Source organism: Sus scrofa, chromosome 6 (genome assembly GCF_000003025.6).
Source record: "Sus scrofa isolate TJ Tabasco breed Duroc chromosome 6, Sscrofa11.1, whole genome shotgun sequence".
Taxonomy (NCBI): Eukaryota; Metazoa; Chordata; class Mammalia; order Artiodactyla; family Suidae; genus Sus; species Sus scrofa.
In genome coordinates this window covers 7003782-7281063 of record NC_010448.4, presented here as the reverse complement: position 1 = coordinate 7281063, position 277282 = coordinate 7003782, and the positions used below count along the sequence as shown (strand labels likewise).

Genomic DNA, 277282 nt, shown 5'->3' with positions numbered 1-277282 from the left:
ACTCCTAGCCTGGGAACCTGCATATGCCGTGAAAGCGGCCTTATTAAAAAAAAAATTAAAAGAACACAAAATCTCGTTCTGTTCTGTAACAAAACACCCATAGTCCATTACCAACACTGGCCCACAGGGCTTTAGCCGCCACCTACATGCCACCTGCATGTTGCCATTTCCCAACTGTTTTTTTTTTTTAATTACTCAATGAATTTATTACATTTGTAGTTGTACAGTGATCATCACAATCCAATTTTATAGGATTTCCAATTCTGTTTTAATTCAGGTGAGGCTCTAATAAGCCCGAGGGGTGAACACTCAGAAGCCTAAAACCCATCTCCACTGGCATCTTCCACACACACACTGCAAACTCAGCACTGCACACCACACCTCTGCTGTACTCCCTCCCGCTCAGGGCAGGGTACCACGGGCATGGAAACACAGATCAAAGGCCTGAGACCTCCCAGACTCTTTTTTGGGGGGCTGCACCTGCGGCATCATATGGAGGTTCCCAGGCTAGGGGTCAAATCGGAGCTAGAACTGCCAGCCTACACCACAGCCACAGCAACATGGGATCCGAGACCTGTCTGTGACCTTTGCCACAGCTTATGGCAATGCTGGAGCCCCAACCCACTGAGCAAGGCCAGGGATCAAATCTGCATCCTCATAGATACTAGTGGGATTCGTTCCCACTGTGCCACAATGGGAACTCCCCAGACCCTTCTTAAACCCTCCACCTATTCAGAACGCTGACTCCAGGCTCAAATTCCCCTCAAATCTAATCACTCTTCTTGATCCCCAAGCCACTTCTTTAACACAGGCCCTCATTTCTCACTTACGTTAGAACAAAAATCTAATTGGTCTCCCTGGGTGTAATCTCCTATCTACTCCAATTTATCCCCCAAACCATAACCTGAAAAATATTATTAAAATACAAATTGAAACACATCATCCTTCCAGCTAAGGCCCCTCTGCAAACCCTTAATCACCATTCTTAAATCCCCAACTGGCCACCACAGCACTGAAGATAAATTTCAACAGAATTCAAAGCCGTCTGTGATCTTCCAATAGCTCTTGTATTCCGGTCAGGCCACACAACCTTAAGTTCCTGAGAATGTATTCCCTTTTCACTCCATTGGTCAAGGTCACCTTTGCTAAGCAGCTTTCTTGGAATGGCTCCTTATTTCAGAAGGCGGGGTGGGCGTGGATACCCTTCCATTTTTTCTGTGACACCTACCTTATCATGGCACTTAACACACTCTATAAAAGCCCACCTGTCAGTTTACTACAAGCTTCTAAAGGCAAATGTCTCACTTCTGCACCTGTATACCTGATACTCAAGGGAGGGAAGGGGAGAGGGCTGCTTGAATAAATGTTCATAAATCTGTATTGAAAGGAACCTCAGAACTAATTCTGCTTCTTCCTCCCTCCCTTCATCAAATGTCTGTTACCCTGTGTAACAACTTGCTAAATGAACACCCAGGAGTTCCCATCGTGGCTCAGCAGAACGAATCCACTAGGAACCATGAGGTTGTGGGTTCAATCCCTGGTTCGCTCAGTGGGTTAAGGATCTGGCGTTGCTGTGAGCTGTGGTTTAAGTCGCAGGCGCAGCTCAGATCCCATGTTGCTGTGGCTGCGGTGTAGGCCAGCAGCTGAAGCTCCGATTCACCCCTAGCCTGGGAACCTCCATATGCCACGGGTGCGGCCCTGAAAAGCAAATAAATAAGCAAGCAAATAAATGAACATCCGGGTTCTTGAACACCTCCCACGATGGGGAAATCACTATTAAACATGGACATGCAACAAGGCCTCAAGCTGCATGTGTATGCAGAGCTCACTACAAGGAGCTAACAGCTCACAGGCTGCTGACGCTTTATCTGACAAGATCAAGCCCTTACTGTGGCCATGGCTAGAAGCTAACCTCCAGATTGGCACAGGTCTCAGAAACACCTGGTTAAGGAACACTGGTGGAATGAGGGCCAGAAATGAATCTGGGAAAGACGAGCCCTACGCCCAGCAGAGAGGAGGCAGGCGGCCTCAGGCTGATGCCCAGGAGATTACCGTCACTCAGGGTGGGCCCCTTCAACCAAATGGTAAGCTAAGTCTGCTCAGACCCAAAACCTAACCAGATGCAATTTTATCAATGTTAAACCTTTAACCTCTTAGAAAACAGCTCTTTAAAAACAATCCAGTTGGAACATTTTTCACAGAACTAACACAGCTGGGATGTCCCCAAACTCTTTTTGCTTTAGCTGTGCCTTCAATGTTTAGTCTCCAGAGTTGCCACATTGTCAAAAAGAGAAGTCTAATGGCACCATTTTGCTCTAACTCCAAGAGAGTCTCAGAGAACAGAGAAAATACAATTAAACTCAATGCTTTTATTGAGGGAGGTAAGTTACTTGGATGTTAACGGGCCATAGGCAAAGGGAAGAAACACATGAGAAGCCGACGTGCTGGGAGAGGAGAGGGCGCGCCGCTCTTCAGATGTTCTAGATCCAGGTCCTCGGTTTCCGTACTTCTCCACAGCTTCTCACGGGGCACTTTCCACTCCAAGGATTCTGGAGACCAAGTAAGACAGGATTCCCTCAGCTGCCAACAAGAGTCTCTAGGTCTTCTCTCAGCCAAGGCAGCCAGTGGCGTTATGATCTATTTTTCAGACTCCTCTGGAAGATTGAGAAGTCTCTTTCTCATGGCATTGCCATGCTCCCTGCTCTTGTTCCTCTTCTCCATGTACTGGAAAACAAAAGGAAGGGGAGAAAAGAGACAGCAGTCTTTATCACCACTGACATAGATTTCCAAAATAAAAACATTTTTACTGACTAAATTCTTACATGGCTTTTACTTCACTAAATCTGCAAGTGGAAACAGTGACCTTAGAGGCCACTTAGTACAGTTCCATTCAATACAGTACAGCCCCAACATCCTATAACTGCGGAAATATCTGCAAAGTTAATTTCTTCCAAAGCATGAAGTCATGAAGTTCCTGCGGTGGCTCACTGGGTTAAGAATCTGACTAGTACCCGTGAGGATGCGGGTTCAATCCCTGACCTCGCTCAGTGGGTTAATGATCTGGCGTTGCTGTGAGCTGTGGTGTAGGTCACAGACATGGCTCAGATCCCACGTTGCTGTGGCTGTGGCATAGGCCAAGAGCTCTAGCTCTGATTTGACTCCTAGCCTGGGAACCTCCATATGCTGCAAGAGCAGCCCTAAAAAGCAAAGCAAAACAAAACAAAACAAAACAAATGAAGTCAAGAAACATTTAGGATGGATGTGCTTTGTCCCTGTTCTCCAAAAGCTCACAATCCAGCATGCCATCCAAGCTCCACTTCAACACTTCTGCCCCTAGAGGCAGCCTGTTTAATTGCTGCACGCTTCCACCTGTTTCAGCGTTTCTTCTGCTGAACCAGGAAGTGTTTCCCTATAAATTCTCCTACTCCCTCTATGTCTTCTTGCCTGCTATCATCTTCCACATATCTGATTACAGATAACCCACTCCCTATCTCTTTTACAAGCTAAATATCACTGGTTTCAACTGCTCCACAGAACATAGCTCTTGCCTTCTAATGGCTCATCCATAAGGTATCTTTTATACACTACTTCAATATAAAGACTCCTTATTTTAAAAAAACTAAACCAGAATTAAATACTCTAGTGTTCTAGAAATAGTCTAGAAGATGTGGACTACACAGGGGCCTACTAGTTCTTATGATCTATACACATTTATAGTATTTCTATAAGTACTATCAAGAGTAACTGGCTATTAGTTAACCACATTATCCTAATGGTTCATATGGAAACTTATAGACACTGAATTTTCCAGGATTTTTTTCATCATGCATAGTCATCAAACCCGATTCTCTCCAAATTTGATGTTTCTGCAATCAGCTGCATCTAAATGTAGTTTTCACCTTGGAGGTTTTCAGACTAGTACTCTGATCTGGCCAGTAGGTTATAATTAACAAGAAAGCCAGAGTCTAGCACTGAGAAAAAGTACTTGTTTAAAGCAGAAAAACTTGAATATAACTGATTTTATAAGTATACATTTACACGCTTATAATATATATACCAACACAGACATATTTTAAAGGGGCAAGAGGGGTTCTTATGCAGAGTGGGAAGAAGCAAATTCAAGTTGAAAACACTTAGAAAGTGTCAATAGTTGAACATCAAAATCTTTCAGCTGCCAGAGAGATGGAAAGAGGCCACAGAAACAAAAGAATAGTGACAGAGCGCTACCCAGAGACCTGCCTGGCTCCCCTGCCCTGAGCCCTGAGATTCAAATCTTTGAGTTACTTCATCTTCTGGGCCAATAACCTCAAATATAAGGAGCTGCAAGTTCCCGTCATGGCTTAGAGGAAACGAATCCAACTAGGAATCATGAGGTTTTAGGTTCAATCCCTGGCCTCACTCAGTGGGTCAAGGATCCGGCATTGCTGTGAGCTGTGGTGAAGGTCGCAGACTTGGCTCAGATTCCAAGTTGCTGAAGTGCAGGCTGGAAGCTGTAGCTCCAATTCGACCCCCAGCCTGGGAACCTCCATATGTCACCAGGGGGACCCAAAAAAGCAAAAAAAAAAAAAAAAAAGGGAGTTGGGCTAGATAATCTTTTTTTTTTAATGGCCTCACCTGCTGCACATGAAGTTCCCAGGCTAGGGATCGAATTGGAGCTGCAGCTGCTGGCCACAGCCACAGCAACACCACATCTAAGCCAAGCCTGTGACCTACACCACAGCTTGTGGCAAAGCCAGATTTTTAACCTACTGAGTGAGGCCAGGGATTGAACCAGCATCCTCACAGAGACAAGTGAGGTTCTTAACTCAATGAGCCACAAGAGGAACTGCCAGATCATTTTTAAGGTGTTTTCTGGGTTGCTGGATGCGAACTGTTACACTTGGAATAGATAGGCAATGGGATCCTACTGTGGAGCAACAGGGAACTGTGTATAACTGAGTCACTTTGCTATACAACAGAAATTGAAGAAACAGTGTAAACCAACTACAATTAAAAACAAAAAAAAATAAGTTTTCTAGGTCTTAAGTTTTGACTTAGAATGGTAGTGGTTTTCAAACTTTTTTTTTCCTCATCAAAGGGCCACTTCAAATTACAGGTGAAGCACCAGGTTCCTTTAACCACAACATTCCTTTTACCCGTCATACATTAATTTTCTTCTTAAGAGTGTTGGGCGGGGAAAGGATGTTTCATTGCTTTAAAAGGTTTTAAAAAAAAGAATCATTCTAGAACAAGAAGGGATACCTGCTTGGAGGAAAATACTTGATACCTTCAATTATAACATATGAAGCCTCCAGCAAGCAGGTTGGAAGGAGGTCTTCAGGCTAACTCTTCAAAGAATACTTTGCAGCAGGCCAATAAAATAAGTCACAGAGCAAATTAAAAGTCTACATTGAAATATATGTTACAAGATGTCCCCTAAGGGAGTCGGGATGACCCTTGGATAAAAGGAAAAAAAGGTGAATACAATATTATTCACAAAACACCACCAAACAACACAGACAGAATGGAAGGTCAATAACCAAAAACCCAAAGCAAACAAAACCAGTAAGAGGGACAAAAGAGGATGGCTCGAAAGTAGTATTAGTGATTATATCAAGAAAAAGAACAAAAGCAGCAACGAGCACAAAGACTGGGTCAGAAAAAACTGGCCAGATCTTTCTTCTAGCTAAAAGCTTCAAAGAATAAAGTATTAAATGACACATGGAGGAAACGGAAGGAGGAGAACATTAGAAGTAGTAAATGGTAAACTGGGAAGCTTTAAAAACAGAGAGGAAATAAATTAGCACAGATTGAGGAACTGAAGGATGAAAGAATAGACAAAAACCATCTATAAATCAGGTAACGGAGCAACATGAAAACCACACAGAGGACTTAGAAAGTAGTCAAGGAGGAGTTCCCGTCATGGCGCAGTGGTTAACGAATCCGACTAGGAACCATGAGGTTGCGGGTTTGGTCCCTGCCCTTGCTCAGTGGGTTAACGATCTGGCGTTGCCGTGAGCTGTGGTGTAGGTTGCAGACGCGGCTCGGATCTTGTGTTGCTGTGGCTCTGGAGTAGGCCGGCGACTACAGCTCCGATTGGACCCCTAGCCTGGGAACCTCCATATGCCACGTGAGCAGCCCAAGAAATGGCAAAAAGACAAAAAAAAAAGAAAGTAGTCAAGGAGAAAATCTGAAAACTATACAAAAACAAACTCAGAAAAACAAAGAAAAATATCTAACACATTCTTTTACCAACCACTTGGGGGAAAAAAATTGCATATGAAGATCTAATCATCAAACCAAAGGCACAATCAATGAACTGAAGAAAAAAAAAAATCTAAACTTGGGGAAAAATCTATCTTACACAACTGAAAGTGTGTAAGAAATAAACAACTATACCAAATAAAACAGTATGGGCTTTATTTTTCCATAATCTTATTAAAATAGGAACACAGCCCTAGGTTTAGCTTCTATATAAACTAGCCGTTACACATGAAGAAAAAACTCTTTTCAAAAACCAGTTTAAAACACTTATACATATAAGCGTTTGTGCACAGGAAGATTATCAGAACTCCAGAAAGTTCTTCAAACAGTAAAGATGTTGGAAAGAAATTCCAGGAAGGAAATAAATAAATAAAGTGGAAAATACAAAAAAAGAAAAAAAAAAAAAGAATAAAGAGAGATATTGGAGGGCTTCAAATATTTTACCTAATATTTTTCAATAATGAGGCTCATAGGGGAAAAAATGTTCAAAAGTATACAAAATGAACACTAGAAAGAAGATTTCTAGTAGTTATTTGTTTTTAAAGGACCTGGACAGAAAATATCTGATGTACAAAGTAGAAGTGGAATTAAATTCTTTCCAAGGATTTAAAATGCACTCTGCTTGGTTTGCAGTACCTGCAAAAAGACAATGCACTTTGGCTATTTGCCCAAGTCCAACTCACAGCCAAAAACTGTGTTCAGGAAATGAGTCTTTCAAAAAAACTCAAAATGGATGCCTCTGGCTTAAACATACTATCATGATAAAGAAATTCAAAATTTTAAAGTCGGAAAGAGCCCATGTGTAGCCTTCCCATGTTACATAAGAAAATTGAGGCCAGGAGAGTTTTAGTTACCTGCTAGAGCTAAAAGCTGATAGACAAGTCTTTCTGCTGACTACAGATTCAGTTTCTCAAATCTTAACATTCTTCCAGAGGAGTTATAGTGATTATTACAAGATAGTTGTTTTTATTTATGCACATGCAAAAAAAGTTGCAATGTTCTAAAACTGTTCCCAGAAGAGGCTTTTATTTTTCCCTCCTAGTTTTAGGGGAAAATATACATATAAAGTCAATTTGTGACATAAAATTTGCCCCAAAATTGAACTATGGTAGTAATATATAATATTGTCCAAAAATGTTCTTGTCTACTGTTTAATCATTGCCATCCTTTAACATTTTTCTTACCTCATTTTTCAAGCATTTTCTCATCTCCCGATCAAGATCATTGCAATGACCAAAAAACTTCAGAATGCTGTGCTAAAAGGAAGAAAAGGGGTAAAATATTTCATCCTATAACATGCTAAGGGCTCGGGCACACAGAATGAAATATTTATTCCTACAGAAATGAGTGTAATGAATCATCTTGACAATAAGCAAACACTTAAACACAAGTATAAAGTTTACAAATAAACAAGCTTATCCTGGCACTCCCACAAAAGAGGAATGAATGCTCTATAGGTAGAAACAAAAAAATAAAAAGACTTTTCTTTGATCAAAGAGAAGCCTATTAACTGCCAAAACCCCACAGTGACCAAGTGTAAAGCATTTTACTATCTACACCCCTGTCTGAAGGGCATGTTAAAATCACAGGATAATCGTCCTCTATTCCAGACAGCCATGTCAAAGTGCAAGGCAGTCATACTAACATGACCAATAACTTCCTACACTAGCAAACACTCCCGTCCCACAGAAGTTACTTAAAGAATGCTTGGTGCCAGGAGTTCCTGTCGTGGCTCAGTGGTTAACGAATCCGACTAGGAACTATGAGGTTTCAGGTTCAATCCCTGACCTCGCTCAGTGGGTTAAGGATCCGGGCGTTGCTGTGAGCTGTGGTGTAGGTTGCAGACGCAGCTCAGATCCCACATTGCTATGGCTCTGTCACAGGCCGGCGGAGACAGCTCCGGTTCAATCCCTAGCCTGGGAACCTCCACGGTCGAGGGAGCAGCCCTAGAAAAGACAAAAAAAAAAAAAAAAAAAAAAAAAAAAGAATGCTTGGTGCCAAAGCCATTTTCCCATTTGCCTCTATCTAATGTCATCAAAAGAAATTAGAAGCACACAATACTATTATTAGATAGGCTCTATGGGTCATGTAAACAAGCTACTAATTCACAATATAAGGAAATCCATGTCTGAAGTTCAAAGTCTGCTTTGTTTGAAAAGCAAAAATAAAAATCTCCTAGTGGTTTCGAGTCCTGTGACTTATTACCATGGCAAAATGTATAAAAGCAGATACAGACTGAGGTCGAGACCCTGAATTCTGGCAGGGCCACGATGAGGGTGTGTGCACGTCGCCATGCTTGGGGCCGGTCAGAGGGCATGGCGCTCACCTGCAGCCACGCGCCAGAAATGCCCAACTTGTCGTTTTAACAAGCACAGCTCTTCCTTTTCTTTCTAGTTAAGGCTTTCATGGAAACCAGACAACACATAATTAGTAAGTTATACCTCATGCTATTTCTTTTTTTTCCTGTTTCTTCACCACTTTAAATGGACTTTTCTGGTCCACACTGAATAAACAGTGAGTTTTTCTAGTAAGCATTTCAGATCGCCTACTGGTTACTTAATGACCGACCGTTTCAGAATAAATTATTTCCTGTGTATAAATGACGTCCTCAACAACAAATCAACAGGGACAACGCATTTCACACAACTTCTGGCCAAGCAGAAATAACAGAAAGGATTAAACTCTGAGAATGGAGGGCAGTGTTTCATAGTTAAGTTCCCTTTACTCGCATCCTCCCACACACTTACATCTTATTTTTCAAATCCAAGACAAAAAATAGTTTATATTTTCACTTTTTACCTCGAGCCCAATTGAGAATTGTACTCTTGTGACACCACATGAAAGACAAACCCGAAATTTCCCAGTGGAAATGGCACAAGAAAGGCCCGTGGATGGCAGTTCTCTTGAATACACGTGGCAGAAGCCTCTGCTGCCTGTTTTCCATCTCGAGAGAACAAACCGGTGCAACAACTGACTGAAACAGCGAATGAATCAAAGTCTGGCAGACAAGGCCCAGGCACTCGGGACACAACAGAGGCCCACAGCCCTGGGCCCTCCTCTCAAGGTTCCCAGTCAGAGAAGAGCCGAATGATGAAGTGATCGCTATAAAGCAGGGAAGGGAAAGCATAAGGTCAAAGCAATCTTCCGGATAAGCGAAGACCTTACGTGTTTTGTTCACCTTCATCCTCTCACAAGGGTACAGGGGGAGTTTCCAGAGGCTACACTAAGTGTCATATCACCACAGAGGCCAATATGAGCCCAGCTGTATTTTCAATCTTTTAAATAAATTTATATAATTTTTAATAAATTTATTATATATTTATATATAATTATATAATAAATAATAAATTATATCATATATAAATAATAAATGTATAATTATAATACAAATTATGTCATAGTTTATAATATATAATAAAATTTATTTAAAATATAAATATATATATTTAAAACTCCTGTTGTGACTCAGTGGGTTAAGAACCTGACTAGTATCCATGAAGATAGAGGTTCAATCCCTGGCCTCGCTCAGTGGGTTAAGGATCTGGCATTGCCGCAAGCTGCAACATAGGTCACCGATGCGGCTCGGACATAGTGCCACTGCGGCTGTGGTATAGACTGGCAGCTCCAGCTTCAATGTGACCCCTAGCATGGGACCTTCCATGCCAAATTTTTAGATTTCTCAGTTTTGATTTCTTTGTTTTTCTTCTGGCCACACCCACAGCATGCAGAAATTCCTGGGCCGAGGACTGCATCCATGCCACAGCCGTAACCAGAGCCACAACAGTAACAATGCCAGATCCCTAACCCACTGAGCCATGAGAGAACGCCTCAGTTTTAATTTCATATCCTAGTCCACATAAACAAAAGTTCTTTGGAATCATCAATAACTTTTGAGGGTATAAAGGAGTCCTGAGACCAAAACGGGTGAGAGTAACTGCCATAAAAGAGGAAATGTGTTACGTATGATGTTAACAGCACACAGAGTGATGCCAAGGGAATCTAGGCCAGGAAAGAAAACAGAGAGAAAATGACGAATGAAGCAGAATAAAGTCTGGAGAATGATAAAACCTGGTCAAGCAAACGGGAAGCAGAGACAGCGAGGAAGGCGCTAAGTAAAGCAAAGGGCAAAGCAAGGACAAAGCTTTAGAAGAGGGAAGCTGCTCCAGTACCACTGCAGACAGGAGCTGGCAGGAAGGAGGGGCAGAGGGGTGTGCGGGGACAGCGAAGCCCAGGAGTAAGGAAGGGCCAGTTTTGCGAAGGCCTCAAAACACAAAGAAGTTCAGATTCTACTCTACAAGCAAAGGGAACCATTAAAGGAGAACAACAATTAGGCTTATGTTTGAGAGATCACTCCAGATGCAGTGCAGAAACTGAATCAGGACAGAGAAGAGGACAAAACAGTCATGGGACCAGGTGTCCCCAGTAAGATAATGCTGGAATCAACTGCTGTTAAGAATAGACATATTAGGAGTTCCCATCGTGGCACAGTGGTTGACGAATTCAACTAGGAACCCTGAGGTTGCGGGTTCGGTCCCTGTCCTTGCTCAGTGGGTTAAGGATCTGGCGTTGCCGTGAGCTGTGGTGTAGGTTGCAAATGCGGCTCGGATCCCGCGCTGCTGTGGCTCTGGCGTAGGCTGGTGGCTACAGCTCTGATTTGACCCCTAGCCTGGGAACCTCCATGTGCTGTGAGAGAGGCCCAAGAAATGGCAAAGAGACAAAAAAAAAAAAAGAATAGACATATTATGAATCAGTGGAACAGACTAGAGAGCCCAGAACTAGACCCACTCACATATAGTCAACTGATTTTCAACAAAGACACCAAGGTAATTTGCTGGGGAGTGTCTCTTCAACAAATGGCGCTGGGATAACTAACTGGGTATCCAGAGGCAGAGAAATAAACCTTGACTCATATCTCACACCATACACAAAAATTAATTTGAATCATAGACCTAGATGTTAAAAGATAGAACTATGAAATTTCCAGAAGAAAAAACAGGAGAAAATCTGTGTGATTAGGAAATATACAGAGACGGGATTAAGATGGCAGAATAGGACTGGAGCTCAGCTTCTCTCCTAAAAACAACAAAATTCACAACTAGAGACGGAGCACTCTTCACCCAAATGGACCAGAAACCTTAAAAAAGATACCCTACTCCAGAAGAAAAAGAAGAGGCCACATCAAGAGGTAGAAGGGGCGATATCGCGATATAAACAACCCCATACCTCTGGGTGGGAAGCTCCACAGACGGGAAACTAACTGGTTCACAGAGACTCACCTACACGAGTGAGAGTTCTGAGCCGCACATCAAACTCTCACGTGAGGGGATCTGGCACGGGGAGAAAGAGCCCCGGAGCATCTGGCATTGAAGGCCAGTGGGGCGTGTGCGCAGGAGCTCCACAGGACTGGGGGAAATGGAGACCCCATTCTTAAAAGGCGCACACAGACTTTCCACGTGCACTGGGTCCCAGGGTAAAGCAAAGTCTCCATAGGAATCTGGGTCAAACCTGATCACAGTTCTTGGAGGACATCCTGGGAAAACAGGGGTGAATGTGGCTTGTTATGAGGGAAGTTCATTGAAAGCAAAGCTCTTGGGCATATTCAGCAACAGTGCCTTTCTCTGGAGGTGGCCATTTAGGGAAAATCTGGCCCCATCCTCAGTCAGCTGCTGAGAAGCCCCAGAGCAAACAACAACCCAGGTGGGATCACAGCCCCGCCCCTCAGTAAACAGGCTGCCTAAAGACCCCTTGGGCACACAGCTGCCTCTAATCCCATCCAGAGACTAAGCCCCACCCACCAGAGGGATTAGAATCGGCTCCACCTACCAGGGGGCAGGCATCAGACCTTCCCATCAGGAAGGCTACAGCAAGCTCCATACTGACTTCAGCCACAGGGGGGCAGACATCAGAATTAAGAGAGGCTACAACTCTACTATCTGTAAGAAGGTCACCACAGGAGATCCCGTCATGGCGCAGTGGTTAACGAATCTGACTAGGAACCATGAGGTTGCGGGTTCAGTCCCTGCCCTTGCTCAGTGGATTAAGGATCCGGCATTGCCGTGAGCTGTGGTGTAGGTTGCATTGCTGTGGCTCTGGCGCAGGCTGGCAGCTACAGCTCCGATTAGACCCCTAGCCTGGGAAACTCCATATGCTGCGGGAGTGGCCCAAGAAATGGCAAAAAGACAAAAAAAAAAAAAAAAAAAAAAGAACTTTCAAAAAAAAAAAAAAGGTCACCACACCAAAAACCTATAAACATGAAAAGACAGAGAACTATAATTCTGATGAAGGAGAAAGGAAAAACCCCAGAAAAACAGCTAAGCGAGGAGGAGATTCTTAGCCTCCAGGAAAAAACGTTAGACTGTTGATGCTGAAGATGATGCAAGATATTGGAAATAAACTGGAGGCAAAGATGGATAACTTATGGGAAACACTGACCAAAGAGATACAAGATATAAAACTTAAACAAGAAGAGAAGCAAAATACAATAACTGAAATTTATTAAAAAAAAAAAAACAAAACTAGAAGCAGCAAACAGCAGAATACACGAGGCAGAAGAATGAATAAGCAAGGTGGAGGACAGATTAGTAGAAATTACGGATGCAGAACAGAAAAGAGAAAAAAGACTGAAAACAAATGAAGAGAGTCTCAGAGAACTCTGGGACAACGTTAGACACACCAACATCCATATTATAGGGGTGCCAGAAGGAGAAGAGAGAGAAGGGGACAGAAAAAATATTCCAAGAGATAACAGCCCAAAACTTCCCTAACATGGGAAAGGAACCACTCACTCAAATTCAGGAAGCACAACAAGTACCATATAAAATAAACCCAAGGAGGAACACCCCGAGACACATACTAATCAAACTGACCAAAATTAAAGACAAAGAGAAAATCTTGAAAGCAGCTAGGGAAAAGAAACAAGTAACATACAAGGGAACCCCAATAAGGTTATCGGCAGATTTTTCAACAGAAACTCTGCAGGCCAGAAGGGAGTGGCATGATATACTCAACACGATGAAAGGAAAAAACCTCCAACCAAGATTACTCTACCCAGCAACGCTCTCATTCAGATTTGAAGGAGAAATCAAAACCTTCACAGATAAGCAAAAGCTGAAAAAATTCAGCAACACTAAACCAGCCTTACAACAAATACTAAAGAAACTTCTATAGGCATAAAAGAACAAGAGAAGAAGGAAAGAAAAAAGAGCAGCAAAAACGAATCCAAATTAATAAAATGGCAATAAGAACATACATATCAATAATTACCTTAAATGTTAATGGACTAAACGCCCCAACCAAAAGACATAGACTGGCTGAATGGATACAAAAACAAGACCTATATATATGCTGTCTTCAAGAGACCCACTTCACTTCTAGGAACACATACAAATTGAAAGTGAGAGGATGAAAGAAAATATTTCATGCAAACTGGGATCAAAAGAAAGCAATACTCATATCGGACAAAATAGACTTTAAAATGAAGAATATTTTAAGGGACAAAGAAGTCCATTACATAATGATCAAAGGATCAATCCAAGAAGATGATATAACAATTTTAAATATCTACACACTCAACACAAGTCCACCACAATATATAAGGCAACTGCTAACAACCTTAAAAGGAGAAATCAGCAATATCACAATCATAGTGGGGGACTTTAACACCCCACTTCCAGCAATGGACAGATCAACCAGACAGAAAATCAATAAGGAAACACAGGCCCTGAATGACACATTAAACCAGATGGACTTAATAGATATTTATAGGACATTTCATTCAAAAGCAACAGAATACACATTCTTCTCAAGTGCACATGGAACATTCTCTAAGATTGATCACATCCTGGGCAACAAATCCAACCTCGGTAACTTTAAGAAAATTGAAATCATATCAAGCATCTTTTCTGACCACAACACTATACAAGTGGAAATCAACAACAAGAAAAAATCTGCAAAAAACACAAACACGTGGAGACTAAGCAACATGCTACTAAACAACCAATGGATCACTTAAGAAATCAAAGAGGAAATGAAAAAATATCTGGCAGCAAATGGCAACAAAGATACGATACTCCAAAACCTATGGGATGGAGCAAAAGCCGTCCTAAGAGGAAAGTTTATAGCAATACAAGCCCACCTCAGGAAACAAGAAAAAGCTCAAATAAACAAGCTAACTTTACCTCTAAAGCAGCTCAAGAGAAAACAGACAAGACCCAAAGTTAGTAGAAGGAAAGAAATCATAAAGATCAGAGCAGAACTCAATAAAATAGAAACAAAGAAAACCATAGAAAAGATGAATGAAACGAAAAGCTGGTTCTTTGAAAAGATCAACAAAATTGATAAACCCCTAGCCAGACTTCTCAAGCAAAAAAGAGAAAGGACTCAAATCAATAAAATTAGAAATGAAAAAGGAGAAGTAACAACGGACATCACAGAAATACAAAGGATCATAAGAGACTACTATATGCAACTATATGCCAACAAAATGGAAAACCTAGAAGAAACAGATAAATTCTTAGAAAAGTACAATATTCCAAGACTAAACCAAGATGAAATAGAAAAGATGAATGGACCCATCACAAGAACTGAAATTGAAACTGTGATTAAAAAACTTGCAACAAACAAAAGTCCAGGACCAGATGGCTCCACAGTCTAATTCTATCAAACATTTAGAGAAGAGCTAACACCTCTCCTTCTGAAACTATTTCAAAAAATTGCAGAGGAAGGGATACTCCCAAACTCATTCTATGAGGCCACCATCACCCTGGTACCAAAACCAGACAAAGATCCCACAAAAAAAGAAAATTACAGGCCAATTTCACTGATGAACATTGATGCAAAAATCCTCAACAAAATACTAGCAACCGCATCCAACAATACATTAAAAGGATTGTACATCATGATCAAGTGGGATTTATCCCAGGGATGCAAGGGTTCTTCAATATTCACAAACCCATCAGTGTGATACACCACATTTACAAACTGAAGAATAAAAACCATATGATCCTCTCAATAGATGTGGAAAAAGCCTTTGACAAAATCCAACACCCATTTCTGATAAAAACCCTTCAGAAAGTGGGCATAACGGGAACCTACCTCAACATGATAAAGGCCATATATGACAAACCCACAGCAAACATCATTCTCAATGGTGAAAAGCTGAAAGAATTCCCTCTAAGATCAGGAACAAGACAAGGATGTCCGCTCTCACCACTACTCTTCAACATAGTCCTGGAAGTCCTAGCCACAGCAGTCAGAGAAGTAAAAGAAATAAAAGGAATCCAAATTAGAAAGGAAGAAGTAAAACTATCCCTATTTGACATGATACTATACCTAGAGAATCCTAAAGACTACCAGAAAGCTGTTAGAGCTCATCCACAAATTTGACAAAGTCGCAGGATACAAAATCAATACACAGAAAGTGACGGCATTTCTATGCAGTAACAATGAAAGAGCAGAAAAGGAAATTAGGGAAGCAATCCCGTTTACCATCACATCCAAAAGAATAAAATACCTAGGAGTAAACCTACCTAAAGAGACAAAAGACCTGTACTCTGAAAACTATAAGCCACTGATGAAAGAAATCAAAGATGACACAAATAGATGGAAAGATATACCATGCTCGTGGATTGGAAGAGTTAATATTATCAAAATGACTATAGTACCCAAGGCAATCTACAGATTCAGTGCAATCCCTATCAAATTACCAAGGACATTTTTCACAGAATTTGAACAAAATATTTTAAAGTTTGTTTGGAAGCACAAAAGACCCAGAATAGCCAAAGACATCCTGAAAAAGAAAAATGGAGCTGGAGAAATCAGGCACCCTGACTTCAGACTATACTACAAAGCAACAATCATCAAAATCGCATGGTACTAGCACAAAGACAGACATATAGATCAGTGGAACAGGATAGAAAGCCCAGAATTCAACCCACGCACCTACAGCCAACTCATCTGTGACAAAGGAGGCAAGAATATACAATGGAGAAAGGACAGCTTGTTCAATAAGTGGTGCTGGGAAAACTGGACAGCCACATGGAAATGAATGAAAGTAGAACACTCCCTAACACTATACACAAAAAGAAACTCCAAATGGATTAAAGACCTAGATATAAGACCAGACACTATCGAACTCTTAGAGGAAAACATAGGCCAAACACTCTCCGACATAAACAACAGCAACATCTTCTCAGATCCACCTATCAGAGTATCGACAACAAAAACAAAAATAAACAAATGGGACCTAATCAAACTTAAAAATTTCTGCACAGCAAAGGAAACCCTAAACAACACAAAAAGACAACCCACAGAATGGGAGAAAATCTTTGCAAATGAATCGACTGACAAGGGATTAATCTCCAAAATTTATAAACAACTTCTGCAGCTCCATACCAAAAAAACAAACAACCCCATCCAAAAATGGGCAGAAGATCTAAACAGACAGTTCTCCAAAGAAGACATACGGATGGCCGAGAAACACATGAAAAGATGTTCAACATCAGTCATTATTAGAGAGATGCAAATCAAAACCACTCTGACGTACCACCTTACACCAGCCAGAATGGCCATCATCCAAAAGTCTACAAACAATAAGTGCTGGAGAGAGTGTGGAGAAAAAGGAACACTAGTACCCTGTTGGTGGGATTGTAAATTGGTGCAACCACTGTGGAAAGCAGGATGGAGATTCCTCAGAAAACTAAACATAGAACTACCATTTGATCCAGCAATCCCACTCCTGGGCATCTACCCAGAGAAAACCATGACTTGCAAAGACACAGGTACTCCAATGTTCATTGCAGCACTATTTACAATAGCCAAGACATGGAAACAACCTAAATGTCCATCAACAGAAGAGTGGATCAAGAAGATGTGGTACGTATACACAATGGAATATTACTCAGCCATTAAAAAGAACGAAATACCAGCAATTTTTGCAACATGACTGGACCTAGAAACTATCATGCTAAGTGAAGTCTGCCATACAGTGAGACACCAACATCAAATGCTTTCACTGACATGTGGAATCTGAAAAAAGGACAGACTGAACTTCTTTGCAGAACAGATGCTGACTCACAGACATTTAAAAACTTATGGTCTCCAGAGGAGACAGTTTGGGGGGTGGGGGGATGTGCTTGGGCTGCGGGATGGAAATCCTGTGAAATCAGATTGTTATGATCATTATACAACTACAGATGTGATAAATTCATTTGAGTAATAAAAAAAAGGAAATATACAAAGCTCCTTAGAACACAAAAACAATTTTAAAAAAAAACCTGATAAATTAAACTTCATCAAACTTACAAACTGCTCTTTGTAACACATCTCTAAGAAAATGAAAAAGGATGTCACAGATTGGAAGGACATATTCACAATACACTTATGAGACAAAGGATTTATATACTGAATGATAAAAAGCATTCTTATAACTTGATAAGACAAATAGCCCGATTTTTAATTACAGGCAACAGATGTTATATGAATGGCCAATAAGCACATGAAAAGATGCCTAAAGTTATCAGCCATCAGGGAAACACAATTTAAAACCAAATACACTGTTACACATCCACAGAAGGGCTAAAGTTCAAAAGACTCACAGTATCAATTCTTGATCTAGATGTATGGGGAAATCTATGGCCTAAAGTACATTATCATCAACAACATTCTCTGAACCAGTATAAACATCTGACTTCACAGTTCATAGGAATTACTTACTACTTTACTTTTAGTCTTAAAATTTTACTCATTTAAACGATACTCATTATTAAAAGAGTCTGATGTTATCTACAGTTTATGAATAACAGAGAAATAATGTACCATGCAAAGTTAAAGAAAAACACAAATGCTCCTTGTAACTATTTCATACATCAAATACATAAAAAAATTTAAATATTTGACATCTGTAAAAATATCAAATTAATTTAATGCATGGGCTTATTTTCTGTTTTTGTCTTAACCATGGAATTCTACTTCCATTCCACTAACAATTAAGTAAACCTGACAAACGAGGCCAGTCATAATTTAAATTTAGTTACCATCTAATTATAAAAAATGTCTCAACTTCCTTTAAACATGAATGGTAGACATCAAAGAACAAGGAACATGGATTCTAACTATTACATTCACTTCAGAGGCTCCCTAATAAACTGCTATGCTTGATTTCTACTAATCTTAAAAGGCAGGGGTTTCCAAAAAAAAAAAAAAAAAATCACATGCATCAACCTCTAATATTTCCTAAGCTGAGATCTCTTACTGAGACATTCTCACTCCCTTCCCCTAATGGAGATCACATTTTACATCAGTGGGTTGTACCTAAGTTTCATTTTTGCTTTAGTCATTTTTCTGAACTCTTACATTTTTGTGACATTCCTTAAGCAAGTTAATCAAGACGTTGCATTCTTCAGTGTGCAAGTGTGGAGATAAGTCAGGATGCATCTTTAGGAGAAGGAGATGGAACACAGCAGAGCAACCTGTGGATACAAGAGTGCCTTGAATACATGTGACTGGATTTGCTAATGCAACCTCAAACTATTCTAAGAATCTGCAGTGACCTTTATCAGAAAAGAAGGCTGACCTCAGGCAAATGATCAAACTTGAGCCTCAGCTTCCTTATTCAATGACTTAACACAGTTCAGCAGCTTATCAGCAGCATTTCGAGAACATGCAGGTTCAGAAAAAAGATTTCTCAAGAGCCCCAATCCTGGAAACAGGTGCTCAAGCAGAAACAGCCTGCCTATATTCATAAGCCGGACTTCAACTCTTTTCCCTATATTTCCTAAAATTGATAACAACTTATTTTGTCCAGATGAAATTCTACCAATTAAGAAAACTGGTTTATTAATCCTTTTTAAATGCATATTGCTCTAACAGGGTTTGAAGGCTATTAGTAAGTCTCACATTAGTGTGAATTAATACAGACTGCTTTGGGGGGGGAGGGATGAATCAGGAGTTTGGGATTAACGTACACACACTAATATATATAAAAGAGAGAACCAACGAGGACCTACTGCATAGCACAGGGAACTCTACTCAGTATCTTGTAATAACCTATAAGGGAAAACAGTCTGAAGAAGAGTGTGTGTGTGTGTGTGTGTAACTGAATCACTGTGCTGTACACCTGACACTAGTGCAATATTATAAATGAACTAATTTCAATAAAAATGAATTGTTGTTTTTTTATTTTTTATGGTTTTTTTTTTTTTTTTTTTTTGTCTTTTTGCCTTTCCCGGAGCCACTCCCACGGCATATGGAGGTTCCCAGGCTAGGGATCCATTCGGAGCTGTAGCCGCCAGCCTACACCACAGCCACAGCAACGCGGGATCCCAGCTGCGTCTGCAACCTACACCACAGCTCACGGCAATGCCGAATCCTTAACCCACTGAGTAAGGCCAGGGATCGAACGTGCAACCTCATGGTTCCTAGTCGGATTCATTAACCACTGCGCCACGACAGGAACTCCGAATTGTTGTTTTTTTAAATAGAATGTTTTCTCCCTAACATCTAGACGGGAAAGTCTAAACCACGTAGAAAAACAAGAAGCAGATGTGGAGATTTTTTTTTTTTTTCAAATTTAGCAGATATACCCATAAAATGCAATTATTAGAATGAAAACAAGAAATAAGTTATTAAAACCCCTGAAAAAAAAATTTTTGGTTCATTCACAAGGTAGAAAATTAACAGTCAAGATCTAAGAGAAAACATTATTTTGAGGTGTCTGCTATAGTTATGTAGCACTATCTACCTATTCTTTCTTAAAAAATTATTTTTAACTCAGAAAATATAATCACAAGAAAGAACCAATGACTTGCTTTAATCTTTTAAAAGTTCCAAGGAAGAAAACATAGGAAAAAATCATGACCATGAGCAAAGACACATCAAAAGTATAGTCCATAAGAGAAAAACCTGGTAAAACTTCATCAAAATTAAAAACTTTCCCTCTTCAAAATTAAGAAAATGAAAAGACAAGCCACGCTTTGGGTGACAATGAGTGTCCATGTAGGTTCCTCAACTGTAATAAACATATGAGCTTTGGATGATGGTGACAGTGGGGGAGGCGGTGTATGTGTGGGGGTAAGGGCCGATGGGATCTCTGTACCTTCCCCTCAACTTTGCTGAGAACCTCAAACTACTCTAAAAAATGAAATCTACTACAAGGTACGGACTAAAACACAGTGTTTGCAAATCACACCTGACAAAGTGTACCTCAAATACATAAAGAATGCTTACAAACACATCCATGTTTAAAATATACCCTTCAAAAGGGCAAGAGATGTGAAGGGATACCTCAGTGAAGATGACAGAGGAACGGTTAGTTAAGCACATGAGAAGATGCTCAACACCATCAGTCATTAGGGAAATGCAAATTAAAGCCGCAATGAGACACTACCACGCAGCCATCAGAACAACTGTAATGGAAAAGCCAGACAATACCAAGCATTGGTTAGGATGTGGCCGGAAGGGACCTTACACGACCTACTGGGAATGTTAAATAGCACAGACACTGTGGAAAACAACTTGACAGTTTCTTAAGTTAAACATAAACTCACTATATGACCAGGAAATTGCACTCCTAAGAACCAGCCCAAGGGAAATGAAAGCATACGTCTCCACAAAGAGGAAGATGTGAAAGTTCACAGCATTTTCCTTAACAGCCAATACTGGAAGCAATCCAAATGTCTAATAATCAAGTATTGGATAAACCGAGCGGTATACCCATAAAATAGGATGCTATCTAGCAATTAAAAGAAATGGACTATACATCTGCCAACATGGATGAACTTCATAAGCATAAAGTTAAATGAAATAAGCCAGACACAAAAGGTTGTAATGTATGATGCCAGGTATATGCAACGTCTTGAAAAGGTAAATGTGCAGAGACAAAAAGCTGATCAATGGTTGCTGAGGCGTGAAGGTGAGAGTGGGGATTAATTTGCAAATGGCATAAAGAAAACTTCCTAATGATATAAAAATTTTGTCTCAGAAAAATGAGGTCTCATACGATCCAGTAATTTAAGTCATCTAATATACACCAGGAGTTCCTGTTGTGGTTCAGCAGTAACAAACCCGATGGGTATCCATGAGGACGCAGGTTCAATCCCTGGCCCCGCTCAGTGGATCAAGAATCCTGCATCGTCATGAGCTGTGGTGTAGGTCACAGATGTGGCTCGGATCCCATGCTGCTGTGGCTGTGGTATAGGCCAGCAGCTGTAGCAATGGTTCAACCCCTGGTCTGGGGACTTCCATATGCTGCAGGTGCAGCCCCAAAAAGACAAAAAAGTAATAATAATTATACACCCACATTTAAGTATAGTATTAGTCATCTGGCTTCTGCCTTGCTTTTGTTCTTTCTGAAGGAAGATGTACACTGGTTTAGTCACCTGGAAAATGTCTTTAACACTTTATTTTGTAAATATATTGGACAAAATATTTTTGCATATTTCTATCAACCAGCCCTTGAACAGCTTTGGCAGTTCAGAAACAAGCTTATGATGCACTGAAATGACCTCTCTAAGTGGCAAGGAAAATATTTAAGAAGACACCTGGCTGCTCAGATAAATACACACATGCACGTCGCACATGAGCGTAAATGCGTATCATGATACATCCGTCTCCTCCCTGCACAAAAACTGACTTCAAATATGTACGCTGCTGTAGACCCAGCCTCAGTGCCAACAAGACGCCTTCCCGTCTACTTCCTTATCCTAGATGATTATGCCAAACAAGAAAATGGTTCATACAGTTGCTTTTCCTATTTTTCTTGGTGAAGGCTAAAGCTCTAAACACCCATCTTACCCCTTATCTAACAAACTCCCTGCTTCATCAATCAGTCCCCTCTTTCCTCCACCCTAAGGTTTTAGTTAGACCGTCCTTCCTCCCCTTTCCCTCTAACCACTGGCTTTGCCTCACTGTTGGCACACATGCACACATATTGCTGCACTCGTAGGTGTGATACATAAAGTACAAACAATAACACCGTCCTTAGAGCACCTTTAAATCAGTGCTGAACCCTTCCAGTAGTCATCTTTAAAAGCCTATTCTAATAACACTATTATAACTAAAAGTAATATTTTATGAAATGGATAAAAGCAAAATATATATTCCAAATGCTTATTTTTTCAATTTCTTCAAAGCCTTAAGAATATACACACATTATTAGAGTAGAAAATAATTTGTCGAACACTTACCATGTGCAGGCACAAGTGTTATGATCCTCCCAATAACCGTAGGAAGTAGGTACCTTATTAAACTGAGTCGAACCGTATGAAATTGCCTTTTTATAGGTCAAAATATGCATTACTCATATTTTCAGAGCAAAACTAAGCCCAGGTCACACAGTAAGTGGTAGAGTCACTACCCAACATAATCTCTCACCATGACAGATGTCTCCCCTAGTTGTAAACAGGAAAGAATTGCCTTCCCAGCAATTCTTTGTGAAAGAAATAAATTGAGACAGAAAAAAACTATTTCCCAAAAAACCTCTGGTTAGGTACAAGTTCAACAGGAACCACGTCTAGGCCTAGAAATAAATGTAATATTATCCTGTATTGTTAGAAATAGAGGGTCGGTCTGTCTATACCAAGCCCTGATCAGCCATGTCCAGAATATCAGCAATGGGAACATGCCGGGGGGGAATGCTTAGGATGAAGACAGCTCAGACACTAGGTTTAAACAGGATGTCATTAATGAAACTGGGACTATTTCCTAACTTAGAGAAACCCACAAGAGAGATGGATAGCAAGAACAGCCTGGGTAAGCGGGACAAGCAAAGGATTTTTTTCATATGATTTTTATTTTTTCCATTACCGCTGGTTTACAGTGTTGTGCAGGGAGAAGATGTGGGTCTGAAGGCAAATGTTGTGGACACAGCTCTTCACAAATTATATCACTTTGGCTACTTAAGACCTAAGTCTCTTTTTCCATAAAATGGAATTAGTTCTTCACTTATTAGAGGTTTAAAAAAAACATGTGAGGGTCTGAAACACGGAAGAGAGCAGCATATGGGAAGCATTATTTGCATAGCTGAAATGCTCGGTCACATGCTGGGAAAGCCTGGGCTGAACTGACTCTGACGTGTGTCCAAGGAAACGACTGGAAGCCAAAGTGTGGAAATAAAGAGGCAGATGTCCTCTTCCTGGAGCTGTCCAACAATGAAACAGGCTGCTGTGTGAACTTGGTTATCTGTCCTAATGTGCCCAAAGAGACCGGCTACATCAGTTAAGGATGTCAGAGTATATCCTTACACTGCATTCTTAAGGTTCTTCTCAAAACTAAGTTCCCAAATTCAAGCCATTTCCAAAAATAAGATTCACACACACCTGTTACCACTAAGAATACAGAAAACAATTGCAAAAGGTGGTGTCGAGTAGTTATGAACACCAGTCACAGCGCTGAAGCAAAGGTAGAGATAAGACTGTGCCCGGGTGTTTGCAGTGAGAAAGAGAGGGATAAATCCCATTCAAACTGTTGTTATTTAGTTAAACATAAAACTTCGGACCCACTTCTACAATGGCATTTAGAAAACATCAGCACAATTAACTTGTCACAATTACAACTCTCCCCTCCCCTTGCCAACCCCATCCCTTTCCTTGATACTAAAACACTCTGCTCAAAGTCTTAAAAATGCTCATCTGTGTTTCAATAACTAATAGGCCCCCGCAACGCAACTGCAGCTTTTACTTGGGGGTATGCTGGGAGGGTCCAAGCCGTAGGGTGTTCTCACTAAAGACACAAAAATTATGTAAAACTAAGTCGTCTCAGTCGCTACTTCACCTTATTCTATCTGCCAAGACTCTGAGGTCAAATTTTCCTGAGTACTCTGAGACAGAGGATTTCAACCACCAGGTGGCACAATTTTAGGAAAAAAGAAACAAAAACAAAAAAACAAAAAACCCCGACAGTAAGCAATACATTAACTCTGGGGAAGAAAAGGGAATAAGCATTCTAATAACACACTTTGGTAGATCTATAATAGATCTATAATCAAAAGGGGGAAACCCTGCATTTTAATGCCACTCAGGTTTTCTTTAGAAAGGTTTTGCCATTGTGCAGCTTTGCCAGAAAGAAATTTACCCTACAGTTAAAATTTCAAATGGCATTTTAAAACAAGGCCAGAAGTCTCTTGTTCAGAAACTTAAGAATCTCCAGGAAAAACTGTAAAATAATACTTAAGCTTTCTAAAATATACTTTTCTTTTAAAACCTACATTTCAGAAAGCACTGGAGTTAGTTGAATTAGCATGTCTCTATGTCAAACTGCACCATAACAACAGTAGCAGGGGACTACTCAACCTACCCACATCTACCTATCACAGCCGCAAAGCGACCAAATCTCAACAGATGCTGCTAAGAAAGTGACAAGTGCTCCCAGACTACAGACCATGCCCACTGCTTTGGAGAGCAATGCACAGAGTTTCTAAGAGATGGGCCCAGTGGTAACCGTCTCTAAACTAATATTTATCAGCACTTATTTGGTGCTGAGCACTCCGTCAAATCAAGTGAGTTTCAGGAAAAAAAAAAAAAGTAGTTCATATACCTCAAAGACCATACTGGCTAGTGAGGAAGGGAATATTCTCCTTAAAGGCACACAGTCAATGCCTAATACATGTTTGCCCAATGTTGAACGCAGGATTATCACAGCTTTGAGAACTGGTTCAGAGGGCAACATAGTTTTTAAGAAAAACAAACAAAAAAGAATGGAAATGAGGCTCATTTTAAACCCACCAAACAAGCCCAGAAGCTTTTATGTATAGGAGAGATTCAAGGGCTGTCACAACAAAATTCCTTTGCCAGCTAAAAGTTCTTTTACATATTTAAATCTTCAAACGAAGGATTTCCAGAACTCGGATTTATTTAAGACTCTTCATAAAGCACTCATTGTGAAACGACAAGCAAGGTAATCTTCACACCCAAGAAAAGGGATTTGAACGTCACTTTCCTTGAAAAGTGTACTGCTGGGGATATTGGCAATCTGGATTCTCACGCCGCGAGTTGGTGGCAACTTTCGCCGCAGCTGAGAAGCGCCCTAACAGGATCCCACCTTCTGCAGGCAATTTCTCTACTCCCAGCTATTCAGTAACAGCAATAAGCACACAAGGTAGCGAGCGCTCACCGTGGCAAACACAGCGTTAAGGGCATCCCTTCTCACAACCAACGCGATGTGTTACACCCATTTCACAGGCGAGGAAGCTGAGGCCCAGGGTTAGGAGCAGCTCGCCCAAGGTCAGAGGCTAGAGAGCAGCGGGGCCTACTCCAGCAGAGGAAAGGTCTACACCAAAGCCTACTCTCAACTACCAGCGCGTCCTCGGCGAATGCTGGAGGGTTCGGGGCTCAGGCAATCCCCAGAGCGGCGGCCCCAACCTCCGAGGGGGCAAGAAGTCTCGGCAGGACGGGACGCAGCGGGGCGCACGAGGGAAGGACCTTGGGCGGGGACAGGTGGGTGTCCAGCGGCCTCCAATGGCACCGCGGCCCGGAAGAAAGCGCTCCGGAGACTCACCCGACTCGCAGCCACACGCGGAGAGCGGAAGCGGTATTCACCAGCGTAGACGCTGCACTCAAAGGCCCGCGGCCTCGGCGCCGGTACAGGTCCTGGTGGCGGCGGCCGGGCGCCCTACACAGCTGACCCTGCCGGGCCGGCCCCCGCCTCTCGCCGCCTGAGGCGCATGTGCCGCCCGGCTTGGACGGGCCCATTTTCAGGTGCTGTGGGGGGAGGGAGAGCGAGTCCACGGAGGGCCGGCAGGGCGTACACTGAGGCCAAACTGACAAGCCATATTTCATGGCTAAGAGTTACTGCATTCAGACAGTATTTTCGAAAACAAGAGTAAGGCGGAAGCCGAGCGAGTTTCACGCCGGTCGCTCCCCCACGCGGTCCCCTGTGCCGAGGGTACGGTCCAAAGTTTGAGCTCCAGTGGGCGGGGCTCGAGGGCGGCGGGAACTGCAATTGGTAGCTTTGAAGGTGCAGCAGGCGGGAATAGATGAGGAGAGAGCCGGCTTGCGATGTGGAACGGTAAGACAGCCGCTGGTGGCACGGGATCGGGCCCCCCGAGTGTGGCAGGAGCCCTGGAGAAGCCACATCCCACGCCTCTGAGGCGACTCTTTCTCAACTGCCCCACGTCGTGGAGTGGGTCTTGGTCTTGGGCAGGGGGCTGGGGACTACGGTTGAGGCCGAGACGAGGAGGGCGGTGATGCTGGGCGGTGACGTCACGTCCGCCCGTGGTGGGGCGGGGCCTAACGTAGGCCTGCGTCCTGCTGGCTCCGCCCCGAGCTGTCACGGGGTGAACTATCCCAACCTTGGGTTGCTCCTTTCCCCAGAGTCGGATGTTTAGGTTTTGGTTAACCGTAGCGTCTATCCTTTTTAGTCTTTGTAGCCTCTCGCATTACTCCTTCTGGTCCTTATGGCAGCCTTTCGGCTCCGTAGATTTACAGGAAAGTTATGTAAAGCAGATCTTTTTTGTCATGTGTTCATTCAACTGCTGTATTTCAAACACCTGCTATTTGCCAGGCGTTGTGTTAAGTGCTAGGAAATACAAAGAAATTAGGTATCAGAATCCGAAGTTTATTCAAGGGCTTTCAAACTTTACTGATAAGATCGAGTGCATTCTACCAGAATTCTTTAGAATGGCATTCCCCAGCTTTAGCCAGAACTAAGACTCCTATTCTAAAAATGCAAAATCTCAAGCCCTTCTCGGTCCACTCCACCCCCCAGTTTAAATCGTTGGGGCCCAGAAATCTGTGTTTTAACAACCACCCACACCTCCAGTGTTTTTGATGGAACGAAGGTTTGTTACTTTGACTGACCGTTGGACCCTAATTCTTCTCAGGTTGTTTACCTCGTCAGGTACTGCTGCTGGTATTTCTCAGTTATTTCCACTAGACAGTTCTCGGGCTGCCTAGACCGACCCTGTTCGAGATTTTAGGAATGCAGCAATGAATAAGACATAGTTCCTGCCCTGGTGGAGCTTAATCGAATATTGTAATGCCATAAAGTAATTAGTAAGCAAGATAACTTCAGGTAATTTCTTTTTTTTTTTTTTTTTTTTTTTTTTGTCTTTTGTCTGTTGTTGTTGCTGCTATTTCTTGGGCCGCTCCCGCGGCATATGGAGATTCCCAGGCTAGGGGTTGAATCGGAGCTGTAGCCACTGGCCTACGCCAGAGCCACAGCAACGCGGGATCCGAGCCGCGTCTGCAACCTACACCACAGCTCACGGCAACCCGGATCGTTAACCCACTGAACAAGGGCAGGGACCGAACCCGCAACCTCCTGGTTCCTAGTCGGATTCGTTAACCACTGCGCCACGACGGGAACTCCTTCAGGTAATTTCTGTAAAGACAGGCAGGGAAATAACTAAACTGGGTGGTCAGAATAAGTCTGTGAAGGAGTTTAGCTGAGACCTGAATTACAAGAGCCAAGGGTACAGGAGGAACTGTCCAGGCAGGGGTAACTGCAGACACAGTGATGCTTACCTCGAGTGATCACTTTGTAGCAGAGAAACTCAAAGGCCACTGCAGGTGGAACTCAGAAAGCCAAGGAGAGTGTGATAAATGATAGGGAGGCAAGAAGCAAACCGAACCACACTGACCCTGTGGACCAAGGTGAGGGTCTGTCTTGTCATTAAGGCAGGTGGGTCCTATATCTGGACAAGGACACAAATCTGGCTCAGTCTTCATGATCCTGATGCTGCTCCCACATTCTTCTTCTTTTTTTTTTTTTTTTTTTTGTCTTTTTGCCTTTTTTTTTTCTAGGGCCGCTTCCCACGGCATTTGGAGGTTCCCAGGCTAGGGTCTAATTGGAGCTGTAGCCGCCGGCCACAGCCACCGCCACAGCTATGTGGGATCCCAGCTGCGTCTGCAACCTACACCACAGCTCAAGGCAACGCCGGATCCTTAACCTATTGAGCAAGGCCAGGGATCGAACCCGCAACCTCATGGTTCCTAGTCAGATTCATTAATCACTGTGCCACGATGGGAACCCCTGCTCCCACATTCTTAATTCAGTTATTTTTCTCTCTCTAAACAACTCCTGGTCATTCTTCTTCAATTTTAACTATTGTTTTTTAGTGTCTTTTCAAAATACCTTCAACTAGCCACATCTTTTTAAGAAGTGGGCAATAGTAATAAATTATATGCCATGTTCAACAAACACTCGAGTGGTAGAAATAAGTCACAGCCAGGATTCTTTTAGAGGAATGTCCTGTTTGTCTTTGGAAATCCCACAATTAGTGCTGGAGGCATATGAGGTTGACTGACTGACTTCTGCCTCGTGTCATAAACACGGACACCCCTTTCTTCAAAGATAGGTTGTTAGAGGAATGTAAAGTCTGCAGACGTCCTGCTTAATCTTTTAGAAAGTATTCTTGCTTGCTTTTTATTTTCTCTTTAAAAGAGAGAGGCCTATCAGTGTCTCCAAATGAGGTGGCAGAGTTGAGATCAGCTCTTACCCTTGACCCACAGCCTCTGCCCTGAGGAAGAGACTCAGAGGCCTCTGCCCAGCGCCACAACTTGAAGAGCCATTAGGTCACGCTCCAGAAGGTCTCTGTCCCTGTCTGTTTTTGAGGGACCCACACAAATATGGGGCTCAAGACCTTTTGGATAGTGGAAGAATCTCACCTTCAGGCTTAGGGCAGAAAGGCCTAGGTAATAGCTCTGTTACTGGGTGATGCCTTAAGAGAAAGAGACCACAATCATCTCCATCTCCAGGTTTTACTAGGTCCTATGGGCTCATAAATCCAGCTGCTCAGTCAGTAATTCCACTGGGAGTCTACCAATTAACCTGAAAATGTACATGTTCAAAATGGATTTCTTGGGCATTCCCGTCGTGGCACAGTGGTTAATGAATCCGACTAGGAACCATGAGGTTGCAGGTTCCATCCCTGGCCTTGCTCAGTGGGTTAAGGATCCGGCGTTGCCTTGAGCTGTGGTGTAGGTCGCAGACGCGGCTCAGATCCCGAGTTGCTGTGGCTCTGGCGTAGGCTGGTGGCTACGGCTCCAATTAGACCCCTAGCCTGGAATGTTCATATGCCACGGGAGCTGCCCTAGAAAAGGCAAAAAGACCAAAAAAAAAAAAAAAAAAACCAAAAAACCAAAAAAAAAAAAAAAAATGGATTTCTTGGAGTTCCTGGTGGCTCTGTGGGTTAAGGAGCCAGCACTGTCACTGCTGTAGCTCTGGCTGCTACTGTGACTCAGGTTCAGTCCCTGGCCTGGAACTTATACATGACACAGGCGCAGCCAAAAAAAAAAGATTTCTTGAGCTTTCCTCTGTCTTCAACCCCCCTCTTCCCTCTCTCAAGTAATGGTAACTCCATTCCTTTGGTTACCTGGTAAAAACTTTGGCTTCGGAGCTCTAGCTGTAGCTCAGTGAGATCAGTAGCATCTGGAGAGCACTGAGACACAGGTTCAATCCCTGGGCTGGCACAGTGGGTTAAGGATCTGGCATTGCCGCAGCTGCGGCCTGGGTCACAACTGCAACTCAGATCTGATCCCTGGCCTGGGAACTCCATGTGCCATGGACAAACAAAAGAGGAAAACAAAAAAACTTTGGCATCATCTTTGATTAACACCTCTTTCTCTGACGCCCCACTTCTAATCCACTGTGAAATCCCATGACCTCTCTCTTGAAGGTATATCCAGAATCTGACCTCTTGCACCCTCTCCACCTCTGTCCACCCTCATCCCTCACCTACATCATTTCACTGCAGCAGCCTCCCTGCTGGCCTCCTGCTTCTGCCCTTCCTCCTAGACCACAGTTTCAAAACAGTAGCCAGGTCGATCCTGGCAGAAAACCTGAGTGAGAGCTCATCGCACCTCTTCTCAAGACCTGCCATCGTCCTGACGCTGCCCCCGGGCCCGCCATAATCTCACCCCCTCCTCTTCGCCTTTTCACTTTCCACTCTGAAGGTCTCCTTCTCTGCCCCAGGGCCTTTGCACTTGCTGTTCCATCTGCTCAGAAAGCTCCTCCACCAGCTAGGCACACGGCTCACTCTCCCTCCGAGACTGGCTCAAATGCCACCTGCTCTCTGAGGCCTGCTCTCCATCTCCCTCTCCCCACCCACTCCCAACCTGCTCCATTTTTTCACTACTGCTAGCATCCTAATGCTGCCCCATCATCTCCTCAGCACTCATCACTTTTAACACGCCGTGATTTTCCTGTTGCCCATCCATCTCTCCCAACTAGAATGGATGCTCCATATTGGCAGGGATTTTTGTCTTTTCGGTTAAAGCTGTTATCTATCCCCAGTGCCTAGAAAGTGCCTGGCATGCCCAGGTGCCCAGTAATTTGATACATGAATCAGCAAATGAGTGAATGATTCACATATTATTGCCATCAAAAGATCAAAATACTCTAGCCAAGAAAGGAAAGAGAACGCTGATTTTAAAAACTCTCAAACATGAGTTCCCATTGTGGCTCAGCAGAAACAAAACTGACTAGTATCCACGAGGACACAGGTTCAATCCCCGGCCTCCCTCAGTGGGTTAAAGGATCCAGCATTGCCGTGAGCTGTGTTCTAGCGTTGTTGTGCTGTGGTGTAGGCCAGCAGCTCCAGCTCCAGTGTGGCCCTAAAAAGACCAAAAAAAAAAAAAACCAACTCTCAAACATATTTAAGTATACGCTTAAGGAGAAAATAATTAAATCTTTCAATTGAATTATTCCTCACAGAGTGCCTAAACGGTAAACATTTGGGTCTTTGATCTACAAATCAAAAATCTGTCTAAAAATATGATGCTAAAAATTCACTAGGTTACCCTTTTGCGTTTGATTAATAGGTTGTGCTGTTTTTGGGTTTAGTTTCGTTACAGTGCCAGAGAGATGGATGACATCGTTGCCGAGTTTTTCAGGAGGACCATCTTGAAAATCCCAATGACTGAAATGATGACGATCCTAAAAGCCTGGGATTTTTTGTCTGAAAGTCAACTGCAGGCCGTAAACTTCCGGCAGAGAAAGGAGTCTCTTGCTCAGGACTTGGTTCTGCTCTGTCAGGTAACAACATTCAAAATCATTAACCTTGGAGTGCCCATTGTGGTGCAGTGGTTGATGAATCCAACTAGGAACCATGAGGTTGCGGGTTCGATCCCTGGCCTCGCTCAGTGGGTTAAGGATCCGGTGTTGCCCTGAGTTGTGGTGTAGGTCACAGATGCTACTCGGATCCCTCATTGCTGTGGCTGTGGTGTAGGCCGGTGGCTACAGCTCCGATTAGACCCCTAGCCTGGGAATCTCCATATGCTGCATGTGCGACCCTAGAAAAGACAAAAACACACACACACACACAAAATCATTAACCTTGGACATCACACTACCCTTTAGGTTTTTCTTTCCTTTCCTTAGTCCAAAAGACATGTAAAGCAGCTGCCAGGCTGAGGAGTGACAAGGACTATGTACCACTAGAGTGGAAGAGGAACTTTTTTTTTTTTTTTTTTTAGTGCCACACCCACAGCACATGGAAGTTCCCAGGCTAGGGGTCAAATCAGAGTTGCAGCTGTCCGCCACAGCCACAGCCACAGCAGCGTGACCCATGCCACAGCTCATGACAACAACGGATATTTTTTTTTTTTTTTTTCATAATTTTTTTATTTTCCCACTGTACAGCAAGGGGGTCAGTTTATCCTTACATGTATACATTACAATTACATTTTTCCCCCAGCCTTTCTTCTGTTGCAACATGAGTATCTAGACAAAGTTCTCAATGCTATTCAGCAGGATCTCCTTGTAAATCTATTCTAAGTTGTGTCTGACAAGCCCAAGCTCCCGATCCCTCCCACTCCCTCCCCCTCCCATCAGGCAGCCACAAGTCTCTTCTCCAAGTCCATGATTTTCTTTCCTGAGAAGATGTTCATTTGTGCTGGATATTAGATTCCAGCTATAAGTGATATCATATGGTATTTGTCTTTGTCTTTCTGGCTCATTTCACTCAGGATGAGATTCTCTAGTTCCATCCATGTTGCTGCAAATGGCATGATGTCATTCTTTTTTATGGCTGAGTAGTATTCCATTGTGTATATATACCACATCTTCCGAATCCAATCATCTGTCGATGGACATTTGGGTTGTTTCCATGTCCTGGCTATTGTGAATAGTGCTGCAATGAACATGCAGGTGCACTTGTCTCTTTTAAGTAGAGTTTTGTCCGGATAGATGCCCAAGAGTGGGATTGTGGGGTCATATGGAAGTTCTATGTATAGATTTCTAAGGTATCTCCAAACTGTTCTCCATAGTGGCTGTACCAGTTGACATTCCCACCAGCAGTGCAGGAGGGTTCCCTTTTCTCCACAGCCCCTCCAGTACTTGTTATTTGTGGATTTATTAATGACGGCCATTCTGACTGGTGTGAGGTGGTATCTCATGGTAGTTTTGATTTGCATTTCTCTTATGATCAGCGATGTTGAGCATTTTTTCATGTGTTTGTTGGCCATCTGGAACAACGGATATTTAAACCACCGAGCAGGACCAGGGATCGAACCTATATTCTTCATGGATACTAGTTGGGTTTGTTACCACTGAGCCACAATGGGAACTCCAAAAAGGAACGAATTTTTAATTGGCTGAGATCATTTTAAAATAAAAATACAAATAAGTAAATAAATATGTGTGAAAGAGGTGCCTCATTCTGTACAATTTGACCAACGTATTTGAATACAGTTATTTTCTCATCTTTGATAGTCTGATAGGTTAAAAAAAAGAATACTCCTCCTTGTTTTAACTTGTATTAATTGTCTGTTTCTTCTCCCTAAGTATTCACTTTTTTCTCCCCACTAATTTGTAAGCACTCATTGTAAGGTGAAAAAGCCAATTAATAATTAGTTCCTTTCTGGACTTCCCATTGTGGCTCAGTGGTAACAAATCCGATTCGTATCCATGAGGATGTGAGTTTGATCCCTGGCCTCACTGATTGGGGAAGGATCCAAGCATTGCCATGAGCTGCGGTGTAGGTCACAGAGGCGGCTCAGATCTGGCGTTGCTAAGGCTGTGGTGGCTACAGCTCCACTTCAACCCCTAGCCTGGGAACTCCCACATGCCACAGGTGCAGCCCTAAAAAGCAAAAAAGAAAAAAAGAATAAACCATGTCTTTCTATATAATATTTAAAACTGTATAATATGCAAACTTAAATGTGCACGTATAGAATAGCAGTTCTCAGCTGGGATGATCTTGTCTCCCAAAGGACAAAATGCCTGGCGACAGCTTGCTCTGGCTAACCTGTGGAAGTGGGTGTCGCTGGCTTCGTAGAGGCCAGGAATGCTCGTTATCATTCTAGGACCGCGCTCCACAGTAAGAATTATCTGATGCAAATGACTAGTGACTCGTGCGCAGTTGAAAAACCCTGGTACAGAGGAAGCCTAGAAGGATATAGTTGCCTGAAAGACAAAACAAAAAGTGGAAACTGGCAAATGAGAAAAAGATGGCAGGAGAACAGGTGTGAGAGCCTGTACTGAGACACACCTCAGAGGTTCCTTTGTCACTGAACAGGAGACCTTAGACTGGAGACAGGGTGTCAGTAAAGCATCAGGAGGACCCTCATCATTGCTCTAAGAGATTCTAAAATGCGCCATAAATGGGGCAGAAGCAAACCCATGGCAACAGTTACTGAATACGTCATCCTCTCTTTCAGGAGAAGCGTGCACGTCTCCAGGACGCAGCCCTCTTAGACATCATTTGTAAGTTTGGGTCATTTGTATTTACTCTTAACTCATCCAGTTTCATCAGAGAGGCAGTTTTGTATGTGACAGCCCAGATGCCAGCATCAAGGTGACCTGGTTTCATATTTCAGCTCTGTCACTTACCAGTCTTATGTCCTTTGCCAAGTCACATCACCTCTAGGCCTCAGATTTTTCCTGTGTAAAGTGGAGATAATAACAGCATCTCCATCACAGGATTGTTCTGAGAATTCAGTGAAATTTAAAAAGCTCTTAACACAGTAACTGGCATATAACAAGCACATAGTAAATACTTGTCAGGCCTTATTATTAATATAATTTAGAAATAGATCTCCGAGAATTTGTTCTAATTACACTGCCGCTTATAAGGATTGACACTGGCTGGACTTGCATGTGGTGTGGTCAAGGGGGGCCTGAGTGGGAAGGCGGGCACGGCTCTGGGGTCTGCTTTTGCAACTAGAGGGAAAGTGGATCCCTGGCGAAGACAGGAGATGCCAGAGGTGGCCCATGCTTGTCACAAAGATCGTGGATTAGTCTAGGACGTGTTCTGTTGGAGGAAATGTCTTCATTTGTATTTAAGTCCTTGCCATTTATCATGAACTTCTACTTGGGGTTTAAAAGAATCATTAACAACAAAATATGTTTAATTTCCATTATTATTAGAACAGCCTTATTCATAGATCATTTAGCAGGCCCTCTGAACTCCGAAACACAGAACCAAGGAAGAAAATGCCAGAAAGAAACAAAACCCTTTGGATGCTGTCTGCTGGGCAAGCATCACATTATACCTAATTAGACAAAACAAATAATCAAGAATTTTTAAGCTGGAGTTCCTTTTGTGACTCAGAGGGTTAAGAATCTGACAAGTATCCGTGAGGATGTGGATTCGATCCTGGCCTCGCTCAGTGGGTCAGGGATCCAGCGTTGCCGTGAGCTATAGAGTGGGTCGCAGACACAATTTGGATCTGGTGTGGCTGTGGCTGCGGTGCAGGCCGGCAGCTGCAGCTCCGATTCAACCCCTAGCCTGGGAACTTCCATGTGTCGAGGGTGTGGCCCTAAAAAGCATAAATAAATAAATATCTGCTGTTAATGGCAGGTAGCGATAGTGATAAGTGCTATGAAGGAAACTTGAGCAAGGCAGGATGGGGGGCCGTTTGGGGAGGATGCTCAGGGTAGGCCTTTCTGCGTGGTGGCGTTTTAGGAGAGACGAGAGTGAGGTGTGCAGTGAGCTAGGAGAAATGTGCTCCCGACTAGGGAAGAGCCTGGGAAACGCCCGTCCAGGAGCAGGTAATCCCTGGCCAGCAGGAGAGATGCAGCCAGGGCTTTAATCTGTTCCACGGAGCAGGCCTGTGTGGACAGAATAAATGGTCTGACCAAATAAGAAAAAATGCCAAGTTTCTACTATGTCGAGTCATTCTTTAGGACTTGCTTTATTTGTCTGGAGTAAATCTAAGCCATATAAATGTATGTTTTGAATAAAAATCTGTGTAACTTACTTAGTAAATTCTTGTTGTTTTCTCCACTCTCACATTTTTATGTATTTATAAGCATGTTTCCTGAAAGCTCTTCGCCATGATAGTAATAAGCTTTTCCTCCCTCTATCAGATACGCAGTTTCATCGGCACCAGAAAGTTTGGGATGCTTTTCAGATGAGTAAAGGCGCAGGTAAGAGTCTCCATTTTTAAACTGAACCTTTGCGTTTGCTATTTGGGCAGTCGGAAAACGAATCGCAGTGTGTTCCTCTCAAGCCTCTTCTTGCCCAATGAAGTGATGATGACTCATTTACAGAAACATCAGAAATATATTTGGTGATGCTCTGTGAGAGGTCCCAGCAGCATCTGGGTGATCCGATCGTTGTAGCTCTTTGAGTCTATACCAGAAGCTTACCTTCAGAGTGTCCGCAAATGTATGGAAGACACTGTCGCTCCCCTGATTCTTCTGGATTTTTCTTTTCACCTCACAGGTGGAGACACTGACCTTTTTGATATGGAGCAATTCAAAAGTTCATTCAAGAAGATTCTTCAGAGAGCCTTAAAAAATGTAAGAATAGAATTTATCAGAATTTCCTTGAAATTCAGTTTCAAGGCATCTGTGCCCTTAAAATTGGCTACTACCTTGTTTTTAATCTGGAAGAATTTCAGTTAGTAATATTCCATGCTGTTGTAATCCACATCAAAGGCAAAGGCTGCGCACTGTAAGAACCTTCCTCACCTCTCAGTCAGCGCTGTCCCGTACACAGCTCATAGCCCGTGTGGTTCCTGAGCATTCGGGGGGGTGTGGCTGGTGTGACTGTGAACCTGACGTGTTCGTCTTGCTTGCCTGCAATGCGCTTTAGTTAAAGAGCTCTGGGGGCCTCGTGGTTGTGGAGGTCAGTGACGTTCAAGAGCATCGGGGTCTTCAGCTGCCTTTCCCTTTCCACAGGGACCACCTCGACATCTAGCCATAGACCGAGACACTGCCTTTGAACAGGCTCCTCTCCTTCACCCCGCAGGCTGCCTTAGTTGTCCAGGGCAGAGTCGGTCCCACTCACCATGCTGGGGCCATCCTCTCTGGAATGGTGCTGGTCCCTCTTCTTTGATACGGAAGCTCCTTGTCGTGTCCCTCCCCCCCTGCCTGGTGCTTGGTCTGAAACTGGTCCTGCTTTCTCCTCCTCCGCTCCTCACAACATATCCCCTCATTTTTCTCCCAGTGACCCTTCTGGGTGTGCTGTGAATCCGTCTCCTCCGCCAACAGACCTGCTTTATTTTTCTCTCATCTCTTTTGCCTCCTTAATCTCTTCCTCTGCTGACTCCTTCTCTCCTGCTTATAAACATGCTCGAGTCTCAATAAAGGTACCTCCTTCCTCCAGACTCAGTATCAAGCTCTGTTCTTTCTTCCTCAGGACTCTTGGAGGGAGGTCCTTCTTCCCTGCTCCTCATCAGGTCACATTTGTCCTGCATGCACAGCCACCTTCGCTTTTCTCCCAGCAGGAGCAAGGGCTTAACCTGAGTGAGAGCAGCTGCCTGCAGGGACCACCTGTTCTGGCCTGTTCCTCCAGGGCCGGCTCTGCCCCTGCAGGAAGACCCCTCTGGCCATGTCTGCAGCTCTGGTATCAGGAGGGCCACGTGCCTGGAGATATGAGCCAGTCAGCAGCTTTTTGGTAATAGAACTTAGGTTGGCCTCCACCTGCCAACTCTTTTTCTTTTTTTTCTTTTTAGGGCCGCATTAGCGGCATGTGGAGCTTCCCACGCTAGGGGTCCATTCAGGGCTACAGCTGCCAGCCTACACCACAGCCACAGCCACACCAGATCTGAGCCGCGTCTGCAACCTACACCACAGCTCACAGCAACACCGGCTCCTTAACCCACTGAGCGAGGCGAGGGATTGAACCTGCAACCTCATGGTTCCTAGTCAGATTCATTTCCACTGCACCATGACAGGAACTCCCAACCTGCCAACTCTTTTGCCTTATTTCTCAGTCCAGAGGGACAGGGAAGAGGGATATTACTAACTGACCCCCTCCAAAGACCTCCCCAAAAAGACCCTTTAAAAGAGTAATCCATCTTTGCCAGTTCATGCTTAAGCCCTTTGCATTCTGGCTACTGTCCTTGCCGCCATATCAAAACTGAGTTTTGAAACAGTGGTTCTCCCAGTGTGATTCCCTAGCCAGCAACGTCAGCATCACCTGGGAACTTGTTAGACAAGCAGACATTTGGGCTCCATCCCAGACCTGCTGAATCAGCCACTCTGGGGGTGGGGGCCCAAGCCCTCCAGGGGACACTGGTGCTCATTCCAGTCTGAGAATCTCCCTGTTGAAGGGCAGCAGTGATACTGATCACAGAATCCCGGGACTGTCTTCTCCCGTTGTCTTCCGCCCATCCTGAACTGCTCCTTTGCTGTCTCCATGACTAACTCCCTTCCTTTGCTTCCACCCTTCCCTGGAGCATCCCACAGGGTTCCACACTCAGCCCTCCTCCTGTAAGGTTAAGCTGCAGGAACTTAACTTCGGTGGAAGAAAGAAGAGAGCTAGGATCGAGCCATTTACATTTCTTTTTCAAGTTAAGGAGGTGTCCTAATGCCATTTGATGACTAAAGCCTGTCTTCCACTGGTTTCACATCTTTGGACTCAAACCAATTCATCCATACTTTTAAGAGTCTGTGTTCTGCCCTTCATCTGTTTCTTCTGCCCTCCTGGATCTGCTGCCTGCCTCCTGGGTCATCGCCTGCATTCCACACTCCAGCCAAGGTGAACTAATCTATGCTGAGTTCTGGAACTTGCCAAGGCTATTCCCTCTCCTTGGAATAACTGCCGCCACCTGGCATTTGCACAGCTCATTCTCCCCTCCGCCTAAACAGTGCTCCCTTGACCTCTGGACTGGTTGTCCCCTGTCCTGGGCAGGGGAGGAGCTTGCTTCCCCCCCAACCCCCCGCGTGACAACAACATGGAGCAGCTTGCTGTGGGAGCTTAGTTCTCAGACCAGGGATTGAACCCGGGCTGCAGTGGTGAAAGCACCAAATCCAAACCACTAGACCACCAGGGAACTCCCAGGGGGTCAGAGGAGCTTTGCTATTGGTCCTGTCTGTCTTGCTTGAAAGACCAGCTAGTGATGATGTGATGTGTACACTGCCGGTGTTAGACGATGAGAATGAACAGGTAAAGCCCCTGTGTCTCCCCGTCCCTCCACTCCACGCCGGCCCACGTGTCCTCACCCCTTTCCTCAAGGTGACTGAGGACTCCCAACTTGCCTTCACTGTGCTTCTCACTTTAACTAGTGGCCGGATAATCCCACTTTCCCAAAGGCTGGTGATGGTGATATCATTGCTAGGTAGCATCTTGTGCCCAGAAGGGAAGACTGACTTGCCTGCTGCTCTAGGATGGGCATCTTAACCTTTTTGTGCCACCGACCATTTGGCTGTTAGTGAGGCCCATGAACCACTTCTCAGAAGAGTGTTTTTCGGTGCTAGAAATTAAAACACATGGAATCTCAGGGAAAACAAATTATCGTAAAATAGTTACTAAGGTATTAAAATCCCAAATTGCGACACAGTAGTGCATGCGCTTCTTTATTAACACAATCAGTAATCCTGCGATGAGTTTAAAAACAACTAGTTGCGAAGTACTCATGGGTGTAAATGATATTTTTGAGGCATGTGCAACAACTGGAATGTGGTAAGACTATTTGGGATTTCTGTGGACAACAGAGTAACAGGTGCAAAAATTCTACTGCTTTGATGCCCACCTTCACAATGCAAGGAGATACTAAATTTCAGTTAGAAAAAAGTACAAATAAAGACGGAATTTTTCTCCCGCCAAGTCTGTGGACACCCTGAATCCTAACCCTAGACTTCAGGTTAGAACTCCTGCCCAGGAGTTCCCATTGTGGCGCAGTGGTTAACGAATCCTGACTAGGAACCATGAGGTTGTGGGTTTGATCCCTGGCCTCACTCAGTGGGTCAAGGATCCGGTATTGCCGTGAGCTGTGGTGTAGGTCGCAGATGTGGCTCAGATCCTGCACTGCTGTGGCTGTGGTATAAGCCAGCAGCTACAGCTCCGATTCGCCCCCTAGCCTGGGAACCTCCATGTGCCGCAGGAGCGGCCCCAGAAAAAGCAAAAAGACAAAAACAAAAACAAAAAAAAAACTCCTGCCGAGAACCATTGGGGTAGAGAAGCTGATGTGAGAGGGTGCAGGGAGCCTAGCTGGGGAGTGATGGGGGCGGGCACGCGCACGTGTGTGTGTGTGTGTGTGTGGTGTGAGAGAGAGAGAGAGAGAGAGAGAGAGGATTAACTGCACATCTTATCAGGTGAGAGTTCAAACTAGAAAGCTCTTGAAAAACTTACAAAGAAGAGACAACTACAGAGTATGTTTCAGTTGTTAAAAGGTGGCGCATTTACTGTCCCTTTTTATGCCTGTCTGTCGTGGAGTATGATTGATGGTCTGTGTGAAATAGGTGAGTGTGTTAAACATGTGGTCATTCTGTGCATCGTCAGCTTCATTTGATCCTCATGCTAAGTATTTTCTAAGACACATGGTCCATACCTTGTGGGTCTTGGCCAGTTACTGACAGTCTGCGGCTACCAGAGGGGACCCGGGACAACAGAACAGTCCCCGGTTAGCCAAGCCACTTGGGACCCTTGGCCGCACTAGCTTAAGCTTGAGCAGTATTCATCTGAGCTCTCTGTGAAAATGCTTTACCCAGGTATTGCAGGATGATATATAACGAATAGTTTCTTTTCTTTTCTTTCTTTTTTTTTTTTTTGTCTTTTTAGGGCCACACCCAAGGCATATGGGGGTTCCAGGCTAGGGGAAGAATCAGAGCTGCAGCTGCTGGCCACAGCCACAGCTACAGCAACTCGGGATCCAAGCCACATCTGCAACCTATATCACAACTCGCGGCAACACTGGATCCTTAATCCAATGAGCAAGGCCAGGGATTGAACCCTCGTCTTTTTTTTTTTTTTTTTTTTTTTTTTTTTTTTTGGTCTTTTTGCCTTTTCTAGGGCCGCTCCCACGGCATATGGAGGTTCCCAAGCTGGGGTCTAATCAGAGCTGTAGCTACTGGCCACAGCCACAGCCACAGCTATGCGGGATCCAAGCTGCGTCTGCAACCTACACCACAGCTCACGGCAACGCCGGATCCTTAACCCGCTGAGCAAGGCCAGGGATTGAACCCGCAGCCTCATGGTTCCTAGTGGATTCGTTAACCACTATGCCACAACAGGAACTCAGAACCCTCGTCTTCATGGACGCTAGTTGGGTCAGTTAACCACTGAGCCTCAGTGGGAACTCCATGAGAATTTCTTGGGAAAATAATAAAAATCTGTATTTGGGCCCTACCTCTTTGCGTATCTGAGCAATCTTCTTTACTACTAGAATGGGAGATGGGAGTTCCCTGGTGGCCGAGCAGGTTAAGGATCCAGCATTGCCACTGCTCTGGCTGGAGTTCAGTCCCTGGCTTGGGAACTTCTGCATGCCACAGGTGTGCCAAAAACAAACAAACGAACAAAAGAGTGTGAGATGGAACAGCTGACAGCCTGCCCGGCCAGGATTGTACTGACTCTGTGACACCCTCTTCTCTTAGCCCATTGATTTTTAACCTTTTTTGGATCACAGACCCTTATGACAATTTTGCTCCGAGATAGAGCCCTCTGCAGAAAAGCATACCTTTTAATATGTCCATCCAGCTGTGCCTCCAATTCAGGAGGCCACAGACCTCTTTAAGCCCTTTCATGCGCCCTCACTTATGTTCTCTTTGTTCTAGAGAGACCACCAGAGTGTTGAATGCTACCAGTTCTCTCCTAGTAAAATGTGCCCTCTAGATACTGTATTCAGTCTCGATTTTTTAGGTGTTACTGCTTTTGTGATGAGCCACAAAGCGGCTCTGCGGAATGAGACCCTGTCCTGTCCATTCAAGCTGGCAGAGGCCCACTGTGTGCCTGTGGGGGCCGAGGTCAGGGGAAGCCCAGGCTGCCCTGCACCCCTCACACCCTGGGCTTGTGGGTTCTTGACTGATACATAGGAAATTTGGGGAAGCAGCCAGGTAGGGAGTGGGCAGAGTGAAAATGGAGGCAGCCCTGCATGTCCGTGGATTCCACATCCATGGATTCATGCAACTGCAAATTGAAAATATCCAGGAAGGTAATTCTAGATTTGCTTTGTGCCAACAACTGTTTTCAGAGCATTCACACTTAACTGATGGCTATTTATGTAGCATTTACATTGTATTAGGTATTGTAAGTAATCCAGACATGATTGAAAGTATGGGGGAGGCTCTGCATAGGTTATTTGCGGTAACGACACCGTTTTATATAGCAGACTCGAGCATCCTTGGGTTTTGGCATCCTCATATCGGGAGGGGTCCTGGAACCAATCACCCAGCATGCCGAGGGACAACTTTAACTGCCTTCTTAGCTGATGCCAGCAGCCACTAGACCACCCGCTTTTCCTAGAACAAGACACAAGAGGAGGAAATAAGAGACGTGGGCAAGCCAAGTACACATGTCTCAAGTGCCTCCTTTCCAGGGTCTGAGTGGCCGGGGGAGGGCGTGGGGGGTGACTGATAATCTATGAAATTCCATAGCAACTGGCAGTCATATTTAAAAGTTTAGAAAGGTCTACATTTTATCCATGAAATGAAAACCATGTAGAATTTCCTACATTCTCACCATGTAACCTTGCTTTGGGGTAATTTTTAGCATTTGAGCTAAATGCATAAAAGCATTAGTTAGGATTGGGTGTTTTTTCTTAACTTTTTTTTTTTTTTTTTTTTTTTAGGGCCATACCCGCAGCATATAGAGATTCCCAGCCTAGGGGTCGAATCAGAGCTGTAGTCGCCGTCCTATACCACAGCCACAGCAATGCTGGACCCTTAACCACTGAGCAAGGCCAGGGATCGAAGCTGCGTCCTCATGGATGTTAGTCAGATTCGTTTCCCGCCGAGCCGTGACGGAACTCCAGGATTGGTATTTTTTTAAACCCATTGCTACATAAAAATCTTACTCTTAAAACTACAGTGCACGCCAGGTTCAATGCTAAAAAGGCTTCCTTATAAGGTAACTCATTCGTAAGGCTGCCTTCATTCATAAACTCTTACAGTTTTTCAGGACAAGCCCAAAAATTATCGAACATTTGTGATGTTATACCCTGATTGACAGGATTAAAATTTATCTTCCCTTCCAAAGGATTTTTCAAGGCACAAAAGTGTCTTTACAAAACAGCCACAAAAGGAGTTCCCATCATGGCTCAGTGGTTAACGAATCCGACTAGGAACCATGGGGTTGTGGGTTCAATCCCTGGCCTCCATCAGTGGGTGAAGGATCCAGCGTTGCCGTGAGCTGTGGTGTAGGTCACAGATGCGACTTGGATCCTGCGTTGCTGTGGCTGTGGCGTAGGCCAGTGGCTACAGCTCCAATTTGACCCTAGCCTGGGAACATCCATATGCCACCACAGCGGTCCTAGAAAAGGCAAAAAGACAAAAAAAAAAAAAAAAAAAAAAAACCGCACAAAAGATTTTCCAAAACGCTGTAATCGAAGCCAGAAGAGACCACCAGATCACAGCCGGCATGCCAGATTATGGTGACTTCCTTCACTCCTTAAAAAGTACCTGTTGGTGCCACAATGAGATTTTTAACTAGGGAACTTACATCATTTTTTTTTTTTTTTTAAATAAGGTGACAGTCAGCTTCAGAGATGCTGAGGAGAATGCAGTGTGGATTCGAATTGCCTGGGGAACACAGTATAGAAAGCCAAACCAGTACAAACCTACTTACGTGGTATATTATTCCCAAGCTCCATACGCCTTCATTTCTTCCTCCCAGCTGAAGAGCAATCTTCCCCTTCTGGGTCAGGTATGGAACCAATTACTATAGCTTTAAAACTGTTTATCCTTGGGAGTTCCCATTGTGGTTCAGTGGTAATGAACCCAACTAGATCCAAGGGATACGGGTTCGATCCCTGGTCCCGCTCAGTGGGGTAAGGATCCAGTGTTGCCATGAGCTGTAGCTTAGGTCACAGATGCGGCTCGGGTCTGGCGTTGCTGTGACTGTGGTATAAGGCCAGCAGCTGCAGCTCCAATTCAACCCCTAGCCTGGAAACTTCCCCTTGCCGTAGTGTGAACCTAAAAAGAAGAAGAAAAAAAAAACTGTATTATTCTTAGCTCAGACCTGTGTAGGTTTAAACTGCTCGCTCTCCTTTGATCTAAAATACCACAGTTCCCATCGTGATACAGCGGAAACGAATCAGATTAGGAACTGTGAGCTTGCGGGTTTGATCCCTGGCCTCGCTCAGTGGATTAAGGATCTGGCATTGCCATGAGCTGTGGTGTAGGTCACAGACACGGCTCAGGTCCTGCATTGCTGTGGCTGTGGTGTTGGCCGGCAGTTGTAGCTCCAATTGGACCCCTAGCCTGGGAACCTCCATATGCCGCACGTGCAGCCCTAAAAGACAAAAAAAACGAAAAAAACCATGATCGAAAGTACTACATGTAATTCTTACTCTCCTAATACAAGGAGCAAAAAGTATTACTACTCTCCTGGGGAGCATGGCAGAAGCATTGGTTTAGAACTCTTTGTTACTGTCTTGTAATCAAGAAGTGATGCACGCTCAATGTAAAAATCCAACACAGGCATCTCTAAAGATGCAGTCTTTTAAGATTTCATGCCCTTTTCCTGGTCCCATTCACCCAGACTTCCAAACTTTTAAGGGGTTTGCTGTTTCCTTTCAGAGGTTTTATTACAAAAACTAGGGGGTACATAGGGTCTGTAATTTGCTGTTTCTAACTTAACAACATTCCAGCCAGGTTACGTATGAATGTACCTCACCCCTTTTTCAGGCCCGCCTCGTTTGCCTGTTAATGGACATTGTTTTCCTTTGTCCCCGTTTCTCCCACTTTCTGCACACAAGAAGGCTGCTGTCATAGAAGATGGTCCTCTGGTCAAAGTCTGCTTCTCTTTAGGTTCTGCCTTGGGTATCATAGGCCTCCTAGCACCTCCCCACAAAAGGAGCCATTCCAAAATTAGCCTGGTGGCTGAGGCTGCTTCCACTATTCACGGTGACAGCAGCCACAGTGGCGCCTCCGCTGGTCCCAGAGCTGATTGTGGGTAGGTAGCTCCGCCATCCTGGCTGCTTATCTCCAGCACCCAAAGAGCACCAGGCCCTGCAGGCGGACGGACTTTCTTGTCTTTTTTTTGGGTGGGGGTCTTTTTAGGTCCACACCCACGCATATGTAGGTTCCCAGGCTAGGGGTCCAGTTGAACCTGTAGCTGCTGGCCTATGCCAGAGCCACAGCGACACCGGATCCAAGCTGTGTCTGCGATCTACACCACAGCTCATGGCAACGCTGGATCCTTAACCCACTGAGCAATGCCAGGGATCGAACCTGCTTCCCCATGGATGCTGGTCAGATTTGTTTCCACTGAGCCACAACGGGAACTCCTGCTTGTCATTGCTGTTGACTGAAATGGCAGAAAGATTGCTACTGCTTCTCCCTTCTGTTTCTTTTTTTTTTTAAGTGATTTTTATTTTGTTCATTGTAGTTGGTTTACAGTGTTTTGCCAGTTTCTACTGTACAGCCCAGTAACCCAGTCACACATATACATTCTTTTTCTCATATTATCCTCCATCATGTTCCATCATAAATGACTGGATATGGTTCCCTGTGCTATACAGCGGGATCTCTTTGCTTATCCACTCCGAGTGCAGTAGTTTGCATCTCTTAACCTCAGATTCCCAGTCCATCCCACTCCCTCCCCCTCCCCCTGGCACTGTCTCTTTTTAACACTTAACTGTCCTTATGTCTGGAGCCCCTTCCTCCTTAATAAATAGTGGTTTTCCATCCCCTGACAGCCCAGTGAGTCCACTCTGCCACACCCAGTTTAAGGATCACCCCCAAAGCTAATGTTCTTTTCTAATGTGCCTCTTAAGGCAAAGTTCATTTCTGCCTTCTACTTCCAGATAAATATCTTATTCTCTTCTATTTCAGTCTTCTAACTTGTTTTCCCAGGTGATGGGAAGCTTGTATAAATTGCCTTGAATATGCACTTTTTTCTTCGATATTTGTCCTAAAGCGTTTGCATTTCTGTGTGGATATGTCATTGTAGTGTTAATGACCAGGAATCAAAAACGGTAACATTTGCGTATTCATTGTTTATTCTTAACTCTGAACTTAATTCATTCCTAACATTGGTTGTTCTGTTCTGTTTTGGCCACCTCCTCAGCATGTGGAAGTTCCCAAGCCAGGGATCAAACCCACACCACAGTAGCAAACCAAGCTGCTGCAGTGACGATGTCACACCCTCAACGGGCTATGCGATTGATTATAAGAAAACTCCTATAATTCCTGACTTTAAACAGGATCACTTTTCTAAAAGTGGGACAAAAGACCTGCCACTTGTGACCATCATAATGCCATTCGCCACTTTTGTTTTTCAAGCAGAGTAACAGGCCATGAGATTTAACTTTTCTGGATTTCTTTTCACTTTTAAGAGGAAATTATTCACTGATAGCTCCCACGTTTTTTCCTTTAAAAATATTGTAAATGCAGAGATAAACACAGTAATCCTAATAGTCTTGCTAATTTTCACTTCAAGGCACTGACAATTGCAAGCAAACACCATCAGATTGTGAAAATGGACCTGAGAAGCCGCTACCTGGACTCTCTGAAGGCTATTGTTTTTAAACAGTATAATCAGGTGAGCCCATCAGTGACTCTAAAGTTGTCTCCATTTTCTCTTTCACACATAATTGAGCAGCTGAGCCGATGGGAAAGTCTCCCTCCAAAACAGGAGGTCATGTCAGATATTCTTCAAGTGGAGACAGTTTTCAGTTAACATGCAAGGAAAGAAGCTAATTCCTCGCTGCTTTTTATTTCATCTTCTCATCTTTTAATACTTGTTCAGTAGTCATTGGAGTCTTTCTTATCGATCTCCATTTCCAAATCAGCTAGTCCAATCAGAATTTATTTTCTCTTTGGTGTAACTTGACACTGTCTTTTGAAGCTGCTTATATTAATTATTCTCTTAGGCAAGAACAAAGCAGAAGTTTTGGTCCCATCAGTTAAGCAGCCCATGCAGGGGTCAGAAGCAAAGGAGAGGGTGTTGGTTTATTAAGTCCCACAGTTTATTTGTCACAATTATTTGAATGATTGTTTCCCTTTAGCAGATCTGGCCTTGCTCCCAGGCTCAGGGTTTTGTTTTCTCTGCGTGGCATCTGTGTGCTCATGTGTTCAGATGCCTGTAGGATGGTTAAGGCTCGGGGTATGTCTTTGAGGCCTTAGATATGTTGTACTGACATATTTTCATCTGTTCTAAGTAGAAGGAGGTGATGACTCTGTGCAGCCCCCTCGCTCCTACCTGCCCACAGTGCTGTCAACTCTTCTGCTATGATGGTTGCATTTCTAGGAAAGCTCATATTGTCAACTTAATTATAAAAACAATGGCCTTAGTGGGGGAAGTGAGTGAAGGGGTTTGAGCAACTCAGACTCTCAAAAGGAAAGTAATTTTTCCAAAAAGGAATCTCAATGAGTGTTTTTTGGGAGTTTTTTGTTTGTTTGTTTGTTTTTCTCTTTTTGCCTTTTCTAGGGCCACTCCCAGGGCATATGGAGGTTCCCAGGCTAGGGGTCGAATCGCAGCTATAACCACCGGCCTACGCCAGAGCCACAGCCACGAGGATCCGAGCCATGTCTGTGACCCACACCACAGCTCACGGCAACACCAGATCCTTAACCCACTGAGCAAGGCCAGGGATGGAACCTGCAGCTGCGTGGTTCCTAGTCGGATTCGTTAACCACTGTGCCACGACGGGAACTCCTCAATGAGTGTTTAATGGTCATAAAACATAGCTATAGAGGAGTTCCCATTGTGGCTCAGCAGAGACAAATCTGACCTAGCATCCGTCGGGAGGTGGGTTCGATCCCTGGCCTCGCTCAGTGGGTTAAGATCTGGCATCACCATGAGCTGTGGTATAGGTTGCAGACATGGCTCAGATCCCGTGTTGCTGTGGCTCTGGCATAGGCCAGCAGCTACAGCTCCAATTCGACCCCTAGCCTGGGAACCTCCATATGCCTTGGGTGTGACCCTAAAAAGCCAAAAAAGAGACATGGCTCTAGAACTGAGCCGTCACATTGTAAATGCTGCCTCTGACTCCTCTAGCTTTTGCACTCACACCCATACCTCTTCCAGATCCATTTTATGTTAGCAAGGTGTAGAGCTCTAACAAGCAGCCGCGGAGTTCCCATCGTGGGCAGTGGTTAACGAATCCGACTAGGAACCATGAGTTGCAGGTTTTCCCTGCCTTGCTCAGTGGGTTAAGGGTCTGGTGTTGCCGTGAGCTGTGGTGTAGGTTGCAGACATGGCTCAGATCCCGTGTTGCTGTGCTCTGGCATAGGCCGGTGGCTATGGCTCCGATTCGACCCCTAGCCTGAGAACCTCCATATGCCTCAGGAGCGGCTCAAGAAAAGGCAAAAAGACAAAAAAAAAAAAAAAAAAGAAACAAACAAACAAACAAGCGGCCGAGTTGCTGGCCTGGCAGAGTCCGCCAGTATCCACTCTAGGAAAAGTGCTCAACTCAGTCTGCCTATGGCCTCATTCTCTTTTTGTTGGGAAACTCCAAAGATAGGATTCGCCATAGTTTTATGCACTAAAGCCAATTAATAGCTATTCTTCAATGTAACAAAATTGGGAAAACATTCATGTTTTTCTTTTTTCTTTTTTCCTAGAACTTTGAAACTCACAACTCTTCTATACCTCTACAAGAAAGAAGCCTTGGGCTGGATATACATAGTATGTGTGTTTTAAGATAAAAGCTGAAATTCGGAAAGACGTTCCTTTTTGGATTTCTGTCACCCAGTAAAACATTTATTACCAGGACGGTGATTCAAAAAACAGTGAAAGTTAAGTTTCTGTTGAAATGGGGAAGCTAAGCTACCAGAGGTCTCTTAGAATTTATTAGAACGACATCTAATAATAATCACCACAAAAACAAAAATTAACTAAGAGTTGTCGAGCATCTCTTCTATGCCAAGCACCTTCCTAAGGTGTTTATATGCATCATTTCCTTAATTTTCACAGTAGTCCCATGAACAAGCACTTTTCATCAGGAACCTTTCAGAGAGGGTTAGTAGCTTGTTAGGCAAAGTCACATAGCTAATAATTGGCAAAGCTGGGAGCGAAATCCAAATCTAGCCAAGGCACCGGATAGACTGCTTCTTGAGGACTGTATCCCATTTCGAAGGTATAAGCGTTTTTACAAGTTGAAGGTTTGTGGCACCCCTGCCTTGAGTAAATCTATCGACCCCATTTTCCTAAGAGTATTTGCTCACTTCGTGTCTTTGTGTCACATTTTAGCAATATTCAAATGTTAGATATTTCAAACTTTTTCATTATTGTATTTGTTATCCTGCCCTGTGATTAGTAATCTTTGATGTTACTGTTGCAAAAAGATGACAACTCACTGAAGCTTCAGAAGATAGCATTTTTTAGCAACAAAGTCCTTTTTTTTTTTGGCTTTTAGGGCTGCATGTTCGGCATATGGAAGTTCCTAGGCTAGGGGTCTAATCAGAGCTGCAGCTGCCGGCTTACACTGTGCCAGATCCACCCAGGTCTGCGACCTACACCACAGCTCACAGCAACCCCAGATCCTTAACCCACTGAGCGAGGTCAGGGATCAAACCCGCATCCTCATGGATACTAGTCAGGTTCATTACCACTGAGCCACAGTGGGAACTCCATAAAGTACTTTTTAATTGAGGAACGTACATTGTCCTTTTAGACCTCATACTGTTGCACAGATAGACTATAGCACCATATAGAGATAACTTTTATATGCACTGGAAAACCAAAAAATTCATGTGACTCACTTTATTGCGATATTCTCTGTATGGTGGCAGGCTGGAAACACGCTGGCTTATTCCAAGGTGGGCCTGTAATCAGAATTGTGACTTTATCATTGCTCACAAGCAACATGAGTCCCTCTCTAGCACCCAAGACAAAAGGGTATGAATCCACTAACGTGGATCAGAAAGTACAGAAAAGTGGTGGGGTACAATATAGATTTATAAAAATGAAAATTTTCCTATCTTTGGGCACTGATTTTTCAATAAAATGAAATGATATAGCCATTGTGAACTAAACATATTTATGACTTTCCAGTGACATAGGAATTGCTATTGATTTCATGTTAAGAAAGCAAGATACAAAATTGTATGTATTTTGTAATACCTGTTTAAAAAATACATCTCTTTGACTTACTAAAATAGGGGTTAGACAAATACATGAACATGTTGACAGTACTTCCCTCTGTGTGGTAGAATTATGGGTGATTTATATTTTCATTTTTATCAGCCTGTACTTTCCAACTTTTCTACCATATGAAATTATTACAATCAAAAGAAGAAACAGTAAACATTATTTTTAAAGTATACAGGCAAGTGAAAGGTTGAGAATGAAGGATATACTTTATGGATGAAATCTATTCCTAACAGCCACTTCTCTTGACATTTTCCATCTGTAGTGGATTCAAGGATCATTCATGAAAACAGAATTGAAAAAGAAAGAGTCCAAGGAGTGACTCGGGAAATTTTTGGAGACTATCCCCAACCAAGACTAGAGTTTGCACAGTATAAGGTAGGACGTGGCTATAAACTAACGACGAATGATTGATATTTTTTAAAAAGCATAAAAACTTGAAGTAGAAAACATTTCTCAGAAACTGTCTCTTATTCACTTGTCACTTTTAATTTTGTATAATAAATTTATGAGCTAAAATAGACTTGTTGCTCATATTTCATAAGTTCCTCTGTTGCAAATGAGGCTTTTAGAAGTTTGTGTTTTTTGTTTTTTTTTGTCTTTTTGTCTTTTTTTTGTTGTTGTTGTTGTTGTTATTGTTGCTATTTCTTGGGCCGCTCCCGCGGCATATGGAGGTTCCCAGGCTAGGGGTTGAATCAGAGCTGTAGCCACCGGCCTACGCCAGAGCCACAGCAACGCGGGATCCGAGCCGCGTCTGCAACCTACACCACAGCTCACGGCAACGCCGGATCGTTAACCCACTGAGCAAGGGCAGGGATCGAACCCGCAACCTCATGGTTCCTAGTCGGATTCGTTAACCACTGCGCCACGACGGGAACTCCAGCTTTTAGAAGTTTTGAATTTGCCTTTTCATTTCACCTTTCACATTAATTCAGTTATGTTTAACCAGCTGTGATCTGTAGTTCTCAGGAAAAAACTTACAGGTTATACCATTCTAGCCCACCCACACCTAGAACAATGTTTGCATGTGGTCAGCGCTCATAAATACTTGTCGAAAGAGTGGATACGTAAGTCATTACACAGCCCAGTCGGTATCACATGGAGAAGAACGACTAGCTTGCAGACCTGGCTTGTGCCAAAAATGAGCCCCTGCCCACCAGGAAGTCCAGGTCGGGGCAAGGCCATTGCCACCATTAGAAAAATTTGAGGTTTATATCGTGATCTGGGTGATGTGCATGTGGGGACTTGCTACACTGTGCTTCTTATTTTTGTATATTTTTTATTTTTTTTACTTATTTTTTTATTTATATTTTTATTTTTGTCTTTTTAGGGCCATACTCACGGCATATGGAGGTTCCCAGGCTAGGGATTGAATCGGAGCTGTAGCCACTGCCCTACGCCACAGCCACAGCAATGTGGGATCCGAGCCATATCTGCAGCCTTTACCACAGCTCACAGCAATGCTGGATCCTTAACCCACTGAGGGAGGCCAGGGATGGAACCTGTGTCCTCTTGGATCCTAGTCAGGTTCATTAACCACTGAGCCATTATGGGAACTCATATTTTTTTTAAATCATCCATATAAGAAGTTAAACTGTGGTAGTGACTCAAAAGACATGACATTTTTACACTGAAATAACACATTACAAAACAGTGCTCATTTTCCATTAAGAATGAACATTTAGGAAGGTCCCATGAGGCGCACAGGTTAAGGATCCAGCATTGCTGCAGCTGTGGCACAGATTGCAACTGCAGTATGGCTTCAATCCCTGGCCTGGGAACTTCCACATGCCACGGGTGCAGCCAAAAAAGAAAAAGAAAAAGAATGCAAACTTAATGCTCAGGTAAATGGCACCTGGGAGTTCCCTGATGGCCTAGCAGTTAAGGATCCAGCATTGTCTCTGTTGTGTCTCAGGTTCGATCCCTGGCCCAGGAACCTCTGCATGCCACTAGTGTGGCCAAAAAAAGTGTGGGGTGTACCCGAAGGCAGAAGTGACATTCGAGCTCACCTGTGTGTCAGGCCCAGCGCATACTTGGTATTTTGTGCGCAATATTGTTTGAGATACTGGTTGCCCTCAACTTTCGCAACTAGCAAATTAAATGGTTCCCACGCCCCATTAAACCCTGTATTTCTTAATAACAAGCATAATGAAATACATAATCCTGTTTCTTTATATTTTGCCATTCCAACTGATGTGTTTGATAGTCATTTACAAATATATTTGTCAACAGCTTGAAACAAAATTCAGAAGTGACTTAAATGGGGGCATCTTGGCTGACAGAGAAGAACCCCTCCGGTGCCTGGTGAAGTTCTCTAGCCCACATCTTCTGGAAGCACTGAAATCCTTAGCACCAGCCGGTAAGTAGTCAGCTTATATCAGCAGCCCGAAGAATTAACAATGAACTGCATTCGACCGGCTCTTTGCTGACTCATTGCCCCTGAGCTTTCTCACAGCTGTAGTCAGGCCCTGTTTGGCATATTCTGCTTCACTTAATGGTGGTCCATGATCCACCAATAATCTTGGTCATTCTGAAACTGACTCAGGGAGTTCCCTTCGTGGCTCAGCGATTAACGAACCCGACTAGGATCCATGAGGATGCAGGTTCCATCCCTGGCCTCACTCAGTAAGTTAAGGATCCGGCGTTGCTGTGAGCTGTGGTGTGGGTCGCAGACATGGCTCGATGCTGCGTGGCTATGGCTGTGACATATGCCAGTGGCTGTAGCTCTGATTTGACTCCCAGCCTGGGAACCTCCATATGCCGCAGGTGCAGCCCTAAAAAAAAAAAAAAAAAAAAAAAAAGACTCAAATCTTTGCCCTGTGATTATCTTCAATTTCTTTCTTTCTTTCTTTTTAATTTCAGGTATTGCAGATGCACCACTTTCTCCATTGCTCACTTGCATACCCAGTAAGGGAATGAATTATTTTAAAATTAGAGATAAATAAGGTGTATTTGGTTTTGTAAGCACAGCATCCTTGACTGTGTGCATATGCATTTTAGTTAATGGCAAGCTGGATAGCTTCTATCTATGAACTTGTTTTAGAAATTCATCCTTGATACTGACAATTTAGAAATGTTAAATATAATTCTTGGGACTGATTCTTTCCTCCTCCTGCAAAGCATAGCAGTTGTGGGCCTTTAAAAAGTGACAGGATGCCTTTTTTTCCCCACTCCTGGCTCTTCTTGATCCTGGTGAGGTCTGGTTCTACTTGATAGTTTCCAGGGATTTTCTCTTAAGCCTTGAATCATAAAAAAAAGCACCAAGAAACTATACCCAACTCAAAACTTCCTAGGAGAATTGCAAAATTGGTTCATCAAAGGGGCCATAAAATTATTATTGCAGGAGGTAGAATATCAGATTACTCAGCTATATAAAATAATGATTTCATTGTAAATATGATATTTCGATATTTCTTATAAATCTTTTTTATACATATGGCATCCAAATGTTATATGGATTTGTGAATAAAGACATTTAAAAACTGGCACATAGTCACTTTTGATTAAAATCCTTCAGTAATCATCACTAAATAACATGTCCTTTTATAATAACATTTTAGAAATCTAGTCCCTATCTTATTCCACAGGACTTGGGGTTATAACAGCATATGTTACAGTTATGATAAAATTAAAAGGTGGTGGGGTTGGGGCGGGAGGTGGGGGGTTCCTACTGTGGCAGAGTTAAGAATCCCACTTCAGGAGTTCCCGTCGTGGCGCAGTGGTTAACGAATCCGACTAGGAACCATGAGGTTGCGGGTTCGGTCCCTGCCCTTGCTCAGTGGGTTGATGATCCGACGTTGCCATGAGCTGTGGTGTAGGTCGAAGACTCGGCTCGGATCCTGCATTGCTGTGGTTCTGGCTTAGGCCGGTGGCTACAGCTCCAATTGGACCCCTAGCCTGGGAACCTCCGTATGCCATGGGAGCAGCACAAGAAATGGCAAAAAGACAAAAAAAAAAAAAAAAAAAAAAAAAAAAAAAAGAAGAATCCCACTTCAGTGGCTCAGGTCACTGCTTGGGTGCAGATTTGATCCCCTGGCCAGGTGCAGTGGGTTAAAGGATCCAGCATTGCCGCAGCTGTGGTGTAGGCCGGCAGCTGGGGCTTGAATTCAGTCCCCAGCCTGGAAACTTCCATATGCTGTGGGTGCAGCCATAAAAAGAAAAAAAAAAATTAAAAGGTGTGGAAATCTGGGCAAATGAAGTACAGAAAAAGAATAGGAGGACAAGTAAAACTAGAGGTAAGATTACCATATAAGAACCTACAGGTGCCCCTCAACTGTTAGAAGAAGTGGGAAAATTTGGATGAAGTTAGCCAGTGCCCAGAGCGGAGGAAAAAACACCGATTTTGTTTGTTTGTTTGTTTTTGGCTGTGTCCACAGCATGTAGAAATTTGCAGACCAGCAATCAAACCCGTGCCATGGCAGCAACCCAAGCAACCATAGTGACAGGTCCTTAACCCATTGCACCACAGGGGAACTCCACAAACACTAATTTCTTTTTGGTCTTTTTAGGGCCACACTGAGGTATTTGGAAGTTCCCAGGCTAGGGGTCAAATCAGAGTTGCAGATGCCGACCTACACCACAGCTACAGCAACGGCAGATCCTTAACCCACTGAGTGAGGCCAGGGATCAAACCCATGTCCTCCTAGATACCAGTCAGTTTCATTACCACTGAGCCACGACAGGAACTCCCTAAAACACTAATTTCTGAATGAAGACATTTGAAAATTGGTATATCAGTTACTTCTAATGAAAATCAAAAAGAGGCTTAAGAGTTCCTGCTGTGGCACAGTCAGTTAAGAATCTGACTGCAGCAACGTGAGTTGCTGCAGGGATGCAGGTTCGATCCCCAGCCCCGCACAGTGGGTTAAAAGATCCAGCATTGGAGTTCCTGCTGTGGTGCAACAGGATTGGCAGCATCTTGGGAGTGCTGGGACGAAGGTTCCGTCCCCTGCTCAGCACAGTGGGTTAAGGTTCTGGCATTGCTGCAGCTGTGGCTTAGGTCCGAAACTACAGCTTGCTGGTCCGGGAACTCCACATGCCCTGGGATGGGCCCCCCCGCCAAAAAAAGGATCTGGCATTGCCACAGCTCTGGTGTAAGGTGCAGCTGTGGCTCGGATTCAATCCCTAGCCTGGAACTCCCATATGCCATGGGTTTGGCCATTTAAAAAAAAAAGAGGCTTAATATACAAATATATAAATAGAGTCAGAAAGAAGGGGCTCAACAATGCTTTATACCAATATAATGTGATGGTAGTGCATAGAGATTGTAGGTATTTTATGTGAAAAATATGCTTTTAGACTTAATAGCAAATGGCAAAGACACTTGAGCTATCTCAGAGTGAGGCGCTGAGTCTGTTGGGGCTTAATAATGCTAATTTTTTTGTCGACCATAGTCATGCTTTAGAGCATCCGTCCCTGTGTGCACACAGGGCACTTCTGCTTGGTGCCTGAATTCCCACGTTAGGTCTGTACAGAGGCCCTATAGGTTCCCAGGATGGTTTCACACAGGCTCGCAGCCCTTCCTGGTGCTTTGCAGGGATGTGCAGTTAGAGCCTGAACAAGAAAGATGCTAATCATGTCATCCAGCCTACAGGGGAATGATCTGAACCTGCACCATGCAGCCCTCCCAGACAGAGTCTCCTGCTTTAGGAAACCAGAATACATGGCACGCTGACCTGTTGTGTGCGTGATGGTCCAGAGACACATCGTGCATTCAAATGCAGTCCTGAGACCAGATGGAGTAAATGCAGATCCACAAAGCTCTAGGCACTATGCTGCGTATTTTATATGCATCTTATTTTCATAATAATCCTATAAGGCAGAGGCCAAATTACTTCTTCTATTGAAGTGAATACCGAAGCTTGGTACTAGGTAGCAAGTAACTGAGCCCACATTAACTCCAGGCAATTGGGCTCCAGAGCTGCACTTTTTTTCTTTTTTTCTTTTTTTTTTTTTTTTCTCTTTTTTAGCTATTTCTTGGGCCACTCCCGAGGCATATGGAGGTTCCCAGGCTAGGGGTTGAATTGGAGCTGTAGCCACCAGCCTACGCCAGAGCCACAGCAACGCGGGATCCAAGCTGCGTCTGCAACCTACACCACAGCTCACGGCAACGCCGGATTGTTAACCCGCTGAGCAAGGGCAGGAACCGAACCCGCAACCTCATGGTTCCTAGTCGGATTCGTTAACCACTGCGCCACTACGGGAACTCCCAGAGCTGCACTTTTATTTATCTATTTACTTATTTCGTCTTTTTAGGGCCCCACCCGCAGCACATGGAGCTAGGGGTCTAATCAGAGCTACTGGTGCCAGCCTATGCCACAGACACAGCAATGCCAGATCCGAGCTGCGTCTGACCTACACCATAGCTCACATCAACACCAGATCCTTAACCCTCTGTGGCCAGGGATCGAATCCAAAACCTCATGGTTCCTAGTCGGATTCCTTTCTGCTGTGCCATGACAGAAACTCCTCAGAGCTGCACTTTTAGACCCAATGCTGGAAGAAATAATAGTCCATGGATGCCATCTCACACATAGATGGGGGGGGCAGTTAGCCCACAGTACTTTTAAAATCAGAATTAGTTACTACAGTGAGCAGCATAGTACCCTTCTCAAAGATGTCCCCACCTAAGCCCTGGACTATGCCAGTCTGTTAGTTGACAAGGCAAAAGGACTTTGCAGATGGGGAGGTTATCCCGGATTTCCTGGATGAACCCAGCGTCATCCCAAGAGTCCTCAAAAGTGGACGAGGAAGAGAAGAGAGCAGGGAGAGATGTGACTACTAAGAAATCGGAGTGATGTGAAGAAGACTCAGCTCACCGTTAATCACCGTTAAAAGCTGGAAAAGACAAAACAGATTCTTCCATCGAGCCTCCAGAAGAAATGCAGCCAGGCCAACACCTCGATCTTCAGCAGTAGACTCATTTCAGACTTCTGACCTCCAGAATGGTAAGGTAGCAAAATCTACGTCGTTTTAAGCCAAGTTTGTGGTAATTTGTTATTGCAGCAATAGAAAGCAAATAGGGCTGCTAATATATAAAATTTGGATGCTTTCACATGAAATCTTGCAAAATTAGTCCAGTGATGCCACCTCTTTGTTTTGTTTTGTTTTTGTTTGTTTTGGCTGGGCCCTCAGCAACTGGAAGTTCCCAGGCCAGAAATCAAACCTGCACCACAGTAGCAACCTGAGCCACTGAAGTGACAATGCTGTATCCTTACTGTGCTGTGCCACCAAGGAACTCCACAGTTGCCATCTCTAAACAATGGATGTAGAGTTCCCTGGTGCCTCTGCAGATTAAGGATCTGGCATTGTCACTGCTGCAGCTTGGATCACTGCTGTGGTGTGAGTTCGATCCCTGGCCTGGGAACTTCCACATGCCTCAGGCATGACCATAAAAATTTAAAAATAATAAAGAAAGGCTGTATCCCATTTTACTGCACACCTCCCCCCCCCCCCTTTTGGCTACACCTGGCTTCCTACCCTACCTAGTCATGCTTCCTACTTAGGTTTTGGAACCCTGTCTTGAGCTATGGTCTCCCAAACAGTAATCAAATTTCAGCGGTTAAAATGATTAACTGTCAATTATAACAATCCTTTCCTTTGTTTAATGTGACCTCGGGCTAGTTACTCTGCAAATGGAAGAAAACACCTGCTGTGGCTGTTTTAAAGGCAAAATCAGATAGTCAATGAAAAGTGCATTCCCCAGTTCTGGTAAAACCAGAGCGTAGTTAACATACGCTTGTGTCTCCTGCCTTTGAATATTTGGGTTATTTCTAATTTTTGGGAAGATCCTGAAAAGGAAATGCTGTTTTTCTCCCCCTTAGGCATATGGAGATTCCCAGGCTAGGGTCCAAGCGGAGCTACAGCTGCTGCATACACCACAGCAACGCCAGATCCGAGCTGCATCTGCTACCTACACCGCAATTCGGAGCAACGCCAGATCCTTAACCCACTGAGCTAGGCCAGGGATCGAACCAGCAACCTCATGTTTCCTAGTCGGATTCGTCCCCGCTGCGCCACAAGGAGAACTTCGCAATGCTTTTTATTCTATCCAGTTATTGACCGAGGTCATGTTTCTAGAAAGACGGAAAGAAAACCCTCTACCTCTTTGCAGGAACCCCTAGGAGGTTTTTCAACCGGACCACCTTACCTGGCAGTGACTCCCGCAAGCACGCACTCCGCCCCCAGGAGGGGGCGCCGCGGCCGCCGGTACCCGCCGGATGCTAATAAGCCTGGGGCCCCGCCCCCTACCGGAAGTCGCTGCAGCAGGAGGCGGGGCCTGCAGGCTCGGCACGGCTGCCGAGCGGGAGCCATGGCGGCCTCTGAGGCGGCGGCGGCGGCCGGGCCCGCGGCTCTGGCCTCGGGCGCCCCGGCCGGCCCGACGGCCGCAAGGGGAGCCGCCGCCGCCTCGGGCCCATGGGGACCCCCCGGGCGGCTGAGGGGCAGCCGGCCGCGACCCGCGGGGGCGAGGCAACAGTCCGCCGGTCCGGCGCCGCCGGCGCGGGAGCTCATCCAGCCGTCGGTGAGCGAGCTGTCCCGGGCCGTGCGGACCAACATCCTGTGCACGGTGCGCGGCTGCGGTAAGATCCTGCCCAACAGCCCCGCACTCAACATGCACCTGGTCAAGAGCCACCGCCTGCAGGTGAGCCCGCCGCGCACGGCGCCCCCCGGGGCCTGGCGCGACCAAGCGCCTGCCTCGGGCGCTCGGGGCCGAGGGCGCGGGTCCGACTCCCAGGGCGGGCGCGGGACGCGGACGGGAACGCGCCGGGGGTCCGGCCGCGGCGGAAGGCGCTTCGAGACCCTAAAACGGGCCAGACTGGTGAGGGAGCCCGGCAGGGAGAGTGGGAGCTAGAACGCAGGGAGGCGCAGCGCCGGGAAAACCCTGTGTCATGGCTCTGGGCTGCCAGGCTCGGACCGGCGGGACCCCCGGCCTCGCACCTGGCGGCCCGGGTCTTTCCCACGTCCGTCTCGTGAGCCCCCGCAGCTCCTCCATCCTATTGATGGGAAACCGATGACGCAGCCTGCGTAGGGCTGGGGTTTAAACCTGGGCTCGGCTTCCGAAGGCGGTGCTCTCTCCACCACACCCACAACACCTCCTTCAGGCCTCTAGGTCCTGCCCGGTTGTTGGCAGGGAGCTGCAGATTTGGCCCTCAGCTCGGGCGTCCCAGGCTTGACAGCGTCGGTGAAATCGGCTTTGCTCAGGCATGAGACCTAAGGGAAACTTCTCCCGCGGATCTGCTGTAAGAGGGGCCACGGTATAGAATAACAGGACAGTAGTCCGGACAGCCCTTCCGCCTTACGTCGGTTAGGGCGCTGATTTTCAGCCTTTAGTGCTCATCTGTAGAAAGCTTATTAAAAATCCAGATATCCAGCCCCACCCATTAAATCGTAATTTCCCCGTCATTTCAGCAGGAAGCTGCCTTCCACCACTTCTTGAAGTCTTCCTCTGCCGACAGTGACACTTCCAAAGCGTGTCACTGAAAGCAGTCTTGTGACTCTGTGGCTTTGGGCGGTCGGAATCGATTCGGGAGTAAGCTCAAATGACCTAGCCTGTTGTGTGTTCTCTCTGCCCTTCAGGTCAGTCTTCCTCAGAAACTTTTTTAGAATCAGGCTTCTGATAAGGTGGAACAGCAGAACGTTCGAGTTTATCGTCTGAGGTAGGGCCGATGTGTTAGCCATAAAGGGCAGTACTCTTCTAGCACCAACCCAGTATAGAGGCAACAACATTGTTACGTGCAGATGAGGGGGCACAGTCAGAAACAAACCTGGAGAGGTGAGCTGAGGAAGACCCTCCTGGTAGGGCTGGAATTATCCTCGGTTTGGGGGCTTCTTCCACGACACAAGTGCACTGACTCTGGGAATGGCCTTCAATCTCCTGTTTTCTCTTTCCTACTAAACTTTCGTGAAATACTTCCTTTTCTTAACCATATTTTGACTGGAGTGAATGAACCATGTATTTGTAGGAATCCTACAGCCTAATCCGTGGTTTCACTTTAGCTCGTATATAGCAACCATCACCCACCTTCAGTATCACCCCTCAGTAATAGACACTAAGGCAGACATCTCTAAGCACAGAGGAAGTTGCCAGTCTAACCAGGATGCTCTTCCTGTTGGTCTGAACAACAGTCACTCTAACAAGCACTTTTTGTGTGTGTGTGTGTGTGTGTGTGGCCTTCCCCGCAGCATGTGGAAATACCAGGTCAGGGATCGAACCCGCACCACTGCAGTGACAACACCAGATCCTTAACCCACTAAGCCACCAGGGAACTCCGAACAAGCACTAACACTTTGTGTCGTTCTTATCTATAGAATTGCTGTCAGAAGCTGTATCTCTCTCAAAACTTTGTGGAGCATCTGTTAAGCATAAAGATACCATGTACTTGCTGGGACTAGTTTGGTAGTACAGGTTTATTTCTAATTATGTTTTTAAAATATGTAAGGTTCAGGAATTCTGAAGATAACAATCCTGAGCATATAATTGGCCTAAGAAGGATGAATATGTTGGGAGTTCCCTTTGTGACTCAGTGGTTAACGAACCCAACTAGGATCATGAGGATACGGGTTTGATCCATGGCCTCCCTCAGTGGCTTAAAGATCCAGCGTTGCTGTGAGCTGTGGTGTAGGTCGCAGACACAGCTAGGTCCCAGGTTGCTGTGGATGTGGTGTAAGCCAGCGGCTGTAGGTCCAATTCGACCCCTAGGGTTCGGCCCTAAAAAGGAAAAAAAAAAAAAGAATGACTCTGTTTGGGGCAAATACAAATTTTTTTGACAGTCAGATCTTTACTTAGGATTTTAGCATGACGGAGCATCAGTATCCTCCCTTGCTTAGAGCCAGTGTGAAGCCATTCTTCTAGTCCCAGCCCTTTTCCAGATTTCTCTTGTCTAAAGATAGCACCGTACACTCGAGATGCCTTTCTTAACTGAAAACATTGAACAACTGAAAAATGGAGTCCCCTGTGTTTACTTCCTCAGTCACTGGGAGACCTGTTTCAACAGGAATCAAAGAAACTCGCCCGGAACTGTTGTTTTTTCTTTGTCAAACAGGCTCCCTTTCCTGCCCTGTTCTGCTTTTCTAACCATGATGCCCAGCAGCCCCTGAGCATCTGCTGTCTTGGTGGAAAGGGGGTTGTTTTTAATGAGGGTGACCTGTGTGACAAAACAGCCATATCTGTGTAGTGTTACCACAGTGTCATGAGTCCATACGCTTGGTTGGGATCTCCAGTAGCAGGCCTTTGGGTTCAAACATTACTCTTTACACTGATGTTCTCAAAGTATCGGAAGTGGGGAGAGGGAAGAAGGAGGCCTAAGGACGAGAGCTGACTTGGGAGCACCCTGTGGTTTTGAGAGAGATCTGTGTTTGGACCAGAGACTCCACTACCAGTCAGGTGGGCTCCTGCTAGCCCTGAAGCTTGAGTATAACTGCCTGGCAGATCTGCGTCATATTCAGTGGAGATTTTCCCTTTGTTCTCTTGGTTACAGCTACTTACATAATTCTAGCTTCTTTCCTAGGGTTTTTTCCCTCCCTAGATTATGTTAATCTTTTGTTCCCTTCCCCATTAGTTGCTGTAAGCTTCTTTATTTTAATCTTTCTTGGGGAGATACCTGGCCCTCAGGCACATAGTCCCTTTTATGATTAACAAATCCTTCTCTTTTTTTTTAAATGATTTTTATTTTTTCCACTATACTTCTTTTACAGTGTTCTGTCAATTTCTACTGTACAGCAAAGTGACCCAGTCACACATACATACATATACATTCTTTTTCTCACACTATCCTCCATTATGTTCCATCATAAGTGACTAGATGTAGTTCCCTGTGCTATACAGAAGGATCTCATTGCTTATCCACTCCAAATGCAATAGTTTGCATCTATTAACCCCAGACTCCCAGTCCATCCCACTCCCTCCCCCTCCCTCTTGGCAACCACAGGTCTGTTCTCCAAGTCCATGAGTTTCTTTTCTGTGGAAAGATTCATTTGTGCCGTAGATTAGATTCCAGACATAAGTGATATCATATGGTATTTGTCTTTCTCTTTCTGACTTGCTTCACTTAGTATGAGAGTCTCTAGTTCCAACCATGTTGCTGCAGATGGCATTATTTTGTTCTTTTTATGGCTGAGTAGTATTCCATTGCGTATATGTACCACAGCTTCTTTATCCATTCATCTGTTGATGGACATTTAGGTTGTTTCCATGTCTTGGCTATTGTGAATAGTGCCTCTGTGAACATACAGGTGCATGTATCTTTTTCAGGGAAAGTTTTGTTTGGATACATGCCCCAGAATGGGACTGCTAGATCATATGGTAGCTCTTTATTTAGTTTTTTGAGGTACTTCCATACTGTTTTCCATAGTAATTGTACCAATTTACATTCCCACCAACAGTGTAGGAGGGTTCCCTTTTCTCCACACCCTCTCCAGCATTTGTTATTTGTTAACCTGTTAATGATGGCCATTCTGACCAGTGTGAGGTGGTACCTCATAGTAGTTTTAATTTGCATTTCTCTAATTAGTGATGTTGAACATTTTTTCATGTGCCTGTTGGCCATGTGTATATCTTCTTTGTAAAAATGTCTATCGGGGCTTTTGCCCATTTTTCCATTGGGTTGTTGGGGGTTTTTTTGCTGTTGAGTTGTATAAATTGTTTGTATATTTTAGAGATTAAGCCCTTGTCGGTTGCATCATGATTAACAAATCCTTCTGAAGGATGATAGGTAAAAGTGGGTGAATTGTAACGTGTAAGGTACACGCTACCTTTGGGTCTGTGTGGGTTCTTAAGATTTATGCCTGTGTTCCATATCGTGTAAGGAAATCTGGAAACATCCTAGTCCAACCTTGCCTACAGGTAGGCTCCGTGGAGAATTAAAAGCTGGTGATTCAGGCAAGAAGAAGAGTGGGAATAAATGGGCATTGCTTGATTGTTAGAGTCTTTTATTACTCATTGTTTGAAAATAGTGGACAGGAGGACCCTTAAAAACCAGCAACACATTTTTAAAACATGGCTTAGTGAGGTTTATGTTATGTTCAGTCCAGGGGTTTGCTCTTAATGGTGTGCCAGGATTTTTTTTTTTTTTTTTTTTTTAAGGAAAGGAAAGGTTCCAAGTTGCTCTACAGATCAGATGGTGCAAAAACTTATACTTTAAATTTACAATAAGACAACAAAATGAACTACTTTTCTTAGATATTCTTCTATGAAGGCAGAGAGATGCTAGAGTAGCTATAATGCCCTTATTTTTCTGCCATGATTCTTACAATCCTTTCCTTTTTCTTTTTTTTCTTTTTTTTTTTTTCTTTTTTGCCTTTTAGGGCCGCGCTTGCGGCATCTGGAGGCTGGAATGTATATATATATAGCACTTCAGAATGAAAACATCACTTTCTTACTGCAGTTCATATTTTATTGTGCCATCACTGTTATCTCCTCTGTTCTCATCTCAGAGTTTATTGTCTCTGAACAAGAATGGGAAGAAGGTCAGGAACTCAGGTGGTGCTAGCGAGGGCTGAGGAATTGGCCCTCAGAAAGGAGAAAACCAAACAGTATCAAGTTGTCGTTGTCCTTGTAATGAGAGCAACAGGGAGATCATTGATTCCAGTACAGCTGCCGTTAGTCTCATCCCGGTGCATGATACACTTTTGACTTAGACGTTCATTTGAATGTAATCAGTATAATGCCCCAAGTTTTTTTTTGTTTGTTTGTTTTTTGTCTTTTTTGCTATTTCTTGGGCCGCTCCCGCGGCACATGGAGGTTCCCAGGCTAGGGGTTGAATCGGAGCTGTAGCCACCGGCCTACGCCAGAGCCACAGCAACGTGGGATCCGAGCCGCGTCAGCAACCTACACCGCAGCTCACGGCAACGCCAGATCGTTAACCCACTGAGCAAGGGTAGGGACCGAACCCGCAACCTCATGATTCCTAGTCGGATTCGTTAACCACTGCACCACGACGGGAACTCCCAATGCCCCAAGTTTTTATGGAACATTTAATCTTTTTAAAACACTCCTAGGGTTCTCTTGCGCACTGGGTTAAGGATCTGGTGTTGTCACTGCTGTGGCATGGATTCGATCCCTGCCCAGGAACTTATACATGCCTTGGGTGCAATCAAAAAAAAAAAAAAAAAAAATCCCCAAATGCAACAGAAGATATATATTCCTCTCCTTGAAAAGGTTTGGGAAATTTTAAGTAGTTCCATTAGATATAACAAAGAAATGACAGAAAAGAAGGGTGGTTGGAAGCTATATAGTACAGGACTTTGTCCTAATTGCTAGAGGAACTTGGACTTGGTTGTATTGAGGTGCTATTGAAAACATCCAGGAGGAGTTCCCATCGTGGCTCAGTGCTTAACGAACCTGACTGGCATCCATGAGGATGCAGGTTTGATCTCTGGCCTCACTCAGTGGGTTAAGGATCCAGCTTTGCCAAGAGCTGTGGTGTAGGTGGCAGATGCGGCTCGGATCCCGAGTTGCTGTGGCTCTAGCGTAGGCTATCGGCTATAGCTCTGATTAGACCCCTAGCCTGGGAACCTCCATATGCCGCGAGTGTGGCCCTAAAAAGAGAGAAAGACAACAAAAAAAAAAAAAAGAAAAGAAAATATCTGAATGAGGTAATGACATGGTCAGAGCTATACCTATGTGAATCTGGCAAAGTGTGAATAAAAAAAGAGATTGAAATTCTAGAAATTAGTTAGGTTACTGACAAAATCCAAACAGAGTCAGGAGAACTAATGCTTGTAGCAGTGCAAAAAGAAAGGCAAGTGGTAGAAGACATTTTAAAAGAATAACTCTTGGAGTTCCCTGGTGGCTCAGTGGGTTAAGGAGCCAGTGTTGCTGTGGTTCAGGTTCCTGCTGTGGCATGGGCTTGATCCCTGGCCCCAGAACTTCCATGTGCTGGAGTGCAGTAAAGAATAAAATGAAATGAAATGAAATGAAATGAAATGAAATGAAATGAAATGAAATGAAATAAATAAAATAAATAAAATAAAATAAATAAATAAAAATAAATAAATAAATAAAATAAAATAAAATAAATAAAATATTGCCAAAACATGAAAGCAACCACAATATCCTTCAGTGGGTAAATGGATAATAAATGGTGGAACATATGGACAGTGGAGTATTACTCAGCACTCAAAAGAAATGAGCTGTCGGAGCTCCCAGTGTGTCACAGCCAGATCAGTGGATATCTTGGGAGTGCTTGTGAGAGTTCATTCCTCAGCCTGGCACAGTGGATTAAGGATCCAGTGTTGCCGCATCCTGGCTGGGAAGCTCAGAGCACAGTGCCTGTATTCAAACGACTATGTAAAAGTTGTGTCAGCTAGCTTAGGTGCTTTAGGGGGCAGTGTGGTCATCAGAGAAAGTCACAGTGCTCTCTCAGGAAGTCCTAGGTCAGAGTCAGCAGAGGTTTTTACTAATTATTGGGGTGGGATAAAAAGGAAGGGAAGACTTTAAGGGTGATACCAAGTCTTAAGCCCGAGAAGATATAAATGTACCATTTACAAATGGAGAAGCTGGCTTTAAGGGCAGAGATTTTAAGTTTAAACGGAGGAATGTTATAGGAATGAGAACGTTTTCATTTTCTTTTTTTCTTTTTTTGGCCGTCCCAGGAGTTCCTGGGCCAGGGATCAGATCCAAGCCACAGTTGTGACCTACACCATTGCTGCAGCAACACCTGGTCCTTTAATCCATTGTGCCAGGCCAGGGATCAAACCTGGCCTGTGTCCTGGTGCTGCAGAGACGCTATCGATCCTGTTGCACCACAGTGGGAACTCCTAGAACATTTTCATCATCCTAAAAGGACCCTTGTGCCCATCTTTCATCGTTCCTTGCTGTCACTCCCAGCTTGTTCTATTGGTTTTTCGGTTTGTTTGGTTTTTTTTAAATAATTGTTTAGGGAGGTCCAATTCCAGCTCAGAGGGTTAAGAACCCAACTAATATCCATGAGGATGCAGTTTGATCCCTGACCTCATTCGGTGGGTAAGGATCTGGCATGCTACGGTGTAGGTCTCAGACATGGCTTGGATCCCACGTTACTGTGGCTGTGGCATAGGCCGGCAGCTTGCAGCTGCAATTTGACCCCTAGCCTAGCAACTTCCATATGCCGCACATGCGGCCCTAAAAAGAAAAAAGTAATAATTTTCTAATGTAATTTTTCTTTTGCAGGATGGCATAGTGAATCCAACAATAAGAAAAGATTTGAAAACTGTACCGAAATTCTACTGTTGTCCAATTGAAGGATGCCCTAGAGGCCCTGACAGACCGTTTTCTCAATTTTCTCTTGTAAAACAGGTATCTTATCTTGGGTATACTTGTCTGAGAATGAAATGCAGAAATGCAGATGTCATAAACCTAATGTGTATTCTAGGTAATTACCAATCATAACTAGAGAATGAAGCAGAAAGCTGCTTGTAAGGGCAGCAGCCCAAAGGAGAAAAGGAGTGGGGTGTAAGCAAAGGAGACGTGGCTTGTTCCGGTGGGGAAGAGGTCCAGAAGCGGATTTGGAGAGAAAGAAGAGAAGAGCAGGTCAGCAGAGGAGGATAAAATATGTATATCCAGGAGGTCCCATCGTGGCTCAGTGGTTAACGAACCTGGCTAGTATCCATGAGGACGCAGGTTCGATCCCTGGCCTCAATCAGTGGGTTAAGAATCTGGCGTTGCCGTGAGCTGTGGTGTAGGTCGAAGACACAGCTCAGATCCACTGTTGCTGTGGGTGGGTGTAGGCCAGCAGGTGCAGTTCCGATTCCACCCTTAGCCTGGGAACCTCCATATGCCGTGGGTATGGCCCTAAAAAGAAAAGAAAAAAAAAAATGCGCATTTCCAGATCTCTGTGTGAATCTGGATGATTTCAAGGTCGGGGAGCAAAGGCATAAAGGAGATGTTCTACCCAGGGAGTGAGAAGCTGCAGGAAAAAAATTTCAGAAGCGTCTGTCTAAGGAGGGAGGGACCCAGCCAGTCGGGAACAAGGTGATTCTGGATTGGAGGACATCGGTAGCTGAACTACTTCCCTGAGGGTTTGCTGAAGGGGATCCTGAGAAAAGCATGCAAGGTTTGTAGATCAGAACCTAGATGGTGGATACTGGGGATTGTTTCCCAGTCTCCTCAACTTTTCCTTAAGCCAGAGTGATAGGGAGAAGAAGCTGACGATAAATTGCAGTCTGCCTGCTTTCACTTTCTTTTGATTTGAACTGCTGTATTTCATCATGTAAAGCCAGTGTTAATTTTGGCATGTTGATGGTGATTTTGAAATGCTTTGAGCAGTTCCAGTTTTTCATTTTCATCTTTTTGTATTCTTCCTAGCACTTTATGAAAATGCATGCTGAAAAGAAGCATAAATGTAGTAAGTGCAGCAATTCATATGGCACTGAATGGGACTTGAAAAGACACGCAGAGGATTGTGGCAAGACCTTCCAGTGCACGTGCGGCTGTCCCTATGCCAGCAGAACTGCACTGCAGTCCCACATCTACCGAACTGGCCACGAGATCCCTGCAGAACACAGGTAAAGGGCGGCAATGGCGGCCCAGGAGCCAGTAGCTCTGGGACGAGTTTCAAACGAAACCTGGAGAACTGTTAGTGGGGCGAGAAAAGATGTGACATGTGGACGGGGACTTTGGGAAATGGCAGTACTCGCAGGTGACCCATTTGTTCTTCTTGTACCACCTCCGTTCCAAGGTCCCTTAACATTGCCAGTTAAATCTTTCGGGTTTTCAGTTCTTCAGAAACTTTCAGCATTTTCTGCTAAGAGAGATACTAGATTGTTGATGAGTTTTTATCATGAAGCCATGCTTCATTTGAAAGGTCAGGTTTATATTTGGACTAATAGCCTCCTGCTTCAGAAATGATAATAGTTGCATTATATAATCTGTTGGCTTCCTGATGCTTACGGATCTAAATTGAGTTCTAATACTTAGAGCTTTACCCCCAACAGAGGTATGCTTCCTCTTTCCCTGTGTGCATGTTTCTGAACATCTATCTATTGTAAAATGGGCCGAGTTACAAAAGAAGGGATTTCTCTTTGCTGGGTTGAATCTGACCCAGCAAATCTCTGCTTTAGATGTGGGCAGTAGTGTTTGTAATTAGTGAAGATACAGTGCCAGGGTTGATGAAGAAAGCTGCAGTTTGAAATTGTTTTTCCCTTTTTACTTGGTCACTGTTTTCAGGGATCCACCTAGTAAAAAAAGGAAAATGGAAAACTGCCTGCACAACCAGAAGCTGTCCAGTAAGACTGTTGAATCACTGCGTAACCAACCAACCCCTAGGCCAGACACTCAAGAACTAGAAACCTCAGAAATAAAGCTGGCGGCTTCTTTCGAAGACTCTTGCAGCACTAATGCCAGAAAGCAGACTCTGACACCACCTCCAAGGTATCCTCAGAAGTTGCTTTTACCAAAGCCCAAAGTGGCCTTGGTAAAACTCCCCGTTATGCAGTTTTCTCCTGTGCCTGTCTTTGTGCCTACGGCAGACTCCTCAGCCCAGCCTGTGGTGTTGGGTGTCGATCAGCAGGGCGCTGCCCCCAGTGCTGTGCACTTACTGCCCTTGTCCATAGGGACCCTGATCCTCGGCCTGGATTCAGAGGCCTGCTCTCTCAAGGAGAGCCTCCCTCTTTCAAAAATTGTAAATCCTGTTGCTGTTGAGCCAGTTAGCACAGGTGTTCAAGTGAACTTGGGTAAAAGTCCATCGAACCCTTTACAAGAACTAGGGAGCCCCTGTCAGAAGAACAGCATCTCTTCAATCAACGTACAGACAGATCTGTCTTACACCACACAACCCTTTATACCTTCTCCGCAGTGGGCTAGCCCTGATTCCTCTGTATCGTCTTGTTCTCAAACTGATTTGACGTTTGGCTCTCAAGTTTCCCTTCCCATTAGTGTTCATACGCAGACTTTTTTGCCCAGTTCTAAGGTGACCTCATCTATAGCTGCTCAGACTGATGGGTTTATAGAGGCCTGTTTCCAGCCGGGTGGGATCTCCAGAGAAACTCAAACCAGTGGAATGCAAAGCCCGGCAGATGCTCGAGAACAGATGGACCAAGCTGTAATGTGTGGAGACATTTTTGAGAGTGTCCATTCATCATATGGTGTTTCTGCAGACAATATTATAAGCAGCAGCCTAGTAGCAGAGACTGTAACTCATGGTTTGTTACCTCAGAACCACCCCAAAATTTTGAGTCAAGATATTGAGAAATCTGCACCAATTATAAACTTTAGCACACAGAATAGTTTGCTTCCTTCACAGAACATGACAGATAATCAGACCCAAACCATAGATTTACTAAGCGACCTAGAAAACATCCTGTCAAGTAATCTGCCTGCCCAGACATTGGACAATCGTGGTCTTTTGTCTGACGCAAATACTGGACCTGACACCCAGCTCCCATCTGGCCCAGCCCAGAATCCTGCAATTGATTTTGATATCGAAGAGTTCTTTTCAGCTTCAAATATCCAGACCCAAACTGAGGAGAGTGAGCTTAGCACCATGACCACTGAGCCAGTCTTGGAGTCGCTGGACATAGAGACCCAAACTGACTTCTTGCTGGCAGACACCTCTGCCCAGTCCTACACTTGTCGGGGAAACTCTAACTTCTTAGGCCTTGAAATGTTTGACACACAGACACAGACGGACTTGAACTTCTTTTTAGACAGTAGCCCTCATCTGCCTCTGGGAAGTATTCTGAAACACTCCAGCTTCTCCATGAGTACCGATTCGTCTGACACAGAGACCCAGACTGAAGGAATCTCTGCTGCTAAAAACATCCCTGCTCTGGAAAGCAAAGTGCAGTTGAACAGCGCAGAAACACAAACCATGAATTCTGGCTTTGAGACTTTGGGGAGCTTATTCTTCACCAGCAATGAAACGCAGACAGCAATGGATGACTTTCTTCTGGCCGATTTGGCCTGGAACACGATGGAATCTCAGTTCAGCTCTGTAGAAACCCAGACGTGTGCAGAACTGCACCCGGTCTCCAACTTCTAAGGGTGGAGTCGGCGTGGGGACTGGCATTTGCACCTCCCCTCTGGCTTTAGGGAGGGAGAAGGGGGACAGCAGTATTAACTCTACTGAATGTAGTTGATGATCCAGTTACTTCGATTCTTTGAGGTTCTTTGCCTTTTGTACTTGTAAACATGAAATTTGTGTAAAAACCTGTGAGTATTATAAAGTGTAAGATGTTGATCTCAAAATGATTGTTTTTGTGTCGCCTACATTTGCCCTTTCAGTGTAGTCTTCCCTTCTTTTAAAAAAAAATGTATTTCATACCTTTAAAACCCATCTAGCTGTTCAGCTGAAGCCAAGCTCACCAGGACTAGGGTACAAACTTTTCAAATCTTCAAAACATTGTAGTTCAAAGTATGACTTAAATTGCACCTAAAATATTTTTTGCCAGTGCTTGTTAGAAATTCCTGTTTCACGGTAATACCTAAAGATATCTGATGCTGCACCATCAGATTGAAACACCAGCGCTTAGATGGTTTGAGACTCGTGTCGCCTGCAGCTTCATCTGCTGTGCCATCTTACTCTTCCCCAGTTTGAAGACAAAAGGAAAGCTCCAGTTGTCTTTAGCGCCTGCCAGTTTTCCTCTAGTCAGTGCCATCCTTCCTCTACATGCACCGTTACCGATGCCGCTGTACGTATATAGTACTTTCCTCACAGGAGGTGTCGCTGTAAAATATTTGCTTCAGGAAGTAGCGGCAAGCACTTAGTATAAACAGCGATCTTTCTAGTCTGAACGACAGTACGTCACCGCACTGTGGCAAGGCTGGGCCTCGGGACCATGCCCGTTGGCTCTCACTGGAGTGTGCCCTACGAGCGCCCTCCTCTTCCTCCCACAGTCGGCCGACCAGTGACTCCGAGTGTGGTCACTCTAAATGTTAAGAGGAAAAAATGTCTGGAGAAAAGGACATTCCCCGCTAAATTTCAGTACTTGGCGTGAACCTGACAGGGCAGGAGTGCAGTCGACAGTTGTGTCAAAGTGAATCTTGTCATCCACCTCTCACTTTTTCCTTGAGTGAGGAAACACACTGGTCTCGCAAGGACAGTGTTTGTGCCTTGAGGATAGCAGTTAGAGTCTAGAGCCGTCTAAGCTATGGCGTTTTGCATTTTGTCGTTCCAAGGGGGGAATACCATCCAAGAAAGTGAGGTGAAGACTGACGGCTTCGGTAATCAAGAACATGTGTGTTTTGAGATGGATGTGTGATCAGGTCTGCTTTGGGGGGTTATTTAGGACATCCTGAGTTCTCGATTGTTGGCCAACTTCCAGGCAAGTAGAAATCAGTGAAGCCTGTAAACTTTTCTAAGTTTATCGCAAAAAAAATGCTGTGTTCCTTCTGTGGCATGTGCTTCGCTGCTGAAGGCTAAATCCTCAAAAGAAATAAAACGAAGGAGGGGACTAAGAATTCGTTAAAGTAAATCAGTGGTGTTGCTACTAATTCCTGTCCTCAAGAATTGTGGGTACTGGATAAGTGACATCTCCTGCACAGACGAACTCAACCTGGTAGATGAAAGCTTGCTTTGGTCACAGTTGCCTACGAATATGGGTTTCCAAACAAACATAAAGCCTTAACTTAGAATTTCATTATGTTTTAGAATCATCACTGCCTTAATGTTCAAACATCTATTTAAGTTCTCCTGCTAAAGGAGAAATGCATGTTTGTTGATGGCTTTTTGTAAATAGATACGCAGCGATCTATGGCTTTAAATTTCTTGTGTGTTTCTGTGACATTGTTTGTTAATCCAGCCTATTGAGTTATTTACAGAAAAATGGAGCATGTAATATTCATGTACAAGTAAGAACTGTCTCCCCAAACCTTAGTTACCTGAATTGTTCTAAGATTATTTGTAAAAGCTGAAACTCAGTGATTAAAAAGTGAGAATTCTACCCATTTTTGCGAATTCTTCAACATACTCATAATGTGACTGACTTTGTGGCCTTAACGTTTCATAAACTGATCATGTTCTGAAAGTTACATGATGAAATGACAATGCCTAGTTATTTTCATTATTATTTACCTTTGTTCATGAATATATGCTAACAGTTTTCCTAGTAGAAAATGAAAAGACATTCCATCACCAAAGCTTCTATTTTGATGTAAAGTTTTTATTTTGATGAAAACTTTCCACCCTAGGATTTAAGTTTGGGGAAAATTACTCGGATTCGTTTTGTTCGTCCACATGTCACCATTTTATAATGGATGTCTTTTCTCTTTGTAAGTAATGTGGTTCTGGCCTAAGAGCAAAAATGAGAGGGATAGACTGTGAGTAGTTCTTTGTTCAGTCAGTAATTTTAGGAAAGCCAAGTCAGTGTGTTTGATTCCTTTGAAAGAAAGGGAAATAAAAGCAGACAGTTTTTGTAGACCTACCCTGAAAGATGCTGAGTAAGTTTCCAGTCTGCTTTTGATTGGAAGGAAATGTATGTGTCAGTCTAGTCGTGGGCTTGAGTTGTTGTATCACTAGAGGTCAATGACAGGGTGATATTTTCATGTAATCCTTCATGGTCTCGCCTTTAGAATGTTTATCTTAGTTTTAGTCCAAACTTGTTATCTAACATTGACTCCTCTGAAGAACGCTTACTTTTACTATCTGGTAAAGCAGCGTGTCTCAAGCTTATCCTCGGAAGGCTCTTAAATAAAGAGGAGGAAGGGAGTTCCCGTCGGGGCGCAGTGATCAACGAATCCAACTAGGAACCATGAGGTTTTGGGTTCGATCCCTGGCCTTGCTCAGTGGGTTAAGCATCGGCGTTGCCGTGAGCTGTGGTGTAGGTCACAGACGTGGCTCGGATCCCGTGTTGCTGTGGCTCTGGCGTCAGCCGGCGGCTACAGCTCCAATTGGACCCCTAGCCTGGGAACCTCCATATGCCTCGGGAGTGGCCCTAGAAAAGACAAAAATAAACAAATAAAGAGGAGGAGGAATATGCAACTTTGAGGGGTTTAGAAATGGAACCTTTGAAGTCTCAAGTATTACGCAGTTTTTATTTTCTTTAGATCTCATAATATATATGTGTTCTCATCTGAAGTGTATGAAGCACCACTGATGAGATCTGACACTGGGAGAGGACACGTCAGTTCTTTGGCTTACTGCTCGCTCCCAACATCTAAAAGCCTGTTAAATGACACGAATTTTCATCTAGCTTATTCACCAAGATGTTGGTTGGTGTAAGGTTCTTATGGTCAAGAAGATAGTCCACTAAATACCACTGTTTTACAGTGTTTAAATCCAGAGTTCTCTCAGTTGTGTGAACTGTACTTATAATTATCAGATATACTTATTTACATACCAAGAGGCAGGCTGAAGAGCAAATGAAAGGGATTCTCAGATTTTTGGTGTCCTCAAGTTAACAATTTTAGGCACTGTATTTTAAAATATGCATGTTTGGGAGTTCCCGTCATGGCTCAGTGGTTAACCAATCTGACTAGGAACCACGAGGTTGCAGGTTTGATCCCTGGCCTTGCTCAGTGGGTTAAGGATCCAGCATTGCCGTGAGCTGTGGTGTAGGTTGCAGACATGGCTCGGATCTGGTGTTGCTGTGGCTCTGGCGCAGGTGGCGGCTGCAGCTCGGATTACACCCCTAGCCTAGGAACCTCCGTATGCTGCAGGAGCGGCCCTAGAAAAGGCAAAAAGACAATAAATAAATAAATAAATAAATAAATAAAATATGCCTGTTTGAAAGAAGCAAAATGCCCAACGTATGTGAATGAATTAAGAGCATTGTCTATAATGCTCAAACTGAAAGAGGACCAATATTCAGTTCTTGGAACAAACTGCAGAAAAATCTAAATTTTATAACTGCCTTGCTATTAAATAACATAATAAACACATTTGTAACTTGGTTTTAAATCCACAAAATCAGAAACAGTGAAGGTTGTCATAGGAGAAACTCATTATTAAAGCCCTTCCATTAGCTTTTGGTACTTTACCATCAAGCAGGTTAGTACTTCAGGACATACTCGGCTACAGAAGAGAAACAACAAAGTTAAAGCAAATAATACTCTTTTTTAGTTTATCAGTAAAATAGTCAAATATTTCAGAAAATGAAAAAATGTTTAAAAAAATAAATCTCCATAGCAACTGTGTTCTAGTATATATGTTACCTCAATGTGAACAAAGCCTTTTTTTTTTTTTTTTTTTTTTTTTTTGGCCGAAAGGAGTGAGCTTCTTAGCATGGTGTGTGTCAATAAGACCTTATTCCAAGCTTGGTACTTCTTACTGCCTCTACTTGCAGCTTTTAACTCTTTGTTTCTTGTGATCCACTGCTTTTTCCATGTCCTGGGTGAAATATTTGGTTTTATGATTGCATCTCAAACATGTTGCTGCTTAGGACTGAATTTGAAACTGATCCCTCTCCTACTTTATCTTCTTTTTCCTGTGCTGTAACGAGAAATTTAGTGGCTTCAGAAAATGTAGAGCTCGTGCTGCAATAAAAATTTGGCAGAAATCAATGCATCTAAATCATCACAAAAGGATATCTAATCTTAAAATTCTCCTCAAAGACTTTTCCCTGTTTAAAAAATGGGCCTTCAGGAGTTCCCGTCGTGGTGCAGTGGTTAACGAATCCGACTAGGAACCATGAGGTTGCGGGTTCGGTCCCTGCCCTTGCTCAGTGGGTTAACGATCCGGCGTTGCCGTGAGCTGTGGTGTAGGTTGCAGACACGGCTCGGATCCCGCGTTGCTGTGGCTCTGGCATAGGCCGGTGGCTACAGCTCCAATTCAACTCCTAGCCTGGGAACCTCCATATGCCGCGGAAGCGGCCCAAGAAATAGCAACAACAACAACAAAGACAAAAAGATACACACACACACACACACACACAAATGGGCCTTCAGGATTCCCTCGTGGCTCAGCAGGTTAAGGATCCGGTATTTTCACTGCTATAGCTCGGGTTGCTGCTGCGGCACAGTTCAATCCCAGACCCCAGAACTCCCACATGCTGTGGACATGGCCAAAATATTTTTTAAAATAAAATAGGAGGAGTTCCCGTCGTGGCGCAGTGGTTAACGAATCCGACTAGGAACCATGAGGTTGCGGGTTCGGTCCCTGCGCTTGCTCGGTGGGTTAACGATCCGGCGTTGCCGTGAGCTGTGGTGTAGGTTGCAGACGCGGCTCGGATCCCGCGTTGCTGTGGCTCTGGCGTAGGCTGGTGGCTACAGCTCCGATTCAACCCCTAGCCTGGGAACCTCCATATGCCGCGGGATCGGCCCAAGAAATAGCAAAAAGACAAAAATAAATAAATAAATAAATAAAATAAAATAAAATAGGAGTTAAGGATCTGGCATTGGCATGGGTCAGCATCTGCAGCTCTGACTCAACCCCTAGCCTGGGAACTTCCATATGCTGCAGATGCAGCCCTAAGAAGAAAAAAATAGAAGGAAAAGAAAATAGAAAGTGTGCCTTCAAATCTCAAGAGTTTATAGTATATATATATATATATATATATATATATATATTTTTTTTTTTTTTTTTTGGCCACACCCATGGGATGTGGAAGTTGCCAGGCCAGGAATCAAACCCAAGACATAGCAGTGACAATACCAACTCCATAACTGCTAGGCCACCAGGGAACTCCCAAACTTCTTTTATAGTATATTTGTGTGTGTTTAGGGCCACATCTGTGGCATATGGAGGTTCCAGAGCCAGAGGTCAAATCAGAGCTGGAGCTGCAGCTGCCAGCCTACACCACAGCCACAGCAATGCCACATCCTTAACCCACTGAGTGAGGTCAGGGATCAAACCTACGTCCTCATGGGTACTAGTCAGATTTGTTTACGCTGAGCCACCACAGGAACTCTTAGTATACTTTTGAGAAACCATCCAAACTTTGACACAGTATGCTTTAGGAACCGTTTATACTGTCTCAGTTCAATTTGTAGTTAATAGTTTTTGTTTAACTATATTTGAGAATCTAGTCACTTATTAATGAATTATAAGCTGGTATCAATTTTTTCTTTTTTATTTATTCATTTATTTATTTTGTCTTTTTGCCTTTTCTAGGGCCGCTCCTGTGGCACATGGGGGTTCCCAGGCCAGGGGTCTAATCGGAGCTGTAGCCACCAGCCTACACCAGAGCCACAGCAACGAGGGATCCGAGCCACGTCTGCAACCTACACCACAGCTCACGGCAACACCGGATCCTTTAACCCACTGAGCAAGGCCAGGGACCGAACTCGCAACCTCATCGTTCCTAGTCGGATTCGTTAACCACTGGGCCACGACAGGAACTCCTCAATTTTTTCTTTTTCACTTCTTTTGGTAAGATGTAGTGTATTTTAAAACCATTTAAATCCCACTTCTCTAATGAGATATGTCCCTAAAGTCTCCAGATTTCAGGTTCTTATTGGCTACATAATGGTATCTCCCTGACACTCCATTTTCCTGGAATTACATTAGAAAAGCCAGTCATAGAGTTCCCGTCATGGCTCAGTGGTGCACGAACCTGACTAGGATCCATGAGGATGCAGGTTCGATCCCGGCCTCGCTCAGTGGGTTAAGGATCCAGCATTGCCATGAGCTGTGGTGTAGGTCACAGAGGTGGCTCAGAGCCCGAGTTGCTGTGGCTGCAGCGGAGGCCAGTGGCTGCAGCTCCAATTCAACTCCTAGCTTGGGAACCTCCACATGCCTCGAGTGTGGCCTTAAAAAGCAAGAAAGAGAGGGAGGGAGGGAGGAAGGAAGAAAGGAAAAGGCCAGTCATGAGGATTTGGGTAAACAGCCTCAAAACTAAGCCTTCGCAGAGTCCTGAGCAGTATCAGGACCAGTGGGGTTTTTTTCTCAAAGTAGTTAGATTTCTACATTTCTTTGGAGCATATGCAGATTTTAAAGCAAATGAAATTGCTAACATTTCTTTTACATTTAGTGGCTTAGTGACTAGTCATAACCTTCCTATGGTGCTAGTAGTTTTCAAATTAGCAGTCCTCAGTTTTAACAGGCAAAAAATTGTTTCATTTTAAAACATACGTAGGGAAGAAAAGCTGGTAGAGAAATAAGCTATTTTTATATATACCTTTGAGGTATCAATTTTCCGGTGGTTACTGAGGAGGGTATACATGTGTTGGCTGTTTCTCAATATTCACAGCTACTTAGCAGAGTGTATGTGAAGAGAGCATTGCTTAAAAAGTAGAGCATTTTGGAGTTCCCATCGTGGCTCAGTGGTTAGCAAACCTGACTAGGATCTATGAGGATGTGGGTTCGATCCCTGGCCTTGCTCAGTGGATAAGGATCCAGTGTTGCTGTGAGCTGTGGTGTAGGTCTCAGACAAGGCTCAGATCTAGCGTTGCTACATCTGTGGTGCAGGCCAGCAGCTGTAGCTCCAACTGGACCCCTAGCCTAGGAACCTCTGTGTGCCGCAAGTGCGGCCCTAAAAAAAAAAAAAAAAAAAGGATATGAATCTGACTAGTGTCCATGAGGACGTGGGTTTGATCCCCGACCTTGCTCAGTGGGTTAAGGATCTGGCATTGCTGTGAGCCGTGGAAGTGGGTAACAGATGCAGCTCAGATCTGGTGTCGCTGTGACGGCAGCATAGGCTGGCAGGTATGGCTCCTATTAGACCCCTAGCCTGGGAGCTTCCATATGCCGTGGGGATGGCCCTAAAAAGAAAAAAAGAATTCTGAAAAATGGCATTAATGCAAATATATCAACTTAACATCTTAGAATTTTCTTGAAAACCTTGCCAAACAATAATACATATTCTCCTAAAAGAGGGATAAGAGAATGCCAACAGTTCCTGGCACTGGCTAAATGGGCCCTAATGTTACTCAGAGATTGTCTCAGAGAAGAGCAGGCCTGAAGCCTATTCCTTCTGGAGAGAAACAAGCTGTTAGAGATGCTGCAGAGGCATCAAATTCTAGATGACTAATTCTCTAAAGCACTGGCTCTCAACTGGGCCAGTCTTGCCCTTGTGGCACTTGGCAGTGTCTGAAGGCATTCTTGATTGTCACAGCTGGCGGGGGTGGCGTGAGGGTACATTGGCACCTCATTAGAAGAGGCCAGAGATGCTCCTTAACATCCTGCTGTGCACAGAAGAGCCCGCCACAAAGAATTACCCAGCTCCTGATGCCAAGAATGCCAAGGCTGGAAAGTCCTACCCTAGGGATAAGGCCAGTTGGCGGGGTAGAATTTTAAGCATAGCTATAGGTACAATATCAACTGAACCACTGGAACCTTTAAGAAGTAGGTGTATTGTTTAGAAAATACATGTTAGTACGGAGTTCCCATCATGGCTCAGGGATTAGCAAACCCGACTAGCATCCATGAGGATGTGGGTTCCATTCCTGGCCTCGCTCGGTGGGTTAAGGATCCGGCCTTGCCATGAGCTGTGGTGTAGGTCACAGCCAAGGCTCAGATCCCACGTGGCTGGGGCTGTGGTGTAGGCTGGTGGCTACAGCTCCAACTGGACCCCTAGCCTGGGAACCTCCATATGCCAAGGGTGTGGCCCTAAGAAAAGAAAAGAAAAAAAAAGGGTTTGTGTTAGTAGAGAAAGTCGAGCTCTCACAGTCATAGTCTTATGTTAAAAAAATTTTTTTTATCTCTAGGATTTTCACTATAAGCAACTTTTGAAATGTACCAAGTGAAATTCACTTAGATTTTCTTTTTTTATTTCACACCACAGAAGCCAGCATCCAGAGCAAATGTGATCACACATCTGTGACAGAAATAACTGTTGACCATTTTGAGTCTCTAGTAATGTTTACAGACAAGTTAATGGAAGTAAAATGACAGAATTAGGAAGGACCCTAGGTATTAATCCCCTCGTTTTGTAGGGCAGAGACAATGGTGCCCAGTAGCAAAAGTAGAATTTATTAAAAAAAAAAAAAAAAGTCTAGTTCTCAGCTTCTGGGGTAAGGACAATAGTGCTAGTTTTCCTTACTGCACTGGATACTGGAGTATCTTCAGACTGTTCAGGAAGAGAGACAATAGCTTTGATCTGGGAGACGAAACTTGAAAAGTAAAATTTTCACTGAAACACCTCAGGATGACACAAAATCAGTATGAAAGGAATGGCACTGACCTGCAGAACCATGGTGTTTACACTGGTTCGGTGGAAATACAAGCAAAACAGGGTGAGGAAGAGGGCCCGTGAATGAAGATGGTGCCAAGCAGGGACCCTGGGTCGACAAGTTAGGAAGCTAAGTTTTGAGGATGTTTAAGTAAGTAAAGACCCATCAAATTCCAAATGACAATGGGCCATGCTCATAGGATTTCTCAACTATTTTGAACAGCCAGGCATTCATTAAAGGGAAACGATCCAGCTGTTTGCATTTGACCTGATCAAGGTATTCAGGCAAGCCAGCAATCTCTGGTGGTATTTTACATGCATCACCTCCTCATCTTCACCACATCCCGTGTCTGTAATTGTTCCCATCCGGCAGGAAGGAAGGAGGGTCTGAAGCCCTCCTCCCTGCCTTATGTCAGACTTTCCCCCCAGCGCTCCAGCTATCCCTGGCCTTGGGGGTACACTGGAGCCCTCAGATGCCCAAGCTGCAGACCTGGCCTGACTGAATACAAGCTCTTTGTTGGCTGGATTCTCCTTGGGTCACAGGAGAAAATGATCCCTGACCCTCACACATTTGCTTGGGATTAAAAGACATAAGACCCAGGAGAGGGTCTGAACTCTTAGAAAGAGCAGTGCCTTGCAAATACAAGTGGGATTATTGTATCATGTCACAGCTACACAGGACAGAGTTTAGCCTGGGCATCAAGAGTACAGCATTGAATGTCTCCTGGCTCTGCTGTCACAATGAGGCTGGCAGACAGAGGGAGAATGTTCCCGTGGTACCAGGAACCACCCCCATCTGCCCTTTTGCCCATCTTGCTTTTTAGTAGCCCCTAAACTGCAGTACCCAGATTGCATTGGTCCCAAGTCCAGACACCCCCAAAAGTCCCAGCTATGAGGACTCCCAATTGTGCAGCTCAGCCTGCCTGGCCAGCTGGAGGAGCCCACAGAGAGAGACTGGGGGCCCTGCACATAGGGACAGGGAGAGATTGAAAGCAAATTTGACTCTGGGTTCAAGTCATTTTACAGCATGGTCTTATATGTACAGGTAAATTTCACAATGGGGGCAAAGTCCAGAATAAAAAGAATAAAGCTAAAAATTAGGGGAAGTCTCCCTAAGTAGCCAAAGCCCTACAAACTTGTCTGAACGCAACCAAGTCTTTTTTTTTTTTTTTTTTTCTTTTCCTTTTTAGGGCCACACCTGTGACATGGAAGTTCCCAGAGTAGGGGTCCATTATTTGGAGCTGTTGCTGCTGTCCTACACCACAACCACAGCAACGGAGGATCCAAGCCGTGTCTACAAACTACACCACAGCTCACAGCAATGCTGGATCCTTCACCCACTGAGTAAGGCCAGGGATCAAACCGGCATCCTCATGGATGCTAGTTGGATTTGTTATCACTGAGCCACGATGGGAACTCCCACAATTTCTGATTCATGGTCATGGTCTTTACACTAAAGGAAAGGCACTTTCTTAGACGTGCTAGAGCTAATCAATAGAAATTTGATCGACTTTCAAATAGGGTCTTTACGGCCAAAATAAAATGAAGAAAAGATACTGACAAGCTCTATTACCATAACCTTGTCTCAAAGCAACCACAGCAAGAAGAAGCCCCACATGAAAGGAGGGACCCCCTCCAGCCAGGGAGGGACCAGCCTTGAGTCCCATGGGAGCTGTTCTCCTGGGCCTGAGCCCCAACTCCCACTCCTGTCAAGTCCGTGGGGCTTCCTTAACTGCTGAGCCACGACGGGAACTCCATCCCTCCCAAACACTTTGACTGTTTTACATAGTGAGCTTATTCATTATTCTGCTGCTTATAAAGAGGGACTTAGGTGGACAGGCTGCCAGAGCTGGAGGGTCCTCGGAACGAGTCCACACTCCCCCTCCCCTGTCCATACCACTGTCCATACACAGCGGGAAATCGGGGACTCTTCTTGGGGGAGTGAATCCGGGTGATTTCTTCATTCAGAGAAGAAAGGGCAATGGAACCTGAAAAAGGCTTCTTGCCTGTAAAGTGTCCAGATTCCACAGGCAAAATCTATCTTTTAATGACTGTGGTACTATAATCATTCCTGCACTTCTCGTGTTTTATAAAGACAAATCAACAAAACAAAACCAAAATACCTAAATGTAAGCAGACACTATAAAGACCAGTTATGGAAAGGGGAAGTTTACAGGTACAGTCATGTATTGTCTGCCCATGTTTAAGACATGGAACATCTAGAGTTCAAGTACAACCTACCTTAAGCAAATGCAAACTATGTAATTACAGAGCGGCTAAATGGTTATTCATATCACAAAATACTTTTTTAGAGCATTTCTCTGCATAGCATTGTCACTTCATATTTAATATACAGCTCATACAAACGTTTAATTTATATACCACTTCAGGAAATCTGCACTGGGACAAAATGAGGGGGAGGAAAGATAGGAGAAGGAAGAAAAGTTACAGCCCCAATGCATAACTGTCTTGGGTTGTAGGGTCCCCAAATACTCGATGGAAGGTAAGATTGCAGGAAGCATGTGGGCTGACAATAATCACAGTGACACTTTTTTTTAAAAAGTGGTTCTTTGCAACCTCACTCGCAAGATGGATTTTGTACAACTGTAGCCAAAACTTCCCAGACACAGAGACTAGCATGAAACTGTATGTATATGAAATCTGGACACAGAGGATACAGTGGATATGGTCCATCCACGGATATATGTCAGCTTGGACACACAGAGCCCAGTGGATATAGTTCTTCCATGAATGTAATATAAGGATGTGTCTCCTTGGACACAAGGATATTCATTTGGACACAGGCTGAAACTTTCTATTATAACATTGTTTCTATTAAAGCAGATCTGTGTTGCAAGAGAAAATAAGGCAACAGAAGACATCTGCTAGGAAACAGTTTGGTCTAAACAAGCCTAGCACCCTTGGTTGAAGGAGCAGAAAGAGCCCCTGACAGTTGGCTCAGGACTGACACGGGGGCATCACTGAGGGCAGCCCTTCAGATTCCCCACCATCCACTTGTCTTTCAGTAGCCAGATGAGCCAGGCAGAAGCTGAGACTGGCATGACCAGTTTGCATTTTGCAAGTGGCTAGGCCACAGAAGCGGCTAACACATAAATATGGGGGCTTTGAGAGTAAATCAAAACCCATACCATGAGATTCAATTTCCCCTGGTTCTACTACAAAAAGGACAAAGAGAGAGATGGAAGAGTGTGCAGGAAAACGAGGAAGAGGAGGAAGATGACCAGGAGAAAGAGCAAGGGGCGGGGAGAGGAAGGAAGAGAGGGTGAATGACTTTCAGACAGTGCGTATTCCCAGGGAGTTATATTGTGGGAACTCAGAGGAGTCTGTGAGTGTTAAGGGGAATAACAACTCTGCTCACTGTGAGGGACGGCAGGAGGGGCCTTGAGAACACTTTGGTCTCCAACGTCTGGGGTCTGTTTTCCTGCTTGGCCTCTGTGAGAACACACTTTGGGGTTTCCACGGGAGGTCTCGGCTCTCTGGGTCTGAGCTTGGCTTTGTGGCTCCGTGCTCCTTGTTTCTGCAAAAACTGCAAGGTGGCGAGATAGCGAATGCTGCTGGGGTAGGGGGGCCACGCCAGGTTCTTCTCAGGCAGGAGGGACCAGGGCAGGCGGCAGGGCTGGGGGGCAGCCAGCAGGGATGTCCGAGCCACCGGGGTGGGAAGAGGCTGTGTTTCCTTGACCTTGCGAGGCTTGGCCAGCTCAATGGGTCTCATTTCACCTGTCCCATCAACTGCTTTCAATCCATATGCACAAGCCACGCACTCATCCTTTTCCATACTCAGCACCTTCTCGTCCGGCTCCAAGTTCTTACTCTTCTTACCCAGAACATCCAAGCCATTTGGGGGTGAGGCCTTCAGGGGAGGCAGAACTAAAAGGGCTTTGGAGGTCAAGGAGTTTGAGAGGGAGGGACCACCAGGGCTTCTGGGACCCTTGCCCCTAACAGTCTCAGGTGTAGTCCAGTCTTCTAGGCACCAAATAAACTCCTTTATTTGAAGGCTTTTTTTCTCTCCCTGACTGTAGGTGGGAAAGCAGATCTTGTTCACTTCCCTGGAGGCAGTGGTGGGGCCTTGGGGGAGGCCTGGAGTCTGGGAGAGGCTGAGCCCCTCCTTCTCTGGGCCTGCCTCAACCAGAGCTGATGCCCCGGACTCCAACTTCCCTGCCTCCAACTGAAGCCGGGCCTCCAGGCTGCCCTGGGAGAGATTGACACAGAGCAAGCAGCTGCTGGCACTTTCTCCCGCTCTCGCCTTTTTAAGCTTCTTCCTGGGCCAGATGCACGCAGTTGGAGAAGTCCTTCTCCAGCCTTGGACCTGCAAATAAAGCAGCGTGTTACGTTCAATCTTAGCCCAGCTGCCCAGCCATATGGGCTGTCCTATTTGAATCAATATTTTTCTTAAAATTGACGTAATTTTTTGTTTGTTTCAACTCTTCATACCTAGTTTTGCCTCATACTAAGCCACAGTATTTGTAACAGTATTTTTTTTTTTTCCTTTTTAGGGCTGCACCCATGGCATGTAGAAGTTCCCAGCCGAGGGGTCGAATCAGAGCTGCAGCTGCCGGCCTATGCCACAACCACAGCCACAGCACCGTGGGATACGAGCCACGTCTGTGACCTACACCCCAGCTCATGGCAATGCTGGATCCTTAACCCTTTGAGTGAGGCCAGGGATCAAATCTGCAACCTCATGGATACTAGTCAGATTCGTTACCTCTGAGCCACAACGGAAAAAAGCACAGTGAAGTCTCAATTCTTGGGTGGCTGCCAGGCCGCTGACCAGCGCTGCACACTGGGTCGGCCTGAGAACATCTTCCGGGAACCCCTCCCTTCACATGCTCCAGAGTCTACACTGCATCTTCAAGAGGACCACGCTGCTTGCCCCAGGCTTCTCTGCTCTGGACCCTGGCTCCCCAGGTGGTTTTCCAGCCTTTGCAGAAAAGCCAGGGTCCGGGCCTGCTAGCTAACAGGCCCTCAGGCTACCTGGCTTCTCTACAGATGGTAGCTTTGGCTCGGATCCTACACTGCTGTGGCTGTGGCATACGCCAGCAGCTGCAGCTCCAATTTGACCTGTAGCCTGGGAACTTCCATATGCCACAAGTGTGGCCCTAAAAAGTAAATAATAATAATAATATCCAGGTTCCTGAGGCCCACCCCAACTTACTAAGCCAGCACTCAGGAGAGGGGCTTGAGAAGGTAGATTTTAAAAACTACCACATGTAAGCCTAGTTCAAAAGGTCTGCTTCTCCAGGGTGTTCAGATGGCTTGGCAGGGGATCCAAGTCCCAAGGCAGGGGTGAGTGACACCTTGTCTTTTTGGTCCTTATAGGTCAGGTGTCACAGGTAGGCTAGGAGTTGCCAAAAAGGTGTGGATGTCCACCAGGACTTGGAGCCAAGCTGCAGTGTAAGGTGACTGTGCTGTGTCTACAGTGTAAGTCCTAGAAGACATGGTGCTTGCAACTGTCGTGTGGACTTCGGTGAGTCACTCTGTCTTATTTGGCCTCAGTTTCCATATTGCTAAAGTAAGCCAATTAGATCAAGGTTCCTCAACCTCAGCACTACCATTTGGGGCTTTTTTTTTTTTTTTTTCTGTCTTTTGTCTTTTTAGGGCTGCATCCTCGGCATATGGAGGTTCCCAGGCTAGGGGTCTAATCAGAGCTGTTGCCACCCGCCTACGCCAGAGCCACAGCAACGCCAGATCCGAGCCACATCTTCGACCTACACCACAGCTCACAGCAACGCTGGATCCTTAACCCACTGAGAGAGACCAGGGATCGAACCCACAACCTCATGGTTCCTAGTTGGATTCATTTCCACTGCACCAGGATGGGAACTCCCATTTGGGGCTTTTTATGGGTTGCATGGTTGTGTACCTTCCCACTCCCCTCCTCCCACAAGTTTCTTTCATATATATATTTTTTTAATTTATTTTCATTATAGCTGGTTTATAGTGTTCTGTCAATTTTCTCCTGCACAGCATGGAACATACATGTATAGATCCTTTGTTTCTCACATTATCATGCTCCATCATAAGTGACTAAATAGAGTTCCCAGTGGTTTCACAAATTTCTATGTTGAAACTCTAATCTCTGGTGCAACGGTATTTAGAGGTGGGTGTTTGGGAGGTATTGGGGTGAGATGAAGTTAAGGGGGTGGGGCCCTCATGATGGGATTAGTGCCCTTATAAGGAGAGGAATAACAGAGCTCTCTCTGCTCACATGCACCAAAGAAGGCCATGTGAGGCTGTAACCAAGAAGAGGGCCCTCACCAAGAACCCCAACATGCTGGCACCCTGTCAGAAATGGATGTCTGTTGCTTAAGCTACTCAGCCTACGGTACTCTGTTACAGCAGCCCGAAAAAGACAGGGCCAGATCATTGCCCATGGTGGGAGCCAGTCTGGGCACTGCAGTTTGTAGAGTAGCGCCTGTGGCCTCTACCCAGTACAGCCAGGAGCATCTGCTCCCCTCACCCCCAGGTGTGACCTTGCCAAGTGAGAATCACTGGATTAGACCAGAGTTCCTTAAATTTAGAAGTGTATTTATAAATTTGGAACTCTTATTTCTAGAATTGAATCTGAGAATAGTTTAAGAATAAACCCACAGGGTTCTCAGTAGAACCACCAGGACAGAAATCTCAGGTCTCTTTGGGAGTGAAGTAGCTTGGGTTAAATTCTAGAGTCCAGAAGACCTAGGTTCAAGTCCTGCCTTGACCACTGCCTGAGTGCTCTTTGAGACATTTCACCTTTTGGGTGCTCTGGTATCCTTATCCAAAAAAGGATAATAACTGTCTCACAAAACTACTGAGAGGGTAAATGACTTGATGTGCTTTAAGTATTTGTACTTGATGTGCTTGCCCCTACTGTGTGGCTATAAATACTCTCTGAAAGCTACTGCTATTATCATCATTAACTCTGTGCCAACAGTTTCTATATTTCATCATTTACACATTTTTTGGCAACAGCAACTATTTTTGAAACTAGTAGGAAAAAAAAAAAAAGGCCGTATAAAACAATGACATGCAAGGGAGCTAACTCGAGAAAATACTCACTGCTTCTTCCCATCCAGTTCCGATGACAAACTCTTTGGTTTTTTCATCTTGTTCAAGCGTAATGTCACTGACATTGAGAAGACAACAAACATGATTCTCGTCACTTCTTTCATCTGGACAAGTATAGACTAATTCAGTTTCTTCTGTTCTTTGAATTTCATTATTTTCACCATTTTCCAATTCAGTCTCATTTTTCTGACCAAGATCCATTACTATGATAGTTGACTAAAGTCTTTAACATCTTCTTCCTGTAGTTTGAAATGCAAATGGAACTTAGCCTTTAATACTAATGTATGGGAGTTCCCGTCGTGGCGCAGTGGTTAACGAATCCAACTAGGAACCATGAAGTTGCGGGTTCGGTCCCTGCCCTTGCTCAGTGGGTTAAGGATCTGGCGTTGCCGTGAGCTGTGGTGTAGGTCACAGACGTGGCTCAGATCCTGAGTTGCTGTGTCTGTGGTATAGGTTGGCAGCTACAGCTCTGATTAGACCCCTAGCCTGGGAACCTCCATATGCCGCAGGAGCAGCCCTAGAAAAGGCAAAAAGACAAAAAAAAAAAAAAAAAAAAAAGTATGTATGTATGTATGTATTGGTTTTTAGGGCCACACCCGCAGTATATGGAAGTTCCCAGGCGAGGGGCCTAATCAGAGCTGCAGCTGCCAGCCTACACCACAGCCACAGAGCCAGGTGAGAACTGAGCCGTCTCTGTGACCTACACCACAGCTCATGGCATCACCGGAACCTTAACCCCCTGAGCAGGGCCAGGGATTGAACCTGCATCCCCATGGATACCAGTCGGGTTTGTTACTGCTGAACCACAATGGGAGTTCCAGAATTATCTTAATTTTAAGCTCTCCTCTTGTAAACGCACCTTCAGAATTGATTGCCCCTTCTTGTCCTCCAGCTCATGAAAGAGATGACAAAAAGAAATATGCAATAAGCAATCAAAGATCAGCTAAAAGAGTGGCTATATGATTTCTTACAAATTACTGGCTATTTTCCTTTTATGTTGGAATGGAGAAAACTGCATTGATATAATACTCATATGTGGGAATTCCCATTGTGGCTCAACAGAAATGAATCAGACTAATATCCACGAGGACTTGGGTTTGATCCCTGGCCTTGCTCAGTGGGTTAAGGATCCACCGTTGCCGTGAGCTGTGGTGTAAGTTGCAGCCGCAGCTCAGATCCCACATTGTTGTGGCTGTGGTGTAGGCTGGTGGCTACAGTTCCAATCCGACCCCTAACCTGGGAACCACCTTATGCCAAAGGTGTGGCCCTAAAAAGACCAATAATAATAATAATACTCATATTTGCTCGTGGTAAAATTATGCCGTTTACATATTTGAAGTAAGTCAGAACTCACAACCTGATTTGGTTTAAGAAATACAGATATAAGCATACATCAAAGTCCATATGTTTTCCAAGAAAATCACATCAAGGAAACACAAAGATCACAGTGAAAATGCTCCCATGGGAAAATACATTTGCAGATGCAACTAGAAAATTGGATTTGGAGTATAAAGCAGGAAAGCACACAGATGTATGCCAGAAGGCATTAAATTCTATGACATATGTTATTGAAGTGACTAGAACCAAAATGTACAAAGAAGAACATTTTGGTCCAAGCCCTCAAAGTACTTGTTTGGGTAAACAAGGATAAACCCAAAGGAAAATGATCCAAGGAACTTAAGACGTTTGGAAAAGAAATAAAGATGAATGAGAGTCTAAATAACAGAGCCTATTCACCATCCAGCCAGTGTCTCTTCTAGGAGGATTTTTCTTAAGTAAACCGAAATGGAAAGGACATAATCAGCAAAAACAAAAACAAAACCCTGCAAGATAGTTTATTATTTTACCAATTAAACATAAGCCATTATGATTTGCTTCAAAATAATTCTGGAAGGGGGAGTTCCCACTGTGGAGCAGCAGAAACGAATCTGGCTAGAAACCATGAGGTGGCGGGTTCGATCCCTGGCCTCGCTCAGTGCGTTAAGGATCCAGGGTTGCTGTGGGCTCTGATCTGGCGTTGCTGTGCTGTGGTGTAGGCTGGCATCTACAGCTCTGATTAGACCCCTAGCCTGGGAACCTCCATATGCCGTGGGTATGGCCCTAAAAAGACAAAAGACAAAAGACAAAAAAAAAAAAAAAAAAAAAAAACATAAACAAACAATTCTGGAAGGGAGTGGTAGGTGCCTGGGTTAAAGAGAATGAGGAAAACAAAAGCACCACAAATTGTGTTTGTTGCAGAAAGGCATGAGGACATGGAGGTAAACTGTACTACTCTCTCTACTTTTGCGTCAGTGTGAAATTTTCTATAATTTTTTTTTTTTTAAATCAGTGAATAAGGGAGTTCCTGTAGTGGCTAAGTGGTTAACAAATCTGACTAGCATCCATGGGGATGCAGGTTGGCTCCCTGGCCTTATTCAGTGGGTTAAGGATCCTGTGTTGCTATGGCTGTGGTGTAGGCCAGAAGCTACAGCTCCAATTCTACCCCAGCCTGGGAACCTCCATTTGCCACAGGTGCAGCCCCAAAAAGCAAAAATAAATAAATAAAATTTAAAAATAAATGAATAAATAAAAGAAACAATGGTTCCAACTCAGAGATACTGGGAAAATTAATGTCAGTATATATTTATAACTGGTACCTATATTGAACTTGATGGAGAATAACTTACATTTACTGATTTATTAATATAATTTAAAAAAATTTTTTAGGGCTGCACCTCATGGCATATGGAGGTTCCCAGGCTAGGGGTTGAACCAGAGCTACAGCTGCTGGCCTATATCACAGCCACACTAATGCCAGATCCAAGCTGCATCTTCAACCTACACCTCAGCTCACGGCAACACCAGATCCTCAGTCCACTGAGCGAGGCCAGGGATCGAACCCGCAACCTCATGGATCCTAGTTGGATCCATTTCCACTGCACCACAATGGGAACTCCTTATTAGTATAATTTTATACATGAGAAAACATATAGGAAGGTTGGGAAAATTTCCAAGGTCACTGTGAGAAAGTTCTCCCCAAAGAGCCACTGTTTTTCCCTGCATTGCGGCCTCCCTTGCTGTTGAGGCACAGCCTTGTGACCAGTGGAGCCAGCAAAACAGGTGCAACTGATTATATCACTTCCTGGATGACGCCCTTACGAGGTAATGTGCCCCTTCAGCTCCCTTCTCTTCCCGCTAAGACTCTGGAAGTCACGCGTTGAGTTGGAAGCACCACAAAACGAAGGACGCCTGGATCCTGAGTCACAGCTTTGAGGAGAACCCCCACAAGAGTCTGAAGCCCTCTTTAGACTGTGCACGAATGATAACACACTGTGGAGATTTTAGGGTCTGTTTGCTGCTGTCGTGGAGCCTGTCCTCTGCTGATGAACACAGTCCCTGAGACTGTTAGTGTCAGAGCTGAGACTGCAAGGCCAGAACCTTCTGCTTCTAGAGCAGATTCACTTAACTATTATACCTGAAGCAAAAGAAGAAACCAGCTATAACATAGTTTTATATTTTATGATTTTTATTTTTTCCGTTATAGTTGATTTACAGTGTTCTGTTAATTTCTACTGTACAGCAAAGGGACCCAGTCATGCATATATATACCTATCTTTTTCTCCCATTATCCGCCATCATGTTCCATTACAAGTGGCTAGATAGAGTTCCCTGTGCTATACAGCAGGATCTCTTTGCTTACCTATAACATAGCTTTTAAAATAACTTGATGAGGAGTTACATATTAAAAGGACTAGAGTGCTATTTAATCCTGTAAATTGTTATTGTTGTACATAAAGCTGCATAATGATAGAGAGGGAAGGTAGAAAAATTAATTTGCAATTTTTCTGTGAAATACTACCAAAAAAAAGAGAGCACGTTTTAACTCTATAGGAAGGAACAAATAACCATAGGTATTCTGTACAAAACCAGGTGGGTACATACCATAAAGTCAGAGTAAAAGATGAATATTACGGGTTGAAAGTATCAGAATACTGGCTCCATGTCTTTGCAAGACCAAGAGTGTACTTAATTCAAAGATAAAACTCCGATTAGGGTGAGAATTTTTTTTTTTTGTTCTTTTGTTTCTGGGGTGAGGATGAATTGTGCACAAGTTTATGTTCATGGAGAGAAAATAGGTTAAAAAATACCTGTTGAAATAGCTTTTCTACAATGTTCTTGAACGAAAGTGCGGTAAACTGAATTCTGCAAGTCCTCCCTCTACAAGATTTCCCATCCTCATCTCTGGGACTATGAATACAATGAGCCGTAACATCTTCGAATAACTTATATTACCTGGCAAAAGGGACTTTATAGATGTAATTATGGTTTCTAATCAACTGACCCAAAGATAGGGAAGTTATTTTGGTTTATCTGGGTAGGCCTAATCTAGTGACATGAGCCCTTTAAAAGCTGGGTGTTTTCTCTGGGTGGCACCAGGAGCAGTAGCAGCAAAAGACAGAGATTCAAAGCATGAGAGAAATTGGAGGCATGTTACTGGCTTTGAAGAATGCCAACACATTTTTATCTTTTTGCTACCATCTTTGCCAAATATTTGCTATCACTAATCTATACAGACAGACTACACATGCCTTACTCTTGATCCCTACACCTGGTTGACACATTCTTTTTTTTTTTTAATTTTTAATTTTTTAAAGTATAGTTGACTTACAATGTTGTACCAGTTTCTCTGGTTGACATATTCTTAATTAAATTTTTTTCTTGGCCACTCTTGTGGCATGTGTAAGTTCCTGGGCCAGGGATATGACCCACACCATAGCAACCAAACCGCTGCAGAGGCGCCAGATCCTTAACCCGTTGTGCCATAAGAGAACTCCCTTAATCAGTAAATGATGAGAGGGGATAGGCTAGAAAATGTGAAAAGTGCAGAGTGTGTAAGACAAAAGCGAGTTGTTTCTGTCAAAGGCAGGCAGCATTCCCTCAAAACTCCTTACCACTCCCGGGCTCTACAGCAAGCTCCTACACCCAATTTAGGTTTAAAAGGATCTTGAATCTATGTCAGAATATCAGCCAGGGAAACACGCAGCCTCATTTAAAATTATAAATGGATATTCCTGTGGATCCTTATCAATATGTGTTGAATGAAAAAAATCAAAGAATACAAACACTGTTAGCACTGACGGAAGTTAAGTTTCTTACTAAAGACTTAAGCTTCAAGCATATGAACTGGTTAAATAGGTCTTGAAGATTGTCCTGGGCAGGCTGATCACTGTTTCCAAAGGAAAATAGCTGTTCCTAGTTTCGACGGAAAATGATACCGGGATTCCAATCTAATTCAGTCTGAGACCACAACTTGGCGGGCAACTGAAACTCTGCCTTAAAGCTGAGCATATGCACCACCCAATTGGAACAATTTGTTTGCATTTTCAAGAGTGTAAATTTTATCTCCCCATATTAATTATCTTTACGCTTCTTATATGCCCACAGAGCACAGCAGCTTTGATTATTCATAGAATGATTTCTAGGAGCGCGGTTTCTACACCCATTCCTCCCTATGGAGTAGAGCATTTCTACTCCAATCTCAGTTTTCGACTCTTTTTTTTTCCACTCACATTTATTACTCATTACTCACTAGGTGCCTGTTATATGCGTAACATTGGCAGTAAAATGGTAAATAAAGCAAGGCCTGGCCTCCCAGCTCTCACACAGCAAACAATGTACAAGAAAATTTAAGCCGTCAAACACACACCACACCTGTCGCTCCTAAAGCCCAAGCACTTCACAGACGGCTCCACTTCCCTTTAGTAGCCCCACCCCCTCCCCGCAGGCTCCTCCCCTTCCACGATCTTTCTTTTTTCTCATTTAGCTCCTCCCCTTTTTCCCCCGGGCCCTACCTCACCGAAAAAGACGTCTTCCCGTATTTCAACAGCTGTGCCCTCCTGCAAAGCGGCCCTACTTGCTCCACCAAGCCCCCTTCCTCCATTGGCTCCTCCCTCCCAGGGCTCCGCCCTGTCAACGGCTCCTCCCACTGCCCCACCCATGCCGCGCCCTCCTCCTCAAACCCTGCCTACTCTTAGTTCAGCCCAGGCCCGCGCTACCTCTCCCTTTTGCCTCCTCGCCTGAGAGGGCGGCTTCCTTCCGAACTGGGCAGGACGTCTCGCTCTGCCGCCCCGTGGAGAGGTCAGGGGCCTTGCCCGGAGGCGGGGAAGCGGCCGCGGCCGCTCACACCCTCCAGTGGAGCCAGCTGGGTGGAAGGCCCCCGGGCAGCTTAGTCCCCGCCGGCGGGCGACCAAGACAGTTGCCCTGGGTTACGGACGCGCTGGGGGCGGGGTGGTGGGCGGGTCCGCGGCGGAAGTGACGTACACCCGCCTCGCGCTACCAAGCTGAGCGCAGTAGGCGACGCTCACTGACCGCGGCGGTCTCGTGCTCCCAGCAGGCTGCGCGGCTGCGAACTTTCCACCAGCGCGTGAGGAGCGGCGGGCGCTTCGCGAGGTACCAGTGTAGCCCTAAGCGCCGTTCAGGAAAAGCGACCGAGGGACTGGGTGCCCGTCGGCCCTTGGAGTTAGAAAGCGAAGGCTTTGGGACCAGCTTCCTCTCAGAGATCTAGGACCTCTCTCCCCGCGCAGCGCTCCCCTTGGCGCGGGTTGGGTCTCGGGGGCGTGGCTAGCAGCTTTCCTGGTTTTTACCCGCTAGGTGCCTGACGACCAAAACCGTCCCCAGACTTTGCCAGCTGTCCCCGAGTCGCCCCGCCTCCGTAGGGACTGTGGCAGGGTAGTGCAAGTCAGAAACTTCACAGTGGGAATTTATGCCGCTCACTTGGCTGGGCGGGACTGGTTCGAATCCGCTGTCGTGTGGCCTGTGAGGGGGACCATTGGCATCTTTTATACAAATGTGGAAAAGTAGCTCCACGTCGTTAAAGCGCTGGTTGAAGACAATGAAAAGCCACCCACTTTCGAGCATCCCGAGATGCAGCCAGGGGTGGACTCCTGTGCCCAGTCAGGCATTAGTGGTAGAACCCAACTTCGGTCTGATTCCAAAGCCCCTCTGCTTAATAGTTCTTAAAGTGTGACTATTTCTGCTGGAGAAAAATATTAGAATATAAGCCTCTTATACCACGGTGATTAAAAGCCGTTTGGGAAGATGGGTGTGTACTACGGTTTTTTTCCTACAGAAGGAACAATACTAATTAGAAAGCCTATCAAGTCTTTGGAAAGGCCATATTTTATGACGTATAAATTACGTTATTCTGAGAGGTCAGAAGTGCTTTTCTACTTTTTAAGGTGTTCTTTATCTAACACACACATTTCTGGATCTTTTGTATTTCGCAACTTAGAATTAATGGCATGCCCAAATACTTCTCAAAAGAACAGTACAAAACCGCATACCTCATTCCACTTTTTTGTGTTAAAACATTTTAATCTTAAATTTTAATAGTAGCAAGGGATGTAATATACAGATGATCATGAATGTTGGCATTTTAAAATGTTACATCACTTGGGCTGTTCATCCCCTCTTGCCAATTCATGTATCTATGGATAAATATTACCGTAGATAATTGTTGCCAGAAGGAGACTGATTCAGCCCCTAAGCTGAGTGAAATACTTTGATATGAAGACAAAAGGGGTTTTGTTCTTGCAGTGTCTCTTAACTTTTTAAACCCTTTGCCACACCAGAAATCACATAGCAACAGTTTTTTATTTTTCCCTCTTTTTCTTTCTTTCTTTCTTTTTTAAATTATCAGATGACAGGATTTCCTGTCCTGGCACAGTGGAAACGAATCCAACTAGGAACCATGGAGTTGCGGGTTTGATCCCTGGCCTCGCTCAGTGGGTCAGGGATCTGGCGTGGCTGTGGCTATGGCTGTGGCGGGCAGCAACAGCTCTGATTAGACCCCCTAGCCTGGGAACCTCCATATGCTGAGGGTACTCCCCTAAAAAGACAAAAAAGAAAAAAAAATTAGCGGATGACAGTTTGGTTAGGAAGGATTCCTTCTGTTGAAAACAGAAAATTAACTTGAAGCCACCTGACTAGCAGGATTTGGTACCTCGTCATTAAACAGCATTCTGTTTCTGGGAAGTATACCAAAAGTCTTAACTAAGATTTACTAAATGACTATTAATTAAACTTCTTGACAGTAAGCACATTCTCCTTAGTACTTGTGGAAGTTGGAAGATCTAGCAACTGATTTCCTTCACACTAATCCTGCCTGCATACCTGTTGTAAATGGGCTTAAGTTTAGCAGGTAAAAGTCTGATAGTATGACCGAGCAGAAACATTAAGGGACAAGTGTGTTTGGTTAGTCGCGTTTATAAAAAGCCAAGGTAGAGGGAGAATAAAGATACAAAAGCTCTCTAGTAGAATAAGATCTGAGTTGGCAAAGGAGTGTTTCAAAACAGATGGGGGCAGGAGGTATGTAGAAACAACTTTCCATTCAACTTTGAATCTAAATCTACTCTCAAAAAAGTACTTAAAAGAAAAAAGAGAGAGAGACTGATGGGGATTGGTGGGCATTAGTAAAGCCATGTTACTGGGAAGAAAAAACTAATCTTTGTGTTAAGTGAGAGGCCCCACTGAGAAAGTCTGATGTATAATTAGGTGTGAAATAATACAGTGATTGTTGAGGGGTAATGAGGGAAAAGTTAAAATTAGCATAATTTTAAAAACCAAAGGTGAGTGGTATTCTGACATTTCGGCAGCCCTAAAAAAGCTGCAGAGGAGTTCCCGTTGTGGCTAAGTGGTTAACGAATCTGACTAGGAACCATGAGGTGGCGGGTTCGGTCCCTGCCCTTGCTCAGTGGGTTAATGATCCCGCGTTGCTGTGGCTCTGGTGTAGGCCAGTGGCTACAGCTCCGATTGGACCCCTGGCCTGGGAATCTCCACATGCCACAGGAGTGGCCCAAGAAATAGCAAAAAGACAAAAAAAAAAAAAAAAAAAAAAAAAAAAAAAGCTGCAGAAATTCCAAAATTGGTTTGCTGAGAGTTGATCTGAAATACTACCCTCCTTTTGACCCCAGCATGCCTACATAGAGCCCTCTAGTGGTTTATTAAAACTTAATACTGTCAACTTTTTAAACAACCTGGAAGGTGATATGAAAAAAAATTTTTTAAACACTTCCAGGGTAACCTGTCCCATTTCTTGAATTTTAAAAAATTTTTATTTATATTTATTTGTTTATTGGCTTTTTTAGGGCCACACCCACGGCATGTGGAAGTTCCCAGGCTAAGGGTTAAATCAGAGCTGCAGCTGCTGGCATACATTACAGCCACAGGACACCAGATCCCAGCCACTTCTGCAAGCTACACTACAGCTCATGGTAATGCCCAATCCTTAACCCACCAAGTGAGGCAAGATTGAACCAGCATCCTCATGGATACTAGTCAGATTCGTTTCTGCTGCGCCACAATGGGAACTCCTGATTTCTTGAGTTTTAGTTAATAAAGAGCATTATTCAAAATCTTTAAGCTGCTCTAAGACCAAAACCACTTATAGGAATGAATTCTGAGAATGAAGTCTATTGACTTAGCCCATTTGGAAGCCGTCTAACACCTGCCATTTTCGACAGCACTGTGACAGAAATGAGGGTCGAATTGGCTCTATATTATTAACAGTGAAAGAGCAAGTTGTCATAAAATTCTATTCTTTGAAAAAACTTGCAGTGCGTGTAACGGAGAAAGCGTGTGCATCCTGGAGAAAGGATGGGAGAAAAAAACGTGCCCATCTCTGTAGTCTCAAAGGACAATCAATGATGTCCTTTCTTCTAGAATGGCCATTTTTGCTTCCCACCTTGAGAACATTTATCCTCCCACCCCTTTCCAGATTCCCATTTAAGTATGTTTTACAGTTAACTTACATCTGCTAAGGAAATAAAGAGTGAGCCAGGGAGTTCCCATCATGGCGCAGTGGTTAACTGATCCAACTAGGAAATATGAGGTTGCAGGTTTGATCCCTGGCCTCACTCAGTGGGTTAAGGATCTGGCATTGCTGGGAGCTCTGGTGGAGGTCACAGAAGCAGCTTGGATCCCACATTGCTGTGGCTGTGGCGTAGGCTGGTGGCTACAGCTCCGATTCGACCCCTAGCCTGGGAACCTCCATATGCCATGGTAACAGCCCTAGAAAAGACAAAAAGACCAAAAAAATAAATAAATAAAAAGTGAGCCAGGAAATGTGAAAATCCTAACCACGATTGCCCAATTCTGTAATAATCTCATATCCCCTCGTAATATGTGAAATAGTGGTAGTTAGGGATATGCCCTACCCAGCTCTGGCTCTTATTTAAAGATCAAAGAAGGTAATATATGAATACCTTTAAAACAAGAGTAAATCTAACCATTTAGATGAGCAATTATTACTTATCCCTTTCTATTTCCAAAGCAGATAGTCAAATTAACCTGACTGCTATCAGACATAGCTTAGCCTTCATAGGGCCATTGGCACAATTCTGGAAAGAATGGAAGCCTTATATGAGTGTTGTTTAGCTTTAAAGATGCCATGTGCTATGCTGAGCAAAATTTCACCTTTTCTTGTTTTTTACTCATCTCTCTTCTAACTTAGCATGATAGAAAAAACTAGCAGTGATTTATTTTTCTTTAATATTAGAGACCAAAAAATAGTACTTTCTGCTATCATGCTATCAAGCAGTTAGATCTCTGCTTTTTATGGCTTAAATAGCCTTTAAAAAGAAGTTTCCATATGTTAAAATTAGCATCTTTAACAAATACTAGCACAGTCACTAAATGAAATTTTAACAGCAAAACGAAAACCATGATTAATCAAGTTGAATATTTTATTAAACGTTTCCTTATTTTTCTGCAAGACTGTTGCTTCACTGTATAAAAATAGCACCAGCAAACACAATATATGGCGAAATTAAGATAGTAATGTTCTTCATTGACACTGTACAACTAACAAAAATTTTTCTCCAAAGCCAGTTATTTCCAGTGGAAAGTTCATTAAGTACTTTGACCCAAATCCAGGGGCGGCAAGCAAGTTACAATATTATATATATATATAAGGCTTAAGGGAACAGTGTTATCCTTGAATTATGTAATTTTCTAAGTAGTTTTACCAAAGATAATTTCAAGAATTCTGAATATTCTAACTGGAGCCTAGTCTAAAAATCATAGAGTGCTGTGCAAAAGATGCATAGTGTTTATTTGAAGTTATTAGGAAGTTAAGGGGTATTTTTTTCTGGTAACATTGTTGTAAGTAGTTTCTTTTGCTAAAAGTTGCTTTTTAAAAATCTATCCACCACTAATTTAAGACAACTGTGCTAGATTAAGTTGTTTCAAACTAGTTTATTTAGGGGTTCCACTTTCACTCCTCAATAGATTTTATGTATTTCTCGTATGCTTCTTCACTCATTAGTTCATCCAGTTCTGAAGGGTTACTGAGTGTCATCTTGATCAGCCAACCTGCAACCAAAAAAAAAAAAAAAGTATCTTATATTCCAAATTACCTTAAAGAAAAAGTCAAATTCATTCCAAATGTCAATTTTGAGTGCCTCAAAATTAATCTTTATTCTTACATAAATTGTTAATTTTTTGTTCAAAGGGCTTTAAATTTTATCCTTAAGAATCTCCTTTCAGGGAGTTCCCATTGTGGCTCAGCGGAAATGAATCTGACTAGTATCTGTGAGGATACAGGTTCCATCCCTGGCCTTGCTCAGTGGGTTAAGGATCCTGCACTGCCATGAGCTGTGATGTAGGTCACAGATGTGTCTCTGATCTGGCGTTGCTGTGGCACAGGCCAGTGGCTACAACTCCAATTCGACCCCTAGTCTGGGAACCTCCACATGCTATAGGTATGGCCCTAAAAAGACAAAAAAAGAAGAAGAAGAAGAAGAAAAGAACATCCTTGCATATAACTAGAAGAACCAGGGAGATTCTACCATAATGGATTAAGAATTCTTAGACTGTAATAAGCATTAAGAACTGACAATGAATGTAAAAAATGATGGATAAATTTTATACTGATTTGCAAAATGCAGATTGTATTTCATAGGCCATAATATGTAGATATTCCTTTTAGGAATATTACAGCTGTAAATTTATCAGAATTGCCAGCCATGCTATTTGGTTAAAAAAATTATTGCAATCTCAAGTTAATATTTTTAAATCCCACCAAAAAAAAAAAAAAAAAAAAAAAAAAAAAAAAAAAAAAAAAAAAGAACTGACAATGAAGATGTTACATAAGGTTCCAAATATACAAAGCCAGTTATATCTTTCCATGGCTAAAGGAACAGTGGTGCTATAACTACTGAGATGCATGTCATTAAAAAGCAGTATAACTAGCAGAAAAATCCTTGGGGGGGGGTCTCAATTCATCTATAAAATGAGAAAAAAGGGCTGCTGGCTTACCTTACTAGGTTATTATGAAGAAGAAAATATGAGGCAAGTGAAAATTAATGCAATAAATATTATTCTTTTCACTACTTACATCACATAATGTGACTGGATACTTTATGACTAAAGAGGTGAATACTTTGCAAGTGTTTCCATTGAGTCTACACTATGATACTAAGAATGCTGTAAAATAAGGCAGTTTTTTTTTTATTGAGAGAGATCTTAAACCATAACCTTATATGTTCAGCTAATCTGTTTTTTTAATTAATTTTTTATGTGCGTTTTCCTTTTTTAAAGCAGAATATCTTTATTTAGTACAAAGTATGAAAAGAAGTCACAATCAGCCAAAGCTCGCTTTAAACTCTAGATTAAACATTAACTGCAGTAAATAATCTTTTAAAAAATTCCTAGCAACAACTTACCATCTTCATAACAAGATTTGTTGACAAGTCCTGGATTTTCTGCTAGAGCTTCATTAATTGCAGTTACTTCTCCTGATAGAGGAGAATAGAGTTCACTAGCAGCTTTCACACTTTCCAAAGCACCGAACTCTTCTAAATTGAGAAAATTGAAGAAAATATAAATGTCAAAAGTTAGCAACCCCAAGACAAAATATGGAGAAGTGATCACATCTAATACAGTCATGATAAAAAGTTCTAAATATCCTTAATTAAAATGAAGTGACATACCTCATCAGATCAACCTTCCTGCATATAACAAGTAAAAACCCTTAAGCAAAACCTGATGTAGAGTGACCAAAAGGGGGGTCAGTCCTTGAAAGAAAGGACCCAACGTGGGTGAGATCTTCATTTATACAGTTTGTAAAGTGGCAAGAAGTAGAGATGAAATTCTAGAAAGAGTAAAGTACACTCTGGTTTAGAAAAAAAGTACTCAACCAGAAGATCTTAAAATGACCCAAAGACCCACATGTTGGAATTAGCAGAGAACCTTACAGTAGCTATTATAAGTAAGAGAGACTAAAAGGAGAGCCCCAAACTCTGCCTGGGTCTCTGATGACCCCTGAACCATGTGTGCATAGGGAAGAAGCTAAGTGTCCTAGCCAAGGCTAAAAGAATCAAACTAAGATTTTAGCTGCCACCCACCACAAGGGAAACAAATGTTTTACAGTATGGGTAAAAAAAGGTCAAGAAAAAAACTGTGAAAACCAACAAAAGCCCAAGTTTCTACCTTAGGAAGTAAGAAAAAGAGCACATTAAATCTAAGCAGGTTGGAGGAAGATACAAAAGAACAAATGAGTTTCCCTTGTGGCACAGCGGAAACAAATAAGTCTAACTAGGAACCATGACATTGTGGGTTTGATCCCTGGCCTTGCTCAGTAGGTTAAGGATCTGGCATTGCCGTGAGCTGTGGTGTAGGTCGCAGATGCGGCTTGGATCTGATGTTGGCTGTGGTATAGGCCGGCCATTACAGCTCCAATTCAACCCCTAGCCTCAGAACCTCCCTATGCCAAGGGTGCGGCCCTAAAAAGCAGAAAAAAAAAGAAAGAAAAAAACCCAAACCAACAAAAGAACAAATGAAATGGAAAATAGAGAAAATTCAACATAGTAAAAATTTGGTTCTTTCAAAAGGTTGATAAAATAGCCAGTAAGACGATTGAGAAAATCACCACGCATGAAGGAATAAAAAAGGATTCTTTACTACAGATCTTATGGATATAAAAGGATAATTAGTGAAAAACAATGATCATCTTTATGCTGAATATAACAACATGAAATGGAAAAATTCCTAAAAAAAACTTCACTAACAAAATCAATGTAAGATAATATAGACTATCTGAGTATTTTTTAAAGAAATTAAATTTAGGAGTTCCCGTCGTGGCGCAGTGATTAACGAATCCGACTAGGAACCATGAGGTTGCGGGTTCGGTCCCTGCCCTTGCTTAGTGGGTTAACGATCCGGCGTTGCCGTGAGCTGTGGTGTAGGTTGCAGATGCGGCTCGGATCCCGCGTTGCTGTGGCTCTGGCGTAGGCCGGTGGCTACAGCTCCGATTCAACCCCTAGCCTGGGAACCTCCATATGCCGCGGAAGCGGCCCAAGAAATAGCAGCAACAACAACAACAACAAAAGACAAAAACACACACACACACAAAAAAGAAATTAAATTTATACAAAAAGCTTCTCACAAAGAAATCTGGCTCATATTCCACTGGTTAATTCTATTATTTAGGCAGAGCTTCTGTGCCTGCCCGCTTTCACCTCTCACAAGTGTCCTATCTTAATAAATCTTTCTTGCCTATCAAAAAACATTCTATCATTCTATCAAACATTTAAAGAAATAGTACTAATCTTGCACATTCTTTCAGGAAAAGAAAATATGTGGGAACTTTTCCAAAGTTATTCTGTGAGGCCTATACAACAGATTCCAAAATTTGACAAAGCCATTGTAAGAAAAGACCAGTATCTCTCATGAACATAATGAAAATGTTATTAGCAAATCAAACCAAGCAGTATGTTTGTTTGGTGGTAGGGGCCGTTTTGGCTGTGCCTATGGCATGAAGAAGGTCCCTGGTCAGGGTCTGAACCTGTGCCACAGTAGTGACAGTACCTAATCCTTAACCTGCTGAGCCACCAGGAAACTCCAGCTATGTTTGTTTTGTTTTGTTTTGTTTTGGGTCTGGTTTTTTTTTTTTTGCTTTTTCGGGGCCGCACCTACAGCAAGTGCAAGTTCCCAGGCTAAGAGTCAAATTGGAGCTGCAGCTGCCAGCCTACAGCACAGCTCACAGTAATGCTAGATCCTTAACCCACTGAACCACAATGGGAATTCCCAGCAATATATTTTAAAAGAGATAATTTCTGTATCATGACAACCAGAACTGCAAGGTTGGTTCAACATTCAGAAATGAATCATCACTTATCACATTAACAATCTATCATGTCAAAAGACAGAGAAAATAATTTGACAAAAATTCAACATCCATGCACAGTAATTCTCAGCAAACTAGATAAGAAAGGAACCTCTTCAACTGATGATGGGCATCTATGAAAAACCCCAAAGCTCAATATCATACCTAATGATGAAATGTTAAAGCTTCCTCTCCTAAGGTCAGGTCTACTCTTACCACTTTTATTCAACATTATCCTGAGAGGTCTGGACAGTGCAATAAAGCAAGAGAAGAAACAGAATGCATAAAGATTGAAAGTTAGAAATACAACTTTTATATTATTGCTTACATGAAAGATTCAAAGGAATCTACAAAGCTCTACAAGAGCCAGTGAATAAAGCCTGAACATGAAAGTTAAAACTGTATGAAATTTCAAGAAGACACGGAGAATATCTTTGTGAACCTTGGTATAGGCCAGGGTGCCCCACTTTCTCAGTTCACAGTGCCCCTAGTGTTTCAGTCAACGTTTTATGGTGATCCCTAGACCAAAACAAACACCTAACATCTCAGTTTATTAAGAGGTCAGGTCCAAACTACTTAGTAAAAAATTTTCATTCTTAATTACAGTTTACAGATATGTGTGTCTGGTGCATACCCTGTAAGTTCTCCACTGGGGAATTAGGTCACACCAACTGCTGCTCTACCTGATGTTCCATGCTGACTATACTGTATTTGTTTCAAAGATATGTGTTACCCAAAGTAATACAGTAAGATCTAACATTGAAATTGTTAACTGCATTGAATATTTATTTGTGCTGTGTCCAACAAATGTTAAAAATTAAAAATAACCCAAAGCACCTCATGGCACGGGTATACAGTCTGAGAACCACAGAGACAAAGATTTCTTAGAGAAGGCACAATGTCCTATACAAAAATATGGCAAAGTATTCATAAAATACACTATCTGGAAAAGGACTTGTGTCTAGAATTTATTAAAGGATGCCTAAAAAAAACCACTGGTAAAAAGATAACTCAAATAAAAAATAAGACACTTCACAAAAAAAAGATGTGAGTGGCAAAAAGCACATGGAAAGAAAGATGCTAAAAATATAAAATGGTGTAACTACTTTGGTAAACTGGTTGGTAGTTTCTTATAAAGTTAAACATATACATACACTGTAAGACAAATTCCACTTACCCAAGAGAAAGGAAGACAAAGACATATACCACTAAAATCTATCAATAGGAGAAAGGATAAAAATATGTTATATTCGTACAATGGGATATTTTCTGGCAATAAAAAAGCAAATTACTGATCATTCAATATGAATGATTCTCAAAATCATGACATTAGACAAAAGAAGCCAGACATGGGAGTCCCCGTTGTGGCTCAGCAGCTTAAGAACCCAGCAAGTATCCATGAGGATGCGGTTTGATCCTGGCCTCGCTCAGTGCCTTAAGGATCCGGGGTTTCCACAAGCTGTGGCATAGGTCACAGATGTGGCTTGGACCTGGTGTTGTTGTGGCTGCAGTGTAGGCCGGCAGCTGCAGCTGCAATTGTACCCCTAGCCTGGGAACTATAATATGCTGCAGGTACAGACCTAAAAATAAAGAGCCGGACAATACATTTTTAAGCACAAGATGTAGGTTCATGCTGCTCATTTGCTATAAAGAAATGTTCAGAAACTTCTAATACCCTGTTTCAGGGCAGCAGAGTGGGTACACAGAATAAAATATGATTAAAGAAAACAAGAATATACAGAAAAAAAGAAAAATGAATAAAGATTGTCAATCACAAGGGACTTACTACATGAGAAGAGGTTTCTAGGAATACCTTCAAAATGAGAGATATGGCCTATATTACATAATGGCTAAGCAGGATATTGAGAGCCAGGAAGCAGAAAAAGTTTAAATAAATAAGATAAATGAGAGAGAAAGTTTAAACAGAAAAAGACATGACTGACACTGTCAAAGATATTTAGAAAACAGACACTTAAATTCTGTAGGGCTATCTTATATATGTCAAGGAACCCATGAATAATATACGTGGTTCTGCTGGCTGACATTTATCAAGCACTAATCTTAGGCTGGACATTATGCTAATTTCTCCCCCCCCCCCTTTTTTTAAATTTAATGGCCGCACACAGATCTGAGCCACAGCTGTGACTTATGCCACAAGTGCAGCAACACAGGATCCTTTAACCCATTAAGCCCCGCCAGGAATTGAACCTGTACCTCCTGCAGCAACCTAAGCCACTGCAGTTGGATTCTTAACCCACTGTGCCATGGTGGGAACTGCACTAATTTCATATTTAATCCTTAAAACTATTCTATGAGGTAAGCTTTATTATCCCAACCTACAAATGAGACCTGTATTAAATTCCCCAGAATCACACAGCTGACATGTTGAAGGGCCAGGATTTAAAACTAGATTTTGACTCATGGAGTTCCTGTCGTGGCGCAGTGGTTAACGAATCTGGTTAGGAACCATGAGGTTGCAGGTTTGATCCCTGGCCTCGATCAGTGGGTGAAGGATCCAGCGTTGCCGTGAGCTGTGGTGTAGGTCGCAGACGTGGCTCAGATTCTGAGTTGCTGTGGCTGTGGTGTAGGCTGGCAGCTATAGCTCCGATTCGACCCCTAGCCTGGGAACCTCCATATGCCGTGGGAGTAGCTCAAGAAAAAGGCAAAAAGACAAAAAACAAAAAAACAAAAAAAACCCCACTAGATTGACTCATGAGCCCATGTTCTTTGCTGATATTCTTTACTGCCTCCAAAGAAAAACAAATTTTATTTCTTAAACTTCAGCAGTGTGTGGCAGGGAGGGTGCTAAGAGCCATTTCCCTCTACTTCTTCCTACATTTCATATAAAGGCTAAAAATGCTTATTATTCTCCTCACCATCATTTCTTACAATTAAGGGTGGCAGTGCAACCCAGACCTGGTGAAACAGATGAGAAAAGATGTACCAAGAGATTCCTGGTTGAAATGTTTTTTCCCAATTAAGAAATGAAGAAGGAGAGACTGTCCTCTTCCTGCTTTTGCCTTGTGTCATTTGAGACTGTGATGCCTGAAGAGTCTGCTATTTTATGACCTTTGGCACGCTAAGGCAGGAAGAGTACCAGAGGTTATGTCCTTGATAACCTTCTGTAGCTACCTATTTCCAGGGCTGCTGCTTCAAGATATAACGAAGCCCTGTTCATTCTACTCTGATTTACGTTTCCTCATACTTGAGGAAAAAGCACTGTAAATGATCCTGGGTGCAAACAAGTTATCATTCAAGTTTAAGAAAATTCATGGCATGAATCATGTCAAACCAGGTTGAGAAAAAACCCTCACCTTGTTTGTTCAATTTTGTCCCAACTTCGGGCAGACTACAGTAAACAACATCTCCCAAAGCTTCCTTTAAAACAAAAAAACACAAACCTTTAAGAAATCAAATTAAACCTAGAAAACAGGAACAAACCAAACACTGAAAACTTTTAATTCAGATAATACATACTTTATACTTAAAGGGCCAAATTCTTTGGTTTTTCTTAGAGAACACTTTATGCTTTTCCACCTCTTCCGTTTTTTGTTTTCTTTTTTGCCATTTCTTGGGCCGCTCCGTCGGCATATGGAGATTCCCAGGCTAGGGGTCGAATCGAAGCTGCAGCCACCCACCTACGCCACAGCAACGCAGGATCCAAGCTGCGTCTGCGACCTACACCACAGCTCACGGCAACGCTGGATCGTTAACCCACTGAACAAGGGCAGGGACCGAACCCGCAACCTCATGATTCCTAGTCGGATTCGTTAACCACTGAGCCATGACGGGAACTCCTCCACCTCTGCATTTTACGGAGATGGTTTCCCCTGCTGCATCTGCTGAAATCCTACACGTTGATTCAGTACCTCACAGTGCTTATACCTTGACTCTAATAAGAAGGGATCTCTCCATCATGTGAGTGGCCTTGAACCACTCAAGTCATCCATCATGTAATGTTTTGTATGTTGTTTTCCAGGTAGGTGATTCCCCCTCAGAGAGAAACTCCAGGAGGTAAGGACAATCAATACTTATGCAATATTTCAACACAGCATTCTGTACTGGGCCTCAGTAGGTACAGAGATATGCCAATAAAGATCCACCTAGGACTGATACTCTTCTAAGGGCCTTTAAAGGGCTCAAAATACCAAGGGCAACAAAAAAGACAAAAAAAAAAAAAAAAAAAAAAAGGAGTTCCCGTCGTGGCGCAGTGGTTAACGAATCCGACTAGGAACCATGAGGCTGCGGGTTCAATCCCTGCCCTTGCTCAGTGGGTTAACGATCCGGCGTTGCCGTGAGCTGTGGTGTAGGTTGCAGACGCGGCTCGGATCCAGCGTTGCTGTGGCTCTGGCATAGGCCGGTGGCTCCAGGTCCGATTCGACCCCTAGCCTGGGAACCTCCATATGCCGCGGGAGCGGCCCAAGAAATAGCAACAACAACAACAAAAAAGACAAAAAAAAAAAAAAAAAAAAAAAAAATACCAAGGGGACAATTTTCAAAAGGTAAAGACAATCCACTTTAGGCAAGAGAAGACTGTTTTCAGTATTGCAAGACAATCTAATACCTGTGCAAAATTGCTGATTCCTACTGTTCCAATGCCGTTTTCTGTTGTTATCCATTCATGTTTGTCTGTGAATTTTCGCACTAAAATAGAAGAGAAGTATTTTAGAAAAGTAGTGGCATCACTTCTTAAAAACTTTTTTTTTCCTATCAATGCTGTCAAAAGACAAGACCTTCCTAGTATTTGTGTTTGACTCATTGGCACTGACTTTCTGCTGTGGCGCAGTGTATTTTTTTTTTTTTTTTTTTTTTTGGTCTTTTTGCCTTTTTTTTCTAGGGCCGCACCTGTGGCATATGGAGGTTCCCGAGCTAGGAGTCTAATCGGAGCTGTAGCCAGAGCCGAGTCTGCAACCCATACTACAGCTCATGGCAACGCTGGATCCTTAACCCACTGAGCGAGGCCAGGGATCGAACCCGCAACCTCATGGTTCCTACTCAGATTCGTTAACCACTGAGCCATGACGGGAACTCCTGTGGCGCAGTGTATTAAGGATCCAACTTGTCTCTGTGGCATTACCAGTTCAATCCCCAGAAAGGGTTAAGGATCCATCATTGCTGTATCTGTGGCGCAGGCTGCAGACGCTTGGATTCGATCCCTGGTCCAGGAACTTCCATATGCTGCAGGTGTGGCAGAAAAAGAAAACAAATAAAAATAAATAATGTGCCTCTTTAGGTAGAGCTGTGTAGACTCTTAATAGGAATAAAACCGACCTGGAAAATTATAACTTGACTAAGTTCATGATTCCACTTTAAATTCAAGCCTGCCCTTAAAGTGGCTACTATCGTTTAAAGAAGCAAATTATAGGATCAGAATTCAACAGTCACGTCAGAACTAAGACATTAACGAGTGGAAAGGCAAGCTCTGCTTCCACCAACATCCACTAGACAGGTTAGCCCTTGGCTTTATAGAGCTGCTTCTCTTCAAAGACATGGTCAAACTATTCAATGATCCCTTGAAGAAAAACCTACCAGATTTCAAGTCTTTTAAAAAAAAATTACTTAGGATTTAATGTTAAAAGTGTTTACTTTAAAGAATAAATTTTTAGGAGTTCCCGTTTGTGGTGCAGCGGAAACTAATAGGACTGGGAAGCATGAGGTTGCGGGTTCGATCCCTGGCCTCACTCAGTGGGTTAAGGATCTGGTGTTGCCATGAGCTGTGGTGTAGGCAGCAAACGCGGCTCAGATCTGGCATTGTTGTGGCTGTAGGGTAGGCTGGCAGCCATAGCTCCAATTAGACTCCTAGACTGGGAACCTCCATATGCCACGGGCGTGGCCCTAAAAAGACAAAAGACAAAAGTAAATAAATAAATAAATAAATAATAAAATAAATTTTTTAAAAAGCATTTGTTATCTTCTTAGGTACATACCACATTCTGAAGTGTAGTATTTTTCCAATAATAAATAAGTTAATAAGATAATAATAAAGTTAATAATGGTTCATTAAATCTAATCCTTTTTTGGTCTTTTGTCTATACCACAACTACAGCAACTTGGGATCTGAGCCACATCTGGGACCTACACCTCAGCTCATGGCAACGCCAGATCCTTAACCCACTGAGTGAGGCCAGGGATCAAACTGCATCCTCATGGATACTAGTCAGATTTGTTTCTGCTAAGCCACAATGGGAACTCCCTAATACTGTTTTAAAATACAAATTGCTGGTTTCCTCTTACCCCTTCCTTACCCAAAAGATAGGTGTACTTATATTAAATTGCTTTGATTGCCTAGCTGTGATATGCAGCAGAATGTAAAGTTATTAACATTACTTTCTTTTACCTCTAATCATTAAAAAACTTTAATTTCTGGAGTTCCCCCTGTGGTTCAGTAGGTTAAGTATCTAGCATTACAAGGAGGGTGCGGCTCGGATCCGGATCCTGCGTTGCTGTGGCGTAGGCCGGCAGCTGCAGCTCCAATTCACCCCTTAGCCTGGGAAGGTCTGTATGCCATAGGTGCAGCTCTAAAAAGAAAGTAACAACAACAAAACCCAAAAAACTTTAATGTCATACTCTTCAATGGAAGAGGTTGCAAAATCTGTCAGAGTAAATTGCTTTGCTTCCTTCCATTTGAAATTACTTCGGGTAATCTGTTGTTTCCCTAAGGTTAAGGCTTGTACTTAGTGTTCTGACTATAGCACTCTCCCCATCACCTTTTTTTTGACTCAGATATTAACTTAGAAGCTTTTCCTGCCAGGAGCCTTACCTAGCCTCTCGAGGGTGGGTCCCAGGGCCATCCAACCTGCTCCCCTAGCACTCTGCACCACTTTCCCACCCTGACCCCCAACACACTTAACATGCTGTAGACACAGCCCTTTCATCAGTTTCCTCCAGGCAATAGACCAAGGACAAAGCAAGCAAAAGCAGGGTTTACCTCATTTCTATTCTCAGTTCTAAACACAATGCTGGGCATATAGCAAATACTCAAAAGTTGGTGTGAAGTAATTTTTTTTTCTTTCTGCCTTTTCTAGGGCCGCTCCCTCGGCACATGGAGGTTCCCAGGCTAGGGGTCTAATCCGAGCTGTAGCCGCCGGCCTACACCACAGCAACACCAGATCCAAGACATGTCTGGGACCTACACCACAGCTCATGGCAACGCCAGATCCTTAACCCACTGAGCAAGGCCAGGGATCGAACCCACAACCTCATGGTTCCTAGTCGGATTCGTTAACCACTGAGCCACGATGGGAACTCTGTGAATTTTTTAAAGTTTAAGAGGATTCTCACGCAGCAAAACATCTAGTACATAGATAACCTTAGTATAGTAAGAGTGCCCTCATACTCAGTTTAGCAACTGAGCAACCGTAAGTTTAGAGGAAAAGGCGGCAACATTGAAGGTAAATGTACCTAGGTCCCCTTGACTTCAAAGGCCATTAAATCTTTGTACTAGGCCATGCAATTTAGGCTAAAGACAATGATTAGTTCAATTCTCCTTTAACCCTTGGCCCAACAGGAGAAAAGTGGACAGGAGAATAGGTAAATAATTACTTTCTTCTGAGCCTTGGAAAGCATGGGTTTTGGCCCAGAAAATTAGGCATTTTGAATAATTTAGTAAAAGTTTGCATTTTCCTCCTTTCAAAGTTACTAAGTCAGATAAACTATATTAACATTTGGTCAATTTTCCACTATTTATTTGATTCTATACACTAATATTTAAAAGCAAGTAACAGCTTATAGGTACAGCAGTTACACATTATTTCATTGCATCCAACAAGTCTGTAAAGTAGGGACTGTCATTTCCATTCTTCTGGTCAGACTCAGAGAAGTTAAGTGACTCTGCCTAAGACCACATAGCTCATAAGGCGTGGAGCCAAAACTGGAACTCATTCTCTGGTATTAACGAAAACCTAGATGTTCAGCTAGATCATGGGTATTGATATCTTGGGCAATATTTAATTAGATAACGTGAAAATGCATAAAGCTAGTGACAGGATAACGCTGAATATCCAGAAAACATAGGCTTGATATTCAGTTCTTATCTGAGAAACGGTTTTCCTTTATACTCAAGTGGCTAATGCGTTGCTGCGTGGGCACCAACAGAGCCGAGGGATTACACTCTGCAGTAACTGTCAAGTATTGGTGCAAGAAGAAACCCGTTTTTCCGCTGGGATAGCTTGTACTAAAGGGGCACAGATGGCCCAGACAATTAGGGGCAGGTGTCCCAGTTAAGTCCTCAGTTCAGCCTAACACACATCCATGCATGACTCAATATATACTTTAGCAGAACGTTCTATGTCGTAGAGTCCATCCACTCTATCTCACTGTTCCAGGAAAAGCTGTCTTCAAAGTGAGGCTGGTTTAGCTAGTAAAGACCTAGAACCAGTGCTTTAAATTTCAGTAGATGCTCTTGCTTTAATTTTACTTAAGAATTCTCAGTGACGATCCGTGTAGCAAAGTAGAGCCTATTATTTCTCTCCATTCTTAGGGTCCACCATGCTCACAAACGCGAGAAACCTAAGGTCACGAAGGAGGCCAGAGACGCTTGCCCCGGTCTCCAGCAGCGAGAAGCTGCCATTCCTGCAGGAACCAGCCTCGAGTGTTCTCCAGGCCTCCGGGTCCCCCAGCTCCCGGCCATCAGGACAATGGCTGCAGGGTCGTCCATGCCACTTAAGGAGGGGAGCAGCGGCCACGCAACACGGGATCCCCGGAATAAAAAGCGTGCGCAGGGGTCGTCCCGCTTGACCCGGAGCGATCAGTAGCGGGGATCGAGGTAAGGGTCGAGGCCCTAGCTTCCTTCGAGGCAGCCCTGCCAGCCCCACGTGCCCGCCCGCACTTACCCGAGAGCAGAGCAGGGCTGGTGCGCAGCAACCGGATGGCGCCCGCCTGCAGCCCCCAAGGCCGCGGCAGGCAGGGCGCTGCGGGTGCAGAGACGGCGCGTAGGTTGGAGACTGCAGCCCGCAGAGTCCGAGCCGCTCGCAGCGCCATGTTCGCCGGGGTACAGAGGGTCGCGACGGAGCACCTCCAGCACCCCGGCCACTGGGGGGCGGGGCGGAGTGGGGGCGGGCTTAGGCCTAGGCCGGCGCGAGCCGGAGCGAGCTGGCTGGATCGGGGCTCGGGGGCGGGGCCCAGGCGGGGCGGGGCAGGTCCCGATAGGCCTGTACGCGGGAGGGGTGTGTCCCGGAAAGGGCGGGGATGCGGAGCGGAGGACTAGCGCGGCAGGGCAGAGCCCCGGCTCATAGGGGGCGGGGCGGGGCGGGGCCGGGCCGGGCCTCCCGGGGAGGGACGGAGGAAGGCCTGGGGCGTCGCTTCTAGGCTGGGGAACTGGCTAGGTCAGCTGTTCTGGCCTCCCACTGGGCTTTGCGGAGGGCTCCAGGCAAGGGTGGTTCTGCTGGGCTCTCGGGCTCTGGTAACCCGAGGGGACGCAGGGTTCTCCTAGTCTTGTTAAAAGGTGCGGTTCTGTTCTTCTTCAGAGGATCAGGGTCCCCCAGAGCAGAGATTCATAGCAGGTCCAAACGATCATTCCACCCAAAGATGGTTGTTGGGCATTAGTCAAAAGCGCTCTGACCCAAATGCAGTTTCTCTTTGACTTTCTGAAATTTTGAAAACCGTCCAGGAACCCACTTTATGACCTTGCAAATCCCCAAAGACCCATGGTCCCCAAACAGGACACACAGACTCATGAGACACAGAGGGACAAGGACTTGAGCAAGGGTCAGGAGTGGCTTCTTGCTGGAGTGTGGACTGGAGCCAGTCAGCTAATGCTGGAGCAATCAAAAGGCAGGGAGTTGAGACCCATCTGATCAGTTCCTTACTTCAGCAGTCCTGGGAGGAAAGCCTTTCGAGAAAAGCAGAAGACTCATCCCACCCAATCCAAGGAGGCAGGAAATAATTAAGTTTTGGGAAAGACCTCACCTTTAACACAGATTTTATGGGGAGGGCATGAATCAGCAAGGAAGCATTGGAGTAAAAGACAAGTAAAAAGCACCTCCATCTCCACACGTTCAGTATTACAAAGTGGACAGCATTCTCTTTTTAAAACGCTCCAAACCCTTCAGGCAGGTATTATGGTTAACTAACTTGCCCAGGGTGGAATGGGGAAGGCATTTTGTGGCTTAAGCAGCTACTAGGTGGCAGTAGCAGAACTGCACTTCTGATTCACAACCAACTGCTTTATTATTATTTTTTTTAATTTAAATCTTTTTTTTTTTTTTTTTTTTTGCTTTTTTGCTCTTTAGGGCCAGACCCATAGCATATGGAGGTTCCCAGGCTAGGGGTTGAATCAGAGCTACAGCTGCTGGCCTATACCACAGCCACATCAATGCCAGATCTGAGCCACATCTGCAACCTACACTACAGCTCATGGCAACTGCCTGATCCTTAACCCATTGAGCAAGGCCAGGGATTGAACCCACAACCTCATGGATCCTAGTTGGATTTGTTTCCGCCCTGCCACAGTGGGAAGTCCCACAATCAACTGCTCTTAAACTCTGTTCTACTTGCCTCTCTTTGGGATGCTGCCTGGCTCACAGTGGTCTACTCTAATCTCCAGATCTTAGTTAGTTTCCATAATGTCAGTGTTCTGTTTTTAGTGTTTTGTTATAAGCCAGTGCAGCATAATGAAAGCTATGCTCTAAAATATTTATTCCCAGCTCCTCTGATTCATTTGGTGCAAAGAACAAGATCACGTATCACTGTGTGGGTTATATCACAGTTCCTTATGCCAAAGCAACAGGAAATGTGTTTTATTTTTCAATTGTAGAAAATGTTGAGAAGATAAAAAAAATTTTTTCCCAGCTGGTTTTCTTTGTAACATCCATGGCTTGAGATTTGAAAGGTCGTCTCATTGCACAGTTGGTACAGGCACCTGAAAATGCAGGTGGTCATTTCTTTCAGGTGTCTCATAGAGTCCAGCTCATCTCTTTGAGTGAGTTTTTTTTTTCTCTCAAAACAATACAATTGAAGGAGTTTCTTTTTTCTTTTCTTTCTTTCTTTTTTCTTTTTCTTTTTTTTCTTTTTTTCTTTATGCTTTTTAGGGCCACACCTGCAGCACATGAAGATTCCCAGGCTAGGGGCTGAATCAGAGCTGCAGTTGCTGCCCTATGCCACAGCCACAGCAACATGGGATCTGAGCCAAGTCTGCAACCTACCTCACAGCTCACAGAAACACCAGATTCCCGACCCACTGAGTAAGGCCAGGGATGGAACGTGCATCCTCATGGTTACTAGTTGGGTTCATTTCCGTCACACCACAATGGGAACTCCTCCAATTTGTTATTACAGTTAATAGAGAAGTGAAGAGTAGATGGGAAAGATGGGAGAGAGAGGTAAAGAATTTACAACTTTTCCAAATCTTAGAAATTTTCTTGTTTAAAACAAACAGACTGTATGTATCAGGGCAGATTTCTGTACTAGTTTTCCAGGAGACGTGTGCACCTTGCTCTGACTTATTTGATGAGTATCTGCTTATATAGCTCATGTTTATATCTGACACAATAAAGAATGGATGGTAGGCTTGGGTGGATAGAAAATAAATCCCCAAGGTTTTTTGTGTATTGCCATGTTATGTGTCTCTCTGTTTATAAAGGATTTTGGCTTTTGATTGTCAGGGTGGTAGGGTGGGATCCTGGTTCAACCATTATAAAAGGATATTTAAGCTGTCATCCAGATAGGCTTTAGCTAGCTGTTTAAAGATCTCATCAAGTGTGAATGTTCCTCTCATCTTTCTTCTCTGACGTCTTCAGATTGTCTTCCGTGGTCTCAAGATAGCTGTCAAAGTTACAGCAATCTTACTCAAAATAGACATGTTGGATTTTATTAGCAAGCACACCTTTCCCAGAAGTACCCTCATTTTCCATTGGCCATACTGGGTCATGTGGCCACTCTAAACAGCTCATTATCAAGGGCTATGATTACCATTACTAAGACAAATCAAGATTTACTTTAAGGTGGCTATAGGGTCACTTTACCATGAGTCTTGTGGAGGAGGGGTAGTGGCTGCCTGAAAACATTGGGATTCTGGGAATTCCCATCGTGGAGCAGTGGAAATGAATCCGACTGGGAACCGTGAGGTTGCGGTTTGATCCCTGGCCTCGCTCAGTGGGTTAAGGATCCGGAGTTGCTGTGAACTGTGATATAGATCGCAGACTTGGCTTGGATCCCACGTGGCTCTGTCTGTGGTATAGGCCGACAGCTATAGCTCAGATTCAATTCCTAGCTTAGGAACCTCCATGTGCCACAGGTGAGGCCCTGAAAATCCAAAAAAAAAAAGGGGGGGGATTAATTAGGATTCTGATAGCAAGGAGGAAAGCATGAAATGGATTTGGGACAGTCAACCTAGAGTATCTGCTACAATGGGTGTGCGAGGAAGAGTGACAAGAGGATAGGAGAGGATTTTCAAGGTGTTTCTCCTGCATAGGAGAGGGGAAATATGCGCTTATTCACATAGACACTTGGAAGACTTTTATTATCCAGATGTGTGATCCCCCAGAATTTAAAGCATGTTTGCCAAGTCTGACAGCACATTGGAATCCCCTGGGCGGCTTTAAAAAATACTGATTCCTGGGACCCAGAGATTCTGATACATTGGAATGAAGTCTGGGGTTTCTAGTGTGTAGCCAAGATAAGAACAACTAGTGTAACCAACATCAAATGCTATCACTTACATGTGGAATCTAAAAAAAGGACACTGAACTTCATCGCAGAACAGATACAGACTCACAGACTTTGAAAAACTTATGGTTTCCAAAGGAGACAGGTTGGCAGATGGGGAGATGCACTGAGGGTTTGGGATGGAAATGCTATAAAATTTGGTTGTGATGATTGTTGTATAAGTATAAGTGTAATAAAATTCATTGAGTAATTTTTTAAAATGAAATAAAATAAAATTTATGTGAAATGAAAAAAAAAAAAAAAAAGAACCACTAGTGTAGATAAAACAACTCCTAAGTATCTCCTAAGGGACATTAGCCCTGACTGAGGTGCTGAAATACCAGATGCCTTGGTCATAGGGGTTTGGGAATTATCACACACTTTATTGCTCACACTCATCTCATCCCAGGAGACTCACAGTGCACATTTAGCATATTAAAAGCTCTAACAACTCCCAAGTTATAGACTTGTGTATCTAGTTTTTCCCACATTTAATCTAGAAACATTTTGGGGAGGATGACACCTGTTATGAGTTGAATTGTGTCCCCTGAAGAGATAGACTGAAATCCTAACCCCCATATGGGGAGAAGGCCATGTGACAAGAGGCAGAGGTTAGAATGATGCATCTACAAGCCAACGAACCTCAAGGGTTGTTAGCAAATGCTAGAAGCTAGAAGAGGTTTCCTCTGTAGAGCCTCCCAAGGGAGTATGGCCCTGGTGAGAACTTGATTTTGGACTTCTATCCTCCAGAACTGTGGAGAACAAAATTCTGTTGTTTTAAGCTACACTGTTTGTGGTACTTTGTTCTGGCAGCCCTAACAAACTAATATGACACTCATTAGGCTCTCTTGGACACAGTTTGAGAAACCCTGAACTAGAATCTGAATTCAAAGGCAACTCCTGACCTACCAAGAAGATGGAATAACTAGTCTTATTATTTTTCCACAAACTCTAGACCATATTTGTTTTATTTATAGGAGGAAATATATTTGAACAAACACTCTATCATGGTGGTGGCAACTGTGTGTATGTAGGTATGTATTTTTCTTATTTATTTATTTATTTATTTTACTTGCCAGGCTTCTATGGACACAGAAAAATATTAATCTGGAGAGACATTATAGAATCACTGGTAGGCACAGGAACAAGGTACTGGTCTTCCCCCATTCTACAGATGGTGGTATGTGGACCAGCAGCTTAAACTTGGGGCACAGATGATTCCAGTTGAGGGGGCCAGGCCTCTGACAGCCGCTCAGCCTGCTCACTGCTGCTTCTGGGCACCTGCCCTTTACACTTAATGCCCAGGAAACTGAGTATCTTCATCAGTAGCACATCGACGATCTCGCCTTCCTCCGACAGCTACAGAGGGAGAAACAACAATGCGATTTAGGTAGAGCCATTCTCTTTGGGGGCTTTTCTTTCTAAGGGAAACTATTATTTATTGTCCATTTTGGTCCCTGCCAAAGTCACTTCACTGTTTAGAGTTTCTTATGTGTTGGAACTGACCTCCTTCCGAGAATCCCAAGGGTGTTCGGTCTCACCTTTATCCCCGGGGCGCTCCTTCTTTCCCTCTGTTGAGAATGACAAAATGGCCTTCACCAATACCCACAGAGACTGTTAGGAATTTGGGTACAAAGACCTCATGCATTGCTATTGGGAATGTGAAATGGTACAGCTGCTTTGGAAAAGAGTTTGGTGGTTTTTCAAAATTTAAACCAAAGTTACTATGACTTTTTTTTTGGCCATACCCATGGCATGTGGAAGTTCTGGGCCAGGGATTGAACCCACGCCACAGCAGTGACCCAGGCTGCTGCAGTTACAACACTGGATCCTTTAACCTGCTGTACCACATGACTTGTTTTTTTTTTTTTTTTTTTTTGTAGGGCTATACACTCGGCATGTGGAAGTTCCCAGGCTAGGGGATGAATGGGAGCTGCAGCTGCCAGCCTACACATGCCATGGCCACAGCAATGCCAGATCTGAGCTGCTTCTGCGACCTACACCACAGTTCATGGCAACACCGGATCTTTAACCCACTGAGCAAGGCCAGGGATCAAACCCACATCCTCATGGATACTAGTCAGGTTCATTACCACTAAGCCACAACAGGAACTTCCCATATGACATCTTGAAATAAATTTCTAGGCCAAAGATGTAACTGCCACTGCTTGAGGTGCCATGTCAGCAAACCAAAACTGTGTGTCTCTGTAAAGGCTCCCCTTGATCAGAAATGCAGTATATCCAGTCAGCCAGTCTCCACACAGCAGGCCAGCTCTCGGCCCTATACTTATTTCCTCTTCCTACTTGCTCCAATAAGGTTGATTCTGTGGCCACAGCCAATCAGATATTTTCTATTTCTCTTCCTTGTTCTTTATTCTTTATCATATACAAGCTTCTTCCCTTCCACCCCACTTTGCAGGTCTCCAAACGGAGACTGTGCAGTTCATGAAATGTCAGTTTTGTCATCACCTGAGTTTTCTTTAATCAGTCTTCCAACAGGTTCTCAACCTTGGATGTATATGCAAACCACACCATCAAGAATACCAGCGCTTGGATCCTTCTCCCAGGGATTCTGTTTTTATTGATCTCAAGTGCAGCAGCAGGCATTTCCAAAGCCCCCAGGTGATTCTAATGTACAGTCTGGGCTGAGAATCACTGTTGTACTGAACAAAGTCCCACAGTGGGAATCAGGAGACCTGCTTCTAATGTGCCCTTCTTTTGCCCATGATCTTGGGAAAGTCATTTCCTCCTTCTGAGTCTCAGTTTTCCTTCCTATGAAATGAGGGCCTTGAGCTACAGTGGTTTCTCAGGCCCCCCTGATGTCTGATGTCTCAGCCAGCCTCTTCCTAGTTCAAGGACAATGACTTTTGAAGACCAGGCCAAAGGGACTCACCTGATAGTATTTTTGCTCCTCGTTGAAAGCCACTAGGATGACAGAGATAAACAGATTCAGCACCACAAATGTCATGAAAATGATGCAGGACCCAATTAGGAAAGAGCCAAGCACTGGGCTATAGTCCAGGACCTGTCAGGAAGAAAACCAGAGTCATCCTCAGGGGTCCTGTGTCCTAGGTGGCACCTCCCCTTGCTAAGTACCCTCCGACAGAGAACTGGTCCTCAGCGCTAGGCAGATCCTGGAGCCAGGATGTTTCCCTTCTGCCAAGGAGTAAGAGTATGGGCAGTGCTCTCAAGAGCTGCCAGGAGAGAGCAAGGATAGCACCACCTACTCCCCATTGCTGCCATTTCCAATATGGGTACCATTTCTGGCTTGGGCAAGGAGCATTCCCTCCCAGACACCCCACAACACAGCCCTGCCCTGAGAAGCCAGTGCCTAATGCTCTTCTGCAAGCAAGGGTCCCCAGGGTGGGCTCTGGGCCCTGGTGTGAGGCTCTCTGCCTAGAGGAAAGGGAACCTTTTTGTCCCAAGTTGCTCTGTGCTTGCCAGGCTGTGGACTCAAGAGGTGACATCCAGGAGTTCCCATCGTGGTTCAGTGGTTAACGAACCCAACTAGCATCCATAAGGACGCAGGTTCGATCCCTGGCCTCGCTCTGTGGGTTAAGAATCCAGTGTTAGAGTTTCCGTCATGGCTCAGTGGTTAATGAATTCGATTAGGAACCATGAGGTTGCGAGTTCGATCCCTGGCCTTGTTCAGTGGGTTAAGGATCCAGCATTGCCATGAGGTGTGGTTAGGTCGCAGAAGTGGCTCGGATCCAAAGTTGCTGTGGCTGTGGTGTAGGCTGGCGGCTACAGCTCCGATTGGACCCCTAGCCTGGGAACCTCCATATGCTGCAGGTGCTGGTCCTGAAACAAAAACAAAAAACAAGATGTGGCATCCACTGGGGAGACATTTGAGGGGGGTGCTTTTCCTAATTTTCATAAAGGTTTGATGTCAGTGCAGTGTCCATGTGCCCCTACCCCACCCCGTTACCTCCTCATAGTTGAAGATTCCTAGCTGAAGGCTGATCATCGTTTCTGCCGCATCAAAGAGGGTTTTGTAGGAACGGAGTTTCCAACCAAATATTAAGTTTGACTGTTACGGAAAGAGTCCTCATGAACAAGGAAAGAAACCATGCAGTCCCCCAAGGCCCACTGTTTGACAGCAGAGTCGGTGGTCTGGGTCAGCCACATCCTTGCCTGGAGGGGCTGTTCGTACCCACAGGGGCCTGCAGGTCAGTGCATGTACACACCCAGCTCTGGAGGGAATGCACATGCACTCCTGGGGCTCAGACATTAGCCACCAGGCCACGACTGTGGTCTCCCAGATGGCTCTTCTAAGATTCAGCAGTGCATCTGGGCTCTCGAGTCCCCAGCCTATTTCTTATAGGGGAGCTGGGTTGGATGAACAACAGGCTGGTTCTGCCTGGGCAGGACCTTCCCCTCCCTGTGTTTTCCTCTCACCACAGCATCCCCTCTACCCCCAAAGATTTCCCCAGGGCTGTTGCATCAGAGGGAAGCCCAGCAGTTCCTTGGTTCTGAGTTGGGGACTCCATGTCCCAGAGGACACTGCGTGTCCCTGAAGCCTGTGTACTGTAGATGGAGGACGGAAGAAATCTACATGAATTAAGGGGTGTAGAGGGGGCCCTTTTGACAAAACCAGACTCCAGAGTCTCAGCAGGTGCCCTCCCTCACTTCACCACTGCACTTCATCCCATTTCTGAGAGTGAGCGAGGAAGGAGTGGGGTCAGGGATGGAGTTGGGGGCCAGGGTTGCGGTGATAGTCAGGGGCAGGGAGAGGGTTAGAGACAGAATGAGGACTAGGATAAGATGGACTGCTGGGTCCACCCGGGGGATGGTGGAAGGTGAGAGCCGGCTGGGGCCAGGGGGAGAATTAGGAAAGGGGCTGGGGCGGGGAGTGGGTCAGGACGGGGTGGAAGGTCACAGAGGAGTAGAGCCTGGGTTACCGTGGGAATCATGGACTTGGAGAAGATGAGGGTGGGGCATATTTAGATGGAGACCAGGATGTAGCAGAGGGTCTTTTTTTCTCATATTACTTGATCATAAAAAAGAACTAATAGTTTAAACAAAATTTTTTTCAGTCCCACAAGAGATGTGGTTGTCAAAATGCTCTCAGTGTTTAGCGGTTAAATAAAATGGTTTGGGCCCTACTAAGTTCATGCCTCATGTGCAAGGCATCAGGTGTTGACATGGCTTGCAAATGAGTCTTCCTCACTTCCCCACCTCTGCCCCAGCTCAGGGACAGGGTCTGCCCACTCACTTCTGCATCTCTGCATCCCCTGACACACAGGGAGGGCTCTGTGCATGTCTGAGTGACTGGGATGTCAGGAGAACTGGCACATGCAGACTGAGGGGAGTTCTTCACTGGAGAGAGCTGGTCATTGTCGTCTCAGAGATTTCTCACTCTTGCCCAGCTCTTCCATTTGCAGTGAACAGTTCATGAGCTCCCAGCTAAAAGGCCCCAGACGTGGAAGAATCTTCCTAGCCCTGACTGCCCCCCACAACCCTCCATTACTGAGAAGCCTCCTTCCAAGCAGACCAGTCCAGAAGTTTTCCCAAAGAGCCACTCACTGCAGTGGAGTAAGCCAGGAGCATGATAAGGATGATGATGATAAAGCCTGAAATGTCCCCCCAGGCACGACGCAGGGCTGATGTGATCATGTTCATTTTGGGGTTCAGCCTGAGCAGATGCCAAAGCTTCACTGTGGACAGGAGTACCAGGAAGGCAATGATGTAGCCAAGGACCGCATCGGCTGCTGCTGTCTCACTGAAACTGATGCCCCTATGGGACAAATAGGGAGATCTGGTCAGAGATCTGAACGGCTTCAGCCAGAGCTCATCCAGTCTCAGCTAAGTCCAAAAGCAAGATTAGCCTTATCATGATCTCAGAGGCCATCACTTCCTACAGCAGAGGTGGGAGACAGAGCTGATGAACTGGTGGTCATGGTGAAGGTCAGAGTCCTGGCTCATATGAAAGGGATGATGATGGTGAGGGGGGTCCTGAGGCCATTACCTAGGGGTCTTGGTTAATAGCTGCAGAGCTACGGAAGAATGACGTAGGGGGAATACTCCCAGGGTCAAGAAGATAGAGGTGAGGGGGCCCCATGAGCCTCCCCTCCTGGTTTGGGGGTCACTAGGTGCCACATCCTGCTGCACACTTGTCTGATGTATGTCCACACCATCCTTACGTTGGAAGGAACGACGGAAGGACCATCCAGTTGCTGTGCTAAGGAAGCTCGATCACATGGTCTCCTTTAACCTCCACGACCACTGGATGAGGTAAGTATTGCTATCTCCATTTTACAGATAAGGACAGAGAGTTGGCACAAGGTCACACAGCTAGTGACATAGGGACATAACTAATGGTAGAAGAATGAGAGTTGGAATCCAGCTGTGTCTCATTCCAAAGTCTGGGTCCTTCTCTCCATCCCACCCTGCCCTTCATTTCCCTCTTGTGCCTTTGTTTGCATGTTACATTCAGTCTTCTTGGTTGTTGTTGTTGTCTTTTTAGGGCCACACTCCCGGCATATGAGTTGAATTGGAGCTGTAGCTGCTGGCCTACACCACAGCCACAGCAATGCGACCTACACCACAGCTCCCAGCAGCACTGGATCCTTAACCCACTGAGCGGGGCCAGGGATCAAACTCAAAACCTCATCGTTCCTATTTGGATTCGTTAATCACTGAGCCACAACGGGAACTCCTAGACTTGTATCTATTGACAAGGATGAAGAACAGGTTATTGAACAAAATTATATGATCTCGAGTTTGTAAGGGCATTTAATATGTAATGCCTCAGTAAAAGTCATGCTTCTATTTAATCCCTTGCCTCCCAGAATCTTCCTCCCCTTTGAGCAGATTGGCACTGCCAGTATGGATGGTAGCTTCCTCCTCTGGCTCCTACAGCGCCTTTTTCCTGCCTCTTTTAAAACACCTAACCCTCTCTCATGCCATTTAATTGCTCATGTATGTGGAAATTCTAGCAATGTAAGACCTCCTTTATTATGGAAATTAACCCCAATTAAAGCACAATTTGGAGTTCCCTTTGTGCTTAGCAGGTTAAGGACCTGATGTGGTCTCTGTGAGGATGCAGGTATTGCTCAGTGGGTTAAGGATCAGGCATCGCCACAAGTTGTGGCATAAGTTGCAGATGCAGTTTGGATCCGGCGTTGCCATGGTTGAGGCACAGACCTCAGCTGCAGCTCTGATTCGATCCCTGGCCTGGGAACTTCCATTATGCCACGGGAGTGGCCATAGAAACAAAAAAGCACAGTTCTCAACCTCAGCCACATGTGAGAGTAACCAGAGGAAAAACACTGGTGCCAGGACCCTATCCTGACATCCTGATTTAGTAGGTCTGGGATGTGGCCTGGGTGATTCTGCCGAGAAGCCATCCTCAGAACAGCAGCATTAAAGGGAGTCATGAAGCAAATGATGTGGTCTTAAAACGCGCTTTGGGGAGTTCCCATTGTGGTTCAGTGGTAACGGACCCGACTAGTGTCCATGAGGATGGAAGTTCGATTCCTGGCCTCACTCAGAGGGTTAAAGATCCAGCGTTGCTGTGAGCTGTGGTGTAGGTCACAGACAGGGCTTGGATCCGGTGTTGCTGTGGCTGTGGTGTAGGCTGGCAGCTGCAGCTCTGATTGGACCCCTAGACTGGGAACTTCCATATGCTGTGGGTGTGGCCCTAAAAAGAAAAAAATGTCCTTTTGGAATTCAGGATTTGGCTATAATAGGTCTTATCTATTCTTACAAGGAAACAAAATTTATGAATTTCTGAAATAAATACAAACTAACTTTATTGCATAATCAAATTCAACTGAGGGTTTCACATAATACTATACTCAGGTTTCTATCAAAAGTGGCAGATTCCTGACTCAGTGTGAAAAGACAATTCTTGGGGAGTTTCTGTTGTGGTGAAGCAGAAACAAATCCGACTCATAACCATGAGGTTGTGGGTTCAATCCCTGACCTCATTCAGTGGGTTAATGATCTGATGTTGCCGTGAGCTGTGGTGTAGATCACAGACAAGGCTCGGATTCTGCGTGGCTGTGGCTGTGGTGTAGGCCAGTGGCTGTAGCTCCGATTTGACCCCTAAGCCTGGGAACCTCCACATGCCTTGGGTGCAGCCCTAATTAAAAAAAGAGAGAGAGAGAAAACTCTCACTGTAAAATTGTTTTATAACTCCTTTAAGCAAGAAGCCTGTCTGCTTGGGTGTGAAGAGTCAAATATGTTTGAGGTCATTGTAAGGAATCAACGCATGGCCCACGCGGGGATGGGGATGGTTCAGAAATCACACCGCCTGTCAGTGACAGTCACGTATGACCTAAAACAAACACCCTTCTTCCTCCTAGAGCTTTAGGCTTTGTTTTCTAAGCAGAAGTTGACAAAAGTTTTTCTATCGGGGGCCAGATGACCTATATTTGAGGCTCTCTAGGCCAGACAGTTTGTCCCAACGAGTCACCTCTACAGGGAAAGCAGCCATAGACATAAAAGAATGAGTGAGGTATTGTTCCAATAACATTTTATTTACAGGTGTTCTCATCAGGGCTCAGTGGTTAACGAACCCCACAGTATCCATGAGGATGTGAGTTCGATCCCTGGCCTTGCTCAGTGGGTTACGGATCTGGTATTGCCATGAGCTGTGGTGTCGGTCACAGACACAGCTCAGATCCCCCGTTGCTGTGGCTGTGGTGTAGGCTGGCAGCTGTAGCTCTGATTCAACCCCTAGCCTGGGAATCTCCATGTGCCGCAGGCGTGGCCCTAAAAAGTAAAAAAAAAAAAAAAAAAAAAAAAAAAAATTTATTTACAAAAACAGGTGGTGTCTTTTCTCAGGCCGCTGCCGCAGCATATGGAGGTTCCTAGGCTGGGGGTCTAATTAGAGCTGTAGCCGCAGGCCTACGCCAGAGCCACAGCAACGCGGGATCCGAGCTGCATCTGCAAACTACACCACAGCTCACGGCAACGCTGGATCCCTAACCCACTGAGCAAGGCCGGGGATCAAACCCACAGCCTCATGGTTCCTAGTTGGATTCATTAACCACTAGCCATGACAGGAACTCCCTGAAAGATCTTTATTTTTTGAAAATAACTGTTCTACTTAAGGTTTACAATAAGCTTAAATAAAAAGAAAAGTGAGTTCTTCTAACTCAAGGAACTCAATTGATAGATATTTTTTTAGAAGGGAGCCTCTAGAGAGGATAGTTTATGTCATGGTCTTTAATGTTGACAGCATGGGTGTGGCACAAAGAAATGCTCAGTGCTGGTTTGTTAAATAAAACAGTCTAGGGTGGAGTGCAGAGTTCAAATTCTAAACCCTACGTCTCCTTGCTGTGTGACTTGCACAGACAACTTAACCTCTCTGAGCCTCAATTGCCTCATCTGTAAAAAAGGGATGATGATAATATCTCTTAGAAGTTCCAGGAAGATTAAAGTAGATGAGGTAATGCCTTCGAAGTGTTTTTATGACCGTGTATGGCAACCAGCAATGATTCAATAAATGTTAGCTAAATCTATACGTACAGTCAGTGAGTCAGTCAAGAAACACAGTGGTTGAAAGTAAGGACTGGATCCTGGAGACCACATAAGTTAGGTTTAAATTATTTCTCTGCCACTCTTTAGCTGTGTGGCCTGGGGGAAATCACCTCACCTCTCTAAGCCTTAATTTCTTTATTTGTGAAATGGGGTAATGATAACATCTACCTCCACTGGTTCTCTTGAGGATCCAGTAGGTTCATGCCTCCTGCATAGCACAGACCGCACACTGGTAAAAAGTAGCAGACGTGGGTTGACTGGGCACTAATACCTGCAAAGACGCTACCCAAAAGGCTGGGAGGGACTTGAACAGAGTGTCACATGGCCCTGTGCTTTGGTAAGAATTGCAAAAGATTTTAATTGTTCTACTTTGTCTTAAAGAGTCCCCCTCAGGATTATGTATGCTTTAGGCCCCAAACCTAAATCTAAGTGCTAAGTGGTATAGTTACTTTTTTAAGAGTGACCCTTGATCCTCTGAGGGTCAAAAAGATTTCAAAAGCCTCCCTCTGACCCCTGGGCCACACAGAGCTGGAGGAAGCAGGGTCAGGGGTGGGAGCTGGGGGCTGAGGCAGAGCCACTCACTCCTCTCTGTGTTTCCGGTAGTGCTGGATGTCACGCTCCGCCAGGATGGCTCTCTTGACAAACAGTGCCAGGGCACTCCAGCTGGCCAGGATGATAGCCAACTCCAGAAGGTTCCACTTGCTGCAGAAATAACACCACTTTTGCTTCCTCATGAGCTTGCCCTGGAAAAGGAGCCAGAGGTTCTACTGAAAACTGTGGCCAGAATGGTGCTCCCAACACACACAAAGACACACACAAACACACAGGTTCCCCCCAGAACTCAGGATGACGCTCTGGGAGAGGGTTACTGGATCCTTGGAGATGTCTCAAAGCCTTTGGGCCCCAATGCAAAAAGTGCCTCAACCTTGTGTAAGGACCCAGTCTGCTCCTATCATCAGTGGGAAATCAGGAGTTCCCATCGTGGCTCAGTGGTTAACGAACCCGACTAATATCCATGAGGATGCAGGTTCAATCCCTGGCCTTGCTCAGTGGGTTAAGGATCCTGAGTTGCCATGAGCTGTGGCATAGGTCACAGACGCGACTTGGATCTGGCATTGCTGTGGCTGTGGTCTAGGCTGGCAGCTACAGCTCCGATTCGACTCCTAGCCTGGGAACCTCCATATGCCGCAGGTGCGGCCCTAAAAACAAAGTGAGAAATCAGGACCTCAGGATTTGGGGTGTGTAAGGGTAAGTACAGCATGCAATAAGAAAAGCGTTCAATTCTCTCTGATGGCAAAGGGAGGGGAGGAAAAAACCTTCCCCTCAGTAGAGCATTTATTTTAGAAAACATAATTGTGAGTTCTTTCTCTGCTTCTTTGAGATGTATGTAAATCTTTAGAAAAGCTAAACAAGCCCCTTGCCAGTTTTGTAGGGCAGGCATTTTTTTTCTCAAGAACCAAGAAGCCGCCTCTCTGAAATGTAATCATCAAGGAAGTAGTGCCCCTAACTCCCAGTTTCCCTGGGAGGGTAAGGAGCCAAACCACCTGGCTACACGTTGCAGAAGTACCTCCTGTTGTAAAGATAGGCATAATCTATTTTTTTCATTTGGTAAAGGCAATTAGTAAACTCAGGTGCCGGCGATTACCAGGTGACTTCATGGGGATTAGAGGGATACAGGGTGCTGCCAATCCGGGTAAGGGCTAATGTTAAAAATGGCTATGTAGTGGGTGGTATGTGCCTGGAGATATGCAAGGGTCGGATTTCTTGTCTCTGCAACGTTTTTTCAGATTGCCTCGGGTGAATAACATATTCTGGTTTAATGCTTACTCAATAATAAAAGCTGTTTTCGTGGGGGGAATGGGGAGTTATTGCTGAAAGGGGACAGTTGCAGCTGTGCGAGAGAAGAGTTCTAGAGATGGCCGACGAGGGTGGTTGCCCAATGATGTGCATGTGCTGAACACCACTGAACTGTATATGTAAAGATGGTGAAAATGGCAAATTCTATGTTGTATTTATTTACCACAATGAAAAATAATTTTGTTAAACTAGTTTTCTTTTTTCCCTACGTTTGTGGAAATGTTTTCTGTTTTTTGTTTTTTGTTCTTGTGGAGATGTTTTCTGGATTGTCAGGAGACTTTCTCATTTCCCAAGAGGTGTCACAGGTTGGAAATAATTATCCTGTGTGTGTTCTTGACCTCCCTCTCGACCTTCTTTTTCCCTCCACTCAAGAGATCTTCTGTTGTCTGTTCCATTTCCTTCCTCTTACCCACTCTTAAGAGGAAGGACTGGTGTTTGGCAGGAAAGAGGCTAAGTTCACCTGTTACAAAGGGATGGAGCGAGGGGGAGCTCTTAAACAGCTCAAGCAGCATAATGAGAAAGATTTAAGGGTTTTAGAGAAGGCCTTCTGAAGCAGCTGCTGGCCGAGTGTGAGGGCTATGGAGAGGAGAGAAGAAGCTCAGAGGAGGGTGAGAGATGGTCCTCCTTTGACCTTCTTAGAGAAATGCAAAGATTTAAGTTGCTGTTCGGTAACTTGGCTGATGGGTTTGAACTGGCGGTGCCTTGAGACCCTGTGGGATCCAGTTTTTGGCCAATGTGGCATAGGGTTAAGTGTGAAGGCAGGGGTCAGACTCTGGATTCAATTCTGACCCTGGATAAATTACTTAAAATCTTGGACTTCACCTCTGTGAAAGAGAGCCAAGATAATCTTTCTCCTTGTATTAATGGAGAAAAATCCACATAACGTTCTTAGCACAGTGCCTGCTATGTAGTAAGCAAAGTAACATCCTTAAAGTGAGTGCTGAGCAGGGTGAGGGCTGAGATGCCCCTTTAAGGTGTCTAATTTGCATTTGGAGGAGGGCAGGGTTTATAAGGCGCCTCAGCTGAGTTCTCAGCATCCTCAAGCCGTCATTGTCAACATCTGCGCCTTCACTCTGCAACATGGTGGCAAAGTGGCAAAGGGGACTTTCCCTACATCCCAGGGACCTCCCAGGAAGGACCATGATCTACCTCTCAGTTCCTGAGAGGTGCCTGAGCTGGGTCAGCCCTGGGGACCAGCAGGGACATTGAAAGACTGCCATGGCATAAAGTTACGCAGAACCTTTTCCTCTCCCTTCTTCAGCCCCCCCCACCCCGACCCCCAAGGAAGAGGAAGAGGGAGAGGGAGCAGGCCCACGACCACCTCCATCCATTGCCTACAGAGCCACGAGTCCGCCCCTCACCTGCACGATCATGTAGTAGAGGAGGAACAGGAAGTAGACAATCTCTGCCGCTACTACAAAGGGGTGCCAGCCGTCTGTGAAGGGGTACAGGCGCAGGCTCTGCAGGTGCGCGTGCGCAAAGAAGGTTCCTGCAACGCAGAGCAGGTTCTGCTCACCCACCGCCGCCCATCCACTCAGAACCACCGCTTCTGATGGGGAGTCATCAGTGCAATGAAACAAACTCAAGCCCTTCTGACGGTGGCCGCTGGCAGAAGACGAGATTAAAGTCCTTCAGAGGCACAGACCCAAGGAGCTGAACAGGGAGGGACATGTGCTGGAGGCCGAAAGCAGTGGACATGTCTGCAGGCACAAAGGGGGCTGCAGTGGAAGACCCGCCTCCTACCCTCTGCATTTGGTGTCAGCGTTGTGCACTCATCGTCTCCAGCCATGGACTCCCACCCACTTAACATCAGTTTACTGCAAGCTGGCTCATTTAAAGCCATTTCATCTAAAGAGATCACTGGAGATCAATTCAGCTGTTAACCAATATGCCTAAAATTCAACCTTCTTTTGAATTATCGTTCATCCATTTGTGTCTTTTCCTGTTTGTTTGTTTTGTAATGTAATGATTTTTAGCAATAATTTTTTAAAACTAATGTGACTAATAAGGCCTACAAAGACAAAGCCAATCCGAAGAATGGCAGAATGGAGAAATACAGACAACCTGGGTGCTTGCTGACATCATGGGCTGCTGGATAAACCAGACCAGAAACCTATACCACTTCTCATTTGTAGAAATAAGTTAATCAGATGTGTTTTGAGACAGAGGTCCTTCAACAGCCAAAATAATGGCAAAAAGAAGTAGGTGATCACAAGAAATGCAAATAAATCCCCCAGAAGGATTTGAAAGAAGCTTGACAGTGGGGAATGATAACGTAAGTTGAAGATCTTTTACTTTCCACTTTGCATGATCTTGAAATGTTTTAAAACTACAAATATGACTTTTAGTTAAAATGTAATTTAATATTTAAAAAGTTTCATTTTTAAGGAGAGGTGGTTAAGTTTTTGGAAAATTGATTATTAGCTGAAGAGGCCTGAAGTTATTGTTTTCAATGGATCGTGATTAGAGGGTGGAAGGCAGGCAGTGGGGAGAAAGAGTAGAACACAAAATGGAGCTCATGCATGTAGCTAAGGAAATTATTTCTGAAGCTTTTGTCTCAGTTATGGTCATGTGTATTTGTATGTCTGCGTGTTGAAATACAATGTGAAATGAACTTTGCAGTGTACACTGAGGTACTACCAAGTGGTAAAATACAGTTTTAGGTGAAGTTTACCATGTCAGCCCCTCCCCAGCCCTTCATTGCCAGTACCCCACCCCACTCCCGATAGAGTGGGAAGCTGAAGGATTTGAGCTACCTTCAGACCCCAGCCAGGTTCCTTAGGATGACCTGGGGGACAGACCAGAAGGAAGTGCAGGCAGCCAGGAAAAAGGCTAGAGCAGCCCTGAAACCTTGGCTTTGTGGGCCCAGGGAGAATGAAGACCCCCACCCCCCAGAATTTCCCAAAACATTTGCCCTGGAGTTCTGTCCCGGGGTGGCCAGGCCCAGTAGGGCCAGGAGCCCTAGCCCAGAGGAAGGGGTAGCATGCACAGGGATTCACGGGCAAGCCTGCCCACCCAGGGCACTGGTCTCCAGGGTCAGAGTGACGATGCAGAACAGGTTGACGTTGGCGTTGTAGACCGTGAACTCCACAAACGCGGCTCTGGTCAGGCTGTCCAGCCAGGTGTTGTCAAAGAGGTACTGGAGAGTTCTGTGGAAAAGGATTATTTAGGGGCTTCTCCATCCACAGGGGCTCCCTGCTCCCTCACCCCAGGGAGGAGCCCAAGTCTTCCTGTCAGAACTTCTCCCTCTAAAAAAGAAAGAAAGAAAAAGGGGTTCCTGCTGTGGTGCAACAGGTTAAGGATCCAGCATTGTCTCTGCAACAGCACAGGTTCAATTCCTGGGTCTGGAGCAGTGGGAAGCTGCAGCTGTGCCATAGGTCGTAGCTGCAGCTCAGATTCCTGGCCTGGGAACTTCCATATGCCATGGGTGTGGCCCAAAAAACTTCTCCCTCTGACTCTGTCTCAGGGCCACAGGGCCTTAAGGCTGCTCCTGGAAGTGGTCAGTTTCCCATCCCACATGCCAAGGTCTCCTGGCCACTAGGGCAGAGGTTCTGAAAGTATGGTCCCCAGACTGGTAGCATTGCATCATCTGGAAACTGGTTAGAAATGCAGATTCCCAGGCTTCACCCCATATCCCCCCCAGTTAGAAACTCCAAGGGTGGGGCCTGGGAATCTGTGTTTTGATGAGCTGGCCAAAGGATTATGATGCGTTTGGTTTTTTTTATGATGCGTTTTTTTGGTTTGTTTTGAACATTATCCAGCCACCTATTCATTAAGTATAGTTGATTTGGAATGTTATTTCTAGGTACATGGCATAGTGATTCACTATGTTTATAGATTTTACTCCACAGAAGTTATTACAGAATAAGTGCTATGTATATGTTTGTTTGTTTGTTTGTTTTGTCTTTTGTCTTTTCTAGGGCCGTTCCCACAACATATGGAGGTTCCCAGCCTATGGGTCTAATCGGAGCTGTAGCTACCGGCCTACACAGGAGCCACAGCAACTGAGGGATCCGAGCCACGTCTGCAACCTACCCCACAGCTCACAGCAACACCGGATCCTTAACCCGCTGAGCGGGCCAGGGATCAAACCCGTAACCTCATGGTTCCCCGTCAGATTCGTAACCACTGCGCCACAACGGGAACTCCTAGAGTAAGTGCTATAGTGCCTGTGTTATACAGAATATCCTTGTTGCTCATCTGTTTCATACATGGTAGTTTGTATGTGATGTGTATTGAAGTTTGAGGACTACACTGTTTGAGGAGCCGCAAAGAACAGCCGGGCTCGGGCAGGCTGCAACTGTCTAGGTCCCTCCAGGGCTGGTAGTTCACGAGACCCGTTTCTGGAGATCTGCTCATGGGTGTCCTGGGCAGAGCATGTGCTGTAGGGACCTGGGTTCAAATCCTACCTACCTCATTTGCAAGCTGATTGCTTCTCCAGGCCTCTGTTTCCTTATCTACAGTGATGTTAAACACCACTGCTTCTGGACCTTTGTGAAGAGAAAACTGAAGAGTGTGTGTGTGTGTGTGCGCACGTGCGCGCAGCGCGCGTGCGTGCGTGCATGTGTGGTAATAACAGCTGTTATTACTCAGAGCAGTGGTGATGGGCCTGTTATAAAAGACACCCTGTCACTGGTGCGTCTGCATCCTTCTTGGTACATAGAAGCAGAGAGAGTGTCAGCTGTTCCGAGTGGCAGGAAAATACCTCTCACGTGGAAATAGAGTATTCCCAGCCTGTCCTTAATTCCAGGGACCGCAGCCAGTTGTTCTCTTTGGGGGTTTGTAACCTGTGTTCCTGGGTGTTGTAATAATTCAGTGGAGGAGACACTAACAGGAGCAATGTCAGGGTTTCAAATTTAGGGCTCTCTGACTCTAGAGTATGCTAGAAGGGGCAGTGTGCAAGGGCCCTGAGCATCCCTGCGCATTTGTGCTGGGCGTTCCTGGAGTGCAAGGCCCTGGCTGAGCTTTCCCCAGGCCACATCTCAGGGCTGAGTTTGCAGTGAACACCCTTGAGGGGTGGGGTGACACCTTCCTTCAGATAAAGAGCAGGCTTGCTTCTGCCACTGCAGAAACAGTGAATGCTCCAAGCTCAGTGTTCCTCCTCAGTGCTCTAACTGACTGCACAGGCAAGCCTCTATCCTGGCCTTGCCTGAGGAGCTGACTCCAACCACCATGAAGCTCTGCTACTGCTTTTGCTGTGAGTAATACAGTCCTTTGTCTCTGATCAGGAGGCTTCTGTCTTCTGCCAGCATCCTTGAAACAGTAACAGGCTAGTATGTTAGATGATGAGTAGGATAAGACCTCAGACTCTGCATAGTTCTTGGTTAAGGTTAAGAGCCGAAACTACATCCTATTTGCCTGGTGGTGGATGCTTTGTGTGGTACTGAGTTCCCCATCTCTGTACCAGCTCCAGCAGAGCCTGAGAGTCCTGGGGCAGGACTTCTCTTCCAACTCAGATTGCAGTTTTCAGTGGCCTGAAAATATGACCTGAATGCTTCGGACTCCCCTAGCCCCTTCCCACAATGATATAAACGAGCTTGGCTCAGCCCTGTTTTGAAGGCCACACCTGCCAGGCAGACCTAGAATCGAGCAAATGTCTTTCCTCAGCTGCACATCAATCAAGTGAGCTCACCTAGAGGCACTTTGGCGATCCGTCCCCAAGGGGACCACGTAACCTCCTCCCCGGTACACAGTGAGTTTGCCCCAGATGGGATGCCCTCGGCGCTGGCTCTGGCTCCTGTACTGCCAAGCCTGGGGAAAGCCATTGCTCTTATTGAAGATGGATGCATTCCAGCCTTCCCCATAGTCTGACAAGTCTTCGACATCCAGGGAATATGGCGCACGGCATCCATCAAGAGAAGCCTGCAGCTGCTGGGCAAGAGGGCAAGAGCTTTCCTGGACCCTCACTTGGCGAATCTGGGCACTGCCAACCAGCTTGGAGTTCCCATCAGTGATAAATCCTGGAGATGAAAGAAAGGTAGGTAAATCTAGCCATCAGTATCTTCTTAATGTACCCGGAGCTCCCTGGCCTGAATGCTAACATGGACTTCAGTGTACCCATTATAGAATCAGCCAGGAGAAGTTCATGGCCAGCCGCAGATTACATTCAGCCACTCATCACCATTTCCCCACCAGGGACCTCTTCTACTTCTTGCATAGCTTCCCTTGGGGAATGGTACCCCCACTATTGGTCATCAACTTGGGGACCATTTATGACCTTCCTTCAATGCCCACATCCTAACAGTCACCAAGGCCCATCAGTAGTACTCGTTCAGTGTTGTCTGCACCCCTCCCCATCTCTGTACCACCCGCTATATCAGCCCTACCATTTCTCCCCACTATCCTAACCTACCTACCCTCCACTCCGACTGCCACGCACGTCCACAACGATCCTTCTTATATCACATATTTGATCATGTTACCCTCTCACAGAGAAGCTGTCAGTGGCTCCTTACTTCCTTAAACATAAACTATGAACTTGAGAGCCTTTCTGATCTGGCCCCTGTTCCTCTCTCCAGCCTTGCCTCTCATGGGTCCTCTTACTCTACACTGTAGCCATTCTCAGTGCTCTGTAGTTCCAGGGAGTCTAGTGCCTGGTTGTTTCAGGCTTGCCTTTTTTCATGTTGTCCATTCTGCCTGGCCCATAGTTTCTGCCTGGCTGGTTCCGGCTCAGTTATCTGAGAAGGAGGCTCTCTGCTCTGCACCCAGGGAGATATAGGGGTCCTCAGAAGCTCCCTTCTTTATAGCGTAATTCTGTGGTTATGGGTTCCTTATAAGGCTGATGCTGACACTGACCCACATCTGTTCCCACAAGGGGTCTACACGAGGGGCTAACACATGTCCTGGGGTAGGGGGACAGCACCTGGGTGATGACCGTACAGGTTGCTCAGGAGCGTGGTGTTGGCCCACGTGAAGAATTCCTGGAAGCCCAGCACAGCTGAAAGGCCTTGGGTGAAGCTGTGCTCGAGGTGTCTGTTGAGGTGATAGGCGCTGGGGTCCCTCTGCCCATAGGCCACCAGCAGCAGCATCCACAAGAAGCCCACGTAGGCTGGGAGGGAAAGACAGCCCTGATCGGGCAGAGGCCCCAACCCCACCAAGCCTAGTGCAGGAAACGGAAACGCACAAGGCTCAGAACACCGGAGGTCTTATAGACCAGCCCCTGGGCCCTCTGGTGACAAAGGACCCAGTCCTTAGAGAGAGAGCAGAAAGGAGTCAACTCCTCAGACCGTGAGCCTCCTACCTGGGTTCCCATCCTGAGCCTGCCAATTCCTCTCCGTGTGCCCTTCCCAAGTGCCTTAACCCCTTCGTGCCTCACTCTCCTCATCTGTGAAGTGGGGATAACAGTTCTGTTGCATAGGATTGTTGTGAAAGAGTCAACAAATTAATATTTATAAAGCACTCATAATAGTGCCTGCATGGACTTGGTGCCATGTGAATGTTTCTTAAACAGAATTCTTTAAAAATGGAGCCCTGCCGTGTTGCAATGCTGAGGACAAAGCAATAAAGATGACAGGTGTGTTTCCAGCCCTCCTGGAGCTCCCCTATAGACAGGTGAGTGTGACCTAAGGGCGCAGTAGGTTCAAAGATGTAGTTTAGGAGGCTGGCATCAGAATCACACTGGGGATGCAGAACCTACTGAGCCAGACTCTCTGAGTCCTATGCCTGGGAATAGGCATTCTGGCAAATCCCTCCCCTGCCCCTACCCTGAAATGACTTGTCAGGGTTCTGCTCACGCCCTTCTTGCTTTGCATTCTGTGCATGCAACTCCTAGGCAGGCTCCCTAGGAGCAGGAGGGCAGGCCGGGACTGCTGAAGGGTCAGTGCCCTTCTCAGAAGCAGCCCTCACCAGTGACCTGGTGAGTGGCCACTGATGTGTATTGCGTCCCCCCACCTAGGTCCTAGCAGGACCGAGCCCCAGTTGCCCACATGGAACCCACTCCTCAACCACCTTCCACGGGCTTCTTTCTCTTCCCCTGTGGTTTTTCCTATCAGTGCTTCCCAGGATCACCTCCCAAACCAGTTGCTTGTACCTAGAGCAGCTTATAGGGGAACCCAGACTAGACACACAATGAAGTTTGAAAGCCCCTTGGCAGCAGGCCAGGGGAGCCTCTCTGCCGCCTTCGCCTTTGGGCTGAGGAATGAAGAATAAAAGGAACTCGCCAGAGGAAAAGGAGGAGGGCGAGTGCACATTCCAGGCCCGGGGTCAGGAGCTACAGGGCATGTGTCACTGGAGCCCAGGGGCCAAGGGCTGACAAAGGTGACCTGGTGGCTGGAGCCATGGCAGGGATTTTGGACTTTATCCAGTGGCCATGGGGAAAGATATTAACTATAGGGGAGAAGCTGGGGTGCGTTGATACCTAGGACGAGGGCCTCAGAAGCAGCGTGGGCCTGTCAGAGCTCACGACACGTCTGCTCAAGCCTGTGTTGAGAACAGGCAAGTGAGAAGGTTGCGCGTGGGTAACTTTGGCTGCCTACCCAAGATTTCTCTGATCAAGGCAAATGCCTTCTGTTCCTTGAGGCGGGTGGCTTTCATCCTCTCGATGTCAGAGGCCAGAGGCGGCTGGTAGCTGTCCCTTCTGCTCTTTCTTCGTGCTCGGAACAAGGCGGCAGCGTCTGTGAAAAAGCAAGGGCACAAGGACAGATCCCCCACATGGCCAGTGGAACCAAGGTACGGCCGCAACCAGGAGACTCCCCTTACCTGGCCCAGCGGGACCCACCCTTCCTCCTCTTGGGGAGCCAGTTCCCAGCCCTGCCGTCTATGCCTCTGCCTGGGCTCCCCTGGTGCCCGGCATGCCACCCCTTCCTCTCCAGCGGGAGGATGCTTGTACTGGAAGCACAGAGGCCTTTTCTCCTGGCTTTCTAAGATGGACCCCAGTGCTTCCAAAACTTTGAAAGATGGGAGGATGACAGGGTCGCATATCTCACAAGTCCTGTTGTGTCTTAATTCTCCAAGTATCTTCTTTTTCAGACTGCTTTATTGAGCTATAATTTTCATAAATTCGCCCATTGGAAGCCTACAACTTTGTATTTTTAGGAGATTTACAGCCCTGTGCCATCATCACCACAGCCCAGTTTTAGGACATTTCTGTCACCCTTGCAGGTTCCCTCATGACCCCAAAGCTGGTCTCCACTCCTACTCTATCCCTACCTGCAGTCCCATTAATTTACTATCTCTATAGATTTTTTTTTTTCTGAAGTTTTCATACAATTGAATCATATGTACATAGTTTTTGTATTTGGTATCTTTCACTTGGCATAATGGTTAGGAGTTCATGTTGTGTATATTAGTTAGTTTCTTTTTATTGTTGAGTAGTAGTCTGTCATATGGATATACTACTTTCGTTTATCCACTCACCTATTTTTTTTTTTTTCCCTGCCTTTTAGGGCTGCCCCCATGGCATATGGAGGTTCCCAGGCTAGGGGCCCAATTGGAGCTACAGCTGCTGGCCTACACCACAGCCACAGTAATACCAGATACGAGCCACGTCTGCGACCTACACCACAGCTCATGGCAACGCCAGATCATTAACCTGCTGAGCGAGGCCAGGGATCGAACCCGCAACCTCACCGTTCCTAGTTGGATTCGTTTCTGCTGCGCCATGATGGGAACTCCTGTCCACTCGCCTATAGATGGACATTTGGATTACTCCTAGTTTGGGCTGTTATGAGTAAGGCTGCCTAGAATGTTCACATGCAGGTATTTGTGTGGACGTATATTTCATTTCTATTGGGTAGATTCCTAGGAGTGGCAAATACCTTTTGGCTATTAACAAATGAAGCGGTGAACACTTGTATACCAGTTTGTGTATAAAAATAAGTTTTCTTTTCTCTGGGTAAATTGTTGGGATGTATGGTAAATCCATTTTTAGTTTTGAAAGCTGCTACCAAACTGTCTTCTGGAGTGGCTGTACCCTTTTACATTCCCACCAGCAGCATACGAATGCTCTAGCTTCTCTGTAGCCTTATCAGCATTATCACTATTTTTAGCCATTCTGATAGGTATGTTATCTTCCCAACTATCTTTTTTTTTTCTTTCCTTTTTCTGCCGCACCCCTGGCATATGAAAGTTCCTGTGCCAGGGATCAAATTGAAGCCACAGCTGTGGCAATGCCATATCCTTAACCTACTGTGCTAGGCTGGGGCTCTAACCTGCAGTGCCACAGAGACAAGCTGGATCATTAACCCATTGTGGCCTAACAGGAACTCCTGTCTTTAGGATCCACGCCTTTCTGTTCATCCCCCCCACGCCCACGCCACTGCAGGCCATCTCTTGTCTGGACCTTTTCAATAGACTTCCTACTGGCCTCCCCATTTCTCCTTTGGACCCAATACTTCTGGTCTCCAAGAGCAGCCCCAATAATCTTCCTAAACATCACAAATCAGATAATGCTGCTCTCCTATTTAAAACATTCCACAACCCCAGCATGGCCCCAGACCCTATAGGGCCCTGTGTGACCTGCTCCCCACTGCCTCTCTGCCCTCATCTTAAACCCCATTCCCTCCATGCACACACAGCTCCCCGTGCCCTGACCACACTGTCAGGTATTGCTGTACAGTGACAAGCTCTGAGCCTCAGGACTTTGCACATGCCCAGTGTTCAATCCCTTCCTTCTCCGATGCTTCAGGAGCTAGCTTAGGGACCACTTCATCAGAGAGGGCTGCACCCTCTTATTCTTCGCCCCTCATTCTCATCACAGTTCACAGTTACCTGTCTTCTGGTGCATTTACTTGTTTAATAAATAGCCAAATGGGCTGCTCATGGCAAGAGCAGCCACCCATTCCATCCAGTCAGTGCTGTGTTACCAGGGCTGAGGGTGAGAGCGGGGACTGGCTTCAGACAGACTCGAGGGAACTCTGTGGGGGTGGGGGGTAATGCAGCTGCTCTAAGTCTGAATTGTGGTGATAGTTGCACAACTCTATAAATTTACTAAAGTCAATGCATTATATACTTACTGTGAGTAGATTTTATGTAAATCATGTTCTCCAGCCATTGTTACTGCCCAGCACACAAGTACTCCTTGGATAATTGCCAAAGGAATGACTGAATGAATATTTAATTGTTTGGCAGGCTGGCATCTCTTTGGAGAAAAATCACTCTTTTGACTTGGAAAAAATGGTGTTAATAGGCTTTTTGGGTCTGCAAAGCCAAAACCCTATTGTAGGGCAGAAGAATTCAGGCCCATGAGGTCACCACACTGCATGATGATGTAGGAATGTAGGTGTTTATTCCTGTTTTATTTTCCCTGAAAGTCACAGTCTCTGCACAGCTGATTAGGGTGTTGTTTCTGTTTTGCTTCTTGTTTGTTTTTTGTAATTATTGTAGGCACCCTCAGGAGTTTTGGTTGGGATGCGAGAATCAGGTTGGTGGAAGAGGGCTGGTTATTGGGCTCCTCTGCCAGGAATCAGCATGGCTGTGTTATAAAAAAAACCCTTTATGGAGCTCCTGTGTGGCACACCGGGTTAAGAATCCAGTGTTGTCACTGCAGCGGCTGGGGTCACTCCTCTGGAGTGTGTTGGTTCCTGGCCTAGAACTTCCATATGCCACAGGTGCAGACAAAAAAACAAACAAACAAACAAAAAACACCAACAAAAAACCCCACAAAACTGTTTACAAAAACAGGCACTGAGGAGTTCCCATTGTGGCTCAGTGGGTTAAAGACCTGATATAGTCTCTGTGAGAATGTGGGTTTGATCCCGGGTTTCACTCAGTGGGTTAAGGATCTGGCATCGCAGCAGGCTCTGAGTTGCAGATACGGCTCAGATCCAGTGTGGCTATGGCTGTGGTGTAGGCCTGCAGCAGCTGCAGCTCTGATTCGAACACTCGCCTAGTAATTTCCATGTGCCACAGATGCAGCCGTAAAAAGGAAAAAAACAAAAACAAAAACAGGCACTCAGCTGGATTTGGCACCCTGGTGGTTGTTTGCAGACCCTTGTCTTAGAGCCCTAATTAACCACCCCCACCCCAAGCTTTTGGGGTTGGTTGGTTTGTTTTTCATTCTGACGACTTGAGACTCGAGAAGAAAGCTGCCTGCTTGAAATGACACAGAGAGTGACGCCAGTGCAGAGCAGAAGCCCACAGTTCCCCTTCGGGCTTGGGCATCGGAAAGAAAGGCCCTGATAAAGAAGGAGCAAGGCTGCTCAAGAGACAGCGGAGGAGTCAGTTGTCTCTGGATGGTTGAGGGTCCACCCAGTCAGGGCAAAGGCTGATGGGGAGCAAGGGTCTGAGGCCAGGACCTCCCAGTGGCCAGGCTCCACAGGGCTTTCTCATCCTCATGTGGTTCCAGGCCTATGCCTGCACCCGGGCGCCATTACCTGGGCTGGAGAGACGTCCTGGAAGGGGGGCCACAGGCTCCTCCTCGTCCTCCACTCTCTTCAGGACCAGTGCAAAGAAAGCAGCAAATCCCAGCACCTGGAAGACACCCGCTGTGAACCCCAAGTGTGCATTGGGATCTACCAACTCCTGGTCTGAGCGTGGGGGGCCACAGCTGTGTCCTGGGCATAGGAGCCGTGCTCTGGGGAAGCCGATGGGAACAGGCCCATCCTCGGCAGAGAGGGGACGTGGTCATGAAGCGTAGGGCCAGCACTTGCATGCACTTGGCATTGACCAGACAGAGTGACAGGCAAACCCTTGAGCTCAGCCTGACTTCCCACCTGCTGCCCCGCCTTTTTTTTCATCTCAGCCTGGGGACTTAGTCCTTCCTTGGTACCTCTGACTCGGTGAGGTGCACCTGCCTCCTCCTCCCTCCCTTTCTTCTTGTATTAAGTAGTTGCTTCCACTACCCTGTCTCTGCACCTGCAGTGCACTAGCGCGGTAGGATTCTGTGGTTTGGTTGGGGAAAAAGGGCTTGGGACCGTGTGCTTAATATTCTCAGACTAGACCAGGGGAGTGACACGAGCTGTTTAAGTCTCTGATGAAGGCTGTGCAGGGCAGAATGAGGGTGAGGGATTCCATGATGCCTCAAAGGAGGAAAGATTCTGTCTAAATATTCCTTCATTTGTGCGGGCTTCCCTCACCCACACACAGTATTCCGCCCGCCTGGGTCCTTCCAGGCTGGACTCAGTATCTCTTTGACTCTGACTGCTCTCTGGCATAATTTTATATTTTCAGAAATAGCGTATTTCCAGTTCCTGCACATATTTAATGACTTGGTGTTTTTTTCTGAAGGTAAAATTCCTGTAAGTTGCTGGCTCATCTCACAGTCAAAAGCATTTTAGAGATGAGGAAATGTGGTATCATTCCTATTTACACGTGTGGTCTAGAGCAAGGTTTTTTGGTGGTTTTATCCTCTTAAGCTAGGTTTTCTCATCATAAAATGGGGTGGGGACCCTCCTCTAAGAGTGATTGTGAGGGAGCTTGGATTATCCTGGTTGTTGCCTTTCTGCCTGGGTCCACCCAGAGGTGGGTGTTCCATGCGGGTTTGTTGAATGAATAGGTGAAGTAATGCCTGAGCCTAAGGATGGGGCAGCTGGCAGGAAGGAAAGTGTAGGCAAGAGAGGAAGAGGGCAGACACATAGGGATTCTGACCTTCAAGGGCTGGGTGACAAACACACTCTCCACAAAGGAGACAGCCATGGAGATGAGCCACTTGAGGGAGCTGGCCCGTCCATAGTGCAGGCCATAGAGCATGGTGAAGAAGGCTGACACTCCGCTGGTGGCCGCCACCAGGAGCCAGCCCACCAGGACACACCACCAGGGCAGGCCTCGAGGGGGCTTGCTTGCCTGCAGGGAGCTGCAAGGAGGGTGGTTATGATCAGAGTGGCACCATTTGGGGCTCAAGGTCCCATCCCACTCCACCCCCACCAGCTGCATGACCTTGGCCAAGCTCCTTGACCTCTCAGACCTTCACAGTTTTCTCCTCTATCCTATTCTGTATTCTTTCTAGTAAACATACATATATTCTATTGAGGTCACCTTTATTCAGTTATTATTATTTTTTGCTTTTTAGGGCTATACCCTCAGCATATGGAGGTTCCCAGCTAGGGGTCGAATCAGAGCTACAGCTGCCGGCCTACACCACAGCCACAGTGACACCAATCCGATCCATGTACGTGACCTACACCACAGCTCACGGCAACGCCAGATCCTTAACCCACTGAGCGAGGCCGGGGATCAAACCCGCAACCTCATGGTTCCTAGTTGGATTGTTTCCACTGCGCCACGACGGGAACTCCAAGGTTACCTTTATTCACTTCTTGCTAGGAGCTGGTCTCCATGTAAACTGCTTTACACCAGTTTGCTCTCTGAGTCCTCACAACAAGTTCAAAACACTGGTGCTATATAATTTTAAGTTTGTATTATATTCCCCATTGTAGAGAAATCAGTGTGCACAGTGAACCCCCATCAACTACCTTCAACAACCATCGCCTTATGAAACTTATTTCATCATCCTCATCTGCTTTTTTTTTTTTTGCTGACTATTTAAAAATAAATTCCATACGTAACACAAACTCATCAGTTATTTTAGAAAACATCTCAGAAATGATCGTTTTCTCACTAAATTATGTTGTGGTTGGAAAAGAAAAAAAATTTCTGTCTTTTCTAGATTCTTCTGGATGGTCTAAGAATCAAATTGACCTAAGACAGATTAACAGGAGAAGAACCAAATTTAATTACATATGTATAGGGCACCAGAAGAATATAGAGCCCAAGGACAAAATAGGCAATTGATGTTTATGTGGCATTTGAGAGGAAGAAAAGGGGTAAAGTTTTGGGACCTCAAAGGGGTGGAAGGAAATTCACAGGGGGTGAAAGCAAATGTTTGGTCAACAGATGTTTGCTATGCTGCAAATGGATCAGGAGGGGACTCCAGGCCCCACCAGACCTAGTCTTTGTAGATATCTCAAGTGATACTGCCCCCCAGGGAGCAGGCCCTTTGAAATTCTTTTTGGTTTTGAGTCAGGAGATAGGCTTTATCATTCCCATTGTACAGATAAGGAAACCAGCTCAGGAAGTTGAGGGACTTGTCCAAGAAAATGCTGGGAAACACCCAGAAAATGGTTATAAACTGTAAAGTGCTGTACAAAAGGCCCTCCTTGTCTTTTGGCAAAATAATCCTGTTCAAAACCCTCTTCCTACATCTGTGCAAAAGCCCCACATTGCTGCTTCTTGGGCGGATCTGGATGAATAACCTTCCAAGCTTGACTGGGATGCCCTCTCCACCCAGGGGAGTGGATTACCTGGTGTGTTTTGGGGATAGAGTTCCAGCCTGTTCCCCCAGGTAGCCTTCAGGGTCTGCAATTGCCTCAGCGCCTGGGTGTGGCTCTGACACTGGGAGTAGCCCCGGGTCCCCACCAGCAGCAGCTCCTGTTCCACGTGCTCCAGCTGAAGGTAGAGACACTGCCTGTAGGCAAGGTCCTTCCAAGCCTCACTTGGGCCCACCTTGGGCGTGGAACATTGCATTTTCCCCAGAGGACAAGGGCGGGAAAGAGCATCAGCTGTGCTGAGTGACAGAGCGACCGCCTGCAAGGAAAAAAAAGGTAGTGTTAGTAACAGCTTTCTTGCGTCGCCCACTTACTAGGTGACAAGCCAGGAGAAATCTGGGGTTCTAAAGATGGGGTACTCAGCTTATTTGGTCACTTAAGATTTGAATGTTCCTCTTTTAGCTATATATATATATATATATATATATATTATTTTTTTTTTTTTTTTTTGTCTTTTTGCCTTTTCTAGGGCCACTCCCGCGCATATGGAGGTTCCCAGGCTAGGGGTCGAATCGGCGCTGTAGCCGCTGGCCTACACCACAGCCACAGCAATGCAGGATCCGAGCCGCATCTGCAACCTACACCACAGCTCACGGCAACGCCAGATCCTTAACCCACTGAGCGAGGCCAGGGATCGAACCTGAAACCTCATGGTTTCTAGTCAGATTCGTTAACCACTGAGCCACATGGGAACTCCTTCTTTTAGCTTTTTATCAAGGATGTTTTCCTGGAGTTCCCATCATGGCTCAGTGATTAACGAATCTGATAGGAACCATGAGGTTGCAAGTTTGACCCCTGGCCTCGCTCAGTGGGTTAAGGATCTGGCGTTGCCGTGAGCTCTGGTGTAGGCTGCAGACTCGGCTCGCGTCCTGCGTTGCTGTGGCTCTGGCGTAGGCCGGTGGCTACAGCTCCGATTCACCCCTCGCCTGGGAACCTCCATATGCCGCGGGAGCAGCACTAGAAATGGCAAAAAGACAAAAAAAAAAAAAAAAAAAAAAAAAACAAGATATTTTCCAAATTTCCTTTCACACAGACAAGAATTACATGTGCATTGTCCTCCTTCGCAGTTACCCACGTTTTGCCAATCTTGTCTCCGCCTACTGCCTTACTTTCTGGTGTACCTTAAGCAAGCCCTAGGCATAGTGTTCCTTCATCAGCAACTATAAGAGTTGAATTTGAACCCAAGTTTGCCAAAGATGGTATAAGTCTTCATCTTTTGTTCTTAACTTTATTAAGAAAAAAATTAATTACCAAAATAGAAAGAATGCTGGGATGAATGTGTATCCATTATTGAAAATTCTCAGCTCACAGCCAAGTGTGTTTTACCTGCCCCCATCCACCCTCTCCACCTGGGTTATTTTACAGTAGATTCCAAGCTCCATGTCCTGGCACTAAATATTTTAATATGTCTCTATAGAAGAAAAGGACTCTTTAAAAACTAAACCACAATGTCATCATCAGTCTTTAAAACAATTAATGATAATCCTTTAATAGCACAAAATATCCAGTGGATGGTCAAGTTTCCCCTGATTATCTCTGAGCATTTTTCTATACTTGGTTTGTTCAAATTTCAGCTTCCTAAAAAGTTAAAAAAGAAAAAAAGGTGTTTTTTTTTTCAGTTACATAGGTAATACATACTCTTTGCAAAAAAATCAAATTTGATTGTTTCCACTATTCCCTGTGCCTTCTAGGGGAAGCTGGGCCGCTCTGGGTGGAACCAGGCCTGGGCCCTTGGGGCCTGGGCTGGGAGGCTGGTGCCCAGCTGGGCACATGCTCCTGTGGAGAGAAGGGCCCAGGTCCTCCTTCGCCAGTATTCATCCTCACGAGGCGTGCATGACGACGCTGGATATAGGACATGGCACAGGAGAGCACCCTGGCCTAGGACCCCTCCGCCGTCACCAGTGAGAAGCGAATGAGAAAATAACAAGACACGTGGGGAAGGCTCTGGTTCAGACCAGATGTTGGTAAAGGCCTGGCAACACTGACTGCTTCTCTCTGACCCAAGCCTCCTCCCTCCCCATCCTTCCTGGGCCTCCTTCGCTGAAGCCAGAGCTAAAGGTTCCAGCTTCAGCAGCCTTCATGTTGCGAGCATTCTGGCGATGTTTCAGGAAGAAACATCACGTCCAGTCATAACTACTCACTGAATCCCTGCTTTGTGTCAGACGGGGGTCTAAACTTTTCACTTAGCCTGTGATCTCATTTGGTTTTCAAAATAAGTCAAGGAGTTGGGTGGATCAGTGCTTCCATTTTACAGGGGAGGGTGCAGCCTTGGTGGTCTAGTGGTGAGTGAGCTGCCTTCCCTTTTATACGGGAGAAAACAGTCTCAGAGAGGTTGAGCAACTGTCCAGATTTGCACAGCTGCTCTTGCAGCCGGAAGAGCCCCAGGTCTAGCCAACTCCAGAGTCCATGTTCTAAGGCCTTGCTGTGGATGCCACTGACTCCAAACCCCAAAGACCCCAAACAGGGCCAAGTGTCCAGTATGGGCACGACCTTCTCAGGTAGCCCAAGCCCAGTTCTCTGGGGCTAATCCTCTGAGTGGCCAGAACGTGGGCATCAAAGTGAGGCTGACCTTGGGGTCAGCATGGGCCTGGCTGGGAGGGCTTTGAGTGCTACGGTAAGGAGCTGGACCTTGACTTGAGAACAATGGCTCTCAACAGTCAGTGTGTATAGCAGTTACCAAAGCCACTGGTTAAAAATGCAGATTTCTGACCTCACCTCAGAAAATTTAACTCACTGTATCAGAGGTGGAGCCAGGAGTTATGAATTGAAATTCCCCAATCTATAGACCCCATTTTTGTATTCTCACAAGGTTTAGTCAGGACCAGCCTTGTGTGTTAAAAATGGCAGCATTCCTAACCCACACCACCCAGGATGACAGCCACATGCCACATGCCACATTAAATTAAAAACTTAATTCCCTGGGATTTCCCATTGTGGCACAGTGGAAATGAAGCTGACTGGGAACCATGAGGTTGCAGGTTCAATCCCTGGCTCCACTCAGTGGGTTAAGGATCCGGCATTGCCGTGAGCTGTGGCGTAGGTTGCAGACACAACTCAGATCTGGCGTTGCTGTGGCTGTGGTGTAGGCTGGCAGCTACAGCTCCAGTTCAGTCCCTAGCCTGGGAACCTCCATATGCCATGGGTGCAGCCCTAAAAAGGCAAAAAGACACACACACAAAAATATAGTCCCTAGCCACATTTCAAGTGTCAGTGGCTATTGTGTGGCCAGTGGCTGCCATATTGGTCAGTGCAGATGTAGACCATTTTTATCACTGGGAATTTCTATTGGACAGGGTGGTCTAAACACTAGCAATAGTGATCTGGGTGGAAGATGGAAAGGAAAGGGGTAAGAGGAGATTGACAGAGACTAGTTCAAAATATAGTAATGTGCAGTAAGTATGTGCAGCGCCTCACCCAGTTCACGATTTGGCACCAGGTGATGTGAAAGCAGTGTTAAGAGCTACAGAGGACATGGCTGGAGACCCTGTTGTGGATGAGAGGTTGGGTTGCCCCCCTGAGGAAGGGACCCTTCAGCTAAGAATAAAGCTGAGTAGCCACTGGCCAAGTGAAGAGAGGAGAAAGACCATTCTAGATCAGAGGACCAGCATCACAGCCTGGTGTTGTGAGGAGAGCAGGATGCCTGCGATACAGAGAGGGAAGAGATGGTGAGTGTTTGGAGTAGAGGTGAGGGAGACCCCGGCAGGGCTTTTGACCCCCTGGCGATACACACGTTCTCAGTCCTGCCTCTGCTTGGCTCCACCACACCCCCTCTCGGCAAAAAATGTCAGGACCTACCTTTTGCTTGTGCAGACCCAAGAGCATGTGTTAAAGGGCTCCCTCTCTGTCCAGCTTCCTCCCAGAACACCTGCCCTGGCTTGTGCTGCCGACAAACAACGTCTTCCACCAAGGCCAGCAGTTGGTTGATGTCCATCGAGTCCCCGGAGTCCCAGCAGGAGCCAGGAGGTGGCACCTTCAGAGCTTTGAACAAGGAGCTGACGAGTCTCCACAAATCCTGCAAGTTACCCAGTGGGTAAAAGAACATGAGCTACAGGTGAGGAGGCGGCTTAGGGGCCAGGAGCACTTGCCCTGGGGCTGGACAGTCTGGGTCTGGATCCCAGCTCTGCCTACTGAGAAATGATGTTGGACCCCCCTGAGCTTCCATTTTATCACCCATAAAATCCCTCTTCTAGGATTTCACCTGACCAGGCTGTATTCCTCAGAGGGTGGCACACGCTAGGTGTTCAATAAATGCTTATGTGTTCATGAATACAAAGGGAGTCCCTTCTATGTGCTTCCAGCCTGTAATCTCTGATGAAAGTTTAATATTTTGTACATAGTAGGTACCCAAAAAGTGTGTGTGCGGAGTCCTCATTGTGGTTCAGTGATGACAAACCTAACTAGTATCCAGGAGGATGTGGGTTTGATTCCCGGCCTCGCTCAGTGGTTTAAGGATCCAGTGTTGCTGTGACTGTGGAGTAGGCTGGCAGCTGCAGCCCTGATTTGAACCCTAGCCTAGGACTTCCATATGCCACAGGTGTGGCCCTTAGGGAAAAAAAAGAGACAAAACGTTTGTGTGCATGTATGTATATATAGGTGTTTGTGTGCGTGTGTGTACATGTGTGCAAACGTGTGGTATGTGTGTACATGTATTATGCAGGTGTGTATTTGTACGTGTTTATGTGTGTGCATGTGTATACATGTTTGAAATGTGTGTGAATGTGCGTATGGCATGTGTATGCATTTGTGTATAGGTGTATGTGTGTGTCTACATGTGTTTAGTGTGCAGGTGCATGCATGTGTTTACATGTGTATGTATACATGCGTACATGTTTGTAGGTGTGTACGTGTGTATGCCTGTGTGAATGTGTACACATGCAGCATGTCTGTACGCATGTCTGTGTAGGTGTGTGTGTGTGTACATGTATGTGTGTGCACCACGCAGGTGTATGTATATGTATGCGTGTACATGTGCACACATGTACATGTTTTTAGGTGTTGTATGGTTTCTGTGTGTGTGTGTGAATGTGTGCTCACGTGGCATGTGTGTAAACATGCATGTGTAGGTGTACATGTGTGTATGTGTGTGCACATGTGTGCGCACGTGTGTATGCAGTTGGAAAATCTGGGTGACTGATGCTGTCAGACGACATGAGTTGCAGGCCCCAAGCCCCATTCCCCACCCCCACTTCTGCCCAGGCCAGAGCACCCCCTACACTGCTGAGGTTGAGAACCTGCCTTGGTCACTGCTTCCAGCGTCGGAAGGCCATCCTCCATGGGCTGTAGTGAGGGGGCCGGGCCGAGGGGCCCCCCAGCCCATCTCCCAGTGCTCTGCTTCTTGGTTCTCCGGGGCCGGGTGTTCCGAAAGATTTGAACGATCAGGAGGTTGATGGGGAACATGAGGAGAGAGCTCTCCAGCCCAATCATTGCTTCCTGCCAGGTGAACTCGATTTTACCTGCCACAGATGGAGGGAAGGGGTGACGGGGAGAGTCCCCTCCCTCCCTTGTAGGGGGTGACTGTGCAGTAAGGATCCACCTTGCCCAGAGAGAGGTCTGGCCCTGAGTGGCTCCTACGCCCTTGGGATGTCCTGCCTGGTGAGTGTGCCTTTGTTTACCTGGGGTCTTGGACCACATGGTGTAGTCTATGCTAACAGAGTGGCTTATGGTGGGGGCAGCAGTCTCACAGTAGCCCTCATCTTCTGGAGGGGCTGGAGGCTAAGGTCAGCCGTGCGTCTATGTGAGCATGCCCCAATAAAAACTCTGGACACCAAGGCTTGGGTGAGCGTCCCTGGTTGACAGTACTCCATGCCTGTTGTCACAGGTCATTGTTAGGAGGAGCAAGCAGGGTCCACTGGCAGAACATAACTGGAGGCTCCAGGCCTGGTCTCCATGGACCCGGCTCCACATGCCTCTCACCCCTCCTGATTTTCATCTGTATTCTTCTCTGTAATGATTGTGAGTGCCGTGGCATTCCTGACCTCTGTGAGTCCTTCCAGTGAGTTATTGAACCTGAGGGTGGTCTTGGGACCTCTGGAAACGTGTGCCATCTCTGGGGCAGTGATGGCTCATGTCCATGAACCAGTGGCCCTCACTGCCGTGACAGTGGGAATTACCCAAGTCCATCTTCTGCTCAGCCGGGTCCTTGGGGACACCCCAGAACATGATGCTGGTCAGCATGGTGCAGAGCAGCAGGGAGAAGCAGCAGGACACCCTCTGGACACGGGTGAAGTTGCTCCGAGCTGAGCTGCTGAAGATGGAATACCAAATGTGGCCATCCTGGAAGCCCATGGAGGTCTTCATGAAAAACAGGTGGCTGTGGACAAGCCGGGGGAGATGGATAGGCATTTAAATAGGGAGACAAAAATGGGGAGATGACTGTTCTCTTTGGAGCAATCCTGGGATGGAGGGAGGCTCTGTTTCTGAAATTCATCATCAGTATTTTCTTTCTGTTATAAAAGAAATACAGCATCATAGTAGCATCATTTAGAGTTAATGATGGGGACTCTGGACAGAGTGGTGGGAATCCTAGACTTACTGCCGTGTGATCGTGGGCAAGTTATTTAGTTTTTACACCTCGTTTATTCATCTGTAAAATGGGGGCAGTAGCAGAACCTGCCTTGCTGGGTGTTGAAAGGATTGAAAGTGATGATTTTTGTAAAGCATTTGACATCTGTGTTAGCAGTGGTTTTTGTTACAATTTTTTTTCCTTTTTTTTTTTGCTTTTTATGGACACGCTCATGGCATATGGAAGTTCCTAGGCTAGGGGTCCAATTGGAGCTACAGCTGGCCACAGCTACAGTCACAGCAACACAGGGTCCGAGCCATGTCTGCAACCTACACCAAGCTCAGGGCAATGCTGGATTCCTGACCACTGAGCGAGCCCAGGGATTGGAATCTGCATCCTCATGGATACTAGTTGGATTTGTTTCCACTGAGCCACAATGAGAACTCCTTGTTGTAATTTTAATATAATAATATAACTTAATATAACTTATGATTTGTTTTGTTATAATTAGAGCATTAGAGAATAGTAGTTAACATTCCCAGGCTTTGAGTTTAGATTCAGATTGAGAAAATAAAAATTGTGAGATAGGGTCTCTGAAAATGGCACCACATTCTCCGAAATAATCTGCATTATTTCCCTCTGAGTAGAATGTAGTTTAACCACAGGAGATATTCAAGGGCTCAGATTCTGTGAGAGGGTCCAGAGCAGATATTCCCGGCTTCCGCCTGTTCTGATTGGCCAGTGCCAGCACCCTCCAGGGTTTGTGCCATACTTTGACAATCACTTGGGCCTGTGGATGCCTGAACTCAGAGTAGAGGTACAGAAGGAGAGAGGTCAGTTGCCAACAATAGTGATTGTCCATGTTACTATTCTCTTTTAACAAATATTTGATGGGCTGGTGTTGTGTCCCAGGTGCTCTGCTGGGCCCCCCAGGATTCCAGGAGGAATGAGATGCTCCTGCTTTCAGAGAGCTCCTGGATGACTACTTTCTAGGCATCACCTATGTTGATGCAATTGGAGATAACATCTGCTCCTAGAACTGAGCACTTAGTCTGGACCATGTAGTGTGCCACGCACATTACCTCCATCATTTCATGGGACCTTGGGTCCCCTCTGGGGTAGGCACATTGAATACATCATTTTTCAGATACAGAAGCTGAGACTTGAAGGCGGAGACTTACTTATGGTTATGGTGCAAGTCAGCAGCAGCGGTGTGGGACTTTGTGATCTGTGCCCACAGCTGTGTTATACCTCTGTTGGAGTCTAAGTCTCTCTGATTCAGACTTTTTTTTCCCTTTGGAGGCTGAGCTGCTTAAAGTAGCAGCTGAATGGAAAAAAAGGCCTTTCAGTAAATGCACTGGAAGCAGACTGAATGCCCATCCATTGGACAATGGTTGTAGGACACCCATTCTGTGGAATATCACACAGCCAATAAGAAAAATTTGATGCAAACATATCCTCCTGGAAGGATGTGTGTGATACATTGTTAAAGAAAAAAAGGCAACATATTTAGAATAACATGCTATTTTAAAAAGATACAAAATGAACAGTAATTTGTGGTGGAGTGTGTGTGTGTGTGTGTACATTTGTATCTGCTTATAGGAGTCTGGGGACAGATGGGGAAGGATGCAGAACAGGAGGGGTGGTGGGGGAGTGAGTAAAGCAAAGGGAAACATGCTGCAAGATGCATCTAGTGTAAAGTAACACGAAGAAAATACTCCAGGTGGCCAAATGTTGAATCGCCATTCTGGTCAGTCTGTTCACATATTTTATTTTATTTTTTATTTTTTTGGCTTTTCAAGGACCGCACCTGTGGCATATGGACATTCCCAGGCTAGGGGTCCAATTGGAGCTGTAGCCACCGGCCGACGCCAGAGCCACTGCAACATGGGATCTGAGCTGCATCTGCAACCAACACCACAGGTCACGGCAATGCTGGGTCCTTAATCCACTGAGCAAGGCCAGGGATCGAACCCGCAACCTCATGGTTCCTAGTCGGATTTGTTAACCACTAGCCACGACGGGAACTCCTTGTTCACATATTTTAAAAATATTGTTTTGTGGGGGTCTTGGGATGGAAGTGCTATAAAACTGGGTTGTTATGATCGTTGTACAACTATAAATGTAAAAACAATTACTGTTTTGTGACATTCATAAGGTTGCAAATACTGTTGCAACCATTTTCACCACCTGAAGATCACTCTGTTTTGGAGAGTCCATGTCCCTCCAGGCCCCTCAGTCACAATAAGAAAAAGTGATTGGTCCTTAATATCCTACTCAGAGCTACCCAGGCCTGCTAGCTGAAACGTGCTTTTATTTGGCTGCAACTGGATTGTGATACAACTTCCCTACAGATGAAAGGACAAAGTCAAGAGCATGTGCTTAAGAAAAAAATAGTACCTGAATTGTTTCCTGTCCTGCTCTGTGGCCACCGGAAATATCTTGTCGAGGACACAGTCTCCGATGTCAATGGACAGCCATGAGTTGCAGAGGAAGTACCACTTCCGGTCCATGGCCAGGTCATGCACCAGCACCCGGCTCACATACCTGAAAGGGACCCACACTTGAGGATAACGTGGAGGATTTTCAAGTTCCTTGGATGTGAAGGTAACACATCACAAACCTGAGCCCAAGAACAAGAAGTCCTGGCAAGAGACTTTGTATTTTTCTTCATTGCTCTTGGTGCCTTCATGAAGATGCCCCAGTCAGTGGATGAATTTGGCCTGATGGAGAATTCAGCTAGTGTAGACAGGCAGTTTGGAGGCTGCCAGGTTTTCACAGACAAACTGCAAGAGGGTGCCTTCTGAAACTGCGACCCCTGATGCAGGGCAGCAGTCCCACGGCCACTGTCCTAATGCAAGTGTGGAAAGTCAAGTTGTCTAGATTGTGTGTTCAGGGAGGTATAGGCTTGAGCACACAAAGCCTGGTCCTCCTGTGGGCTTCTACTCAGAATGAGCCTACCATCCATCTCAGATTCAGACATTTTGGGATCATACAACTCAATTTAAATCTTTCTTTTCTTTCTTTCTTTTTTTTTTTTTTTTTTGTCTTTTTAGGGCTACACCTGTGGCATATGGAGGTTCCCAGGCTAGGGGTTGAATCAGAACTGTGACCACTGGCCTGCGCCACAGCTACAGCAGTACTGGATCTGAGCCACATCTTCGACCTACACCACAGCTCACAGCAACGCCAGATCCTTAACCCACTGAGCGAGGCCAGGGATGGATCCCATGTCCTCAGGGATACTAGTTGGGTTTGTTAACCACTGAGCCATGAAGGGAACTCCTTGATTTAGATCTTTGAGGCCCAGGGAAGAAATGAAGTCATCTTGCCTCTGCTGGGAAGTCAGATCCATCAGCAGCTGTTTTCCTTGCAGCGTTACAGTGAACTAAGAATAGTGATGATACCAAGAAGCTCTCTTTAGTGAGCATTTATTGCACAGTGGGGACGCTGCCAAGAAGCTATTGACACCCACTTTCACCTTTCAGGGCAGACAGTCCCTTCAGGCATGTGAGAGCCACCTCTGCTGAGGCCACTTAGCCTTCTGAGGAGGCTGACATCCAGTGGCCTTTGGGTACAGCATGTGGGTGTCATCTAGACCTGGGTGTGAGCAAGACCCAACTCAGGACAGCTCCAGAGCTCCCCTTGGGTTAGCGGAGCTGTCTTGGGGCTGCATCAGTGCCCTTCTCCTTCTGTGCATCCTACCTCCTTCCCTCCCTGCCCAGGGGCTGATCCGAGGCACTCCTTGGATAAATGCCCTGCATGTTCACCTCCATCTCAGAGTCCACTTCCCAGGAGCCAGCCCCACAGCTGAGGGACGGAGTGCATTCATGTATTAGCGTCTAATGCCTCAGATGAGTCAAAGACAAGTCTTCTAAATGCTCTGTTTTTCTAATGCTGCCAGCCACTGATGAGTGTTGAGGCTGGAGGCCACTCATCTGTCACTGGTTTTGGTCTGAGACGGAATGGGGAAGAGTCTTGGCTCTGAGCTTGCTAGCTGTATGACCTTGGGCAAGTCAGTTAGGTTTTTCCCACCTCTAAAATGAAGGTAATAACAGCATTTGTTGCAGAGGGTCTCTCTGAGCATCCAGTGAGAGAAGCACAGAAAGGCTTAGCTCAGTGCTCCACAGCAGAGCTGTTCTTACTTCTTTTCCTGGACAATCAGCCCAGTGTCTCTCTCACTCTCCTATTGGACAGGGTTTATCTCTGCAACAGGCATCTATCCCCATTTTATTTATTATTATTATTATTATTTTATTTTATTTATTTTTTTGTCTTTTTGCCATTTCTTTGGGCCGCTCCTGCGGCATATGGAGGTTCCCAGGCCAGGGGTTGAATCGGAGCTGTAGCCACCGGCCTACGCCAGAGCCACAGCAACGTAGGATCCGAGCCGCATCTGCAACCTACACCACAGCTCACGGCAACGCCGGATCATTAACCCACTGAGCAAGGGCAGGGACCGAACCCGCAACCTCATGGTTCCTAGTCAGATTTGTTAACCACTGCGCCACGACGGGAACTCCCTATCCCCATTTTACAGATAGGCAAGGTGAGGGCTAAATGGCAGGTTGATGCTACAAAGAAAGGTGTAGCGTTTAGGAGAGGCTAGCATTATGTGTGGCCTGTGGACTGGTGGGCCTCTCTGAGCCTTGGTTTTCTTATCTGTGAAATGGGTTTCCATTCTCTGTGTCCTACGGAGGCTTGTGAGGACCAGGAAAGCAGCACATGCACCTGCCCAGCTTCGTAGGTCTTTGTGGTTTGCCCACCCCTGACTCACCAGGATGGCCTGTCCCCTGAATTGTCATGCCACAGCCGCAGGCTCCTCAGCTCCCCCAGGGGAAACAGGGTGGAGAGTAAGAAGACGTCCACTCCTCCTCGCTCAAAAACCGGGATGTCAGGGTCTGACAGGTGGTGGGGCTCACTCTCTCCATCCAGACCATATAGGGTGACAGTCACCTGAAATCCAGAGACCCGGAGTGGCCTACTCCACGTGGTAACTGAGCTCCACGGGCTTTGTTTCACTGAAGGTGTCCAAAACCCAATGAAACCCAGTGAGTCGTGGCCATTTCACTTTCTGTCCTCCCATCTGGGGCCTTCCTGAGTTATTTTTCAGTTGTGTGAAGATTTGGGATGACACTATCTTTATTCACATCTTTGAGATGAGTGATACTCATAAAATGCTTCCTGGTGACCTTTTCAAAATTCCCGTGTATTTATTTGAAAGGCCCATAGGGCAAGAACAGAATGTGTCTCCCTATTGAACATAGTTCCAGTGCCTCCCAGAGATCCTGGCACTGAGACAGGAATGAATGAGTGCCCATTATTTTAAAAATGCACATTCACAGGCCCCACTCCAGACCTACCAGGAGTACTGGGGACAGGGCTCAGGAATCTGCATTTTTTTCTGAAGCCATCCAGGCTGATTTCCTAAGCCAAAACCAGCTGAAGCAGATGGCACCTCTGCTCTGCTGACATCCTTCAGCTTCGCCACTGTGGTGTCTGCACCCAGGTCCAACTGCCAACAGCCATGTCTCTTTCCCGGTGGGTTTCTTTGGCTGTTAGAGCAGCAGGTCAGAGGTATCAGAAAATCAATGACCCTTGCAAGCCCTCTTCCACCAGTGGCTGGCAGGACTGATGGACAGACACCCAGTTCCCTCAGTCCTCAGCTGGAATGACCTTGAGGCCCACATAGGAACAGCCAGGAAACTGTTTTACAGAGTGCCCCAGTGGGATTAGGCTGCAGTTGCCCATGGGGGAACAGTTGGATCATGCACCCTTTATTCGTTCCTTCCCTTTCCCTTCTGGCTTCCTGCTCCCCAGGGGGTGTCCTGGGCTCCCTCTTGAATCAACCACTTGCGTTTGAATCCTTGTTTCAGAGTCTGCTTCTACAGCAGTCTTCACTCTAGACATTCCTGGTCATGTGATTCCTTGCTTTGGGGCTGTCCTGTGTGACATACATTAAAATTATACAATTTGGAGTTCCTGTCATGGTTCAGGGAAACGAATCTGACTAGTATCCATGAGGATGCAGGTTTGATCCCTGACCTTGTTCAGCAGGTTAAGGATCCGGCGTTGCCATGAGCTTCAGTGTAGGTTGCAGATGCAGCTCAGATCCTGCATTGCTGAGGCTGTGGTGTAGGCCAGCAGCTACAGCTCCGATTGGACCCCTAGCCTGGGAACCTCCATATGCAGCAGGTGCGACCCCCCAAAAAAAAAAAAAGACACAAAATAATACAATTTAAATACTAAGATTTTAAAAATAAAAAGTAAGTAAACACCTGCCCTGCTCTCATGAAGCCTAATTCATTTTGGAAAAATCCCGCACTCTTCAGGACAGTACACCCCCAGTGCTAGTGGTTCTCAAACTGTGTTCCATGGGGCACAGTTTTAGAAAAGGAACCTTGAAGGCTGCTGCAGGGTGTGATACATTCTGATGAGGGGTATGGCACCGGCCAGACTTAACTAAGGATGCTGAGACATGACAGAAACAACCTGCTGAATACTACACAGCTAAAGTCAGAGGATTTCAGAAAATCCCTAAGCCACTGGAATCGTGTCTTTACTAGTCAGCCTTCTCAAGGACAGCCTGACCTCTTCGCTGGATGCCAGCGCATCAGTTTTCCTTAAAAAAGTAATTCAAAGCACATTTTCAAGTGGTTGCCATTGTTTCTTTCTTTCCTTTCTCCCCTTTCTCTTATAAATTCTGTTCCCCCCTTTATTCATTGATAACAGCCTAGTGATTGTTCTTTACATGTGCACACATTTGCATGCAGGTAACCAACTAACCAGTTATTATTTGACAGGGATAAATGAGAAGACCGGGGGTGCAGTGTCAGACCCTACCTCTCCCTTAACCCACTCCTCCTATGTCTAAGATATTGAGGCTAAGGGTATTATTTTGTGTGACAAAAAGATACATTACTCCAAAAACCAAAATGCAAAAGAGAAAAAACACTGCAACAGAATCTGCTGGGCTGAAGCAACTTAATGGACTGGCAAGTGCAGTGCTGGGCAGGACATCCTGATCTACTGAGGGGGCTTACATGGTCAGGTACCTTTGAGGATGTGGCTGCGCCCCTCCGGTGTCCGGTATAGACTGTCACCAGGTAGTGGTACTCGGCAAAGGGATCGTTGTCTTCCAGCACTGTGACCTTCACCTGGACAGAAAGATGGTGTTAGGAGGGCCCTGCTCGGCGAATTCATCCACAATAGCAGCCAAGAGTGAGCTGGGCATTCATGACAATTAAAGGGCAAAAGCAAAATTGTATATGCTGTTGATTCATCCCATCAGGTGAGAACTGTTCTTTATCAAAGCAGAGTTTTAAGTGAAAATCAAAACTTTTAAAATGAAAAAGTAGAGTTCCTGTTGTGGCTCAGCCATAATGAATCCAACTAGTATCCATGAAGAGGTGGGTTCAATCCCTGGCCTCCCTCACTGGGTAACCATCTGGCATGGCAGTGAGCTGTGGTGTAGGTTGTAGACTCGGCTTGGATCCTGTGTTGTGTCTGTGGTGTAGGCCAGCAGCTGCAATTCTGATTGGACTCCTAGCCTGGGAACTTCCATATGTCGTGGGTATGGCCCTAGAAGGCAAACAAGGAAAAGAAAAGAAAGAAAAAGCACATTCGTTATTAAATATCATCCAAAGTAGTCAAACTGGAAATGAACTTGCTATTAATATGAGAATGTTTGATGCTTGAGCTGAGGAGTACAAACTGTATTCATATGTAATTTCTCGTAACATTGGTAACCAGATCATGCCTCTGAGGGAATTTGAAAGAAATGAATGTTAAACTGTTTAGCAAAAAATGTATAGGTGGAGTTGTTTAGAGGCTGCAGAAGGCTCTGTGATGAGCTACCTCCCAGCTGCCAAGATAGTGGTGTCAGGTCTACAAGAGCCACCACTGTCAAGGTGGCACCCTCCTGGGGAGGCCAACATCCAGTGACAGACTGATGCATTGCCTGGGTGTGGTCAGGACCTGAGTGTAATTGAGACCTGGGTATGACCAAGATCTAGGCATCTCAACCCAAGTCGCTGGTTCCAGAGCTCCCCAGGAGGTCAGCCATCTGTCATGGGGCTACATCCCAGCTCAATTTCTCCCCCTGTTCATGCTGCCTTCTTCCCTCCCTGCCCAGGGGCTGATCCCAGCTACCCCTGGATAAATACCCAGTATACTCAACTCCATCTCGACATCTGCTTCCCTGGAACCAACCTACAGCTGAGGGACTTAAAGTATTAATGTTTAATCCCTTGGGCAGAGCAAAACAGCAGTATAAATGGAGCGATTCTTAATTTTTTAGGCTTCATGCCATCCTAACTTCCTTAGAGGTGTTGCAGTGTGTGCAGAGGGTAGGACATGTTGAACGTTTCAGGGCTTTGTGACAGTACATCCTTGCATTCATTTACACGCTCACTCAGACACAAGTATTTATCAGGGCTCACTATGTGTCAGACATGATGCCTATATCAGAAAAATAATCAGAGCTTTGTTGTAGCCATTGGTTGCACACTTGGTTACTGTTAACTTATTTCAATTCTCAGACTTGACTTGTGGTGGGCAGATCTGGGTTTGAATTATGGCTCCTGGAGGTGGCTTTGGACTTTTTTTTTTTTGTTTTTTTTTTTAGGCCTCACCCACAGTATATGGAAGCTCTGTGGCTAGGGGTCGAATCAGAGCTGCAGCTGCTGGCCTACACCACAGCAACACCAGATCCAAGCCACACCTGTGACCTACACCGTAGCTTTCAGCAATGCCAGATCCTTAACCCACTGATGGAGGCCAGGGATTGAATCTGCATCCTCAGGGACACTAGTTGGATTCTTCACCTGCTGAGCCACACTGGGGACTCTGGCTTTGGACTCGTTAATTGCCCTTTCTGATCCTTGCTTGCCTCATCTGTAAGATAACAGAGGTAGTGTGCAGTAAAATGTTCAATCAGCAGGCTTGGCTTGTTTGAGCCCCACACATTCCAGAGGAGGGACTGGTTTCGGCCAGATCCTGGAGAATAATCTCTAAATCTTTGACATATCCTGCATGATAATAGTGTCCAATGACCTGGGACCTTGGGCCATCCCAGAACGTCTGTGCTAACAATGCCATTTATGGTGAGGGCATTGGGCCATGCTCTATCAGTCTGACCTGGGCAGGGATGAGGGGCGTGGTTCCTGGAGACTAACTAAAGTCAGTCCTGCAGGCTCCATACCTGTGGAGCTGGCCCCTAAGAAAACCCTGGACCCCAGGCCATGGTTGGCAGTACTTCCAGTGTGTTGTCACACGTCATTGTTAGAAGACTTCATCAGTCCATAGGACTCCACTGGGAGAGGACAGTTGGACGCTCTCGCCTGATCTCTCCTGGAGCCTTCCCACTGCTGATTTTATTTTATTTTATTCATTTTCTATTTATTTTTTTTCCTTTTTACAGCAGCACCCGAAGGCATATGGAGGTTCCCCAGCTAGGGGGTCGAATTAGAGCTGCAGCTGTCAGCCTGCACCACAGCCATAGCAACTTGGGATCTGAGCCTTGCCTGTGACCTGCACCACAGCTCATGGCCATGCTTAACCCACTGAGGGAGGCCAGGGATCCAACCCTAATCCTCACGGTTCCTAGTCAGATTTGTTTCCACTGCGCACAATAGGAGCTCCCCCACTGCTGATTTTAAAATGTACCTTTTCAGTATAATAAACCATAATCGAGGATAATAGTTTTTTTTAAGTTCTAGCAAATCATGAACTTGAAGGTGGTCTTAGGGACTCTCAACACAGTATCTTCCCCTTGGGGCTGTTGTGAGCATTAAATGGAGGTAATACTTGGCACATAGTAAGTCCTCAATAAGGGGTCAGTATCATACTCCTCCTGATAATTTGATGAACGAGGATATTTTTCAGGTAAAGCTGCTGAAGGGCCAGCTTTTCTGAGATGACACCAGGGGTCAAGGCCTGGATTGGGACCTGGCCCTTCAGCTCCTGACCTGGGCTTCACCCCCTGGAGCTCCTGCACGAAGCCGTCCCTGCTCCTCCCTCCAGCTCCCAGGGACCATGCAACCTCACCTTGGCCTGATCCTGAGCATCCTTCCTCCGCGCCCAGATCACCACCAGCACATAGGCCACGCAGAGGCAGCCCACGGTGGTCACGACCACAGGGTTGTCTTCAAAGGTGGCAAAGAGGTCAGCGGTCTGGCGGATGTCAACGGCATTGGGCATCACCAGGAACGTGCTTCCAAAGAAGGTGAGGTGGTTGCAGAGGCAGTGGGTCTGGGAGGGGTGGTCCGTGGCCCCACCTGCAGCCCCAAAGAGGCCCTGGTAGAAATACTCAAGAAGCACAGCCCCAGCCCACTTAAACCCAAGGGGGAAAACAGTGAGGGGTGGATGCTGTCCTGGGAGGGGCTGGGGAGACAGCTGGGAGCGCAGGACTCCCTTTGGGCTTTTTCATTACTGTACTTTTAGTAGAAACCAATTTTAAAATACAGAGAGTTATTTATAACAAGTGTCTCTGACCTGTCATTCTCAATGAGCAACTGTGTCCATCTCGCTAGTCAGCTTTGCCTTTTTTAGATAAGAAGTATTATGGGTCAAGTTGAAGTCCCCTCTATCCCCCATCCTCCATAAGCAGCCATTATCACACACTTGATGTGCATCCTTCCGGCCATTCTCCTACCTGGTGCTCATTCTTTGCACCTGTTGGGTGCTTCTTTCAGGCCAGGCAATGGGCCGGGTGCTGAGAGGACACTCAAGATGACCAACTCATCTCAGTTTGCCAGGGACCTTCCTGCTCCTCACACTGAAAGTCCTCAATCCTGGGAGCCCTCCTTCAGTCCTGGGCAAACTAGGACAGTTGGTCATCTTATACTGAAGAGCAAAAAAAAGAAGACTGGGGGAGCCATGGGAGAAAAAGGGAAAGACAGGTATTTAAATCCTAAGCCAGTGTCTCAGCACTTGGAAAGAATTCTCTTAAAATTTTGCCCAATTCATTTCCCTTGCACCACAATGGGAACCTCGGGACTCCCACTTTTAGACTGGACCTCAGCATTTCCTCTTCCAGGGACTGCACAGACCCATCCCTCAGGGTGGAGGACTGGCTACTGGCGTGGCCACCCCTGGGCACAAGGTGACAGGACATGGGGAAATGGGGCCTGTGGGTGGAGATTGGGCACAGGGTCCCTTGTGGTGTGGGACTGAGGTCAGGGAAGGGAGGAGGCAGCAACGAGGCAGGGCAGGGCCCCCCTCATTCATCTGGCTCTGAATTCATTCTCTGTACTCACGGGCAGGCCTTCCCTAAAGCCCTCAGCCAGCTTGTACTCCACCCAGGGCCATTTGGTGGGTAAAGAAGATATAATTCAAATCCACAACCCAGCACTACCTTTTCATTGCAGGATCTACCACGAGGTAATAATGTAGGAGGTGACAGAAAACCTGGCATGGGGCAAGTTCTCTGCCCCACACCTGGTGAGGAATGACCCTTGGCAGCCCAAACATGCCCCAGCAGGTAACGCTTATCTTTTACCCTTAACGCCAGCCTGTGAGGATGGGCCTCCAACACCATGGTGAGAACTTTTTTATCGACAGATTTCACGTGGGTTTTAGTTCCGTGTTTGCTCACTGTTTCCCAATCCTGGTTGGCATTTGGCACACAGCTGTGAGGCTTACCGGAACCCTTGGCACACCCAGGAGGGGTGGGGCTGGTTTTAGAGAAGAACCCCAAGCAGGTACCAGTGACAAGACCATCTCAGGGCTGGGAGCCCAGGGACAGACCTGGGTTGTGCTCACAGCTTTGCCCTTCTGGTTTTCACAAAGACTTGGAGGGTGGTGACTTTCCCCCAGTCTTTTGCAGCACGAAAGCCCTTTTGAAAATCGGGAATTAATCTGGAGAGATGGGAAAATTTTCAGGAGATCCCCTCATGATAGTAGTTGCCGCTTGAGTATCCCTTAAGAAAATGTGTAAGATGGAAGAGAGTTCTCAAACCCCTTGGATAATTCTGCCTTTACGCCCTGAAAAGGTCTGTAGTTCATAGATTTGGGACTTTCTTTAGTTAATTAGCGAATACAGCAGTGGTTATCCATCCAAACCTAATGACCCCATTTACTTATTTTTCCCCCATTTACTTATTTATGGCTACTCAGTGATCTCTATATATGTATCTACATATCTGTATGACTGACTATATTTGCATCTAATCTATGTCTCTAATGGGCATCAGGTATACAATATTGGGTTAAAATAATTTTGGTGCTACGACACACTCCCACAGGGTGGGGCCTTTGTATGTCCCACTTCCGTGTATATGTGCCTTAGTAGCTGTATGTTTTTAACAAGCCCTGGAAACCCAGGACACTGTTCAAAAGCTAGGAACTTTCCACTAACTTAACATGTAGCTCAGCCTGCTTCTCCCCAAAAAACCACCATGCCATGTCCATTGTTTCCTCAATTTCTATTTTGTGTACAGTGTCGTCTTCTCTACGCTCCGAGGGTCTAACACAGCAATCACTTTGATCTGTGGAGTACTTACTATGTATGTGCCAGGCACCACCCCTAACCTCTTCTGGGTCCCACCCTATGGCAGGTGGCAGCCATCCTTTAATCCTCATTCCAGATGGAAAGCTCAGAGAGCTGGGGTGCCTTGTCCGCGGTCACCTTGCAAGTACTGATGACGTGGGATTGGACCCACGTCTGTCTGATGGCAAAGCCCGTGCTGCCAGCCCCTGCACCACCTGCTTCTGAGCCTCAGGCCTCAGAGGGCAGCCTGCAGTGAGCATTCTGTGCCAGCAATGAGGGGATCAGACAGTTTCTGGGCATGAGGACTCGAGAAGGTTGCAACCCCTCCAGGGTCTCGTTCACAAGATATAAAGACCTGTGCTGCAGGTGTGGGGACCCACTGATGCTTGGACATATCGGTGCACCCTTGTCTCTTCCTGGCATTTTGGAGAACTCCTTATGTGTGGCAGCTGGAAGCCAGGGTAAGAGCTGACATGGAGCCAAAGCTGCATTAGAAACAAACCAGGAGGGAGCTCGGCTGAGTCCCCTTCTGCAGCTCTGCTGGAACCTGGCTTCTTAAACTACTTGGACATGTGCACCCCTTGCGTCTTGTCCGTGTCCCCTGCTTGACTGACAGCTCACTGTTTTTCTTGACATTTTATCCCCACGGTTGGCCTGGCACCTGGTTCATTTGTAGAATGAATAAAAGAAGGTATAAGGTCTAGGAAATGGAGACAGGTGTGTGATAAATTTCAGCTCATGTAGAGGTTGCTTTTCTTGGGGGTAAATAGAAGGTAACAGAGGGGGCCTCCAGACCTTGGAGGGCTCCCCAAGAAGGTGCATCAGAATGAGATGCAAAAAGCACAGTTTTCTTAGCTGGGAGGGAAGAAAGGCATTTCAGGGAAAGAATAGTGTGTCCAAAGGCATGGAGGAGGGAAAGGGACAGAATGCCCCACAGGTGGCTTCTGGTGGCCTCAAAGCCAATATCTGCTACCAGGACACTGTCATGGGCTTTGGCTCCTTGGAGACAGAGCTGAGCTGCCCTGAGACAGGGATTTGATTGCACTTAATAGAGCCACGTGCTATCAAGGGCTCTGTGAGACTGGGTGCAGCTCTGGAAAAGCGGTGCCTCATGTTGCTTAAGCTTGTGCTCTAGAGACAGATGCGGGTTTGAATTCCAGCTCTTCTACCTCCTAGGTGAAGGTTTAGGGGCAAGTTAGTTGAGTTTCCTGAGCCTTTGGTCGCCTGTAAAACATGAATACTCACTATCTTGGAGGGTTATCCTGAAGGTCCTTTGAGATAATATACATAAAGCACGAAACACAGCACCGGGCATAGGATAAAGGACTTGGCTATGAGCTCAGTTCCTTGGAAAAGACGAGTAGCTTCCCTCAGCAACCCCGAGTCAGCAAGGCTTCCCAGCCATCTGTCCCTTCAGTTGTTATTTGTCCCCGAGGGTGAGCAAAGCACACTGTACCTGTCTCATGTGGCTCCTGGCGCAGCAAGGGAGCAGACATCTTTCAGTGATCTCCCAAGTAGGTGTTAGACACCACCTTGCTTGTGCTATGGAGGAGGCGGGCGTGTGTGCTCTGAGGGTTTATGGTAGGAAATCTGATCACACAGGGGATTAAGGACAGTTTGGGTGGGATCTGAAGAGGCATTAATTAGAGTGAGAGGGGAGGGGGGGTACTTCCGGCACAGGGAATAAATAGCATATGCCAAGGCCCTGTGGAGGGGCCCAAGGTGGTGCCCCAGAAGCCCTAAAAGGGGACCCTAATTGAGCTGAAAACACCCAACCAAGCTGCCCTGTCTTCTTTGCCTCCTTCTCCTTACCTGGCAGCCAGAGTTGTCCCAAGTCCCCTGGACCTCATCCCAGAACACACAATGGGACAAGAAGGTGGTGATGCCGACTGAGAGGTCCCTGCCAGGGGCTGGCTCCAGGTCAGACTCAGGGATCACAGCCAGATAGTAGATGCCTTCTCCAAAATATAGGTCATCTGGGCTCAGGATCCATGTGGACAGCCCGTCTGCAGGGAGGGTGGCTCTGGGTTAGCCTGAAGCCCGATGGACACTGGCACTGACATGATGGGCGAGGAGCACCAGGGTGCCCTGGCAGGGAAGCCAATCCTGATGGTCTCCCCAGTGTCCTAGGAGTGCCCTCTCCTCATGAGACCAGGAGCACAGAAGGAGAGGCTCTCCCAGGTCAGGGTGCAGAGCTCAGATTCTAACTCTGTCCCTTCTTGGCTGTATGACTTTGGATCAGTTACTTAACTTCTCTGTTCGTATCCTAAAAGTGGAAATTTCCCCATCCTCAAGGATTGACATGAGATCAGTGCTGTAAGTGCTTGTCAGCTTCCTCAGGGTATATAGTGTTCAGCTACTATTGCCTAATAATAATAATAATAATAATAATAATAATAATACCATCATAACACCACCAACAAAAATAAGCACTGCATGTAGCAACACCAACAAAAATAAGCACTGCATGTAGCAAGTGTTTTTTCTTTTTTTTTCTTTTTCTCTATGGCTTCTGATTTCCAAGTTTTAAGCTAGTCACATCCCCAGGAAGCAGCTCAAGAAACTGGCCTGGTACTAGGACTACCTGAAGCAGCCATCGGCGGGAAGTGAGCTTTGGCGTCATAGCTGGTCTCATTGGGGTGGTAGCCATAGCCCAGGCTGAGCATGAGTGGTATGTCAGGCCTCCAGTGCAGCTGGATCCCCAAAGCCACTCCCCTTGAAGTCAGGTTCACCCGCAAAGCTTCAGGGCTGGTCAGGTTCAACACGGTTGGCTTGCCGTGTCCTTCAGAAAGCTGAGGCAGCAGAATCTGTCATCAGAAACAATCAAATCAGGGTTGTGCTAGGAGTTCCCACTGTGGCTCAGCAGCAACGAATCCAACTAATGTCCATGAGGATGGGGTTTGATCCCTAGCCTTGCTCACTGGGTTAAAGGATCCAGCATTGCCGTGAGCTGTGGTGTAAGTCACAGATGTGGCTTGGATCTGGCATTGCTGTGGCTGTGGTGTAGACTGGCAGCTGCAGCTCTGATTGGACCCCTAGCCTGGGAACTTCCATACATTGCGGGACAGGAGTGCCAGTGAGTGTCAGGGCTGCTGGGCAGGGGAGCACCTGGGCAGCTGAAATCCACTCTGTGCTCTGCTCCTTCTGTTAATTTCCTGGGACTGCTGTAACAAATGATCACAAACTTGATGGCTTAAAACAACACCAATTCATTCTCTTACTCTTCTGGAGGCCAGAAGCCCCACATCTCACTGGGCTACAGTTGACAGGGCCGGTTGCTTCTGGAGGCTCCAATTCTCCAGGGCTGAATCTGCTTCTTTGCCTTTTCTAGCTTCTAGAGGTGCCTCAAGTTGGCTCATGGCCCCTCCTTGTGTCACCCAACCTCTTACTTCTGTCATTAAACTGCCTTTTTCTTTTCTGGAGTCAACTCCTTCTCTGTTGGACTCTTATAAGAAACCTCTTGATGGCTCTGGGCCCACCCAGATAACCCTGGATCATCTCTCTATTTCCAGATCTTTAACTGAAATTACATCTGCGTAGTCCCCTTGCCAGGTCAGAGGCCATATCCACAACTCAGGGGTGAGGACATGGGTGTCTTGGAGGCCTTTATTCAGCCCATCCTCATCAAGCTGTGCATCCCGGCTCAGGGCTTACCTGCACACAGGTGCGTCTTTCTAGTTTGCACCAGAAAGCTGTTGACCAAAGTGTGAAACAAGTAAGATTAAGTTAGAAGCACAAGCTGTAGAGGCAGAGAGACCTTTGTTTTACCTTGGCTCTGCCCTACATTAGCTTTGGGATCTCTGGCCAATTAACAAACCACTTGGGGAGTTCCCGTCGTGACTCAGAAATGAATCTGACTAGCACCCATGAGGACACAGGTTCGATCCTTGGCCTCGCTCTGTGGGTTAAGGATCTGGCATTGCTGTGAGCTGTGGTGTAGGTGGAAGATGCAGCTCTGATCCCGAGTTGCTGTGGCTGTGGTGTAGGCTGGCAGCTACAGCTCTGATTCAACCCCTAGCCTGGGAATTTTCATATGCTGTGAATGCGGCCCTAAAAAGATTAAAACAAACAAACAAACAAAAACAACACTTGGAACCTCAGTTTCTTGTCATCAGTAGAGTGCATAGACTCATTGAGATTATTAAAAATGTTGTCATATGCAGAAGACTGAGCCAAGTGTCAGATACCCAGTAGCACTCAGCAGTTGGTTGCTGCTAGTCCTCTGCTTTTACTCTTACATTAGAAGTTCTCAGAACCGTTCTCCACCTGATCTGTTCCTCAGATTAACTGAAGCCCTCCATTCCTTTTTCTCTTTCCTTTCCTTTCCTTTCCTTTCCTTTCCTTTCCTTTCCTTTCCTTTCCTTTCCTTTCCTTTCCTTCCTTCTTTCCTTCCTTCCTTCCTTCCTTCCTTCCTTCTTTCTTTCTTTCTTTCTTTCTTTCTTTCTTTCTTTCTTTCTTTCTTTCTTTCTTTCTTTCTTTCTTTCTTTCTTTTTAGGGCCACATCTGTGGTATATGGAGATTCCCAGGCTAGGGGTCGAATTGGAGCTGCAGCTGCTGGCCTACACCACAGTCACAGCAACACCAGATCCAAGCCGAATCTGTGACCTACACCTCAGCTCATGGCAATGCAGGATCCTTAACCCACTGATTGAGGCCAGGGATTGAATCTGCATCCTCATGGATCCTAGTGGGGTTCATTACCCCTGAGCCACAACAGAAACTCCTCCATTCCCTTTCTAGAACAGGCTGATTGACACCCCCTGTGTACTCTGTTTGCTCCTGATGGCCCTCTGTGGTCAACATGGGCACATGCCACCCAGCTCTTCCTTCCAGGAAGGACCTGCTGCCCAGTCACAGGGAGTATGGGCAGCTTCCAGGGATCCTGCCTGCGACATCTCCTCTCTGTAATCCGGCAGCCCTTCCTGCCAGTGGGTCTGGATGCTCAGCCATAGGCAGTTGTGTCCGATTTCTTAGGTCTGTTGTCCTTATGATTGTAAAGGCCCATTTTGATGATCTTTCTCATATAGTGACAAAGGGACAAAGCAAGAGTGTGTGAAGAGAACCATCTGCGTAAGAGTGTAAGTTCAAGGCTTTGAGAACACTCAGTAAAGGTGAGTGGCAAAGAATTGTGATTGAGTTAATCATTGGTGAGAAAGCTGTAGAAAATTAGACAAAAAGTCATTCAAATTTTGAAAGAATCTGAACTGGTATTGCAGTGTGCCTACATTTTTTATTCACTTGGAAAAAGATCTAATTAGGTCAAGGGGGCGATTTAGGTAAGGGAGCTGATTAAACCTCCAATCAACAGATTGAAAGGAACTTTCATTTGTACACCTAAAGATTAATAATGTTATATGTTTAAGTTTTATGTTAAAATACAATGCTTAGGGAGTTCCCATTATGGTGCAGCAGAAACAAATCTGACTAGAATTGATGAGGATGCTAATTTCGATCCCTGGCCTTACCTAGTGGGTCAAGGATCCGGCGTTGCTGTGAGCGGTAGTGTAGGTAACAGAGGCAGCTTGGACCCCATGCTGCTGTGGCTGTGGTGTAGGCCAGCAGCTCTAGCTCCCCTTTGATCCCTAGCCTGGGAATTTCCATATGCTGTGGGTGTGGCCCTGAAAAAAAAAAGCAAGGAAAAAAAAATACAATGCTGAGGAGTTCCTTGGTGGCTCAGTAGGTTAAGGACCTGGTGTTGTCATTGCTGTGCCAAGAGTTCAGTCTCAGGTCTGGGAACTTCTGCATACCGTATATGATCAGTTCCTCAGATTAACTGAAGCCCTCCATTCCTTTTTCTCTTTCCTTTCCTTTCCTATGTATTTCTTCTTTTTTCCATAATGGATCAACTTTTGGTTCCAACCAAGTTGGAGAGGAAGAGAGAAATGCCCCTGACTTCTGAGAGCACCCCAAGTCTACCTCGATGTTCTCTGATAGGTTCTTCACAGGGATGAGCTGTCCACTGGGGCTGGTCAGAGAGAGGCCACCAATAGTTCCACTGACATCAAGGGGACTTCGGGCTGGAAAGGGGCTTTTTGGGAAACTCATCATCTGGAACCAAGAAGGAAGAGAGTCAGGCAAGGCCCCAAAGACGGGAAGGTGCCCAGGTCTCTGTGTGAAGGATGAGGCTTCCTAAGATGGGACGGACAAGTGGCCCTTGCCTTGTGGGGTGAGGGGGGCCCCTGCCTTTAGCTACTGCTGTCTTTCCTGGCATTTGTCTGCCCTTCAAGGCTGTGGCCTCAGAAAGCTGGGCCTTGAGACCTGATCAGACCCGCTACCGCCAGACATTTACTGGATTGTAAACGGTCTGAGTCTTTCTTCCAGCAAAGCCAACAAGCTCTAAGAGGGAAAAGTCTGTCTGCTTTCTCAGAGGCTCAAGGAACAGAGTCGAATGTGCCCTCATTTGGGCATGGAAGGCGCCCTGAGCTGCCTGTTTCCTAGTTGTGGAATAAAATTTAAAGAGCTTCATTTCCAGTGACTAACTGGACCAAAAAATTCCACAGCACAGTGGGAAGAGGATGGCCGGGGGCGTCAGAAGCCTGGGTCTGAATCCCACCTCTGCCACTTTGCTTATGGCCTTGGGCAAATCACTGAGCCTCACCCATTACATTGGCAAGGCTGTTATCCATGTAAATGAGCAAACTTTTGTGCAAGAGCTTTGCGACCTGGAAAGGGCTGTTCCCAAGGAGGTTCTTTCTCTTGTTACCCTTATGTCCACAGGCTCCCGACTATCTTCCATGGAGCCGAGGGAGGGGGCAGCGGGCAGGGTGAAGGTCGCAGAGCTGGCTGCAGCAACGTGCACGGAGGAGCCTCGCCAACCCTGCGGCAGTATTCTGTCCACAAGGTGAGAACAGAGGTGCAGGGAGAGAGGAGAAGGTCAGGGTCAGAGGAAGATCTGCCTGCCTCTTGTTCTATAGGGAGCCTGGCTTTAGCATCAGAGTGGGTGGTTCTGTTTTGATCGTTTACATGGTTCTGAATGTTTGCCTCAGTAGGGGCAGCATAAAAGGCAGCTGGCACCTCCAGGCTGGGCTGGCGACTCCACGAGGACGGGGCTTTGGCCACCTTTCCTGTTGCAGCACCCCAGTGCCTGGAGCAGGGCCTGGCACATGTTTTGTTGAATGAATGCCTGAGCTTGGACTATATCCTAGACATTTCTCCAGGCTTAGCTCCCCTTCTTACTTGATCTCTGATGTCTCGGCTCCCATAAAGCCAGCTTTACTGGCCCTTGACCTCGTCCCATTGGAGTAGACGGGAACCTGGTTTCAAATCCTCGTCCTGATTAGAATGTTGCTTTGGGAAACTGCCCCTGGAGCCAAGAGGACAACTCTGGGAGGAAGAACCAAGGGAGGGTGTTTTGTCCCCGGGGGTTCCAGCAGGGCCTGCCCCGAGTATCAAGGGGAGGAATGGAAGGAGGAGGGCACCCCAAGGTACTGGAGGGCCCAGTGAGAGCTGGGCAGGCACTCCAAGGAACTACTCCCACAGCACACGCATCCTGAATCCCACAGGTGCACGGAGCCGTGTGCTTGCCAGACACACTCTCGAGGCTAAAAGTGGGCTGGGCCCCTTCATTCATTCGGCCCCCTCGCTGGCACAGCCCAGCGTGACCTGTCTCTCAGGACACATGGGTGGCTCTGGCACTGGGGTGGCATTCACCTTCCTGTGCTGTACAGACACCCAACACAGGGACCTTCACTCTGTGAAAAGCCCTTCCTACTTCTAGGTCCCATCACCTCCCCTCTGCGGGTCTCCTGGGCTCTGCCTGTCACAGGGTCTTGGGAAGTGGGTGTGGAATGAGCCAGGTCAGGGGATGAGCTTTCTCAGGGCCCCGGGCCCCGCAGTACAGCGAGTTACCTGTTTGTATACACGGAGATGGAGGGTGTGGCCAGTGTGGTTGGAAGGCCCCCGGGCAGTCTCCCCAGCAGGAGGGTATCCTGGACACGTTCCACGGCTCTGAGCAGCTGGGACACTGTGACTGTCTGGAAGAGAAAACTGGGGATGCTGCTGTAGGCTGGGCTCCATAGCACCGCTGCTTACTGCCACCAGGCCAGCACGGGCCCTTGGCAGGGACTGGGAGAGGGCAGGGGCACGGGGCCGAGCCTGGATGGAAGCCATTTACTGAGCGCCAGGCACCGGAGGACCCAAGAGTAAGCACTTACAGGATCCCAAGCTCGGGGAGCAGATGCTTTTACACCCCCATTTTAGCAGACAGAGGCAGGGAGAGAGTCAGTGACTCGCAGAGGCCGGGCGCTGATACCGTGAAGTGCTGGGATCACAGCAGGGCTTCTGACCCCTGTGTCCTCGCTGAATTGTGACATTCTGTGCCTCTCTCTGCTCGGGACCCTGACGTCTAGCCATAGCACAGGGAAAATAGAGACTCACAGACACAACCATTCCACCAGGTCTCCTGGGCTCAGACTCCATCCCCACCCATCCAAAGCCCCGATGAAGACGTGGCCTCGCTAAGCCGTGGCAGCAAGAGGGCCCTGGGAGTTCTGGAGATTTGCAGAGTACCTATCAGAGCACAGATTGTGTGTGTGTGCGCACATGTGTGTGTGTGTGTGTGCATCTGTGTGTGTTGAGTGTGTGTGAATGTGAATGTGTGTGTGGAGGGGACCGTGTGTGCATGTACATATCTGGGTGTGGGTATGTGGGTATGTGTGAGTGTCTGAGGGAGTATGAGTGTGCTTTGACGGTGTGTGAGTATAAGCGAGCATGAGTGAGTGTGGGTATGTGGCTTTATGTAAGCCTGTAGCCATTTGTGGGAATCTGTGTGGCTGTGTGGCCATGTGTGAAGATATGAGTGTAAATGTGTGTCTGTGTATGTGCAGGAGTGTGTGTGAGAGAGCGTATAAGTGAGTGCCTATAAATGGATGTGTGAGTGTGATTGAATGTATGTATGAATGTGAGTGTTTTGAGGTGTGCGTTAGTGTGTGTGTGTGTGTGTGTGTTCTTGACTAGAGTGATGGCTCCACAGAGGACAGGGCTGTGGAGCAGCGCAGGATGGGTTTTGTGGCTCCGTCGTGATGCCGTCCTGGGTGCTGGGCCACATAACTGCGTTGCATTTCTTCTCACCCTGGGGACTGCCTCCCTTCTAAAATCATGCCATGCCCTTGGCTGCCTGAACCAGAAGTTGAATTCAAACTTGCGAGCATGGAGTTCCCATTGTGACTCAGCGGAATCGAACCCACCTAGCATCCATGAGGACACAGGTTCATTTCCCGGCTTTGCTCACTGGGTTAAGGATCTGGCATTGCCGTGAACTGTGCTGTAGGTCGCAGATGCGGCCCAGATCCTACATTGCTGTGGCTGTGGTATAGTCAGGCAGCTGCAGCTCCAGTTCGACCCCGGCCTAGGAACTTCCAGATGCCTTGGGTGTGGCCCTAAAAGGGAAAAAAAAAAAACCTGTGAGCATGGATATACAATCTCTCCAACTGTTGGCCTCTCTGGGATGAGGCAGAGCTCATCCCCCTACTACAGATGAGGAGATGAAGCTGCAGGACGTTGTGTCACTTGTCCGCAGCTCGTAAGTGACAGGGGCAGGATTTGAACTCAGGCCCCCTCCTTCAGAGCCTGCACTTGATCTGCTCTCCCATACTGCCTCACTGAAGCTCCGGTCTCCAGAGCCTTTCCTCCAGCTCCTAGAAAGGACTCTAACCTCAGGGCCTCAGTTTGCTCATCTGCAAGATGGGGAGGAAGATCCACCTGGAAACGCTGGTGCGACCTGGGCACATGGTGAGTGTGAGGTCTGTGTCTGGACTGGGGTACCAACCTGGCTGCCGTTAGCCTTTGCGGGCTCTTCTGCTCTGTCCCTCAGAGATGCTTCCAGCACACTGCCTACAGCCTGAAACAGGTCCCTGGTAGCCGCCTGGCGCCTCTGGTCCTCAGGATGGGCCTTGGCACTCACGGCCAACAGGGCCTCACTGGCGTGCTGCAGAGCCCAGCTGGCCTCCCGCTAGACTCACCCAGAGGAAGAGAAAGAGCAGCGTGAGCCCCTGCCTGGAGCAGACCTTCCCCTATGCCATTCAAGGGACACACGCTGCCATGGAGGGGAGCAAGGGGGAGGGGACTCAGAGGGAGAACCAGGCCCATCACACAGGCTGCCTGTGTCACTGGCTTGAGGCCGGGTGTTCCTTCCCTACACTGTGCTGAGTTCCTTCAGGACAGTAGCCCAGTCCAGCTCTGAATCTTCCCCAGAGTGCCTTGCACAACGCTCAGCCTGTAGTCGGCCTTCAGTAAACAGTCACTGCCTAGGGCTGGCTGGCTGGACTGATTTGCTTAGCACCTGGCTGCCCCAGTGGTCAAAAAGCACCGTGAGGGCAGAGGCCACGTCTGTGTGATTTGCTGCTGAATTTTCAGTGAGTTGCATAGTACCTGGTGCATACGAGGCCTTTGGGAGCTTGTGCGGAATGAATGAATACGTTACTGGGGGGATGAATGAGTGGCAGGATGGAGAGACGGATGTGTATGGACATGTAGACGGGATGCGTGGGCAAGTGGCTGTGGAGGTGGGACATATGATATTGATGACCCCGGGGCCCCCAAAGGTAAAGAGCAGCATTGCTGGCTTCCAGACAGGGACTGGGAGGGGGACGACCTCCTGACGGAGTGGGTAGGACAGAGCCAGACAGCTGCCTCCTTCACTGCTTTTATGGACACTTGGCTGCCATAATGCTGGGAACATGGCGATTTCTTTCAAGTTCTCCGAAAAGCAGGTACCAAGGCAAGGATTTGAAAATGTCATTCATTCGGAGATAAGCCCAGGGAACACTGGAGGCAGAGTAGGGAAGTGGGACTCCAGGGAAGGGTCGGAAGCCAGTCTGCGGTGACCAAGTCTACTACCTGGGGCTCAGTCCTGCTGGGGAGTTCTCCACCAAGAGGGACCAGGGAGCCGGGGTAACTGCCCCACAGCCCATTACTCACAGAGAACGGCATAATCCCCTGACATATCTAGCCTGCCGTGGCGGTGGGCAGAGTGGACTCTGGAGGGAGGTCAGAAAAGGCCCTCAGGCTAAGAAAGGCAGGAGCTGGGAGCTGTCCAGTGGGGGACACGGGTGGGTCAGCAGCAGCAGCAGCATCAGCAGCAGCAGCTGGACACACACTTGACCACCCAGTGATTAGTTAGATTGAGCTGCCCATCAGCTGGTGGGGGGTGAGGTGTGCAAGCACCCAGGCCACCACAGGCAGGGTGAGACCCAGAGCTGCAGGAGGGGCACCTTTCCTCCCTTGGCACCACCCACATGGGACCCTCAAAACAAGATGGCAGAAGACTTGAAGGCCCTGTGACTGAGGGACCTTGGACCTAGGCTGGGGTTAGTCGTCAGCCACCCACTGCGGAGCTGTGTGTCCTGTGGCCTGGCTCAGTGCGGGGGAACTACTCACCTGAGCCGAGGGCGTGAGCTCCTCACTGCGCTGAGTCACCTCTTTCAGCACCTCAGCCAGCTCCTGCACCCTCGGCATGTCCCCCAGCGTGGCACTGGCCACAGCCAGTGACCCCAGGATACGCTCCCTGACCTTGGCACAGAGGGAGGAAGGCAGAGAGAGGAAATGCAATCCCAGTGGCTTGATGAAGCTGTTTCAGAAGATTTGGGCTCAGAGCAAGTGACCGGGCTCATTTGGGGTTTTCCAAAGCTGGTCAGCCTCTCTTTCTCTCCTAGGATGTGTGATGGGCAGAACCACAGCCTCCCAAAGATAGCCATGTCCTAATCCTTGAAACCCATGGATACGTTGCCTTGGAAAGGCACTTTGGCAGAATCTCTTTGGAGGTTTAAGTTCGGGATTCTGCGACGGAGAGAGTATCCTGTATCACCCAGGTGGGACCGATGTACTCCCAAGGGTCTTTGTAAGAGCAGGGTGGCAGGGTCAGAGCTGGAGAAGGAGACGTGATGGTGGAGGCAGTGGTGGTGGAGAGGGAGAGGGAAGGAGGGGAGGAGGGGAAGGGAGGAGAGGAAGGGAGGGAGCAGGGAATGGGGCAGGGATTTGAAGATGGGAGTATTGGAAATGGAGCAGGGAATGTGGGCAGCTTCTAGAAGCTGGAGAAGCCAATGGACACATTCCCCCCTGGAGCCTCCAGATGGTTCACAGCCCTGCCAACACCTTGGCTTCAGCCAGTGAGACTATTTCAAACTTCTGACCTCCAGAACTGTAGGATAATACATTCATGTAGTTTTAAGTCCTTACATTTATGTTCATTTGTTATAGAAGCAGGAGGAAACTAACACAGGATGTCTCCAGCTTTCTCCAAATCTTCAAATCTGTAAAATCTGTCAGTATTTAAAAATAAATGGAAAATAAATGGGAGTTCCGTTGTGGCACCGTGGTTAATGAATCTGACTAGGATCCATAAGGTTGCAGGCTCGATCCCGGCCTCGCTCAGTGGGTTAAGGATCTGGCATTGCCGTGAGCTGTGGTGTAGGTCACAGATGCGGCTCGGATTCTGTGGTGCTGTGGCTTTGGCGTAGGCCAGCAGCTACAGCTCTGATTAGACCCCTAGACTGGGAACCTCCGTATGCCACAGATATGGCCCTAGAAAAGACAGAAACAAACAAAAACAAATCGTGTCTCAGAGTGTCATTGTGACTAAAATGGCATGAAATTCAGGAACTAGATTACTTGATGGCCCAGTGTGGATGGAATCTTATTGCAGACTTGGTCCCTATATGCCTTTAGGGCAATAGGGACAAGGTTCCCTCCAGCCATCCCTTAACTTCTGCCTTAAGCCAGCCCTTCTGGAGCTTCTGAGGAACACACTTTCTAAGCCACAAAGTCCTAACTAGGGGCTGGCTTTGGCAGTGGCAGAGAAAAACCTAAGAATATAATTTCTTTTGGTTTTTAGGGCCACACCCACAACATATGGAAGTTCCCAGGCTAGGGGTTGAATCGGAGCTGCAGCTGCCGGCCTACACCACAGCCACAGCAATGTGGGATCTGAGCTGTCTCTGCCACCTGCACCACACAGCTCACGGCAACACTGGATCCTTAACACACTGAGGGAAGCCAGGGATAGAACCTGTACCCTCATGGATCCTAGTCGGGTTCATTACCTCTGAGCCATGATGGGACCTCCCAGAGTGTTCTGCATTGATGGAAGTTCTGTCCCCATGCTGAGCAATAATATAGCCACTTGCCAAAGGTGACTGCATATATAGTCCCTGACACGTAGCTAGTGCAACTGGAGAATTGAATTTTTAACTTTTTTTCAGTGAAGTTCACTTTAATTTAAATGCAGCCAGCCATTTGGGAGAGCGCAGATGCCAGTGAGCGGTCCCTCAACCCCTCCTGTCCTGCCTGCAGCTCACAGGCTGCTCATGTAACCATCCGACAGTCTTGCAGGGCAGCTGCGGCATTCGAGTATGTCTGCCATGAGCTCAAGGTACATCCAGGCCTCCATTCTTGGGTGGAGGGAAGAATAAGCCTGTCTGTGAGGGGACTCCTGTCAGAATATTCTGGAGGGAAACTCAGGTATAACCGCCTATTTGCCTCTGCAAATCTTCCTGCTGTCCTCGGCCGCCATCCTGGAGGCTGCCTGCGTGGAGGTGTCCCCGGCTGCAGACCCTCCCAGCCATGGCTTCACTCAGCGGGAGCTGAAGGGCAGGAGGAGAGGGGCTGGCAGCTCTGCTCCCAGGGCCTCCCTGCCAGGGTTGCCTGCCTCACTCTTCCAGGCCTCCGCTCCTGCAGGGAGCCCCCTCCACACGCAGCTGCCCCTTCCGGATTCTGGTCACTTCAGGCTGGGCCCCTGGGGTCCTCTGTTGTCTCTCGTTTGCTTCTGAAACCTTGCCCCCATGTTTCTCCACAGAGCCCTTTTAAGAACTGTCTTCTCCATCAGCCAGCGAGGGCTTGACTTCTGTCTCCTGCCAGGACCCCACTGTTTCCTGAGAAGACCTTGGGTCAGACTGTGCAGAAGTGTGCTGAGGACCCCAGGGCATCCGAAGGGAGGTTTGCTGTAAGAAGTGCTCAGGGTGCAGAAGAGCCGGGGAGGGGGGTGTGTGGTGGGAGGGGGGCACTCATGTGAAGCGGGGGGCTGGGATGAGAGGGCTGGAGGCGGACGGGGGGAAGAGCAGCCTGGCTTTGAACCCATCTTCACCACCTCCTGGGAATGTGGCCCCGGGAAAGCTGCTCCCATTGTCTGCACTGTGCTACAGACTTGCTGCAAAGCCTTCGGGGCGCAGAGAAGTCTGTCTGCTGACCTCCCTGCCCCGCAGGTGTGCTGCCGAGTGTGCTGCACGCAGGTAGCGTGCCCGCGTGTGCTTGTTCCTACTCGCCTAGCGTGCACTGGAAGTGGAAATAGTCACACCCTCTGTCAGGATTGTTTGTAATTCTAGGTTGTAACATATGGAGTGGCCATTTTTGTGGATTACAACTGGTTGAATGTTGGCCACTCATATGATTCGACCTACAGCTACAGGGCATATAATTCTTGTTTAACACTCACCACCTGTAGGTCACAGACGCAACTCGGATCTGGTGTTGCTGTGGCTGTGGTGTAGGCTGGTGGCTACAGCTCCGATTCGACCCCAAGCCTGGGAACCTCCATATGCTGCGCGTGCGGGCCTAAAAAGACAAAAAACAAAAACCCACTCACCACAACCTTCTGAGGACAATACTCTTATTACCCCCACTTTCCAGATGGGGAAACAGAGACTTAGAGAGTTTTAGTCACAGAGCTGGGACGGTAGAGATGGTGAGCGAGTGAATGACAGAGCTGGGACACCATCAAGCCATTAACTGTATGACCAAGACGGAGTCACTTTTCTCCTCTGGGCCTCCCTCTCTCTCTCTTTAAGAGAAAGAGACTGGAGAGATACCCTCTAAATTCCCTCCCACCCTCGAAGCCTTCCTGAGACTGAGCAGAGAAAGCAGGTTGCCTTCATTTTATGTCACTCATTGAAAGGACCAGAAGAGGGAGGTGACATCAGCAACTTGTGAAACCCCAGAGGCTTCTCCACAGATCCGTGGACCCCGCTCCGCCACCCCTGATGCCTGCATGAAGACCCGGGACCCCAGCCAAGGGACCCCTCAGGAGTACCTTCTGTCTGGCATCCACTCTCTGCGGCCGCCCGGAGCCTGGCCCCTGGCACTGCTGGTCCAGCAGGGATGATACGGATCTGGCCAGCTGGAAGAGCTGCTCAGGGCCCTGCCCGCCCTGCAGAGCAGCAGTGACCGTGTCCCACACTGCAGCCTGGAATGCCTCATCCTCCACACGGGTGTCCTCACGCCCCACCTAAGGGGGAGACCAGAGACGGGCTCAGAGCTGGAGGATCTCAACCCACCGGTTCTTGTTTCAGGACCTAGAGCCTCAAGTCCCAGGGCTGCGCGTAGTAAACTGAGCAGGGCTGGATGGCTTTGCACCTGGCATGGGGACTCTCCCCGGGCTTGAGGGCAGCGGACCCACGAGTGACGGCCACAGCAAGCAAGCCTCGGACAGGTCATTGCTTCACCCCTCTCTGCCTTCCTCACTGGGCTCTCAGGCCCTTCCCTTCCACCTGGCTCTTGACCCTTGAAATTCGCTTGAGATTAGCTCCAACGTCTGCCTTGTAGCCCTGTTGGCTAATCTTCCTCTGGACTCTGCAGCCACTGGCCTTTTGCCCCACCCGCCTCCGGTCCCCTGACTCTTCCCCCACACCGGCCACTTGACATAAGATCTACAAAGGTAGACACCATGTCTTTCTGGTCCGTGGCTGTATCCCCAGGACCACAGTAAGTGCTCTGTAAATACATGTTGAAGGAGGGAATGAATCAGCCACTCATCCGGTCATGCGCTCAGCTCCCTTCAACCCTGCCAACCTCTTGGTGAGGTTCAGAGTCATGAAGTTGTCTCTGTGGAGAAACGGTGGCTGCCGCCCACCTTCACCACTGCGTGGGTCTGCTGTCTGTCCCCCTCGCGGTTGGAGACGGAGATGACCACCGTCAGCACAAAGTCATTGCTTTCTTTTCCAAGTGGCAGGTAGACTGATGGGAGGGCAGAGTCAGGACCACAGTACAGACAGGAACCTGGCAAGTGGACAGTCAACAATCAGGGGGGCATCCCCAGGCCCCACGGAGGCTGGAAACGCACCAACGTAGAGCCTGATGACAAGGACACAGAAGCCCCTTAGGGGCTTAGGATACAAAGTCCCCCTCAGGGGCTTCCGTACTTTCAGGGAGAAGACAGGCGTTTATGCGGATCCTCTGTCCTCTCTAGGTAGTCCCATGCTGCTGTGACGTGGGGATAATTTTACAAAAATCCGTGAAAGTTGTCAGAGGAATAATCCCCCATTTACAAAAACAAAAAGTCAAGGTGGTAAACCACACTGTAAAAAGAGAGGAGGAGGAGGAGGAGATCTTCAGGAATTCACACCACACCCAAACTCCTTCAGTGTCACTTCCGGTACAAGGGCCGTCCCTGCTGCTCTGTCTGAAACAGCACAGCCTGTCCTGTGTCTTTGTTCACCAGGAGTCTCCACCACTAATTGTAAATACAGTGAGGTCAGAGACTTCCTCTGTTCCGTTCATTGCTCTGTATGCAGTGCCTAGAGCAGAGCCTGGTGTTCAGTACATGTTTGTTGTAAAAATGAATGAATGAGTGCGTATCCTTAAAGGGGACCCGCCTGTCACTGAACCACTCTTCACTGTGGTGTGTGGACAATCACGCAGTTATGGAATTGTAATTGACACATCATCTTTTTACGGTCACCCTCCCCTGCCCCCTTGCTCACTTCAGGGAGGCAGAGGGAGGTGCCACAGAGGAGTAACCAGTCGGAACTGGAGCAGCGAGCCTGGCATCTCCGTTTAGGAGGACACAGCTTTGAGATGAAATCTACTTACCTCCCTCGGATTGCTTCCCGCCAGGCTCAGACCCAGTCACGGCCCCCTGAGCAGCCCTGCGCTCCCCCTCTCCTGGAGGGGCACCCCACGAAGACTGCCTCCCCTGGGTCTGATAGCAGCTCCCCTCCACGTTCAAGGGGAGTCAGGGTGTTCAGTTTACATCATTGTGGACTTCAGTGCTGGATATTGGGGAGCACCCCAGCAATGCTCTTGGAGCCTAGGTTTGGAAGAAGGTCCCAATGTGACGAGCTCATGTGAGGGGTCACAAAATGCCAGAGCCCATTAGGAGTAGGCGAGGACTCGGATGAACCCTCCAAGGACCAACCCCCTCCCGCAGCCAGGTGAGCAGAGGCAATGTGGGCCCTTGCCCTGTCTCTCCTGCTGATGCCCTGCTGCTGTCCTGGGTGCGGGTTGTGGTGACAGGACACTGGCCTGGGCTCTGCATGTCTCATCCCTCCTGTAAGCCTTTGCAAGTGTCTTTCAGCCCTGCATGTTCTGTGACGTCACCCATTTCCTGCTGCCTCCCGAAAAGTGGGGTCAGTAGCATTATTGACCTTTCTGTGACCTGGGCCCATCTCTGTCCTGAGAAGCTGCAGACTGACCAGAGTCAGGGCTACTCGGAGCGTGTGTTGGGGAGTGGTGTCTTGCTAGTGGTGTCTTGCTAGTGGTGCTCTTGCCTAGTGGTCTTACTTCTGCACATCATCTCTCCTCACCTCTCATGCCAGGACAGAGGGTATTTTGGCCTCCATGCTTGTGGAGGAGATACTGAGGGGCCCCTCTTCACATCTCGCTGAGTCGTGTGGCTGGGTCAGTGTGCCTGGGGGTGGGGGTCCAGGTTCATCCTGCAAACCTCCCTCACTCCTGGAACATATTCTCGGCAGCTCCCAGAGAGAGACGGGCGCCTGTTCTTGGGGAGGATGAGCCCAGGAGCTGTGGGGAGATACCTGATTCCAGACAGAAGCAGTACTCCAGGGGGCCCGGGGCGGCGGAGGCGTTGCAGAAGATGGCGAAGCTCGTCAGAACGGTGCCCTCCTGTGGGGCAATGGTGCAGGTAGGCGCCTCCGGAGGAGGCAGGGAGCTGATCACAAAGGTGTCCTCCCCATAGGCGTGCCCGGCCACAGCTGGGGAGTGAAGACAGAGGGTGCTTAGGGGGCTGTGTGGGGCCCACAAACTCCACCATGCTCAGGATCGCCTGGGGAGCTTGTCCAGCATGCAGATTCTGAGGCCCTCTCCAGAGCCTGAGACCATTCTGGATATTCTGAGGCAGGGCCCAGAAATCTGCATATCTAACAACCACCTCCCCTGCCTCTACAGGCATCCCAGGGTCTCACTTTGAGAAACTGGGCAGAGATAGGCTCCCAGTTCTGCCATTTCCTAGCCATGGCACCTTGGCCTTGACCTTTTCGAGAATCAGGTGCTCATCTGTAAAATGGCGCTAATAATAATAGCATCCACTACTGGGGCTTTGCGAGCAAGGAGTATACTGAAAGTAATGACTTGCGCAGAGACCGAGCTAAGAAGGACCACAGCCAGGATCTGGAAACAGGCAGATCCCACCCAAAACTGCAAGCCCCCATAGCATCATGAGGAGCCCCCAGCTAACCTGAAGCAACGCCCCACACCATCTGCTCTAATCCTGGTTGTTCAAAAAGAATCTGGGAGAGGCCGTTAAAATGAATTCCTTAGCTTAGACTTCATTTAGAAGGTTTGGGGTGAACCCAAGAGGGTGCATGCTAAACTAGTACCCAGGTTACCCTGGGAGGGTGGCCCAGGGGCCACTTTGAGAAATACCAAATCAAAGGACTCCATCTGAAAAAGAATCCATCCATCGTTTGTCTTTTTTGAGAGCCTACGTTTTCTGCTGCTTTGAGCTCGTTTTAAGTGAGAAGCACTGAATCGTCCTGGTGGATCCTGCAGGCTCCACACCCCAGGGTGATCAGCTTTGTACCACTGATGTCTCATCACCCTGCATCATACAATTTTGAGGCAGCCGTTTCTTGGTGTGAGGAAGCCAAGCCCAGGGAGCTCAAATCCGTTGCCTAAAGTCTCCCAGCTAGAAAGAGGCCGAGGAGAGATTCACACCAGAGCCCGTGTGTGGCACCCACCCTGCACTGACAGCTTTATCTGGGTTCCCGCTCTGCAGGAGGTGGGATCCTGACCAGAGACAGAGGGAGGCCCTCCCACCTGTGACTCTGATTCGGGCGGCCTGGCCCCGGGTCTTCAGGAAGGAGCCTTTCAACAGCAGAGTGGAGGTGTTTCTCTCAAGGAGAAGTAAAGAACGCGGCCAGAATCCTCGGAGTCTGCAGGCCTCCGGGAGTGGCTCAGCCTGAAAGAGAGCACAGCCCGGGTCCCTGAGGCTGTGGCCAGACCACAGGCCTCTGCAGGGCAGTGGCTTCGGACCCTGGGAGGCCTTTCGGATGTGTCTCCAAGGGATGGACAGCAGTCTCGCCTGCTTCCCCGAGGCAGCCCGTCTCCAGCTGTACGAGGGTGTGCGTCCTCCATCAGACTCCCGGGGAGCAGAGCCTGAGGTGAGGATTCGTATGCAGGGCCTTTAGGAGGGAGGGCTCCCAGGAAAGCCAGGAGGGGAGCCAGGGAAGCAGAAAGGGGTGGAGAAGGAAAGTAGGCAAAGAAGTGGTTTCAGGAGGCATCCAGCTTCTTTCAGCCTGGACCCACAGGAAGCTCTGGAGCATGAGCTGTGCCTCAGAATTTCTCTCTGAGAGGCGAGGGGGCTGGGCTCTTGGACCCATGGTTATTGTTCGGGGGTCACTCCCCAGCGGCTGGGGGCTGTGTGCATCAGCCTGGTGAAAGGGATGGCTTGGGGCTCGCACAGCATCTGCCGCCCACATCCGTTCTTTCTTCTGACCAGCGCCCTGGTCTTCTTGTGGGGAACGTACCCCCCAGGCCCAACTCCTACTCTTCAGGCTCCAAGTGGAGTCGACCCACCCCCAGCTCAGTCCTGGGCACGTGGCACAGGTCTGGTCCATCAAAGAGATAAGGTGGTCCTGGCTTTGAGTGCCTGCTGGAGTCCTCACCTTCTCCAGCGGGGTTTCATCTAAATACCAGCTGAACACGGCTGCTGCAGAGTCGTCTCCCAGGGTGACCTTGAGCCTGACGTCTCCGCCGGCATTCACGGGCCCGCAGTTCTTCTCACAGCTGAGAGGGAGATGGAGAACAGAGAGCAGAAGCTGCCGCAGGCACACAGCCACCTGCCAGGTCTTTTGTCTGGTTCTTCTCAAGCCCTTTGAGAAGGTGGGACATGGCCTTTTCTCAAGTGAAAGACGGAATAAAAGCAGCCCTGCCCCAACCAAAACCAGGACAGGCTGTGGTTGTTAAGGTGGAGATGTATGTGCTGCCCGATTTCCTGTTTGGGTCACTGCACGGGATAACGATACAGAAAGTGCATGAGGCTGAGACAGGGCCCTCGGCTTGAATCTCGTCCCTGCCACTTAGGAATGGCCACTGTGCACAGGTCTCTTAACCTCCCGGAGCCTCAGTTTCCTCACCTGCAAAGCGAGGGGCTAAGAGCTGTCAGTTTCTTTGATTCTTTCTAGTTCTGATAGTAAACGAACGCTGTGATCTGACCGCATTCCCACCACCGTTTGTAAACGACTCCCCTTGTTACTCTCTCGCCCTCTGCTCACCACATCCCTCTGAGAGCCCACACAGTGCAGACACGCAGACGAGCGTTGCTGTGATCCGTCCCAGTGACCTAACTCCTGAGTCGGGGATGGACATGGGCCAGCATGCCTACACCCGTGTCCTGGGCCTTCCCTGTCCGTCATCCACCCTCCCTTGAGCAGTGAGAGGTGGCTGGGGCTCCTGCTGTGTGTCCACCCTGTCCCCGTCCTTTCACTTTCAGCTTCTCAATAGCTCTGCAGTCTCCCTGCTTCCGTTCCTCACGTCTGCCCTAGTACAAGGGGCCACATGATTTCCAAGGGGCCTACCCGCCGTCAACTCTCTGTGGCTCTGTGTGCCAGGGGACTGACCTCCTTAGCCTTTGTCCCCTAGTCTCCACACCCTCTGCTTCCCATTGGCTGGCATGGGAATGTGAGAGGAGAGAGCCTGGGATAGCTAGTCACTGCTCCTCACAGATGGGCTGCACTTGGCAGAGGCTGTGTTCCTCCGGCCAAGGCTACGGCTTCTGCTGGAGGCACTTCTCCCACTGCTGCCCTTCCCCGGGGTTCCAGGAATGCCATTCCCCCACCCCCCGCCCTTGGCCCTGCAGGCTTCCTCCTGCTCTAGTCCTGCATTGTCTTCCCGGGTTGGTCTCCTCCTCCTTTATCCAACTCTTCATCAGTTCCCAGTTCGAGTCCCCATCTAACAGCTGACAGCCTTGAACTCTCACCTTGATTCTGCAAGAGACTTAGCATCTCCCTGAGTCCCCTCTCGCCCCTCCAGCCTCTTCTCCACCCCCCACCAGAGCATTTTGAAGCGATTGTGTTCCTAGCCTGCTTAAGACACTTGGGTGGTTTTCCAGAAGTCATAGGGAAAAGACTAAAATCGTGCGTTTGACATAACCTCAAGGCCCTAGCAAGCCAGGCCCTGTCTGCTCTTCCTCGGTGCTCCACCCACACCAGCCTCTTTCACTTCCAGATTATTCAGTGCTCCGTCCCTCTGCTGTTCTGTTCCCTCTGCAGCTCCGCCCTTTTCCTAGCTGAGTTAATTCCTCCTGCATCTTCACATCTCTGCTGAGGGCAGCCTTCGCTGACCCCTCGTCCAGGAAGTTGTCATAGAGGTGTGTTCTCTCCTCCCATTCATTTGTGTGAACCACTCCTGAGCACCTGGCAACCCTGGTGAGAACAGAGACTGGGCCTGGTTCTGCCCACCACTGTCGTCCTGCCCCTAAGTTGTTGCAGGAGTTTGCTTTTGTGCCCCCACCTGACTCTTGGCCTAAGTTGCAGGGGCGCGGATATGTAGAGGCACTCCTCCTCCAGGTTCTCCAGCTCCTGGCCTCTCCAGACCTCCAGACGCAGGGTAACGGCAGAGTCAGGCGGTGGCAGGCAGGATGACGGAACCACCAGCTCCCTCTGGTCTATGTGGAGCAGCTGCCTCTCAACACAGTCGATCCACTGAGCCCAGCAACGCCCTGAGAAAGAGAGGGGGGCCAATACCGTGATCCACTCAGGAACCTTGAACTTGACACTTGTGGCTACCTTCTGGCTTGGGGCTTTTTAGAAGAAGTAGATCATGGATAAGAAAATTGCCTCCAGGAGCTCCTGTTGTGGCGCAGCAGAAACAAATCCAACTAGGAACCATGAGGTTGCGGGTTCGATCCCTGGCCTCACTCAGTGGGTTAAGGATCTGGCATTGCTGTGAGCTGTGGTGTAGGTCATAGACACCGCTCGGATCCCGCGCTGCTGTGTGTAGGTCTGCAGCTGTAACTCCAATTAGACTCCTAGTCTGGGAACCTCCGTATGCCACAGGTGCAGCCCTAAAAAGCAAAAAGAGGAAGAAAAAAAAAAAAGAAAGAAAATCAGTTCCAAATAGATCTATTTATTTATTTATTTATTTTTAAATTTCACTTGCAGGTTGCAGGGCTGGTGCTGCAGAAGGAGGCTTCTGGGGAAACAACCTCCGCTTCACCCAGACTCTGAGCAAACCTGCAGCGACTTGCCCTGAGGAGCAGGCCACCATATAGCAGGAAAAGCACCAGGGGGATGTCCGGCCCCACCTGGGAGAGCATCCAAGGCAGCTTCTTTTCCCTGGTGTCAGGGATTGTCCCCAGCTCTTTGTCTTTGTGGGCCACACTGGGGACCTGAGAGGCTGTATTTCCATCCGAGAGGCTGCATGTCATCTTCTGCTTTATACCAACTTGGTAGGTCTGCGTGTCCTCTGCCCTTCAGCTCTGTTGATTGATGTTTATCCAATACTCCAGATCCCCCCCAATATGTGGTCATTCACAGGACATGCCTGGGGGTCAGGTCATCAGCTCAGTCACCTAAAGTCTATATTTGTATCTTCTGTTAATTCAGGTGACGAGAACTCACAGGCTGAAGGATGTCCTGAGCACTTACCAGTTATTTTCAGAAGACTTCAAATATTACGCGACTTTTGACCCTATTGTTCCATTTGTAGGAATTTGTTTATGAACATAATCCAAGATGCAAAACAAGATTGAACTCTAAGGCTGTTCAGCACAGTGTTGTATAAACTAAGGGCAAATGATTTGAAACAACATCAGTGTCCAGAAAGAGGGCACTGGTAAATAAACGTCATACATCAACTTGGCAGTCTTTTTTTTTTTCTTTTTTTTTTTATTTAAGGCTGCACCCAAGGCGTATGGAGGTTCCCAGACTAGGGGTAGAATTGGAGCTACGGCTACTGGCCTACACCACACCCCAGCAACGCAGGATCCAAGACACATCTGCGACCTACACCACAGCTCACAGCAACATCAGATCCTTAACCCACTGAGCGAGGCCAGGGATGGAACCTGCAACCTTATGGTTCGTAGTCGGATTTCTTTCCGCAGCACCACAATGGGAACTCCCAGCTTGGCAGTCTGTTATGCAGTTGTTGTAAAAATCAAGGTGGAGAAGAAGATACCAAAACATACAAATATGTGGGATATACCTGAAAAAAGGGGGTAACAAAAGCAATGTGTACAGTATGAATGGCATTCATTTTGTTTCTCAAAGAATGTGTGCTTTGCTAGAATATAACTCTATAAAATGGAGAACAACCATTTCTTAAAAATAAATACTATTTCTACCATCTTGGTTTTTCAGAAAAGGCCCAATCATTTTTTCCTTCTAGACTGTCTTTCCAGTGGCACACCAAAGCATGGAGGTGAAAAGAGGGGGGAGTGTTTTATCACTGATGTTTGTTGTGATAGCAGACCAACTTTTTTTTTTCCTGGTTTTCTTTCTTTTTTTCTTTCTTTTTTTTTAGGGTCACACCTGCAGCATATGGAAGTTCCCAGGCTAGGGGTCGAATCGGAGCTACAGCTGCCAGCCTAGGCCACAGCCACAGCCACGCCAGATTCAAGCCTTATGTGCGACCTACACCATAGCTCAGAGTAACAATGCCAGATCCTTGACCCACTGAGCAAGGCCAGGGATCGAACCCACTGCCTCATGGATATTAGTCGGGTTCATTTCCACTGCACCAAAACAGGAACTCCAAAAAGCAGAGTGACTCTTATGGTTTAATTATTGCTCTTAAATTCTCTACAGATAATGCCTCACCTGGTTGCCTGCCTCCCCCTGCAGTTTCTGTGGAATTCACAGTCTGGCACATACAGGGTACACAAGCATGAGCAACAGCTGTCAAGCATGAGCACAGCTGGTGTGAAGGTTAAGAAAAAGAACAGCACAAGGTGACTCCCCTGCATCACTTTGAGATGAGACAGGATGGTTCCAGAGCTCTGAGGCCACCTACCACATGACCACTGGAAGCGTAAGTCCTTGTCACTGTCGGGCCAGCCCAGAGTCACTGTTGTGAAAGGATCCAGGTACCGGCCAGGCTCCACGTACAGCTCCGCACCTTTATCTCTCTGCAGAAGAAGCAGGTAGCTGGTGAGACGCCCTCTGCAGTTGGCACCCCACCTTCTGCTGTCTGTGCCAGGGGTGGCCCAGTGTAATGCATGCAGTGGAGATAGGCCTGTCTGATCCCCATGCTCCGCAGAGGATAGATCACGGGGTAAGTGAATAGCCTGCACGTGGGCTGGGTGCCAGGCATTCACAGAGGCTGCTCTGAGCCAGGGCCTGTGCTTGATACCTAGAGATACAAGAATAGAGACCCAGCCCTGCCCTTTAATCTGGCACGTAGATGAGGAAAACACAGAGTTTTCATTGTTTCAGTAGAGAAGCTCCCATTGTGGCACAGTGGAAACGAATCTGATTAGGAACCATGAGGTTGTGGGTTTGATCCCTGGCCTCGCTCAGTGGGTTAAGGATCTGGCATTGCCGTGAGCTGTGGTGTAGGTCACAGTCGTGACTCAGATCTGGCCTTGCTGTGGCTGTGGTGTAGGCCAGCAGCTGTAGCTCCGATTAGACCCCTACCCTGGGAACCTCCATATGCCACGGGTACGGCCCTGAAAAGACAAAAGACACACACACAAAAAATTGTTACAGTAGAGGCGGGGCGCGGGGATTGTGAGAATGTAGATGAGGGAGGCAGCAGATCAGGAGCACCTGTTCCCCTCGAGGGTTTGATAGTGTCTCACTCCCGGGGTTGCTGTGGATCAAACAAGAAAAACTGGTAATGCATTTCCTCTTGTGTCTGAAGCAGAGGAGGGCACGGAGCTCTAGCCCTACCCCGCGAGCAGATGGCGCCTGGCCAGGCTTCCCAGATGACAGGACCCCAGGGTTACGAGGAAGGAGGAGGAGTTGGGGTGAGCTGGGCAAAATGGAGAGCACATGGATTCTAGGAAAGGGGTTGGAGACATGGTGGGCTTCTGGATCAGTTCTGGTTGGACCTGTTAAACAGCTCAGGCCCAGAGGGCTTGACCTGGGAGTAATAGGAGTCTGCATCAGAACCCACCCCCAGGGGTCTCCATGGCCTGAGAATAAGACCCAAATCCCCTTGCCTGGGCACCTGAGACCCCTTGTGATTTGGCCTCTGTCCACTCTGTAATCGCCTACATCCTCCTCCTCTGGCCAACAGGCCCCAGGGCCTTCTCGCCCTGAGGCTTGTTTTACTTTCCTGGATGGCTGACTCTCCTGCCTTCAGAGCACCACTTAAATGTCACCTGTTAAGAGGTCATGATCATATTTGCTAATCTGCCCTCTCTTAGTTGCTGTCATTGCACCCTGTTGATTCTAGTTAGACACATCACAATTCCCAATTATATGCTAATTTGTTAGTTAGTCTTACCCACTAAGCTTCTGAAGGCAAGGACCATATCACTTTATTTACTGTTGTACTCACAGCCCCTAATACCAATCCTTGGTCACTCTAGAGGCACGAGAAGTCTTTGTTATTGAATAAATCTATGCATGAGCAATGATAACAGCAAGGAAATGAAGACTAGTCTTGCTATAAAAACTAAAGAACCTGGGGCTTTTTTTTTTTTTTTTCTTTTGATCTTTTTGCCTTTTCTAGGGCCACTCCCGCTGCATATGGAGATCCCCAGGCTAGGGGTCTAATTGGAGCTGTAGCTGCTGGCCTATGCCATAGCCATAGCAACGTAGGATCCAAGCCTCATCTGCGACCTACACCACAGCTCAGGGCAACACCGGATCCTTAACCCACTGAGCAAGGCCAGGGATTGAACCCACAACCTCATGGTTCCTAGTTGGATTTGTTAACCACTGAGCCACGACAGGAACTCCTGCTTTTTTCTAATATAAGCATTAAAAGAATGAAATTTCCCTCTGAGCACTGCCTTAGTTGCTTCCCATAACTTTGGATAGGCTGTATCATTTGGAAATATTTTAAAATACCTTTTGTGATTTTTTTCTTTGACCCACTGATTTTTTTTTAAAGAAATGTACTGTTTAATTTCCAAGATGTCTAAGAGTTATCTACATAGCCTAGACAATTTTTTTTTTTTTTGACTGCACCCATGACCTGCAGAAGTTCCCAGGTCAGGAATCAAACCCATGCCACAGCAGTGACCTGAACCACAGCAATAACAATGCCATATCCTTAACTGCTAGGCCACCAGGGAACTCCTAGACAACTTATGATCGACTTATAACATAATGCTGTTGTGGTTAGAGAACATGCTTCATTTAATTTCAGTCCTTCTGGGTTTCTTTTAAATGGAAGAAACCCCAGTGATTCCTTAGCGCTCTGGCTGTCAGCGCCACAAAGCTCAAACCTAAAAATAAAGCAGTGCTTTTTCTTGTGAGGTTAAGTGTCTGTAAAAAGTACTCACGTTGTTTTCCGGAACCTTTGTTTCAGATGGTTCTTGGAGGCTGGAAGGAGCTGTGGACACAGTGGGGATGGGTGTCAGACACGGTTCCTGTTTATAAGGTCGCTAAAGGATGGAGGCAGAGGGAATGCTGAGCATGTCCTAGGGGTATCTGCCTGTCTTTGGAAATGGTTTAGGGACACAGATTGAACGTTCATGTCAGAGGAAATGGGTCAGAAGCAAAACCATCACGTTCACCACTGGACTAAAGACACCCCTTTATAGGTAAGAAAGAGGCAGACAGCTGCCAGTGCAGGTAGAAGATAAGATTTAGAATCAGACATGCAGCTGTTTGCTGTAATGTTTACCTGCCAATTGAAGGGTGAAGGTGGGGAGCCCTCATCTGCAGTGCTTGCTGATTTCTGTGGTGCAGATGTTCCCACCAAGGCAAGAGATGGAGAGAGGCAGATTTCTGGAGACACTGAGTGGCTGGATTCTGCTGGACCTAAACCCTGGGTTTTTATTTTCTGAGTTGATAAAGTTTCCTTTTGACGTGAACTATTTTGAACTGTTTCTCTGTCTCTTGCTACTCAGAAGTCCTGGCAAACATATTCAAGGCAAACTTTAAGACAGGGACATCTGTTGTTGGCAGCGGCCAAAACCTAGCCCTTCCTCTTGGCTGTCAGAATCCATCCTCTCCTGCAAAGCCTAAAAGTGCTGGATTCCCAGCAGCCATTTTTTTTTTAATGGCCACAGCCACAGCATATAGAAGTTCCTAGGTCAGGGTTTGAATCCAAGGCACAGCTGTGACCTACTGAGCCAGGCAAGGGATGAAACCCACACCTCTGCAACGGCCCAAGCCTCTGCATTCAGATTCTTAACCCAGGATGCCATAGCAGGAACTCCCCCAGCATCCCTTATAGCTGGGCACGTGACCCTACCTTGACCAACGGTAATATAAAGAAGAGATTGCTGGGGACTAGTGGGAAAGATTTTTTTCCTTAATAAAAAAGATGAGCTGGGGGAAATGGGTTTCGCTTCTGCTGGTTGATGCTGGGTTGACATATGATGTCTGGAACTGCAGCAGCCATCTTAATTGCATGAGACACAAACCTATGGAGCAAAAGTTCTGATGGCAGAGCAGAATGACAGACTGAGCCTGGGTCCTTGCTGGTAACACCCAGACAATGAACCAGAACTACTTACCTTCTAACTTCTTAATATGTGAAATAATAAGACTTGAACTTAAAGCCGCTTAAGTTGGGCTTTCTGTTACTTGCAGCCTAAAGCATCATAACTAATACAAACTCAAATGTTTTAGAATTCTGTATCGATGGTTGGATGTTATACTATATACACTACTGTCTATTTAGAGTAACCAGAGAAATCTTAATATCTGTAGAAAAAAATAAGTATTCAAAGCCCTGCTTTGAGAAGCCCCTCACTAGATCCCAAGCAATTACAGTGTCCTAAACTCCAGGTCACAAATTTCCCTCCCTTGCAGAAAATTCTTACCTGTGACAGTGATGCTTCCAATTTCCAAACTCAAGTTTGAGAATGCATTCCTCACCAGCACAGTGACCAGAAAGGTGCCTGCAATACAAAGGGTGGAGCATCCTGGGCATTGTAATAAATTGCTTAACTGGAGTTCCCATCTTGGCGCAGCAGAAACGAATCTGACTAGGAACCACGAGGTTGCAGGTTCGATCCCTGGCCTCGCTCAGTGGGTTAAGGATCTGGTATTGCTGTGAGCTGTGGTGTAGGTCACAGACGAAACTCAGATCTGGTGTTGCTGTGGCTGTGGCATAGGCTGGCAACAGCTCCAATTAGACCCCTAGTCTGGGAACCTCCATATGCCACAAGTGTGGCCCCAAAAAAAGACAAATGACCAAAAAAAAAAAAAAATAGTTTAACTGGCTCTGAGACATTTCTCCCAGCTTTTGCTTTTCCAGTCTTCTCAGGGCAGCATCTGACTCATCACTGAAGCATTTAATGAATCCCTGTTGTATGCCAGGCTTGGTGCAAGATTCTGGGACACAGAGATGAATGAAACATGGTCCTTGTCCTCAGGGCCTTGTGGTCTAATAGGCATGTTGGACACTCCAGGGTAGGAGTTGGCATGGCGGGCAGTGTGGGCACAGGGTGGGGGAGCAGGAAATGGTTGATGGTGTGGGACAGGGCCTAGAGCTGAAGTTCAAAGGATGAGCAGATGCTTATCTGCCAGATGAGAGGAGATTGCAGCAGAGAGGCCACCACATGGTTTTCAAAGCATCAAGAGAGAGTGGAAGTGGGGGAGACAAAGATTTGTAAGAGGATGTGGAGAGACCTGCTGCTGCCTCACGGGGGGTGGGGGTGGGGGGTGGGTTCTACTTTCTCTTCTCAAGCCCAGAGAAGAGGCCTGTAGAGAGGGTCCTTGCGCAACTGGGCATGCGTTCTTTGGGGCTGGGGGTCCTCATGGGCAGGTTTCTTACTCATGCCCTCGAAGGAATTATCCATGACGGGTGGAGAGAAGGGAAGCAGAGATAACAAAGTGTGGTGTTTCTGCATTTAGGCTAAGAATTTTTTTTTTTTTTTTGTCTTTTTGTCTTTTTTGTTGTTGTTGTTGCTATTTCTTGGGCCGCTCCCGCGGCATATGGAGGTTCCCAGGCTAGGGGTCGAATTGGAGCTGTAGCCACTGGCCTACGCCAGAGCCACAGCAACGCGGGATCCGAGCCGCATCTGCAACCTACACCACAGCTCACGGCAACGCCGGATCGTTAACCCACTGAGCAAGGGCAGGGACCGAACCCGCAACCTCATGGTTCCTAGTCGGATTCGTTAACCACTGCGCCACGACGGGAACTCCTAGGCCAAGAATTTTTGACTGATCAGATGTTTGCCCTGGGGAAAGGGGATACTGGAGAGGGCAGAGAGAATGAGGAGAATGGAGAGAGGGACCCTCTTGGTGGCAGGAGAAGCATTAGCTGGGTGGATGTGGCCCAAAGGAGAAGCATCACCCCCATCCCAGGAGCTGCGGTCTGAGGGGCCCAGCAGGGAGCCTCAAGAGCCCACAGAAGTTCCTACAAGAGGCCTTTGCAAATATCTGCTGGGCCCTGAGGGCAGGGCCAGTGAGGGCCTTCCTGTCCCACCTTTTCCCTTTCCTCCCTCCTCACCCCTGCATCCCTAGAGGCATCTGGTCTATTCTTCTCTGGGGAGGAGAAGGCTGCTTATCATCTGAGAGTGAGCCCCAAAGTCACAAGGTGCATGGAGATTTAATCTCTTATCCCCTACGGAGTCAGTTTTATAGGAGACAAAAATTAATTTGCATTTGAATTCTAGCCTCTCTAGTGTGAGTATTTCCCATAGTCATTCCATTTCATTTTTGGACCCCTATTTTTCCAAACTGGACCCTTGTCAATACCTGGCAAAATTGCAGTGTTTTTCTTTTTGAATCTCTCATTCCTTCTGCTGTCTTTTTTGCCAGGTCCCTTGGTGAGGGCGTGGTAGCCCTACCCATGCACAGTATTACCCCCTTCTGTGTACACCTCTGAGGTCCAGGGCAGGGCGCCTGGATGGGCTGGAGACTCAGCAACCTTCCTCACTGCTGCCTGCTGACCTCACCACACTGACTCAGAGACGCTCTGTTCTCTCTAGATTAAATGCACGTCTGCTGTGGCTGGATGGTGCCAGCCAGTCTGTCGCCTATCTCTGCTCCAGCCAGCATCCTGACACTTCCTCTCTTGTCCATCTCTCTCCCACCCTTCAGTTTCACCTGTCTCTCCCCACAGGGCATGGGTTGCAGTTTCCCGAAACACACTCTCCTCTAGAAATAATGCAAGAAATCCAAGTCCTCTTGCTGTCTGCTGCTGGCTCTCATTGGGGGTGATTTTGCTCCCCAGAGCACCAGTGACCATGTCTGGAGACATTTGTAGTTGTCGTGACTTAGGGGGCTGGTGCTACTGGTATCTAGTGGGTAGAGGCCAGGGACGCTGCTAAACATCCTACACTGCACCGGACGGTCCCCGCAAAAAAGAATTATCTGGTCCCAAATGTCGTAAGTACCAAAGTTGAGAATCCCTGTGACTGCAGGCTCCACGAGTTAGATAATATCTGTCACTTCCTTGTGTTGTGACCCAGGCTGGACACCATGAACCATGTTTGTGTCTGGGACACACCAAAAACCTGGCTGGCAGGACCCTGGACACCAAGTGGGGAAAGGAAGAGGAGGGAGGTTTGGAAGAGGAGCCACCACCCCAAGTACCTTCACGAGGAACTGCCACGCGGTAAGTCCCAAATGGCCCTCCAAGGCTCTCTTCCTCATGGGAAAAGGTGGCACCAAGTCCTGCCACCTCAAAGGTCAGTCCCTCTGGGATGCCGTGAGCCACCGAGACATTGACCAGTAGGTCCTGTCCAAGCTCCAAGTGGTCAGAAGCCCAAGAGGCCTGCAGCCCTGACAGAGGCTCCACGAAGTGGACGGTGATGTTTCTGGAGGGGGCAGAGGCGGTGGTGTTGCTGGTGGCTCGGATCTCTAACTGGTGCATCCCAGGGCCTGTCTGTTGCTGGACTGTTCTGTCCAGGGTCAGATTGCAGGGGAGCGGGCCCCTCTGCGTGGTGAACTCCGCCAGGGAGGTGTTACCCGACAGCACAGTGTAGGTCACCCCTGTTCCTAGGTGGAGTAAGAAGCATTTAAGAAGGTCAGTCACAACCATGCAGTAGACTGTACTATGATCGTTCAAGCTCAGAGACCTGGACATGGATATAAAGATATATGTAAGATATACGCCCCGCCGCCGGTGTTAACACTGATTATCTCCGAGTGTTGGACTCATGAGTGATCGTTCTTTCAGGGTCATCTCTGCTCATCTGCATATTCTAAGTACTCATACTGTGCACGTGTTACCTGTAAACTGAAGAGTTTATAGTAAAAATCTTAGACCGTTTTGTTGATGGGGACATCCTTGTGGGGAGGAAGGCTCAAAAGGGAGCCTCTCTTAAGGGTGTGGCTGGGTTTTATGCAGGAGAATTAGCCTCCAGGCTTGTTTTAACCAGAAGTAGTGAAGCTCTTTCCACCTGCACAGCTGACTGCCTGAAACCCTGTCCATCAGGAGAACGCTGAGATGGGGCTCCCTTACAGTGTGGGGATGGTTGTCCTACCTGGATGCTAAATGTTATAGTTGACTCTTAAAATATGATTTAAGTCGCTAAATTAAGATTCTTGCCAATAGAAACCAAGCGAACGAATCTCTCGTTTGAGTGGTGGTGACGTGATGATAATGTGAGCCCTCTGAGCACAGGAGCCCTGACTTTCATGTATGCTGCCACTCCCCCTGTACCTGGGATAGAGTAGTCACTCAGTTTGTAGAATGAAAAAGATTATCTTAAGTTTTCTGGGTGCACATAAGCAGCTCTCTTCAGCCAAAAAGGACACCAGAACGGAAAGGAGCCCCGAGGATTGTGTTTGAAGCCCCATTATAGCTCCATGAAGTTACTGCTCTGAGTGGGGCTCCAGGGGGTGTGAGTTGGACTGAGCCCTGTCCTCACCTCCACAGCTCTGTGCCACTCAGTTTGTTGCAACAGGCCTCTGTCTACATCTCATGCTGGGCCTGGGCCTGGACAAAAGCTGCTAACTTGAGTGAGGATGGGTTTTAGGTGGGAGGGCCTCTTTGTGAGAAGGGGTTATGTTCAAAATATTTAACTGAAGCGGCATGGGCACCACGGAGAATGATGTTCTGATAAATCAGAAAGGACATTGCGACTCATCCAAATGGATGCTGTGACCAATTAGAATGGACGTTGTGACCAATGAGAAACATTGCTATGACCAATCAGAAGAGATGCTGTGACCAATCTGGATGGATCCCGTGACCAATCAAAATGAACATGATGACCAATCAGAAGAGAAACTGTGAGCTGTCAGAATGGACACCAGGGGCTGCTGTGGCTGTACCACTGTGTGCAGCTGAATATCAGCCCTAATGAGGGCAGCATGACTGTGTCCAGGCTGGTCAGTGTGGGCTGCAGTGAGGTGGGCTCAGGCCCAGCTGGTAGCACTGCCCCTCGTGTTCACACTCCCCTAACAGGGAGTGGCGTGGAAGTCCAGCTCTTTTAATGGGACCATGGGCTTGCCAAGAAGGGTCTTCAGAAGAATGGAAGCTCTCACTAGCTTCTTGGCCTTGTGTCTTTGGCCAAATTTCTAAGCATTTCTTCCTTTGTAAAATGTATTGGGTGGGTTAGTATATATAAAACACTTAGACCCGTTCCTGGTATACACTAGGTATTCAATGAATGGCAGAAAAACCTAACTCCACAAGTGATTACTGTTCGTGTTTATTGCAATACTGGGAGCTGGATGGATAGATTTGGGGCAAATCAAAGTTGCCTTGACACTGACCACTTCTGCAGACTCACCTCCATCAAGCTCCACCTGAATCCACAGAGGGTCCCCGAAGACTGCCTGGCACAGAGGGCTGGTGCCTGACGTGCACAGACCAGAGCACCCAGTCACACGGAGCCTCTCCATTCTGTCTCGCATCGTCACTTGCTTCTGAGCCGTCACGTGCCACTCACTGGTCGTACACTCAGCGAACACGGTGAATTCCCCAGGGGCTGTGAACTGGTGGCTCACGCTGCTGGACAAGCTGCCAGCAACAGACAGAAATGAGACCAGTGTTGGAGACACACAAAGAGGCACATTCACACGTGGGTGCATAGATAAAAATGAGGAAAACCATGCTCCACAACCAAGCCAGGCTCTCGGTAAAGGTTACCTTGAGACGTCCCAGAGCAGGTGAGAAGTGGGGGCAATGGCCCTGATTAACCAGGGAGTCGAATATTTGCCCGCAGGTCCGGTTTCTGCTATTTGTTCCCGCTGTGGCTCGTATAAACCCCCTCCCTGGGCTTTCTTGCTTCGTATAAATACTCTGACCCAGCCTACCTCAACAAACCTTCTGAGCCTTGTTTTCTCCATCTGTAAAATGCGATCAGAGTCCAAGCCTATCAAAATTGTGGGCATGTCTTGCTTCTCATTTTCCTGAGGGGACTAATTTAAGATCTCCAGAATCTCCTGCAGGGATCCATGTGACCTCCCTTCCTGTCCACCTCCTCCTCTCCTGCCACTCCCCCCTTCTCTCAGACCTCTTTCTAGTATCTAGAGCACATCACCCCAAGGCCCCAAGTGTGCCGCTCTTTGCTGGGAATGTTCTTGCCCATCCCTTTACCCACGCTCTTGTTCTGCCTTCAGTTCTCAGCTTAAACATCACCTCCTCAGGGAAGTCTTCTTAGATTCCCAGAACACCTGCTGTAGCTTCTCCTAGGTGACACACAAGTGCTTGCTTACTCACTTCTTTCTCATGAGGCTGTGAGCACCGTGTCTGTCTCCTTCTCCCTCTATACCTGGCACCCAGAGCAGAGCCTAGCTCATGGTGAGTGCTTGAGAAATAGTTTACAAATGGACACATTTGTGAAAAAGCTTTGAGAATGTTGGTGCCAGCCAAGACAGAGTTAGCCCATGGCAGCCTATTTCTTCCATTGATTTTAACTAAAGACCTGAACGTAATACAAAAAGAAGCCACTCACAGATGCTGAAAAGGCAACAAGAGCAGGCAGATTGGGGAAGAAAGTCAAACATTTAAGAATCATCCATAAAGCTGAGAGTTTCCTATTTTATTTCTGTTCTTTTTTTTGTTGTTGTTAATCTCCTTTATCTCTTGACTTTCTCCCTAGGGTAGCCTGTGTCATGACTGCACAGTGAGTGAACAAAACAAAAACTCTGAGAGAAATCCCCTCTATTTAGCCAGGGACCTAGGAAGAGAGACCAGTGAGGCTGACACTAAAGAGGAAATATCCAGTTTTGTTTTATGTTGTTTCTCTCTCTCTCTTTTTTTTGGTCGTTTTAGAGCCACACCCATAGCATATGGAGGTTCCAGGCTAGGGGTCAAATCGGAGCTATAGCTGCTGGCCTGTACCACAGCCATGGCAATGTGGGATCTAAGCCACCTCTGTGACCTACACCACAGCTCACAGCAACGCCGAATCCTTAGCCCACTGAGCAAGGGATTGAACCTGCATCCTCATGGATACTAGTCAGATTCGTTTCTGCTGAGCCACGGTGGGAACTCCCATGTCGCTTCTCTTTTTTGTCTCTCTTTTACCTACCTCAGGCTGTCCACTCTGTCAGCTGCACTGACTGTGTGGGGGTGGTGCAGACACCAAACTCCCTAGGAGAAGATCGATCTTTCTATCCAGAGGAACCATGAAAAGGGGCCTATGGAGGCTGGAGATTGTGGGGAAAGTCCTGAAAACGGATATAGAAGAGGATTCCCTAATTCTGTGTATGACCCAGCATGATCATGAGCTTACCCAGAAACTATGCATGTGCAGAACAGACCCAAAGGAACATAGCAGCATAAACCAGTACCCTGCATGGCACATGAGTGGGACAGGCCCTGATGGCTTTGGAAACTGAACTGGCATGGGGACCACTGCTCATAGAAGGCAAGTCAGAATGGTCTGAACCTAGCTGGTTGTTTGCCTGCTAAAACAAAGCAAACAAAAAAACTAACACTTTCCAGAGGATTTTAAAAGGACCAGAATCTCAGAACTGACTACCCCAGATGTCCAGAGTACAATACAAAATTGCCTGATACACAAAGAACCAGGGAAATGGGGCCAAATTTCAAGAGAAAACAACCAGTAGATGTCAGTCCTGAGATGACTTGTATTGAAATCACCAGACTTTAACCCATCTGTTATAACTGTGCTCCATGAAGTAAAAAGAAACCTCTTGAAATGAATGGAAAGACAGATATTCTCAGCAGAGAAATAGAAACTCTTAAAAAGACCCAAGGGGAAATTTTAGAAATGAAAAACACAGTATGTGACATAAAATATGACTCATCGGATGGGTGCAGTGGCAGAACAGAGATGGCAGAGGAAAAGGCCAGTGAACTTGAAGACAGAGCAAGAGATAATATCCAGTCTAAAGAACATAGAGGAAAAATATTGTAATATTAAAAATAAGCAGAACATCAGCAATCTGTATAACAAATGGTAAAATGTTTGTGTTATTGGAGCATTAGAGAAAAGAAATAGATTGCTGTAGAAATATATATTTTAAGAAATAATGGCTGAAAACTTTCCAGATATAGCAAAACACCTAAGTTGAAAAATTCCAGAAGCTCCATGAAACCCCAAATGGGAAACAAAGAAACTTAAAGAAAATCCTGCCCACATCTATAGTAAACTGCTGAAAATCAACAATTAAAAAAACCCCTTGAAATCAGTCTAAAAAAATGATACACTCCATATAGAGAAAACAGGGATTTGAATAAGTTTCTTTGGAATCTGCAGAGGTCAGAAGACAGTAAGTGACATCTTTAAAGTGTTGAAAGAAAAGAGCTGTCAACACATAATTCTATAGCCAGTAAAAATATCTTCCAGGAATTAAAGCAAAACAAAGACATTCTCAGGAATAAAGAAATTCTCCAAGAGATTTTGTTGCCAGAAAATCTACTTTAAAAGAAATGCTGAAGGAAGTTTTTCAGCAAGGGAAATTATATCAGAGGGAAACCTAGAATTTCAGGAATGAAGGAAGAACATATGAAAAGGTAAATACCTAGAAATGCAGGCTCCCCCCCCTTTTGAGTTTTATGTATATAAATATCACTGTTGAAAGGACTTTTCAATGTATCTAGATATCCTTCAGTTAACAATGATAATATAAAAGATGCAGGCAGAATTCCCGTCGTGGCTCAGTAGTTAACGAATCCGACTAGGAACCATGAGGTTGGAGGTTCAAACCCTGGCCTTGCTTGGTGGGTTAAGGAGCCAGCATAGCCATGAGCTGTGGTGTAGGTCGCAGACGAGGCTCGGATCCTGCTTTGCTGTGGCTCTGGCGTTGGCCGGCAGCTACAGCTCCGATTCAACCCCTAGCTTGGGAACCTCCATATGTCGTGGGAGCAGCCCTAGAAAAGGCAAAAAGACAAAATAAATAGATAGATAAATAAATAATGCAGGCAAAAATGCTGTATGTTGGTAAAGCCTTAACATTTTACGAGAAGTGTAAAAAATATTTAAAATATTTACTCTAAGTAGATTGTGGAAGATTTGATGTGTATATTGTAATCCCCAAAGCAACCACTTTAAAAGTAATACAAAGAGATATAACCAAAAAAGCCAATAGCTAAGCTAAAATGGAATACTGGAAGTATCCAAGTAATCCAAAAGAAGGCAAGACAGAAGAACAGGGAAAATTAAACAGAAGGTGCAAACAGAACACAGACGACAAAATAGTAGACCAAAATCTATAATAATAACTATATTACTTGTAAATGGTCTAAACACAGCAATTTTTTTTTTCTTTAGGGCTGCACCTGTGGCATATGGAAGTTCCCAGAGGGTTCGAATCAGAGCTACAGCTGTCGGCCTACACCACAGCCACAGCAACGTGAGACCTGAGCCGCATCTGCGACCTACACCACAGCTCAAGGCAACCCTGGATCTTAACCTGCTGAGCAAGGCCAGGAATTGAACCTGCATTCTCATGGATCCTAGTCGGGTTCATTAATCACTAAGCCATGAAGGGAACCCCCTAAACACACCAATTACTGTGCCAGATGAGATTTTTAAAAAAACAAGATTCACCATATGCTGTCTACAAGAAGCCCATTTTTGGCAGGGGAGGGAGCTCTACCTGTGGCATGTGGAACTTCCTGGGCCAGGGATTGAACCTGCACCACAGCAGCAAACTGAGCTGCAGCAGTAACAATGCTGGATCCTTAACCTTCCGAACCACAAGGGAACTCCCAAGAAGCCCACTTTAAATATGGTGATGTAGGGAGGTTTTTGTGGGGCAGTGGGTTAAGGACCCAGTGTTGTCACTGCAGTGGCTCGAGTTGCTGCTATGGCATGGATTTGTTCCCAGGCCAAGGAACTTTCACATGCCACAGGTGCAACCAAAATAAATAAATAAATATGATGATACAGATAGGTTGGAGGTAAAAGGATCAAAGAAAGCTCTAACAGGAAATACGACTCAAAAGAATGCTGGAGTGGCTATTATTAATATCAGCAATGTAGACTGCAGAACGAGAGAACTCATCAGCTCTTTAGAGAAGTACGAAAGATGGTTTTGAATCCGGACTGTTTTTCAGTGATCTGTCTGGATGGAAGAAACAATTTCTTCCATTCTCTAGACTCTGGCGCCAAGTAAAATTGCCTGGGGTTAAAGAGCAGAGAAATGGATTTTTCCTGATTTCTCTCCCAGGGATCTCACCCAAGGTTGCAGCCCAAAGTGGCTTTAGTAACTACTGCCAACAAAGAGAAGCTCTGCTCGGAGTACAGTGTAATGGAGACAACAACTTAGAACTTCATTTTATGATCCTAGGACCCACCAATTCCACTCCTAAATATAAAGCAACAGAAATGTGTCCATTGTGCATGAAAAGACATGTACTAGAATGTTCCCAGCTGCACAACAGGTAATAGTCCAAATGGGGAACCTCCCCAGTGCCTGTCAACACTAGAATGGATAAGGACGTTGAGGAATATTCATACAACAGAATGCTACGCAGCAGTGAGGAAAAGGAAATCCCGATTATACACAACGATATGGATAAATCTCAAAACATACTTACTGAGCAGAAGTGAGACGCAAAGGAAAGTGTACAGTGTGATTCTATTTGTATCGTTTTCAAAAAGACGTCACTATAATCAGTGACGTTAGAAGTCAGTATCCTTAGGGACCCACACATCCTGAACACATCCCCTTGGGTGATGGATCATGATTTGTTTCTTTTTCTTTGTTTGTTTGTCTTTTCTAGGGCCGCTCCCACACATATGGAGTTCCCAGGCTAGGGGTCTAATCGGAGCTGTAGCCACCGGCCTACACCACAGCCACAGCAACGCAGGATCCGAGCCACGTCTGCAACCTACACCACAGCTCACGGCAACGCCGAATCGTTAACCCACTGAGCAAGGCCAGGGATCGAACCCACAACCTCATGGTTCCTAGTCGGATTCAATAACCACTGCACCACGATGGGAACTCCATTTGTTTCTTGATCTGGTGCTGGTTACATGGATGAGTTCATTGAGTAAAAATTAATTGAACTGTATCTTTTTGTGCACTTTTCTGTATACGTCTTATGCCTCGATAAAAGGTTTACACATTAGTTTGAACCTTTCTCACTTACCGATTTGTATACATTGCTTTGATACTTGACATGAATGAGATACAACCTAATGGGAAGGAAAGGTCCACTCTAGCCTCAGCTGTGCGGGGAAGTGATGCTGAATGAAGGCCCAAGAATGACGGCAACCCCCAAATCTGTCAGCAGATGGCGCTGAGTTACCCAGCACTGGACTTGGACAATATCACCTTATGCAAATTGTCCCTTAAGGCGCATAATATAATTTCAGAAATATAGAAATTTACTCACGGCAACAGAGAAATGAAACAACTTGCCATGCAAATGAACACAAGACATGGGAAGTGCAAGGCGAGATGGAGCTTTTAAAGGAGAAATCCGTTGATATTAAGCTGTTTCTGTTTGAGGTTGGATCCTATCCCATTATCTCATGTTATTTATCTAGGATGGAGGCGGAGGGTCCATTTGAAAATGCCCTCCTCTTAGCTTGAAGAAATATTAAGCAAAAGTAGGAGTCCATACAAACATATTTTAAAAAGCATGGTGATGTTCACAGAAAATACGTGACTTCCGTATACTTAAAATTCATGCCATTTTTGACCACGTAGATTGAGTGCTGAGGCTGCTAGTGCTGATAAGGAAGCATCAGAAGTGTATCTCCAATGGTACTAACAATGACAGAAGAAGGTGAGTGGATAGTTTCAAGGTCTATCAAATCTTTGAAGTAGACCAAACTGGGTTATTTGGTGGGATGATGGTGGAGCGTGTCACCAGCTATTTTCTTTTGAAAGAGGAAAACAATGCCAGTGGCTTTCACTTACGGTGAACGCCCAGAGGGATTGTGAATGTAAAGCGTGGTTTATTGCTCTTTCTCTTAGATTATGACAAACGTGCATCGCACGGAGAATTCCAAGGAGTAGTATGATAAACACCCTGGAACTTACCATCCAGAGCAGACAACTATTTGCATTTTGTCCCATGTGCTCCAGTTTTTAACTATGTTTGTTTATCACTGGAATGTCCTTGTGTAACTAAAGATCTTAGCAAGGCTACAGCCAGTCAATTTTGACTTTTGCCAAATGCAAGTTGTTTAAAATTCAGGGACTGAAAGATTGGGTAACTCAGCATTTCTTGTCAAATTGACGAAATGGCAGCAAAGGGGAAGAAACCTGCAGAACAGTGCCATGGGTACTGGTATCCCTTAAACTTTTTTTTTTCCCGACAGAGCATCTTCATATATAATTTCTCATTTTACTCTGTGCAACAGTTAAGACTGCCATCAATATAAATGTGACAGGGAAGGAAGCCGAAACTCAGGGATTCTTTCTGGTTTTATATCTGTGACTAGAACCCCAGCCCTTGTACCATTTAATTTGGTGGCATGGGACAATGCCTGAGGCCCCAGAGGATGCTGACTTTGAGATCCTGGCTCACATTTGGGCTGTGGACAGGGCTGGTCCTCTCTTTGTCCCAGCCTACCAAGGGCTTCCAGAAATGCCAGGTACCTCTGGGGCTGGATTCAGAACTTCTAGCCCCCACAGAGTAGAACCGGAGATGTTTTGGGATTAGGAGAGGGACTTATAGGCCTCCTTGATTTCCCTGGGGATCCATGTTGAACTGGGCCAGAACCTAAGGAGGATCTAGAACTGTCTGGGGCACCCCTCCAGCTGGGGTCACCCAGCAGGGCAGAATGGAGCTGGCCACAGGCCCAAGGAGGACTTTGAAATGTTACACATGTATTCAGCTGCCTTCAGGTTGGGGAGGTCATGTTCCCTGGAGGATGCAGGGCCCAGTGCCCTTGGGCCCCCGAAGCTGTGTGCTGTGCTCTCCACTGGGGCCTGAGAATCTGAGCTTTGATTCCGGGCCAGCCTAGCTTTCCTGGCTGTGCTATTCCAGGTGGCCCTGGCTTGCCTGGCTGAGCGGCCATTCACTAGCTGCATGGCTCAGACAGTGCTCTGGACTTGTCTAAGCCTCAACAGCTTTGTGAAACCAGATGATCATTATCTAGCTTGGCACCATCCAACAGAAACTGTGTGAACCACACGTGTCATTGTAAACTTTCTAATGGTCACATTGTAAAACGTTAGAAGAACAGGTGAAATTAATTTTAATAATTTATTTCTTTAGCTCAGTAGATCCAAAATACTCTCCTTTCAATGTATAGTCAATATCAAAACACCACTTAGCGAGATATTTTACATTCTTTGGTGGGGAGGGGCTAGTCTCAGCATCCCATGTGCGTTTCCATTTACAGCACATCTCAATGGAGAACAGCTGTATTCCAAGGGCCTAGAAGCTCATATGGTGAGTGACTATTATACTGGACAGCAGAGCTCTGGCTCAAGGGGTTGTTGTGAGGATTAAGTGAGATCATGTGTGAGTGTGGCTTGACTGGACGATTATTAATTATTATTATTATTATTATTATTTTCATTATCTTTTCCAACAAAAAATACTCCTACACCTAGGTGAATGTCTTCACCCTGTTACTGATATCTTGGATGGTGACTCGATGAAGATTCTACCAAAAGGACCCATCTCTCCCATAACATTCAAGTGACTTTCTTCACTGAGAAAACCTGTGAGCACCAGTTCCTCCCATTCCGGTACGTATGACCCTTTGTCCTGTGGCTCTGCCATTCCTCCATCAATAGGTGGACACTACTTCTCTACCTGTTCAGTTTGAGCTTGGCCACAGACCTTGCTTTGGCCAGTGGAACATTAGAAAATGTGATACAAGTCATGATTTAAGAACGCTTGCCCATTGGGCCTTGCTCTCGCTTGCTGCTGGAAATTTCTGCCTACATGCACATGAGCCTAGGCTAGCCTCTTGGGTGATGAGTGACACATGCCACTAGCCGACATCCAGATAACTGCCAGACATATGAATGAGGCCATCCTAGACCATCCAGTTGAGCTAGTCCAGACAAGAAAAGGCACCGAGCTGATCCAAAGAACCATGAGAAATAATAACTATTATTGTAAGTCACTAAGTTCGGGGATGAAAACTTATGCATTGAAAGCTGACTGATACATCCCGACTCAAGGCTCAGAGATTCCTCTTACCTGGGAGGATAGTAGGGGTCAAAAGTGTGGCCATCTCCCATATTGATGATACAGGACAGGTTTCCGATGTAAGGAGAGAGGAGCCATGTCAGGGAGACGGTGACGTTGTCAAAGGTGAAACTCTCATTGGACACCGTTAGATGCAGGCCTGCCGATCAAAACGCAGAATACCATTGGCCATCGCAAAGCAAGACTGCATGTTTAAAACCTGCTCTCTTCTATTTACTTGCCCTTTATTTTTAGTGGGATTTTTTTTTAATTTTTAAAATTTTATTTTTACTTTTTAAAGTTCTTTTCAATTTATTTTTCATTCTTAGGTAGTACATGACCAAGATATAGAAATTGAAATGTACAAGATACAGAAATTGAAATGTACAAAAGGGTCTACAGTGAAAAGAAAGCCCTCCCCCACTGCCACTCCCTCTGTCCCCCAGTTCCGCTCCCCAGACGAAACCATTGTTACCAGTCTTTTGATACCTACACACAAAAGCACATATATATTTACACAAATATAAATATATACAAATGGTGTTCTGTTCACTATTTGGCACCTTCCATTTTTTTTTTTGTTACATAGTATATCTTATAAATTGTTCCTTATGAATTCAGCCTTGTACTTTTAATAGCTGCACATGTACCCTAATTTATTTAACCAGGATCCACGGATTGTCTAAACTCCCTATTTTATAGGGAGTTCACACTTGGTGCATCAGGTTAAGCGTCTGGCATTGCCATAGCTGTGGCATAGGTTCCAGCTACAGCTCAGATTCAGTCTCTGGCCCAGGAATGTCCATATACTGTGAGTGCCACCAAAAACAGAAAAGTATTTCATAATGTTTAGACAGATAGAAAGCAAAGCACCTTTTGGACAATCTCCTCAGCTGGGGGCTGATGGATTATTATTAGCCATTTAGTGCACAGCAGGTTTTATAAAACCATGAGCTTTGAAAGTTAGCCTGTTGGATGGGGAGAGGGGTAGAATTGTGGGGGTTCCTCCAGCCCTCAGCTAGTTTGTGAAGCACACTCTTTGGGTTTCTGACACAAATGAGAAGAGAAAAGCTCTAAGAAGCCGAATGCTGAAGAAAAGATTTTCCTGCGATGGTCAGAAAGCCATGGCGGTCCTGACTGGTCCTGATCCACAGCCATCTGAGGAAACTCAGGATGCTGGCAGGCCTTTGTGGGCACAGAGGCTGGGGAGTGAATCAGGACCAATCAGGTGACTGCTGGATAAAGTCCTTCCCTTCCCAAATCAGAGACTGATGGTGATCACAGGGAACAGGACATTTGAAATCAACACTGGGACAGAAGATCTGGTCCACATGGTGGCCAGACTTAACTCCCCCAGTGCCCTAAGCTACGCAGCTGTCTGGTGACAAACACTGGCTGATCTCCAAAGGGCAGCCTTTGTCCATGAGCAAAACCACCAAACAGAAAGTGCTGCCAAACCACATGGCCTCAGTTCCCAGAAAATAGAACGAGGCACTCCGATTGTTCTTATTCCACCCACGTATAGTCAGTCCGCATACTTCACCACCCTCCCGACCTGTGCCCCCTCCTCTGTGCAGCCCTCCCGCTCCTGCACCCACAGGCCCTACTGTCCTGCGTGGCCCCCGGGGACCCCGACCTTCCCTGACTCAGCTTTTCCCTTCAGAGCTCACTGCCCCAGTGCTCGCGCCCTCAGCAGAATTTGCTGACCGATTAATCGGTTGGACAGGGGCATAATGTGGTGTCACAGCCTGAGGGAAATTGGCACTCAGACACTGTTAGTTGGAATGAAATTGACACAGCCACTTTGGAGGGTAATTTGGCCACATCTATTAACATTTAACATGCGTGTGACCCAGCATTTCCCCTCCGAGGGCTGGCGCCTCTAAAAATAATGCCAGGTGCATGTTGTGATGTATGCGCAAGAGAGCACTGCAGAGGGAGGCACCACTGCGAAAACTCAGAAGCAACCCAGAGGTGCATCAGGAGGGGAACTGGTGAAATGAATTTTGAGACAGTGGATACTGTGATCATTAAAAGAATAAGTTAGTGACGGGAGAGATGTCAGGATATATTATTAAGAGAAAAAAAAATGAGTTGTAGACTAACATATTTAACTTGTTCATATTTTTATAGAAATACACGTCTATACATACCTACACAGCCATGTCTAAAAAAACACTTTAAAAAGCAGGAAAGAATTTATTCTAAATGTTAATAGTAATCATTTTTTTTTTTTTTTTTTTGGTCTTTTTAGGGCTGCACCCAAGGCATATGGAAGTTCCCAGGCAAGGGGTCAGATCAGAGCTGTAGCTGCTGGCCTACACCACAGCCACAGCAACACCAGATCCTTAACCCACTGAGCGAGGCCAGGGATTTAACCCACGTCCTCATGGATACTAGTTGTGTTCGTTAACCACTGAGTCATGACAGGAACTCCAATAAGTAGTTTTGTTTTTTTTGTTTTTGTTTTTGTCTTTTTTGCCTTTTCTAGGGCCACTTCTGTGGCATATGGAGGTTCCCAGGCTAGGGGTCTAATTGGAGCTGCAGCTGCCGGCCTACACCACAGCCACAGCAACGCCAGATCCAAGCTGTGTCTGCAATCTACACCACAGCTCAGGGCAACACTGGATCCTTAACCCACTGAGCAAGGCCAGGGATTGAACCCACAACGTCATGGTTCCTAGTTGGATTCGTTAACCACTGAGCCATGATGGGAACTCCCAATAAGTAGTAATTCTTTATGAGGGATAGGATTGAGAATTTTGAAGGTAGGGGTTCTTCCTTCTTGATTTATAAAACTCTCTCTCTCTCTCTCTCTCTCTCTCTCTCTCTCTTTTTTTTGTCTTTTTAGGGTCACACTCAGGGCATATGTAGGTTCCCAGGCTAGGGGTCAAATCAGAGCTGCAGCTGTTGGCCTACACCACAGCCACAGCAGCTCGGGATCTGAGCTGCGTCTGTGACCTACACCACAGCCCATGGCACCACCAGATTCTTAACCCACTGAGTGAGGCCAGGGATCAAACCTGCATCCTCTTGGATTCTAGTTGGGTTCGTTACCACTGAGCCATGATGATAACTCCCTATAAAACTCTGATAAATTGTCATAATTTGGGTTATTTTTATGGTTTTCAAGATTTGCATTCTTGAAATGATAGTCTATGGGAAGGGCAGTAGTTGAGAGGGTGTGGAATGTGGGATTCCTTCCAATCAAGTAATTTTGGTTTCATCTGTTATTAAGTCGCCCCATGAAATTTAATTTAAGGGGGTCCCGAGGTTAAATTTTTTTTTTTTTAACTTCTAGCTTGATGTCTCATTTTCGCAACTGGACCTCAATGGTTTTACCTTGAGGCTAAGCTGGGAGTCAGGGGAGGGGTGTTAGGCTTCAGGGCAGCAGTCTGGGCTGAGAAGCTCTCTTAGCACAGCAGACCTGCCCCGTGGATGGCTGCTCCCTCTGCACTGAGGGGCGCTGTATGTGCATGAAGATAAGCAGGGGATTCCCACAGCCAGGCAAGTTGGGGACTCACCTTCCCGGCACTGGTGCTGCACCCACAGGTAGCTGCCCCGGCCGGGACACAGGTCTCCAAAGTAGGTCCCATCTGCTGCCACCTGGCAGGCCTGCAGCCCCTGGCACTGGCCTGGGAGGCACCCACATCCCAGCGGAAGCAGAAACAATGGAAAAGACATAAAGGGATAGGTTCAGACAGAGATGAATGCCCTTGAATTCACTCCCCCCCTACCCCAACCAGTACCTGCTGGCACCTCCTGCAGACCAGACCTAGCACCTGTGCTGGGGGGAGGAAGAAGCAGGATTCCTGCCCTCGAGTAGCTCAGGGTCCAGCACAGTGGTTCTCAAACTCTAGAATGCTCCAGAAGCCCTGGGGGTCTGGTGAAGACACAGACTTCCCAATTCTGATTCAGTACATTTAGAAGGAAGCTTGAAAATTTGCTTTTCCAACAGGCTTCCAGGTGATGTCAGTTCTCCTGGCTCAGGGGCCCCATCTTGAGAGCCAGTGGTCCAGGGGCATCAGGTCAGATGGCCTGAAGTAGAAACCTACATCCTGAGAACTGGCAAAGAGGGGACAGGATTATGAATCCTATGTCTGCCAGGGGCACCAGGTGCCCTCAGGAGGGAGGGGTGTGGAAAGCCCAGACCAGAAACTTCAGGGTCATCCCAGCACCTCTCTCTCTGCCCATGTAGCCGTGAGAGATGCCTACAGAGAGGCCTGGAGAGGGGACACAGCCCTGGCTCCTCGTTGGCTGTGCCCTGCACCTCCTCACCTCCCTGGTTCTCTTTCACCTGTTTGAAATCCACGTTTGTTCCAGAGTTTGGCATATTTAAGTGTTCTTGTCTTGTCTGATAGCCTAGCCAGCAAGCCCCAGCCCATCCTCACATGCTCTCCTGGCCGATGACTCCATGATCTACATCTCATTCGGCCCTCCCTTGAGTTCCTTCCTATACGTCCAGACACATAGCGTCTCCACTTGGATGTCACAGGGTACCCCAGGCCCCTTGCAACCTGAAAGGAGGTCTTAATCTCTGACTTGGTCTCAAGCGTGTGCCCCCAAAAGGTATATCGAAGGCCTACCCCCTCGTACCTATGAATGTGACTTTATCTGGAAATAAGAACTTTGCAAACGCAGTCAGGTTAAGACAAGGTTACCAGGGTGAGCCCTTCATCCCACAGGGCTGGTGTCCTTTGGACAGAGATGGGGTGTGTGAAGTTGGAAGCAGAGACTGGATCTATCAGCATCTGCGGCCCAGCCTTGCCCACAAATAGCAGAAGCTATGAGGCAAGGAAGGGCACCCCTCTGCAGCTTTCAGAGGTGGCGAGGTCCAGCTGACACTTTGATTTTGAGCTCGGCCTCCAGACTGCAAGAGAATATGTTTCTTTTGTTTTAAGCCACCCAGTTTGTGGTACTTGGTTTAAGGCAGCCTTAGGACACAAATACCATCTCCCTCTTCCCCTTTCCTCACGCTGCTTCTCTGCCGGCTCTCCTCTCAGGGCCAGGTCACCCTGGACTCCCACTGTTGACAGGTCCCACCAGTGCCTCCTTCTGTCTCTGGAGTCGGTCCGTCTCTTCACCTGCATTGCCCTGGTCTGCGCCTCCAGCCTCTCTCACCTGGGTTTCTGGCATCAGCTTCCCTTGTCTTCCGGCCCCAGCATCAGTCTGGACTCACAGCAGCCTGGGGGTGTCTTTAAAATACACCTGGCCATGTCCCTCCCCTGCTTAAAACCCTCCAGGGCTTCCCCACCCCCAGGGTTGTAGTCTGGGTTCCTCGGATGCTTGTGACCCACCTCTACCTGTGCTGGAGCCATGCTGAGCATGCTGCAGTCCCCTTCACCTGCCACGCCCTTTCTCCCCCATGGGACTTGTGTGGGCACTTCCATCTCCCCAGAACACCCTCCCCATTCACCCAACTGTCCTTTTCCTGCATAACCCTGGCCAGACCTTCATGTGCCAGCTTAGATCTCACCTCCTCTGGCCAGTTGGCCAGTCCTTCGACCATTGGCCTGCGGATCTACCCTCACCCCACTGGGTTTCCAGATTGTAGGGAGCTGCATTTTCCAAACTCCCCTGCACACTGGCTTCCAAGTAAGCTTGGCCACTGACAGGTGCTGGTGGAAGACTGGATGCAGTATATTAGCTCCTAAGGGCTGCCGTAACAAATTACCCAACAATCAGAGGTATAAAAGAGCACACATTTATTATCTCACAGTTCTGGAGGTCAGGGGTCTGGGTAGGCTCTGCTAGGCTCTGCTCAGGGGTCACAGGGCTGGAATCATGGTGTCGGCAAGACTGAGTTTTCTCTCTGGAGGCTCTGGGGAGGAATCTACTTGCAATCTCATTCTCGCTGTTGGCTGAATTCAGTTCCCTGGGGCTCTTGAACTGAGGTCCCATTTCTTTTCTCACTGACAGCGGGGACCCTCTAAGCTCCTAGGCCTCTCTCCAGTCCTTCCCTGTGGCCCCCTGGATCTCAGAGCCAGCAAGGACCTATCAGGTCTCACACTTGAACCATCTACCCGAGTGCTCTTCCACTTCCAGCCAGAGAAAATTCTTTGCTTGGCGGGGATCACGTGACTAGGTTGTGCCAGGATAATCTCTGTATTTTAAGATGAGCAACCATAATGACATCTGCAAAGACCTCTGTGCCATGTAACCTAACATATTCACGGGCAGGTATTCTTATCATACCCTCACTTCCAGGGATGAGGGTGGGAATTTGGGGTTCCTAATTCTGCCTGCCACCCTCTCTCTCACTGCAGCTCCTCGGTAGCTCCAGCTCCCTCTGGCCAGGCTCTCCCTCTGTGTCCTTGCTCCTACAGGGCACCTCCATCATCCTTCCAGCACCTTCTGGATGGCCCTGACTTCTGGTTTTGGTAAGACATCCCCTGCAGTTGTCTCTCCTGCCCTTCAGCATGGTAGTGGCTTCTGCTGCTGCCAGTTTGCATTTGCATTGTCATCCCCTGTTGGGCTTCTTGGCCCTTCTCTGACTTGGGCCATCCATTCCCTGCATTTAATTCCCTCTGTTGAAAGTCCTAGCGGGATTTCTGTTTCCCGGTTTGCTACACCCCTCAATATGCGTTCTGTACTCTGCTATGTGCATCCACAGCACAAGGCTACAATCTCCAAGAGAGAGGTAATCTTTGTTCTGCTTTGGTTTTTTTTTTTTTTGTCTACTGCTCCTTCTCCAGCACACAGAATAGTACCTGATACATAGCAGGTACAAAATGAGTTTTGCTTGAGTAAATAAGCAGCGCCTTTGTTCCCTTTGTGTAACACTGTTAGGTGATTGCCATATTTGTATGTGTCCCCTCATTAGACTGTGACCTCTTTGAAGAACTAGATTGTGTTTGATTTATCCTTGCATCTGAAGAGCCAAGATAGTGCATGGCTCAGTGCTGGTGCTCAGTGTGTGCTGGCAAATTCATCAGATGGGTGAGTGATTGTGGTATAAAAAGACCCCCTGGGGCTCCGCCCAGATCTTCTCTCCAACCTTCCCCAAAGGATGCAGGGCTCCCCTCCAGTGTGCTCTCTGGGTGTGGCTACAAGGTGCAGAAACTTGCACCTGGGCCTTTGAGGAAAACGGCCGCTGAGCTCCATCAGTGCCTCTGTGAGGGGGGCACAGCCATCAGCCCATCCTGCCTGGGCCTTTCTTCCTTGGTGGGGCCACAGCCTCAGGAAGGCTGGGGCAATAAGGCCAGTCGGAGTGAGCCACCTAGCTGATTTCCTCCCTCCTCGTCTGCTCTAAGGGGAGCAGGGACAACGTGGGGCGGACGTGGGGGGAGAGGAACAAGCTGTTTCCAAGGGAAAATCCTTGTCACCAGACAGACCTGGCTCAGAGTCAGATTTAATCTACTTTAGAACAAGGCCCTAGAGAAACTCTCCCACATGAAGGGGAGCTACTGGTTGGGGGCAGGGGGCAGTCAGGGGTTTGTTTCGGGATTATTCACAATAGCCAGCATTAAGTAACAGTCCACACATCTCTCAACAGAAGGAGAGACAAACTAGGGTGTGGTTATACCATAGATGAAACAAACTGGTACCTGTATCAAGGCGGATGATATATAATGTAACGTACTCATTTCTGTCAGCAGGGAATTTTAATCAAGTAAGGCATAAGGTTAAGATTTGACACAGATGTGTAGTGGGTCCATGGGAGTGCACTGAAATATTTTTTATTCCTGTTTTACATGTTTAAAGTATTTTAAAACGTTAAAAATTTAAATTAAAAAAAGAAAGCAACGTTTCTTGCACCTGGTTGGGGTGGGGAGCAAAACGCCCACCTTTCCCATCAAGTGGGTTTGATGGCAGGTGAAGGGGGAGCCACGGCCCCCTTGCTCCCCTACTTGGTGCTGTGGGCAGAGACTGGCTGGTTTTCCTATATTTCGGAGATCCAAGGTCAGATGGTCCCATCCTTCCAAACCCCTTTGCTGGGCACAGGACACCGGGAGGTGCACTTGCACCCGGAGCTACAGAGCCCTTGGGTCCTACCTGCCACTTCATCCTTGACGCTGACCCAGCTGCATGCCTCCTCCAGGTATGAGGGGTGCCCGGCGTCCTTAGTGCAATAATGGGGAGTCTGGCGGCCATAGAAAGCATCCTGGATCTGGATGACATCCCCCGAGCCGCAGTGCATGGTCGCATTGAGGCCCTCGCAGGCCAGGGTCTGACCGACACCTGTGGCAAAGGTAAGGCAACGCCTTAGGGGGCCTCATGGTCATGGGTGGGCAGGTGCCTGGGTGATGGGAAGTGGAGGGGTCTCGGGGGTCAGAAGCATGAGGCGCAGGGTCACAGTGGGAGCTGACTCAGCAGAGGTGAGAAATATAACGTGGTGGGCAGGAGCATGGCTCAGGAGCCAGACTGCCACGCTCTGACCACTTGGCCTTCTGCCAGTTACTTGGGGGAGTCAGTGGGGCACCTCATCGCGTTGTAGGAAGGGTTAAATGAATCTGCACTTGTAGATTAAGGGCTGTAAAATTGGCAACTGTTATTGTGCCTTTTTCAACTACCTTCCTTGAGCCTTATCTGAAAACAATGTCTGGCACATAATAGATGCTAAACAAGCATTTGTTGAATGAATGAGTGATTTTACGAGTCTTAATACCAGTCCTATTGTATTGTTATCCTCCCCACTGGTAACATCGGGCTCTGCGGGGTCCATGGGCTGAGACCCCACCCCAGCCTAGCTCCTGGCACATGGTCCACTTTCAGTAAAGATTTGTTGAACAAGAGTGACCTGGCTCAGGTATGCACAGCAGAAAGTGGGAAATAGTGGCTTTAAACTCAGGCCCATCTGCCTGGTGCGAGTGCCACAGGGCAGGGGTTGAGACCAAAACCTATGCTCATTTCCTATGGTTCCTTCGTGGCTTAAACAACACAAATCTATCTTCTTACAGTTATGGTCGGAAGTTCCAAATGGGCCCTATTAGGCAGGGTTGGTTCCTTCTGGAGAAGAAAAATCTATTCCCAGGCCTTTTCCAGCTTTTAGAGGCTCCCACATTCTTTGCATTGTGGCCCCTTCCTCTGCCTTCAACGCCAGCAGCACAGCATCTTCCAGTCTCTCTCTCTCATCTTTAAGCCTCATCTCTGTTACTTCCCAGCTGCATGGCCTTGGGTAAGGAACTTCCCCTTCCTGAGCCTCACCTTTTCTTAGCTTTACAATGGGCCTGCAATAGAATACAGGAGGTGCTTCTATTGTGTGATAAGTCAGTGCAGGCAGGACTGTGAGCTCAGCACCTGGGAGTCCTGCTTGATATACATTAGCTCTTCCTAGTGTCACACTAGTGCCAGAGGCTGCAGGGCCCTAGGGGCTGCTGGTGCTGGGACAGGCTGCACTGGGGTGGGGAAAGGAGTAGTGGGGGACGTTTTGGTAAGAAGCAAGGGAAGATTCATAACCCACAGGCCCCCTAAGCTTCTGAGTTTGCAGAATCAGCCAGGCCAGGGGAGTTAAAGACATGCCCGGGGAAGGAGAGTGGGGGCCCCTGTAAGTGTTCAAACCCAGAAAAGGGCCTGGGAGCCAAAGTCTCCAGGGAGAGGCTTAGAGCCAGGGATGGGGCTGGGCCCAGGAAGCCCAGAAGCTTGAGGGACAGGGGATCCTGGGGTAGTTCAGCTCCAAGACCAGACCCCACATGGTGGCCAGGACCATGGGTCACTCCTGTGAGGACCTGTAAACTCAGTCTCAGGAAGGGGCTCCCAGGGCCCTCAAAGGAGGTCAACCATGGGCAGCAGCTGCAAAGGGCAGAAGAGCAAAGCACGGGGTAATTCAGGAGGTGGGATGGGATATGGGCATGAGGGGCTCAAAGCCAGGCTGGCCAGGGAGCAGGAGTCAAGGGGGAGTGAGACCACCTCTCCCTTCATGGGAAGACTGGAGAGGGAGCGGAGAGAGGGCCGAGCATTTCCCTCCAATGCGGGTCAAGAGGGGGAAAGACAGAGGAGACAGGGGAGACTAGCGGGGAGGTAGGTGGACAGGGAAGAGTGAGATGGGGGCTGGAGAGACAAAGAGCATCTCACAGAGACCCTGGGCATTTAGAGGGATAGAGATACGGAGAGAGATGGAGGAAGAGACCCAGAGAGACAGAGTCAAAGAGAGACAGAAAGTCAGAAAGAGGGAGATTCCACGGCCGAGGCCCGCTCACCAAACTCGCAGATGAAGGCGAACTCCTGTGTGCAGTTGTCCGAGGCCACCCACCCAAAGGAAGTGTCTCTCCCCATGTAGCCGCAGAGCTTGGGAGCAGAAGCATCCTGCCCTTGGCGCCAGTGGCTGTAGCTCACGTTTGAGGTGTCCAGCCAGATCGCGGGCCCTGGGATGGGAACATGACCACCAGGACTTAGAGGTGTCCTCCTGATCCTGGTGAGCACAGGGCTCGCGCAGCCCCCCTCCTCGTGTGCAGTGGGTGTGCAGTCCGTGCGGACAGGCTGGAGGCCTCTTGTTCCTGAGCCAGCGAAGGGGTGTTGCCTAGCCATTATCCTCCAACAGAAGACCTCCACCTGCAGTCCCGGGTGCAGCCCCAGAGCCTTCCAAGGCGGTTCAGTCACATAAACGAGACACTTCCGGCAGTGTCCAACCATAGTCTGAAACAAGAGCATGGACGTATGCCTCGGTGGCAAAGATGCTCCCGAGAGAAGCAGGGGCCCTTGGCAGTTCTATTTGCAGCACTGAGTTAAAATGGAAGCAGTGTTCATGACTTCAGTACTCTTTATAGCCTTGAATACACTGATGCGACTCTTGAAGAGGTGTGTGTGTGATACACAGGTATTTCAAGGACACCAGAGATCTAGAAGACACTGAATATCAACTATTTGCTGTGGAGTTCCCGTTGTGGCTCAGCAGGTTAAGAACCTGACTAGTGTCCACAAGGATGTGAATTCGATCCCTGGCCTCACTCAGTGGGTTAAGGATCTGGTGTTGCCTTGAGCTGCAATGCAGCATAGGTCACAGATGCAGCTCAGATCTGGCATTGCTGTGGCTGTGATGAAGGCTTGCAGCTGAACCTCCATATGCCACAAGTGCGTCCCTAAAAAGGAAAAAAAAAATTACTGTGAAGATTCAAAAATACATTTGTCATTTTTTTTTTAAAGGAAAGGAAATCCATACATAGGGTTTAAAAATTCAAACAGTGCCAAAGGGTATAAAATGAAAACATTTTCCCTTTTCCAATCTATGGACAACTCCCATAATTGTTATGTTTCTTGCAGATTGTTCCAGGATGAATTTTGTCCATTTGTCAGCACTTAGAAGTGCCTGACATCTAGTTACACAATTGCTGTTGTACTGCACACAGCCAGGACAGCCCTTGCGTCTTAAATAACATCAAACGTTGGAGGATGGGACATAGCCTACTCAGATTTACCCTGTTTGCTGTAACACCCATGCAGTGTCCCTTGGAGATTTTTTTTCTTGGCTTCTTTTCAGGGCTGCACCCATGGCAAATGGAGGTTCCCAGGCTAGGGGTGGAATCGGAGCCATAAGTGCTGGCCTATGCCGCAGCCACAGCCAAGGCCAGATCCAAGCCTCGTCTGTGACCTACACCACAGCTCATGGCAACGCCGGATCCTTAACCCACTGAGCGAGGCCAGGGATTGAACCTGCGTCCTCATGGAGACTAGTCAGATTCAGTTCCTCTGAGCCACCATGGGAACTCCCCTTGGAGATTTTAAATAGACACACTCCTTTAAGTGCATGTGGATGAACATTTGATATACAGAAACCTGCAACTTCTGTATCTTCAAAGCAAGAAACCATTCAATAGATGTTGCCTGAAGACACATTTCAGAATTCAAACCCTTTGGCTTGTGTTTCCTAAAATGACCTTCCCTGGCTCTTCCTTTGTTCAAGCTTTTCCGTCCATGCTGACACTTGTCTGCAGGTGCTCAGCCCAGACCAAGCTACTCATTTCTAAAACCTAGCAACCTCTGTGGGGCAACACAAGGGGGCAGGACTCTGCATCATCCCGAGCAAGTCATGTCCTCTCTCTGGACTTGTTTTCCTCATCCATCAAGTAAGAGTAGCAGCACCTACAGATGCCAGGAAAACAACGATGGCCAGCATACAGCTCCTTCCTTTGAAGAGCTCATCGCCTGGGGAAAGACACCTGAAAACTTAAGTCAGGCTAAAAGTCCTAAAGGTGTGCGCGAGGTCCTCCAGGTGCAAGGAGAAGGACTCACCTGAATGTGCTGGGTTTGGAGGGAGGACCCCTCCCTGAGGAAAGGATGAGGTGTCTAATGGGAATTGAGCTGTGCTGAGCCCTTGACCCACTTTAGTTTTTTGTTTTGTTTTGTTTTTGTTTTTTTGTTTGTTTGTTTGTCTTTTCTAGGGCTGCTCCCGCTCCCGTGGCATATGGAGATTCCCAGGCTAGGGATCTAATCGGAGCTGTAGCCACCGGCCTATACCATAGCCACAGCAACACGGCATCCGAGCTGCGTCTACAACCTACACCACAGTTCACGGCAATGCTGGATCCTTAACCCATTGAGCAAGGCCAGTAATCGAACCCGCAACCTCATGGTTCCTAGTCGGATTCATTAACCACTGTGCCACGATGGGAACTCCGACCCACTTTGTTTTATAACAAGTGGGGAAAGGACATGTGGAAGCACTTCGAAAATAGCGTAGTCACTATTCCCTGAGACCCAGTTTTCTCATCTGTAATATAGGGACCACATAACAACTCATCAGTCGTGAGAAGAATTCAGTGTGAAAGTGGATGTAAAGCACTCAGCACCCAGCACTATTCTAGCAAGAACTGAAGAAGTCATAGCTAGTCTTAGGCACATACAAAGAAATGGTCATTTTGGAGTTCCCACTGTGGCACAATGGATTAAAGATCTGACATTGTCTCTGTGGTGGCTTGGATCACTGCTGAGGCACAGGTTCAGTCCCTGGCCTGGGAAATTCCATAGGCCTTGGGTACAGCCAAAAAAAAGTCATTTCAGGAGTGTCAGCTATGTGCCCGTTTCTGTGCTAGGAACTGCACAAGAATTTTTTTATTTGGTCCACAAGACAATCAAAAGGGAGCCTTACCATGAGAATTGAGACATAGTAATTTTTTCCATGGAGTTCTAGGTAAGAAGCTATGGCGAGAATCACAGCTACAAATTCCCCATAAAACAAATATCACAGCACCTACCTTGCGTGGTTGCCTTCTGAGCCAAATTCCCTGTGAGTCCGATCCACCATTCCCTGTCTTGGGAAATGTGCTTCTGCAGAAATTGCTGGGTGCTTTCATCACGAATAAAGACCAAATGGCCTCCTTGGCCCTCACACCAGCTCTGGGCACCATAGAAGGTGCGGCCGAGAGGCACAAATTCATAGCAAGCATCTCTGAAACCCACTTGGTTCTCAGAGCAGGAATTGTCATGCTCTGGCTTAGCAGTGATGGCCCTAAACCTCAGAGCAAACCCCACGAGGATCAAGGTCAAGGCACTCATCCTTGAACCACCACTGGCATGTCTGGGTAGAGCTAGCTCTCAGGTCCTTCATATGCTGGTGCCTTCACAACTAACTGCCATCCATCTTTCCTTCTCTTTCTGTATCACATAATAGCAACTAACCTCTTACTTCAGAGACAAAAGATTCAGGATGAATGTGTTTGCATTTTTGCTTCTTCCGGCTCTTTGTTCATTGCCAGTTCCAAATCCAATTAATTTGCAAAATGGTCTTGTAGAGAAAGATAAAGTTGCTGTATCACTTGTCTGCCTGTCATCGAGTCAACTGTTAGCGTCTGATAAAAATTCCTTGTTATTGGTTTTGTGTGGTGACCTTTGGGGGCTAAATGTCTCATGAGAGGCCTTAGCTTGTAGGAAGTATGTGATAAAAGAAAAATGGCAGGAACGCTAGAGTTATGGTGCAGTGAAGAGAGCACATTGTGCCCATACCCAAGCCCATTGTCTGGAGCGGCTGCTGTGCCCACTTGATAATCACATTCTCCCCAGCAGGGCTCCCATCCTAATGGAGATATTTTTCTACTCTCTGCCTCATCACATTACCACTCATTCCTGTTTGAGCATAAAAAATTGCCTACAAAATTCATGTGGTATCATCATGAAAACAAGCCTTTAAAACGTCAAACCTGCCCACCCTCACCCACTGCCTAACCTTCTGACAGAGGGTCCATGATCAGTGGATCAAGTTCAAACCTCTTGGCTTTGTATTCAAGTCCCTGAATGAACTCGTCTCTGACAGTGTTTCCCCACAGACCCCCAAAATGTAGGGGAGCAGCCTCTCTCACCGATTGTTGATGGAGGCATCAGTTGGAACGATCCCGGTCAAGGGCAATATGAGGATAGCTCTCAAAATTTAAAAAGAAAAAAAAAGAAAAAAGAAAAAGCTCTATAATGGAGCAGTTTCATTTCTAGGAATTTCATGGGCAGATGAATGCAGACATATGTAAAACATCCTGTGTCTGAGGTTATTCATTGCAGAATTTTGTAAGAAAGAAAGATTAGAAACAACCTAAACATCCCTTAATAGAGAACTGGTTAGTCAAACGTGGTACATCCTACATACCCACTAAAAAAGAATGTGTTTTTTGTATACAAGTTTGAAAGAATCCTCAAGTTTTGGGCTAGTACTGAAAGAAGAGTGTGAAACATTGTTGATGATGCAGTCCCATTTACACGAAACCCATGTGCGTATTTATTCGTACGTGTGTAATATATCTCATAAAGGACACATGAAAGACTGGCAGTAGTGATGGCCCAGGGCGGGAGAGTGGGGACGAGGCAGGGGGAGACAGAGACAGGCGTGATATTTTTCGTCACGTTGACCACCTTTTTTGAGACTTCCATTTTGTACCACGTGAGTGTATTACCTCTTCCAAAATTACAAATTCTTTTTTTTAAAAAAAAAATCTCACAGGTCCATCATTCCCCCACAAGCTCAAAAGTCACAGCTTGGATTACAATTATAATTATATCCTATCATAATTCATTGGGGTGACCTTCCTTCGTGTCTCTGTGCATTTGTCTGTGCTATTCCTTCTGCCACGAGCCCCCTTCTCCCTGGTCCTTCCGTGATCATCCTTGAGCTGATCTGTGATCTGTTCCAAGATACTTCCTTAATGAACCTTGTAGAACTTGCCTCATATAATATGCCTCTCTCCTCTGAGTTTCTTTTTTTAAATAAAAGGTTGATTAAGATATAATTCATGGAGTTCCCGTCATGGCTCAGCGGAAACAAATTTGACTGGCATCCATGAGGGCACAAGTTCGATTCCTGGCCTCACTCAGTGGGTTAAGGATCCAGTGTTGCCATGAGTTGTGGTGTAGGTCATAGTCGTGGTTCGGATCTGGCATTTCTGTGGCTGTGGTGTATCCCAGTGGCTACAGCTCCCATTTGACCCCTAGCCTGGGAACCTCCATATGCTGCAGGTATGGCCCTAAAAAGACTATATATATGTATATTCACACACCATACAATTCACCCATTTAAAATATACATCCACAGGAGTTCCTGTCATGGCTCAGTGGTTAACAAATCCACCTAGGAACCATGAGGTTGTGGGTTCTATCCCTGGCCTCGCTCAGTGAGTTAAGGATCTGGCATTGCCGTGAGCTGTGGTGTAGGTCACAGACATGGCTCGGATCCCGCATTGCTGTGGCTGTGGCGTAGGCTGACGGCTGCAGCTCCAATTAGACCCCTAAGCTGGGAACCTTCATATGCCTCGGGTGTGGCCTTAGAAAAAACAAAATAACCCCCCCCCAAGAAATATATATATGTATCTATCTCCACAGTTTTTGGTATATTCACAAGGTTGTACAACCATCAGCACAATCAATGTTAGCCCATTTTTCCTTCATTCCCCCCACCAAAGAAACCTGTACTCACTAGCATTCTCACCCCATTCCACACACCCCCTCACCCCTCCCCTCAGACAAGGACTAATGTACTTCCTGTCTCTAGGGATGTGCCTGTCCTGGAAGTTTCATGTAAATGGAATCATACGCTCTGTGACCTTTTGTGGTTGGCTTCTTTGACGATCATACAGTGTCTTCGTGTTTCATCCATCTCACAGCAGGTATTAATGCCCCCCCCCCCTTTTCTGGCACACAGAAAAAGTTTATAGGATAAAAGTTCAGTGAAGGGCTTTTTAAAATGAATACATCCCCAGCTGAGCTCTTTGTTGGCCTTCCTGAGTAATGTGTGACATTCGTGATACCTTTCAAATTAATTAAATATGCCACCACCACTGTGGTACTTTAGTGGGGGGAACATTGTTTTAACTAACCCCAGAGTCCCTCTGGGGAACTTCTGCTTTAGGAAAATACCAATGTAGGCCATTTGGGCTGCAACAGGGGAGACACCGAGGGCCTGGTTTATTCTATTATGACAAATCCCAGCACTGCTGAGATGGTCGGCATGAGAAGTTAGTCATTTGAGGTTGGAGAAGGGAGCCATCGAACATGGTGAGGCTCTGGAACCTTCCAAAAAGGGGTCAGATAAACATTTCTCGTAGTAGGTTGGCCAAAGTCTTTGAGAACACCGTTGTCTCTGTGTGGTTTTAAGCGGTTAACTTTCTCTGACCTAAGGTACCAGTTTTTGGGTTTTGCTCCCCCCCCCGCCCCATCCCCTGGCAACCATTACCTCTCCCTCTATGGATTTACCTGTTTTGGACATTTTATATAAATGGAATCATATGTATACTCTTGTGACAAGTACATTTTCAGGGTTCATCCATATCAGAGCATGTATCAGTACTTCATTCCTTTTTTTTTTTTTTTTTTAATTGTCTTTTTGTCTTTTTAGGGCCGCACCTGCAGCATATGGAAGCTCCCAGGCTAGGGGATGAATCAGTGCCCCAGCCATGCCAGATCCAAGCCATGTCTGTGACCTGCACCACAACTCACAGCAACGCTGGATCCTTAACCACTGAGCGGGGCCGGGGATCAAACCCACCTCCTCGTGGATACTAGTCAGGTTTGTTACCGCTGAGACACAATGGGAACTCCAGAACTTCATTCCTTTTAATCTTGGAATAATACCCCATTGTAAAGATAGACCACATTTTGCTCATCTGTTTTTCTGTTAATGGACATGTGGATTGTTTTATTTTGTCAGTTTCTTAGGGGGAAGGAATAATGTGTCTTAATCTCTGTCTATTCATTGGCTGGCACATAGTAGGACTGAGCATTTGCCAGCCTGGCCCCATCTCCCAGGTCCCTGGGGGGCTGACCCTTCCTCCCACCCCTTTCCCAGAAGCCCTTCTGAGTCGTGTGCAGCAGCCCGGCCAGACAGAGCCCTAGGCAGGATTTGATGTCACTGCTGACTCACAGGCTGGAACCCAAGCTGGGCAGAACAGGGCTCTTATCTCCAGAGGCCAAACGTCTAGTGACTTTCATTAGAAAACTATCTGGAAGGCCACACGCAGAGATAATGTATCTCCTGGGTAAAGGCTTAATTTATGTCCCTCATGGAACATGCTTGGAGACATTCGATAAGGAATGCAAATCTGCAGGCTAAATTCCATTTCACATTCATTATATTCGATAAACTGCAGTCTCGTGGGCACAGACTTCATCTTGGTGATGTCAGCTCACCATGTGCCTTAAATTCTGTGCATGGGAATAAAGGAAGCAGGGCATGGCTGGGTCCGTGTGCATGTGATTCCAGTGATCTGATCCAGCTGCCTGGGCCTCCAAATCCTGATCTGCAGGATCAGCAATTGAAAACAGAAAGAGAACAAATTCTGTTTAAGTAGGGCATTGAGTCCCTAAAAAGAACCATAAAACTGTTCATGCCCTGTGGCCCAGACATCCCAGTCTTGGGAAGAAACCTGTTTTAGTTTAGGTTCCCTCAGAAGCTGAGACAGGAATGGAAGGGCAATCAGTTTATCTGGGAGGGGATGCAGGAAACACTGTTCTCTATCAGTTGGTTTTGTATTAGTCACATTGACTCTTTGCCCTCCACTCAGTCAACCACAACATAGCAAAAGAATTCTCATGGTCCCATGTCCCTCTCCAATTGCATTTCTTTCTTCCTTTCTTTCTTTCTTTCTTTTTTTTTTTTTTTTTTTTTTTTGTCTTTTCTAGGGCCGATTTCGCGGCATATGGAGGTTCCCAGGCTAGGGGTCTAATCGGAGCTATAGTTGCCAGCCTACACCAGAGCCACAGCAACGCCAGATCCAAGCCACGTCTGTGACCTACACCACAGCTCACAGCAACGCCGGGTCCTTAACCCACTGAGCAAGGGCAGGGATCGAACCCTCAACCTCATGGTTCCTAGTCGGATTCGTTAACCACTGCACTACGACGGGAACTCCTCCAATTTCATTTCTTTGTGATTCCTTCGACTGCTTCTTCTTTGGCAGATAGATGTTTACCCAGACAATCGTGGTGTATGTGTAACTAGCTCATATCGCACCTTGCATTCCCCCTTAGCGTTAGATAGCAAGCCCTTTCTATGGTGCCAAAAGCAGCATGGGGGTGGCCGAGCCTCCTTCCAGTGAATGGACATTCACTACGCCGTTCCCATTTGCTAGATGTTTTGTGTGGTCTTGGTCATCTGTGATGCATCCAGTTCTGCTGTCCTGGTCAACACTGCTCTGCGCATCTTCTTGCACTTACCCTTTAGGCTGGCTGAGTTACCTCTTGAGGGTTTGAGCAGACATTGTCAATGCCCTGCCTTAAGCCCTCACACTTACTGTGTCAGGCAGCTGTGGCTTTGCCTCACCCTGCACACGAAGAACAGGAGGGAAGTGGCTGGACATTAGAGGCTCTTGGGAGAAACTCTCACCCTTATTGACCACAGTTGGTGGGTCAGTTCCTCAGCTCTCTCAAGATCACTCTGAGACACGTGCACCCGCATGTTCATTGCAGCACTATTCACAATAGCCAAGACATGGAAACAACCCAAATGTCCATCGACAGATGATTGGATTCGGAAGATGTGGTATATATACACAATGGAATACTACTCAGCCATAAAAAAGAATGACATAATGCCATTTGCAGCAACATGGATGGAGCTAGAGAATCTCATACTGAGTGAAATGAGCCAGAAAGACAAAGACAAATACCACATGATATCACTTGTAACTGGAATCTAATATCCAGCACAAATGAACATCTCCTTAGAAAAGAAAATCATGGACTTGGAGAAGAGACTTGTGGCTGCCTGATGGGAGGGGGAGGGAGTGGGAGGGATCGGGAGCTTGGGCTTATCAGACACAACTTAGAATAGATTTACAAGGAGATCCTGCTGAATAGCATTGAGAACTTTGTCTAGATACTCATGTTGCAACAGAAGAAAGGCTGGGGGAAAAATGTAATTGTAATGTATACATGTAAGGATAACCTGACCCCCTTGCTGTACAGTGGGAAAAAAAAAAAAAAAAAGATCACTCTGAGACATGTTCATGCCCTCTCTGGGGTCCCCCACCAGATGGAGCCTCAGTTGCTGAGATGGTAATGGCCTTGCTATTGCACCGTTAGTGTCTCCCCTCCCTGACTCACCTCCCCACTCCCCTGCTGCCGTTTCCTGGGCTCACCTCCCAGATAAAGCATTTACTCTGCAGTCTTTGTCTTCGGGTCTGCTTCTGGGAGAGCCACGTTCAGACAAGTCTGTTCTCAGGACTGGGATGCTTGCCCACAGGGCCTGAGCACCTTCGTGATTCTTTCTATGGACTCAGTGCCTCCTTAAACCAAATTAATAACTCTCTGTTGTTCATGTTGCTGCTCCCCTTGAAGGCTCAGGCTGCCGGGTCCAGTTCTGGGAAGCACACCTGCACAGCTGAGTTGTGTCTGCACACTTTTCTTGATGGTGTCAGTTCTCTACTTGGGGACCAGGTCTGATAATGACCTCGGTCATTGGAATGGCATGTGGTGTGCTCCTGAGTTTTTAAACATGTATGCAGACGAGCCTTCCGGGTTGGCCCACATATTTCTCAGTTGTTTGCTTTTAGAGGGTGCCTGGTAACCTGGACCTTGAAGGGCGAGCCAGGAAGAAAGGGGTGAGGTGGAGGGAAGGGTTGGGGGAGAGCTGGTAGAAAGGGGGTCTCAGAGAGAGACCCCCAGAATGCCAAGTCCCTCGTTTGTGTCAGTACCCCAGAACCCGCGTACACTACCAAACCCTATGTTATCCCCCACTGGGCGGCCTGCCGTGCATGGCCACACCTCCACACCCTTGCACAAGCTGTTTCTCCACTGAGAATGCCTTCTCTTCTACACTTGCACACTTACACCCTTTTCCAAGAGTGACTCATTTCCAGATCTCTGCTCAGAAGCCTTCTCAGGCTCTATCGGAGTTAATTGCCACTTTTTCCCTTTTTAAGCACCGCTTCAAAGTTTTTAGCTTTAGGGAGTTCCTGCTGTGGTGCAGCAGAAATGAATCCAATTAGTGTCCATGAGAATGAGCGTCCGATCCCTGGCCTCTCCCCAGTGGATCGGGGATCCGGTGTTGCCGTGAGCTGTGGTGTGGGTCGCAAATGTGGCTCGGGTCCTGCATTGCTGTGGCTGTGGCGTAGGCTGACAGCTGTAGCTCTGATTTGACCCTTAGCCTAGGAGCTTCATGTGCTGTGGGTATGGCCCTAAAAGCAAAAAAAAAAAAAAAAAAAAAGTTTTAGCTTTAAAAATGAAAATAAGAGAGGATGAGAGAGAGACTACAAGAATTTAGATGTACAAAATAAATCCACTTACAAGCTTTTTAGTTTCTACTTTTGAGTTGTTAATAACTACTGTGGGTTCAGTTGCACCTTCCAGAAAGACATGCTGAAATTCTGATACTTAGTACCTGTGCATGTGACGTTATTTGGAAACTGGGCCTTTGCACATATGATCAAGTTAAGAAGGGGTCTTGCTGGGTTAAGGGGGAGCCCCAATCCAGGGACTGATGTCGTTGTAAGAAGAGGCAGATGTGGACACCGAGACACGGAGGCGAGAAGGCCCTGTGACCACAGAAGCAGAGATTGAAGTGATGCATCCGCAAGACAAGAAATCTCACAGTGTGGGCCGCACCAGAAGTTGGAAGAGTCTTCCCTTGAGACTTCAGAAGGCTCATGGCTATTCTGTCACCTTTCTTTAGACATCTGGCCTCTAGAACCGTGAGAGAATACATTTCTATTGTTTAAGCCACCAAGTTTGTGGCACTTTGTCACGGCAGCCCTGGCAAACTAACACTGTGACAGTGTACCACAGTGAGGCCATATGCCATTCATTCATTCCATATCTCTTGAGACCTGCTATGTGCCTGGCACCGTGCTCATCTCTGGATTTTTCAATAGGAGGGTGACATCAGATATGAATTTCAGCCAGGTCACCTGGCGGCAGCAGGGAAGGTGGATTGGAGGGGTGGGACTGGAAGCCCATGAGGACACTGTTCCTAGGAAGTCAGAAATAGGACAGTGACTTGGGCCTGGAGGAGAGAGAGGCGCACTCTGGAAGATTACAGAGGAGATAGAAATGTCAGGGCATCTTCCAGACTATAACCTAGCGGTTATTACTTAAATTGAACTTTTGTCCAGGCTCATTGATCGGGCCCTAAAGTACAGGGTGGAAAATTGAGCATCGATTTTAGGTTTCTAGCACTGATGTTTGCATTTCAGTTTTGTCAATTCCACTTCCCAAGTGTGATAAATTATTACATAAGTGATCATATACAGCACGTCTATATTATTGTGATTATTTGCATTCCTTTCTCCTTTGTTGGGCTCTGATCTCACTGAGGTCAGGAGCTATGATTTCCCAGTTTTCTATCTATAATACCCTATGTGACAGCAGCCTCTGTTGTTGGGTGGGACTTTGAGCAAGTAACCAGTCCTCTTAAATGTTAATGGCATAATTTATGGTCTTTGTTTAGCAGTGGAACATTTGCTCCAGGAGTCCTAGGGAGGCTCTCCCACTGCTCTCTGCATCCTTTTTCTGCAGCTCATCACCCATGCTTTGCCCTCCAGGGGCCAGGTGCCACCTCTGCTGGGACTTTGCCTGTCACCTTGAACCCTTTCTACACTATCTGCTCCGCTTATCACCCTGGCTAATTAGAGGCACCATTTAAAAGCTTATTTAATTGGAAAGCTGCAAAGTAATTTAGATATGATAACATTATCTCCAAAAGGCAAATATTAACTCATTTTAGGCCATAACTTTGTGACAGAAGATATAGAATTGCAAAATAAGGCTGTTGTTTCTATAGCACAGAAACTTTCCCTTTTGAATTCAGCTTCTTCATCTCAAGACTGTTGTATGGACACAGCACATTTCATGGAAAAAGTGGCCCTGGGGAAGGGTAGCCTCTCTTCCTGCACCTTCCCCCAAATTGCAAGCTCCGAGGATCCCACATTCGATCTCCCATCCCTGCCACATGGTGTGAGATTTCGGGCCCAGGGGCACAATCTCAAAAGCTTCAGTTGCTTCCTCTGTAAAGAGGGAATAGTAATAGTGCCTGCCAGGCCTCTGCCAGGATAAGAAGATGAGCGCAAAATGCAGAGCAGGGAACATCCTTCTTTCTCCCTCCCTGAGAGAAGAGACCAAGCCTCTTGGACCCTGAGAGCCTCTTGGACCCCGTGGAGGGCAGACGATGTGCGGTTCTGTACCAAGCCTCCATCCTCTGGAAGGGAATCGCTGCTGGAGGCAGCATGGCCGACTTGTTTAAACACGTGCGACTTGGGAGGAAGTCCAGCAAGTGCTCAGCCCGGCTCAGGGAAGGAAACGCCAACCTTCTTCCTGCTTCCTTCTCAGCAACCTCAGCCTGCGGTGCCTCAAGTCTGAGCAATTCTCCTCTCCCCTCCCTCCCTCTCCTGCCAGCTAGTTTCCCCTGGGCCCTCCTCCCCTGTCCTGCTCACCTGCCCTTTCAGTGGTCTGGAATGAGGTGGTGTGGCCCTGCCGTGTGACGACTCTGTCTGTGCATGAGCTCTTTCCCTTCTGGGCCACTCCGCTAGTTCCTCCGTGTGGCCGTTTCCCGGCCGTCCCTCAGCGCTTGGCTCAGCGCTTGGCCCAGCACTGCCCCTTTCAGGAAGCCTTCTGGACATCCCTCTTCTCACCATGCTCCCTGGCCTGGAGGATTTCTCACTCCTGCTTCTTTGTCACTTCTGATGGCAACTGTTCCCCCTGGACAGGTAGCGCTCTATCTGTGGAACAGATGAATGGAGGAGTGAGCCATTCACATTTTTACCTTTACACCTCTACCCTCTAAACGGGCTTGTTGTGCAGTCGTAACTGCTTCTGTCCCCTGGAGTCACACGCACATGCCATCTTGGAAGCTCTTCTGCTAACTCCGCACTGTCAGTACCACCATCCAGGGTGCCTTGATGCTCTGCACTGTCCAGTTTGGCAGCCACCAGCCATATGTGTCTACAGAGCCCTTGAAATGTGGCTAGTATGGATGAAAAACTTAAGGTCACAGCAATTAATTTACACTGAAGTTTAAACAGACACAAGCTACTAGCAGCTACCGTATTGGATGGTATAGGAGAACTCCTACATGAATGCCTTCCTGGACATGGTCTCGGCTTAGGACACAATGAAAGCGGAAGAACTGACCCGCAGAGCACAGTCAGCCCATGGAGCTGAGCCCCCAGGACCACAGACATACTCTAACTGGTTGTTTGAAGCCACAGGCCTTAGAGTGGTTTGTTACACGACAAACCTCTGTGGCCAAACTCAGCTACTTGCCTTCACGTTCCCATGGCCCTGTTCTTTTAGGCAGTGGCCACTTTCCATCCCATTTTAAGGCAGCGTATACATTTTAGAAATTGTTGAACATCTACTCTTTTTCTCTTATCTACTCTGTTCCTCCACCAGCAGCTTCACAAAGATGAGAAGCATTGCTGGGTCCCGGGGAAGAATGTGTTCTGACTAGCTGTTGACCTTGATCAAATTCCTCCACATGTGAGGCTGTAAAAATAAGATTGCTAATGACTCCTTCATAGAGATTAAAGAAAAGACAGCTAATAATTAGACACTTCGCACGCTACTTGGCCTGTATCAAGCATCCAGTGAGTAGTGTTTATCATAGGCTCCTGCAGGCAACAAGTCTCTGGTCCCACTCTTCCCATATTAGCAAAGACCTAGAAAGCAGGGGTCAGGCCTTTGTGGTTCTAGCGTGATGCCAGAACTTCTTGGAAAATAAGAAGAAGAAAACAGAATAAGAAAACAGCTGCTGCTTGCTATCTCTGTTTATAAAGAGCGGGGATGGAGGTTTGACCTGAAGGCAGTCCCATGAACCCCGGCACTGCCTTGGGAAATGAATAGTCCTTTGGGATATACAGACTCAGTCCCCCAAACAGAAGGATCATCATGAGAGCCCAAGAAGACAGGAACTGACTCTCATCCTCACCTCTCTATCCTCAGAACTTGGCATGTAGTCAGCCTTAGTTCCAAGGAGGCACAGCATTCTTTTCCTCTTTTGCTCACTGCTGTATTTCAGCATGTAGCAGGTGCTGAGGAAATGTATGTTGAACGAATGAATGTGAGAATGCGTGAACGTTGTCCTGCCTGCAGCCAACACTGCAGGCTCCATCCCCTCCTTCTTCCTTGCTAATGAAAAGGAACCCTCGGAGTTCCCCTCGTGGCGCAGTGGTTAACGAATCCGACTAGGAACCATGAGGTTGCGGGTTCGGTCCCTGCCCTTGCTCAGTGGGTTAACGATCCGGCGTTGCCCTGAGCTGTGGTGTAGGTTGCAGACGCGGCTCGGATCCCGCGTTGCTGTGGCTCTGGCGTAGGCCGGTGGCTACAGCTCCGATTCAACCCCTAGCCTGGGAACCTCCATATGCCGCGGGAGCGGCCCAAGAAATAGCAACAACAACAACAACAAAAAGACAAAAGACAAAAAAAAAAAAAAAAAAAAAAGAAAAGGAACCCTGAAATGATTCAGGTGGCAATGTGCCCCACCTCCCAAGACCTGTGAAGGGTTTAAGGAAATTCAGGGCACTCCTGTCCTCCTGGCCACGGATTGGACTAGGGGAGGTCATGTGACACAGTTCACCCAATGAGACTAAGAGAAAACGCTACTTAGAGGGTTATAGGAAAGAGTTTTCTCTGGCATAGAAAGAACAATGGAAAAAAAAAATGCCTCTTTTGTCCCCATCTTCTCTCCCTGCTATTATAGTTTTTATGCAAGAATGTGACTCCTGGAGGGAAGACAGCCATTCATAAGCAAAACGGAACATGCCCAAGAACGAGAAACCCACCCTCTGAGGATGACAGTGTGGGAAGTGGGAGCCTGGCAAGATGACCCAGATGCCTTCAGAGCCCCCCGCCCCAAGGACCCTCAGGTGATTGATGTTTGGGATAAATGCACATCTTTGGTGTTTCGGCAGATAGCCTGTTACTTTCAGCCCAAGCATCTTGCCTTAACTCACTGTGCCTCCATGGTAATTGTTATGGGCTCCACTGTATCCCCTCCCCAAAGCCATATGTTGACGTCCTAACCCCAGTACCTGAGGAGGGGATGGTACTAGAGGCAGGGCCTTTCAAGAGGCGATGAAGTTAAAACGAGGCCATTAGGGAGGGTCCTTACCCAAGCTGACTGGTGTCCTTGTAAGAGGGGAAGGGGACACACAAGAAGACAGCAGGATACCCAGGTCCAGAGGGAGGACCCTGTGGGACACAGCGAGAAGACCGTCTACAAGCCAAGGAGATGCCCCAGAAGAAACCAACCCTGCCACACCCTGAATGTGAACCTCCCAGCTTCCAGAACTGTGGGAAGATTAACTTCTGCGGTACTTTGTCCTGGTAGCCCTAGAAAACAAACAGAGTTACCTATTGCTATGATCAAGGTATTATCACCACTGTAAAAAAATCCTTCGTTTCACTTTATCATTGTCCCTGGGGAGCAGCTGGGGCCTGACTGAAGGAGCTCAGTTCCTCAGTTTTCTGTAACAAGGCCATCTTGTCAACCTAAGATGGGCCCTCTTGGGTCCTCCACCCATTACGCCATTCAGTAGAAATCTAGAAAACATCCTTTATGCATTGGATCTGTGTGGAACTGTCAGAGGATATATTTTGAAGTCAGGCTGCCCGGCTTTGCTTCCTAACTTCATCTCGAAATAGCTCTGTGATCCAAGGCAACCGATTCTCTTCCCTGCATTTTCTTTTTTTTTTTTTTTTATAATTTTTTTTATTTTCCCACTGTACAGCAAGGGAGTCAGGTTATCCTTACATGTATACATTACAATTACATTTTTCCCCATCCTTTCTTCTGTTGCAACATGAGTATCTAGACAAAGTTCTCAATGCTACTCAGCAGGATCTCCTTGTAAATCTATTCTAAGTTGTGTCTGATAAGCCCAAGCTCCCGATCCCTCCCACTCCCTCCTCCTCCCATCAGGCAGCCACAAGTCTCTTCTCCAAGTCCATGATTTTCTCTTCCCTGCATTTTCTTATCCACAAAACGCGGCTAAGAACACCCATCTGACAGGATTCTGTGTAGGGCCGGAGCAAGCCAGTACGTGCTGGGCTTCACAAAGACTCAGAATGCTCCTGATGGATGGGGCCATTGCTTTTCTGAATATACAGAGCGGACAAGAAAGGAGAGCACACTCGTGATTTCACCTACATACAGAACTTGAGTATAATCCTCCCCGCAAACCCCGGGACATGGGCGTTGCCAGCCCGTTTTGCAGAATAAAGTGAGGTCCAGGGGGGTCATGTGACAAGTCACAGTTTTTAAATCACAGGGCTGAGATCCCAAGCTAGGTCTTCTGATCTCTGCAAGCCCTGAGCCCTTCTCTTCTGCCCCAGAGCTGCCTCCCCGGGCGGTATGAGTCCCCCACCCCGTGTCCTCCGTGTGTGCCAGACCTTCTCCTTAAAGCCTCACAAGGACTCAGCACTCACAGCGTAGGAACAAGGAACCCCAACATGTGTTTAGACCAGAGGGCACAATAAATTGTTGCGTTCTCGTGGGACAGAATGGGAAATGTGGGTCAAAGGGAAGGGCCTTCTGAGTCAACAGGGCAGAAAGGGCCACATCATTAACTGTTTGGGGACGGGAGCTTTTGCTAGACCACTGACTTTCCTTGTTCTGGAGATTTTACAGACAAGGAAATGGAGGCTCAAAGAGGGTAACATCCCCCAGACACAGAACAGAGAGCAACGTAAACCTACAATACCCAACTGTAGCATCTTCCCCTGGACCAGGCTGTCTTAACACACATGGAATCATCTGGAGAGGTTTTCAGACTCCCGAGGGCTGGGCTGTACCATCAGAGACCAAATCTGTGGCTCTGGAGTGGGGCCTGGTGGGGGCGCTACGGAAGCTCCCAGCCCCATGACAGGAATGTGCAGCCCAGGGGGAGCAAAGCCGGCCAGGCGGCTCTCAGGACTGAGCTCTGTGATGCTGGAACAGTCTGGGTCCAGCCCCGACCTTAACGAGACCCAGCTGGGTGTGTAACAGCAGCAACACTCGCTTTTCTTACTCCGCCCGGAGAGGGAACAGCTGGTTCTTTCTTAAAGCAGTAGGAGCGAAGGTGAGCCCAGAAACTGCTCACCCAACATTCACAGCCACTTGCATGGATTTTAGGCAATGGCATCACGAGGAGATTCACAAATACGAGGAATCCTCAAATCAGATCCAGTCATTGTTTTTGCTCTTGATGGGCCAGAAAGTTGGAGCTCCAGTCTGATTTTTACATTCCTTCAAGTTCTCGAGTAGAGTTTTCGGTTCCCTGTATTGTGAGTATGTGAAATATTTTGTTTACTTCTCCCAAAAAAAAGAAATGTAGTGAGTTAAATTGCTCCTTACATATGATTTCTTTTTTCTTGGCCCCATAGGGAGGCTCAGGGACCTTTATTCAAAATAAAACACCTTTTCCATCTCTGCAGTCAGGTGCCCTGCTGTGCAGCAGGACTTCATGTGAGTGACATGCTGGGGGCTCCCCTAATCCCAGTGTCCCTTCGTGGTCCTGGCAGTCTCTCTTCTTCTGCCCGTAAACCGTCCCCACCTCCCCCAGGGTTGGATTGTTTGAGGCAGCAGAACTAAGCAGAAGGCACCACTAAATGAAATCCTGCCAGTTTAAGCCAAGCGGGAAAAGTAGCTTTTCTTGGTTAAGCCAAAAAAGTGGAAGCGGAAAGGGAGCGCTGGGGAAACAGTCAGAGGATTAAAGATTAGCTGGACCCACGGCTGGGGAATTTACCTTTGACCAGACGTAAATAACGCCCACACAGTGTGAGAAGAGGTACCAGGCCTTCAGGGGAAAGCAGAGGGGAGAGCAGTTGGCATCTGGAGAGGAGATGTAAATGAAGGAAGCTGCAGGGGAGGCGGAAGGAGAGAAAAGGAGGGGCCGAGAGCAGTCGCCTTGAGCACCGTGGAGCTTCTGTTCACTGTTCCCCTCACTCTCGATCCACGCGATGGATATACTATTTGGCAGAAATAAGAAGGAGCAGCTGGAGCCTGTGAGGGCCAGAGTGACAGGTGAGCATTTTGTAAAATCAACCGTGGGCCCTTCTTATATATTTAGATGTCCACTTTTTTTCTTTTTAGTTTATAAAAGCAATGCTTATTGTAAATTATTTTTAGAAAATCTGGAAAACGGGGTATAGAGGGAAAATGACCCATAATCCAGATGAAAATGGAAATGCAGGTGTGCTTTCACGCATTATAACTCAGCTTCCAAGGAGAGTCCTTCGGCCCCGCTATTTCCAGGGAGAAGTCCAGGACTGCTGCGGTTGGCCTATAGGCGGTGGGATTCTTCTGCAAATTGTGGCCCATCCCCAGTATGGGATACATTTGCGCAAATGTGTGCATCCTAAGTTAATGTCAAAGTCATACGAGAAGGCGGTGTGAGCCCCCCCTCCTGCACATGCGCGCTGGGGGGCAACATGGAGCCTGCCTTAAGTGACTTCCTCAAAGGTGAGATTTCAGGATGCAAGTCAGTGCAGAGCTGATGAAAGAGACCCAGAGTGGGAGCCTCAGGGGGGCGCTGGGGAGACCTTCTTTCAGGGGCTTTCTCTTCCTCTTCTGCATGGCCACTTTCCTGGGAGCATCTTGTTTAGGCTCCACGAGGCATGAGTGGGTCTGAACTCTCAGGTCCAGGAGAACTGCAAGGGAGTCGGTAGACTCAGCCACAGGGACAGTTCTCCTCTTTCAATAGATGGATAGTTTTCAAAAGGAGAGGACAGCAGTGTCCTTGGCCAAGCAAGTCAGATTGGAGCTTTTCAGCTGAGGAATTGCCTTGGAAGGCTTTGGAAAGGAAAAAAAATAGCTTTTACGTATATTTTTGGATTACAGAGATAATGTGTAATCTGTTTATATGTGTTATTACGTATATATAAAACTTGGACGTACAAACGAGAACACATGGAAATAAAACTCAGCTGTATTTCCATCTCTTAAGTGCTCTTGTTTTAAACATTTTTAGTCATTTTATTATTCGAAGGGAGATTAAAGAGTTTGTGGAAAATTTAATCCCCTAAAAATTTAAGGGAGAAGAATACGTGTTCCTTTATTCTGAAGTTCTTTTTTTTTTTTTTTTTTTTTTTTTTTTGTCTTTTTGTTGTTGTTGCTATTTCTTGGGCCGCTCCCATGGCATATGGAGGTTCCCAGGCTAGGGGTCCAATCGGAGCTGTAGCCACTGGCCTACGCCAGAGCCACAGCAACGCGGGATCCGAGCCGCGTCTGCAACCTACACCACAGCTCACGGCAACACCGCATCGTTAACCCACTGAGCAAGGGCAGGGACCGAACCCGCAACCTCATGGTTCCTAGTCGGATTCGTTAACCATTGCGCCACGACGGGAACTCCTGAAGTTCTTATTTTTAAATTGAAGTATAGTAAGTACAGTCAATTTACAATGTTGTGTTAGTATCAGGTGTACAGAAAAGTGATTCAGTTATATATGTATAAATATAAAATAAATATATATAAATTCTTTTTCCGATTCTTTTCCATTATAGGTTATTACAAGCTACTGAATAAATATAATTTCTTGAAGTGCTATTTAAGTTTTTAAAAGATATGTAAATATAGGTAGTATAAAGATAGATTATCGGTTGATAGACCAGATATAAATATTTTTTCAATAAATGTTCACTATTAATTTTTTATTTTATTTTATTTTATTTTATTTTTCGTCTTTTTGCCTTTTCTGGGGCCGCTCCCACGGCATATGGAGGTTCCCAGGCTAGGGGTCTAATCAGAGCTATAGCTGCCAGCCTACACCACAGCCTCAGCAATGCCAGATCCGAGCCTTGTCTGCAACCTACACCACAGCTCACGGCAACACCAGATCCTTAACCCACTGAGCAAGGCCAGGGATCAAACCTGAAACCTCATGGTTCCTAGTCAGATTCATTAACCACTGAGCCACTACGGGAACTCCTTAATTTTTATTTTTAAAAAAGGAGTCAACAATACTTTTCCTTTGCTTTGGGGTACCATGGACATTTTGCCTTAAATACTCCCTTTACACCTCATGTTTAGTGACTGCATGGAAACGCTTGGAAATTTTAGAAAAACCAAGAACCCTAGGGCCTGAGAAGCTGAATGAACCTCCAGGTCTGGATCAGCTGTTCTCAAAGGATGGTCCCCAGACCTGCAGCGTCAGCATCCCCTGGGATCCTGTTAGAATCACAAATTCCTGGGCCCAGTTCAGACCCACTGAATGAGCCCAGAAACCTGTGTTTTCACAGCCTTCTGGCTGATTCCACGTTGGGGACCGCTGCTGTCAGTTAGGACTCCCTGTGCAAGAGGTGTGAAGTCAAGGGCCAGAGAGGAGCTGCGACTTGCCCAAGACCCTGCAGCCAGGGAGGACAGGCTCCAGCCTCAGTGCCGGCCCTCAGCCCCAGGTCAAGGCTAATCACTGCTCGGCGTCCATCGGCAGACAGCTCACTAAACATGCCTGTGTAGACAGTCTGCCCTCGACGGACAGGCCAAGGCTCTGGCTTCATGTCCAACTGTGCCTTCTTGGCTCTGAGGCCTCCTTGGCAAGTTACTTAAACATTTCCTGCCCCAGTTTCCTCTATCTCTAATAATGCCAGCATAAACCTACCACTTGGGGTTGCTGCCAAGACTACATGATTTTATCCACCTGCAACACAGTGCCTGGTACCTAGTTCAACACCTTCTTCTTTCATCTAGAGATTTATACGTGCCGCTCTAAGTCTTTGTGCTCCTTCTCTTGTGTCCTGGGTTTCTGTGAATAGTCCCACCCAAGGCAAGAGACCCGGCTGCCATTTTTTGCATGCTCCCCATATTTAGTCAAACTCCAGGTCTCTGTTCCATCCATTTTTCTTCATCCCCACTGTTGCTTCCCTTCTCCTCTTTCTGATATCCCCCCCTCCCAATCCCGGCTCCTCCTCCTGTCCACACTCCACACCACAGTCAGGATTTTTGAGACCCCAAATCTGATCATATCCTGTTAATATGCGAAGAGGAAGATCCTTAGAGACAGAAAGTAGATTAGTGATTGCCAGGGGCTGGGCGGGGCATGGGGACTGACCCCTAATAGGTACAGGGCTTCTTTTTGGGATAATGGAAATGTTCTGGAATTAGTAGTGATGACGGCACAATGTTGGAAATATACTTTAAGAAAAAAACCCAAATTGCATACTTTGAAATTGTAAATTTTGTTATGAGTTTCATGTCAAATTTTTAAACTGGAAAAAAAAATCAGATCCTTTTGTTCCCTCTTCTAACTGTCAAAGGTGTCCCATTCTTCTGAGCACCAAATCCAAGCTTTGGTCTCGGTGACTTTTTACTTAACCCCTGCTTCATTCTGCAGCTTTAATACTTACGACATCCTTGCTTGAAAGTTAGGGCCCGGCTCTTACTAAAGAGCTTGCATATCTTTTAACTGGTCTTTGAGCTCCTGGTTCAGGTTCTTCCAGAGATAAGAATTCGAGGGTAAGTAGTTTACGTGGGGTGGACTTCCCAAGGAAGACTGGGAGGGGAGCCAATGAAAGGAGCATTGTCAAGTTGTTGACCAGCAGGAGCCTTTGGAACTGAATCCTCTGGGCAAAGCATAAAACATGCTTCTCATTGTGTCACTCAAGGACAAAGAGTGGCCTTTGACCCACAGCACCCCATCTCTTGCTGGGTGAGAGCAACTTCCGGGGGCATTAACTCTCCAGTGTGCTTCCAGCTCGTCCACATGTGGGCAGAGCTGCTCCACAGTGAGAGCAGACCTGCAGGTGGAGAGCTGCAGGTATCTGCAGAAAGCAGCCTTTGGGGAGAGGCAATGCCACGGGACATGGGCAGGGGGCTCCCTACAGCACCTGCATTGCTGTTTGCTGAGCAGTGCTCTCCAGTAGCAATGCAATGCCTGCCTTGTGTACATGATTTATTTTTAATTATAGTTGATTTACAGTGTTTCTTCCATTTTTGTTGGATAGCAAAATGACCTAATCTCACACAGTTCCTCGTGCTGTATAGTGAGACCCCGTTGCCCGTTCATTCTAAATGTTACGGTTTGCCTCCACCAACCCCAAACTTTCCGTCCATCCAACTCCCTCCCACCCCCACTTGGCAACCATGAGTCTACTCTCCATGTCTGTGATCTGTTTCTGGTTTTTTTTTTTTTTTTTTTTTTTTTTTTTTTGTCTTTTTGCTATTTCTTTGGGTCACTCCCGCGGCATATGGAGGTTCCCAAGCTAGGGGTTGAATCGGAGCTGTAGCCACTGGCCTACGCCAGAGCCACAGCAACGTGGGATCCGAGCCGCATCTGCAACCCACACCACAGCTCACGGCAACGCCGAATCGTTAACCCACTGAGCAAGGGCAGGGACCGAACCCGCAACCTCATGGTTTCTAGTCGGATTCGTTAACCACTGCGCCACAACGGGAACTCCTGTTTCTGTTTTATAGATAGGATCGTCTGTGCCATATTTTAGATTCCACATATAAGTGATATCATATAGTATTTGTCTCTCTCTTTCTGACTTCACTTATATGAGAATCTCTAGGTCCATCCATGTTGCTGCAGATGGCATTATTTTGTCCTTTTTAATGGCTGAGTAGTATTCCATTGATTCCATTGTACATATGTCCCACATCTTCTTAATCTATTCATCTGTCGATGGACATTTAGGTTGTTTCCATGTCTTGGCTATTGTGGATAGTGCTACAATGAATTTATTTTTTTGAGTGAATGTTTTGTCCAGATATATGCCCAGGAGTGGGATTGCTGGATCACATAATTTGAAATTTTCTGGAGTTCCTGTCGTGGCTCAGTGGTTAATGAATCCGACTAGGAACCATGATGTTCTGGGTTTGATCCCTGGCCTTGCTCAGTGGGTTAAGGATCTGGCATTGCCGTGATCTGTGGTGTAGGTCACAGACACGGCTTGGATCTAGCGTTGCTGTGGCTCTGGTATAGGCTGGTGGCTACAGCTTCAACTGGACCCCTAGCCTGGGAACATCCCTATGCCATGGGAGCGGCCCTAGAAAAGATAAAAAAGACAAAAAAATAAAATAAAATTTTCCACATGAAAAAATAGCCACATGAAAAAAGTGCAAAGAAGCAGAGGAAATTAATTTTGATAGTATATTTTATTTAATACCACATATCCAGAATGTTATCAGTTCACCATATAATTACTATTTTTAAATTACTAATGAAGTGTTTTACATTTCTATTTCACACTAAGTCTGAAATATGGTGTGTGTTTCTCACAGCATCTCTCTCTGAGTTGGGACTAGCCCATGGGGTGGCAGCTACCACACTGGACAGCACAGCTCTAGAATGTTCTTTTCCTCATACCTTTGTGAGGCAAATACCTCCCCTCCCTCGGGACTCAGCCAGGCTGCCTCCTCCAGGAAGTATTCCTCACCCTCCTGCTCTCACCCCATCTCTGGGTAGGGTTCAGTTCCACGTAGCACCCTTGCTGAGTCTGTTGCATTACTGTTATCACAGCGTATCTTGAGTGTTTTGCTTTGTCTCTTGATGGATGGGGAGCAGCTTGGGGCCAGGGAGGGCGCCTTTTCATCTCAGTATCCTCAGTGCTAGCACCATGCCAGGCATGTTACACACTCTCTGGAAATACACAGATGCAGCACGTGGTACAGGGGCTATACGGCCCCTTCTTGAGCTTTTTGTTTAGATGCAGAAACTGGAAACTAAACATTCTTTCTCTCACTAGGCAAGATTCCCTCGTGGCTGCAGGGAATCTTACTCCGCAACGGGCCCGGGATGCACACGGTGGGCGAGACCAAGTACAACCACTGGTTCGATGGCCTGGCCTTGCTCCACAGCTTCACAATCAGAGATGGTAAGAGTGCCGTGTGCTTTGCCCTGGCTGCCGTCACCCATGACCGCAAATGGAGGGGCTTAAAGCCACACACGTCATTCTCCTACAGCTCTGGAAGTCTCTAACAGGGTTCCCTTGACTAGAGTCATGATGTTGGCAGGGCTGCGTTCCTGCTGGAGGTTCCAGAGAGAGAATCTATTTCCTTGCTTTTTCTAGCTTCTAGAAGTGGCTTGTGAAAAGAGAGGAGAGTTCCCTGGTAGCCTAGTGGTTAAGATTCGGTGTTGTCACTGCTGTGGTACCAGTCTGATCCCTGGCCTTGGAACTTCCTCATGCCATGGGCACAGCCCCCCGCCCCGACCCCACAAATAGAAGTTGCTCACATCCTTTGCCTTGTGGCCTCACCTTCACCTTCGAAGCCTGCAGCATAGCATCTTGTGGCTGCTCTCTTCCTCTCTCTGTCTCTCTGCTTCTGTCATCACCTCTCCTCCTCTGACTCTCCTGTCTCCCTCTCATAAGGACTCTTGTGATTACACTAGGCTCACTCAGACAATCCAGGATAATCTCCCACCTCAAGATCCTTAATCCCATTACTTCAGCATATTCACGGGATCCAGGGGTTAGGATGTGGTATTTTGGGGAGGCCATCATTCAGCCTGCCATAAGCACAAACCCCCCTGCAAAGGTGACCACGGTTCTTTTTCAGCAAGTTCAACTGGAAAATAATATGCATTCTTAAGGTGAGCAGGGACAGGTGGAAGCTTGCAGGCTTTGGAATCAGACACATATCAGATCACAATAAGAAGAAAAGAACAAAGCCAGGCGAATCGCTCGCCAGGCCAGGGAGCACCATGTCAGTCATGTCCCCAGGTGTACACAGAACACAGGGCAGAAAATAGCAAGCGCCACCTCTTAGGTGAAATACCACGTTGCAGTGGCTGACTTAAGAGGTGGACTGTATACTCTCTGCTGTTGACCGTCGGGCCAACTTAGGGCACAACGCATGAGCCAAGTTCTTAAAAGGTCCAGGGTGGGTTGTGGGAGACTTGAACAGGCTCAGGGTTATACCATGGGCTTTAGCATAGTGGGGGTTTTCTTTGACCCCTGTGTCCCAGCAGGGGCAAAGCGCCATCCCTCTGCCTCCCTGGGCCTCAGTTTCCTCATCAGTAAAAGGAGTTCGATCATCCTCCCTGGAAAGCTGTTGTGATGATCCAAGTCCTCGGTGTCTAGCAAGGGCCTGATAGCTGCCGAATGCTCAGTAGATTAAAAACCACCATCATTATTGCTGGGTTTGAATCCCAGCTCCACCATCCTTACTAACAGGTACCTAAAGCTGTGTGACCTTGGCCAAAGTTGCTGACACTCTCTGTGTCTCAGTTGTCTTATCTGTAAAATGGAACTGTCAGTAGCATGTCCCATAGAATTGATGTGGAATTCAAATGAATATGGGTAAGAGGCTTTGTATAATGTCCAGTACATCATACGTGCTCAATAAGCATTACCTATTATTTTCACATAACTTTATTTCTTCCAAGCTAGTTAGCAAATTGTTTTGAGTGCAGACTCTGCTAGCAACTCACTCTAACATTTCATTGAACATGAGTCCACGCCATGAGCTCTGAGTTTGCAAAAATGCACAGATTTCACTGTGACTCAGCTATGGAGTGGGTATTTCCAGCTTTAATAGTCCCCTTTTTTCCCAAACAGAAGTTCCCAGTGATTCTTGGGGACATAAACGCTGTTGTGGACGAGGTTCCTGAAAGGTAAATTGCTGGTAGCTTGCCTTCCCTGAGGCCCTGCTTCACCCACTGCCAGGGCCTTCACAGTCCATTTCTGTGTTCCCATTAACATGTGTGCAAAGTGTTCTTGTCCCCTCCTTGCAGTTGTGACACTGAAACTTCAGGAAGCTTGAGTGACTCATCTAAAGTCACTGAGGTAGGGCTGTGATCTTAACATGTGCTGTCTGAAGTCCAAGTTTACAACTATCTCTCCTGTCCTCAGCCCAACACACACACCCCTGCAAAGGGGCAGGTGCTTAAGTGGCCCCTGCATCCTTCCCTAGAGATGCCAGGGACAAGGGGACCTGAAGGGGAAGGACCAGGCCCTAGCCGGACTGCAGATGTATGACTGCCAACCGCCAAAACCCTTGAGGGGGCTAAACAGGCAAGGGACCAGTGTTATTCCTCAGGGTTTAGACTTTCTTAAAACTTCTAGTCATTTTCAAACCAGAAATTCATTGTCAGAGGTTAGTGGCTATTTTCTATTCTTTTCTGAGATGGTCAGGTGCAGCTACAAGAGGAGACACAGAGAGGCTCAGAAAAACAAAGGTTATTATACCTGCAGGTGCCAGAGACAGGAGGCATGGCACATAAAGTGGTCAGGAGCCAGGGGTGAACTCTGAGACCGCGGCCTTTATTGGTGTTTCTGAGGGCAAGAGTAAACAGCCTGGGACTGTAGTTGGAATAATTGCGATGGGCTTTGGGCTATGGGGATGGCCCCTAGCTGCCTCATACCTGGCCCTGGACCATTAAGCCAGAAGAACATTGCTTCCCATGTGTGTGGACCTGATGGTGGGGGGTGGGGGTGGGGAGGTTGCTCTGATGGCTTGGTTTGCATATCAGAGACTTTCGGGGCCCTTTGAGCATGTAAGGTCCAGAGAGGCCAAGAAATGTGCCCAAATACACACAGCTAAGAAGTGGTGGTTACATCCAGTTCCCGTTGTGGCTCAGTGGGTTAAGAATCCAACTAGTATCCATAAGGATCCTGGTTCGATCCCTGGCCTCACTCAGTGGGTTAAGGATCTGGCATTGCCGTGAGTTGTGGTGTAGGTCACAGACATGGCTCGGATCTGGAATTGCTTTGGCTGTGGCATAGGCCAGTAGCTGCCGCTCTGAGTTGACCCCAGCCTGGGTATTTCCATATGCCGGGGGTATGGCCCTAAAAAGAAAAAAAAAAAAAAAAAGCAGTAGTTACATATCAACCTGATGCCCTTTAAATTCAGAATCCCAACTATGATGTGATTCTGCCCCCACTCACCACTCCTGCCAGCTACCATCTCACCCCACCTCTCCAGCCCAATCCTCCCGAGGCTGCCAGATTGCCAACGCTGGTGTAGCACAGCCTGGCCTCACCTCTCTTCTCCTCTGGAACTCTCAGTGGATCCCTACTGTCTAACTGGAGACATATAAACCCAAAATGTGAACTGCTAGACACAAATTAAGAGGACACACACAAGGCAATCAGTATTTTCTGATTTGCAGGTAACACAAAGCCAGTATTTCTCAAAAGATGGTCTGTGTGGAGTTCCCATCGTGGCTCAGTGGTTAACAAACCCGACTAGCATCCATGAGGTTGCAGGTTTGATCCCTGGCCTCCCTCAGTGGGTTAAGGATCCGGTGTTGCCATGAGCTGTGGTGTGGGTCACAGATGTGGCTCAGATCCTGCATTGCTGTGGCTGTGATGTAGGCCGGTGGCTACAGTTCTGATTAGACCCCTAGCCTGGGAACCTCCATATGCTGCGGGTGCAGCCCTAAAAGACAAACAAACAAACAAACAGAAACAACAACAAAAAGATGATCTGTGAGCTTCCTACATCAGAATCCCCCAGGACACTCATTTAAGGTGTGAATCCTGAGACTCTGCCCAGGACTCCAAGGGTAGGGATCGAGCATCTGTGTTTCCGACAGTTTTCCCCACAGGCCCTCAAGCACAGCGAGGGCGTGGGACTCGGGCTTCTGTGTTTTTAAAAAGCATAAGGTGGTTCTCGTGTACAGCCGGCGTGGAGAACAGAGACGAGTGCCAAACCAGGAAGAAAGGACTGGAGTAAGAAAGCCAAAGACAGAAGAATGCCTCAGCCCCTTCAGTAGAGGCCACCAGAAGATAATGCTTTCAAAAATTAACAAAGATTCGGGAGCTCCCCCGGTGGAGCAATGGGCTTGGCAGTGTCTCTGCCGTGTCAGGACGCAGGTTCAACCCTGGCTCAGCTCAGTGGGTTAAAGGATCCAGTGTGGCCACAGCCATGACGCAGGTTACATCTGTGGCTCTGGCTTGGGAACTCCATGTGCCGTGAGGCAGCCAAAAAAGAAAAGGAAAAAAAAAAAAAAACTAACAAAGATTTGAATAAAAAAGGCACAGTGGAAACGGGAAGCTGAGTGAAGGAGCGCTCTTTGCTGTAGGTCTAGAATTCTTCCAAATTAAACATTTTTATAAAGCAGGCATGGAGGAGAGTAAATCCAGCTCCCCCCCTCAGTGATAGACTTGAGTTTTCCAATAAGAGGCAAAGTCGTCGTCCCTTGAGGATTTGAACGTGTGGATTCTAAGAGCCAAGGTCACAGAGATTTAGAGACAAACAGAGCTCTCGAGGGTTTAACTTTTACAAAGATGCCTTTTTTCCAACTGTTAGAGCTCCAAGGCAGCCTTTTGGAAAGTTTGCTTTACATTTTTTTAATTAAAAAAAAAAATGGAGTGAGATATGTATGTGTTTGTGTTGCATGTGAACAGATATATGTATATATCTCACTCCAGCAGACAATCACACTTGACCCATTTCTGTAAGATCCCAGGAGGGAGCGCGTCTGTTTATTCGCGTCCCTTTAGAAGGAATGTGACTAATTGGGCTCCCGCAAGCAGGATGCTGGAGAAGGCTCTGTGCCTCCCTCTAATCTCAACCTCAAAGTAAGTGTCAGCCTTGAGCAATTCCAGAGACACGTTTTCCAGTGCCTGCACCCCCCACCCCCCACCCCCACAAGCACTCTCTGCTCTCAGGCTGGTTGTTTGTAGGAAATGGGCCGCCTGCCCACTGCCACCCTGGGCTGAGTGTTTGTGTTGCATGTGAACAGAATTCAGCAATTTAGGCAAAGCACCTTGGCCAGGGCCTGTAGGAGTTGACACTCAGAGGAGTGCCCTCAGAGGGCAGGGGCCCTAAAGCAGGGTCTGGTAGCACATGGCTGGCGACCAGTGTGTGTGGCCGCACCAGCCCCCAGCTGAGCCTTCCTGCCTCTAGGATTTTGGAGGATCCAGAATTCATGCAGCTGTCACTTATCAAGTGCCTGGTAAGTGCCAGTGGGCCCAACGCCTTCCACTCATCTAAAAATGCCAATCCCAGTTGGGGAGGACTGTGTGATCCCCAACTTGCAGCTGAGGAAACTGAGGTTCAGTGAAATGAAGGGACTCATCTGAGGTCACATGGCTGGCAGTGGGACTCGCCCAGAGCAAAAGCCTTGAATCCTTGCCCGTTCCACCTACTGCATCTCCATAGCATAAGTACCTTCTTATTGAGCACCTACTATGTGCTAAGTGAGGCAGGTATCATGATCCTCAGGTCAGAGCAGAGAGGACTGAGGCTTGCCTCTGACCGAAGGTCAAGTGCATGGCCACTCGATGACAGTGGAGCAAGGATTCATATCCACGTGGAGACTTGAATCTCCTTAGGGTGGAGATTTTGCTATCCTGCTCACCATCGTGTACTCACATCCGGTCCATCCGTGTGTTTAACAAACACTGATCAAACACATGACTCCAGGGTCTGGTGACCCAGAGCCCCAGCTCCTAACCGTTCCCCCATGTTCCTCCTGCTGCCCCAAGAACCAAGCTCTCCTTACCAAGTGTCTCACAGGTGCCAGTGTATGGTAGCCACGCCTGACAAGATGTTTACGATAAGGACAGATCATCTGACACACGAGTTCCCTCCTGAAGCCCAAAGAAAGCACTGGAAGGTCTTTTGTGGTCTCTCCCAATTTTATCCTGATGAGTGTCACCATTATTGTTGTCATGGCCACTTACGTGCACAGGTTGGAGTCATTACTGCTGAAACGAACACTCATGCCCTTAGACGCAGAGGTGAAAACACATCCCTGAGGGCAAAACGAACCAAGGCTGTTAGAAGCCAGGATGGTGCTTCCCCTGCAGAGGTCGGGTGGGGGAGGCTAGTGCCAGGATGAGATATGCAGGGGCTTCCCAGGGCTGCTCACATTCTCTTTCTTGATCAGAAAGTAGTTTATAGGAGTGGTTTTAGCTTGCGAAAATTCACCATACTCTACCGTTAGAGTAGCACATATTTTTAATAACAAGGATCAGACAGAATGGTCGTTTGATGTGTGTCAGCATCTTCACGTTGCTGACCGTTGGGTAAAGTTTACCACTCGCTAGCTGTGTGGCTTCAGGTGAGGTACCTAACCTCTCTGTGCCTCAGTTTATAGCTGGGAAATGGGTCTGCATTGCAGAGTGCCTAAGCCCTTTGCACTTCATTTTGTAAGAAATTTGAGGAGTTCCCATCGTGGCTCAGTGGTTAACGAATCTGACTAGGAACCATGAGGTTTTGGGTTTGATCCCTGGCCTCGCTCAGTGGGTTAAGGATCTGGTGTTGCTGTGAGCTGTGGTGTAGGTCACAGACACAGCTCAGATCCCCCGTTGCTGTGGCTGTGGTATAGGCTGGCGGCTACAGCTCCAATTAGACCCCTAGCCTGGGAACCTCCATATACCATGGGAGTGGCCCTAGAAAAGGCAAAAAGACCAAAAAAAAAAAAAAAATTGCAAGCTTTAAGCATTTTGTTTAATTTTTATTTTGCTGTTAATAAGCAAATGCAGTGAAGTTATTTTTTTTCTCTAATGAACACATTTCTAGTTAGAATCTTCTACATACTTCTGATGTTCAGAGGATTAAACTGGATCATGCATATAAAGTGCCTTTTCAGTGTTTAGTACATACACATTTGCTCAATAAATGTTAACTCTTAGTTCCATTTCCTTTCCTCAAAACATACGAAGGCCCTGGGCAAGAATTTCTTGGGACACAATCTCTCCTTGAAGTCCATCCTTGTAGCGGTGGCTAGAGGATGGACATTTCTTTCATCTGCCTTTTCTTTTTCTTTTTTTTTTTTTTTTAGTCTTTTTAGGGCCACATCCACGACATATGGAGGTTCCCAGGCTAGGGGTTAAATCAGAGCTGTAGCTGCTGGCCTACACCACAGCCACAGCCACAGCCACATCATATCCAAGGTGCATCTGTGACCTATACCACAGCTTATGGCAACCCTGGATCCTTAACCCACTGAACAGGGCCAGGGATTGAACCTGCATCCTCATGGATGCTAGTCAGATTCATTTCTGCTGAGCTGAGGCAGGAACTCCTCCTCAGCCTCTTTTTGATGGGAATGAAATGTCAGTATGTCCAGGGCGCTACTTTTTTGCATGTTACAATCACGCCACCCCTGGAAGCACGTGTTAAGCTCTAGTAAGGAACGTGTGCTGCATGATTCTGCTTTTTCTCTTTCAGGTGAAGTCTATTATAGAAGCAAATACCTGAGAAGCGATACCTACAATGCCAATATCGAAGCGAACAGGATCGTGGTGTCAGAATTTGGAACAATGGCCTATCCGGACCCCTGCAAAAACATATTTTCCAAGTAACCGTCCACTTTGAATCTGGTCCTGCTTTCTGATCGCCTTGGTGGTCAGAACAGCCGGTGTTTGCTCCTCTGATGGTTGTCGTTAGGGCTGGATGAAAACTTCCCCTGGCTGGCCCGTGAGCACACATGCTCTGCAGTTCTTGATCACGGATAGCAAGAGAGGCAGAGAGGGTCTGACAGAGTGTTAGGTTTTCCGCCACGTGGCTGGTGGGAGAGCAGTTTGGAATTATCTATCAAAAGTGCAAATGCCCAGTCCCTGCAGTCCAGAGATGCACTTGCTTGTGTCTGAAATGACAAATGCACAGAGTTATTCATGGCTGAATCATTTGTCATATGAGGAACTGAAAATAACTCAAAGGATCCCCCACAGAGGAGAGGTTAAACACATCCCTGGAACACCGTACAGGGAAATGCCAGGTACATAAAAAGGAATGAGGCCGCTTCCCATGTACCAAATGAAAGATTTTCAAGATATACTGTGAAGTGAAGGGAAAAAAGCAGTGTAGAAAGAGCATGTAACATGCTGTCATTTGTGAAAGCAGGCAGGAGGAAGTCGGGACTTATCCTGACCGTGGGAGGATGCCTGAGGGAGGGGGGGAAGCCACAAATGGGGGTGGGGGAAGGAGCAGGGAAGATTTTCAGTTGCATACAGTTTAAATCATCTGGGTTGTGATGTGTGCATTTCATATTCAACAATTAAATTGTTGGCCAGGGAATCGGGCTCGCCAGCAGGATTTCCTTTCTGATACTCGTTCGACGTAAAAGTGTGAAATGTCTTAGGGGTAGACTGGCCCAGGCAGGGAAAATGGCTTCTGCTTTTCCAGAGTTGACGTCATCTCTCCGGTCCCAGGATCCAGGGCTACACCCCCCACCCCGCCCCAAACCCGTGGGGAAGTCCCATTTGCAGATGGGGGGGCGGAGCCGGGGGAGGGAGTGAATGTTAAACCTCTAGCCTGTGGGGCACTCTTGCTGTTACACTATTTTCCAGTAGGGGGAGCACTAACCAGCACAGGACTTGGCTTCCTGCTGGAAATTTGACTTCTAATCACATTACCAGTTCTTAACTCATAATTAATTTGCTTACCTTTAAAAGAAAACAAACAAACTAACTTCCTAGACAAATTTGAGGTGACCAGGGGGGACTCACAGTTCTGTCAAAAGCAGAGATTAGCTGTTGTGCTAGTCTTTGCGGGGCCATCATGGGTACGTGTATGATGGGCACGTAGAGCTTCTTAAAGCACATGCGAATAATCCACCAGCTCCCGAGGGCTCTGGTGTAGGAGCCCTTCGGATATGGGGAGCCCAGGAGCACTCAGCAGCCTTGTTGTCCCAGCTGACTCCCTTCTTAGCTAATTCAGCTCCGTGGTGTTTTCGAGTAACTTGACATCTGCATCAAAGGACCCCCTTAGGGCTGAGTACTTTTTCTCCAGTAGAACTTTCCAGCTGGGTGGACACAGCCATTGAGCCTGTTGATTTGTTTCCTCCCCAGGGCGTTCTCCTACCTGTCCCACACCATCCCTGATTTCACAGACAACTGCTTGATCAACATCATGAAGTGTGGAGAAGACTGCTATGCGACCACAGAGACCAATTACATCAGGAGAATCAACCCGCTGACCCTGGAGACCCTGGAGAAGGTATCCGTGAGTCTACAACCAGCCTGAGTTCCCGACTCAAGACGGGAACCCACCACCCCGGGATGGGGGGAGCGCAGGAGGCCTGGAGCAGCCTCCTCCGACGCTGCTGGGTGTTGGGCTCTCCCAACTCAGCCCTTAGCACTAGATTCTAAGCTTCCTTATGGCCAGACTGTGTCCTTTCATCTTTGTGTCTGTATCTGCTCCCAGGACTCCAATAACGAAGTAACACAAACATAGGGACTTAAAACAGAAATTTATTCCCTCTCAGTTCTGGAGGCTGGAAGTCGGAAATGTCAGTGTGGGCAGGACCTTGCTCTCTCTCTCTCTGAAGTTTCCAGGAAAGGATACTTTGTTGCTTCTTCCAGCTTCTGGTGGTGGTTCCTTGGCTTAGAGGTGCCTTACTCCAGTGTCTTGAAAAAATACACATCATTGCATGGATGCCCACCCTAATCCAGAATGACCTCATTTTAACTTGATTATATCTCCAAAGACCCAATTTTGAAATAGAGGCACCAGGGGCTAGGACTTCAACATCTAATTTTGGAAGACCCAGTTCAACCCCTAACAGTGTCCACACTCCTTGATATTGAGTGGGTGCTTAATGGAAATTTGCATGGATGACCGTGCTGGGCTCTGCCTTGTATTGACCTAAAGAGGGAGACGTTAGGCAGAGAGCAAGGGTACAAAAATCAGTGCCCAAGCAGAGACCTTGCCTGGGCAGAATCAAGCGAACATTTTCGTGAAGATCACTGGACCCCCTTGCACTTTTCTCCAACTGGCTGTTCAAAGCCTCGATGTCTTTGCAGTGCATTTTAACGATCTGAGAGAGGGATTGCTTTCCTAAGCTGTGAAATTATGTCCAGCTCCTTTTAAGCTAGGGAGGCATCGGTCTAACTGCTGTACGCTTTCCACAAGGCTGCAGGGGAAATACTGGGCGAGAACGAGGCTTCGTCTGACTTCTGGCCGCAGGTTGAGCTATTCTTGGGGAGGAAGTGCGGACAGTCGGTTCCCAGCCACCCCACTGCTCTTTGGTTGTGGCCTGTTCAGAGTGGGGGTCAGTCCCGAGCTTGTTAGTAGAGTTTCCCTTTGACCAAATGCTTTTGTAACCTCTCCATTCCCAGAATAACACTATGCGAGAGGCCTGGAGAATTTAAATGACTTCACCAGAATGAGGCAGAGAAGTGGCCAAGATTAGCCCTCGGGCTGCCTCTGCCTGGAGCTCTCTGTGGTGAGGCATCCAGTTTCCAGGCTGAGGTCACCCGGCAGAGCCAGGCCTCGGGCAGGAACAACCATCACAGAAAACACTCCTAGCTCACCAAGTCCTCTGCAACCTCTTGGCTGTGGGAGGCCCCCCCAGCAAGGTTGTATCAGGTCACAAGAGGAAACATCTTCCTGAAAGCTGATGTCTGCCTTATTTTCAGATCAGGAGATGCGCAAAAATAACCGTTGCCTCAAAACGTGGAGTCAGTCAGCTTTTCGCGGGATTTCACCCTGTGCCTTTTTAAAAAGCCGTGTGGCTGTCGTGTTTTGCAGGTTGATTATCGTAAATACGTGGCTGTAAATGTGGCAACATCGCATCCTCATTATGATGCCACTGGAAACGTTCTCAACATAGGCACATCCATCGTGGACAAGGGGAAGACGAAATACGTGATCTTTAAGATCCCGGCCACGGCACCAGGTGGGTCATTCTGCTGGTGAGATGAAGCACAGACACCAAGGGCGGCTCCTTCCAAAGAGTTTGGATTTGGGTTGATAACACGAAACTCAATCTGGCATTTGCCTTCCTAGGTGATTCAAAGGGCTCTGAACTCACTCTTCTCCTTCAGGAGGGAAGAGAATGCTGGGCTTCCTTTTGAAGGAAGAGAATCCTTTTGCTATTCCAGCCTGATTTTCTTGAAGTTCCCATTCATTCATTCATTCATTTATCCATAATCCACTGATCTATCAATGAAACATATCAATCTGTCCATCGTCCATCCATCCTTCCACCGACCCAGCCCATCCATCCTTCTTTTCATTCATTCATCTTCAGTTTTAAGACAAACTTTCCTGTGCCAGGGCTTTGCTGCCCACTTTCCTCCCGGACCCCGAAACCAGGCTCCCAGGGTTGTTCAAGGTGCTCAGAGCGGCTGGCATCCACTCCCAATCCCCACCCTGTTCTCCTGGCCTTCTGGACCTTCTCCCTTCAGGGCCAGGAACCTGGCTCAGAGCCAAGGCCGGTTGTGATTAGTGTTCCTGAGGGGGAGGAGGGCGGGATTCCTGGCCCTTATTTGTCCAGGACCCTCTTGGGAACCACACCCAGGAGCGAAGGCCTCGAGAGGGTGGCTGCACAGGGCTCAGGAGACAGAGCAGAATCACGAGGGCACTTGGCTCGACCTGGTTTAGGAAGGCCGGTTCCCGCCTGTGATCCGGGCTGCCACCTCCCTCACAGCCCATAGAGCCTGAGGAGCAGATTCCAGGCACTGCTGGCAGGTGTGAGCCCCCAAGGTCAGGAGGTACAGTGAGGCCTCTTGTTAAATGGAACGTCCATTCATTAAGCCAATAAAGAGATAGAGGGTCTGGCTCCGAATCTGAGAATGTCAGACCTGGGGAAGGCCTAGGCATTTGAGTTTGCCACTTTGTGTGACAGAGGAGGACTGGGAGCTGCAGGGGGATCAGGTGACAGGCTCATGGGAACCACAACATCCGCAAGCAGGTACCCTCTGTGCACCTGCTCCAGGCTGGCCGCTTCACCAGGATTCACACCTGTCTCCTGCCGCCCGGGCCAGGGTGCTTTTCCTTTCAGTTTGCTTTGTGCTCCATTTGTTTGATGAAGAAAAGCACTAGCCCAAACCCCGTGGTATCCCTCCCACCAGCCAGCTGTTTACAGTGTGCACAGGTGCCAAAAGAAAGGTGGGGACGCTTGCAGATAACTCATTATAACCCAGCCCCAGGCCTGGGTGGGGAGGCCTTTTGGCCAGCGGGTGACTCATCCTTGCAGAGGAATAAGAACACCGAACAGCCCTGAGCACCTTCGTGCTGGGCGCTGGGCGAGGTACTTGGGCTCCTGCAATATTCCCTTCAGTCTCTCCCTTCCCTCTGAGGTTATAACTGCTCATAACCTCCGAGGAGGCAGCCAGGCTGAGGGGGCAGTGCCTCCTTGGCTTGACCCTGTGCCTTTGGCCATAAAGATGGACTATCCCACAAAGGCTCGATTTCTGTAAAATGGGAACTGCACAGCCTGCCTTGACTGCCACAGCTATCATATCACCATAGGTTCTTAGTCTCACTCCTGGTGATTTTAGAACGGGCAGCGCCAGGGGAAATTCATGGGAACCCTGTGAAATACATGACAAATGATGGTTCTCAGCAACATAGCAAAGCTGAAGCCTGGGGGAGTTCCTGTCATGGCTCAGTGGTTAACAAATCCGACTAAGAACCATAAGATTGCTGGTTCGATCCCTGGCCTTGTTCAGTGGGTTAAGGATCCAATGTTGCTGTGAGCTGTGGTGTAGATTGCAGATGCAGCTTGGAACCCACGTTGCTGTGGCTGTGGTGTAGGCCAGCGACTACAGCTCTGATTAGACCCCTAACCTGGGAACCTCCATATGCCACAGGTGTGGCCCTAAAAGGACCAAAAAAGAAAAAAGCCAAAGCCAAGGCCTGGGAAGCTGGCCCATCATCCAGACACTTGGAAATGCAGGGCCTCAGGCCCCGGATTCCACATGTTTTTCATGACCCCCCCAGATGATCCGTGAACATGTGGAAGTTTGAGGAGCATTGCTCCAGAGAAGCAGTTGGCGAACACTCTCTATAAATGGCCCCAGAATAGGTATTTGAGGCTTTGCCAGCTGTATGGTCTCTGGTGCATCTGCTCAACTCAGTCTTGAAAGCAAAGCAGCCAGGGACACCAAAGGCGGGAGGCAGCATGGCCGTGCTCTCGGTAACCCTTTATTAAGAGAGCAGGTGGAGGCTGGGTTGGCAGAGTTGCAGATCCCTGGCCCGGAGGCCCAGGGGTGCAGGGGCCCAGGGGTCCGGTGATGCAGTGGTTTCTGAGGCCAAACCCGGTCTTGGGGGTGCAGGAGACCCTCCTCCCCGTGTCCGCCAGGCAGCAGCCCCTTCTCCTCGTTTGCTGTCAGCTCTCGCTGGAAGGTTCCTTTCAGCAGCTGGGTGGGTTTGAGAGGCTCGGCTGCAGGAGCCGGTGGCCCTGCGCCGTTCCTGAGGCCGGCTTCTCCCCAGAGGACGGGAAGAAGGGGCGAGGGCCCCTGAAGCACACGGAGGTGTTCTGCTCCATCGCCTCCCGCTCCCTCCTCTCCCCGAGCTACTACCACAGCTTCGGCGTCACCGAGAACTACGTCGTTTTCCTCGAGCAGCCCTTCCGGATGGATATCCTCAAGATGGCCACCGCCTACATCCGGGGCGTGAGCTGGGCCTCCTGCCTGGCCTTCCACGGGGAGGACAAGGTGAGGCCGGGCCGGTGACCCCGGAGCACGAGAACGGCCAGAGCCAGAGACGGGGTCGGCAGGCAGCGCGGCTCGGGGAGCGGGGCGGGAGCTGCCGGGCCGTCTCCGCAGAGGCATCAGCCAGCCTTCCAGAGAGTTCTGAAGCTGCGACGGTCCTTCACAGTGGTTCCAGTTAGGGCCTTCATGCCCCCATGTCCACAGGTCCCCAGAGGAGCGTGTGACCTTGGGTCAGGTGGCCTTCTCAGCCAAGGCAGCCCCCACTCGCCCAGAGACAAAGGGACGGCTGCTCAGTCTTGACCGGTCCCTGGGCTCCTCCAGCCCCCACGGTCCACAGACACCGCCCTTTCAGCATCCCTGCCGCCACTGGCCCATGTCGGGGCTGGCGAGGAGGTGCCGTGGATTATTTAGCCATTGTGATGGAAGAGTTGCACTGACAGGTGTGCCAGGAACATCTTCCATTCGGGCACACCTGGGTGGGGTGCTCCGAGTGTCTGTGTGCGTGAGTGTGTGTACGTGGGCATGTGTGTGCACACGTGCCTGTGAATATATGTGTGCGTGTGTGTGTATGTATTTGCCGCTGTTGTGAGAGATAATCAGTAATTCTCTTCATCTGTTCGGCTGGCACACCAGGGTGGAGAGTGACACAGGTCCCCCACCACCTACCCGTTCCCCGCCCCCTGCCCCCCCGCAGCCCCCTCTCCAGAGGGAACCGCCACCATCCGTTGACACCTTTCTGCTCCTCTTTCTGTACTCTGAGTCATCTTCAGGTGCACGCGCACATGTCCCCCGCTTGTGGCCGGCCACCCCTTTAAGGCCTGTCCTTTCGGGGAGGAGAGTGAGGTGTTCGAGAGAACAAAGGGGTTAGGTGAGGTCCCTCCTCGGCTCAGAACCTTCTGGTGCTTTCCTGTCCTCCTCAGAATAAGATCCAAAGGCTTTGCTCACCAGCTCGGGAAGGCACCCCCGCTCAGGTAGGCCCACCCACCCTCACCCCAGCCCCTGGCTCCCCACTCACGAACCTGCCCCACGCGTTCCTGCCTCTGGGCCCTTGCATTTTCTGTCCCCCACACCGGGAGGACTCTTCCTCCCTCAGTGACTCCAGGTCTGTGCTCGCCATGCCTGAGGCCCAGTGTCTGTCAGCGACCCCCGCTGGCTTTCTCCACCCCCCCACCCCCACTTCACTTTCTCAGTCATGTCATCGGTCATCCCCCAGCCGGTGTGTATTTGATCACTGCCTCTTGGCTTCGCCCCCACCGGAATATCAACTCCATGAAAGTAGGGGATTGGTTTTATTTTGCCTCTCTGGTTCCTCTAAAAGTGTCTGGCATGTCATAGGCCCTCTGTAAATATTTGTGGAATGAATGAGTTGGGCACAGGGGCCAGCAAGGAGCCAACTGAAGCAGGTCTGCCCTGTGGGACCAGGAGCACCTGCTGGCAGGAACGTCAGGGCGCCCTAGGCCTACAGGCTGCTGCCCCAGGGATCCCTGGCCTGGAGAGTCCCACAGCCAGAAGACAGGGCCCTTGGGAGCAGGACAGAAAATCCTGGGAAGGGCTTTGGAATGTATTTGGAGAACTTGCTGAGCAGTCCCTGTGGCTGATCGAGGTTTTGGGTTCATGGGGAAGAAAACCCTAAAGAAACCGTGCCTGTGTTCACCCCCTCCAGACCAACCCTCCCCACCGCCAGTGCCATCCAAGCCTTCCTCTTCGGCACAGCCCCTCCTTGCTTAACTTCAGAGCTCAATTCTGGAGAGGGAGAAAAAGGCAGTAAGCCTGAGGGGGTGGGGGAAGAGCAGCCTGAAGCAGCCCCTCCCTGCTTGCAGAAGGAAGATGGTTAGGCCAGAGCTGCCAAGAGAAAGAAAACACCCTTTCCCCTTGGATTAGGCAACTGGGCTGCAGATGTGGCTAACTGCCACCCAGAGTGATATGCCTGTGGCACCCAGAGGTGCGTGCAGAGGCCTCACGAGCTGATACCCATGTGGGCTCCTAGCTAGGCTGGCCACTCAGCACAGCAGCCCTCTAGGGCAGCCGGGTTGCTGGGGCACCTGCATGTTGGCAATCTGGAAAATTCAGGCAGTGGCCAGGGGTCAGGAGAAGGACCCAGGAGGGGTCTTAAGAGCTCTCACCGTGGATGGGGCTTGGGGAGGCTTAGAGGGCTGGCACCTGACCTCCCCAACTTGCCCATTGCCAGGGAGCTGGCCTGGCGCTTCCACCTGGAGTCACAGTCAAGTGAAAGTGGGGGGACAGTGCGTTCTCAGGGGCCTCCCCCAGATACCGTCCTCCTGGTGAGGCCCAGGCCCCGGCAGCCAAGCTTCCCTCTTCCCCCAGAGCTTCCGAGTGGCTGGCCCTCTGGAGGTGGGACAGGGAGGCTCAGAAAGGGGCGGGAACGCCCAAGGTTGCAAGCAAGTGGCTGGTGGGGCTGGATCTTGCCTCCCAGCCGATGCCACAGCACAGGGCTGGCGAGGGAGAGCCGACCACTGACGTGCACCTGCTTTCAGACTTACATTCACGTCATTGACCAAAGAACAAGGAAGCCCGTGCTGAGCAAGTTCTACACGGACCCCATGGTGGTGTTTCATCACGTCAACGCCTACGAAGAGGACGGCTGCCTCGTGTTTGACGTCATCGCCTACGAGGACAGCAGCCTTTACCAGCTCTTCTACTTGGCCCACTTGAATGAGGACTTCGAGGAGAACTCCAGGCTCACCTCTGTGCCCACCCTCAAGAGGTTCGCGGTGCCCCTCCACGTGGACAAGGTAACCGCTTAGTCCTGGGAGATGCGAGCCCCTGTGGAAGTAGTTTGGACCCTGAAATTCAGAATGAGCTGTTCTTAAAAGACAGACAACGCTTTTGTTATTTTTCTCAATGTGGTACACACTCATAGCAACTTCAGAAAATACGGACAGGGAGTTCCCGTCGTGGCGCAGTGGTTAACGAATCCGACTAGGAACCATGAGGTTGCGGGTTCGGTCCCTGCCCTTGCTCAGTGGGTTAACGATCCGGCGTTGCCGTGAGCTGTGGTGTAGGTTGCAGACGCGGCTCGGATCCCGCGTTGCTGTGGCTCTGGCATAGGCCGGTGGCTACAGCTCCGATTGGACCCCTAGCCTGGGAACCTCCATATGCCGCGGGAGCGGCCCAAGAAATAGCAACAACAACAACAAAAAGACAAAAAACAAACAAACAAAAAAAATCATCATAAACCCCATTGTGGATATATTTGTTTTGTTTCCCAAGTCTGTCTTTCTCTAGATAGATCGATCGATAGATGGATGGACAGACAGGTTGGCAGGCAGACAGGAAGACAGGCAGACATACATACACATTCATATTTATTAATACATATGTATATCATATGTATACGTATAGCTGTGTATCTCAAAGCTGTTCAAAATAATATACCATATGGTTTTTTTCTTTTTCTTTTTTCTTTTCTTTTCTTTCTGTTTTTTAACTTTTTAGGGCTGTACCTGCTGCATATGGAATTTCCCAGGCAAGGGGTTGAACCAGAGCTGCCCCTGCTGGCCACAGCCACAGCAGCTTGGGATCCGAGCCACATCTGCGACCTATACCACAACTCCCAGCAGTGCCAGATCCTTAACCCACTAAGCGAGGCCAGGGACCGAACCTGCATTCTCATGGATTCTAGTCAGGTTCGTTACTGCTGAGCCACAACGGGCACTTCCTGTATGGTTTACTTTTCCAAAATTAAGAAATATATAACATAGAAATATATATTTCCCAATTTTAGAGAAAATCATGCTGTATATAATTTTTAACAGCATTAATGAACTATAGTTCACACACCATGCTATTCACCCATTTTCATTCATTTGAAGTGTACAACTTACTGGCTTTTAGTATATTCACAGGGTTGTACAACCATCAGCACAATCTATTCTATTTTATTTTAAAAATTGTATTGGCATATAGTTGACTCACTATGTTGTATTATTTTCGGCTATAAGGCAAAGAGAATCAGTTATACATATATACATATATATATATATATCTCCATTCTTTTTTCCCACATAGGTTTTTACAAACTACTGAGTAGATTTCCCTGTGCTCTGCAATAGGTTCTTGTTAATTTTTTATACAGTTGTGAGCGCAATTAATTTTAAACCATTTTTATTTCTCCCAAAAGAAACCTTGTGCCCCCTAGCCATCAGCATCCCTCCCAGCCCGGGCATCCCTCTAGCCCCACGGAACCACTAAGCCACTTCCTATCGCTGGGGATGTACCTGTTCTAGACATTTCAAGTAAGTGGAATCACACAATACACAGTCTTTGGTGGCTGCCTTCTTTCACTGAGGTCATCCGTGTGGGAGCTTGTATCAGTGCCTCATTTGTTCCTGTGGCTGAATATGTACATACTATCTTGTGTACTGCTTTTTCCACCTATTTGCATATCTAAACATCTCTCTGTGACATTAAATATTCTTCTATGACCTCATTTTCAATATTTACCTGCCGGCCCGTGGTGGAGATTGATTTCCAAGTGCCAGTTCCCTGATGTCGAACAGTCCCCTTCGTGCTTTAAACATGACCACTGGCCAGACATTATCCTCAATTAGGGTGACGCTGCCAAGGCTCCAGGCTTGGTCTTGGAGGCTACAGGGGTTTCTGGCTCCCAAACTTACTGACTTCATGACCTAATTAATTTAAATGAAACCAAATTCAATTCAATTCAGTTTTGATGGCTCATCTTTCCTGAATGTGCTCTAAGTGCCAGGTACTTTGCTAAGCATCTTATTTCCCTTACCTCCCTTAATGATCCAAACAGCCCGTGGGAGAGATCCACATATTAGTCTCATTTTACAGATGAAGAAACTGAGGCCCAGAGAGGTTAAGGAATGTGCCCAAGGAGTTCCCGTCGTGGCGCAGTGGTTAACGAATCCGACTAGGAACCATGAGGTTGCGGGTTCGGCCCCTGCCCTTGCTCAGTGGGTTAACGATCCGGCGTTGCGTGAGCTGTGGTGTAGGTTGCAGACGTGGCTTGGATCCCGCGTTGCTGTGGCTCTGGTGTAGGCCGGTGGCTACAGCTCCGATTCAACCCCTAGCCTGGGAACCTCCATATGCCGCGGGAGCGGCCCAAGAAATAGCAACAACAACAACAACAAAAAGACAAAAGACAAAAAAAAAAAAAAAAAAAAAAGTGCCCAAGATCACACAGCCCAGCAGCAGAGTCAAGATGGGCTCTAAACCCATCCTTGAAGCTGGCAAGGGGGTATAGCTAGGCTGATCTCCCCAGCAGGCCTGACTCCTATGAAAAGCCCAGATTCCTCTCAGGGCCCAGCAGGCCGAGGGGACAGGAGACGCTCCTTCATGCCCAGGGGGCTTCTCCTACCCTCCAGGCTCCTCCAGGCAGGAGGTCAGACACCTTCCACCCAGTGGGCAGGAGACCTGCATTGACGCCCAGCTTCGTCTGACTCCAGAGTTGGCTCCCTTCCCTTCTCTCCAGCACGTCCCCTTCTGTAGTCATTTGTGTGTCTGTGTCCTGATTTCCACTGGATTTCCTATCACTTCTATTTAACATTTACAAAATCCTGTTTTCACTTAAATCCACTCACTCTTTCCTTCATGCCTTTGGAATGAAACACATCACGACACAATGGAAAGCCAGCACTGCGTGCTGCAAATAGAAGGGCTGATGAGCAGGAAGCTCTGGGAAAAAGCACAGGCCCTAAGCTCTAGCCTGATGCCGTTGCTCTTGCCAAGACCCGATCTCTTCCTTTGAGAGAACACTCAGGAAGCATTCGGTGTTAGAGACATAGTGGCACCTAAGTGAGGCTCTCTCCTTGACCCAGTCGGAAAGATTGGAAGAGAAAAAGGGATGAACTTTCTCCCCACATAGTTCAGGGCTGTGGAATGAATGGCCGTGTCCCAGAAAATCCTCACCTGAGCCACTGGCCTCTGCGCCCCTCGCTCTGAGAAGTCCCTGGAGTGTCCCCCTGGCTCCAGGATGTGGTGGGGCTGCCACAGAGCACACAGGTGGCAAATCCCAGCCCCCGCTTCCTGGAGACCTCAGCCCGGGCATGAGACTCAGAGGAAGCACTCCATCCACTGCCCACACACCGCGGGAGTTGATAACCTTTTATCAAGCTCGAGAAATGATTTGCTTCCTTGGAACTGAGCTAAGAATTTGAGCACGCATATTTTATTTTATTTATTTATTTATTTATTTTGTCTTTTTGCTATTTCTTGGGCCGCTCCCGCAGCATATGGAGGTTCCCAGGCTAGGGGTTGAATCGGAGCTGTAGCCACCGGCCTACGCCAGAGCCACAGCAACGCAGGATCCGAGCCGCGTCTGCAACCTACACCACAGCTCAGGGCAACGCTGGATCGTTAACCCACTGAGCAAGGGCGCGGATCGAACCCGCAACCTCATGGTTCCTAGTCGGATTCGTTAACCACTGCGCCACGACGGGAACTCCTGAGCACGCATATTTTTAAAAGGCACCGCATGAGCCATCTACTGCTCTGAAATGAGCAGAGGAGAGCAAGTGCTGGGAAGGGTAGCTCTGGCCACGCTTTTTTTTTTTTTTTTTTTTGTCTTTTTGTCCTTTCCAGGGCCACACCCTCAGCACATGGCACAGGGGTCCAATCAAAGCTGTAGCCGCCGTCTTACGCCACAGCCACAGCAATGCCGGGATCCAAGCCGCGTCTGCGACCTACACCACAGCTCACGGCAATGCCGGATCCCCAACCCACCGAGCAAGGCCAGGGATCGAACCCGCAACCCCATGTTTCCCAGTCAGGTTCGCATACCACTGAGCCAGAATGGGAACTCCTGGCCAGGCTTTTCAATTGCTATTTATTGTCTCTTAAAAATATCTCCTTTCTTCACTTTGAAGTCACCCCTACCTGCATGGCAAAATGGGAAAGTGGAGCAGGCAGACACGGCCTGTGTCCAGATCCTGGGCTCTGATTTCATTCCGCCCAAAGGCTTCCATCCTGCTGGAGGGCCTTGGGGATTCTGCCCCTTCTCCAGTGCCCTTCAGTCCAGGGGCCTTCGCACGTCACCGTCCCTCTGCCTGTGACCCTGTGACCCTGTCCTCTTCCCATGAGACCTCTGCTCCTTTCTGGGCCAGCTCACCTGGGGGTTCTGAGACCAGCCCAGTCTAGGCAGAACCTCCAGAGGTGGGGCCCAGGGCTGGGCACGGCTCCATCCACCCCCCTCGACTTCAGGTCTGGCATCCTAACCCCCTCAGCAGGTTTATATATTCTAATAGCACCTGCAGTCCGTGCTAACATTGGTCTTGGGTGTAAGGAACTTGTTCCGTCACCTCTCCCTGTTGAAGCTCCCCGGGGCCGGGACTCTCTCTTGTCAGCAGTTTATCCCCTGCACCCATAACATGGTCTGGTACTCGGAGGGTCCTCATTAAGCCCTTTACTGTTTTAAAGGAATGAATGAAAAAGATGAAGCAAGTTCTCCAAAAGGACACAAGGCCTTCCTTTAGCGTTTGGAACGTCTCCCAAGTGGGACGTGCTTTCCACGTGGAACGGGCCGTAGTGAAGCATGTTCAAGTCTGTGGCCTCCCAGCTGCCCCAGATTCTCTTGCGTTTGGGTCAGCTGGGGTCACAGGAAGGAGGGGCCCTTGGCACCCTCCACTGGCTTGTGCAGGGTGGCGCAGGGGTGTCTGAGGTGGGGCAGGGCCCAGAGGCGTGTGGGCGGGGCCCTCAGGGGCACGGCCAGGGCAGACAGTCCCTGCCATCTGCCCTGCCCTCGTCCTGCAGGGCTCCTGTGCTGCCTCCAGGAGGGGTGGGGGTGGCATCTTGGACCTAGAAGGGGTAGCTCAGCTCCTAGGTCACATTTGTCTTGTCTTCAAACTCAAAAATGAAAACCCAGCAATAAGAGAAGCCACTGTTTCTTGAGAGGTCATCTACTGGTGTTAGATGCTGTTTCTGCTCTTGGACCCAGGTCAGAGGGGCCCCTGTGCTGGCCTTGGCACTCTTGGGGCCCGGATCTGGCCTTTTTCCAGCAGTGTTCCTTCTCCACAGGACGAGGAGTTCACAGGGCGCCCACCCGCCTGGCTCCAACCCTCACCTGGGATCCTTGAACTCCCTGCACAAATACCTCGTGCCCACCTGCAGTGCCTCTGGCCTCCTAAGGGCAGGCTGTGCCACTGGCCCGGCCTGGGGCCCATGAGGTAGGCAGGGCTGGCTGGGGTGTTGTGCAGCAGGGAGAAAAGGACGCAGGGAGCCCGGGACCAGAGGCTGGTCCACATTCTCCCACCCAGTTCCAGCACAGAAGGCCAAGGAGTCCTGGAATTCTAAATTCCCATGAGTCCCTCCAGACCAGCACTGGGTGCTAGAACCTGCTGCAGTGAAGGAACTCATTCTCAGTCCAGTGCAGGAGCTGTCAGACACAAGTGATACTGAAATGTGGCCAGTGCAGCCCAGAAATGGAATGTTTTTTTTTTGTTTGTTTTTAGGGCTGCACCCCTGGCATATGTTAGATCCCAGGCCAGGGGATGAATCAGAGCTGTAGCTGTCAGCTTGCACCACAGCCACAGCAACACCAGATCTGAGCCGTATCTGCAACCTACACCGTAGCTCATGGCAATGCTGGATCCTTAACCCACTAAGTGAGGTCGGGGATCAAACCCACGTCTTTATGGATACGAGTCAGGTTCCTAACCTGCTGAGCCACAATAGGAACTCTGGGATTTTAAATTTTACTTAATTTTCATTTAAATTTGTGGTTGCCGTATTAGACAGTGCATTTCCACAATATTATAAATCTCTCTGCGTCAAGGACATGGGAGAGAAAGGCATTTACTTAACAATTTGATATATGTAGACATGGGGCTGGTACATGTCCACGCTCACCCTGGGTCCCACACATTTGAGGGCCTGTGAAATGCTTTGCACGCTTCTCACCTAATGTCCATGACAGTCCTCGGAGTTCTCTAAGGTCTCCATGACTGCAGAGGAACGAGAAAGTAACTTTCCCAACATCCCAGAAATCATCCGTGAAATTTGAGTTGGATTAGAAAGCATGTCTGCTTGCTCTCAGTTGCTAACTACAATGGCCTGGCCCTGGACCAGGTGTTTTCATAACCACTGTTTAATTTAATCCTAACCACAATCCGCAGATGCGGCTCGAACCTCACTTATACTAACCCCCTGTCTAAAAGTTAGATTGTCTCCTGTTTTACAAACAAGGAAGCAGGCTCAAGGTCACGTGCTCAAGGAGGCCTGCTCAAGTTCAAGTGGAAAGCTGTAGCGAGAGGTGTCACACCCTCAGCTGCCAAACCCCAAAGCCTGTGTTTAATGGGATTATTGACATGGCTGCTTCTGCTGGGAATTCCCTTGAGTCGCATGTTTTCAGAACCAGGTCTCAGGACTTGGTTGGATTCTGGCTGGAAAGCAATTTGTTCCCCAAGTTGAGTACATTGGCCGCAGAAAGCAGCCGAATCATGTTGGTTACTGCTGTGTGTGGAAAAATTCATTTTATGCCCCAACCAGTCTAACCAGTTTCAGGCTGGAGCTTGAAAAGTCTCTGTAGAGAATCAAGCCCGGGCCGCACACAGAGGCCTGTGGCTGCCTCGTGGCTCGTGAGGCTCCAGGCAGGGCCTCTCACAGTTTGCGGGGCTGTGCACACAGGTGGAGGCATTCAGAGCTTCTGCTTACAGGACACCTGATGTGCCAGGTACTGGGTGACTTTTTCATGCCCTTTGTCTGATTCTTACAAGCACCTGCAAAGCACACGTTCTGCCCCTTGATGACTGAAGGAAAAGTTCATTGAGTCATGCAGTCCCTCAACAGTTACTCCCTGGGAGCTGTGTGCTGTGCACTGAATAAAATCTGGCCACTGTCTTCATAGGGAAGACACCATGAAAGAAGGAAACAGTTCCATCAAGGATGTAATCACAGCCTCGGGACACTGCAGACTGAGTTGTCAGGGAACGGCAGCCTCAGGGCCTTTGCACCTGCTTTGCCTGTTGCCTGCTGTGCTTTTGCTTCTGAGCAGGAGAATCACTGTGAAGGTCTGAGCCCAGCCTCTGCTCCCCTCGGTGTGACAATGGGCAAGCCCCTTTCCTTCCGTGGGCCTCTTTTTCTTCTTCGGTTAATTGGGATTACACTAAACAAAATCTCAAAGGACCCCTGCAATTCAAATTCGAGGGCAGAAAATTTCCCACCTTCCCAACAAAAAGCTGCTGTTGTTCAGATAGATTTCTTTTGCATTATAAAAGCCCATTTTGGAAAATTTGGAAAGTAGAGGAAAACTTTTATTTTAAATTTTTTTTTTTCATTTTTAGGGCCGCACCTGCAGCACATGGAAATTCTCAGGCTAGGGGTCGAATTGGAGCTGCAGCTGCTGGCCTACACCACAGCCACAGACATGCCAGATCCGAGCAATATCTGTGACCTACCCCACAGCTGTCAGCAACACCAGATCCTTTAACTCACTGAACAAGGCCAGGAATAAGACCTGCATCCTCATGGATACTAGTCGGCTTCTTAACCTGCTGAGCTACAATGGGAACTCCCTCAAGAAAAGTTTAAATTAGAAGTCAGGCATAGCAGTGTTCTCCCCAGTAACTCCATGAACATAGGGACTGTCGGTCTAGTTCCTCATTTTCCTCCGATGCTATAACCAGAACTCACCCCCAGTGCTAGTAGCAATAATAGTAATAATAATACAGTGATATTATCAATAGCAGTTACCATTAGTCTAGCATTTACTGCTAACCAGGCTGTCTTGTAAAGCAACTACATGGGTGATTTTATTTCATATGCATAATAACTCACTGACATATATATTATTTATACAATGCTTGTGCATTATACAAATGGGGAACCTGAACTTCAGGGATGCTAAGTCGTTTGTTCAAGGTCCTGTAGCAAGTGTGTGGGAATAATAGATGCTCGATAAATATTTAATTGTGTTAATTGCCTCTCCTGGGTGGAACAATGATGGTAAAGCACTGAAAAAAAAGTCTGATTGTCACTTGAGACCAAGAGATGTCCTTAATAGATAATTTTACCCCAAGTAATTTTTTTTCTTTTTTTTTTTTTTTTTTGTCTTTTTGCTATTTCTTGGGCTGCTTTCGCGGCATATGGAGGTTCCCAGGCTAGGGGTCGAATCGGAGCCGTAGCCACTGGCCTATGCCAGGGCCACAGCAACGCGGGATCCGAGCCGCATCTGCAACCTACACCACAGCTCACGTCAACGCCGGATCGTTAACCCACTGAACAAGGGCAGGGACCGAACCCGCAACCTCATGGTTCCTAATCGGATTCGTTAACCACTGTGCCATGACAGGAACTCCCTACCCCAAGTAATTTTTATTATTACATGTTTTTCTTTTCAACAGTGATACATTTTCATAGGAGAAAATGCTGAAATTACAGATGAGCATAGAATAAGAAACTAAAGTCCCCAGAATCCCACTGTATGCGGTATTGTTACTATTTGGTATATTTCTTCCAGGCTCTTTTTTTTTTTTTTGTCTTTTCTAGGGCCGCATCCGAAGCATGTGGAGGTTCCCAGGCTAGGGGTCAAATCGGAGCTGTAGCCGACAGCCTACACCACAGCCACATCAGCTCAGGATCTGACCCATGTCTGTGACTCACATCACGGCTCATTAACCCAGTGAGCAAAGCCAGGGATCGAACCTGAAACCTTGTGGTTCCTAGTCGGATTCATTAACCACTGAGCCAAGACAGGGGCTCCCAGGCTCTTTTCAATGTAATTTTTCTTCCTTTTGTTTTTTAACATGGTTGAGCACAGATTGCGTGTACAGTAAGTTTACTGCTTTTGCCACTCAGTATTCAACCATGAGCATTTCCCATGTAATTATGAACTCTTTATAAAAACCTTTTTAATGATGGATGCAGGCTTTTACAGGTATTTAAAACGTGAGACTGTGTAAGTACCCTAATTGCACCTGCGAGGGATCAGAGCCCAGAGCAAAAGGAAAGATCCATGGATGGGTTCAGGGGCCCCCTCTCTACCACCCACCAACTATGCCCTCTTGGGGGAGTCATTCTCCACCCCCTATTCTCATGTTTCACTGAGAAGACCAATCATATAATACCTGCTTTATCCAGTGGCTCATGAGAGGCCAGAACAAGATGGCAGACACTGAAGCGTTTTTTAAAATGTGTACAAGAAGACACACATTTGCCCTAGATAACAAGTTATTCTTTTTTTGGAAAACCGATTCTTTCAGGATGCAGACGTGGGTTCCAATTTAATCAAACTGGCGTCTACTACAGCCAGAGCCCTGAAGGAAAAAGATGACCAAATCTACTGCCAGCCGGAGCTGCTCTGCAAAGGTGAAATGCATCTCTCTCCTAGGTTTAGGGAGGGGGTCTGCTCGTTCTTTGAGGTGGGGGCTGTCCCGGGCTTTGGAGAATGTTGAACTCAGCATCCCTGGCCTCCAGCTTGATTGAGAACCACCTAGAATAGAAGCGCTTGTGGTGGGGACCAGTTTCTGCACTCACTGTTGTCACCAGCACATGACAGAGGCCTGACCTGGAGCAGGCTGGGCTCAGTACTTAAGTGCGCAATGAACGGGCCTGCCCAGGACACAGGCTGGGGAGTGGCAGGGCGTGGCTCTAATCTGGGAGGCTGGCTACCCAAGTCACTCCCCATGCCAGGCGTTTGGAAGGGACAGCCCTGGGGACTCTCCTAGGATGACCTCAAATCTGCCCACCAAGAACCACTTCTGCAGGAGGCATCCTGCGGATCCTGTAGCAGGTTCTGTGTGGCGCCCCAGCCGTTTGGAGTCTTTGGAAATGAATGTAGAGTGTTCTTCCCAGTTCTTTTGTTGGTTCGTTCGTTTGTTTGTTTTTGGCAGTGCTTGCAACTTGCAGAAGTTTCCGGGCTGGGGATTGAATCTACGCCACAGCAGTGATAATGCCAGGTTCATAACCACCAGCCCACCAGGAAACTCCAGTCCCAGTTCTCAAGGCATCAGCTTCCATCTCCGCTCCCCTGTCACATTGTGTAGGCAGATGGAGGCTTCATACACTGAGGTCTTTTTGTTTCTGAGAAGGAATTCTTGTTTATCGTGGCAACCTTGGGCAACCCTGAAAACTACTATGACCGTAGACAAATCCCTCATAACCCTCCACCCATGACAGCCCTTTGCACACGTCCATGCAGCCTTCTCATTGTGTGGGGGTGGCTTGGCACTTGCCAGGCCCTCTTCCAGGGGCTCCCAACTTCTTGTTCTTTCCTCCCAACAGTCTCATCCTGTTCTCATCACATGAGGTGTGTTCACAACCAAAGGGCCTTAGTTGAAGGCCTGGCCCTCAGTGAGGGTCCAGCTAAAAGTAGCCATTATTAGAGTAACTTTAAGAGGCAGGGCTGCCGCAGATTTTTCCTGTTGTGGCGCGAAGATGGCAAAGCTGAGAATAATTTGGTAACTTGCCTGAAGTTTGGCAGCAGAGCCAGGACCTGACTCGAAAACCCTCAACCTCTGCATTTACAGCTATATAAGATGCATACCATACCATCTACAGAGTTCCTGATGTGGTGCAGCAGAAACGAATCCGACTAGGAACGATGAGGTTGCGGGTTCAATCCCTGGCCTCGCTCAGTGGGTTAAGGATCTGGCATCACCGTGAAATGTGGTGTAGGTCTCAGATGTGGCTCGGATCCAGCCTTGATGTGGCCGTGGTGTAGGCCAGGCCACTCCTACCGGGCGTTCTCTCCTAGCCTGGGAAACTCCTTATGCTGCGAGTGCGGCCCTTAAAAGCAAAAAAAAAAGAAAAAAAAAAAAGTATACCATATCATCCAAAGTGTTCTGAAATGGTTTCTTCTACTTAATGAATGTAGCTTGGGAATTTTTCCCACATTCTGAAGATTCTTCAAGAACATGGCTTTAATAGCCGCATGGAATTCACAGGGGTGAATCGTATTTTGCTTAACCAAGTGCCTGTAGCTGGTCATTTACAGAGCGGAGGAAAGTGGGGGAGGGTGGCGGAGACCAGGTGTGAGGAGCCCGGGAGCGCCACGGGAGGTCTCGGGCCTGCTCTGGGACCAACAGTGGCATCTTTTTCTGACTTGAGTGTGTGAATGCCATCCTCACGTTCACCTTGCCTTACCTCTTTGGCCATTTCATGGTTCTCGTCTGTGGGATTAGGCATCTTCCTGTCGCAGTGGTCCCCCCCTCCCTGCTCCACTGAGCCCAGTAACCCTTACGTCCTGCATCCTTGTCAGCAGGCCCCTACACGGTTGATGCTTCCATCTCTCCTGCTTTTTCTTAGACATTATATTTTCATCAGCAGTTGGCTCCAACTATCTGGAGTATTTCTTAAGAGGGAATTTCATGTCAGTATTTGCCCTTAGAAATTTAAATGGACACAACAGACATATATACATATATATGCATGGACATGGACAAAATTTTAAGTTTTTTGGATTACAAAAGGAATAGGTGTCATGAAAATTTCACATATTGAGCACAGGGAACTCTACTCAGTGTTCTATAATAACCAAATGGGAAAAGAGTCTGAAAAAACAGTAATACACGAATAACCGAATCACTTTGTGAGGTGAACATTTTCCTGTGTTATTAAAATCCTTTAGAAACATGACTTTTACATAACGTTATTAGAGTTCACCAGATTTATTTAAATATTCCCCACTGACACACCTTTCCATAGCTTCGGAAGTTTCTATTTACACCCACACCCACATGTGTGCACACATGTATTTTTTTTAAGAGCTCCAAAAAATTGCAGCAGCCTCTGATTTTAATCATGCAATTCTCTTTGATTTCTATCTTGGATAATTAAAGATATTTTATTTAATTATCTAGAAGTTCCCGTCATGGCTCAGTGGTTAACGAACCTGACTAGTATCCACGAAGATGCAGGTTTGATCCCTGGCCTCATTTAGTGGGTTAAGGATCCAGCGTTGCCATGAGCTGTGGTGTAGGTCACAGATGCAGCTCAGATCCTGTGTTGCTGTGGCTGTGGCTGTGGCTGTGGCTGGCAGCCTCAGCTCAAATTTGACCCCTAGCCTGGGTACCTCCATATGCTATGGGTGTGGCCCTAAAATGACAACAACAGCAACAACAACAACAACAAAAACAGGTCTATCCTATGTTTTTCCTGAAGCTTCTAATAGAGCCGCGCAATTGTCAGAGGTCCCCTCCTTCTGCCTTTGACCACCGTTGGTCCAGTCCAGGGCCTGAATCAAGTTCAGGGATCCTAACTCGGAAGCTGGTTTTGTAGAAAGGATGCCCAGACTGTTTGCCATGAAGGGCAGTGGTCCCAGCCCTCAGTGGAGGGGGGCTTGTCAGCTCTGTCATTTCTTTATAGGCTTAGAGCTGCCTCGGATCAATTATGCTTACAACGGGAAGCCATACCGCTACGTCTTTGCTGCCGAAGTCCAGTGGAGCCCCATCCCAACCAAGGTACTGGTCCCTCTGGGATGATGCCTGTATCAGTTGTGCCTGTCTACTGAGCTGAGTCCCCAGGTCTCGGGGATGGGTCTAAGTCAGGGAGTGAGGTCATTTTGGGACAAAATATACTGGAAGCAAAGATGGACTAAGACAGCAATAGCACCTAAGGGCCTATTGCTCAGGAAAGAGGTGGTGACCGGAGTTTATCCACTGATTTCTTTTTTGGATGCTTTTTTTTTTTTTTTTTTTGGCCAAGACATGCAGTGGGTTGATGTGGGATCTCAGTTCTCAGCCAAGGATTGAACCTGGGCCACAGGGGTGAACATGCTGAATCCTAACCACTAGGCCACCAGGGAACTCCCTGGAAGCATGTTTATGGAGCCATAGCTATGTGCTCCCACATGGTAGGCCTGAGGAAAAGGAGAGAAGCGAGGGTAATCCCAGCTCCTGCCCCCAGGCAGCTCACTGTCTCAAGCAAAGAGGGTGGAGCTGAAACTCAGAGGATTTATTTTGGTTTTGAACACTTGCTATTTCCCAGGTACCATGCTGAGTTCTGTACAGACGTCACTTTTCATAGGAGCTTCATTTTTTAGTAATAAAGTGGATGATCTCTTTTTAAAAATAAGCAGTACTGAAATGAAAGCAAAAAATGAAGGCACACACACACACACACACACACACGCACACATGCACACACACCCAAAGTCACTCCCCTCTGGTCCACACCCTAAAGGGAAAGAGGCCTGGGACTCTCACTTTGACAACAGCTGGAGGGAAGGCCAGGGACTCTCACTTTGACAACAGCAAAGGAATCATATTATACTTTGAAGATTTGCATTGAATACACTGGTTTTTCTAACACGTGTGAAAATTACAGTACAGTGCCAAATACCAGGCAAGTCCAGGGTTTTTATTTCTGAAAGAATTCAGTGTGAGGAGTTCCCATCATGGTGCAGTGGAAACGAATCCCACTAGTATCCATGAGGATGCGGGTTCGATCCTTGCCCTCACTTAGCGGGTCGGGGGTCTGGTGTTGCTGTGAGCTGTGGTGTAGTGTCACAGATGCTCAGATCCCGCATAGCTGTGGCTGTGGTGTAGGCCGGTAGTTACAGCTCTGTTTCAACCCCTAGCCTGGGAATCTCCCTATGCTGCAGGTTAGGCCCTAAAAAAAAAAAAAAAAAAAAAAATTTCATTGTGTAGTGTCATCCCTGCAGTGGGAGGACCTTTGCTTAAAGTCTGAGCAGAAGGAGAGCTGCTTTCATTCCTGTTGTGACATGTCCGGAGGCAGATTTGAGATGTTTATGTGCCAGTGGCAGAGTCCACGTTTGAGGGGCTCACCCCCCTCTCTCTGGGGCCTTTATTACTTCCTGGTTGCAGGGAATAAGCATGTTCTCCAGCCACCTTCCCATGTTTCTCCCCTTTGGACACACAGGTCATAAAATATGACCTTCTCACCAAGTCGTCCTTGAGTTGGGGTGAGGCGCACTGCTGGCCCGCGGAGCCCCTGTTCGTGCCTACGCCGGGTGCCCGGGACGAGGATGACGGTAAGGCCCCAGGAGGGGCTGCACTGTGTTTGTGATGACCCCACAGACAGACATCATTTGGGGACAGGCGACCCCCTGTCACACAGCGGGTGGAGTCATGTTTTGAAGCCCAGATGCGTCTGAGTCCAAAGCTGTAGGGTGAGGGAGTCCCCAAACCCACTCCCACTTCTGATACCAGCTGCAAGTTCAGGGGTCCCCAAGACCACCCTCAGCTTCAGGGGAAGCACTCATGGAACACACTGAAAACTGTTACAGTCAGGATTTATCACAGCGAAAGCACACAGATGGAAAGAGAAAAGGTGAGTAGGGCAGAATCCAGGAGAGCCCCATGCAGGGAGTTCTGCCGGTCCCTTCCTGCAGGGGTCATGGTCACCACCAGGCCAACTTCCCCAGCAACATGCGGGGGGCGGGGGCGGTGGGCAGCCAGGGAAGCTCACCCAGCCTGTGTCTGAGCCTGCATGGACATGCTGACCTCTAGTCTTCAGCCCCTCTGGAGGTCAATCTGATACCAGTGGCCCAAAGCCTCCCCTGAAATTACTTTGCTTGGATGGGTTATATGGCAAAGCCCCAAGTAAATAAAGGCACACTCATGGGGCCAAAAGTCTAAGGGCTTGGAGGTCGTCTCCCAGGAGCAGAAGGTCAGACCTCCCTTTCTGGGGGGATGAAATAGTTTGCAACACAAAATCCTACTTTCTTTCCACTGAGCAGTGCTACTCTCCCCCAGAGTGTAGGTTTTATTTGTTTGTTTGTTTGTTTTTGCTTTTTAGGGCCGCACCATCAGCACATGGAAGTTCCCAGGCTAGGGATCAAATTAGAGCTGTAGCTGCCGCCCTACACCACAGCCATAGCAATGCCAGATCCTTAACCCACTGATCAAGGTCAGGGATCAAACCCATGTCCTCAGGGATACTAGTCGGGTTCGTTACCACTAGCCAACACAGGAACTCCCAGGGGTTTTTTTGGTTTGTTTTGATTTGTTTGTTTGTTTATGGCTACACCCGCAGCATATGTAAATTCCTGGGCCAGGGATTGAATCAGAGCCACATCTGAGACCTACACTGTTGCTGCAGCAATACTGGATCCTTGAACCTCCTGCGCCAGGCCAGGGATCAAACTCGAACCTCCACAGCAACCCAAGCAGCTGCAGTCTGATTCTTAACCCACTGTGCCACGCAGGAACTCCCATAGAATCTTAATTTTAAAATTCATTGCAATGGCTGAGTTGGAATTCATAACTCCTGCTTAAGCATGTAAATTTTCCATGGAGCCCCTAGAAACGCATGTGGCCCACCTCTCTTATCTGGGTTTCCAAGGGACCCAATGGTCCTTTCCCTCCTTGATTCTTCCTTTGCCCCAGAAAAGCCTTGCCCACCCCCTGGTGGTGCTAGAAGGTAATCAGAACACTGGGTGGGACTGCCCACACCTTTGGAGGAGGGCAGGCTGCCCCCCTGAGCCGGCTAGCTACTTCCCTCAGGTGGCAAGGGAGTAGTTTTTCTATCCAGGCTTCGTCTTCCTACCGACCTACATGGCACAGCATGCCAGGCAGGGGACCCCGGGTCATTGCCACCTCCAGGGTCGGGGGGTACCACTGCCAGCTGAGGCTGGCCTCCCCCTGGGCTGGGCAAGGGTGTCCCACACGTTCTCTTGTGGGCAGAGAGCAGCCTGGTCATCATTTTAGCAAGGGAGAGGCTCAGAAAGTGAGGTCATGTCGTCACCGTCACACAAGCAGTGCCTACAGAAGGAGGGTTTGAATCCATGCCAATCTGACCTCACCCACACTCAGTCCCTCTGAAACCTGGGAGGCCTCGGGAGGAGTCATGAATATTTGCTGGAAGTTTGTGTGCATTATTTCATTTAGCCCTCTCTCCCTTGCAAGGATTTAGAACGTTCCCACTTTACAGAGGGGAACGCTGAGGTTACAGGCGTGCTGCAGAGGCGTGAAATGAATTGGACTCACTCAGCACAGTGGTCCGAGTTTAGTGGAGTGGCGTATATTAGCCTAAGTGAGGCATCAAAGCTGATTCTTTGTGACTGGAGTTTCTGAAAAGTAGGAAAATAGCCCCCCTCACAGCAGACAGTAATTTACAAAATGCTGTTGTAATTGACTGTGCAGATCCTCTCAGCAGCCCTTCTGAGGGTGGGAGGATTAGGGCCCCTCTACAGCTGAAGAGTCTGGGCTTTAGAAAGGGAAGGGACTGGCCCAGCCAGGACTGGAACCGCATCTGCCCATCCCCAGCCTTCGGCTCTTCCTGGTCTTTCCCTTCTGCTTGGGCGAAGTACCAAATTCACGTCCCTTCTGTTTCGATTAGATACTTACGATCAAAGGACAGGGAGCCAGAGCTGGGAAGCTCATCCCTGCAGCTGGAGGAGGTTCAAGGCTGCACTTTTATAAAGAGTTTCTTTTTGTTTCCTTTCCTCAAAGGAATTATCTTATCAGCCATCGTCTCTACCGATCCCCAGAAGCTGCCGTTTCTGCTTGTTCTGGATGCCAAAACTTTTACGGAATTGGCTCGTGCTTCCGTTGACGTAGACATGCACCTGGATCTCCACGGGCTGTTCATCCCGGGCACAGCCTGGGATGTGAAGAAGCAGACCCCTTCCCAGGAGGAGCAGGGTAGGGCGGTGGACCACGGGGTAGCCCCGCGGACCTGACGGTTGGGGCTCAGGCCCAGGAGAACAGCTCCCATGGGACTCAAGGCTGGTCCCTCCCTGGCTGGAGGGGGTCCCTCCTTTCATGTGGGGCTTCTTCTTGCTGTGGTTGCTTTGAGACAAGGTTATGGTAATAGAGCTTGTCAGTATCTTTTCTTCATTTTATTTTGGCCGTAAAAACCCTATCTGAAAGTCGATCAAATTTCTATTGATTAGCTCTAGCACGTCTAAGAAAGTGCCTTTCCTTTAGTATAAAGACCATGACCATGAATCAGAAATTGTGGGAGTTCCCATCGTGGCTCAGTGATAACAAACCCAGCTAGCATCCATGAGGACGCCGGTTTGATCCCTGGCCTTACTCAGTGGGTGAAGGATCCAGCATTGCCATGAACTGTGGTGTAGGTCGAAGAGGAGGCTCAGATCCCGCATTGCTGTGGCTGTGGTGTAGGTTGCAGACAAGGCTTGGATCTGGTGTTGCTGTGGCTGTGGTGTAGGCCAGCAGCTGTAGCTGCGATTGGACCCCTAGCCTGGGAAACTGCATATGCCTTGGGTGTGGCCCTAAAAAGACCAAAAAAAGAAAGAAAAGAAAAGAAATTGTATTGTCATGTTATTACTGTTGGCAGAATGGGCAACCACTGGCCTGTTGGAGAAGAGACAGAAGGATTTATCATTGCGCCTTCCTCCCCGCCTTCCCTCCCTTCCCCCTTTCCCTTCTTTCCAGTGGACTAGACGAGGAGGTCTAGCCTGTCAATCAGGCTCCGTTAGAAAATGATGTGCCCGAGAAGGTGTGTTGCTGTGTGGACATTCCAAGCAAAGCAGAGCATTATATAAAATAATAAAAAATTTAAAGTCTGTTTAGATTTTAATTTTACATGGCTTTGTTCCCCTGAAGAACTTCTAAGTCAGGAAAATAGAGCGGCAGGGAGTTCCTGTTGTGGCTCATTGATAAGAACCCAACTAGTATCCATGAGGCCTCAGGTTCAATCCCTGGACTCGCTTAGAGGATCTGGCATTGCTGTGGCTGTGGTGTAGGCTAGTGGCTACAGCTCCCATTTGACCCCTAGCCTGGGAATTTCCATATGCCATGGGTGTGGCCCTAAAAAGACAAAGGAAAAGAAAAAAGAACATAGAGCAGCAGATCCAGATGGCTCATGGCCTGCCAGGTGCCTCACAGTACAATTGATGGGACAGCAGACTGGTGTGGGGGCTGGACACTGACTACCTGGTGGTGGCCGAGAAGCTGGCATCAGGATCGGGTCCTGTCTGGCCTGACGCTGAGAACCAGGGCAGTGAGGCCCTAGAGTGGTATAGAAAAGGAGGTGCCCCCAGCTAAATGAGCTCCCAGGGCAGACCAGGCATCTGGGCAGAAGTGAAGGAGCTCGGTGTGGAGATGGAGGGAGCAAGCCGACCAGGGTCCCGCGTGAGTACTGCGAGACCGCGGGCATCTGGGCATCGCCTTGGGGGTCTGCTAGGTGCTTGGGGCCTGGTTTAGAGAACCAAAGGCAGGCCGGCCGGGTAATTGCCAGACACACATGTCATAGGGTCGGGGGTTGGGATCATCTGCTTTTTTTGCACCTGTCCCCTCCCCAGAGTTGGGATTTTGTTCCGCCTCCAAGGAGATTCAGGAATGTGTCTGGAGGACAGGAAGGAACTTCTGGGAACAGTGCGTGGATACACAGAGGGGCAGACCTCTGCAGCCACCGTGAAGCTCCCACTCAAATGGAGGCGCCATCAGGTCAGGGTATTTTTTTTTTTTTTTCAATTTCATTTTCTTACTTGTAAAAACTTTTTATTAGAGTATAGTTGATTTGCAGTGTTGTGCCAGTGTCTGCTGTACAGCACAGTGACCCAGTCACACATACAGGTACATTCCCTTTCTTCTATTTGCTTCCATCATGTTCTGTCCCAAGAGACCGGATAGAGTTCCCTGTGCTGTACAGCAGGACCTTCTTGCTTTTCCATTCGAAATGTCATAGTTTGCACCTACTAACCCCAAACTCCCAGACCATCCCACGCCTCCCCTCTCCCCCTTGACAACCACAAGTCTGTTCTCTGTGTCTGTGCGTCTGTTTTGTAGACAGGTGCATTTGTGCCATATGGGAATTTTTTTCATTGAATTTTTTGTTGGAATAATTGTAGGTTCATGTGCAGTTCCAAGAAATAACACAGAGAGTTCCCATATGGACTTCACGACGTTTCCCCAATTGTAACATTTTGGAAAACTACTGTTTAATATGACAGCCAGGACATTGACCTTGAGTCAACCCATAGATCTTCCTCAGATTTCTCTGATTTTCCGCGTGTGTGTGTGTGTGTGTGTGTGTGTGTGTGTGTGTGGTTCTATACAGTTTCATCACAGGCGTGTGTTCCTGCATCCATGGCCACTGTCGAGACAGTGAAGACCACATCCACACTGGGGTCCCTCGTGGTGCTTGCCGTCACCACACTCACCTCTCTCCCATCACCAGCCCCCATTCCTACCCGCTGGTAACCCCCATCTCCAAAACTTTGTCATTTCAGAAACGTCGCATAAGCAGAATCGCACAGTGTTAACCTTTGGGAATGGGCTTTTGCCTCACAGCAGAACTTGGATATTCATGCAGGTGGTTTGTTTACACCCATGTTGTCCTGTGTCGGGTGTGTTTTATTCACCACTCCATCCTCTGCACCCAGAACCCTGCCCAGAGATACAGGCTCTCAATTAAAAATGTGTCGGATGAATGAATTCCGTCAACAAAGAAATCCACCTGCATCATGTACCAACAAGAAATGGATTTTTTTTTTTTTTTACAAAATGAAAAAAAGAAACAGCTATTTTACTGACATCTCCCAGGAAGACAGTTCATGTGGAGCCCAATGACAACACCCCACATTCCCCACAAAGCTTCCCCTCTCTGCTGCCCCTGGTCTCTCCTTTCTTTCCCTATTGGTCCCTGAAAACCTCCCCTACACCCCAACTTTTCCATTTCCCACTCAGCTTACAGAGCCCATTAGACAGAAACCCGAGCCCTGGGATGGCAGCACGAAGACCATCTGCTCGCTCCCCTGACTCTCTGGGCACCTCAGCACCTCCAGCCTTGATGAGATAGATTGGGAGGGAGCGTCAACCATCGTGACTTCAGAAAGACGCGATGGAGGCCTGCACTGGGTGGCAGGAATGGAAAAGAGCTGACAAGTGGGACCGTCACTCGCCTGTGTGCTATTCCGCTTTAAATATTTTAAAAATGCCTCCCCACTTTTTTCTGCTCAGTTCCCATTGCCAAGCAGGACCCAGACCTGGTCAGGCAAAAGGGCGCAGCTCTGCGGGGAAGGAAAGTATGCCTGTGGTTTGTTTACCCTGTTCGAGATGACAGCTGACATACCGGACCGATGAGGAAGCCTTCACACCACAGCTTTTCCTGTTCCAGAAATCCTGAAGGTCGATGCCCGGACATCCAATTAATCCTCAGCCTTGGTTCCGTCGTATTTCAGACACAGGCCTGGGTCATTAGCTCCAAAGGCCGCAGGAGCCAAGACGCATGCGCCTCTCTTGAAGCCAAGACAGTCTGTCTCGGCCGCACAGCTTCCTTGTTATGCTTCACGTGGGTGTCCTGCGTGGCCAGGAAGTTCTGCAGGAAAAATTCCCCCAGGTTTGTTTACCGCTTTGATGAAGCCCCAGCATTTCACAAGCGCTCCACGATGTGCCAGGTAAGTCCCCAAATGTTTGACCCACTAACCTTTTCCTTCAAGGGTTTCTCTAATTTGATGCCACCCCAGGAATGAGCTGGATGTGTACATGGCCAAATCAACCCACGATAAATCTCCATGCATTTGAGCTCCATCCACACTACTGGTTTGTTCTCATTTCCCCTCAAAGTTCCTGAGCATCAGACAGGCTCCATTGAGAAGGTTGCTGGTCCAGGTTAAGGGCAAACACCTTTGATCACTTCAGCTATTTGAAGACTGGGTGGTTTTTAAATGTCCAGAAGTCTTTCCTGTGGCAAATCAGGACGTGCAGGCAGAGGGTCATTGCCACCTCCCTCCTCATCCAACAAGTGGGACCCACGGCCTCTGCACATCCATGTCCTTCTAGGCGTTTGGACTCAGCGACCAGCCAGGCGCAGACCACATAGGACCAGCCGCCTGGCCGCAGCAAGAAGCTGTCTCTTAAGGTGAAGCCCCAGCAAAGAAGTTTTCTTGGACACGGTGAGCAGAGAGAGATGTGGGAGCCCTGTGTTGGGGCAAGTGGGGACAGGCCAGCCTGCCCTCTTCCTAGTGACCAGGAAAGGCCTCCTGCACAGCTGCACCTTTGGGAGTGTCCTGGTGGACCGAAGGAGCCTCTGGCCAGATGCCGAGCATGCTGCTCAAGACAAGGATCTGGAGGCGGACGTGGGGGCGCTGAACAAAGCAGGTGTTGAGTGAATTCCCCAAGAAAGAGCGGTGGAAAGAGTGGGAGAATTGGGGAGTGTGTTTGCTCTGATTACAAAAGTCATATATATTCATGGTAGAAGACCTGTTTATGTTAAAAAAAAGAAAGAAAGGAAGAAAGAAAGAAGACACCCATAGTCCCAACCAAAAGAAAACCCCTCAACTCATTCTGGTGTGGTTTTCCCCCAATTTTCAAATTTTTTCTATGCACAGTTTACATATGAGTGGTCAGTTTATAACCCACCAGTTTTTAACTTGCTTTTTTGCACTTACTGTAAGATAAAAGTATTTTCCCCAATCACTAAATTCTTCTAATGGTGCATATCATTCCACCTTTGGAACGTGGCACGGTGTAGGCTAGCCTGCTCTTGGACATTTAGCTTTTTGACTGTTGGGAACAACACCAGATTAGTGACCTTGTGTGTACAAAATAGAGTCCACCTCACCTCTCACTCTGCATTCAGGTGCTGTTATTGTCATTTTCTCTGGCTAGGTTCCCAACCATGGATTTCTGAGCCAAAGAGTAGAAAAACAAGGTTAGGAGTTCTTTGAAAGGCCAGAGGTTTGGGTTTGACTCATAAGAAACTGAGAAGCCATGCTAGAATCTGAGAGGTTCACATGGTCAGAGTGCCTGCAGGGCTGTTGAAGTAGACATTTCTCAGGAAATGGGGAAAAATGGATACCTGGGAATATAGCTTCGGTCCACACCGGAACCCTCCCTTCTTCCTTTGCTCCAGTCTTTCTTATCCTCTGTATCTTTCCACTGCATGCAGATACTTGTTCTTTTCAGGCATATACTCACTCTCTCACTCACTCATTCACCCATTCACTTACTCATTCAGTGGTGACTCTAGTTGGTGGCATATATGGTCAACAGAAACAGCAACTCCGCTGTCCTCAGGGAGTGTGTAGCATCATGACAGACACAGCACCAAGGAACAAACCAACCTAATTCACTGGAATGACGGTTAAAAAGGGAACCCCAAGGGACCCCCTCTACTGTCTTGGAAGCCAGGGGCGGCTGATATATGAGGGATGGCAGCAGGTTACCAGGTGAAATTGACAATGCAGATGAAAAGAAGGGTGTGGGCGCAGGAGAGAGCTTGGTAAAGTAAGGGTAGAAGTTCACCAGGAACCTCCGTGGGGGTGGCACTGTGGCATAGATGGTAGGCAGAAAAGGCAGAACCCCGGTTTATCCGTGCTCAGTAAGAAGTGAAATTGGCGTTAACCAAAGAGAAGTCTCCACCTGTTTCTTCAAGGATGATCAAGGACTGATAGTAATTTTGTTTAACTGTAGCTTTTTTTGAGATTGAATTCATATATCATAAGATCCGCCCATTGAAAGTATTCAGTTCAGTGGTGTTTAGTATATTGCATATTGCGTAACTCCCACCACTGTCTAATGTTAGAACGTGTTCATCACCTCAGAAAGGAGCCCTGCACCCATTAGCAGTCACCCCTCATTCTGCATCCCCCCCCCCCCCCCAGTTCTTGACCACCCCACGTTACTTTCTACCACCATGGATCTGCCTAGTCTGGACATTTCACATCAGCTGAGTCATGCAGTGTATGGGGGTTTTACCACTGGCTTCTTTCCCTCAGCATAATGTTTTCAAGGTTCATCTGGGTTGGCGTATGAATCAGTACTTCATTCCTTTTGTGGCCAAATAATGTTCCATTGTATGAACAGATCACGTTTTGTTTATCCACTCATCAGCTGGGAGACATCTGAGCTGCTTCCTCTTTTTAGCTGTCTTGAGGAACGTGCATGTTCAAGTTGTTACCGTGGACCAATGTTTTCATTTCTCGTGAGTGTCTTCCTAGGAGTGGAATTGCTGGGTCGTAGGATAAATGGGTTTAACATTTTGGGGGAGCTGCCAAACTGTTTTTCAGAGTGGCTGCACCATTTTACAGTTCCACCAGCAGCGCTGGGGAGTTTCATGTGTCCACATCCTGTTTGTCACTGTCTGCTGTTTTGATCTTAGTCCTCCTAGATGCAATGAAGTGCTGTCTCATGGTGATGTGCATTGCTGTTTCCCTAATAGCTAATGACCTAGAGCAGCTTTCCTCGTGCTTTTTGGCCATTTGTGTATTGTCTTTGGGGCAATACCTACTCAAATCCTTTGCCATCTTTATTTATTTTTTATTTTATGTTAGTGAATACTCACTAGCACTATGACTTTTATTTAGCACCATATTTTTAGGTATAGCATAATGCCCAGCACCCCGTACATTAAATCACCTTGTCAAAAGAAAAAGTGTATTGAATTTCATATGAAGCCAGTTGGGGTGCATTTACCTTACATCCATTTACTAAGCGTTAGCATTGGTGGAGCATATCGAGGAACATTTTCCAATCTGGAAGAAGGGCAGCGGGAGTCCCAGGTGGTTTCTAGACTGCGGAAGAGGGTTAACCTTGAAACTAGGGCTTTTGCTGTTTTTAAATGGGGATATTGGGGGGGTATCATTGAGTCATAAGGGTTCTTTATATATACTAATATATTATAAAACCCTCATCAAATATGTGCTTTGCAGTATTTTTTTCCCATTCTGTGGGTAGGTAGTCTTTTCATTTTCTTGATGGTGCCTTTTGAAGCACAAAAATTTTTTGTGGGTTTTTTGTTTGGTTGGTTTTTGTTTTGTTTTGTTTTTTTGGACTCTTGCCTTTTTGGGGCCGCACTCATGGCGAATGGAGGTTCCCAGGCTAGGGATTTAATCGGAGCTGTTGCTGCCAGCCTACACCAGAGCCACAGCAACTCCAGATCTAAGCTGTGTCTGCGACCTACACCACAGCTCATGATAGGCACCACTGGATCCTTAACCCCCTGAATGAGGCCAGGGATTGAACCTGCAACCTCATGGTTCCTAGTCAGATTTGTTTCCGCTGCACCCTGATGGGAACTCCTTGAAGTACAAAAGTTTTAAAATTTTAATGAAGTCCAGTTCAATCTAAGTTTTCTTTTATCTCTTCTACTTTTAATGTCCTAAGAAAACATTACTTAATCTGTGGTTCCAAAGATTTACTCCTATATTTGCTACTATGAATGTTATAATTTACCTCTTACATTTAGGTCTATGATCAATTTTGAGTTAATTTTTGTATATACCAAGAGGTTGGAGTTATACCTTTTTTTTTTTTTTTTGCACATGGATGCCCATTTGTCCCAGCGTAAAAGTCATGATTTAAGGTTGATAAAGCCTCCAGACAGAAAAAAAAAAAAAGTATCTCCTTTTCCTCCATCATTCCCAGAAGATATTCCCTTCAACCAGTGAGAAGCAGCTGTTGAGCAGCTCTCTGCTGGTCTCAGCAAGGCCTTGGTTCAGAGACAAGGAAACCAAGATGGAAGCCTCAGCCAGTAGAGATTCAGCATCTGCCCGCCCGTTCATCCCTGGGCCCTGGCAAAGTTCCCGGGGAGCCCAGCATAGGCACGCTCAGTTCAGAGTCATAGCCCCCGGTAGGACTTTCCAGGGCTTTCTTCTCTTAGGTACCTCCACTGTGTTCCAGGAGGGCTGGGCGTGACTGGTGTTCCTTGAAAGGCTAACCCATTCCAGGAGCTTGGGACCAGTGAAAGGCATGGGTCCTCTGATTGTGTCTTCAGTCTGCCACTTAGGCTGGGCAAGCAGGAGGTCTTAGCCTAGTTCAGGGTTCTTTAAATTGCCATCAGAATGAATGTGGGAGGAACAGCGATGTTTACATTGTTTGGGCATCTTCTGTAATTAAGGGCTTATTATAAGAGTAACAGTGTAACAACAGCTGACACGTATTGACAACTCACACTAAGTGCTGGTTGTCACGTAATCCTCACAACAGGCCTGAGGTAGGTCCTGGTACCATTCTCATTTAATGGGTGAGAAAACTGGGTCTCCGAACAGTTAGGTGACTTGCCCAAGATCACAGATGGTTCCTGAGACTCCCAAGTCTAACTCCTTTACGACTTCTCTTGTCTTAATCTTACTCACTTCTTCACCTCGGGACTCAGGATAGTAACTGGGAAACAGTGGGTGCTTCATTAAAGAACAACACAAGAGGTAAGAACTGGGACTCCAGCCTCGCTGCCTGGATTCTGATCCTCTTGAAACCCGATGATGCCCCAGTTTCGCCATCCATAAACTAGAGGTAGTGCTTGTCTCCCATTCAAGAGGTTGTGAAACTTAAATGAAGATTTCTTGACACATAGCGGTTGCTCAGTAGATTTTAGCTATTTTATTAATGAGCCTTAAATATAGTCAAGAGCTTGAACCTGTGCTCCCAATCCTCACTAGTCATATGACCTTCGATAAGTTATTTTAACTTCCCTGTGCTTCTGTTTCCTGATCTGTGAAATAGGACTAATATTAGAACCCACCTTATGGGGCTACAGTGAGAATTAAATAATGTTTTTATAGCCCTTAGAAGAAGTGTCTGCCACTTAGTTACACCACCTGAGTTGGCTAAGATTACGTAGGCCGTTCATGCAAAGGATGCTACATGTAAACCCTTGAGTGAAGGCTGGTCCTCCTCTCTTTGGAAAGTGATCCTGGAGTGGTCAGAAAGGAAGGGGTCAGTGGCCCAGGCACCCAGAGTAATCCAGTCCACCCAGGGGACATGTGGCATTAGAGATGACATAAGCAGATCACGGGCATGCCCAAAATAGCCAGTGCACAACAAACCGTCTAACCAGGTATGATCAGAAGACCCTCCAAAGGGTAAAGAACAAGATAGTCGAGTTACATGGTCTTAATTCAAATAGAAACCGTCTTCTGGGGTTGATGTGCTCACAGAGGATCCTACTATCAAGGGCGTGGGCAACACCAGGCAGAGGGAACAGTCAACGGGCAGGGATTGTCATCAGTGCTCTGCACTACTGCCCCATCTAAAATAGCGCTGTTAGTTTCCTAGGGCAGCTGTAACAAATTACCATGAGCTTGGAGGCATAAAGCAACAGAGATTTATTCTTAAGCTCTGAAGGTCAGAAGTCTAAAATGAGTCTTACGGGAATAAAATCAAGGTGTCAGAAGGG

The 277282-nt window shown here is 47.1% G+C and overlaps 7 protein-coding genes across 23 annotated transcripts; 3 read left to right on the top strand and 4 right to left on the bottom strand.

Annotated features, from left to right (window-relative positions):
- Positions 2350 to 26127, bottom strand: CMC2 (C-X9-C motif containing 2). Of its 5 annotated transcripts, none has more exons than XM_021097073.1 (4): positions 25732 to 25896; positions 18595 to 18710; positions 7428 to 7499; positions 2350 to 2724 (listed from the first exon to the last, which is right to left on the bottom strand). In XM_021097073.1, the coding sequence occupies exons 2-4, from the start codon at positions 18673 to 18675 to the stop codon at positions 2638 to 2640; spliced, it is 240 nt and encodes a 79-aa protein (XP_020952732.1). In that variant the 5' UTR covers positions 18676 to 18710; positions 25732 to 25896; the 3' UTR covers positions 2350 to 2637. The 5 variants fall into 5 exon arrangements, with proteins under 5 accessions (XP_020952732.1, XP_020952735.1, XP_020952734.1 ...); XM_021097076.1 differs by having other exon boundaries at positions 25348 to 25875; XM_021097075.1 differs by lacking the exon at positions 25732 to 25896 and adding an exon at positions 22425 to 23796.
- CENPN (centromere protein N) lies at positions 26137 to 53083 on the top strand. Of its 2 annotated transcripts, XM_021097068.1 has the most exons (12): positions 26167 to 26241; positions 27056 to 27246; positions 31018 to 31209; positions 33834 to 33879; positions 35485 to 35544; positions 35843 to 35919; positions 43028 to 43204; positions 45944 to 46045; positions 48070 to 48133; positions 49863 to 49975; positions 51830 to 51956; positions 52460 to 53083. In XM_021097068.1, exons 3-12 carry the CDS (start codon positions 31039 to 31041, stop codon positions 52540 to 52542), a joined length of 1020 nt encoding a protein of 339 aa, XP_020952727.1. In that variant the 5' UTR covers positions 26167 to 26241; positions 27056 to 27246; positions 31018 to 31038; the 3' UTR covers positions 52543 to 53083. The 2 variants fall into 2 exon arrangements, with proteins under 2 accessions (XP_020952726.1, XP_020952727.1); XM_021097067.1 differs by lacking the exon at positions 27056 to 27246 and having other exon boundaries at positions 26137 to 26241; positions 52460 to 53082.
- ATMIN (ATM interactor) lies at positions 57869 to 71552 on the top strand. Its single transcript, XM_021097045.1, has 4 exons — positions 57869 to 58238; positions 65745 to 65870; positions 66879 to 67078; positions 67740 to 71552. Exons 1-4 carry the CDS (start codon positions 57909 to 57911, stop codon positions 69550 to 69552), a joined length of 2469 nt encoding a protein of 822 aa, XP_020952704.1. The 5' UTR covers positions 57869 to 57908; the 3' UTR covers positions 69553 to 71552.
- Positions 72395 to 92038, bottom strand: C6H16orf46 (chromosome 6 C16orf46 homolog). 5 transcript variants are annotated; one of them, XM_021097049.1, is made up of 4 exons: positions 91456 to 91555; positions 85616 to 85863; positions 81936 to 82883; positions 72395 to 73938 (listed from the first exon to the last, which is right to left on the bottom strand). In XM_021097049.1, exons 2-4 carry the CDS (start codon positions 85823 to 85825, stop codon positions 73915 to 73917), a joined length of 1182 nt encoding a protein of 393 aa, XP_020952708.1. In that variant the 5' UTR covers positions 85826 to 85863; positions 91456 to 91555; the 3' UTR covers positions 72395 to 73914. The 5 variants fall into 5 exon arrangements, with proteins under 5 accessions (XP_020952708.1, XP_020952707.1, XP_020952705.1 ...); XM_021097048.1 differs by lacking the exons at positions 72395 to 73938; positions 91456 to 91555 and adding an exon at positions 91660 to 92038 and having other exon boundaries at positions 80873 to 82883; XM_021097046.1 differs by lacking the exon at positions 72395 to 73938 and having other exon boundaries at positions 80873 to 82883.
- On the bottom strand, positions 96332 to 109878 carry GCSH (glycine cleavage system protein H). The gene is made up of 5 exons (XM_021097052.1): positions 109598 to 109878; positions 105331 to 105410; positions 104081 to 104144; positions 98326 to 98457; positions 96332 to 96973 (listed from the first exon to the last, which is right to left on the bottom strand). The coding sequence occupies exons 1-5, from the start codon at positions 109743 to 109745 to the stop codon at positions 96876 to 96878; spliced, it is 522 nt and encodes a 173-aa protein (XP_020952711.1). The 5' UTR covers positions 109746 to 109878; the 3' UTR covers positions 96332 to 96875.
- On the bottom strand, positions 114444 to 215921 carry PKD1L2 (polycystin 1 like 2). Its single transcript, XM_021096997.1, is given in 44 exon segments — positions 114444 to 114767; positions 116302 to 116433; positions 117337 to 117438; positions 118935 to 119145; positions 123480 to 123640; positions 126116 to 126243; positions 127770 to 127903; positions 130387 to 130714; positions 131617 to 131802; positions 133229 to 133366; positions 137066 to 137162; positions 138279 to 138483; positions 139931 to 139973; positions 139976 to 140151; positions 143743 to 143966; positions 145190 to 145407; positions 146065 to 146264; positions 148857 to 149003; positions 151234 to 151412; positions 153512 to 153613; positions 156504 to 156712; positions 156715 to 156733; positions 160759 to 160952; positions 161531 to 161753; positions 164863 to 164994; positions 165650 to 165776; positions 166795 to 166919; positions 168713 to 168895; positions 170323 to 170454; positions 173966 to 174160; positions 174785 to 174930; positions 176688 to 176864; positions 177928 to 178069; positions 178776 to 178896; positions 180622 to 180910; positions 183124 to 183238; positions 187005 to 187135; positions 189783 to 190187; positions 191930 to 192159; positions 200734 to 200881; positions 204246 to 204356; positions 208717 to 208902; positions 210861 to 211025; positions 213852 to 215921. Coding segments are annotated over 44 exon segments (7479 nt in total). The 5' UTR covers positions 214153 to 215921; the 3' UTR covers positions 114444 to 114605.
- Positions 226975 to 272734, top strand: BCO1 (beta-carotene oxygenase 1). Of its 8 annotated transcripts, none has more exons than XM_021093242.1 (13): positions 226975 to 228328; positions 228424 to 228505; positions 228817 to 229063; positions 234728 to 234856; positions 242106 to 242235; positions 243728 to 243875; positions 245409 to 245556; positions 248097 to 248320; positions 250813 to 251070; positions 260497 to 260602; positions 263600 to 263694; positions 265115 to 265226; positions 267649 to 272734. In XM_021093242.1, exons 3-13 carry the CDS (start codon positions 229000 to 229002, stop codon positions 267876 to 267878), a joined length of 1644 nt encoding a protein of 547 aa, XP_020948901.1. In that variant the 5' UTR covers positions 226975 to 228328; positions 228424 to 228505; positions 228817 to 228999; the 3' UTR covers positions 267879 to 272734.

What these genes read in the sequence shown, in the direction of transcription:
- CENPN (XM_021097068.1), top strand. Translation starts at nt 31,039, where the DNA reads ATGGATGACATCGTTGCCGAGTTTTTCAGGAGGACCATCTTGAAAATC. An exon ending in ACTTGGTTCTGCTCTGTCAG is followed by an intron (nt 31,210 to 33,833) that starts GTAACAACATTC and finishes CCTCTCTTTCAG; the next exon opens with GAGAAGCGTGCACGTCTCCA. An exon ending in ATCTTCCCCTTCTGGGTCAG is followed by an intron (nt 43,205 to 45,943) that starts GTATGGAACCAA and finishes TTTCACTTCAAG; the next exon opens with GCACTGACAATTGCAAGCAA.
- ATMIN (XM_021097045.1), top strand. Translation starts at nt 57,909, where the DNA reads ATGGCGGCCTCTGAGGCGGCGGCGGCGGCCGGGCCCGCGGCTCTGGCC. An exon ending in TCAAGAGCCACCGCCTGCAG is followed by an intron (nt 58,239 to 65,744) that starts GTGAGCCCGCCG and finishes TTTCTTTTGCAG; the next exon opens with GATGGCATAGTGAATCCAAC. An exon ending in AATTTTCTCTTGTAAAACAG is followed by an intron (nt 65,871 to 66,878) that starts GTATCTTATCTT and finishes TATTCTTCCTAG; the next exon opens with CACTTTATGAAAATGCATGC.
- CMC2 (XM_021097071.1), bottom strand. Translation starts at nt 26,012, where the DNA reads ATGAAATATGGCTTGTCAGTTTGGCCTCAGTGTACGCCCTGCCGGCCC. An exon ending in CGCGTGTGGCTGCGAGTCGG is followed by an intron (nt 7,495 to 25,731) that starts GTGAGTCTCCGG and finishes CTTTTAGCACAG; the next exon opens with CATTCTGAAGTTTTTTGGTC. An exon ending in GAAAATGCTTGAAAAATGAG is followed by an intron (nt 2,725 to 7,427) that starts GTAAGAAAAATG and finishes TTTGTTTTCCAG; the next exon opens with TACATGGAGAAGAGGAACAA.
- C6H16orf46 (XM_021097048.1), bottom strand. Translation starts at nt 85,825, where the DNA reads ATGGATCTTGGTCAGAAAAATGAGACTGAATTGGAAAATGGTGAAAAT. An exon ending in GAACTGGATGGGAAGAAGCA is followed by an intron (nt 82,884 to 85,615) that starts GTGAGTATTTTC and finishes CTTTATTTGCAG; the next exon opens with GTCCAAGGCTGGAGAAGGAC.
- BCO1 (XM_021093246.1), top strand. Translation starts at nt 229,000, where the DNA reads ATGGATATACTATTTGGCAGAAATAAGAAGGAGCAGCTGGAGCCTGTG. An exon ending in GATCCCGGCCACGGCACCAG is followed by an intron (nt 245,557 to 248,096) that starts GTGGGTCATTCT and finishes GCTTCTCCCCAG; the next exon opens with AGGACGGGAAGAAGGGGCGA. An exon ending in CCTTCCACGGGGAGGACAAG is followed by an intron (nt 248,321 to 250,812) that starts GTGAGGCCGGGC and finishes ACCTGCTTTCAG; the next exon opens with ACTTACATTCACGTCATTGA.
- GCSH (XM_021097052.1), bottom strand. Translation starts at nt 109,745, where the DNA reads ATGGCGCTGCGAGCGGCTCGGACTCTGCGGGCTGCAGTCTCCAACCTA. An exon ending in GAATCAGCAATTTTGCACAG is followed by an intron (nt 104,145 to 105,330) that starts GTATTAGATTGT and finishes TTTGTTTTAAAG; the next exon opens with GAAGCTTTGGGAGATGTTGT. An exon ending in GACAAAATTGAACAAACAAG is followed by an intron (nt 98,458 to 104,080) that starts GTGAGGGTTTTT and finishes TTCTCAATTTAG; the next exon opens with AAGAGTTCGGTGCTTTGGAA.